The following is a 288,358-nucleotide window of genomic DNA, read 5'->3' as shown; positions in this document are numbered from 1 at the left end:
TCCTCATCGAGCGGCTGCTGGCCACGCCCCCCTCACTCTGCATTCTTAACTCCTAATATGTTCTTCAACTTCTCGTTAAGTGGTCTCCCCACTCTTCAGCACTTATCGCTCTTCGAGTTACCTCATGGGGTTCTTTCTCTCTCCCCCAGGGTCTTTGTCTCCACTTTAACGCTTCACAGTTATTCTAATTGTTTAGGGTTTTGAACCGTTCCTTCATTACCTTCTGATGCTGGATCTCTATTCCATTATTGTCCTTATGGCCATCACAGTCTCTTCTCCCGGTGGCCCCCCGCTACTCCAGTCCACCCAGATACCTGTGTTTGTTGAGGTTATCTTCACAGGGCCCGGCACTTGCTCAGGCAGGTAAGTCTGTTTTTCTCCCTTACTCTTTTTTGGGCTTCTTGTTCGGTCTGATCTCAGTGTCTCTACGTGCTCTGAAAACATCCGCGGATGGGAGCTTTCCACTCTCCCGGTCTTCCAGAGTTCGCCATTGGTAAGAGGGTGCCAGGCCCACCACGGCACCTCAGTCCGTGGTCGTGCCTCCTCCTTGGATGCTTCCTCCCTCCCTGTCCTGTCAACGGCTTTCCCGCTGTCTGCTGGGGCTCCGACGTTTCAGATTGGTGTCCTCTGCTTCTCAGAGTGCCACGCCCATACTTGGCGCCGCCTTTCCATGGCGCTGTGATGTAAGAGGGCTTCCCCTGCGTACCATTCTCTCTCCTCTTCTCGGTCCTCCATTCCCATTTTTTTTTTTTTTTGTCACCTACTTTTTATTAAGGATCAAAGCAAATGAGAATATACAGGCTAATTCAGCCGCTCGTCCCATTTTCATACAAACTTTTTCTTAAAGGGGTATTTCCTTTTTGTGCATATAGCATCCTTGACTGAACATTGTCTATAGCAAAAATGACGGAGGACACAGTGTTTTGGACAAGAGGCCATATAGGTGGATAAAGTGTCCTGCATAGGGAGTTTCCTTTGGGAATGGGAGTCCTAGCCCCCTAAAGGGAGTCGCCACTTTCAGGAAGGTTCACTAAATCTGAAAAGCAACTAATTTTGTCAAAATAATACCCTGAGAGCAGTGTTAGGAATGACCAAAATAGACCATATATCCACAGCAAGGAGACAATCGAATTGGCTTTCCACTATAGATTTTTACTTAAAACTGCCTCACTAACCTTCAAGTGCCTTAATAATGCTGCACCTCGCTACTTGACAGAGAGGTTCAATAGAAGACAAACCACCCGACCGACCAGAGCAGCTTACACAAACTGTCTGACAGTCCCCTCCTTCACTTGGTGGTAACAGCTTCCCTGTCAAAGCTGCCCAAATTTGGAATTCTCTTCCACCACTCCTTAGGGCGGACCAAACGTACCCACAATTCATAAGAAATATTATCAACTGGCTCAAAACTAATGATCTCTAAGAGCAGGAGCTCAGTCTGAAGAATCCTGCATTGTGTGTCGGAAATACCCGGCACCCTCCCGTGTCAATAATCAAGGCAGGGAAAATCACCAGCCGCGTGGTACCTTCCTTTGCTCCAAGAACAAAGCAGCATCAGTGAAGTCAACACAGTCGGGAGATGGGGAGACAGATACAAGACCAGTCTGTGTTGAAGCCAAGTTTGCACGCAGCAACATTGTATGGCGAGCGCTGGAACGAACATTGTTAAAACGCGTGTGATAAGAGACTTGAGTGAAGCTAAATGGCTTATGAGTGATTGAACTTTAAAGTAATCTACAATACCTTTGACGAGTGGTCCAGCACCGCGTGGGTGCTCAATCGAAGGTCTCTGTAAGGTATCCAGCTCAGAAGTAATAACAGTAGATACATTTTGTCCGAGTCCGGCGAAGGGAGACCAAATGAAAGAGAACAAATAAATGTGAATCGAAGTGGTCCTGCGAAGGGTCAAGCAAAATCCTGCTCACAGTCAAAAGTCTTCGATTTTGATGAAATGGAGAAAGTTTGGAAAGGTTCGTAAATTTGGTCCTAGCCCAGCAAAGGGAGACCAATTGAAGGTTTCGTGTCAAAGTGGGCTTGAGCCCAGCGGAGGGGGACCTGTTGTGAACAGTAAATAACTTGAGAGGTTGTATAAATGAAAATCCTAAGAAGAAATGAACTTTACTGTTTTGTCATGTTGCATCAGGCCCTCTGAAATAAGAGACTTTGGCAAAGAAGGTCCTGATGTTGAAGTCTTGAACTGCATTCTGTGAGAAACCTGAAGGTGTCTCACCCGCTAGTCCCCGGGGATCTGTCATGCAGGTGGCCAGGACATGGCCATCGCTCTTGTATCCAGTTCCTGGGAATGGGCCAGTGCAGAAGGATCACCTCGGTGAGGATTCTTCGGGGAGTGGGACACCAGATGGTGAGATGCAATATCCCCTTCCCTGTAATACTTTACCCCATCCTACCGGGTAAGATACTTAGGAACTCAACTCGCCCCCCTTTCACAACACAAACACTTCTCACGGACAGCCCACTGTGAGAGAAAAGGGACCAACATCCAAGCCATATACCTGACGTGTCCCAATACGATGGTCAGGCAATTACTGACCATCACGCACACCCGACTTCCTTTACACTTCCCCACACGGATAAAAGGCAGAGCAAGAGAGCACACTATGAGCAAGGCAAAGCACACAAGGAAACAGCAGTTACAAGATGGCAGTTTAACACGAGGAGAAAGACGGCGAAACAGAAGGGGATTGCAAGGAGAGAAGTGCCCTTGACCTTTTTGATAAGGAACTGTTACTTTCTTCACAAAACCTCAAGAATAGAAAGCGTAAGACCAGAAAACCAGGCTTAAGAATCCTGCATTGTTTGTCGGAGGTATCTGGGGCCCTCCTGCATCGATAATCAAGGCAGGGAGAATCAGCAGCTGCCGTGGTACTAGCTTTGGCTCTACCAACAAAGCAGAGCCAGTGAAATTAACACAGCCAGTGCATTAGGGAGACCGATACAAGACCGGTCTGTGTTGAAAACAAGGTTACAAGCGGCAACATTGTATGTTGAGCGCTGAAGCGAACAGTGTATGAAACGCACATGATAACCAATGCAAGTAAAATTGAACAACAGATGAGTGATCGAACTTTGAAGCCCAAATATATGATTCCTTTGACAGAATGGTTTGGCACCGCGTGTGTGCTCATTCAAAGGTCTCTGTAAGGTATCCAACTGAGAGTTGGCAAAGGTGAAAGAGTGGCAAAGAACTGTGCATCGAAGTGGTCCTGCAGTGGGCCAAGCAAAATCCTGTGCACAATCGAAAGTCTTCTATGTTGATACTGCCAAGAAAGTTGATGACAAAGTAGATAAAGTTGATCCGAGCCTGAACGAGGGAGATCAATTGAAAGCTTTGGGTTAAAGAAAGTTTGTGTTAAAGGTGAATTAAATTGACCCGAGCCCGGCGGAGGGAGACTTATTGAACATTGCTTGGAAACGGATCTGACCCCACTCTGAAAGGCAAAGAGACTTGGGCACGTAATGCTCGATGCTAATGTTTGAACTGCACCCTCGTGCTAGAGAAGCCAGAGACTGTGCTAAGCTTGAGTGTGCCGCCATGTCCCCTACTGAAGACTTAGGGAAGGGAGAGCAACGGCCTGAACATCCTGACATATCATTTCTTGGACACTACATTCTTTTGCATAACATTGTTTCCCACACAATTTGTTTTTAGAGGTAAGGATTGGGAATATGTTTATTAGTATAGTCCCTTTTATTTTGACAAGACACCACTAGGACTGCCTTGTTATTATTTGATGGTCGTAGCTTGCTCCCATCTTTAGATTTAGGTTTAGATGGGCGTTTTTTCAAACCCTTTGTGAAGTTCAATAAACACCCTTGAACTGTGATCACTTGCGTCTGTCTTACTGTTTGCCTTCCTTACAATACACATGTAATCGCACTCTGAAACACTTGTGTATGAGCACGATAGAAATAAAATATCAATCCAATCAATCAATATACACACACACTGAGTCAGCACAAAATACGTACATGATTATATTCACACAGAATGTACATGCGCAACTTATACAAAAATACAATAGGTACTTGTAAGAGTAATATGTACATGCACATACATTATGAAGCCGATACATGGAGGGTGCATACCAGCTGGTGCTCGGCACATCATGCTTTGACGCATGTCCTGCTATGATACTGGGGCATTGCCCTGTTCCTGGGCATACTCCAGTGATGAGTGGCGTTATGTGAACGAGTACTTTACATACCATGGAGCGGGCAATATTGGGCCTGAGCTTGTGCTGCCAGGACATGCCACAGTGCTTGGATGGGCATTAGAGTGATCCTACTTTGCCAGTGTCAGGCTGGTACCACGGGTGGAGTTGGTTTGGAAATGTAGACTGGAAGGGAGGGGACATATAAGTGTGGGCTGCTTGTATTGCCACGGTATTGATAACTGGGGTGGGCATGCCAGGTGGTTCTGCTGGAGACGAGTCATGATGCTGTTACCAGCACGGTCTCTGCTTTGGAGAGTGTGAGTTGCCGCTGCCTTCGACATCCCATGGTCTTTTGGGGGATTAAGCATGCAAGCCGGTGTTGCTGGGAAGAAATACTACATTGCTGTAGTAAATGCTGCCACATTTTCAGATTTGCTTGAGGGAGAAAAGAGATCCAGGCGGCAGAGGCAGTGGGGTTCCCAGAGGAATATGGCAGAGAGGTTGGAGGGGACAGTGGGATGAGTACTTAGGCCCCGGTGTGGTGAAATCCTTCACTTGGCACGCCTCCTGTGCTTCTACGTGGCTCATAAACCCATTTGCTACTGTAAGAGAATAATTGCTCAGTAGCATTGTGGGAACGTTTCATCTTTTCCATGAATTCAACCTTCACAGCAAGCTTTTTAAAATCATGTATTAACCAATAAATACTTGTGTATTTTCCATAAAAAGACCTATTTAGGACCTGTGTAAAAAAATAAGTCTTGGGGGTGGGACCGCTCTAATGGTGCCTTAAAATGAGTTTCCTCGCTCGAGTCAACAAAGATGGGAGAATCATGAAAGTAGTGTTGTATGTCTTTTTGTTAATTTAGTTATTGGCAAGTTTGCCAGAGTCTGTGTATACCTGTAACCAAAGCATGTGCCTCTTCCTTAGGACCATATTTATTCAATGCCCGATTCAGAGACTTTGAAACGAAAGCTGCACGATCTTGTAGAAGGCAGACCCCAGAAAAAGCAGGAGCTCGAAACGAGAAACCATCAAGAAGAGCTGACGAGACCGACATGGAGGAGCGTCTTCCAAGAACTGAGGCAGAAGCGCCTAATGACTCGGGAACGGAATGAAAGCCTTTTAGCTTCCGAAGGTAAAAAGATCCCGTCAGACCCGTACAATTCAGTTATCTAACATAAGAACTAGTGATTCCAAATAAATCTGTTTATCTGGTCATGCGCTAATAAATTCCCATCACATAATTAAAAGGGTCATTTTTATTCTTAAGGTAATATGCAAGAAAGAACCAGACCAATAGAACGATCGCCCGTGCCGCTATTTTCCAGACACCCAGGATCGATCAGTTAGTGACTGGATGCGTGCAGTGAACGCTTCATCCTGACTTCTGCGCTCCTCTTGGGGTGCATATAGTCAGCCATCTCTCTAAGATACTCGTCTTGGTGACCAATGTCTTGCACTATTGCCAATAAGCCAGCTCACGTCCTCCCATTAATTTGTGCAGATAGTGACTGGAAAACTGGGCACTATCCATGACAATGAGCCTATTCTGGTGGAACTTGAATGCTAAGGTCTCACACCAGTGCCCACATTCTACTTGCCCCGGGGCTTCAACATGCGTATCTGACTATAAAGAGCAGAATGAAGGCCTTACTAACACCCTCAAAAGGGGCAGAAGTTTCATAATAATGAAAGTTTGACTGAGAGTATAGGGGCATTAAGGGAAGCAGTTAAGGTGGTCAGAAGGGAAGTTCATAGGGCCATGCATGTGTTCTATAGGAAACTGCAGAATCGTAAATTCGGAAGTTGCAGGCCAAGATGGCGTCATGGCAGGTAAGGGGCAAGGAACAACTGAAAGTCCAGGCCGAACACTATTGGGTGCAGAAGGCTCATTGAATATGAGCCCGGCGATGGGAATCATGATCAGTAAAGCGCTTTAAAACAGGAAACCTCACTTTTCTTTTTAAAGGGCTGTATCAGGTTAACTTTTAAGTGGCAGACAGAGGCTGAGAGGCACATACAGGGAGTGAGGATGTGGAACCTGAGACAGGAAGCTGAAAAAGAAACCCCAAATGTATTTATTTAATTGTTTTTTTATACCACGCTTAATACTGGAGTTCGGTTTCTAAGCGCAGGTCCGGGATTCAAACCTCTGTTGTTTTGCGTGGTCTTGCTTCCAAGACCAGCACGTTCCCTTGTGCTATCCTCTTTTTACAAAAGGAATCATGGGAATACAGAGAGGGATTTGCATGTTGGGAGTTGTGGTTCTAGCACTCTAAAAGTCGAGCGCAGTGGTGCTGACAAAGCCAGTTCAACCAGTGAAAATAATACTACAACTATCTTTACTGGGTGTTTTGCGAGGTCGGGTAAGGTATTTGTAGTCCTTAGTCATGCTCACAACTATCCTTTCAGTCAATTCCCCACACCCGACAGGACCAGATAGCACTTGGATGCTTTCCAGCGACTCTTTGTCCATGACCCATCTGTAGTCAGTATGCCGCGCAGCAGCGGGGGAAGTGCCGCAGCTAGAAGACCAGTGCAGTCTGATAACCTTTTGGAGCGCTTAAAACATTTCTAAGAGAAGACGAACATCTTAGCAGTCTGATGGGGACCAGTAGATGATGAGTACTTTTGCTATTTGCAAACATGGGTTGGAGTTACCTTTTACGTGTGCCATATTTAGCTTTTTTATAAATCTTGCTTCATGTTGTGATGGTATTTTGTGTGCAGGTGTCCCTTTGGAGTTGTTCAGAAGACCAGAGTCAGAATACTCGACTGACCAGAGACTTTTTGCATTGACGCTGCACTTGTATGAACCAAAGTCTTATCAGTATCTAAGACAAGAACTGAAGCTGCCTCTACCCGGCCCTAAGCAACTTAGAGGGTGAGTATTCAAATGCATTAGGTCGTATTTTGTATCGTGACTTGGGGCCTAATTCACAGAAGTGTTTTATAATGGCAACCCCCCACTGGAAAATGCTTTGTGGATAAGGGCCTTAGTGATGTTAAGAGAAATAAGGACATGTTTGCACACTACTTGTAAATCCTATATGCTTGTTAGGAAAGAATTTCTTTTTGCACCTTTCCCTCCATAGATTTCTATTAAACCCCATTCTTTTTGCTTGTTTTGAATCCTGCCCTGACTTTTTGGAGGTCAGTAAAGCCTTCTGCTTTACTTCCCTTGCCTGGTTTGCTCGTTCTTATGTGGGAACGGACTAGTCCCGAAGACTGCAAGACTGTCTCTCTTTATGATTTCTGCTATTTTAATAATTGCACACAGCACCTTAGAGTGAAGTTAGGATACGAAGGTCAGGAAATGCCCTAGAATGAAATCCCCTTCCCGGGGAAGACTGTGGCTTTCGTAGGCAAGGTAGCGGTGTGTGTGAGCCGGAGGAGGGGGCTGGGGCTGTCTGGTCCCAGTCCACATGTTCTGCCGCCCTAAAGACAGTCGCTGGACGGACGTGATGACCTGTGGTTGTACAGAATTGGATAGCCACCGCTTGTTTCAATGGTGGAGATCATTACCATTGGTGGGCCGCTCCCAGCCTGAATCTTGGATAAAAGAAGGGCTCCTACAGCTGTTCAGCAGATCATCGTTGATGCCAAGACGTCTACGAAGATAAGCAACCCGCTGAGCAGCATCGGTTCCAGTGTTGTCTCGGAGAAGCCCTGCTCCTCTGCCCTGATTTCAAGATGGCCTTTGTTAGTGCTTAGACACCATTGACCGGTGGGAACAACCAGTTCCAAGCCCTGCTCGAGGACCTGTCCCTGATGAGGCTTCAGAAGTGTCCCTGGCCCAATCTGTGGACTGACCAGCTCTCTCCTGGGCTGCATTGCTTCAGCAGTCTCCATTCCAAGCAGAGCCTTGGAAGTTTTGCAGATCTTCCGTTTTTGCTGCATGTCTCTTGCTCCTGCATATTCAGCCTTCTCACTCCAAAGGAAGCTGTGCTGGGACTGCTCCTGTGTTTGCTGCTGTATGAGCGCCCGCCGTTGCTTGATCGTGGTGACTTTCTCTGGATCTCGTCTTCTGCATGTCTCTTGAGGAGTCTCGAGGCCATCACTCCCACAGAAGTCTTCACTTGTCTTAGTTTGGTTCTTCAGCTGGGAACTGTCTGGAACAGATTCCCGTGCACTGCAACCGGCTGAAACTAAATCTTGTGAAACAATGTTTCTCCCCTACTAGACCACCTTCACAGTAGAAACAGGCCTGGGACCAAGTCTGCAACCTCCAGCAGTGGTAAGTGGAGAACTCTGAGCCAGGGGGAAAGTCTACTTTGCTGTTATTTTCTCCCCTGTCTACCGTAGGATGTCCAGAGCATAACGTCCTGGCCCTAAACTCACTCGGACCTGACCTTTGGGGTTGGAACCTGGTCTGATTGCGTGGAGTACTTACCTGAACTTTATTTGAACTTTCAAATAACTTGGGTTCTTTCAATAACCACCACCTCCACCCACAGCATCCTTTCTATATTAACTGACCTGAAGAAGTTCTACGTGGGAACTGGTGACTTTTGGGCACTAGGTCCGAGCCATCTCAGGGTTGGACTTCATAAGATTCAGGGAAGCTGTGTTTGTGTTGATTCTAAAGAGTTCTGCATATATTCTATGTTTTCCGTGCATCGGACACTCGCATGTATTGCACTGGTAATTGATTCATATACAATTCTAATGCTCCAAATGGTGAATGTGTATGTAGGTTTTGTATGATATTTTACCTGTGGGTTCTCTATGCTTGGTTTGAAAACTAAAAGCATAATAAATAATTGTATTTTTATGCTTACTGTCTAACTGGAATTCCAGGTGTTATTCTGTATGGATGGACTCCTATTCACTCAAAACCACTCCCACACTCTTCCAGAGACCAAGCTTTGTCTGCTCGATTACCTAAGGTACAGGCCTTAGTGTCCGATCACACAGTCGCCACACTGGTCGCACCACCCCACAACCTCTAACTCAATATAAAACTATGTGCTATAGTAACACCTCCAAGAAAGATCCTTTTGGCAGTACTGGGAAGGAGGAGGCGCAGAGGCATGAAGATGGATCAGTGGAACTGGGAACAACTTTCTAGTCTTCTGCGAGAGAATGAACATTGGCAGAGTTTAAAAACCATCAAAGGAATCAGTACATTGTAGAGTCACCACCAGAGTAGCAGCTGGGAAGGATGCTGTCAGGCGTGGAAGTTTAGAAGTGGCAAAGACCAGAGAGCAGAAACCACCTGCGGGAAGCAGAAGGTTGCTCTTCAGGACCTGACGTCAGTCGGTCCTACAAACCTAAGGCGAGGCAGTGGCACAACCTTCAGACGCAGGTGGATCGCGCAGTGCCTGAATCGTACCAATACTGCAAGGAGCCAAACCTGAAACCAGCAACCGCAGGAAGCAGATGACCGCGGTGAGCACACTGATGGCCGACTCCAGTCCCAGGAAGAACCACTGTCGTATGCAGGAGTCCCTGAAGATAATGGGAACTACGAGCAGGCTGGCAGGGACGGGGGGGGAGGCAAAGAGCATCACCAAAGCACACTGTGAGGGTTGCAAGGCCTAGAGAGGGGCCAGGAAGGGTCTAGGACCCTGTAAAACCTTCTGAGAACTCTGACCGCAGGCCCGGCGAGTGGGTAAGGAGGGTCTGGGACTCCATCACAACTGAAGAGTGCATCCGAGATGGACTCTTTGGCACAGTGAAAATGGTATAAAGTATATAAGGGTCTCGGACCTTGGGTAAGTTCAGCATAGCGAGCTTAAAAGGAAAGCTTCCTCATTATAGTGGAATAAGGGAAACTACTGACCACCAGAGAAGGGTCTGAGACCCTAAAGAAAGCCAAGAGTGCATCCAAGGAACTCCTCCTCGTCTCAGTGGGGAGATCACCAGAGAAGGGTCTGGGGCCCTAAAGAAAACCAAAAGGGCATCCAAGGAACTCTTCCTCGTCTCAGTGGGGAGACCACTGACAACCAGAGAAGGGTCTGGGACCCTAAAGGGAAGCCAGAGGAAGGGAGTCATTCCCCCTAGTCTTATTAGAAACTAAAGAAGTGCAACCCAGGAGAAGGGAGTCATTCTCCTGGACATTTGATCGAAGACTGGCTGAAACCCGTGAGCCAGGGTAAGGGAGATATTCCCCCTGGTATTTGCGATTGAGAAAGAACAATTGTTGGACTCTGTTGAAGAACCAGTAGACGCAAACCGTTCTCCTGAAGCAAGAACTTTTTGTTAGTTTATTCTATAGTTATAGTGTGAGGTTGAGAACAGGGTTTGGAACAGGACGGCAGAACTTTCATTTGACAGACGTTCTGACAGTTCCTTTAGTTTTAGTTCGAGGCTCGGAATCCCCTCGTAGAAATAGGGACAGTGAGGTTTTCTACCTAAAAAATTAAAGTCTATAACCAAAACCATGCCACCTTTTGTGTCAGTCTCCTCCTTCTAGGCCCTTACAGCACTCACCCACTCGTCTACCCAAGTCCCGCTTCATCGCTTCTCTGTAGAGCTGAGGGTGGTTTTCAGTTCAAGCAATACGGGTAACCTCACAAAGCTTTCCCGTGAGCCTTACACGTGCATGGAGAGGGTGAACAAGCTACACTGTGCTGTTGCGCTGGTCTAGGACTGGATTTCTATGCTCTCACTGGAAGTACAGATTTACAACTCTGGGAGCTTAGCAATGGAGTGTGGTCAAGGATAAGTCTCTGGAAGGTGTGAGCCTGGTCAAGAGTCCACGAGGTAAGTAATCCAAGATTAAAATTAGACAAGTAGTTATAAAAACACTATATTTATTTATGGCCAAGCAAATACTATAACAATGACTATAAGCAGGTAGGACTGTCACAAAAACTAATAATACAATACATATATACAATCCAAGTAGCCAGTGCAATAGAACCACAACACTCCCCCTACCCCAGTACCCCAACCAAAATACTGAAAGGAAAGTTATGGTTAGATTTGCAATGACAGTCCATAAGAGTAATAACACTAACTTTACAAGTCCACCCCTCTGTTCACTGGGGCCTTGTGTCCTGAAAGTTCACAAAGTTCAAAGTAGTTTTGTAAGGCAGGAAACATTTAGGAGGAGGGTCTTGTGGATGGGAAAACAGTTCCAGAAGTCAGGTAAGTGCCCATTCTAGGGAATGAAACTGTCCCCAGCTTTCGGAACAAGCAATGGCAAAGTCAAACTACTGTAAAAGGTAGGAAAACTTTAATGAGGGAGCTAGGGGTTCAGGTAAGTAGAACAGTAACTCACCCACCCCCCCACTCCAGTTTTTCTTGGGACTTGTCAGGTCTTCAGAGGGTCGTCCGAGGTCATGTTTCCCTCAGTTTCTTCTGGACCTCGGTACCCAGGAGTTGCAGGTTCAAGTGAATTCCCTTCAGCCACAGAAACTAGTGCAATGTGTTCCTGTTGAGGAATTCAGCTCACTCGGGTGCAGGCCTCCTCTCAGCACACGACTGGATGAGGGAAAGCAGTTTCTGGCGATTGTCACTGTTGCAGGGTGAAAGAAGAGGTCACAGTTGTCGTGGTCGTAGTCAGCCTTGTATCTCGGGTCCCTTGGATGTTGGAACACCGAAATTCCACAGAGGTGACCTCTCTTGGATAAGCCGTGGATCCCCAAAGTTATGGGCCAAAACATGGAACGGCTGCGTCTGCAGCGCAGTAGCCCAAAACTTGAGCTGGTCAGCCACAGATTGGCTGAGGGGCACTTTCGAAGGCTCTGGTTCACAGGACACTAAGCAGACGTCTGGAATGGATGTTCCCTTCACTTCGAGGGTCGAAGCGCCAACAAATGACTTCTAATGATCTCTTGCCAGACATGGCTCTTCCAGGACAGCAGTAGCCTTCTTTGGACGGGTCCACAGTCTCTTCACTCGCCGTCAGCAATGCAGGATAATTGACTCCTTGCAGGATTTCTTCCAGGATCTCTGGGGCACGGCTGGAGGATTCCTCTTCTTATCCAAAGCCATGTGAGTGCTCAACCCGGCCCTCCAATGGCAAGATTTGTGCCACTCATGCACACCAGCAGTCGTCCATTCAGGGACCACTGTGGGCCTGACTCGTGCATGCACACTAGACATTCAGGCACCAGTATGTGGATTGGAACCAGACTGTCCCATCCCACTTCCTGGGAACACACACACATGGCCCTGCACTAGCTCCTGAAAACCAAGGTTTTCCCATGCAATTGCCGACCATGAAAGTATTTTCCTGGCTGGGCAGTGCGAGAAACCTGAGGGTGTTTTGAATTTTGTATGGCATTTATACAGCAGAAAGTGTTTCCAGGCGCCACTTCACTCCCTTAGGCTCTTCTGCGCAGGTTGCCAGGGAAAGGCCCTCTTTTTTGGATCCCGACCCGGTAGCTGGACAAGCAAGGGAGGATCACCTGGGTGAGGGTATCCTTAGGGATTGGAAATGGGGTGCCTTCAGGCAAGACGCAGTATTCCTCACTTCTCTTCCAAGGAGAAAACTTTATTCCAGCTGCAGTTATGGGATAGTTGTGGGAAATGGTTATCAATATCCCATTGACCGGAAAAAGGGTAGGAGATACTCTCAATCCAGACGGGTTAGGAAGAAAACAATGTTTTAAATATAAAATGGGTGGAGGGTCTTTCGGAATTGGGGTGGGATGCCGATGGGGGAGACATGGTATCCCCTTTTCCTTCTGTTGACCAACCCAACCCTTCCCCCGCCTTCATGGGTTATTATGAATCAACTCCCCTTGCTTCCTCATCTATAGCCACTAACAGTACTGGGACGAAGAAGAGGCAACCAGGAGTAATGAAGACTAGGTGATTTTACCACTCTGGTAGTTGCGAGGAAAGGCCTGCTGAGAGTTGTAGAGGTCAGGCATGTCCCCTTAATGATGGTCAGGCAGGGCTAATTGCACATTCACACCTGCAGCCTGCTAGAGGGCCGCAAGTGTATAAAAAGTCCAAACAAACTATGTCAGGGGAGAAGCAGCGGCAGTGATGGTGGAGCAGCAGCAGAGAGGCCAAGGGAAGCAGTGGGGAGCTGCATGTGTGCAGCATGCCCCCGGTTTATGGGAGTGCGGCCCAGGAGCTGGGGCCCTGTGAAACCGAACGAACGCTGAAAGGGGAGCTGTGTGAGGAGGCTGTCCCTTTTTCTGGTGTTCGCAGTGCTCTTTCTCCTGTAGTCAGAAGCCGACCCAGGACCGCATAAGGAGCAGGAGGTGGAGCCCTGAGGCGGAGAACAGAAGGTCGGGAGATAAACGCTGTGGGAACTCTGAAAGAAGCAACCAGTGAGTTTCTATGAGAGAGGAAACCCGGTATGCAAGTGTTTGAATTTACGCAGAGGATTACTTTGTATCGGAGTGGTCGCGTGCATGATGAAACATGTTTTCAAAGGTCTTCCATTACCTACTGAACAACTGAGAATACTCTGTAGCAGAGTTGTCCGTGTACATGAAGACACGTTTATGAAAGTCTCAGAGTGCTGGGCACGTTATAACTGCAATCTACAAAGACACATAACAACATTAACTGAATGAAAACGTTTACAATTATTGTAAAGTTTTTTGAGTGCTGGGCGCATTATTTAAGGCAATCGATAAAGATATAACAACGAGGTGAATTGCATGAAAGCCTTTAACACCTATTGGATTCCGAACCGAATGAAATGATAAACACGTATAGCTTAATACTGAACTGAAAGAAAACTGTTACCTACGAAGATTATAAAGGAAAGAAGTTTTACATTTAAAAAAAACCCACCATGTGCCAAGCTCAAACGTGAATGAAACTTTAAATGCAAGCAAAATTCACATATGGTGAATCTACGAATCAACAAAACTTTGAACCAGAGAAACCAATATATATTGAACTTTACAGTGAACAGAACTTTAACAAGATAAGTGAATCCAATATATACTGGACTCCAGGGGTGTTGATAGGTCTGGAAAAGATCAGGGGCTAAGCGAATGTCGGGACTGGCGGGACTCGGAGCTAGCTATAGCCTTTCAGTTGTAGCCACTGAGCTTCTATCCGGGGCTGCAACCAAAAGATCCGAGGCTATAGCCCCCTCAGCACTCCCCCTAGCAATGCCTCTGCTGGACTCCAAAGTGAATGGAACTTTAACAAGACAAGTGAATCCAATATATACTGGACTCCTAAGTGAATTGAACTTTGGAAATTAACTTTAACAAGTGTACAAAAGGAAAGTGTATTAAACCACAGATTGGGAGAAATTGTAAAGATAACATATGCTTGGAAAGGTGAACAAACTGCAACTTTCAGTCGAGACGCAGGCCTTACCATATCCAGAGGGCGCAAGTGTGGCGCAGATCTTACCATGTACAGAAGGCGCAGGTGTGGTGCAGACCTTACCATATACAGAAGGCGCAGGTGTGGCGCAGACCTTACCATGTACAGAGGGCGCAAGACTGGTGCAGACCTTAAAGAAAGCTGGAAAATACCACTGTAAGAGTAAAAGTGAATCCTGGGAAAGGGAACCCTGAGATTTAACCTACTGTTACGACCTTGAATGTACTAGGCGCTTAGCATGTCTCTGTCCTGTCCTCCTCTGTCGCCCCTCCCTAGCTTGGTTGTGTCCAATATACTTGTGCATAGACGCACCGATTATCAGTCTTCTTGTATTCGTGTGTCCTTCTTCCTCTCCTCCCCAGCCCCCTCTCTCCCCACTCTTTGTCACGCACCTATACCAGTAGAAATGCCTCTGGCCTGGTATGCTTATTGTTGTATATCATTTGGAATTTCAAGGCCTAAGAATGACTACATCCCCCTGTTCCCTTCCTGCCTTGATGCATTGGCACTTGTGTATAAACGCTCTACAAATAAACAGTTACAATTTATTGACTTGAGGGTGGGGTCTCAAGATATTTTATGTTTGGAACTGTGCTTTGAAACTTGGGGAAGGAAACACCGAGTATTGGTTAACCATATATCATCCTGAACTTAAGGCAATCGTGAGACTTTTGTTGGAACTGCTTTATACCTGGGGAAGCAAGCTGAAAGAAAGCTGCGAGCTGGACAGAGCTCCAATCTTTGTGTTGAACACTGTTTTGGTGGTTGCTTACATCCCTACACGTTATATAGATTAGTTGTGAGGGCAGGTATAGATTTCTGGACACACAGAGATTCCCAAGTTGAAGTTGCTATCATGAATCTAGCACTGATTGGCTATAATGATTTAAGTGAAAGGATACAAGTCAAGGACCACCAAAAAGGATACAATGATAAAGACAGTATCCGGTTCTTGGGTACATCAACTGAAGACTCGACGGGAAGGAGCTGGACGAAAAGGAGACCTTCCAATTGATGGCACTCTATAAATGTATAAATAGCACAGTCAAAGGGAGGAATCAATGGAAAGGGAAGGATACACACGATAGAAGTCAGGCTGTGAACAAAAATAATAATGATCAGGATATTAGCAACTATAGGATTATTCAATATGTAATACCTGTCTTACCACTAACCTGTTGGCACACAGGAATCCTAACAACAGTCTGTCCTTTACACCAAGTGAATCAAAAAAGAAAGAACGTCAGGAAAAGGAAAGTTAGTAAGGAAACAAATCCCGAATGGCATGAGGGTCACGCTAGTGCCGGGTTGGTGCACACTTGGATAGCGTCTATGAAGTCTAGCGCACAGGTGACCATAACTATCCAGGCGAGACAAACTGTATTGTAGGAGTTCTTAATTGTAGCAAATGTCACTGCCCTTGAAGTAGAAAACAAACATTCCAGGAGTGTCCCAATAGAAAGGTGTGAACGATGAGTAATGCCCTTGTAGAAATTTTCCCAATAGGAGTATTAAGGACCCAAAATAACAAATACTGTCACAAGTACCTTGGGGAGGCACTTGTTAGTTGGTTTGAAACACTGTGGCTGTGAGTCGGGAGGCAGCCTCTGAGTCAGCGAGGTTGAAACGCTGCGAAAACGAAGCTGCCGGATCCACGCAGCTTGAAGTACTTAAGACCAGCAGCTGTGCAGCGTCACTGTGTGCAGAGGGGAAGCAGCTGCCAGGTAAATACGGCTGTAGCGAAGAATACTGCGCAGAGGGAGCAGCTTGCAAAAAGGGCAGCGCCGAGTCAGGAACCATAACATGAAAGGAAGTCTGAATTCTCCTTTCGGGAACGGCAGCAGAATGCCGTTTACAAGCAGGAATCCGGAGTGACAGAATATGAACTGAATCCACAGCAATTCCACAAAACAAAGCTTCCAGTCTAGACAAAGTCAACTAAGTTAACTCAATCAGAAGCAACAAGCTTTCCTCCAGACGCTGCTAAATGGAATGTACTGCATCACGTGATCTAAAGGCTAAAACACGTGATCTTTAGCGACGTGAGAATATTAAACGACGCCTTCCTGGGAAAGAATCCGACAATTTCCATTTTGAGTAGAACGGTTTAGCCATTCTACAGGCGAAATTAGTACCTTGATGGGGGACATTCCTGGGCGAACCTGGAGTAGGGATGGCAGGCGTGACAGTTGCTGACTTTGACTTTCCTTAGTTTTGGTTTAGTGGGAAATCCCACCCTAGTATAGGGCAAGATAGGCTTTTTTCCATCCTGACTTAAGATAATAAAGTTTTAATGTTGTCTGCATCTTACTCCAAGATGCCTTCACGGACGTGAAGGCGGCCACAGAACAAGATGGCCAAAAGAACAAGCGAAAACCTTGTGGCATGGCCATGTTGGGACACGAGCCACAGCTAGTAGCCAAACGCGGTAAGCGTGGTAGGGCTAATGAAAAGTATTGCAAAAATAGTCAAAACGCAATTGCTGCCACCAGCTTGTCTTTTAGGCACATTCAAAGTAACCAAAAAATCCCTTTTGATTGTAGTTTATGGTCATACAAAAAACAACCCCATTGCACTGCATTGTAAGGTTCATTGTGTAATGATAAAAAGTTACCCACAAGTAGTAACAAGGTCAAAAGACTAAGGGAAACAGTTTCCCAGTACTGACCGTACTGACAGTTTCCCCATAACAATGAGCAAAAGTGCAGTGGAGTGAAACTGGAGGCTTCACTTCAATGGATAAAGTCAGGATAGAGTTAAAAAACAAAAGCAAAAGGTTTGGGGGTCCATAGAAATGGAGAGAAAGTTGCTAAAAAGAGAAAGCTTTGCTAACACTCTCGCAGTCTCAAAGAAAGTTGTGGAAACGCACAGCATCTGACTTTTGGAGAAGTAGTGCCTGAAAGGAATTAGGAAATACTTGAACATGGGCAAGTCTCAGTCAGTGGGTGCGAGTGCAGTTACAAGATTGTGCTTTTCTGGCCAAGCCTTCTCAAGATAGTGGAGTGCTCCTCTAGAACATACACACCCGAGTACTCCATGATGACCGCGCTTAGCGTGTCTCCTGCTTCTTGCCAAATGACGTAGGGCAGATCTACCGGACATTTGAAATGTTAGGTATATGAAATGGAAATTGTTAGAAAAATGACTGTTGTTATTGAACAGATAATCCATTTAACTTTCTTTTAAACATAATACAATAATGTCTCATGCACTGATAAGCTTTTACATGTGACGTTCTATATACTGTTTCAAGCATATTTCTTTTATGTCTGAAGCTGGCTGAAGTCCGAGGATCCAGGCCCGGGGATCAACGTTGCTTTCCTGGAAGCTCTGCTGGAAAAGAACAAAGGGAGACCCGCCCCTCTACCCTACGTCTGTCTGTCAATGGGTACGATGGCTATACGGCAGCATGTTTCCTATGACGAACGGAAGAAAACGCTGGTGGGCTTTAGCAGCTTTGGTCGGGGAGCGGAAGCCTACAAACTCCATGATCTAGCGAGTGAAGTAATGGTGCTCACGCTCGCAGACATTGCAGGGGATTGGAACATTCCAGTTGCATACTTTCTCACCAAACCCTTAACTGCTGAAGCAACAACACAACTTATTTTGCATACCTTGGGTGACCTCTGTGACTTTGGCTTGGAAGTGGTTGCTCTTACAATGGACGGACAATACGTAAACGAGCAAGTATGCACCCTTCTTGGATGTAATTTCACTGATCTCAGACAGTTGAAGCCCTGCTTCTCCATCCCAGGGAGAAAACAAAAATGTTATGTCATCTTTGATCCAGAACATGAATTGAAGCTCATGTGCAGCTCATTTAAGACTGTTGGAGCCATACAAAGCCCACTTGGAACAATCACATGGCAGTACATTGAAAAGCTACAAAACCTACACAAAGATTCAAAATGGCGTGCTTGCAGAAGAAGCACAACAAGACATTCTGAGCTATTCTGTCAAGTGATCCGGGGCGCCCTCTCTGTACACATGCTGAGTAAATCTACGGCAGAGACACTCCAGGCGATGAATGAACTGAAGCATGGAAGCTTTGCCGATTGTATGGCAACAGTCCACTTTATTCAGGTCATTATCAACATTTATTTGAACAAGTTTTCTTTAGCACTACTTTTGGGAATACGGGGGTTTATTTACCTAAGCAACAATATCTTGTTCGGAGGGCCATTATCCTGGCCCAAGATAAATACTCTGGCCTTTAATGAAAGCTAAGGTATTTTACCACATGCTAAAGGCCAGGGGGGTGGTTGTCCAGAGTGTTGGATGTCGCGGAGTAAGATTAGAATGTTTGTGCATTTGCCCAAATAAGGCTTAATAAGGGGGAGAGCAACCCATGGGGTCATGCATGTGGAAAGGGGCTGAGAGAAGTCGGGAGATGGTGTGAGTGCAAGAGACTCGCTATGTGTTCAGCATGCCAAGTTTGTCATAGGTCTTCACTGCATACTGAGTCACAGGTTTTGAGGCGTTGTGATAAAAATGGGACCCAGAAATGAAGGTTCGAGAGAGCAAAGGACTCGCCATTGGCGCCGGAGAGTTGGGACAACAATGTGGATACAAAAAGCAGTTCTGGAGCAGGCGGTTCTGTGGTTTCCTGAAGTGCAGATTATACATGATGTTTGGTGACCGCCATAGGTTCCTCTGACAAAGCATTGGCTAATAGAGATTAAGGGTGAGTGGTCAGTAACCAGAGTGAACTTTCTATTTCACATGTGGGGACAACTTGCGACTGGTGTATAGTATGGGGTGTTCTAGTCCGTCGCAAATTTGGGACAGGACGGCTCCTAACCCTGTAAGACAAACTCCTTCAAGAAGTCGACTCCTTTAGGATTGGGTTTTGGCGTAGTGTTTGCTTTAGGATGTTATAGCATACTTCGCCGTCCTTGCTCCACTGAAGTTACTGGAGTTCTGCATTTTTAAGTATATCTGTCAACCGTGCCGTTTTATCCAAAAAGTTGGGGATAAACCTACGGTAATATCCTTTTAACCCGGGGAAAGCTCTAAGGTCTGTTTTGGTCTTGGGAGTTGGAGTATCCAAGAGGGGCATTTTAAATTTTTTTCATGTTTGAACTGTACAGTTCCGTTCCCTATGAAGAAGCCAAGATATATCACAGCGGATTGGGCTAATCTGCATTTAGCTAGACCAGCATTCCTAAGAACTTTCATGATGGTATAAAGATGGAAGAGATGGTCTTCCCAGGTCTTACTATAAATGACAATATTGTCAATGTAAGCTCCACAAAAGTCAGAGTAGGGTTGTAGGATGTTACCCATAAAATGTTGGAACGTAGCTGGCGCACCGTGTAGGCCGAAAGGTAGGACTTTAAACTGGAATAACGCTAAGGGTGTTGAAAATAGTATTTTATTTAACTGGCCCATATACGGGCACTTGCCAGTACCGCTTTGTTAGATCTAGGGTAGATAGATAGTTGGCTGTTCCTAGTTTATCAATTAGATCATCAATGCGTGGCATGGGATAGGCCTCAAAGTCTGATATGGCATTAACTTGACAGAAGTCGATGCAGAATCTCCATGACTGGTCATGTTTAGTGACCAGCACGATAGGAGAGGAGAGACAGTGAGTAAGGGTAGAGTGTGTCCTTTCGCGCTGGCGCAGCAATTCTATAAAGAACGTGCCAGCTGCGTGGCGATTGGTGTCGATGAGTATATAGAAGCCATTTGCACTTTGCGCTTGGCCACTGCAGTTGTAGAAAGTCCAGAAATGACCATAGAATTAATATTCCAAATTCTTGAAGAGATGTGTATGATTTTTAATCTCTGGTAATATCTCTTGATAGAAACAGCCAGATTCTGCCTCTGAATTTACTGGGGTTACATAGAAAGTGTCTTGCATTGGATTTTGATAGAAGTGTTGTCCCATCAAATTTTGGCTGAAATGAATAGACCCGGTCCTCGTGATAATCGCAATCATCTCAGTAGTATTTTCTAAATTTGCATATTTTTATTTCATCCTGATATGCTTTGAGGATTTCGTACATTTTGTTGTAATTTGTTTGTTTGGAACTTTCCCCACAGGGCATCTCTTGTATTTCTTGTTTGACTTTCTCAATCTGCGATAGAATCCTAGTATGTTGTCTTGTGGCGTGTTCTATCATTAACTGTATCATTAACTGTATCATAACTTTGGAGCTTTGATTCAAGTTGGCTTCCCATTGGTCCGCCAGATCTTGATCATCTTTACTCTCAAAATTTGGTAAGATAAGGATCCTTAACTCCCTTGGGATCTTTTCATGTTCTAAATAATTATTCATTGAGGCTTGCTCCCAGTGTTTATTGATCTCGTTCTTCGATAGCCGCTCAAGCTTGAGTTTCTGTGAAGCTGGAAATGGAGCTCATGGTGCCCTTTGGTGCGTAAAGGGCAGCCCTATCTGCTTCTCTATTGAGTAAGTATTCCACCATTATTCCAGCACCCAATGAATGAGGTGTGCAGGTTTCAAAAATGCCTAATCTAAACTTAAATCTAGGATGGGAGCAAGTTTCGAGCATCAAATGAAAATAAGGCACTTCTAGTGGCATTGTGTCGAACAAAAAAAGGCCTATACAAAAAAACCTATTGCCAAACCTTACAACTTAATACAAAAAAGGGTGTGGGATACTTGTTAAGAAAAAGGTGTTTTCAAATAATATGTCAGGATGCAGTAGCCCGGCTCTCCTTTCCCCACGTTTTGTACACGGTGCAACATGGGAGTTTGGAGCACAGTACAGTCTCGGGCTTCTCCAGCAAGAGAGGACAGTTCTAATGGCAGCTCTCGGGACCGTCGAGGGCCAAGTCTTGTTTCCTAGAAAGTCTCTTGCCTTCGAAGATTCAAGGTCTTCAACTCACAAAAAACACAAAAGTTCCTTTAACAAATGAAAGTTTGTTCCCAATGTTTGCTGGGTGATGGGTTCACCCCAAGCTCCCCCTCTTCTGGGCACCGGACCCTTCTTGACTTCACATTCACTTTACTCAAGTGTTATGGGATTCACGTCCCTTGCTTTCTCTCAATGCGGGATGCACTTCCCTTGCTTTCTCTCAATGCGGGATTCACTTCCCTTGCTTTCTCTCAATGCGGGAGTCACTTCCCTTGCTTTCTCTCAATGCAGGAGTCACTTCCCTTGCTTTCTCTCAATGCGGGAGTCACTTCCATTGCTTTCTCTCTATGTGGGATTCACTTCCCCTTGCTTTCTCTCAGTGCGGGATTCACTTCCCTTGCTTTCTCCTAGTTTGCAGATCAAAGTCTGTTGATTGTACAGGGATTTTACTAGACCTCCTGTATGACCACTTTGACCTCTTTCTCAGACGGCCTTCTGGTACCCGTAGTTTTGCTGTGATGGGGATCGACCAGAGTCTCTTGAATTAGCACCACGTGCTGCCGGTTTTCCTTTTGCAGACCGGTTCTTATTGATTCTCCCCTCAACTCACCGGCTGTGATGAACCGCTTGGCTTTTGGTTTTCCTGGAGTCAAGGCCGGTACCACGGGCATGGTAGCTTCCCTTGCTCCTGCTTATTGGCATAGGTTTGCCCCGTGTACCGTTGACCTCTGCTGCAAGACACTTGTGCTATTGTTCGCAGTCTTAGGCCCTCTTCCACGAAGGCTCTGCGGGTCTGGACTGAAAAGGGCAAGGTCACGAATCTCCTTGCCACCCTCTCAATTCCTGCCGCCTTACTCCTTCTCTTGAACTGCTGCGCCTGCGTAGATGTGCTGTTGTGCTGTCTGCTGTGCTCGCCGTGCTCGTACTGTGCTCTCTGACTCCACCTTTTATCCCTGTGGGGAAGGGAAAAGGCTGTAAGGTGTGTGTGATTCTGATCAATGGACTGACTTTGCCTGACCCTTGTATTGGGACATGTCAGGTAAACGGCTCTGTTGTTAGTCCGTTGTCCTTTGTGTTGTGCGAAAGTGTTTGTGTTGGAAAAGGGGGTGGAGGAGAGGGGCAGTGGTTTGGAATATCCTGCGTGAGAGGATGGGGGGAAAAGGAAGGGGGATACCGCGTCTCACCAGTCGGCCTCCCACTCCCGAGGACCACCCGCCCCCCCATCTAGGTGGTTCTCCCCCCAGAACTGCATCCAATAGCGATGGCCGTGTCCTGGCCACCTGGATGACAGATCCCACGGGGACTAGCTAGGGAGACACCTTCAGGTTTCTCACAGCAGTGAAGGGGCTCCCACTTCTGGATCTGGAAATGCAGGCGTGGTCAGGAGCTTCAGGGAGACTGGGTCTTTAACCAGGGGTTGTGATCCAGTTGCCCCAACTAGAGTAAGGAGGAGGAGGAGTGTGGCAGTCATGTCCACCTTGAAAGGCACATCTTCACTGTCTAATTTGGTGAAGCGTCAAAGAATGCTGGTGCAGAGCTTCGGTCCTTCCTCGAGCAGGAGCCCTTCCAGGAGTGCAGGTTCGGAGCTCCAGCAGTACACAAGGTGAATGGGGAAGGGTGTCTGCTTTTAGCTGCCTTGGGAGGCAGTGGTTACACACCAAGCATAATTTCAACATAGGGTTGGTTAGCCAATGGCAGACCGCCCCTGAATACAATCATGCATTCAGGAAGGACTCGAATCCACAAAGGGAGGGACTCGGCACTACCCCCACACAGGCATCTGCCCGTCAGAACTGGTTTCAGGCTGCCTGCTGCCTCCTGTCCTGGGATAACTGCATCAAAGGGCAGAAGATAGAGACACCTACCTTGAGGCAAACAAAAACAAACCTCCATTTTGAGAAATTGAAGGGTCAAAGGGGACCAAACCTGGTAAAACGGTTTCCACCAAACAGAGCCATCTTACACAGTGCAAAAATGCTACCACCAGCCTAGACGCATGACTAACAGAGTGTACTCTCTTTGGGACACCTTTGGGTTATTCATGCTTTAGAAATTATAGAGACTCTTAAGGCACAGCACAGAAGAATAGAGCTTTAGCTTAAGCCTGGGTCGGGGAACAAAAAGTCTGAGAAGCCAGAAAAGTGCAGGGGCTTCATCCTCAGGTAGAAAATGTCTATCACACGTGATTTTGATAGTATCCCGTAACACAACACATATGTGCATAACATTTTGGAGTATTTTTCACCTCTCCGCCCGGAATCCAATGTTTTTCACTTTTGTCTTTCTGTAGGTTTTGAACAGGTTGCACGACATTCTGACCAGTACCAGCCGTCTGGCAAAAGGTGATAGGAGAACAATCGATGCAAGCAACCTCGAGTATAAACTCAACCTCTTGCAGGAAACCAAGGAATATCTTTTATCTCTGACCACAGTGGATAACAAGCCGCTGTACGAAAGCTCAAGGTAAAAGGTAGATGTTATTGTTCAATATTTTGAAATTAAGAACCAGCAAATACAGGGAACTCCAGTTTAAATTGGCAGAAGTGGGGTTCCACAGGTGCATTCAGCATTGCCGAGTTGTGTATCCAGTTATGTCCATTGCTAATTGAACGACTGCTGCAGTGAAAGGAACTGCAGTGTTTTCTTATTTTAATAGTAAGGTTCCTGGCCGTGATAAGGCACCGGAACTCTGTCCAGTCCCACTAAAAGCAGCACCTAGCGATCAGATTTCCCGATTTCCCAGTGCTGAGAGACCTTTTGGCAGCAGCAAAATGGCATATCTCAGTTTCGAAGCATATAGTTCATGTCGCTTGACCGCATAACAGACTGTTATCTTGTACCTATTTTCCAGTGGGGGAAACATCTGCATCGATCTTTCACATTTTGCAGGCTTATCTTGCTGCTGTTGTCCTGCATTTTGTGATCTGCTTCCAAGCCCTTACACAGGAAGTGACATCAGAAGCAAAGAGGAAGTGCAGTCTTTGCTCCATTGTAGCAGCAAAGTAACAATGCATGTCTTTGACTTTGCACTATCAAGTTTAATGTCCTAATACTCTTGCCTAATATTAGTAGTAAAAGTACTAATATCAATAGTGATAGCACAAGTAGCAGTAATGAAAAAAATACTTACCCCTGGTACTGTTCCTCCCCACAGACTCCTCATCATAGATATACATCCATATCCTGCGTTGCACTCTCGGAAATCTCTTTTCAACAGCAGAGGGCGCTCTGCAACATCGAGTCAATGTCCTTCGACTTATCATTCCTGTGTCCGGACATCGATGATACTATAAATAGCATGCGCTGCGCCTGTTGTCTCAGCTCTTTCTGCACAGCCGACTTGAAGATTAAATAACCCACATGGGCATTGACGAGGAGAAGTGTATTCAAAAATTCACAGTCCGTGGGGTAGGCTGGGAGGGCGGGGAGGAATCCCCGGGAGAAAGAACATTACCAGGGGTAAGTCACTTGTTCTTCTGGTGGACTGTGTCCTGCCCCGGATTCCTCATCTTAGATAAACTACCATAGCAGTTATGTAGAAGGAGGTGTGAGAAGTGGATTTTGTATAATGTTCTGATTATTGATTGATATTGTGCAGAACCGCTCTTGCAAATCGAGCGTCCCAGCCTGAGAGAGTGTCCAAGCAGTAATGTTTTGAAAAAGTGTGGAGTGAGGATCACGTTGCAGCATTGCAAATGGCCTGCACTGGAACACTTCTTTGGAGAGCCAAAGCGGTTGCCACTCCTCTGGTGGAATGGGCTTGCAGGTTTTCTGGGGCATCTTTTCCTGCCATGGAGTACCCTCCAACATGCATAGGGTGATCCAACGCAATAAAGTTAGTTTGGTCACGGCTTGGTAAAGCCTATGGCCAGTATAGCCAATAAACAGTTGGTCATCTTGTCTTTTTTTAAACTTTATTCCCAAAAACAAAACTGACCGACAGCATGACATTGGTATATGGAGGTACATGCAAGCAGCCAAATGACAAGAGCGGAACCAGCATAGTTAATCATACCCAACAGTATGACACACTATTCCGCCCTTCGTGATAAAACAGGTACATCAATCGACCAAGAACCTCTATGCGGATCGATGTCTTGACTCTCCTCTCGAGCCAAATATATGCGTAACAAAGCCCAAATGTTCTTAGGTAGTCAGGCTGGGGTTACTGTGGCAACAAAGGCCTCTTCCCTCTCATTGGTATATACCAAATTATTAAGCCCTTCTCCACAGGTTGGGACCAAAAGCGATTTCCAATGCCGAAGGATACATTCTTTAGCAACAATGCAGGCAAGTTTAAAACACCTTCTGACTATTGACACTTTACCCATGTCCCCCAACAAATATTTCAATAGGGACATAGTAGGGGGGACCCCTACAGTGTCACTCAACATTTCAGCCACATTATGCCACTGTAGGTTAAAAGGCAGGCGGTGCCAAAACATATGCAATGAGTGAGCGGGAGACATTCCACATTTTGCACACACACACCGTCTGTGTCTGGAGAAAAAGTAGCTATTTTGACAGGCACGTAGTGAACTGCATCGGCTGATAGCCGGCATTCGTGGATACTTCCTTAGTCAAAAGACAATAGCTCTTCCTCTGCACATTTGTACATTTGGGGCCCAAGTCTCGCTCCCATTTCTGGCGCACCCTGTTTTTGCAACCCTGCCGAGCTTGCACTGAGGTTGGTCATCTTGTCTGACATTTGCCATCCTAGAAGAGTCCTCTTTGGGTCAAGCCTGTGCAACTTCTCTTCTTTCTGAGAAGGGTGAGGAGGGGGATAAAAAACTGGTAAAGTTATCTTCTGCGTCGGACGGAATTCACACACCCCCTTGGGAAGGAAGGAGGGACGAACCCTCAAAACTACCTTCTCCTTGGAGAATAAAGTAAATGGCGGTTTGCATGACGAGGCCTGTAGCTCACTCAATCTGCGAGCAGAAGTGATGGCCACTAAAAATATAGTTTTGAAGGTTATTACCCTGGGAGGACAAGAATGGAGAGATTCAAATAAAGCGCCCATTAAAAAGGTTAGTACCTGGGGCGTGGCCAAGATGGCGATTGCGTGGGAAAGCCCCTCATGAGCTCCGTACACTGACGACTCTGGTAAATAGGTACCTTCTACCCAGTGGGCAGCCACCCCAGCCCCTCCTTCTGGTACGCCACAACACACCTACCTGGAAACGGAATATCCCGCTGGAGACCTCACACAGAAACCATATGCAGAGTAGCAGATGTCCTCAGGAGAGGTTTCCCTGCATTGCTGGGGTGCTTGGTGTCTCTGCGCCTGAACAGTGGGCTGCACCAGGGTGGAGAGGGAGCAGCAGTCCAATCTGCTGTTCACGTCACCAGAGAGGAGGAGTGTGGGAGGGGGTTGATGGCCCAAATGGGGGTGGATGTCACTTGACAGACTGCGATTCCCCTGCTGGAGTAGTCTCCGCTGCTGCCTGGGGATCGAGCCTCCCATAGAGGCCTCCGAATCTGTGGTGTGGAAAAGGCAGCTGCCATTTTGGATGTGGGCAGCACTCTCCTTTATGTTATGGGTGGTGAAGCCGTAATGGGGTGGCCATCTTTGTTTAGGGCAATAATGCTTTTGCTTCAGAAGGACTATGCAACAGGAAGACGTTCTTCGACACTGCATGTGCATGGGAATCCTGAAGCAATGGTTTTCTCAAGAATGCACACCATATATGCAGTTGTTAACCCTATAAAGCGGTAATAAAAGTGGATATCAGTAAATTGTGCCTCTCTTCTTTCTCTTGCTTGCAGTCACACAATTTAGTTGTCCCAGAGGCAGGAAAATGAAAATGGCAAATGGGGAAAAATAAGAAAAAGGGCAAGGACGCAGAATCAGACTTTTTATGCACTCCGTGGCAGACAACATAGACTGGATTAGTCTCATCTCGCCTTGCCGTCTTCGGTTTCAGTGATAGCCGGCACTGGGACGTATTGAAAAGTCAATATCGCGGTTGGATAATTTAAAAAAAAGTGGCACAGCTGAACACAACCACCTCCTGGCTCAAACAGAGAACCACTAAACTAGAACAGGGTACCCAAATGCTCCCAATGGGGCAACAAACTACCAAAGAAGGAGAGGGTAACAAAATATTGGAATCTAGACTGAAATATTCGAAATGTGGCAGATTAGGGTGGTCCCCTCACCCCCCACCCCGGTTGTAGACTGGGATGAGCCAGTTACTTTTCTTACCAATTGGCTCCTGGATTTGCTCGATCTGGAGGTGGATGAAGACCCCATTTATGTGGACAAATAGTATAGAATCAATATGAGTAATTCCAAAAAGACCACAGAATCGACTGGTGGCCCTACGCTGATTGTTAAAGCTATCAGATGTTCGGGGAAGGCGAGCCTCTTGAAAGTGGTGGCTGCAAGGACAGTCTGCAATATCAAGAATGCAGGATTATCCACCAGCGACTGACAAGAGGAGAAGGAAGCTCAACAAACTTAAGGAATCCTTTCTTGCTCGAGGAGTTAAAGCAGGGCTACTCAGACCTGCTAAGCTGAGAGTTACTTGGAAGGACAAAGCATGTGCGTTGGGCTACAGAGGGAGCTGAAGAGCTATGGCAATGAATTTGGGAACAAGCCACAGCGACTGCAGGGAAGGAACAAAGGGATATGTGTTTAAGCTATAATAGCGCTGTATGCATGGGTTAGCTCAAGGTCCTTTTGTCTGTCCAACCTATATAGGCTGTAGTTTGGTTTGGAGATTGGAAATAAAATTGGCCGTTGGGAGACTACTGCCGGGTCTTGGAAGGGTTGGCGGTTGGCTCCTACAGACAGCCAATAAAAGTAAGTTGTGTAATAGGTTTCCGGTTTCATCTCTGGTTTCTGTGCCACCCACCCATACTTTTTAAGAAACTCTCTCTAGACCCCGTGGGGCTTAAGCTGGGGAAGGAAGTTGGTGCTGAAGCCATTCTGACATTTCCTTCGGAGACACTATTTTCATTTGGTATTCCCTTAACACATTTTGTTATTCTAAGGAGGGCAATTTTAGGTTTTCTTGGTATAGGACTTTTTATTTTGACCAGACTTGGACATATTTGCTATTGTTTAATTACTGAGATTACTCCCATTCTAGAGTTGGGGCCAGTTAGGAATTCTACCAACCCAACTAAAACTTTAAATAAAAGTTTTCAAAACGTGTATCCATTATGTCTGCATCTACTGCTTGATACCATGCCTTCCTACATAACTTGTGTTACAAGTATGCGCATATAATAACTGCTAATCAAACTTCAGACAGTAATTATCATGTTCATCACAAAAGCAGCAGCTAAGGCTTCAAAACGCCTTTAGTGCCCATGCATCGGAAGTAATGTAACGCCATTCTTGCTGATGCTGAGTCAACCCGCCTCCCACCAGGGGCCTGTAAGCAAAGTGCTCTGAGAAGTAGTGGGGCTGTGACAGAGGGCTGTGAGCAAGTGGCGAGCAGTTATTCCACCGCAGCCTGCAGAACCTCCTCTGTCCTCTTTGACCAAAGGAGGAGTAATGATGAAAAGGACATCTCCGAGCCCGCCTAGACGGGTGTTACGGTTGCAGCTCCGCAGATTTCACTGCAGCCTTAGAAGCTTGTAGCTTTTCCAAGCTGTCGTCTGCCTTTTGTCCAAAAAGGTTGAGCCCATCGATGGGCATGTCCAGGAGCCTTGATTGGACGTCGGGGTCATTGATGGCTTCAGTGCCATGCTTCCCGCACAGAATGCCCTCTTAGCCAGTGCATCGTATTTCTTATTGTGCCCATCTGGTGGGATGGTTGGATAGGCTGCGGCCTTTGAGATGGAAGTAGCCGCTTGTGCTACCAAACGTTCTGGTGAAGGGTGTCTGGAAAGGAAGTCCGGTAACAGAGAAGGGGCTGTATTTTTTTACCAACTCCTTGTTCACAGCAGGAGTGGCATCAGGTGTTTTCCAATATTTTTTAAATAGGATTTCTTAGTGCTGCGTAGAACGACAGCACAGGCTTCTTAGGACCACCTCTATCCAAAATGTCAGTAAGGTAATCCAGGGTAATGTCCTTAGCAGGACGTTCCCAACACAAATACTCATCACCTTATTCATGACCGTTCTATAGGCTGCATTAGGATGAGAGTGTATGTCTGCTGTATCAAACCTCGGAAAAGGTATCCAAACCACTGGGTTCTTTTAGACATGTGGCTAGGTCTAAAGTGCCGGGATTGGTCCCAAAACACTCATACCCAAAGGATACGACGTCCTCTTCCTCCTTATCTTCCTCAAAGATGGACCCAAAAGATCTGAAGAAACCAGATTGTGATTTGGGTTTGAAACTCGAAGTTGTCTCAGGTCTTTGTCGAAGGCCGTTCGAGGAGGACTCGAACAGAAGATTTTTGCTTTGATGAAGTCTATTTGGTCGACGCTACGTGAGACAACATCCCTGAGGTCTTCAGGTTCAAACTTTTTTGTGCGCGTGTCGAAGCCTTTTTGGATTCCCTGCCTGTCTTGGAAGATGTGGTAGGTTCAATAGTCTTTTTTCAGCTCTTTCGAGGGACCATGAGAGGCCACCTTTTAAAAGTCTGCCATCATCTTTTCTTTGAATTTTCCCCATTCGGCCGTAGAAGCGGTCTTATCAGGAAACATACCTAATGCTTGTCAGGCGTGGAGTCGGAAGACGAGGAACAATGGCATAATTTCTTCAACAACTTCTTGGATGAGGAAGAGTGATGGGAATCGCTGCTGGATCTTGGCCGTTTGGAATGTTGCGATCGTTCCTTGGGCCTTTCTGGAGAGTTTTCTCACCAGTGAAGCTTCTACCTTCGGAAGACTTCCTCTCCGAAGGTGTGGAAGACAGAGACTTGGAGACCGACCAAACTAGGGTGAGCTTTGATCTTCTCTCTTTCAAGGCCTTGCTGGTCATTGATTGGCACGAGCCGCACTCTGACCTCATCTTCTTTGTCGAGGCACCAAAGACCAATCATGTGCGGATCAGTGATCGACATCTTGAAAGCATGGTCTGCACATCTCTTGAAGCCGATCTTCGGCGTAGACGTTGTGAAGATTTACTGAAAAGTTATTCGAGAGATTTGCTGAGGTGAGTGGAATCATTCTGAGAGCCTGCTGTGCATGCAGCAAAATGGAACGGAGGCCACGGGCGCAGTGCGTGCTATTTATATGGTCATCGATGTAGTGTACGGATGCAGGAATAACCACCTTCGAGGGACATCGACTCTATGCTGCAAAGCACCCTCTGCTGTGGATTATTTTTTTCCAAGACTGCAAATCAGGATATGGATATATATCTAAGATGAGGAATGCATGGGAGGGAACAATCCATTCGAAATTATGGTTACTATTTACAATTGCAATTTTAGTAATGCTGGTGCAACTACCAGTGACACTAGTATTCGTATAGCTAGTACGGTTACTAGTTGCAGCACTTCTACCTACAGTGGTAGTAGCATTGCAATGAGCAGTTCTAATACTTCTGTTGTACTGTTGGCAGTACTGCTCCACTATTGATAGTAGTAGACATATTGTAACTACTACCAGTAGTGCTCATTCTGATGCGGTTAGTAATACAAAGGGTGCTCCTACTACTTGTATTAACGACTTAACTGCTAAGGAAAATGGTCATAATGGGCCTTTCCATGCACCTAGGATGAGCAATCTCATCCTTAGCACAAACAGGGTTAATAATAGTGCTACTAGTAGTGGGAGTAACATTACTACTACCACCATTACTAAACTTAACACAGGCAGTAGTAATCCTTGTTGAATACTGGTTGCTGCTTTGAACAACATTACCACTGTTACTAAAAGTACTATTATTTGCAGTAGCCGCATTATGACTAGTAGTAATGGTACTAGCACTATTCATTCTGGCACTACTACTGTTGAGCCGCATTATGACTGGTAGTAATGGTACTAGCACTATTCATTCTGGCACTACTACTGTTGAGCAGCATTGGCTGGTAGTAATGGTACTAGCACTATTCATTCTGGCACTACTACTGTTGAGCCGCATTATGACTGGTAGTAATGGTACTAGCACTATTCATTCTGGCACTACTACTGTTGAGCAGCATTGGCTGGTAGTAATGGTACTAGCACTATTCATTCTGGCACTACTACTATTGAACAGCATTAACTGGTAGTAATGGTACTAGCACTATTCATTCTGGCACTACTACTGTTGAGCAGCATTGACTGGTAGTAATGGTACTAGCACTATTTGTTCTGGCACTACTACTGTTGATCAGCATTGACTGGTAGTAATGGTACTAGCACTATTTGTTCTGGCACTACTACTGTTGATCAGCATTGACTGGTAGTAATGGTACTAGCACTATTTGTTCTGGCACTACTACTGTTGATCAGCATTGACTGGTAGTAATGGTACTAGCACTATTTGTTCTGGCACTACTACTGTTGAGCCGCATTATGACTGGTAGTAATGGTCCTAGCACTATTCATTCTGGCACTACTACTGTTGAGCCGCATTATGACTGGTATAATGGTCCTAGCACTATTCATTCTGGCACTACTACTGTTGAGCCGCATTATGACTGGTAGTAATGGTACTAGCACTATTCATTCTGGCACTACTACTGTTGAGCCGCATTATGACTAGTAGTAATGGTACTAGCACTATTCATTCTGGCACTACTACTGTTGAGCAGCATTGACTGGTAGTAATGGTCCTAGCACTATTCATTCTGGCACTACTACTGTTGAGCCGCATTATGACTGGAAGTAATGGTCCTAGCACTATTCATTTTGGCACTACTACTGTTGAGCATCATTGACTGGTAGTAATGGTCCTAGCACTATTCATTCTGGCACTACTACTGTTGAGCCGCATTATGACTGGTAGTAATGGTACTAACACTATTCATTCTGGCACTACTACTGTTGAGCCGCATTATGACTAGTAGTAATGGTCCTAGCACTATTCATTCTGGCACTACTACTGTTGAGCATCATTGACTGGTAGTAATGGTCCTAGCACTATTCATTCTGGCACTACTACTGTTGAGCCGCATTATGACTAGTAGTAATGGTCCTAGCACTATTCATTCTGGCACTACTACTGTTGAGCATCATTGACTGGTAGTAATGGTCCTAGCACTATTCATTCTGGCACTACTACTGTTGAGCCGCATTATGACTAGTAGTAATGGTCCTAGCACTATTCATTCTGGCACTACTACTGTTGATCCGCATTGACTGGTAGTAATGGTACTAGCACTATTTGTTCTGACACTACTACTGTTGATCAGCATTGACTGGTAGTAATGGTACTAGCACTATTCGTTCTGGCACTACTACTGTTGAGCAGCATTATGACTGGTAGTAATGGTACTAGCACTGTTCATTCTGGCACTACTACTATTGAGCAGCATTGGCTGGTAGTAATGGTACTAGCACTATTCATTCTGGGACTACTACTGTTGAGCAGCATTATGACTGGTAGTAATGGTACTAGCACTATTTGTTCTGGCACTACTACTGTTGAGCCGCATTATGACTGGTAGTAATGGTCCTAGCACTATTCATTCTGGCACTACTACTGTTGAGCCGCATTATGACTGGTAGTAATGGTCCTAGCACTATTCATTCTGGCACTACTACTGTTGAGCCGCATTATGACTGGTAGTAATGGTACTAGCACTATTCATTCTGGCACTACTACTGTTGAGCCGCATTATGACTAGTAGTAATGGTACTAGCACTATTCATTCTGGCACTACTACTGTTGAGCAGCATTGACTGGTAGTAATGGTCCTAGCACTATTCATTCTGGCACTACTACTGTTGAGCCGCATTATGACTGGAAGTAATGGTCTTAGCACTATTCATTCTGGCACTACTACTGTTGAGCATCATTGACTGGTAGTAATGGTCCTAGCACTATTCATTCTGGCACTACTACTGTTGAGCCGCATTTTGACTGGTAGTAATGGTACTAGCACTATTCATTCTGGCACTACTACTGTTGAGCCGCATTATGACTAGTAGTAATGGTCCTAGCACTATTCATTCTGGCACTACTACTGTTGAGCATCATTGACTGGTAGTAATGGTCCTAGCACTATTCATTCTGGCACTACTACTGTTGAGCCGCATTATGACTAGTAGTAATGGTCCTAGCACTATTCATTCTGGCACTACTACTGTTGAGCATCATTGACTGGTAGTAATGGTCCTAGCACTATTCATTCTGGCACTACTACTGTTGAGCCGCATTATGACTGGAAGTAATGGTCCTAGCACTATTCATTCTGGCACTACTACTGTTGAGCACCATTGACTGGTAGTAATGGTCCTAGCACTATTCATTCTGGCACTACTACTGTTGAGCCGCATTATGACTGGTAGTAATGGTCCTAGCACTATTCATTCTGGCACTACTACTGTTGAGCCGCATTATGACTGGTAGTAATGGTACTAGCACTATTCGTTCTGGCACTACTACTGTTGAGCCGCATTATGACTAGTAGTAATGGTCCTAGCACTATTCATTCTGGCACTACTACTGTTGAGCATCATTGACTGGTAGTAATGGTCCTAGCACTATTCATTCTGGCACTACTACTGTTGAGCCGCATTATGACTAGTAGTAATGGTCCTAGCACTATTCATTCTGGCACTACTACTGTTGAGCATCATTGACTGGTAGTAATGGTCCTAGCACTATTCATTCTGGCACTACTACTGTTGAGCCGCATTATGACTAGTAGTAATGGTCCTAGCACTATTCATTCTGGCACTACTACTGTTGAGCATCATTGACTGGTAGTAATGGTCCTAGCACTATTCATTCTGGCACTACTACTGTTGAGCCGCATTATGACTGGAAGTAATGGTCCTAGCACTATTCATTCTGGCACTACTACTGTTGAGCACCATTGACTGGTAGTAATGGTCCTAGCACTATTCATTCTGGCACTACTACTGTTGAGCCGCATTATGACTGGTAGTAATGGTCCTAGCACTATTCATTCTGGCACTACTACTGTTGAGCCGCATTATGACTGGTAGTAATGGTACTAGCACTATTCGTTCTGGCACTACTACTGTTGAGCAGCATTATGACTGGTAGTAATGGTACTAGCACTATTCATTCTGGCACTACTACTGTTGAGCCGCATTATGACTAGTAGTAATGGTCCTAGCACTATTCATTCTGGCACTACTACTGTTGAGCAGAATTGACTGGTAGTAATGGTCCTAGCACTATTCATTCTGGCACTACTACTGTTGAGCCGCATTATGACTGGAAGTAATGGTCCTAGCACTATTCATTCTGGCACTACTACTGTTGAGCCGCATTATGACTGGAAGTAATGGTCCTAGCACTATTCATTCTGGCACTACTACTGTTGAGCACCATTGGCTGGAAGTAATGGTCCTAGCACTATTCATTCTGGCACTACTACTGTTGAGCCGCATTATGACTGGAAGTAATGGTCCTAGCACTATTCATTCTGGCACTACTACTATTGAGCATCATTGACTGGTAGTAATGGTCCTAGCACTATTCATTATGGCACTACTACTGTTGAGCACCATTGGCTGGAAGTAATGGTCCTAGCACTATTCATTCTGGCACTACTACTGTTGAGCAGCATTATGACTGGTAGTAATGGTCCTAGCACTATTCATTCTGGCACTACTACTGTTGAGCCGCATTATGACTAGTAGTAATGGTACTAGCACTATTCATTCTGGCACTACTACTGTTGAGCAGCATTGACTGGTAGTAATGGTCCTAGCACTATTCATTCTGGCACTACTACTGTTGAGCATCATTGACTGGTAGTAATGGTCCTAGCACTATTCATTCTGGCACTACTACTGTTGAGCCGCATTATGACTAGTAGTAATGGTACTAGCACTATTCATTCTGGCACTACTACTGTTGAGCAGCATTGACTGGTAGTAATGGTCCTAGCACTATTCATTCTGGCACTACTACTGTTGAGCCGCATTATGACTGGTAGTAATGGTCCTAGCACTATTCATTCTGGCACTACTACTGTTGAGCAGCATTGACTGGTAGTAATGGTCCTAGCACTATTCATTCTGGCACTACTACTGTTGAGCCGTATTGACTGGTAGTAATGGTACTAGCACTATTCATTCTGACACTACTACTGTTGAGCCGCATTATGACTAGTAGTAATGGTACTAGCACTATTCATTCTGGCACTACTACTGTTGAGCAGCATTGACTGGTAGTAATGGTCCTAGCACTATTCATTCTGGCACTACTACTGTTGAGCATCATTGACTGGTAGTAATGGTCCTAGCACTATTCATTCTGGCACTACTACTGTTGAGCCGCATTATGACTAGTAGTAATGGTACTAGCACTATTCATTCTGGCACTACTACTGTTGAGCAGCATTGACTGGTAGTAATGGTCCTAGCACTATTCATTCTGGCACTACTACTGTTGAGCATCATTGACTGGTAGTAATGATCCTAGCACTATTCATTCTGGCACTACTACTGTTGAGCATCATTGACTGGTAGTAATGGTCCTAATACTATTCATTCTGGCACTACTACTGTTGAGCATCATTGACTGGTAGTAATGGTCCTAGCACTATTCATTCTGGCACTACTACTGTTGAGCCGCATTATGACTAGTAGTAATGGTACTAGCACTATTCATTCTGGCACTACTACTGTTGAGCAGCATTGACTGGTAGTAATGGTACTAGCACTATTCATTCTGGCACTACTACTGTTGAGCATCATTGACTGGTAGTAATGGTCCTAGCACTATTCATTCTGGCACTACTACTGTTGAGCAGCATTATGACTGGTAGTAATGGTCCTAGCACTATTCATTCTGGCACTACTACTGTTGAGCCGCATTATGACTAGTAGTAATGGTCCTAGCACTATTCATTCTGGCACTACTACTGTTGAGCATCATTGACTGGTAGTAATGGTCCTAGCACTATTCATTCTGGCACTACTACTGTTGAGCATCATTGACTGGTAGTAATGGTCCTAGCACTATTCATTCTGGCACTACTACTGTTGAGCCGGATTGACTGGTAGTAATGGTCCTAGCACTATTCATTCTGGCACTACTACTGTTGAGCATCATTGACTGGTAGTAATGGTCCTAGCACTATTCATTCTGGCACTACTACTGTTGAGCCGCATTATGACTAGTGGTAATGGTCCTAGCACTATTCATTCTGGCACTACTACTGTTGAGCATCATTGACTGGTAGTAATGGTCCTAGCACTATTCATTCTGGCACTACTACTGTTGAGCATCATTGACTGGTAGTAATGGTCCTAGCACTATTCATTCTGGCACTACTACTGTTGAGCCGTATTGACTGGTAGTAATGGTACTAGCACTATTCATTCTGGCACTACTACTGTTGAGCCGCATTATGACTGGAAGTAATGGTCCTAGCACTATTCATTCTGGCACTACTACTGTTGAGCATCATTGACTGGTAGTAATGGTCCTAGCACTATTAATTCTGGCACTACTACTGTTGAGCATCATTGACTGGTAGTAATGGTCCTAGCACTATTCATTCTGGCACTACTACTGTTGAGCATCATTGACTGGTAGTAATGGTCCTAGCACTATTCATTCTGGCACTACTACTGTTGAGCAGCATTATGACTGGTAGTAATGGTCCTAGCACTATTCATTCTGGCACTACTACTGTTGAGCAGCATTGACTGGTAGTAATGGTCCTAGCACTATTCATTCTGGCACTACTACTGTTGAGCCGCATTATGACTGGTAGTAATGGTCCTAGCACTATTCATTCTGGCACTACTACTGTTGAGCATCATTGACTGGTAGTAATGGTCCTAGCACTATTCATTCTGGCACTACTACTGTTGAGCAGCATTATGACTGGTAGTAATGGTCCTAGCACTATTCATTCTGGCACTACTACTGTTGAGCAGCATTATGACTGGTAGTAATGGTCCTAGCACTATTCATTCTGGCACTACTACTGTTGAGCCGCATTATGACTGGTAGTAATGGTCCTAGCACTATTCATTCTGGCACTACTACTGTTGAGCATCATTGACTGGTAGTAATGGTCCTAGCACTATTCATTCTGGCACTACTACTGTTGAGCATCATTGACTGGTAGTAATGGTCCTAGCACTATTCATTCTGGCACTACTACTGTTGAGCCGCATTATGACTAGTAGTAATGGTACTAGCACTATTCATTCTGGCACTACTACTGTTGAGCATCATTGACTGGTAGTAATGGTCCTAGCACTATTCATTCTGGCACTACTACTGTTGAGCATCATTGACTGGTAGTAATGGTCCTAGCACTATTCATTCTGGCACTACTACTGTTGAGCCGCATTATGACTAGTAGTAATGGTCCTAGCACTATTCATTCTGGCACTACTACTGTTGAGCATCATTGACTGGTAGTATGGTCCTAGCACTATTCATTCTGGCACTACTACTGTTGAGCATCATTGACTGGTAGTAATGGTCCTAGCACTATTCATTCTGGCACTACTACTGTTGAGCCGCATTATGACTAGTAGTAATGGTCCTAGCACTATTCATTCTGGCACTACTACTGTTGAGCATCATTGACTGGTAGTAATGGTCCTAGCACTATTCATTCTGGCACTACTACTGTTGAGCATCATTGACTGGTAGTAATGGTCCTAGCACTATTCATTCTGGCACTACTACTGTTGAGCCGTATTGACTGGTAGTAATGGTCCTAGCACTATTCATTCTGGCACTACTACTGTTGAGCATCATTGACTGGTAGTAATGGTCCTAGCACTATTCATTCTGGCACTACTACTGTTGAGCCGCATTATGACTAGTAGTAATGGTCCTAGCACTATTCATTCTGGCACTACTACTGTTGAGCATCATTGACTGGTAGTAATGGTCCTAGCACTATTCATTCTGGCACTACTACTGTTGAGCATCATTGACTGGTAGTAATGGTCCTAGCACTATTCATTCTGGCACTACTACTGTTGAGCCGTATTATGACTGGTAGTAATGGTACTAGCACTATTCATTCTGGCACTACTACTGTTGAGCCGCATTATGACTGGAAGTAATGGTCCTAGCACTATTCATTCTGGCACTACTACTGTTGAGCATCATTGACTGGTAGTAATGGTCCTAGCACTATTAATTCTGGCACTACTACTGTTGAGCATCATTGACTGGTAGTAATGGTCCTAGCACTATTCATTCTGGCACTACTACTGTTGAGCATCATTGACTGGTAGTAATGGTCCTAGCACTATTCATTCTGGCACTACTACTGTTGAGCAGCATTATGACTGGTAGTAATGGTCCTAGCACTATTCATTCTGGCACTACTACTGTTGAGCCGCATTATGACTGGAAGTAATGGTCCTAGCACTATTCATTCTGGCACTACTACTGTTGAGCATCATTGACTGGTAGTAATGGTCCTAGCACTATTAATTCTGGCACTACTACTGTTGAGCATCATTGACTGGTAGTAATGGTCCTAGCACTATTCGTTCTGGCACTACTACTGTTGAGTTGGGATTAGACAGTGTTGGTACAAAAGGCGATGCAACCTTTTACTCCGCCAGTTTGCTGCTAAAACAAATCCATAGACTGCACTTTGTCTGCTCCTCAGATGTAACTTCCGCTTTAAGAGCTTGCAAGCCTCTCCCAAAATTGAGGAAACCCGTAGCAAGAAAATTCCTTATACCAATGTTAAAAATAAGTAGAGTGGGAACGTTTGTCATTGGAAAAGAGGCAGAACATAAGCACATTTTATTTTAGTGGAGTAATGAGTGTAGCTTTGTGGAGACCCACATAAAACGAAGGCACTTAGTGACGTGAGCCGTGCTTTAAGGCAAGCGGGACAGGCAAATGGAAACAGGACTCAGAGCCTAGGAATAATCAGGTTAGGTGGCGTCAAGTGTGTGGCCTTTCGGGTCAGGATACCCGACCTTGAATCCTAATCTTTCTACTGTGTTCTATATCCAGTTTCTCTGAGGACAGTGTAAGAGAGTAGTAACGTGAAGCTTTTTCCCCACTTTTGAGATCTGTTGAACTAATATGCTGTTCTATCATTTTCAGAAAACGTTGCATTGTGGGTTTTCTTGTGACCATTTCCTCGCTTCTCTCGCTCCTCCCTCGCTTAATACTGGTTCAAGAACATGTGGTGCTTCAGAGGTTCAGCCAGGACCCTCTGCGGCTGCTTTTCTGCAGTGTTCAGAAAGCAGGTACATACCAGCCTTTCATTTACGACTGCTATTAACCTCTGCATTTATCAATTTCTAGACAAAAGATAATGGTAAATATATACATTTGCGTTATTGTGCCTCATAGATAGAAGGTTACCTTGCCGACAATTCTGCTAATTAATACTTTTTTCCCTTTTTTAACCAGGTGGGTGGAATAACACACCAACGGCATTTAACTTCAAGCATGTGATAAGCCTCCTGCTTCTAAGATGCAGGTTAAAGGATAGAACCTTGGAAAGTGTACTGTGCAAGGATGGGGTCAGCTGTGCGTGTACATTTGAAGACGATAACGTCCCAATTTGCTTCCAGCAGAAGCTCCCTCCTCCGTTCGAGGACAGGAGTATTGCCATGCCAGATCACCCCTGTTTGTCTAGGTTGCAACCTGCGGTGCCATACATTGCGGGCTGGGTGTTGCGGAATGCGCTCGTCCGGATATCATGCGATGCTTGTCGGAACTGCCTTGTAACGGAAGACATGCCTAAAGACTTCACAAGCACCTATCATTTGTTGCAACTGAAGGCCAATGGTGGCCTTTTTGTCCCCTCGGAAGGAACCATCAAGACAGTGGTGACCGCTGAACGCTGCCTTCAGCGTATGCCGAAAGTTCACAGGCCGCAGTACCTTGCCAGTCAGCTTTTGCTGGAACACCAAGTTCTTTCGGAGATCGGCAACGTGGACATCTTCAACCTAAAGGAGCATATTCTGGATACTGCGTGCGGCATCGACAACCATCACTACCAGCTCCTGCGTTTAATTACCGCCATTTACTATGTTCTTCGCCAGCCATATCTCTCCACATTAGAACAGTTAGAGGCCTACAAAGGGCATGTGCAAGAAACGTTGATGAAATCCTCCCTTAAATCCTATTGACACGGATTGCTGTTTGAAGTTCACTCTACGTCCAAGTGGAGCAAATCGCTGCTTTCCCCAAAGCGCTGCCACGCAGAAGCCAATGAGGATGCATTAAGACTGGAACAGGCCAGGCTTAAGGTTGTATAATGCAATAATGACCCAGTTGCCTATTCTGTAATCATTTTCTGCCAAATTGCAAAAGAATTCTTGGTCATGCCGATCGGTCATTTTCAATAATAAAAAAGTCATATTTAACTTCAGACATCTGTGTTCCTCAGTAACATTCTAAAACTATTATTCTTTGCAAGCACTTTCTCTTGCCACCCACCTTTCTTCCATTCTTTTGGAAATACTGCTTCCTAGACGGTCATAAAGGCCAAGACGTTCTATATCTGGATCAGAGCACGCATGCGTACTTTTACACCATCATTTTGGGACAAGCATGGGTTAGTACACGATTTGCAAATGCGACTTATGCATTTTTTCTTCTTTTGTAGATTTTTCACCTACCTTTGTGCATGCCACTACAACACAGCTTTGACGCTATGCATTGTTTGCAATAAGGCTCTTTCCTACAGCTGACCCGCACTGTCCCCTGCCTAGAGCACTGCCATCCAGTCAGTGCACTCAAGGTTTGTGCTGGAGTTGCACAGTGGTCCTAGTTCAGAAGTATTATCGGCCCTGCTGATGGCATTGTCAACTCTAGTAAGTCTCAATCAAAGCCCTTCTCTTTCACCCCTGCTGGATGGCCGATCCAAAGGTTTGCAAATACATTCCTTCGATGCATCTGCAGCAGAGGTAGACGATGCAATGAAGGAATCCTTGTAGAAGACCTATGGCTTATAAACTGCTGGTGGGCAGGTAAGAGGATTAAGGAACAGGGTATAGTATCCCATCTGGAATATGGGATACATTACTTACCGTAATCGTATTTCTGATGCTTGTATCTACTTAGATTCACATGCTTTGCATAGGCCGACAACTAGTGGAAGCTGCAGAGTATACTCTCCAGTTAGAGGGATTTCTGCACACTCAATAGGCCATTCCACCCAGGCCTTAAATCTCCATTGGACCACTTATACACGTTGAATCCTGTCGGCTACCAGAAAGGGGCACTGGCCCTTCAAAACAGTTTGGGCCCAGGCTGCCAAAAGGTCTATCAAGTAATATATACGTCTGTCAAAATCTCCAACCTCTTGCGGTTGGTAGAATGAGAGGTCAAACCACACTGGGGGCAGTGGGTGTATACTTCCACGTTGGTATCAATTGGAGATGGGGCTATCAGAAAACATTCACAATCTCTCTGCAGGGCTTCTTCCTTTCTTGTCGAGATGCCCAAAGGCAGGAAAGGGGCGACTATGCACTCCATTGTTGGCATGGGCACGGGCTTGGTGATAAAATCTGCCTTAGTGTAGCAGCTTTCTGGGCCCTTCGGATACGCACACCAAGTTCACCTGGGCATGCTAGGGCTGGTGTTGGGTGCTGGGGTTCAAGACGCCCTAGAAGCATTGCGTGCTTCTCCAAGAGTTCCCGATGGTCTCTTCCCCCTCAGAGGACTAGTTGGTACCGTTATTCTCATTGAGCCTGGAAAACCAAGCTCTGTGTTTCATGTATCACACAAAGGCACAACAATCGCAGTTCATTTTCAAAATAGTGCACACAGCTGAACGCGAGACAACATAAGGATTACTTTAAAAAAAAAATACAGTAAACAAAATATAGAAAATAGAATAATGGAATTCAGATTTAAATGGCAATCAGAATTAAAGTAACGCTACTTCGTACCTCTTAAACTGCCGACTCTTCCAGGCAGGTGAAGTCCGGTGCTTATGGTGGCTGACTCTCCTTAGATCAGGAAATGCGTCTACTCTTCGGCTGATGGTTACGATTTTGCTGCGTGGCTGAGCCCATTAATGTTGACGCAAGACAGGAGTTTGGTGAGATGGAAAACCGAGTTGAAGGTGCTCCACGTTGTGCCAACAAGGGCAAGTTGGGAGATGAGCAACTGGGGAGTAGTGATCTAAGAGCATGAGTGACATTACTGCACACTACATGAAATATATATATATATATATTTCTTTTAAATGGTATAATTGGTTGACATTCACTTGTGTTCCCTGTTCATCCCCAAAGAGCAGGGATGTAATGAGACGATTGTTCATATGGCTTAATAACTAATAGGCAGCCAGAAGTGTGTACTTGCCAAACACAATGTTTTCTGCCACACAGTACTTCTCAGTTTTAGAGAACTCATTTAAATTTGAAACTACCCAAGTAATCAATTAATGTTGAACGCAGACATATGCAAACAGGTGTCACTTAGTCCAATTGCCAATAATGAGTGTACAGTGAATCCCATAAGACTCCATAAGGTCCAGTTAAGAACCTACGATTAGTGTTTAATGTACACAGAAGCAGACATTGTTCACTCTAAGGTTTGCCATCCCATTTTTAGAAAGTGTATTTTTGTCACTCACTGCAAAGGTGGTCAGTCTGAAACAACAGTTGTCACTATATTTCACACTGTGCATAAATCGCTGCCTACCGGCACCCGCTGGGTTTCAAACATGGAGACTCTTTCCAATGCTCACCTTGCAAGCACTGCAGGTTTAGTAATCTAGACCGCAACGTAACCCTTAAAGTGGGCGTTCAAGCTAAGGGTAGTGTGGCGGGTTAGAAGGAGTCGGACGCGTTGTGGACATTGTGACTGATTTGTAATCAAATGGTAAGACCAAGGCCTCTCTTTCCCTACTGCTACTGCTATAAGGGCGCCTCAGACTATCTAAGTGAACTAAAGGTGATCGTCAGTCATCGGGAAGTCCCAATGACCACCTGAGGCTACCGCTATGTTAACTGGCTTAAATAGAACAAAGAAAATGTCTCACTTCTCCTGGTGGTCTCTTATATAAATGTCTCTTCCTTAATCCAAAGTTTTCTTAACCATGTCCTTCTGAACAGTGTCTTGCCGCCTCCCTGATAAGTTCTTGCAACTCATTCAGAACACACTTAGGTTGGTTTCCTCTTTGGTTTTTAACAGTTCTCTTTAATACACCTACCCGATATTCTGATTTCCCATTTTCTATATCAGGACTTTATCTCTGGCGTTCTCCACCTTGTAACCCATGGGGTACGTATCCCTCTTCCCGTGGTATTTGTGCCCAGTCTTTAATTACTTCTATTTCAGGGTTATTCGTTGTTCTCCTAATCTTCATCTCACACTTCCAACTGGTTTGTTTCACTGGGACAAGCTTGTCTCATTTCACAACGATGTCCCTGCAGCCTCCCACTTCTCCCGTTCTCCCAGTTACCTCTTATGTGGTGGGGCTCGGCACTCACGCAGGTCCTCTTCTCCTGCTTCAGGTTTCATGCTTCTCACTGTTGCCGGCTTCCCGTTCTCAGCCTGCTTTCTCCTTGTTGCTGGGTGCAGTAACAGGGAGCTTTGTAAAACTCCTCAGTGAGATGCTTTTGGCGTGGTTCGCCGGACATACTGCCCACCACGAAGTCGCCATGGTCATGCCACCAGCGGACATGGGATTCCCTTTCCTGGTGTCCCAACGGCTTCTCCTTCAATGCCAAAGCCAGGTCTCTGATGTTTTAGACTGGCGTTCTGTGCTCACTTGAAAGTCGACCGGTCCGCGTCTTTCCTTCACTCCGCCTCTCCAAGGCATTGTGATGTCAAGGTGCGCGTCTTTCCTTTGCTCCGCCTCTCCAAGGCATTGTGATGTCAAGGTGCGCGTCTTTCCTTTGCTCCGCCTTTCCAAGGCATTGCAATGTCAAGGGGCTTCCGCTGCTTAAGGCACTCTCTCTCCGCATATGCTTTGCTGTCCGGGGGCTTCCCCTTCTTACGATTCTCTCTCCTCTCCTCTGGCACTCTACTCGTTGCAGCTAAATATAAATCTCTCCTTAAAGAGACAGATTCTTTTCCTTTTATGACTTTCTTGTTTCAACATTGTCTTCAGCCAAACAGCCAGATGTCAGAGTGTGCTTCATAGCAGATGGTGCCGTATATGCTGCTATATTGGATGGCAAGGAAGTTCCTCACAGGAGCGGGAGTCCTTCTCCCTAAAATTGGAGTCTCGTCCAGTGAGGTCCCACTTACCCGGACCCCTATGGAGGGTCTTTTGGAGAGGGCTCACTTCACTAGCCTCAAAGGGGGAGGCACCCCTTGGGGAGAAGAGACGAGTACCCTTGATTCGGCGCAGTGGATAGACGTAATATCCCTCAGCCTTGATTTTCAATTCTATGTATTTCATGCCGCAGTCCATTGTTACGGGCCTATAGGCTGAGGCGATGCGTCGAAAGGTTCAGTACAATAATCATGGAGAGTCTATGCTGCATTAAATTGTTCTTATTGTTCTTACCGAGAAAGAGGTTTTTCATTTTTTTTTTTTGCTCTGTCTTCAAGCTTAGAGTTTTCATTCAGTGTGTTCTCTTCCTTATGGGTCCTGTTGGCACTCCTCTGGTTCTTGGTGCCTTCCTTTTAATCTTCTACCCTCACCTTGCTTCCATCCTCAGATTATCTGGATTTCTAAGCAATTCGGACGCTAGCTACGCCATTCTTAGCTAAACCTGTTCCCTACTTGGATGTTCTGCCCATAATTCCTGCCTTTGCTCGCTTATTTATTAACCCCTGACACATATGTGACTGTACTTTCTGTGGCGATTCCAATGGGTTTGGGAAGAGGTAATGATGTCCGGCCGGGTTGTTGTACCAGGCACCCGAGGACCTGCCTGAAAAGCAGCTCAGGAATCGTTCCCCTTCATGGGGCAGGGAGACTCAGGAGCCCGCCCCATATCACGCACGGGCCCCAAAATCCCCTGCCCCAGGGTCGCACTCCCATTGGGAGTCCACACAACCGTGCAGGGGTCCTAATTATTCTAACAATTGTAAAAGTCCAATTGAATTTACCATAGCGCTGGAGTAATGGTGGCATTTCCTGAAGCGATGAGATTAAGTTATAAATACACAGCTGTAATGAGCAGAGCAACTGCAAGCAATCTGGACTCATGGCCAGGGGAGAAAAAAACTACAAGGACCAGAATACAGCATTCTGGCAATATGAAAACTCCAAACACATCCTGGGACGACACTCCAATTGATCAGAATGGTTTTAGGATTCTAGCAGAGTGCAGAAGCATAGGGTGCTAAGATAGGGCCCTCAGCAGTTTCTAGGAGTCAGATGGACTGGCCGCATGTGGTGGTGTTGGATATATGATATGATATTTTATTTGTATTGCGCTCATACACAAGAGTTTCAGAGCGCGACAAGGCAAGGGAGGGGAACAGGGGAGAACACAACAACATCTTACTAGGCCCCATGACATTGAGAATGCGCAAGTGCGTGGTAAAGGGGAAAAGTGCATGGAAGGGGGAAGTGAAGAGTGCGGAGCAGTGGAGAACAGATAAATAATAATAAATAGATAAGAGTCAATAAACAGTGATAGTGCAGCCAGCAAGTGGCAAGGGCTATGTTTACGGCAGCAGACTGGGTAAGTCTGATCAGTGCAGAAAAAGAAGAAAATGGGGGTTAGGGGCTGAGCAATGGGTGGGCAGGAGGCAGTGCAGGAGGGTGGCAGGGTGAGCAGGTACATGGGCCCAGGGGCAGAGGGTGGCCAAGTGCACAGTGCCAAGAAAGAGCAGATCAGCAGGGCAGAGGGGGAGCGAAGGAAGAAGCAAAGAGGAAGGTCTTGAGGTGCTTCCGGAACTGGAGTTGGTTCTCCTCAAGTTTTAGAGCGGCAGGGCGGCTATTTTAGAGGGAGACCCTCGTTTCTTTGAAAAACAACTGACCCTGAGGGAGTTGGAGGTAGAGGAGCGAAGAGCTCGAGAGGGGAGGTATTTGCGGAGGGATAGCTGAAGGTATTTTGGACCCAGGCCCCACAAAGCCTTGTGGACAATGCAGAGGGTTTTGAATTTAATCCTTGTATCCACTGGGAGCTAATGGAGATATTTCAGAGCTGGAGAGATACGATCCCAGGGCCTGAGGCCAAGGAAAAGTCTCGCAGTCATGTTCTGGATCAGTTGCAGAGGGCAGAGAGTAGAGGCGGGTAGATTTAGAAGGAGGCTGTTACAATAGTCCAACCTAGAGAGAACCGGAGCTTGAGATACCATGAGCTTCTGGGGGAAGGAGAGGAAAGGCAGAGTACCTCTGAGGCGGTGCAGTAGGAAAGTTGACTTTTTAGAGACCTCAGAGATGTGGGCGTAGAAGGAAAGGGTGGAGTCAAAGATGACCCTGAGGTTCTTAGCCTCACAGGTGGGGGTAGGAGGAGGGCCATGGGAGGCCGGCCAGAGAGTGAGGGGAAAGGATGATGGTGTGCCGATGAGGAGGATCTCAGTCTTGCTGGCATTCAGATAAAGATTGTTGGCGGCACACCAATCTTAAATGGCAGTTAGGCAATCAGAGATGAGAGAGGGAGAGGAGGTGGCAGAGGGCAGCCTGAAAATGAGTTGAGTGTTGTCAGCGTAGCACTGGAAATTTGAGCAGAAAATGGCAGTGCAGTGGGCAAGAGTTGCCAGGTATTGGTTGAAAAGCCAGGGCGAGAGTTTAGACCCCTAGGGAATACCACAGGTAGAGAGGAATATAGATGAAAGGAAGGACCCAAGTTAGACCTGGGATTAAAATAGCACAAAGAAAATTATGTAATGCAGAGGCGCATTCACAGCAATAATAAGGACAAAGTAATTGCAAAGAGTAAAAGGAAACAAAGTTACTGTAGCAAATCCTATGAGTTCTACAGATCTGAAAATTACACTCGACACCCGGCTCAAAAAGGCAACATGAAGCAAAGGGAGCAGTAATGGTAGAAAGCGGGTACCTTCAAGTTATATTAAAAATAAATACTACTGGTACACACCATGTTTTGTTTTTTCTTTATTTTGTTGAGCACTACACTCAGTAGTGCACAAAGTTTAACAGTGCAAGGGTCTAATTTGACTAAACACAGCATATTGGAGAGGAACAAGAATAAACCGCGAGGGCGGCCGCAGCATATGGAGGAGGGGAGTGAGGACCCCCTGAAGCATCGAATGGACATTCAGAACTGCGTGCGGGGCAGGAAGGACTGGTTTCATTTGTGCTGTTTCTAGCTTCTGCAACTGAAGTCTACTTGCAATGAAGGATGCGCAGGTTCTTTGCATGCAGCTTAATGCCGCAGCGGTATGTGGAGAGGAAGAACAGCCTGGCGGACAGTAGTCTACGCAGATAAGCATGAAATACACTAAAATCATGAACACAACTTAACTCAGGAGGTAGACAAGTTTCAAATGGGAACATTATAAAAGAAATAAAAACTTTATTTGGTCAATTATTAAAGATTGAAAAAAGACTGATCAGCTTATATAACAATTTGCAGACCTAATGTGTGATTCTATTCGATGACAGCAATGATTGATGGCTACCATTTTAGGGGTGTGACCCGATGAGGCTTTTTTTAATGCCCTTGTCAATAAGACCCACTCAGTTAGTGCTCATTTTAAAATAACACATTTATCTCCCAACCCAAAAGGAAAGATTCAAATATTTGCGATCGAAGAGATTTTGCTTCGGCTGCGGCTATGTGATGCAGTCCATGACGTGGATCTGTAGCGTGTCCATGTCAGGCAGGATCATTTCACACTTGGGGCACGCGTGCATCGGGATACTGTTGGGCTGATCGTCCATTCCTGTGCAATAAACGCAAGAAGTTAGTAGTCAACTGTGAACAAACATCCGCCTTGAACTTGGCAAACTTAGAAGACCCCTAAAACTTAAACCGCAAGTAGTAGTAACGATTTACTAACAAAATAATGTACCTTTAAGAATGTTATTTGGATTCCATGTGATCATGTCCCCTGAGAAAAAGTAGCTAGGTAGGCAGCCTTTTTCCCTGTACCCCTAAAAGCCTTCCCCCCCACATATTATAGGATGGGTGTAAATGACTTTTCTAATTCCAGTCCTAGAATATTTGGGCAAAGTGCTTCATTTTCCTGTGAGTGCAGATCGGGGGAAATGTCGCCCCCTGGTGACCTTTTGCCAGGTGACTTTATCACTGGGTACCTGTTATTTGTGATAAATACCGTTTTCCTCCCACAGATTCCCCCATGTATGAAACGGCCCCAGGTGGCGTATGTGCAACTCTGTGCTTGGTTGCATCCCGGGCAGAACCTTTGTACATATGATCTGCATGAGCCCTCACACGTCAACCCCAGTCTCCCCAAGAGGCTGATCTAAATGCTTGAACAGATGTAAAAGGATGAACGAGGCAAGACACGAGCAAAGACCAGAGAGAACTATTAACATCGAGGTTGGTATGAGTCTTACGGGGAACCTGTGGGAGGAGAAGTGCGTCCATAAGAAAGACATTATTCAAGGTAAGTCATTTGTTCTTCAAGTGGACACTTTGCGCCTACAAATTCCTTATCTTTGAAAAGCCTCCCGAGCAGTACCAAATGCCGTTATCTCGCACCTCTCCAGATGTCCATAGAGAAACATTGGGGCGGGCAACCCATTGTACTCTAAACATGCCTTAGGACATTCGTCCTTGGGGTAACCCTTCAAGGAAACCTTGATTTCCTTGACTTGTGAAACCTACCCTTTACTGACCTGCAAAACCAAGAAGAGATCCTGTTGCACTCTGCCTCTCTGTTTTCCTGCCTTTTCTGTCCAACCTCTATGAACATTGTAAGACTCTCATAAGATAGGATATAAAACAGGTGGGGACACAGTTACTAAAAGTCATAAGAGTTTGGAAATGTTTCAGATGGTTTTACTATGCGATTTGTTACTGAAAAAGATATTCTACTGTGACTACAACTGTGGGTTATGTATTAGCCAAGGAATACTCCAGGTATTCTTCTATTGTGTTCTAGTACTTACTTGACTTGAAAGCTACAACAGTGTGCCTTTGTGAATATATTAAATAACTTTTTTTTTTATATAACTTAATTGTACCAATGTTTTTATGCACTAGGTGTATGCTCTGGGTTCTTTGTACCTAACTACAGCCCTCCTCCCCTCTTTAGAAAAAGTCTGGCTAATTGTAATTCTACCAAACCCATGTGTGGTTCAGGCTAAACTGGTTCACCCAGGGCAGGCTTCCCTAAGGGAATGGGCCAAAAAGACAGAGATTAAAAGACTGAATGGGACATTTGGACACATTTTGGCTGTTCGAAAATACTTAGCGGCCGCAAAGTTCGACCATATCCCCCATTCGGTGGTGGGGGCTGCAGGGGTGTCCCCCACGCCCTTGCTCAATATACTGTGAGTGAGGGTTGCAAGGGTGGCCCCCACAGCTGGTCCGGAAAAAAAAGGAAAAGGAAAGGACCCTGCAGCACCGGTTCTCATATCACATAAGTGAAAGGAAACCGGCGTCGCAGGGACAAAGCAACTCGGCAGCAAGGTTAGTGGAGGTGTGGGTGGGGCCGGGAGCCCAGTCGCAAATGTTCAGGGGAGAAAAGAACAAAGGTTATTTCAGAAAAATGATCTTCAGTCTTTTCTCCTTCAAACATTTCCATCTCGGGCTTTCAACCCCGATCCTTCCTAAGTGCTGTCTCAAGTAATTTCATAAAAAAACAAAAACATGGGCCGTAACAGGGATGGAGAAAAATCAATTATTACTCACTGTAGTGAGTAGAATACTCCTAGGCATAGACCCTACCGTCCTGTATGGGCGTCTCACGTACGGGGACAATACCGGAACCTTTTGGCAGTGAAAAACTTGAGCTTCCCATTTATATTAAGATAATGTGTGGAGTGGGTGTGATCATGCCTACTAGCCCCGCCCACTGGTGCCTCTCCTCAGTCTTTAAAATCTGCAAGGAGCTGGCCAATCCTACTTCAGTCTCCACCTCTCCTGTTCCCTTCCAGGCCCTCTGCACAGCCTTGGCTACTCACTACCCCACTAAAGCTCAGGACATCCTTTCCTCCTCTCTCCCTCTACTTCTACCTCTCCCAGGAACCCTCTGGCCTTCTCGCCTTCTCTCCCTCTCCTACTCCTCTGTGACAATAGCAGCCAAGGCTTTTAGGCATTCCATCCATGAATGTTTCATCCAAACAAGTGCTCCGCTGCTCTTCCAGAACTATTAAGGACCACATTTCCACCCTCGATCTAGCCTTGGCCTATTTCTGTCATCATTCTTTCGCCACTGGATCCTTTCCCCTCCCCTGTGCACCACCTCCAAAAAAAGCATTACGCTGATCCTACCTGTCCGGCAAACTATTGCCCAGTTTCTATCACTCCTTTTCTGGGCAAACTCCTGGAAAAGCTGGCCATCTCCTAGCTTACTCTCCACACTGAATCTGTTTGTTACCTCCATGACCATCAATATGGCTTTAGAGCAACCAGATATACAGAAACTGCTCTTCTGAACACCCCATAAGATCTGCTCTCTAATCTGGATTCCAGCTCCCCTCTGTGCTCATCCTCCTTGACCTTTCCTCTGCGTTTGATACAGTCAATCACTCCACCCTGATCAATTGACTCAGTGAGAACCTCTGCATCACAGATCAGGACCTGGCGTGGGTGACGACCTTCCTCCATGACTGACCCTCCCAGGTCCAACTTGGGTCCTTTCTCTCCTCCACTTCTCTTTCCACTTGTGTTGTCCCTCAGGGCGCTATCCTCTCACCCTGGCTCCTCAGGCCTACCTGATCTCCACCTTTCAGTGTAATGTAGAAGACACTGAGCTATCTTTCAGGCTCCCCTCAGCCGCCTCGTCTTCCTTGCTCATTCATGACTGTCTATCCGCGATTCAGCATCGGTGCGCCTCCAATGATCTCTGCCTCAATGCCAGTAAGATTGAGATCCTCCTCATTGGGACCCCTGCTCCCATCCTCCCTCTCTCACCCGGACCATCCTACATAGGACCTCTACCCTCGCCTTCCTGTCAGGTAAAATTTGGTGTCATCTTAGACCCCACTCTCTCCTCACATCACAGACCTTGCCAAAAGGCCCACTTCCAGATGCACCTTCTCAGAGGTATTCTACATTTTCTCACCTTTCCCCAGAAGCTCACTGTCTCCAGAGCCCTGGTTCTCGCCAGGCTGGATTACGGCAACAGCCTCTTTCTCAATCTGCCTAACTACTCTTCGCCACCTGCAATTTATCCAGAACAGGACTGCAAGACTTATCCTTTGCCTAAGGCCCAGGGACCACATCTCCCCAGCACTGAAATCGCTTCACTGGCTCCGGGTGGCTGCAAGGATCAAGTTCAAGACCCCCTGCATTGTCCACAAGGCCTTCTCGGGTCAGGGCCCTCACTATATCTAACTTTCTATGCCTAAATACCTTCTTTCTAGAGCCCTTCGTTCCGCTATCTCCAACTCTCTGAGGGTCAGGCGCTTCGCCAAGCAGAGAGTGGCGGGTAGATCCCCTCTCTTCTGTAGGTGCCTACCTCTTAAACGGCGTCCCCACCCCTCTCAGACTCGGGCCTGACCACCTGATGTTTCCGGAAGTAGCTCAAGACCGTCCTTTTCTCCTCTGCCTTCTGTCTCTTGCTTCCCTGCTAACCTACCTGTCTGCTATGTTGACTGGTGGCTTGGTACCCTCAGAGTCTCACTGGGTACTGGGCTTCCCTTTGACCTGTCCTCCTTGCACTGTTTACTGGCCTTCCGCGCACTTTGGGGCTGCCCGCCACCTCCTTGCACTTCCAGTGCCAAGTTGCCCTGGCTGCACTTATTCACAGCTATGCTGCCCTGATTGCACTTCTCCCTGCCCATTTCCATGCACTTTTCTCCTCCCCCTTGCCCCTGCACTTCTCGTCATACTTGCACAATCTGAATGCCACAAGGTCTTAGTAAGATTGTTTGTCTTACCTCTGCCCCCACCCTAGTCATGGTCAAGCCTAGAAACACTTGTGTACAGGTGCGTTATAAATATTGTATCATATCCTATCCCTTTTACTCGTCAGACGCTATTACACCTGGTCTTATACAGTAAGTGTATGGTCCAAATTGAGGGCGATGGAAGGTGGTCAAACTGCTGTCTATATTTATTGTGTATGATGTAGTGCCCATATGCTGCACATATCCCAACCTATTTCCAAACTTGCGACATTGTTGTCATCAAAGTGCTGGTTATGCAACTTTTGATATTTTGCGGTAAATTGCAGGGTTCCCATTGGAAGGCCTGTTAGGCAAAGTTTGTATGCAGTACCCTCTGGGACCACTACACACAACTAGGACTAAAGGTGTAAGCAAAACCAACCGTTGGTATAAGTCTGTACCACACAGTATTTGGTAGCGCGCTGAGCAGCCAGGCTAATCTCAAGAGGGAATGTGAACTTGTTAAGGGTGTTACACAAAGGTCTAGAATGACAAGCATTCAGATAGACACTTATACTCCAGGTTTCTTGGTAAAACACTTCTTAGTTTATTAAACAATCATTTATAAAGCACTCACTAAATAGGGCAACCAATATCACACACAATTATACTACAATACTGAATACTAAGCAGTTAAGCTCCCTTGAAGTAGGAGCAAAATAGCGTTGAAGTAAGAGCGAAAAGGCATAAGTTAATAAAACGAATATTACAGTTACTCTAAAACAGTGCAAATAGTTTGAGTTCCCCAGAGGAGTTGATTCAATGCAATAGGTAGGCCAAAGTCAATGGGCTAGTATCTTGTACGGGTAAAAACGGTTCTGGTATCTAAACGGAAATGTCTTTGCCACGGTTCTCAGTAGTAGTTCACGGAAGAAAGGTTTGTATGTCGGCTCACAAGCTGACTAGGCCTGCAAGTTGCCAAAGTTCCACAAAATTTCGCAGTGAGAGGTAAGTTCTCCCGGTTGAGTTTTCACAGTACCTTTATATTGAAAAAAAAACCGCAGCTGAAGACTCTGTTGCTCAGGAACTGAGCCTCAGTCATGGGGACAAGAGGGAGGACGTTGGGGGACTCCTGCACTGCACAGGGATGGATCACAAAGTTGGCAAATCTTCAATTCCGGTTGCTGTTCTTCAAGCACACAAGCTGGTGTCCTTCTCCCTGGTTAATCCTAATCAGCTCCAAGGATGATATCCAGGTGGCTTACGAATTGATTGGTCCTACCAACTCAAAGGAAGTAGTCGTCCTTGAAGGGGCTTCTCTGTGGAGGTGAACTTGGCGATACAGACTTGCATCAGGGCTCCACCGGGCAAACCAACGGTCCAGTAGTTGCAGCAGCCGTCCTCTTCCAGCTCGTCTTCGGTTCTTTCGTTCCAGTGGTTGACTCTGCGTTCCAAGCCAAGAGACTCACCTTTTAAACGGTTTTGTCCCATTCATTCCAGCCTAGCTGCCACTCACCCAGCAGGGTGGCTGTCCTTGCGGGACAGTCAGCCAGTCAATCACGCCAGAGAGCATTTGGGTCTCCTAGGACACTAAGCACAGGGAGTTTTGGGCACCTCCCTCACTTCCTGCCCACCCCAGACACTCAGGCGCCAGAGGCGGTCTTCAGTCCTGAAGCCCGCCACAGGCATAGAACAAAGGGACCAAACCTGGTTTGACACGCAGAGACAAACTCTAGAAGGACCTTTCCAAAAAGAAATGGTGAAATAAGAAGACTGGGACCTGTTTAAACAAAGCGGGCTTAGGTGTCATCTAGAAAAACATGGCTCCTGCGATCTAACGCTACCGGTGGTCACGGTCGGGAAAAATCATGGTAGTTTGTTCTAAAACCACTGCCACCAGCCATTTCGAGATGAAAGGGTAGCATTTGACTGCTACATGAGTTTCTAGACACAGGGGATAATAGGTAACCCCTCCAGCACTCTATAGGAAGATAGTGTGTGCTGGGTCTAGGAATTTAAAAAGACTAGTAAAGTCAATTTAACTTTACATTCTCTGGGAAACAGTAGTTTATCCCAGAGAAGGTGTTTAAACCATGGGACAGCTTAAAAGGCTTCCCTGTGTCACTGCATTGAGGGTGCTGTGTAACACATGAAAAGATGATGCCTATGGAGTTGTCTAAAACACCATAATCAAAGAACACAAGAGTAAAACACACATCAAAATACATGAGAGAGTGGGGAAAAAAGACTCGCACTCTTTCCAGGTAAAAAAATCAAGTAATTAAAATCCAGCAAAGTTGCTGGGGGTCTCTAAGGTGAAGGGAATTGGCACATTTATGAGAATTCTCCCTAACAAGGCCTACACACAACCTTCTCTCCCCATCATCTCTCCTAATATGGTGAATACTCATAAGGTAACCCTAATTATGGCTACGCCATTACCTCAGATCAATACCATAATACCTACCAAGTTCCTACCTGCTCTCAAGCCTCATACAACCACACCTAACCAAGGAACCTTATCGAGCAGCCACTGCCCTATTGCACCGCTACAATGGATCCAGCTATATGCCACCAGGCCCACACCTTACCAACCATGTCCGGTAAACCTTAGAAGCTCCAGATTAGGGACCCGTCTAAAGAAAAGCCGGCTGCTGCCTGCTTCCCGTAGAACACACCCAAGTACAAAGAATATTTCCAATAATGCCGGAAAGGGACAGTCTTGACCATCTCAAAGACTGTAGCAACCTGTCTTCCCCTGCGAATAACCGTCTACTCGCAGACACAGCCATCACAGAGGCGCCACCAATTAAAGGAGCCCTCATGAACGTTAGATCACTTCAAGCACGCGTGCTAGACATTGCTGACCTCATCGTGGCCAACAACTTAGACTTCCTAGCAATCACAGACACTTGGTTACACTCGGCTGCAGGCCCCACGTTATCTCTGGCCATACCCGAAAATTACACGATCCTCCGAGCAGACAGAGAAGCGACCAGAGGGGATGGAGTAGCTTTCATTACCAAAAAACAGTTAGGTCTCAGAGAACTTACTACTCAGCGGTTCCCCTCAAGTGAACTTCTCTCTGTCAAATTACCTTTGTCAGTCGCTCGAACCATAATAATACACCTCTTGTATAGACTGCCAGGCCCAATATCTTCATTTGAGGAACACCTTACTCTACTCCTTACTTGTAATACTAAACCTGTCTCCCAAATTATGTTGTTGGGAGACCTAAACTTCGGCCTCAATGACACCAACGACGACAACGCAGCAGCCCAAGCTAATACTATCACGGAGCTAGGTTTCACTCACCGCATCACCAACCCGAGGTATAGCAAAGGGAGAACCTTGGACTGGCTCGCTGACTTAAATTGCAACACTAAGATTTGCTGGAATACACCTTGTGCCTGGTCGGACTACCACATTAACTCTTACTATCCAGGATAGCCGGCGCCCAAACTCTAACCATAGAGAAGCACCACCAGTACTTAGCAGAAATAATCACACCATCACAGTTGAGAAATTACTTCCCCTGCTTCAGCCTATCACTAACCAATCTAAGGTCACGAATATGGACCGTCTTCTATAGTGGAGTTGTATAATCACACCTTACTTCAGGCCCTAAACAAAGTTGGACCTTTACAAATGCGTAAAGCCAAGCCACCAGCTCACTTACCGTGTACTGCACTTCCCCCCCCCACCTCCCCCCTGCACTTTCTCCTTTTCCCCTTACCTCTGCACTTGCCCGATCTGAATGACACCTGGCCTAGTAGGATCGTTTGTCTGTCTTCCCCTTGTTTCCCTCCCTCCCTGCCTCGTCGCGCCTTGAAACACTTGTGTATAGGCGCGTTACAAATACCATATCATATCATATCTAAACAAGTGGTTCACCCCACGTATCTAAACGAGGAAAAGTTCTCAACTGTCTCTAACAACTACAAAGCAGTTATCCTACAAACTAAAAGTGACACCTATAATGACAGAATCACAAACGCCAATTCTGGATCCAAAGAGTTATTCACTATCCTTAGAGAATTAGAATCACCATCACAACCGACAAAATCTTGCACTAAAGACACAATCTGGTGTCCAAATATACAAAAAGCCTTACTTGATAAAATCTCTCTCCTACAAACTAAAATAGAATCAAAAAAGCTTAGCTTGCCAACCGGCACAAAATTGCCCTGACCCACCCACCAAACCGTGCTGTCCGTTTGAGTTTGCCCCTATCACTATAAGGGAAGGAGAAAGTATCATAACTAGCCTTAAACCATCCAGATGTCAAGGGGATATCTGCCCCGCGACAGTCATCAAAGAAGGTGTGTAGGAGCTTGCAGCATTTATCGCCTCACTAATGAATGCCTCCTTTGAAACGTGTATGGTACCTACTAACTTAAAAGATGCCTGGGTCATGCTGCTACTTAAAAAAACAAACCTTGACCCCAACATCCCTACTAACTATGGCCCCATAACCACAGTACCCTTTCTATTGAACATTCTAGACAGAGGGCTTACCTTCAAATACAAAGCTACCTAGAATCTACCTCTTGGGCCTTCGTCAATCAGGGTTCAGACCAGGACATGGCACTGAATCCGCCCTCATTTACTTAAAAATCCAAATGGATGAATGAAAAGACAAAGGCAATCTGGCCCTCCTCCTACTGCTTGACCTATCAGCGGCCTTTGATTTAGTCAACCATAAAGTCCTCACCAAACATCTGACCTCAGCAGTCTCGTTCTCTACTAATGCTGCTGCCTGGATACAGTCTTTCCTCACAAATAGGACTATGAGGGTATTTGCCCCGAGTGCCTCAGCTGAACCTTCCCCAATCTGCTGTGGAGTACCGCAGGGGTCCTGTGTCTCCCCTGCATTATACTATATCTTAACTAAGATACTATTCGACCATCTAGACGATTTGGGTGTCACCTACACCAACTATGCGGATGACACTCAAATCCTCATCACCATTACAGGCTTCTGTGACAGAGACACTAAACTCCTCAACAAAATGTAGTCCAAGATTCAGGCATGGATGGCCATCCATGGCATCTGTCTGAATGACGACAAGACAGTTACTCCTCATCGGATGTCAGACCCTTCTAAATAAACTAGACAACCAATACAAAGCTTTCAATATTGACGGCAACAACATCAAAGTCTCGAACGAAATCAAAACCCTAGGCATATATCTTGATTCCGTGCTCTCACTCACTAGACAAGTTAATGCAACGGCATCCACAACAGCCTACACTTCCAAACTGATCAATGCTGCAGACCCTTCCTGTCATCCGATAGTTGCATTACCCTGGCTGGAGCACTTATATTATCGAAACTCGACTATTGCAATGCCTTATACCTAGGCACAAATAAACGCAATAAGAAAAAACTACAAGTGTTACAAAATAATGCGCCTAGAGCAGCACTAAACATCCCGAGAGCCACCCAGATCTCTGCAGCTAGGCGCAACGGCCACTGGCTCCCAGTGCAGGACAGAATTGCATTCAAAACACTAGCCATTACACTCAAATGTCTCTCCAATTCTCCAGCATGGGGTCTGGCATGGATTCACATGCTCATGAATATTCCCCGTCGTCAGGCTGGGAATCCTCTGTAAAGAAAAAACCAGTATCAGTTTCGTTTCTGATCTGTCTTTCGTAGTAATAACCAATCACTGGTCTCTGCGTCATACTGACCACAGCCAATGACTGCCCTCTACCTAAGCACCGCCTCTGGCAGCCATCTTCAGATTTTTACCGCACGTTCATGTGTTGGGATCCTCGTGCTTTTGCTCTCGAGCGTTAGTGCTATTTTTTCGCGCTTTTTCACAAAAAACTTCGATTCTTTCGGTCAAAAGAGCCTCAAGCTCCACCGATCCTACATCCGATCAACGGGGACCCGTGTCGGATTCGTCTGTGCCCCTCAAGGGTGAAGATTCGTCGAGCTACACTTCGGAGGAATCCAGAAGCTTCTCAGGCCCGGTCTCGGAGATGGCCCAGGAGAAGGGAAGCTCGACGCCCGGAAAGCTGTTCAGGGTTTGCCCTGGATGCCAGCTGCAGAACGTCTTTAAGGAGGACGAACACTCTTTCTGCCTTTACTGCCTTCATGAGGACAAAACGCACGTGGAGAAGGACTGTGCCTTTTGCGGCAACATGTCGGAACGGACCATGAAGGACCGTCATCAACGTCTCGCCAACTGGCTGGAGGGTAAGAGCCCGTCTGGCGAGAAGAAGAGGAAATCCGAGCGGTCTTCTAAGACCTTTGAGGGCGCCCCGGCGACGGGGGTCCAACATAAGGCCAAGCACCGCGAGTCCGCTGGCACCGGGAGCGCCGAACGGTCGGGCTCTACGGGCGCCAGGCAGGGCGCACCCTCCCCGGCACCATCAACCACGAGCCAACGCTCTGGGTCGGGTAAGAGGAAGGCCGAGCACCCGGCGAAGCTCCTGGAGAGGCCCCGGTCGAGCTCTAAGGCAGAGGAGGAGCGTGGCAGTGCCCCCTCCCTCAAGGATAAGGCGGTGAGCGCACCTAAGGTGGTGAAGGCCTTGATCCATCCGACCAAGCCCTCTATCGAAACGGTCGCGGCGGCCCTGGCCCAGCCTGTGGAGGCTGCGCCAGTGGTGGCGACCTCAGGGCCTAGAATCTCCCTGCCTCCTCGGAGGGAGTCTTCTTTTGTGCCCATCGATAAGACCCCCGTAAAACCCTCCGTGGGGAAGAAGAAGAAGGGGGGGCAGGGAGTCGTCGTAGATTCGGCCTCAACCTCAGAAGAGGAGCTGATCGAGGTCTTAAGCCACGGCCTAGGCGTGGAACAAGACCAGCCCGTCGGAATGGGCCCCGACGCAGGTGACGACGACGACATCGTCGAGGATACCGACGGGGCCCCTGCTCGCCCGTCGGATTCCCCTCTGCCAGCGCCGCGAGACAACTCGGCGGCCATTTTGTTGGCCATACAGTCCTTATGCACTGAGATAAGGACGAGGCTACCGTTACCGACGGAGGAACCTCTCCCGTCGGGGGATCCAGAACCGGGACCTTCTGGTGTTCCCCCTACCAAGAAAAGAAGGATCCATCCTCCACCTCCTTTTCAACCGTCGCGCCCCGTCCAGCCCTCCTCCCCATCCACCCGAGGGGATGATACGGGGACGGACACGGCGGCGACGGGTACGGACGACGAGGCATACGATGAGGATTTTCCGTCGTCGCCTCCCACCAGGGCTTCTCCGCCCGACGAGATCGGATCTTTCCACTCCATGATCTCCAGGGCTTCCGAGCTTTTCCAACTCTGCCCTGAGGAGAAGAAAAAGGAAGGCTTCCTTTATCAGCGGCGCGAGGCCAAGAGGAAGACGGTCCTCGCAGTGCCTCTGTTGGACGACATTTGGGATGAGGGCCTTTCCCTCCTCAAGAACCCTTCCACGACGCCAGCTAGAAGAGACCGGTACGAGAAGAAGTACCGGGTCCCGGACACGGCCCCCCTGTGCCTCCGGGCGCAGCCTACCCCGGACTCCGTCGTCTCCGCGGCAGCCAGGAAGAAAGCGGGGGGGGGTGCGGCCTCCACATCGACTTCCCCGCCGGACGGCGAGGGAAAGAAGTTGGATACTATGGGACGTAGAGTCATCTCGTCGGCAGCGACGACGATTAAAGCGGCCAACGCCTTGGCTATCGTGGCCCGCTACGACAGGGAGCTCTGGTACAAGATGGCTCCCCTGCTGGATTTTCTGCCGGACGACAAGAGGGCGGAGGCCCTTGAGATCCTCCAGGAAGGTGAAGTGGCTTCGGACCACGCCATCACCGTGGCGACGGACATCGCCGACGCGGGGTTCCGCCAGCTGGGCAACGGCGTTTGCCTTCGACGTCGTGGATGGCTCAAACCTACGGACTTTCGGCAGGACGTCCAGGCCAGAGTCCTGGACATGCCCTTCGACGGGAACAACCTGTTTGGGAAGACGGTTGACGATTCCCTCCAGGCCATCAAGGCGGATACTGAGACGGCCCGGGCCCTTGGAGTCCTGCAGCAACGACGGACGCCCTTTCGGAGCGGCGGAGGCAAGGGCGCCTCCAAAGGTTCCGGCGGCGGTTTCTCTTCCTACCGTCAAGCGGCCCGCTCGTCGTCGCAAGAGGCCTACAGAGGACGAGGCAAGTCTAGCGGACCCCGCCGTCGTCGCCAAGGAGGTCAAGGCGGCAAGGCCGCGTCCAAGCAGGATTGAACCGGCCGTGGGGTCGGGCCCCCACCGAAGCACCCCGGTGGGAGGCCGGCTGGCGGGCTTCGTCAGCGTGTGGGAGTCCATCTCCACCGACCGTTGGGTGCTGGACGCCCTGGCCCGGGGCCACGCGCTCGAGTTTCAAAGAAGGTGCCCGCGCGTCCCCCCCGTGGCCAGGAAAGAACTTCACGTCCCTCAACTTCTCCTGGAGGTAAAGGCGATGCTCAGAAAGGGCGCCATCGAACTCGTCCCAAAGAGGCTTCGGGGCTCCGGAGTCTACTCGCGTTACTTCCTCGTGAAGAAGAAGACGGGAGGATGGCGCCCCATCCTAGACCTGCGACGGCTGAACAAGTTCATCAAGGCGCAGAAGTTCCGGATGGTCACCCTCCAGCACGTCCTGGGTCAACTGGAGGAAGGAGACTTCCTATCGTCGTTGGATTTGGAGGATGCCTACTTCCACATTCCCATCCTAAAGGGGCACCGAAAATTCCTCAGGTTCGTGGTCCAAGGGCGTCATTACCAGTTCAAAGCCCTTCCCTTCGGTCTACGGTCGGCACCCAGGGTATTCACCAAGTGCCTCGCACCGGTGGCGGCGCAGCTGCGCCGCGGGGGGATTCACGTCTACCCCTACCTGGACGACTGGCTCATCCGCGCCAAGACGAGGGAGCTCGCCGTGGTCCACACGGCAAGGACCGTCCAACTCCTCACGGACCTGGGATTCTCCGTGAACTACGCCAAATCCCACCTGGTGCCCGCGCAAGTCGCACTGTTTCTGGGGGCGAGGCTCGACACAGTGTCCCTTCTGGCCTCCCCGTCGGAGGAGAGGACCAGGACCATCTTGGGCAAGGTGCAACGGATGTTGGTGGCCGACGCGGCCAAAGTGAGGTCCATCAAGTCCCTCCTCGGGATGATGTCTTCCTGCATCTACCTCGTTCCCATGTGCAGGCTCCGGATGCGCCCGTTGCAAGAATTCCTGGATGCGCGCTGGATCCAGACGACGGGCAGCTTCGAGGAAAGGATCAAGCTCGACGAGAGTTTCCGACGAGCGATACGGTGGTGGGGCACCCGCGCGCATCTGACGGCGGGCATGGACATCCAGACCCCAGCCCACCAGGAGACTGTGACCACGGATGCCTCCCTGGAAGGGTGGGGAGCGCACACCGAAAATCTGCACGCAAGGGGACTCTGGCTCCCGACGGAGAAGTCCCTGCATATCAACGTCCTGGAGCTCCGTGCAGTGTTTTGGGCCCTCAGGTCCTTCCTTCCGTCCCTCAAGGGCAAGGTGGTGAGGATCTTCACCGACAACACCACCACCATGTTTTACATCAGGAAACAGGGCGGAACCAGGTCCCCAGCGCTGTCCAAGGAGGCGCAGGACCTGTGGCATTGGGCCGTCGCCCAAGGGATTTTTCTGGTGCCGTTTCATCTGGCAGGGATAAAAAACACCATCGCCGACTCACTCAGCAGGGAGCTGCGCTCGTGCCACGAGTGGGAACTACGGCAGGATCTGGTGGATCGCCTCTTCCGACGGTGGGGCACACCCCAGATCGACCTGTTCGCGACGGCGACGAACACCAAGTGCCGGAGGTTCGCCAGCAGGTTTCCCCAGACGAGGAGCATGGGCGATGCTTTCTCGTTCCCCTGGGAGGGCCTGTTCCTCTACGCGTTCCCTCCCTTGCCTCTGCTAATCCGGCTCGTCAACCAGCTCAAGAGGTCACGGTGCAGGATGATCCTCGTCGCACCTGCGTGGCCGAGGCAGATATGGTTCCCGGACCTTCTGGACTTGTCAGCGTCCCCGCCGATCAAGCTGCCGGCGGACGCGGATCTACTCTCCAGGGAAGGAGGCGCCATCCTCCACCACGACCCGGAGTCGCTGAACTTGCAGGCCTGGCTCCTGCAGCGCTAGAGTTTGGAGGATACGACATACCGGCCGATTGCAGAGAGGTTCTTGCAAAGGCCAGGGCGTCCTCGACTCTTAAATGCTACGGACACAAATGGAAGAGGTTCTCTGTCTGGTGCCACGCACAGAAGATTAACCCTCTACGGATTACGGCTCCCCAAGTACTGCCGTACCTGCTGACGCTGGCCAAAGCTGGTCTGGCACACGCGTCCATCAAGATTCATCTTGCTGCGATCTCCCGATACACCAGAACCACGGGGCGGACGTCCTTGTGGTCTCATCGTCTGGTGAAAGAGTTCATGAAGGGACTGTTCAGATCGTTCCCGCCGGTGAAGGCTCCGGCCCCGGCGTGGGAGCTCAACGTGGTGCTGACCAAGCTCATGGGACCTCCGTTCGAGCCTCTGCACTCGGCCCCGTTGAAGTTTCTATCGTGGAAAACAGCTTTTCTTGTGGCCATCACCTCCGCACGACGAGTGGGAGAGATCCAGGCCCTTTCCTGCAAGGCCCCGTACTTGACTTTCCACGACACGAGGGTAGTGCTCAGGACGCACCCCTCCTTCATGCCCAAGGTACCGTCGGACTTCCATCTCAACGAACCCTTGGTGTTACCTGTGTTCTTCCCGTCGCCTTCGTCGCCGGCTGAGAGGACTTTGCACTCGCTGGATGTAGCTAGAGCGCTGAAGTTCTACGTGGACCGCACGAAGGGTTTTCGGAAGACGTCACAACTCTTTGTGAACTTTGGACCTGTCAATCAGGGGAAGGCTCTCTCGAAGGCTTCCATCTCCAGATGGCTCTCCGGCTGTATCATGTGCTGTCACCGGTTGGCAAACCGACCGCTGCCTGGCCGTCCGAGAGCCCATTCCACCAGAGCGATCGCAGCTACCACGGCGTTCCTATCTGGTGTGCCCCTGCTGGACATATGCAGGGCTGCTACGTGGAGGTCGACGCACACCTTCACAAAATTCTACTGCGTCGACCGGGATTCCAGGGAGGAGTCCAGGGTCGGCCAAGCAGTGCTGCGCAACCTGTTCGCCTGAGGTGAGCCTGGTGAGGAGGTAAGATGCTTAATGTTGAGTTGATGTGATGCTTAATGTTGAGCCTTTGCCACCTCCCGTGGTTGTGCATGTGTGTACTGCTATGTATTCTTTATTCATGAGCATGTGAATCCATGCCAGACCCCATGCTGGAGAAGGAACAAGTTACTTACCTGTAACTGTTGTTCTCCAGCATGGGTCTGGCATGGATTCACATGCGAACCCTCCCGCCTACCCCTCTGCGGCTCTTCACTTGGTCATACTGCCACTTCACGTGCTTCCAAATCTGAAGATGGCTGCCAGAGGCGGTGCTTAGGTAGAGGGCAGTCATTGGCTGTGGTCAGTATGACGCAGAGACCAGTGATTGGTTATTACTACGAAAGACAGATCAGAAACGAAACTGATACTGGTTTTTTCTTTACCGAGGATTCCCAGCCTGACGACGGGGAATATTCATGAGCATGTGAATCCATGCCAGACCCATGCTGGAGAACAACAGTTACAGGTAAGTAACTTGTTCCTTCTGCTCCAAAATACTTGTCAGACAAATTCACCAGAAAGCAATCCAACAGGCCTAGCCAAGCTATTTACACACATTGCTTAAACATTCCTAGATTCAAGCTTCAAAAAGCAGGCGCAATAGTTTCCCAGTACTCGCGGCTACACTCTGGAACTCCCTGCCCACAGCACTAAGAGCAGAACCATCCTGGATTTTCAGAAAAAAGGTAAAAGCCTGGCTCTTTCATCAGGGTTGTTAAGGGGCCGGCTGATTCATTACGACAGATGTTTGTCTGCAAAGTTGCCTTATATGTAACACAAGGCTATTGTCGTGAATTCTTGAATTCTTTGTGTATGTAACCATATTGTACTCCTAAGCAATGCGCCCAGATACCTTTTGGGTTAGGTGCGCTTTATAAATAATTAAAATAAATAAAATAAATAAATGGAGTAAAGGGGACTATGGACTAGGAGTATTCTAGTCACTACAGTGAGTAACATTTCATTACTCCTATGTCCTGTCCCCTTTTCCTCCATCCTGTATGGATGATTCCAACGTAAACCTGGAAATTGGGCGGGGATCCTGTATGGTCAATTAGACGTACACAGGTTTTTAAATACAGGCTACCCAAAGGCTCCGTCTGATATGGAACTGGTATCTAATGAGTAGGGTTTGCAGAACGCTGATGGGCTAGCCCATGCAGCAGCTCTGCTGACGACATCCCAAGATGCATGTCTTTGACCGCGGTTGCCTTTGCCCTTACCACATGTGCATGAATCCCTTTAGGGATACCCTTCTTTTGTGCTTTGTACACTGCGACAATAGCTACCACCATCCACCTGGCTACTTAGGCCTTAGATGCTTGTTATCCTGGCATGGAGCCTCTGAATATAACAAATTAAGCTTCAGTTTTCCTGACTGCCCTTGTACGCGAGAGGTAGGACTTGAGAACCCTGCCAAGGTTTAGAGAGTGCACAGATTTTTCTGCCTCCAAGTGAGGATTTGGGAAAAACACAGGTAAACCTATCTCCTGGTTGATGTGGAATGCACAAGCTATCTTTGGCAAGAATTTGGGGTGTGTTCCGAGCACCTTACCTCTGTGGAATACCCTGAACGGTTCAGAAGCTGATGGTGCTTGGATCTCGCCAACGCTGCGAGCTGATGTGAGTGCTAATAACGACTGTCTTGAGAGTGACCCATTTAATGTCAACAGTGGCCATAGGTTCAACCGGTTCATGGACGAATGCCACCAACACACATTTAGGTCCCACATGGGCTGAGGCCTCTGCAAGGGCGGATAGAACCTCGACAGGCCGTTCAGATGGCTTTTGACCACGAGATTTGGTGCAGTGAAAAATAGGCCATTTCAATTCTTATATGCTCCAATCACTGCCAAGTTTGTGTGGCACATGTCCACCTGAACTCCTGAGTGCACGAGATGCGCCGGAAAAGACAAGACCACGTCCAGGGGACAAGAAAGCGGGTCAATTCCTTTATCTTTAACCCAAAATCAGAATCTCGTCCATTTGCTTTTATGCTGGGTCTGGTGGATTCCTTCCAAGCACTCTGAATAATGCGCAGATTAGTGTCCGAAAGATCCCAGTGGCGTAGTTTCATTTGATCAGGTGCCAGGCCACTAGGGCTGGTTCCTCTGGCTCTCGGTGAGTGACTGCTCAGTAGGAACCCCTGCCACTGTACTGGCAGCATACGAGGGCCCTGCAACGCTAGTGGCAACCGGTTGGAGTACCACACCAAGGAGGACACCGCATGGCTATTCACACCATCCTGCAGTTCACTGATGTTCTGAACCTGCAGAGTACCCTCTGCAGGAGCCGGGTCGGAGGGAATGCATAAGTGTGAAGACTGTCCCAGCTGGTTTGAACCACATCTCTTAGGGAGTTGTTCCCCTGCCCCTCCCACAATGCAAACATGTGCCATGTGGTGTTGTCCTTCTATGCGAAGATGTCTACTTGGAGGAGACCCCATTCGCTGAAGATCACCCTGAGGGGTTGCATCTGCAGCTCCCACTCGTAGGTATTCCTGCGTAACCTGTCTGCCTTGGTGTTGCTGTCTCACAGCAGCTGAGCCGCTCGGAGCAGTGTGCTGTGTGCCACTGCCCCTCCCACGATGCAAACATGTGCCATGTGGTGTTGTCCTTCTACGCGAAGATGTCTACTTGGAGGAGACCCCATTCGTTGAAGATCACCCTGAGGGGTTGCATCTGCAGCTCACACTCGTAGGTATTCCTGCTTAACCTGTCTGCCTTGGTGTTGCTGTCTCACAGCAGCTGAGCCGCTCGGAGCAGTGTGCTGTGTGCCACTGCCCCTCCCACGATGCAAACATGTGCCATGTGGTGTTGTCCTTCTATGCGAAGATGTCTACTTGGAGGAGACCCCATTCATTGAAGATCACCCTGAGGGGTTGCATCTGCAGCTCCCACTCGTGGGTATTCCTGCGTAACCTGTCTGCCTTGGTGTTGCTGTCTCACAGCAGCTGAGCCGCTAGGAGCAGTGTGCTGTGTCCCACTGCCCATTCCCTGATGTCCACCGCTATCACCCATAACAGCGCAGACCTGACGCCTCCCTGTTTGTTTATATACAACAAAGAGGTGGAGCTGTCTGTTTTTACCAGGACCTATTTGCCCTGTATCTAGGGAGGAATGCCTTCGGGGCTAGCCTGATGCCGGAGTTCCAACACATCGATGTGAAGCCCAGAGTCTGCTTTGCTTCACACCCCACGTATGAACATGCGCTCTAGTGTGGCTCCCCAACAGCTCCGGGAAGAATCTGTGGAAAATAGCAGCTGGTTGGGATTTATGACCAAGCAAGTGTGAAGGATCTAGTCAATGGAAGAGACTTTTTGTGCTACGTTGAATGGAACTTTTATTGAATAGAATGTTATAGAATCTGAACTTGAGGTATTCCTGAATTGATCCAGGGGGAGTTCAACCTTTGTCACAAGGAGTACTTTCTAAAACCTTTGATATTGAATTGATATTTTATTTTGTTGAACTGAAGACATCCAAACATTCCTTGTATAATTAAGTTGTGTGTATTAGTGTGAGGATCCTCTTTCTTTAGTTTTAGTTTGCTAGGTAGGGCTATTCATGTTAGGTTTAGGAAAGATAGACGTTTATCTCACCCCTTTTCATTTAATGAAAGTGTCAATTTTTGAGAAAACTATATCTTTGTGTCCGTCTCGCATTTCTGACCCCTCACACTGCCCAAAGAATTATGTACTGCCTTTTGAACGTCTGAAAGTCTCTAGTCTGTAGGGAAAACCTGGTGGGCTATGGTATCCCATTTGGCTCAGAGAAAGATAGTACTCTGTGTAGGAGATGGATACGATTTCCTCAGATTGAGGGAGAACCCCAAATGAGCTGTGCCCTCTCTGGGGAGCTGGCCAGTCGCCGAGGTAAGGATGAAGATGGAGACCCCCTCGTCCCGGAGGAGTGCTGCAATCGTGTTCATTGACTTCATGAATACACGTGGTGCTGAGTTCAGCCCAAATGGAAGCGCCTTGTATTGGAAATGGTGAGCATCATTGTAAATCGTAGGAATTTCCTGAGTGGCTATTAAATGGGGACGTTTAAGTATTCATCGTTCAGGAACAGGGAGCACATCCAATCTCCCTCGCAGAGATCCTCTGTAATATGGACTGGCGTCACCATCTTGAATCGCTCTATGGAGAGGAAAAGATTGCGAAAGGAAAGATCCAGCACTACCGGCAGGCAGCCGATTTCTTCTTGGAAATTGCAAATATCGTGGAATAAACCCCCCCCACCCCTGTTTGAGGTGGGCACAGGTTCCACTGCCTCGTCCTTGCACAGTTGCGCATTTCCCAGAGTAGTGCCAGAGAGCCGATCTGAATTAGCATTGGAGAATGTGTGGGGAGGGTGTGGGGGGGGGGAATGGAAAGTCTGAACCAAGAGGAAACTATCAACAGGATCTAAGGGTTCTTGCAAACAAGACGCCAGTTGCCTCAAAATAGAGACAGTCTGCCTCCCACAGGGAAGCTGTGGACTCGGACATCCTTTTTTACTTGAGTCTGAGGCTGATGCAGAGGAGGGGGCTGGAAAAACCCCTAGTTGCAGAGCGCTGCTGCTTCCTCGTTTGCAAACAAAGAGATCTGTCAGGTTGGGGGGGTTCTATGATCTTGGAATCCTATGCGCTTTTGATCAGGTCTGCTCTGCCCCTGCATGTACGGTTTTGTGGAGGCTTTGGTGAGAATGCCAAGCGACTTGGCTGTCCGGGTACACATTAACCTTTTTTGTAAGCTCCTCTTTTGTAGAGGAATGGAATAATTGTGATCCCTCAAAGGGAAGGCCGAGAATCCTTCCCTGAATGTCAGTGGCACATTTTGTGGCATGCATCTATGCTGCTCTGCGCATGTTCCCACCGAAACATAAACCTCTGCTGCTAGGGTCAATGATATGATATATGATATTTTATTTGTATCGCGCTCATACACAAGTGTTTCAGAGCGCAACAAGGCAAGGGAGGGGAACAAGGGAGAACAAAACAACGAATTTACTAGTCCCAGTGACATTGAAAATGCGCAAGTGCAGAGAAGAGGGAATGTGCAAGGGAGAGGGGAGAAATGGAAAGTGCTGAGCACGGGATAGAGACAACACAAAAGGTAGTGCAGCCAGCAAGGTGGCAAGTGCAAGTTTCGAGTGCAGACCGGGGTGTCTGGTAAGTTCAGCTAAGGAGACTGTAGGGCAACAGATACAGACCCAAGTGCAGGGGTTGCAGGGGGCAGTGCGGGTGAGTGGCTGGATGGGCATGGACCTGGGCCAGAAATCGGAGGGTAACCAGGAGCACTGTGCCTAAGCATAACAGATCAAAAGGGGAGAGGGAAGGCAGAAGCAAAGAGGAAGGTCTTGGGGTGCTTCTGGAGCCAGAGATGACTCAAGTTTTAGGGAGGCTGTTCTAGAGGGAGGCGCCTGCTGAGGAAAGAGATTTACCACCAACTCGTTGCTTGGAGAAGCGACTGCCCTGAGGGAGGTGGAGGTGGAGGAGCGAAGAGCTTGAGTAGGAAGGTATTTACGGAGGGAAAGTTGAAGGTATTTTGGAACCAGTCCTCAGAAAGCCTTGTGGATAATGCAAAGGGTCTTGAATTTAATCCTTGCAGCCACTGGGAACCGATGAAGAGATACGATCCCTGGGCTTGAGGCCAAGGACAAGTCTTGCAGTCCTGTTCTGGATAGGTTGCAGAGGGCAGATAGTAGAAGCAGGCAGATTTAGAAAGAGGCTGTTGCAATAGTGCAGCCTGGAGAGAACCAGGGCTCTGGAGACGGTGAGCTTCTGGGGGAAGGAGAGGAAAGGAAGAATACCTCTGAGGAGGTGCAGCTGGCAGTGTGATTTCTTAGAGACGTCAGAGATGCGAGGAGAAAAGGAGAGTGGGGAGTTGAAGATGACCCTGAGGCTTTTAGCCTCACAGGTGGGAGCAGGAAGACAGCCAAGAGAGGCTGGCCATAGTGACGGGAAAGGAGGGAGTAGGTGTGCCGATGAGGAGAATCTCGGTCTTACTGGTATTAAGGCAGAGATCATTGGCAGCACACAACTCCTGATTAGCAGAAAGACGGTCAGAGATGAGAGAAGGAGAAGAGGTGGAAGAGGGTAGCCTGAAAACGAGCTGAGTGTCATCTGCATAGCACTGAAAGTTGGAGCAGAGAGCAGCAATGCAGTGGGCAAGGGCTGCCAGGTATTGGTTGAACAGCCAGGTAATAAGTTTAGTCCCCTGGGGAACACCACAGGTAGAAAGTGAGATAGAGGAAAGGAAGGACCCAATATGGACCTGGGAGGGTCGATCAGAGAGGAAAGAGGTCAGCCAAGCCAGGGCTTGACTGGTGATAACCAGGTTATTACGGAGACGGTTGAGCAGGATGGCGTGGTTGACTATGTCAAAGGCAGAAGAGAGATCGAGTAGGATGAGGTCAGAAGGGATGTTAGATTTAAGGTTGTAGAGCAGGTCTTCACAGATGTTAAGGAGAGCAGTTTCCATGCTCTGGCAGCTCTAAAGCCAGACTTGGAGACAACCCACAGAGTCAGTGTGAAGATGAAGCTGGGAGATGGCCAGCGTTTCCAGGAGTTTGCCCAGGAAAGGAGTGCTGGAAATCAGGCGATAGTTAGCCGGGCATGAGGGGCCGGCTGTGGGTTTCTTCAGAAGAGGGTGCACAAGGGAGTGCTTCAGAGGGGAGGGGAAGGCACCGGAGTCAAAGGAGTGGTTGCAGAAGTCGGCCAGAGCAGGAGCAAGGGTGTCAATGTAGTCCTTGATGGTTTTAGATGAACAGGGACGAACCTGTTTTGACAAGAAGTTCATAGATCGAACTTGTCTAGAATCCTTGTCAGTGGAGAGCAGAGGAAAGGAAGAGGGTGGGGGGGGGGGGGGCTGCAGGAGGGTGTTAGGCAAAGTTTGAATGCAGTACCCTCTGGGAACACTACAAACAACTATGACTACAGGTATAGGCAACCCAACCTTTGGTATAAGCTTGTACTACACAGTTTTGGTAGCGTGTTGAGCAGCTAGGCTCATCTCAAGAGGGGAAATGTGAGCAGTAGTGGAGTTACACAAAGATTCACAGTTACAGGTATTCAAATAAACTCTTAAACTCAAGGTTTCTTGCATAAACAATTATTAATTTATCAGTCAGTTATAAAGCCTTCTTAAGAAGGGAGCAATGGAATAGTAACACACAAATATACTTCAATACTGTACACTTTGAGTTTCTGAATCAGACGAGACCCTTTTGGGATGGCCCACAGACACAACCTACACACCCACAGGTGACTTCAGTAACAAGGGTGCTGGGGACATTAATATCTTACTGTTGGCATTCAGAACACTCTTAAAAAGGTTGGTAAAAGGCAAAGGTTATTAGAACACAAGAGACTACACATTTTTTAAGTAGTGCAGATACTTTTAGAGTTCACTAGAAGAGTTATTCAATTCACTAGGCTAAGCCAAAGTCAACGGGCAAAAGTCTTGGATAGGATAAAGCACTTTCTGGTAAGTAAATGGAAAAGTCTTTGCACAAGTTCTTAGGAGTCTTTGATGAAAAGAAGAATCAAATGTAGGGCCACAAGCTGATTAGACTTATGAGTTGTAGAAGTGGCAGGCACTCTGCAGTAAGAGGTAAGTTCTCTCAGCCATTTTACAGCACCTTAGAAATGAAGAAAAAGATGCAGCTGATGACCTCTGCTCCTGTGCAGCTCTCGCTGTTCCTGGGCCTCAGTCGTGGGGATAAGAGAGAGGACGTCGGGGGACTCCTGCAATGCACAGGGACTGTCAAAACCCGCAACTGGCAAACTTCACTTTCAGTGGCTGTTTCGAGTTTCAGCTATCGCAAATAGCAACAACGCGGTTCCTGGCTGTCAAGGTGGACTGTCCTTGCTTCTGGGGTCCCGCACTCTGCTGAGGGGCTCAGGCTTGGTCAATCCTGCTTCGTGGGAGTCTGGAGGATCTTCCAAAAGCTTTAGGCCAGCTTAAAAGTAACACACACAATCTGGTGTCCCTCTCCCTGGCTATACGGTTTCCTGCAGCAACTCTGAGGAAATTCAACCAGCTCCGAGATGGATGTCCAGGTGGCTTACTTTGGAGTTGATTGGTCCCACCAACTCAAAGGGAGAAGTCGTCCTTGCAGGGGCTACTCTGTCGATGCAAACTTGGCATTTCGGCACTGCAGCATGGCTTCACCGGGCAAACTAACGGTCCAGGAGTTGCAGCAGGCGTCCTCTTCAAGCTCTTCTTTGGTTCCTTTGTCCAGTGGTCGACTCTCCTTCCAAGCCAAAAGACTCACCTTTTTTATTCCGTTCTCTCCCATTCATTCCAGCCTAGCTGTCCCTCACCCAGCAGGGTGGCTGTCCTTGCCAGACAGTCAGCCAGTCAATCACCACAGAGTGCATTTGGGTCTCCTAGGAGACTAAGCACAGGGATTTTTGGGCACCTCCCTCACTTCCTGCCTACCCCAGACACCCTGGAGCCAGGGGCAGGTTTCACTCCTGAAGCCCTGCCAAAGGCGAATGAACAAAGAGACCAAACCTGGTTTGGCGAGCAAACTCTCTAGAAGGACCTTTCCACAAAGACATGGCGAAAAAAGGAGACCGGGGACCATTTTGTCAAAGATGGCTCTGCGCCATTTTTAAAAAGATGGCTCCTGTGGTTAGCATTACCGGAGGTGCGAACAGCCGCGGTAAATGCAAACCATGGTAGTTCGGAATGAAACCACTGCCACCAGCCATTCTGAGAGGAAATGGTAACATAAAAATGTTACATGAGAATTTAGACACAGGGGACACTAAGTAACCCCTCCAGCACTCTATTTTAAGATAGGGTGTGCTGGGTCTAGCAAGAACACAGCTAAGTAAAGTTAATTTCACTTTCCTGCTCTGGGAAACAGTAGTTGATCCCAGAGAAGGGATTCACTGCACTGAAGGTGCTGTGTGACACAATGTAAAAGATGATGCCTATGGAGTTTGTCAGACTCCATAACCAAAAGAAATACAGAGATAAAATTCACATTCAAAATACATGAGAGAGTGAGAAAAAGGGTCTCACTCTCTCCAGGTTAAACAAATCAAGTCCTCAAAATCCAGCAAAGTTGCTGGGGGTCTCTAAGGTGGAGGGAATTAGCACATTTTTGAGAATTCTCCCTAACACTCAGAGTTTGCAGAGACGGAAGGGGGCGGGGGGAGGTGGAGAGGCCAAGAGGGTGAATAGGATGGCCTGTTTTTTTAGAGATGAAGTGAGAGGCAAGGGCATTGCAGAGGGCCTGGGAGGCAACAGGTGTGGTAGAGACTGCAGCAGGGTTGGCCAGCTCCTTGCAGATTTTAAAAAGTTTTGCCGAGTTGTTAGATGCTGCAGAGACACGTGCTTGGATGTGGGCTCTCTTCTTAGTTTGGATAAGGAGCCGGTATTGCCTTTGGAGCAGGCGGCAGGCCAGTTTGTCAGAGGATGCACAGGAAGTCCTCCATCTCCTCTCTGCCGCCCTTCACTAACCCTGCCTATTCCCTTGCCAGCCAATCCTGACTTGTCAGCGTCTTAAGCTCTAGTTTTAATCAAATGGGGAATTCCCACTAACTTTAAACATGTTCTGCTCATTGTTTAAGAGCATATTGTTCCAAGAGTTAACAACTCGGGCTTTCCTTCCCACAAAGGGAAACCCCGAGTGGATCCAGGAAACTGAACTACAGATCCAAAGCAAGACTTTGCAAAAAGCCTGACCAGGTTCCCGAAGCGTGGGAGGGTGCTGGAGAACATGCCCAAAGCCACGTGACTATTACAGCCAATCAGAGAGAAGATATTCAGTACACGCTAGCTATAAGGGACACCTCCCAGGAGAGACGTGAAAGGGGGTGCAGAGCCGGTGAGTTGCAGTGGAGGAAGACTGCTGGATAAGGAGCCATGGACTGCGAGTAGGAGGAGGAGCGCGCCACCAGAGTAGTGAGAAATAGACGGCCCGTAAGAGCCGGAGAGCAGAGGAGGCGGCCATTTTCAAGACTTAGGGAGGAGAGGTGGAGTATAACACCCAGAAAGACGAACCAGAATGGAGGCGAGAAGAGGCAGAGTAGACAAGAGAGGGGATGATACAGAAGGAGAGGAGTAGACAATAATGGAGAAGTGTAAAGTAAAGGAGACCGCGAAAGTAAAGAGGAGAACTCCCATGAGGAGGCAGGATAGTGCAGGGGAGCGTGCCATAAGAGAAGAAGGAGGAAGTGAGTGGGGCATCTCCCCAGAGAGAAGAGACTGAGGCAGCGGCCAGGCACGAGGCAGGGAGAAATAAGAGGAAAGTCCTTGACCGGAGAAGGCAAAGGAGAAGTGGATAAAAGTTCTAGCCAAGGAAAGGGCACAGAAGGGAAAGGCTGAGGAGAAAGGCCAAGACCAGGTCTAGAGTGGAAAGGGCAATACAGACTCAGGGCCAGGCACAGGAACAGTATATGCCAAGGCCCCAACCAAGGGAAGGGTGGAGAAGGTGGAAGAATGTGGCCTCGGCCTAGGAGAGAAAGCCATGGCAGGGGCCCAGACCAAGGAAAAGGAGTGAGAAAGAAGTCTCGCCTGGGGATTAACCCAGGAATAAGACAATAACCACCAGAACAGTGTTGAGGACACATTAAACACTCTGGCAAAGAAAATAAACGATGTTCAAGTGACATTCCTTGGTGCTTCATTTGGAAGCCTTGTTACAGACCCTCTGAAATCTCTCCTAGAATCGGGCATTCGGTAATAGTATGGAGAAAGACTTCTTTTAGGGAAATCTTGAATGCATTCTGTGTTTTCAGTGTCAACAAAGAGGTGCAAGGGAGCTGCAGTTGGGGATTCTTCCGGTCCACCAACAGAGTGGGAAATGGTCAGAATATCGATTGGGGATATTGTAAAGGTTAATAGATATGGACTCTGCATTGACAAGGGACAGGCTGTCTCAGGGGTGGGGCATCAAAGATATCCACTCCATAATGTCTCCCTGAACTAACAGGACACAGAGGGGGGGTGGGGGGGAGGTCGCCGGGGAATCCCACTAGCCCCCGCAGGTAATGTAAATGATGCAGCGTCATCGCACTATTCACAGGAGGTTATGATTACACAACGGACAACACTTAAAAGGAGTCTTGTTCACGAGTCCACAACTTTAAAGCTCAGAGAACTTTACAGTTAACCAAAGTATTTAGATAGATTCTCATATGGGACCTCATCCGATATCCATCTTCTTGCTTTCTTGAAGTTGCACAGGTGTTCATGTCGAAAGATCTCCTCTATGTTCACTGTTCAAAGTTGACATCTGAGGGATTCCTTCCTCTTCCACGACTGAATCCCTTGGTGTACAAAATGAAACCTGAAGACTCTGTCGATTCAAGGTCCCAGGATCGTGGGGGAGAGGAGGAGGGTGGGCAGCATGGATGTCATACTGGCATGTATTATTTATGCAGCTATCGCAAAGCCAACTTCAAATTTGGTATATAGGTTGTAATATTCTGGATTAATCACTGGCTAGTGACCCATGCGTGGCACGTGAAACTGAAATAGAGTCCAGCAGCTAAATTGATAATATATGAGGCACAGCATCACATTAATATTTGCTTGCCTGACACAATGTTATGCTAGATGTGAGGTTTTGGGACATACAAGAGTTCATGCACATGGCTTAATGGTGCGCTAGTGTATTCATTTTCTTAAGACCGCGCTCCCGCTGAAGTAACCATCTGAACTAAATAATAATAATAATAATGTTTTGTGTCACAAGAGGACAGGTCAAAATCTTGTCTCTTTGGCACAGATTATACGATCACCACAACGGGAGCACTAGCGTCTTGAACCCCCTGGAATGACTTCTAGGACATCAAGTCTCAAGGGCCTCTTGGCCTCCGGATGAAAGCCATAGAGGAGTGGTGGGTGGAGTAAGGCTCAGGATGAGGACAGTGAAGGTTGAAACTAAGTTTCCTGGGCAACCACAGATGAAGAATAACTAAGGTTTCAGCCCCCTACTCTGAGAGGCACACTGGAAACATCTGCACCTCAGCAGGTAAAATGCATATTCTGGACTCCTGACGGGTGGGGGAGAAGGTTTTGCATTTCTGTTATCATTTCAAGTTCTTTTCCGTGTGTTAACTAAAGGATGCACATTGGCAAGGAAAGCCACAATCTTTGAAATGACTGAAGACTCTGGCTGGATTTGCATCTTGCACTGGGGAAAAGGACTTCTGAGTCTCTGTTGAAGAGTGATTGTTGTTATTAAATGGGAGATCCATTACACCGTATTTGCATATAGGGGTTAAGAGCCAAGGTAATCAGCTACATCTTTATTGGCACGATAATCGCAAAAAGTATAGTCCCAACAGCCATAGCAGTCATGCCACAATCAGCTGCCACATTTTATTAAATGCCTGCTGCCCCGGACAGCAGCCTCGTGGGTTATTTTTGGACTCTCGAGGCAGGAACTCCACAAGTACTTGGATACTTCCTCCGGCAGCCACAGTTCGTACATGGATTGCAACGACACAGCATCTGCTTACACAGGTATTATGTCACAATTAAGAGAAATCCTCTCAGCGTAACTAACTTGAACGCATGAACATCAATTATCTATCTTCATTACCTCCTCGCGGTAGCGGAAAACAGGGAATGGGTGAAGATGCATTTTGCCACTGCCTAGTTCCATATTTTGTCAGTGTGCATGCAGAATTGGGTTGTCTTTAAGACTTACTGTGCTCAACCAAGAACAGATACAATGGTGGAAGGGGCACTTGTAGCCAAGTTTTCCCAGGCAATGTTCTGATGCAGGAGGTTTAATGCATGAAGCTCTCCCCCCCTGGTCCAGATGCCATAGGCAAACTGAATGGCAGAAGTTCAAGGTTAACATTCTCATGTCACCTCAAGGTTCAATGCATGTCCCACCCAAGGGTGTGAGGCAGCTAAAAAAACAGATCCACATCTTAGCGTGACACCATTAACTTGTGTGGGCATCTTCGCTTTGGCGCTGTGAGGCCACGGCAAGCTTGGTGGTAAACATAAGGGAACATCTGGGCTTTGTCCATCACTGCGACATGCAAGGTTTGCGACATGCATGACGGTATATCCAAGCTCTGCTAAACAAGGATTGTAGCTGGAGACAATTGCAATATAATGAGTGGTCTAAACACGTTCTGCCTCAATAATAATAAATATGGTTTACCTCTTTGAACACGGTGAGGTGAAAGTTCCCGAACACTGGTGTGCCGCATCTGAAGCTCCCCTATCGACTGTCTGTAAAAATAAAACATCAGTTAAGTTCTCAAACAAAGCATCAAAAACAAAACACAAAACACACACATTCTCTTTGGCGCAACTCGCTGCCCTTGAAGCCTACTCTATTTAAGGGGTTCTTCTCGGCTGATGCAAGAATTCTTTTATTCCTTCCATTGGATGCTTCCACATGCGGGTTTGTGCTGTGTCGCCAAGATGCCAGGGATGTACTTTAGAATACCCGGATACATAGGAGAATGACTTGGGCTTACCTGCAAGACTTTAGAAGGGAGGGTCACCCTCTGCATTGTCACCTTGACGTTTTTTTCCTTTATTTCTTGGTTGGTCTATTCAGCTGAAGTAAACACCATCTTCTTTGGGCTATGAGACTTTTTTTTAACCCTTTGATGCACAAAGCCTTTGGGACCAAGGGTTCGGAATCACTCCCCCCCGACCGCAGGGATAGGAGGTGTCATTACCTTCTCAAATCTAAACAAACGCGGAACCTCTGGGCTTCCTTGGCTGACCTGGTGACCTCATTGGTCGGGAAATCAACGCTAGCTCTGACGGGGTGGAGTGATGTAGACATGAATACTTGGAAACACTGTTTCCCTTTATATAAGGGACCTGCGACACAAAGGTAAATACTCTGTCTTCTTGATCTCATCTGGAATGGAGGTATCGTTGCATGCACAGGTCTGGGCGGTGGAGGGGCGTTCTTCAGCATTTGCCCCGTTAGATAGGGTCAGCCGCAAGGTCCAAGGTACCGCTGGCCTCAGAAGAGGTGTATTATGGGGCAGTCGGGTGGTTCAGCAGGACTTGTATTGGTTTAACTGGAGATTAGATTCTCATGGGAAATCGTAGGACAGATGGATGGCTTTCTGATAGAGACACTGGTCTCGATGAGTTATCACCCAAAGGGAAGTACAGGCACAACATTTTAAGTGGGTCTGATTCTTAGGAGGTTTATCCAAGTTACTCTAGAGAGGGGTTCAGAGAGACCAACCGGTAGTGTGTGTGCACAAGGATTTCCACTAAGTCCAAACTCTCACCGGCGAATGTGGAAGAGCAGTCTGGCATCACTCCTAGAAGAGTAGGAAGCTGGAATAAAGTACAGATCCCCCCCAGAGCAACGCCAAACAATTTAAGATGCAAGCAAAAACACTGTGCTTAGATTGCAAAAGACAGTAAAAGGCGTCCTACACAAGAGACGCTTTATAACAGAGAACACAACTGCAATATTCACATGACATTAGCTCCAGTTACTAGTTTGAACTGGAGAAATGCATTTAAAGTATGAACACTATTTTTAAAGGGTTAATGTTCAATTCAGTGCCTCGAAAAAATCCAGCTCATGCCCTTAGACAAGGGTCAATTTAAAATTCACAGGTATATGATATGATATGGCATTTATAAAACAACTATACACAAGTGTTTCAAGGCGTGACGAGGCAAGGGAGGGGGAACAGAGGGAAGAAAAAGATCTTACTAGGCCCGGTGACATTGAGATCAGGATGCAAGAAGATGGCAGCTTGCGAGCCCGAACGAACCCAAAGAATTGCCTCAAGCCTAGCTTTAACGACAAAAGTGAAGGAAAAATTACTTATCGTAATGATCTTTCTATGGATTCTTCTTCCGCAGATTCCTCATCTTGATAGATATTCATCATCCAGCTCTGCTTCTAAGAAACTTTTTTGACAGGGGGCATAGTGAACCTCGACTCGGCCGTCTATCGTCGGCTCCGGAAGTGATGGCAGACGTTGTATATATAGAACGTCACTACGCTCCATGCTTCAGTTCCCTCCTTTTTCCCCTGTGCTCAAACGCTGCAGAGGAAAACAAAGAGAGGGAGGCTAACCAGCCTGTAAAAAACACCATAATTGGAACACCCCAAAGGGAGGCACCCCACTGAATTTGAAAAAAGGTTTTATTTGGTCTTTTTTGTTGTTGTTGAAAGAATGATGAGTGAAAACGGACACCCGAGAGCCATTACAAAGTCTTTTTCACTTGGATAGAAGGGTTGAGCCTTAACACTTTCTGAGCAGGGACGGCTGTGAGGGGAATCTACAGGAGAAGAATCCATAGAAAGATCATTAGGGTCTCCTTCAATGGATTGCTTTTCTCCTGCAGATTCCTCATCTTGATAGACTCCCCAAGCAGGTAGAATAACGGAGGAGGGCCGAAAGTATTAAACAAGTAGGTTCTGCAGAACTGCCCTACTAAAGCATGCATCCGCCCCACGGGTTACATCCAAAGCATAATGCTTGGTGAACACATGCAAAGAAGACCACGTGGCCGCACGGCAAATGTCCCTAACAGGAACCCCCGTCTGTAGGGCTGTGGAAGCTGAAAACCCTCTGATTGAATGCACTCTGATCCTGACGGAAGCTCTTTGCCTGCTGACTGGTAACACTCAGATATACATAAAATAATCCACTGTGAAAGGGTTTGATTTGTTATGGCGAGACCCTTGCGAGAACGAGAATGGGCTACGAACAACTAGTCCGTTTTCCAGAACTCATATGTACGGGCAACGTAAAAGCTCAAGGCTCTTTTTAGGTCAAGATTGTGAAAACGCTCCTCCTCTTTCAAGGGGTGTGGAGGGGGTAAAACACAGGCAAATCAATAGATTGTGAAAGATGAAAGATTGGAAGGAAGCAAGGCCTTTCTTTGAGAGAAACCTTTTCTCTAAAACTAAAACAGAAATGGTGGTGTGCAGCATAATGGCTGCAGTTCATTAACTCTCCTGGCTGATGTGATTGCAACCAAGAAGCTGTTTTAAGGGATAACAGCTTCAAAGAACAAGAATGCATAGGCTCAAACGAAGCTGCCATCAAAAAGGTCAAAACTAGATTAAGGTCCCAATCTGGAACAACAAAAGGGGTTGGCGGTAACATATTGAGAAGACCCTTGAGGAATTGGGCCATGACCGGAATAGTAAAGAAAGAGCCCTGATCCGGGGACCTTTTCAACACAGACAAGGCCACCAAATACCCCTTGACTGTGGTGACCTGAAGGCCTGCTGAGGCCAGTGACAGAAGGAACTCCATCACTCTAGTGGTGGGCAAGACATTGCGTCAATCTCGCGTTCCCTGCACTATGTCTCAAATCTTCTCCACCCGCACGCATACAGCAATTTAGTAGAAGGTCTAGTAGAGGTGATCCTCCCTCACTGGACCACCCCCAGGAACTGGATCCAATAGCGATGGCGTGTCCAGCCCGACCCACTCTGTTTGGGAGGTACCTCTTCCATGGCACCCCTTGACAACAATGCTCCTCTCAGTACTTCCTGGAGCTTCTGTCCGGTTGGATTGGAGGAGTTGGAGGGGGTCTGTCCGGTGGCTTTCTTAAGAAGGCAGACAATAACCCCATTGAATTGTCTGCAGGGCCCAGGCATTGGAGGTAATCATCTGCCACTGGGGCCAATGCCCTGCCAACCGTCCACCAAACAGTAAATCGTGTGAGGTGAAATCTAAGCGGGTTAGAATGGCGTGGCCGCCCCCGCCGCTTGGCCTCTTGAAGCCGCTCTGCCCCTTCCAGGATGCGAGAAACGTCTCTGTCTCTGTCTGGATTGCAGGAGCTTCGCTTTTCTGCCATAGGGTACATAAAGCCTTTAGCCTATGCCCCTTGAGGCAAAGCTGAAAGCAGGTTTGGCCGGCTGAGCAGCTAGGCCCAGTGACTCAGCGGCAATCTTAGACTCTTGGAATTTTTCTAAAGAGTCATCCGCCTTTTGTCCAAAGGGCATATCTCCCTCAAAAGGCATGTCAACTAGGCAGTTTTGAACATTTGGAGAGAACCCAGAGGTTTTCAAATTGGATTGCCTCATCATAACTACTGCCTACCCCATTGAGCGACCAATGCAGTCTGCAACGTCCAGGCCCATTTGCAATGACTGCTCGGCTTCCTCCCTCCCATCCTCCACCAGATGTACAAATCCATCCTGCATGGTACCCTGTGAGAAAAACCAGAGGGTATTCTCCTGAGTATACCTTGAGAATGCTGTTCTGCTCAATTTATGCTTAGTTCAAAATGGCGCGGGAGCACAATGCATTCTGGGAGTGCTCGCAGCCATGTTGAATATTTACTTCACTCCGCAGTGAAAGGCTGCACACATTTTGCTGAAGTGTTAGATTCACAGTGCTGAGACAAACATGTTTTTTCAAACTTGGTATGCAGTCAAGGCCATTTCTGCTGGGAAAAGCGAACGTTGTCATGACTTGCTACTGTTCTCCGTGGAGCATATTTTTTCTGAGTTTTAGAGCAGGGAGGCCCTGCATTCCTTGGGGGGGGGGGGGGGTGCTCTCGATTGACCCAGCTGGCAATCGACGGCTATCCCTCAACTGCGCAGGTGCAATTCCAGAAGATTCGAGAATTAACTCCTTTTTTTGGAGTGCCTATATAGGCGGAAACCTGGAGGGGTCAGGTGAGACTTCAGCCAGAGAAGGACTCTCCGTCTGGCCTTCCTGTGAGCTGCAGCACTCTCTTCCTGGCTGTCCCCCCAGAGTCTTCCAGCCAATTCTGGACGAGATGAGGACAACATTTACGCTCACGGTGATGTATTTCTTTTGGTTTTCTTTACTTATGGCCATGTTAGTTTTATGAGTTATTTCTATGTACCTGTAAGCTTTGAATAAATAGCCATAAAGAGCTGATTATCTTCTAAAGGGTGCGTGGCTGTGAATTATTGTGTCTGTCTGTTTTTGGGTCGAAGTATGCGCTCTAATTGCATTGTTGATTTATGGTAGTTCCGTGCACTTTTCAGAGGAGAGCAATACATTATGGCGCTGTGAGCAGGGTTATTTGTGATGAAGTGTTCCAAATAATCTGTTTGAACGTAGATAGGCTTTGGTTATCTTGCAAGCAAAAGTAAGTTGGCAGCGAGTGTTGAACTGTTTTAAGCGTTTTTTTTCCCTCTCTCTCTTCCCTTGATGGTGTGTCCGTGCTTGTGGGAGTGATTGCAGAAAGAAAAAAAAAATAGATATAAAGAGGTTTTGTACCATTTTGCAGTAATGAATAGTTTGTTCAGGAAAAAGAGTGTTACCGCTGGAGGTGAATGCTCTGATATTGTCATTCCAGGCTGGACTAAGAGTCCATATGATAAGTTGGCTCAGGCATGGGCTTGTGGAGCCGGGCTAAGTGAAACTTGGGATCAAGGATTGGGGGATGCTGATCCGGCTGATGTCATGGCATGCTTGCAACAAGTTTCAGTAGAACGTGGTAAATAATGTGCGGCATTAGGCAGGCGAGGTTGGGTTCTTTTCCATGCTTATAGGAAAATACATCAGAGGCAGGTGGATATGAAAAATGAGGTTTTGAGATTATAGAGAGAGCTGGCTGCAGAAAGGCAAACGGCGTTAATGCAGCAGATTCAAATGAAACTGTTTAAAGATAAAGCCAACACATATCAGGCGGTGGCCGAGAGGGCAGCAGTCAGAGTAGTTTGTTACAAATATAGGAAAAGACGGGGAGGGGTCAACAAAAAAAAGGTGGCAACTGTAATCGCTACCGTGGGTGCTGACTGGGATCCAGACAAATGGGATGGGGATATTTTTGATTCAACCAGTCTAGAAAGTAGTTCTGCAGAAGAGTCTGAACCCAAACCAGAGGTAAAACAGAAAACAGTGGCAGCAAAGCCTGTTAGAAGGCGGCGAGCCGGACCACGCCCACAGAATCCTGGTGGTGGTATGGTGGATTTAACCACATTGGAGGATTACACACAACAGGAGGTTGGGGACATTATTAGCCGTTTGAGGCATAAATCAGGGGAAGCTTTATTGACATGGATGGTGAGATTACTAGATGGGGGTGCAGCAGGATTGTTGGTAGATTCTACGGATTCACCGTTTTTTACCCCTGTCAATTGACACCAATGTACAGGAGGTCTTATGGGCAGGACCGCCCCCTGATGCAAATGGTCAAAATACTCAGGTGTCTTTGTTGCACCTGGTAGCCCAAGCATGTAACCGTAAATACCCCATTACCACAGACTGGCCTAGTGAAGAAACAAAGTGGTATACGTTGAGAGAAGCAATTCAAAAAGTCAGAGAGCATGCTATGAAAGAGGCTATTCACATAGATGCTCCTGATCACATGGGAGCCGTACAGCTCTCAGTTTCAACTCGAAACATGGTGATTAGAACTGCGCCACCCGCATACAAAAGTGTCATTATGACTTTGCTCGTAGGCATGACGGGCAAGGCTACTGATGAGGTAGCAGATGCCATTCAGCAACTTGCAGATTTGGGAGAGTGGGACAAGAGTGATAACAAGCCATGGGAGAGAGAGGGGCGTAGTGAGAGAAGAACTGAAGACAGGCAGCAAGATAGCAGAGACTCCCGAGTGTCCCGAAAAGACAGGTTTCTGGCTTTGTTAAAAGATGGTTTGCCACACGAGGAAATTGATGGCATTGAGACCAAAGTAATGTATGAATTATACAAAACACGAGGACTTGCAGCCAAAGAGTGCTATGAACAGGTTAAGAAACAAGTAGTCACCACGCCACAGGGGGACGCCTCACCTTCTGCTCCCCCTGCGGAAGAACAAGATGAAGGGTCTATGGGGACACCTTCCCCGTACCAGCCGACATACGCTGATTTGAGAAAGGTGGTGAGTGCAATGCTAGAGGCGGAGTCAAGTCACACTCATTTGAAGTTTGACTAGGGCTTCGGCCAAGCTCCGGCAGCGTCTGCCCGCATAAAAGTGGATAGGCGGCCTCATGTTGATAAGATTTTTTGGGGGCCAGGAAATACACAAGGGGTGCGAGCATTGATAGACACCGGGACGGGGGCCTCTTTGATTCATGGTAATCCGACACGATTTAAAGGCAAACAGTTTACGATCACAGGTTTAGGGGGAAAGGAGACCCCCGCAGTGCAAACGCGAGTGGAGATGAAAATAGGCAATTTAAAGAGGCAAAAATACCAAGTGTTGATTGTCCCGATACCCGAGTACATAATTGGCTTTGACATTCTGGAAGGGTTGACTTTGGGACTTGGAGGTAAAACTTACCAGTTTGGGGTGAGTGCATTGATTTGTACACCCATTACCGTAGGCAAATTGAAGATGCCCCAGTGCAAGTGCCGGTGGCAACCAAGCGGTTAGCAATGAAGCAATACCGCATTCCTGGGGGGCATAAGGAAATCTCAGACACCATTAAAGAGTACGTGGAGGCGGGTGTATTACGCCCTATTACCACCTCATGGAACAATCCTCTCTGGCCCATTAAAAAGGGAGATGGGTCGTGGAGGATGACGGTGGATTACAGGGAGTTGAATAAGCACACTCCTCCCTTAGTGCCCGCAGTCCCAGATGCCATTACCTTGATTGAGAATGTCCAAAAGTTCGAGGGGACTTGGTATGCAGTGATTGATTTAGCCAACGCATTTTTCTCTGTGTCAATTGCTGATGAGTGTCAAGAACAGTTTGCATTTACGTGGGGTGGACGTCAGTATACTTTCACGAGACTACCCATGGGGTACATGCACAGCCCGACTATCTGTCACTGGCTGGTGGCAGAGCACATAGACAAGATACCGTGTAAACCTGACATACAAATCTCTCACTACATTGATGATATTTTGATTCAGGGCAAGGATGAGCGCAGTGTGCAAAACCAGTTAGAAGTCATTATGGAAGGATTGAAGAAGGAAGGATGGGAGATTAATCCGAGTAAAATTCAAGGTCCAGCTGAAATAGTGATATTTCTAGGGATTCAGTGGCATCATGGGCATCGAGAAATGGTGCCAAAAGCTCGACAGAAAATACTTGAATTCACCACTCCAAAGAACAAAAAGCAAACTCAGCAGTTTATAGGACTGTTTGGGTTTTGGAGACAACACATTCCTCATTTAGGGCAGATATTGGCCCCCCTCTATAAGGTGACACGAAAGAAATATGAGTTTCAGTGGGGGGAGGAGCAGCAGAAAGCATTTGAGATGGCGAAAGACACTGTGCAGCAGGTGCTTGATTCATGGCCCTTAAAGGAAGGTGAAGTGGAATTGAATGTGTCTGTGCAAGACAATTATGCTAACTGGAGTGTGTGGCAGAAACAAGACAGGAAACGTGTGCCATTAGGGTTTTGGAGTCGTAAGTTGCCCGATGCTGGTAACTCATACACTCCATGTGAGAAGCAATTGCTGGCATGTTATTGGGCTCTTGTTTATACCGAGCAGATGACGGTGGGCCATGATGTATTCATGAGACCCGAAATACCAATCATGCAATGGGTACTGAGCTCTCCTAAAACGCATCGTATAGGACATGCTCAAGAAGCCAGCATAATTAAATGGAAATGGTATATTCAAGACAGAGCTAAATCAGGAAAGGGTGGTGTGGCAAAATTACATGAACAAGTAGCTAACATACCACCCTCAGATTACATACCACCGGAAGTGCCTGAAAAATGTGAGTCTCCCGTGAAATGGGGAGCCGCTTACAGCGATTTGACCATGGAGCAAACAGAGCATGCTTGGTTCACGGATGGTTCAGCTCGATATGTGAGAACTGAGCGGTACTGGAAAGCAGTGTCGTACAATCCCAAAACCAAAAAGATGTTGACAACGACAGGGAAAGGAAAGAGCAGTCAGTTCGCAGAACTTTACGCAGTTTACCAAGCATTGAAACAAGAGACCCCTGGTCAATGTTATGTGTACACAGATTCATGGTCGGTGGCAAATGGATTGGCAGTGTGGTTGCCAACTTGGCAAAAGAATGGATGGAAAATTAATTGGAAAGAATTGTGGGGAAAAGAACTGTGGAAAGATATTGCAGAGATGTTGTTACAAAGTGAAGTCACTGTATATCATGTAGACGCGCATTGTGCTACAGATTCATTAGAATGTTGGTTTAATTTTGTTGCAGATGAACACACCAAGATTGCCTCAGTGGATGCAGAGGCTCGGGAAGACGATATGGAAGGTTTGGCCAAATGGGCCCATCAGAAATGTGGGCACCTTGGAGAAAAGGCTACTATCAGGTGGGCACAAGCTCGAGGCATCAGTCTTCCTTTAGAACTAGTGAAAACCATTATTTTGCAGTGTCCTGTGTGCCAACACCAACAGCATAGACCTATCCCTCAGATTATTCGGGGTACATTGAGAAGAGGAAAATTACCAGGTCAAATTTGGCAGATTGATTATATTGGTCCTATGCCAATCAGCGGAGGTTGTCAGTATGCATGCACTATTGTAGATACATACTCGGGATATTTGATGGTTTTGCCGTGCAAACGTGCAACCCAATTGAACCAGACTGTTAGACCAGATCATATTACATTATGGAGTGCCTTTTACTGATTCAAAGTGACGATGGGTCACATTTCAAAGGAAAATTAGTCCAGAAATTTTGTCAGGAAAAAAGCATTGAGTGCGTATACAATATACCCTACCACTCAGCTGCAGCAGGGCTAATTGAACGAATGAATGGGTTACTGAAAGAACAGTTGCGCAAATCTGGAGACGGTAGTCTAGCAGGCTGGCGTGATCGTGGGTTTGATGCGGTGCAGGTGTTGAACAATAGACCTGTGTATGAACATGAAACTCCGTTGATGCGATTAATGACTCCTACTTTGCAGGTTCAACCCAATTCAGTCAGAGAAACACTATTGTACTGGGAAATTACACCAGGTTCTTTAGCTCCCTATTGAGCAACCCCAAAGTCAGCAGGGGTAGACTTGCATTCCAATGAAGAAATCAGAGTAGACCCAAGAGGAATAGTTGTAATTGAAACAGGGATTGGAGTACAGATTCCCCCAAAGCATTTAGGATAGATTGCCCCTAGATCTGGCCTAGCATTGAAGGGAGTTCAAGTGTTGGGAGGGGTAGTTGATGCTGATTACGAAGGCGAGATTAAAGTCATCCTAATGAATAGTGGGGATCAATTGTTATCAATCCACAAGGGTGATCGAGTGGCCCAACTGATAGTCATTCCTATTAAGTTGTCCGTGATTAAAAAAGGGGAGCCTCCTATAGTGTTAACTACCGTGGGGATCAAGGTTTTGGCTCTTCAGACAGCATGATACCGGGTGCAAAGGTGTGGGTGGAACAGCCAAGTGGTCCACCAGTGCCAGCAGATGTCATTGCATCAGGCAAAGATCAAGTGGTTTTAGTCATGGAACCTGGTAGAAGGAAGTGGCAATATGTCCCCGCCGACAAATGTTACCCAAGAGAGTGATGTGCAACACAGATATCTCTTTTCTGGGTTTGCTTTGTGGATCCTGGTTCTGGTTGGTGTGACTGTGGCACTAAATGGACTCCCTTTGGATGGATTAAAAAGTCTTCTGTCACCAGTGAACAATGTTACATCTGTGCCAGTGATCAAGGGGATACTGATAGTGATGAATAATGTTGTCCCCAAGCAACCGTATGCCAGTGCCGACAAGCTCGCCAGACCGAAGACATGGATCCATGAATTGCGACAAACATCTGGAGCAAGTGAAAACAACCTTGATGCCCGTTGTACAGGAGCCCTTTGTAGGACGGAGGAAACACTCTCCTATGATCACCCAAGAAGAAAATATGTGGATCTACTTAGCACAGCAAGTGCTAAACATATCACATTTCTGTTTATCTGATGTACCCAATGCTGAAGCTTTATTGACTACATGTTTAGTAGCGGTAACGACGCCTGTTCCGGTTTTAAAGCATATTTTCAGCATCACACATAATGATTCTTTAGTTCAAGACTCAGACATTAGACAATCTTTTTCAGTCTACGAATATTGCCGCTTCTGCTGACAAACTAGAAATTATATCGTGCCTCCTATTGCTATGAATATATGTATATTGGCCTACGCCAAGCTGCTTATAAACTACATGTGAATAAACTCGCATTGCAAGGTCCTGACCTTAGAAACTATGTAAACTGTCATTTTGGGTCAAGCCGCCATTTTAGGTTTTCTTGCTCTATAAAGTCACCATGTGAGCTAAAATGGTAGCCTATGTTATTCAGAACAGAACTCGATTGTCATGACCTCTGTACAGCTAATGTATAACTTGCCTGCAGGTCACTTGTTAGGGTCATGAGCTGAGACCTTGTCCTTCTGCTGACCTGTGTGCAAAGGATTACCTGTATCACCGAAAATGATCTATAATTGAATGAGAACACCTGCTTAACTATATTGTATAAATTAAGTCCAGCATTGTAATGTTAGGCCTAGAGCATACATTATTACCATTTCTTCTTGTTAATGTATAAACCTAAGATGAACTAGATTTGACCTGGCAAGTGACCCCAGAGCAGTAACTTATTTATGGAATGGTTAACCTGAAGAAAGGCTGGACAACAGGCTGGAGAAATGTATAAAAGCCTGACTGTTTCAATGAATTTTTGCACTCACTGAGCACACCGAACCACGCTGCAGTTCGCTGTGTTGTACTGAGGGTCGATAGCTATCTGAATTTTGTTCTGTTCTTTTGTAACTGGATTCAGTATAAAATAAAGTACTTTGTATGTTCCTTTGTAACCTGTGTTTGGTGCGTTTCCTTTTTGGTTACCCTGCCTCATATTATTTCCTTGTTTTCACAGTTGGCACCCGGAATAGGGACCCTCAAGATTGATGCCGGATTATTAAAGGTTGACGCACGCTATCGGACCGGGATCGGACGGTGTGACATAACGGGCCCGACTGAACGAGACGCAACACCTCAACAGCGCTGCACGATCCGTTCCCTGGACGATAGCCGTGTGGTCTGAGACGGCATCTTGACGAGGGTCAATTTTTTGAGGCGGGCAGATTTGCCGAAATCACCATACACAAGGTAAAATTCGTTAGGTAAGTCCTTTGTAAGCCGATCGGTCCTCCTTAGGTTTGGTCAGGTGAGTTGTGACCCGACTCTTAATTCAACCCTGACAATTTGAATTTGGCACATTGTATCTGCAGACACAATTATTGACCAGGTAACACCGAGTATTTGAGAAATGCCTGGGAAATTGTCTAGCTGCTTTAGGGCATTATTCCGCAGCGATAGACAATCTTTGGAATTTAGCCGTCCAGCACCACAGGAGGGGTCACCGGCATGTACTATGTACTGTAAGCATGGCATTGGAAGTGTAGTATTTAATAAAATTTGGCACAGACAAACCAGACATGCCTCCGAACTTCAGTGGCTAGTCAAAGGCAGCTTTGAGATCCCTCGTATTGAATATTTAGAGTCAGTCTTGTTAAAAAAGAAGGCCAGACCTGCAGCATTTGATGTTTTGCAAAATTGGAAAAGAGAAGCGTTGCAGCAGCTTAAAAGTAGGGAAAAACATGTGCGCCGTCATAAAACAAATGCTGAAAAGGCGTTGTTATATGATCAGGACAAACAGTCTGAGTCGGTTATGAATATGGACAGGGCTTTCTCACTCGGTATTCAGAAAATCTATCCTTCTAAAGATCTTCATGTTTCTGATGAGTTTATCGACAAATTGTTAAATAAACGAAGGCCTGGTGCCTCTGCACCACCTCCGTATGTTCCTCTTCCTCCTGCTGTACCTCTTCCTGCTGTTATTCCTGCTCAACCTGTTGTTCCTATTCCTCCGGTTGTTGTTCCTCCACCTGCTCCTCTGCCTCTTCCCATTGCACCAGTAATAGTACCTCCATTGAATTTGCCTGCACCCTCACTCCCAAGTAGTTCTGTACCGCTTGTAGTTGATCAGGGTGCAGGGTCGAGGATTGTTACTCGTAATACTGTTCCTACAGAAAAGAAACAGGATTTGTTTGCATGGGCTAAGCATTGTATGGAGAGAGATGATCGAGCTAATGTTCTTGCCACACTTTCTAATATGGATAATTTTCCTGAGAAAAATGTTTTCATTGAAGGTTTAGGGATTCATTTATGTGTAATGTGGGGGTAAATTAAATAATGCAGACCTCCCACAAGGGTTGAGGGACCTGAATACTTTAGCGTTTTCAAGAGACACTGTGGAGAAGGTACATGAGCATGTTGAGAGGATATTTGAGTATAGAAAGGAGTTGAAAAGGTTACGGAATGAGGATGACGAAGAAGAAAGTATGTATGTACAGAAACGATTTCTTCCGTGTCGTAAATCGACATCTGAGGAGGCGCGAATTTGTACAAAAGATGCGATTAGATGGATTTCAGACATATCGATAACTCCAGTTGAGGTATATGACACATACAGTCAATATACGCTAGAAATGCAGAGGAAAGTGATACAGGTAATGGTAGAGTACCTGCAGGATGAATGTTTAAAGAGAAAGGTTAGTTGTCCCACAGAGTTATTGAGCATTTATAAGAGAGCTTTTTCACTTGACACTTCAACTGCTTTAGCGCTCGACTTAGCTCTGTTGCTTAGTAAGCGTTCGGAGTTGCCTACATCTCAGTTGCCTATGAGAGAGGTTCCTCCGACATTTGTCCCAAAGGTTGAGATTCCTGCTAATGCTGCAGCAGGTACACCTGCTGTGGACATTCCTGCACATTATGTATCGCAGTTTGTTCACGTCCCGTTTTCACGACAGGAAGTGAATACTATTAGACAAACTATTCCTGACATTAGGAAAAATCCGACAGGGTTCTATAAAGAGATAGAGTCCGTTTTGCAGTCCTCAGTGTTTACCCTAGGCGACATTGATTTGCTATTCCCTGTACTCCTGCCTGTAGATTTGTGGAAACAAGTTAGAACTATAGACCATGTACCAGGGTTGGGAGATACATGGGCTAACATAGTTAGGCTTGATGGGGAAAGGCCAGCTGGTGAGAGACCACCTCAGGTGATACTAACTTTGCCTGACAGAATAATTGCAAAACTGAAAACTATAATCCCCGAAAAGAGAATTATTTGGGACAAGCTTACGGCCTGTGTCCAAGGAAAATCTGAGGGTGCTACCGAGTTCTTTAATCGGTTCGAACAGGTATTCTCGGATTTCAGTGGACAAGACTTAGGCACAGAGTCTGGGAAAAGATTATTTGTGGACGAATTTGTACGTGGATTGCTGCCTGACATCCAGTCACAAATTATGTCTTCTGAGAGCGCTTGGCAGGCGAAATCCCAATCAGAAGTACTGCACATGGCTCAGTACTACGAGAACCGTGTCAATAATGAAAAAGATAGAGTCGAGAAGAGAAAAGGTGATTTGAAGACTAAAGTATTGTTGCAGCAAATTGTTAGAGGCCCCAGAGGGGGTAGTTCGCAGATTAGAGGTCAGTATGTTCCACAAGGGAATGTGCCCTTGGGTCCTGTGAATATTAACCAGTGTGCCTATTGTCGCCAGGAGGGTCATTGGCGTGCACAATGCCCCGTCCTTCGACAGAGGTCGAATAACACATTTGGAAATATGGGTAGACGATCCAGAGGTCGCCCGGGTGTAGGGGGCCCTGGTAGAGGCCAGTTTTCGCAGGATCCCCAACAACCTTTTTCACAGGATAATCAGACTTCGAGTGTGGATACTAGAAACATATTTGATCATCCTTCTGCTGCATATCTATCTGAAGAGCTTCCTTTTGATGATATTTTGTTTCGTTAGGATTGCCCGATGCAGGGTTTGGAACCTACACCTATTCCCGTTAATCAGAAAGGTCCCTTCGTTGAAATGGTAGTGGGAAATAGGAAACATCAATTTTTGATAGACACTGTAGCACAGAAGTGCTCCATTGATCATTCTCGGGTTCCAAACATTCCACTGTCAGGGCAAACCAATGTTTCTGTAGGGTTTTCTGGCACACCAGTTGTTTGTCCGGTTTCTTCACCGGTGCCTATTTCTTTGGGTCCCTTTACAGACCACTGTCCATTTCTCTTGACTTCGAATTGTGGAGAGAATTTGCTGGGGTTGAATCTGTTGAAGGAATTAAATGCGGTAATTCATTGTTCTTCTGATGGAGTGCGTTTGACGATTTCACCACAGCAATTTTCTGTTTCGCAATTCTTGACTAGACCTTTGCCGCCAGAATTCAGTAATGTACCAGAGTGTTTGTGGGCAGTTGATGACAATGATGTCGGTGTTTTGCAGATTGAGCCTGTTAAAATAGTTTTTAAACATGGAATTAAGTTGCCCCGTATTCCACAGTATAAGATCTCAGTTGAAGGCGAGCGAGCTTTGAAGAGCATTGTTTCCGATTTTGTGCATCGTGGGGTGATTGAGGAGATTGCAGGAAGTTTGTGCAATAGTCCGATTTTACCCGTGTACAAAAAAGGTGACAATGCAATTCCATTTTGTTTTATAATTGATTTACGTGCCATTAATAAAGTCGTCGCTCCGCAATTTCCAATTGTGCCCGATGTGACGACAATATTAACCATGATTCCAGCTACGGCTACTCACTTCAGTGTTGTGGACCTAAAGAATGCTTTCTTCAGTATTCCTATACATGAGGATAGTAGATACTTGTTCGCGTTCACCTTAGGGGGACGCTCATTCACATTTACTTGTGCACCTCAAGGTTATACTGAGAGTCCTAGTATTTATAGTAGGGCTTTGAAAGAGCAGCTTGATACCCTTGGATTGCTCCCTACCTGTACGTTGCTTCAATATGTTGATGATTTGCTTTTAGCCGCTGACTCTGAGAGCTCTTGTAAAGAGGGCACTGTGTTGTTGCTCATCCATCTAGCTAAGCATGGTCATAAAGCTTCGCTTAAAAAGTTTCAATATTGTTGCCAGGAGGTCGCCTATTTAGGCTATCTCCTGTCAAAGGAGGGAAGAAGATTGACACTTGAAAGAATAAAACACATTTCTGGCATGTCTGTCCCAAATACACAAAAGGAAGTTAGAGCCTTGATAGGTATGGCTTCTTACTGTAGGTTATGGATCCCAAACTTCTCACTAGTGATAAAACCGATGTTGGCCTTGACGAAGAAGGGTATTTCTTCACCATTGCCATGGAATACGGAGCATCAACATTCATTCGAGTTGCTCAAGACTGCATTATGTTCGGCGCCAGTTTTGGGCACACCGAACTATGAGAAGGCTTTTGTATTGTTTGTGCATGAATGTAATGGAAGTGCTTTGGCTGTATTAACGCAGGAACATAGAGGGAAGACTAGGCCATGCGGTTACTACTCTTCCGCCCTTGATCCTGTTGCATGCGCTTTGCCAAGATGTTTGCGCGCTGTCGCTGCTGCTGCTGCGTCTGTAAAACAGAGTGAGGGAATGGTCCTAGGCCATGATTTAACCCTGATGGTGCCTCACTCTGTAGATATTCTATTGAACAAAACCCAAACGCAACACCTCACTTCCGCACGACTGACAAGATATGAATTAATCTTGTTTGCTCCCCACATTCAAATTAGGAGGTGCTGCTTTCTTAATCCGGCTGAACTCCTACCTTTCCCGCAAAATACTGTTTGCGGTGACGAAGAGTCACATGACTGCCTGTATACTACTGAACAAGATACAAAAGGCAGAGTTGATTTGAGGGACACTCCTTTGGATAACCCACAAGGGGAGCTGTTTTGTGATGGCTCCTGCTTCAAACTACTGGACGGTACATCCACAGCTGCTTATGCAGTCACTACATTGAGTACGGTTGTGGAGACCAAGAGAATTACGCATAACTCTGCGCAGGCCGCAGAGATTATAGCATTGACTCGAGCTTGTGAGCTTTCCGAAGGGCTAACAGTAAACATATATACTGATAGCCAGTATGCCTTTGGGGTGGCTCACAACTTTGGGAGACTTTGGTCAGAGAGAGGGTTTTTAACTTCGCATGGCACCAAGATCCAACATGGTTCCCTGATAGTACAATTGCTTTCAGCGCTTGCGCTCCCTAGTCAGTTAGCAATCATTAAGTGCGCAGCACATCGCAAGATTATAGATGATGTAGGGAAAGGGAATGCTTTCGCTGATCAAATAGCTAGACAAACTGCCTCTGATCTCTTCACGGAGATGTATGTTTCAAGGGAGACTGTAGATGCCTATGCAATGGATGAGGGTGTCGGATCTGTACGGGATATCCAAGCCGATGCCACATTAGAAGAATCCAAGAGGTGGGCTGAGGGCTTGGGGAAACTCGATGATGATGGGTGTTGGGTGGACATGGTTGAAGGGAAATGGTTGCTTCCTAATGCCTATATAGTAATGATGGTTACCCATGGCACACGGTCCCACACATGTGTGCGCTCAACAGATCACGAGAATGTTAGAGAAAGTCTGGGTAAATGATAAGATTTCAAAAATTGCCCAGCATTATGTCCAAAATTGCATGATTTGCCTACAACACAATGTGGGAAAGGGGACTGCAACTCCAAGAGGTAGCTTTGGGCCTCCTTCTGTCCCGTTTGAAGTGATTCACTTTGACTTTATTGAAATGGAGCGATGTAACAATCTAAAATATGTCCTTGTGGTCATTTGCGCCTTTAGTAAGTGGATCGAGGCTTTCCCTGTTAAAGACGCTACAGCCATGACCACTGCAAAGACCATGTTAAAGGAATTCTTCCCACGGTTCGGTTTGCCGAGAGTTATCTGGTCGGATAATGGTCCGCATTTTATCGCTGCTGTAATTCTACAGATATGTACGGCATTGCAAATTGACAATGATTCCATTCGGCCAGACATGCTCAGAGCGCCGGATTAGTGGAAAGACACAATGGTGTCATAAAAAACAAGCTCGCTAAGACGTGTGCCGGCACCAAACTAAAATGGCCGGACGCCTTACCGATCGTGTTACTTTCAATGCGGACAACCCCTCAAACTAAGACTGGGCTCTCTCCCTTTGAGGTGGTAATGGGGAGACCTACTAATATTTGGGGTTTGCCTAAAAGCTGCCATTGCGCGATGTAGAAAATGTACTTCTCTCCGACTATTGTAACCAATTGACTAAAAACCTGTTTTCAATTTATCACCAGGTGCGAGAGGCATTGCCGGTGAGGTACGAGGGCCCCGGTCACAGTCTATGACCAGGGGATTGGATCCTCGTTAAATCCTTCGATAGAGCGTCTTGCCTCGCACCACATTGGAGGGGCCCCTACCAGGTGCTCCTGGTGACTCAGACTGCGGTGCGGGTAGGACGACGTCACCACTGGATCCACGGCAGCCACACCAAACGGATCCCACACCCAGTGCCATACGATACAGAAGACGCAAAACCCCTTTCCGACATTGAAACCAACGTACCCGAAACGGCAGACGGTGGAGAGAGAGTATCGGAGGCCGTTCCGGATGTTCTAAGGCCCGACAAAATGGCCATCTTGCCTCCTTGCTCTCCCACTGCATCGTTTGTGGATCATCAATCTTCTGATCCAACTTCCGTTCACTCGCCACCTCCTGTGGGAAGTGATGACATCCTGTCTGCTGATTCTTTTGCACCGGAAACTGTGAAGTATAATCTCCGCCCAAGGAGATAGGTTTGCAATACGGCTCTTGCTGTACAATTGAAAGAATTTGAGGGCTTGCCTTTTTTTGGCCCAATTGCATAAAGGGTTCTGCTGGCTAAGGGTTGTGGGAAAAGACATTAAGAAGACGCGCGACCGGAGTCGCCAGCAAACAAACAATTGGTGTTTCTCGATTGAAGATGACAATGCCCGCATCCGCTACCGTTCGTACTGAACTTTTGGACAAAAATGTGACTAGGAGAGACAATGAGCAGATATGTATGGGGGCCCCGAAAACGTTTTGTTGTCTACTGGTGATAATCACGGGACTTTTAGTAACTGTTGGTTGTGGGTTTTGGTATTTGGAGAGAATGTACCCTTTGAATGATTTCCTACCTGTTGAAAATATAACTGTTGTTCCCACTCCTTCTGTGCAACTACATACCTTGTCACCTAGAGATCTTTTGCATAGACGGAATTATCAAAATAACACTCTACTTCTAATTATGAATGCTACCCATGCAATCTTTAACAGAACTAATTGTTGGATCTTCTCGCATTTACCGCAACATGGGGATAAGGGGCTAGGTTGGTATATTCACCCTTTACCTTTGACAACTGCTTGTTATGCTTCACTTAGAGCACTGTTCTTTGGCCGATGGAACGATAGCATCTCGGGGAACTTTGATGGCACTAATTTGAATAGTTTTGAGAAACGTGTTCTGACTCCCCTGGGATGCTCGCTTTTTCGCAAATAGGAGTAAGCTCAATATTGCTTCTATTAGGCCTTCTGATAGACTGTCTCGTCCTTTCCAATCTTTGATTTCCTTTAAAATGGCTCCGATAGGCAATAAGGATGCCGTGCCTCCTCCTTATACTGTTAACCATAGCCCCGATTCAGTTTCTTTCTGCATCCAGAGGAATGGCACCCGGTCGATGGGAAATTTTAAAGGTTGTGCCAACGTTGCAAATTTGACTGGGGAAGACAGACCTTTGTATGTAGGCGAACCTATCTATTTTGTTTGCGGTAAGGTAGCATTTCCATGGTTGCCCAGGGATTGGCAGGGAACTTGTTATCTAGGAATCCTGTTACCTGGGGTGTTTATAGCAAGTACTGTAGAGGTTTCGAAGGCTCGTCCACGGTGGGACGAGAATGGCGACACTCCAGCACAGGTTTTAGGAGATGTAGCGAAATCATTCCTTCCATTCTTTGGGCAGATAGCGAATTCCGAGGATATCATGAAACTAGCGAGAGTACTGGAGAGAACCATCAACCGGACCACAGATATACTCTATAATATGACTTTAGAGCAGAAAGCGATCAGATTGGTAGCGCTTCAGAACCGGATGGCATTAGATGTCATTCTGGCTGAACGTGGTGGAGTATGTAAACTAGTGGGGTCCGCTTGCTGTGTTTTCGTACCGGATTCCTCCACAACTATTTTTAAGGCAATACAGAATCTGCACATTCTTAGTTCAGAAGTGCATGTTCCCGAGGGAAATTGGGATCTTAGCGCTTGGTTCTGGGACTTCTTGCGGTCTTGGGGTTGGAAAGTGCTTTCAGTCTTGCTGATTATTTTGGGAATTCTGCTATTTCTTTGTTGTTGTATCCAATGTCTACCAAGTATATGTTCAATGCTAGGGGGATGTTGCACTCAGGCGATAGGTACAATAGGACATAAAGTGTATGCCCCGGATAAAACCTCTAAGGAGTATGTACTGAAAGAGATCTTAGTAAAAGATCTAATGGCGATAGATATTTCTGACCGCTACTCAGGGTGTATGGACGATGACACATGGAGTTATTTGCAGGGAGATCAGAAGTAGTTTAGCACTTGGCATAGGCCAAAAGGAGGGTTTGTCAAACTAGAAATTATATCGTGCCTCCTATTGCTATGAATATATGTATATTGGCCCACGCCAAGCTGCTAACAAGCTGCTTATAGACTACATGTGAATAAACTTGCATTGCAAGGTCCTGACCTTAGAAACCATGTAAACTGTCATTTTGGGTCAAGCCGCCATTTTAGGTTTTCTTGCTCTATAAAGTCACCATGTGAGCTAAAACGGTAGCCTATGTTATTCAGAACAGAACTCGATTGTCATGACCTCTGTACAGCTAATGTATAACTTGCCTGCAGGCCACTTGTTAGGGTCATGAGCTGAGGCCTTGTCCTTCTGCTGACCTGTGTGCATTGGATTACCTGTATCACCGAAACTGATCTATAATTGAATGAGAACACCTGCTTAACTATATTGTATAAATTAAGTCCTGCATTGTAATGTTAGGCCTAGAGCATACATTATTACCATTTCTTCTTGTTAATGTATAAACCTAAGATGAACTAGATTTGACCTGGCAAGGGACCCTAGAGCAGTAACTTATTTATGGAATGGTTAACCTAAAGAAAGGCTGGACAACAGGCTGGAGAAATGTATAAAAGCCTGACTGTTTCAATGAATTTTTGCACTCACTGAGCACACCGAACCACGCCGGAGTTCGCTGTGTTGTACTGAGGGTCGATAGCTATCTGAATTTTGTTCTGTTCTTTTGTAACTGGATTCAGTATAAAATAAAGTGCTTTGTATGTTCCTTTGTAACCTGTGTTTGGTGTGTTTCCTTTTTGGTTACCCTGCCTCATATTATTTCCTTGTTTTCACACTGCCAAGAAACCGACAAGAAGTGGACAAATTTGACACGTGTGATCACGTACAATGTAACCCAAGGTGATGTATGTTATAGTATGACGTGCAAAGCACAAGAAATTGGTAAATGCAGACAAATAGAGTTGACTGATCAATACAATCACACCACATTCGAGAGGAGACTGTGTTCGCGAATGTCACGCAAATGCACCAGTGTAAATAACACTATGTCTTGCAATCATACAGTGATAACTGCTAGTCATTTGAATCATCTGAAACTTCCAACAGGATGGCTCTTTTCATTTGGTAACATTACATGTACTTATATTCCAGCTAACATTTCTGGAGGTCCATGTGCTTTAACTCGGTTAGGACTGATGATGTTTCCTTTACACCCAGCGATAACTCGAGGTAAAAGGTCAACCTTTGAATCTGTCGGGCTATCGCCTGACTGTGATTCACATGTACATTTGTTATCAGAAGCTAAGGTTTTAGCATTAACCCTTTCTTTTGTAGGTGTTTGGGGTTTAGCTGCTGAAGGTTACAAATCTTTGATGAAATTAGCATGTTTAGTAGTTAAGAGTCTTAATCATACTTCGCAGGCTTTAGAAAAGTTGCTCCTTGATAGTCAAGTTATTAGAAAAGCTACTTTGCAGAACAGAGCTGCTGTTGATTATCTATTGCTGAAACATAATTTAGGGTGTAATGACTTTGAAGGTATGTGTTGCTTCAATTTGAGTAACCACTCACGATCCATTAAAAGTCATATTAGAGGTTTGAGGGATCTCATTTCTCAAGTATCCCAAGATCAAAACAGAAACTTGTGGGATTGGTTATTTTCATGGATACCTGATATTGGGGGTACACTACGTTATATTTTTGCTTGTATTTTTATTATATTGTCTATTATAATTGGTTGTTGTTGCTGCCTTCAATGTGTTCCCATTTTAGTTTTAACATTTCGTAGATTTCAGAGACCAGTTCCAGTGCCACCTGGCTACGGAAGATAAATATCCAAAGGGTGGAGATGTTCTGCTCAATTTATGCTTAGTTAAAAATGGCGCGGGAGCACAATGCATTCTGGGAGTGCTCGCAGCCATGTTGGATATTTACTTAACTCCGCAGTGAAAGGCTGCACACATTTTGCTGAAGTGTTAGATTCACAGTGCTGAGACAAACATGCTTTTTCAAACTTGGTATGCAGTAAAGGCCATTTCTGCTGGGAAAAGCTAACCTTGTTATGACTTGCTACTGTTCTCTGTGGAGCATATTTTTTCTGAGTTTTAGAGCAGGGAGGCCCTGCATTCCTTGGGGGGGAGCTCTCGATTGACCCGGCTGGCAATCGACGGCTGTCCCTCAACTGCGTAGGTGCAATTCCAGAGGTTTCGAGAATTAACTCCTTTTTTTGGAGTGCTTATTTAGGTGGAAACCTGGAGGGGTCAGGTGAGACTTCAGCCAGAGAAGGACGCTCTGTCTGGCCTTCCTGTGAGCTGTAGCACTCTCTTCCTGGCTGTCCCCCCGGAGTCTTCCAGCCGATTCTGGCTGAGATGGGGATAACATTTACGCTCACGGTGATGTTTTTCTTTTGGTTTTCTTTACTTATGGCCATGTTAGTTTTATGAGTTATTTCTATGTACCTGTAAGCTTTGAATAAATAGCAGTAAAGAGCTGATTATCTTCTAAAGGGTGCGTGGCTGTGAATTATTGTGTCTGTTTTTGGGTCAAAGTATATGCTCTAATTGCATTGGTGATTTATGGTAGTTCCGTGCATTTTTCAGAGGAGAGCAATACAAATGCCTTATTCAGGTGGCCAGAGAAGGGCTGGCACTCTAAGATCCCAACCATGGGGGTGAACGAGTGAGGGGTTGTGCTCGGAGGAATACCCTAGGTGAGACGCAGTATTGTACCGGCGAAGGAGGAGAGGACGACTTACCCAGATCCAACGACCCCTCTATATATAACAAATCCCCTAGGATCCCAAACCCCACTGCACCCAGAAACGATCTCTCCCAGAATCCCCGTTATCCTGTTCCCTGCCTGAATACTCCCAAACGTTCTTCTCCACGTCCCTCTGGTTATTCTTTTCCGAACACCGAGTCTGTTCAGATGAAACACTACCGTTCCCACAATCCCCCTTGTTTATTTCATGATATTAATCCTGGTCATTCCCAGTTGCTTCACAAACCCTACCAAACCTACCCTTCCGATATCCCCTATCCGCCTAGGATGAAAGCTTTAAGCCCATACAACACCTCTTCCACTCTATACCCTGTAGGATACTCTAACACTCTAACTCCCCACATTTCCGCACAACACAAAAGACAACCGACTAATTCTAGAACGGTTTACCTGACATGTCCCAACCTAAGGGTCAGACAAAGTCAGGCAATAGACCACCAAAATCACACACACCTGACGGCCCTTTCCTTTCCCCACAGGGAGAAAAGGTTGCACAAGAGCACAGGATGAGCAAGGCAGACCGCACGACGTGAGAGCTAACTCCGCACAGCAATTCAAAAGGAGGCAAAAGACAGCGAATACCGAGAGGATGACAAGGAGAGAAGTGACCTTACCGTTTCCTATCAAGGCCAGTGAAACCTCTGCAGACGGAAACATAAGACTGAAATCAAAGGCCGGCGTGTGTTGCAACAGATGTCAATGGTACACAAGACCCTCCTCCGCTGATAACCAAGCCGGGGAGAGACGCTTGTCTCAGTGGTACAAACCTTGACTCGAAGGAGAAGAAAAGGCCAAGTAGTTCATCACAGCCGGTGAGTCGAGGGAAGGATCGATAGGAAGCCGGGCTGTGTTGAACGAAAAATAGCGAACAGATAATTTGAACTTTTGAAAGCTTCAAGGAACTATTTAGAAAGTGGGCAAAAAGCCTGCAACAGAGATGTCCGGCACCACGTGGGTCCTCACGCAGAAAACTCTGGGCGATTACCCGAAGGTAGAGACTACCATAACCAGAAGGCCTTGGGAAGAGACGAAGGCTGGTCAAAGTGGTCATACAGGGGTCTTGTAAAATCCTCTGTACCGTTGAAAGTCTGACTGACAGATGATTGTGAAGAAGAGGGTAGTACATCCCGCATGGTGAAGATTAGCGAGAGTGAACCCAGCAGAGGGAAGCCAACAACCAAGGGCAAAGCCTAATGAACTGTGTTTTGTAAAGTTGGCAAGAGTGAACCCGGCGGAGGGATGCTAATGAAAAGGGGCGAGGCCCGAAATCCCTATGCACAGTGTGTTGACAGAAGTGAACCAAAGCGAGGGAAAGTCACACTGCAATGTTTGAAAAGACATTTGGATTCATGAAAGCAGGAAATAATGCAAGGCAAGGGCAAGTGAAGTGTCATCACCCAAAGTTCACTGAAAAAGGAACTGTCTTGTTAATTTGTTGAATACGACTTTTGAGGGGTCTGTGCCCAGAAGAGGGGGGACCCAGGGGTGAAGCCTTCACCCAAAGTATTCGTGGAATAGAACTTTATGTTTGTTGAGAACACCAGGCCTCAAAGGCAAGAGATTATGATTGAAAAGAGACTTAGCTGTCGAAGAACCTGATACGGAACTGTTGGCTCATGCTTAGAAAGCTTGTGCGTGTTGTAAGGAACGCATGGTGGCAAAAGTAAAGACAGACAAGTGATCACAGTTCAAGGGTGTTTATCAAACTGTACACAGGTTTGAAAAACACCTAATCTAAACCTAAATCTAAGATGGGAGCAAGCATCGACCATGAAATTATAATAAGGCAATCCAAGTGGCGTTGTGTCAAAATAAAAAAGGGCCTATACTAAGAAACCTATTGCCAAACCTTACAACTAATACAAAAAAGGTGTGGGATAGTTTTCAAGAAAAGAAAGAAGTGTTGACCAATGATATGTCAGGATGAGGTAGCTTGGGTCTCCCTTCCACAAGTTTTGAGCACGGGGTAAGGTGGGATCTTGGAGCACAGTACACTCTCGAGCTTTCCCAGCACGAGACGACAGTTCCACTTGCAGCCATCAGGGCTGTCGATGGCCAAGTCTCGTTTCTCTTGAAAGTCTCTTTCCTTCAAGGGCCTGACGTATTCAAATCACAAACTAAAATTCCTTCAACAAAACAAAAAGTTTGTTTCCTGGTTTTACTTAGGGTGAGGATTCTTCACCCCTGGGTCCCCCTCTTCCAGGCGCCATCCCCTCTTTACTTTCAGCCTCCATCCGCTGGGTCCACTATGGCTTTTCCTTTCGTCACAAATCTTAATGTCTTTTTAAACAGTTCCAGTGGACATTCCTCGGCCGGGTTCACTTTTGTCAACACACTATTTCTTGGGACTTTAGACTTTGCCCCCTTCTCGGTGGCATCCCTCTTCCTGGTTCACTCTTGCCAACTTCACATTCATATTCACTTTCAATGTTTGTGGGACTCACTTCCCTTTCAGTTCTTAAGTCAAAGGCTTTCTACTGTACAGGGATTTTGCTTGACCTCCTGTATGACCAGTTTGACCTATCTTGGCGGCTCTCCTACAGCCTTCTGGTATCTGTAGTTTCACTCAGACGGGGATCGACCAGAGTTTCTCAGAGCCGCACCCACGTGATGCCGGTCCCCTTATGCAGTTGGTCTCCCCTTTACAATTTTACAGTTCTTTGAACTTCTCTCACTTTGCGACTTTCATTCATCACAGCCTGGTTCTTATCGGTTCCCCTTCGGCTCACCGGCTGTGATGAACCGCTTGGCTTTCCTCTTAACTGGAGTCAAGGTCGGTACCATGGAGGCAAAAGTTTCCCCTTGCACCGGCTTACCAGTGTCGACAAGCTCTGTGTACCGTTGACATTGGCTGCAGGACACTTGGGCTATTGTCCTTGGTCTTACTATTCCTTCTGCAAAGGTTTTGCAGGGTTTTGTAGAGAAGTGCAAGGTTGTGTATCTCCTCGTCTGCCTCTCGATCTTTGCCGCCTTTCTCCTCCTCTTGAACTGCAGGGTCTGGATAGCTGTCTCGTTGTGCAGTCTGCCTTGTTCATACTGTGCTGTCTTTCTCCACATTTTATCCCTGTGGGGAAGGGAAAAGGCCGTCAGGGGTGTGTGTGATTCTCGTCAATTGCCTGACCCTTGTATTGTGACATGTCAGGTAAATGGCTCTGATGTTAGTCCATTGTCTTTGTGCAAAAGTGTTTGGGTCGGAAAAAGGGGGAGGGAGGTCAGTGTTTTTTAATGTCCTACTAAAGAGGATGGGGGAAAAGGTGGTGAAGGAAGGGGGATACCGCGTCTCATCCGTCGGTGTCCCACTCCCACTGCCCATGGACCCCTGATCCAGGTGATCCTCCCTCACTGGTCCACCCCCAGGAACTGGATCCAATAGCGATGGCCGTGTCCTGGCCACCTGGATGACAGATCCCGGAGACTAGCGGGTGAGACACCTTCAGGTTTCTCACAGTGTGCTGTGCTCACCTTGTCCCATGCTCAAAACGTGGGGAAGGGAGACCCCTGGCAATCACATCCTGACTTATTATTTCTGTACACTTTTCTTCATTGAGAACATTATCCCACACTTCATTCTGTAATTAGAGTAAGGATTGGCAATAGGTTTTTCTCAGTATAGGCCCTTTTATTTTGACACAAAGCCACGAGGACTGCCTTATTTTCATTTAATGGTCGAAGCTTGCTGCCATCTTAGATTTCGATTTTTCCACCCTGCATTTACAGTTTAATAAACGCCCTTGAACTGTGATCACTTGTGTCGGTCTTTACTGTTGCCACCATGAGTTCCTTACAACCCTCAGGGATGTATTCTGCTGCATGCTCCACAGCTTTCCACAAACCGTAAGAATATTTTGCGAGCCAGCAAGCTACGTTTGTGGCCTCGAGTGCCATGCTGCCGGAAGTGAAAACGTTCCTGGCCAAAGCATCCAACTTCTTTCACTCCCTATCCGGAGGGAGGTTTGATGTGGATGCCCCAGGTCTGGTGGATATTGTGGCAGCTTGCACCACAAGCTCTTCTGGGGAAGGGTGTAGAGACCAAAGAAGGATCCCCTCTTGCGGCCTGTACTTCCCAGTGAAATTGGCATTCACGGGGGCACACGTGCAAGGGTGTTGCCATAAGGAGGCTAAGGGGTCTGCTATGGCCCGATTGAAAGGCATGTTATGGTCAACTGCCGGAGCCTCATCTAGGATGTCTGTTAGGTCATACCCCTGAATGGGTGTGGTGGACGACTTCAGCCCTACGGTGTCTACAACCCTCTCTACCAATGCCCTATACTTAACATTAGCATTAGTGTAGGGTTGGCATGTGAAGGACTGGAGACGTGTCCAGACCACTGGCATCCTGATTCCCTTGGGCCAGTGCCAGTAGATTGGCCTGATCATTGAAATAATCTACACGGCAGGCTCCCATAAAAATAGGGTCGACATCATTGTGTTGGTCGACACCAAAGATCGACCGCGTAGAATTCTAAAACTCTGACCTCAATAGCGGCTGAAAGGGTTTGTCTCCTGATGCAGTGGCCTTGGGCGCTGATTTCGTAGGCTTTAGCGGCAACAGTGCGGCTTTCGAAGCCGATGACATAAATATCAGCGCCGATTGCTCCGACGGATGATAGTTGCTGTGGGAGGCAGCCTTTGGCCAGCTTTCCAAAGGCGGCTTTCTTGCCTTTTTTGGTGTCGAGCACGAATGGCTTTGTCGACGCCAATGGCGTCGATTCGGTGGCTAGCGTGGGGTCGGGGTAGGCGAGCGCTGCTTTCGCTGCCAGCGGACCAGGTCGACTGATCATAAAGCCAGGTATCAATGATGTCATCAGGGGCATGATGACATAGCCAATATGCATCCATGCATGAAGCTACACAAACAGGCACCAGTTTATTGCTTATAGACATGAAAAACATGCTTATAACTCTTGTAGGTAGAGGACGGATACATTTACATAATGCTAGGAAACTTCCCTTTCTGTCGCCAAAGCGAAACCGCAAGATGCAGAATATACGTGGACCAAGCTTGCATACGCTTTATTGCAACTAACCATAAGAAGCCATGAAGACACACAGGGAACCTATAGGGTGTCTGAAGTGAATCAGGCAGGAAATACAGCCCTCAGAAACATGGAAGTGGAGACACAATCCCAGCAGCCCAAGGCACAGAGCTGGCGTTCACGACAAGGACAGGGGCGGGTGGAGAATTCCTGCTTCCCGAGGCAGCAAGCCACCTGCAAAAATTCAGAATAAAATCCTCATAATTGAAGACAGAAGAGCTTTGTTTTCAGTCCTCTTACTTGTGACCCAGCAGAACAGGACAATGCTCATTTACTCGTGGGTGGGAAGAGAAGCTGTTCCCATGCGAGACGGAGTGGAATGATACAAGTGTTGCCCACCTGCAGGCATTCTCTCAGGCTTAGGTGATCAGACAGTAGTAACGATAGGGAGCACACATCCCTTCCCATCACCTTGAAAAGGTACACTCAGCTCTGTGACCAGACCGGGTCCCAGGCCAGGGAGGACCCGCTCTAGCCAACCCAGAAGCTCCATTTGTGAGATGACATCAAATGTTGCATGGGCCAATGGTCTTAAGTGTAGTTAGTAACATTTAGGGGTAGTCTCAGGAGGAGTGACCTGATATGGGAAGCCAATAAACATACTAATGTATAGTTTTTGTATACATAGTTCGCACAAACTGACCTATGAGGACATCCCATAGGTTTTTGGGGTGGACCTGATTTTGTGACATCACACAGGCATAAAACCGTGTGACACAGGCTTAGAAGCTGATAACGCTGGAGAATTGTTTTTCCTGTGTGATCCCTGTCTGTTTTGGATAATAAAGACAGTATACCTTGCCCCATGGCTTAGTCTTCAGTTCTTGTGGTGGGGAGTCTTTGATGGGCCCCGGTTTCTCTGCTAGAACATCTGGACGAATGCTGTGAGGTTGCATCCGCAAGACCTAAACACTCCTACAGTGGCGAAAGATGCAGGCAGGATTCGGTGTCCGCACACCATGTAGGAGAAACACTCTTGGGGGTGCCACCTTCACTTGGATTCCTTGTAGAGTATTTGTAGATTTGGCGGCTCCATATCTTTTCCAGGGCTCCCTCTTCCGCGGCAACTGCTAATAATGTGCCTGTTGCCTTGCAGCGATGCTTCCTCTAGAAGTGACCATCCCCATCCCGATACCCGACGGCTCTATCAAAGCCTCCCCTGCATGGAAGGAGGTTGGTACATTCTCTTCTCCTCCCAACCTGTCAGATACTTAAGAAGATAAAAGGGTCTACCTGTGCCATACATACATTTCAGTTTCATCATGGGGTGTCTCCTGCTGTCCGCCCTGATGAAGGCCTAGTCAAATTGAGGGGTGGCTAAGATCGAACCTCCCCCATAAGACGCTGAAACACACGTCTGTCGACACTGTTTTGTTTGTATAATACACAGTGCATTAAAGGAACTATATGCAGGTCTGAGACAGAACACATGACATTTGAGAGTTAATATAGATATAGTCCTGTGTCTGCCGCTGTCATTTGGCCAGAAAACACTGAAGCAGAGCGTGAATATTATACATGGCCAAGTCTGTGTAACAAGAAAAGTGAATTTGTTGTTAGTTATGAGTGTAATATGTCTGTTGTGAGCTTTTATGAGTCTCTTTTACTAACCCCACCACTCATTTTTGTGATTAGTAGTCCATTGAGAGTGGACTTGAGACTGTTATTTGGTGCTATGGAGTTCTTTTAAATACATTTATTTTTTGTACATTAAATCATTTGAGCACAGAAATGTTCCTGCAGGAAGAACACGTTTTGAATGGAGAGTGACTGAGCAAGAATGAGGAGGATAGATGTTTGGTTGGAGTCCTGATAAACACACGTTCCTCCCACAGGTGTTCTTTCTTCTAGATCTTCATCCGGGTAGAGGGAGACACTAGTGTGGGGCCCACCTTTTTTTAAGTTGACTACAGCGACCCTGCATGGCTCTCTTCACTCACTTAACAGCACAAGTGCCTCTCACCTGTGCCCCTGCCCGCCCTGGGAATTGAGCCTGTTGCATCCTGCCACATGCTATCCTCTCCCACATCACCACGCTTCCAGCCATCTCCATTTTCCCACCCTGCCGCCTCAGTTCTTCCTCGGCCGTCTTCTGGGCTTCCTTATTTCCTGTGTCCTAAACACATGAGATGCCTTCTCTCACTGATTCAGTAATAATGTTTCACAATTAAGCATTACAAATGGGACGGCGCGATGACAGGCCACCGTGACGGCGCAATGTTGGGCCACTGTGACGGGGCAATGATAGGCCACCGTAATGCACAATGATATGCCACTGTGACGGTGCGATGATAGGCCACCGTGACGGCACAATGACAGGCCACTGTGACGGCGCAATGATAGGCCACCGTGACAGCTCAATGATAGGCCACCGTGACGGCGCAATGACAGGCCACCATGACGGCGCAATGACAGGCCACCATGACGGCGCAATGACAGGCCACTGTGTTTATTTTTAGCTGCCGCGGGTCTTGGACACTGTTGCAGGCGAGCTCCCAGTCCTGTGCTCTCGCCTACTCACTTTGGTCGCACATGGAACCGGTAGCAAGACTTACAAAGAGTAGGTTTCTTGAGGATACAACTTGCCTGTTCCCACCAGATCCAGAAAGCGAGAAGTACAATTTGCCCCACTATGGCAGAAAGACGTTTGCTACAGACAGTACCCGTGCACACCTTTCCCATTATTATCCGGGAACAAAGTCTGGTATAATCTGGAGTAAAATCATACCCTTCCTCTAAGGGGCTAAGCAGCTCTATAGCGAGAAACCGTGTCTAGCTATATCAGAAGCAATGAAGAGCCCCTCAGGTTGGAGGGGGATGGGATATGGGAAAAATGGCAAAGGCTGTCCCTTTGCCAGAACTCCATTTCCCTTCAAATCTTGTGCGGAAAAGGTTGTCGGGGGTGCGACTTGAAGGCCCCCTGATGTAGGGCATGGGGATTAGTCTGAGAAAAAGAAATGGTCAAATAGTGCAAGGGGGGACAAGAATGACTTGCATCATCACAGAAGAGAGCACAGCATGCAGAAAAAGAGACCAATGAAGGAACACAGGCACAAAGACACGAGAAGGGAGAGCTGCAGATCGAGACGAGAGTCAGAGACTGAACAAAATGGGCAATTATTAACTATATTATGTAACTTACAAACACCACAAAGACGCCACTATGCGCTCCAAACTGTAAATGGTATTCAAGAAATAAACTTTTCAGAGTTACTCCATTCTTAATGAAATTTATTAAATTTTTGTTTTTTCGTTTTCTTTGAAAATCATGGGCTCATTTTCATTCACATTTCTTATTTTGATTTGTTTGAAATTATAAATTCATTTTCATGTTCATTCACATTTTTGCTGCGATTGGTTTGAACATTTTAACTTCATTTTCATTAACCTTTTCAATTACATTTCTTATATTCAATAAAGAAAAATTGTAAACTTCATTTGCTTGTATTTCTTGAAATGTGTGCACTAGTTCCTTCAAGCACCCTCTAGTACCTTCTGGCACCCTCTACACGTGTTTCCCCATGCTTTCATGCATGGTTCTTCAGGAGGGGATTGTGATAAGGCGCCGTCTCTATTGTAAACCGAGCTGTTGGGTTGTTTACTATATTCCAATGGGTATTATGTTACTTGTGTTCATTCGGTTAAGGATCGCCTGGTCTGGCTGTTACTTGGCGGTCTCTGCAGTTCGTGTAGTTTCCAATTCGTTCGATTGCGGCTCTATTTTGCAGAGATGCATTGGTCCCTCTCTGCAAAATAGAGCTGCAATCGAACGAATTGGAAACTACACGAACTGCAGAGACCGCATGGCAGACCGCCAAGTAACAGCCAGACCAGGCGATCCTTAACCGAATGAACACAAGTAACATAATACCCATTGGAATATAGTAAACAACCCAACAGCTCGATTTACAATAGAGACGGCGCCTTATCACAATCCCCTCCTGAAGAACCATGCATGTAAGCATGGGGAAACACGTGTAGAGGGTGCCAGAAGGTACTAGAGGGTGCTTGAAGGAACTAGTGCACACATTTCAAGAAATACAAGCAAATGAAGTTTACAATTTTTCTTTATTGAATATAAGAAATGTAATTGAAAAGGTTAATGAAAATGAAGTTAAAATGTTCAAACCAATCGCAGCAAAAATGTGAATGAACATGAAAATGAATTTATAATTTCAAACAAATCAAAATAAGAAATGTGAATGAAAATGAGCCCATGATTTTCAAAGAAATCGAAAAAACAAAAATTGAATAAATTTCATTAAAAATGGAGTAACTCTGAAAAGTTTATTTCTTGAATAGCATTTACAGTTTGGAGCGCATAGTGGCGTCTTTGTGGTGTTTGTATGTTACATGTTATTACTGACATTGGCCAGTCGCAATGTCTTCAGCTCCACATGCAGCAAACAAAGTAGCCAAGTGAACTACAGACAAAACTTTGAAAACCAAGGTAGCTCGCAACAGTTGCTAAACAGACTCAAACTTCATTACATCATTAACTATATTATAAAGAAAGGGAATGCGGGGGCACATCATTGAATCACACAAAGCAAGTGCTGTTTAGAGGTGAGAGGAAAGTGATCCAGACACGGGATACAATGAGGAAACAGGTGTTAAAGAGGAGGCAAGAAAAAGCACTGAATATTGTGAGGCAAAGGCCTCATGGATCGAGGAATAAAACAGCAATATGGCAAAGGCCACAACAAGAACAGATCAGGAATAGGACACCCACATTCAATCAACATGAAAGTTCAGATAAAGCTGAAGATAAGAATTGTGAAAAGTGCCATATTGGAGACAGAAAAGAATAGCTGAGAACTATGGGGGACTGTAGGCTATGTGGCATCAAATGTGCAAGCGGAGGTGTAATGCTTGAGCGAAATGCGAGCTAAAACAACATGGCGCCGGTGCGCAGCCATTTTGGACACCACTCTCCCATCCCTGTAATAAAAGCCTGCGTCTCTGCGGGCCTCTGAGAATAAACGAGCATTTCAGTAGCAAAAGCAGAGCAAGGTCACATAGCTACATAAATATTATTGCTGAGGGGACTTACTGTGGAGAATAGTTATTGTATTGTCCATTGAAGGACGAATACAGGGAGGGAGGCAGAGCGGCCTGCAGGTGCATGATGAGGGGTTCTAGGAATGAATGCAAGGCGAGGGGCGCTGGGTTTTTCCACTCTCCGCCCCTTCCACTTGTGATCTGCTCTTCGGCTGAGGGTAGTCCTAACTGAGAAGGGCAGGGGAATGACCCATAAAGAGAGGGCATTCTATGGCAAGAGTTAGTTGGAACTTGATCCCCCCTCACCCCCGGATGATGCAGTCTCGCTGAGTGAGAGGACGCTCTGCCTCAGACCCCGTTAGCACGAGTGATCTCTTCACCTACCTGCTCTGGGATTAAAAACTGTCATAGTGGCCAAGATGTAGGTGTCTTCTAATTCCTGCCCAACGGTGATGATTACTTACTATATATGTTTTTATATATCTGAATATATGTTTGTTCATGTATGCCAAGGTCATATATATTTAGCTTGAATAAAGGGCCTATAACGAGCCATTTTCATTGTTATTATCATGATTAGTCTAGCTGTCTCATCGTGTGTAACGGTATTACCGCCGCATTTAAGGGTCTGCCAAATCACGGGCTTGGTGAGCTGGGGGCAAATCTGCCAGGATTTTGCCGATTTTCTGCGCTATTACCGCCGGCGGTAATAGCGCTGAAAATTCCCAATTGGGCTCAATGGGGAATGGGGACTTACCGTTCCGCCAAACCCATGATCCGGCACTAATAGCGCTGGGGGGTTTGGCGGTAACGCTAATAGCCCCGGTGATAATACCGCCGGGGATACCGCCCAACTCGTGATGAGGCCCCAAGTGTGATTTTGTGCTCATCAGAGTTTTGTCAGGGGCAGAGGGGGAACGTCTGTGTAAAGGTTCCGCTCATGTGGCCAAGCAAAAGCAAAACAGGAGGGTGCCAATGGAAGAAAGGAGGTGGAAAAATGCAGTAACACACACGCATCAAAATGACTAGTGGCTCGGCATACTAATAATACACTAACAGTCTTCAGCCGAAAGGTCCCATCAAGTCACAGCACAAACAAAAACAGAGGAATGTCTTCTCCGCCTTCACATTTAAAAGCCAATATAAATTCACAATATTGTGCCTGTGCTACTCTGAATCCTTTTAATACGTGTGGGAATCGTAACAGAAAGTATTTTTTGAAAGAACACAATTTGAAGTAGACCTCAGGATGATAAGGCCTTACCTGCCCACATGGTCCAGGTCTTCCTTAAGTTTGGCGTTTTCTTTGATCGCGTACTCCAGCTTTATGGCAAGGTTCTCCTTTTCCTCGTGGATCTTCTCCCTTGCGGCTCGCTCCGCGTGAAAGTCCGCACAATACACATCCAGCTGAAATTCAGAGATTGCGTTCACACATGATCAGAAACCCTCCTGTAACACATGTCCATAGCTTGATTCTTCAGCGGAACCTCATGCGGGCGCAGACATGGCAAAGTGATGCCACTGGATCCGGGGCAATGAAGGGGCCACAACGGTGCATCTGACTGGTCCGAAACCCAGCCGCACTTGGGGGTGGTCCACAAGACAGCACTGGTTACAGTCACAGGCCAAAGACTGATCCTGGAGGAATGCAGTGTTTGGTCGTACGCCTCCAGGCATTACGTAGTCAGGGGTGGACTGGCCAATAGGGAACTCTGGAGATTTGCAAGTGGGCCTCTGCACCCTGGGCCTCTTTTGTGTGCAGTATTTCCAAATGTTACCATAGGAAAAGGCTTGGGCTAGCTGAACATGTATAATATGGGGCCACTTTGAACATTATTTCCAGGGCCACTTTTGGCTCTCAGTCCACCCCTGTACGTAGTTCACCACCAAGGGCGCACCAATGGCGGAAAGAGAGGGTGTTCCGCTTTAAAGAGATTGCCAGCATTATGTGCCGGAATGCCTCCAGGCAAGCTGGGGCGATGTCTTGGAGGGTAAAGTTACCTTTGAAGGGTTCAAGGACAGTGTTTGGTGCCTCTTTGCAGCATAGACACCCCCTTTTATCATCTGAAGAGGAGTGTTAAAAAGAGAAAGAGACACTCCATGAGTGCAAACCTTACGCTTTTCATGGAGCTCTGGGAATTTAGCAACCCAAATCGAAACAGACTTCAGGCGCATGGCTTCACGAGATTCACAGCGAACAATGCTGTGACCCACACCTAGGCACTAAACAAAGCACCGTTGTGGGTCGGAAACTGCCATCTGCCTATTGCAAGCCTTACATCCCAAAAAAGGCTTAAAGTAAGAAAAACACAAATCACCAAGTCTGAAAAACCCATAGGGGCAACTTCCCAGATCATTATCTGTGGTTTATGGAGGAAAAGAACGGAGGCATGAGAGCACGTGGCTCCAGAAATATACCAGTGATGCCCCCTGCGGAGCCAGTGATGCCCATAATGTGCGGAAGGAACTGGACCAAAGCTGCACCAGCACCCCCCCAATATTCCAGACCCAGCCGACACCCCACCCTTTGCTTGGGAGGAAGGCAGCCATTAAAAATATGTGTTCCTTAAAAAAATGCTCTTGGCCAACCGTAAGCCACTAATTCTACTCTAAATTTCAAAGGTTAGTTGTAGAAAGACTTGTGCAATTTAACCCACTCTGGGGCGAACCTGAGCACCTGAGCACGGAGCAGCGGTATGGTCTCCATCTCCTCTTCTTGCTTGAAAAGCTTCTGCTTCATGTCATCGATCTGGAGTTGTTTTGCGGCCAGGGCTTTCTCGGTTAATTCCAGCTGCTCATTCAGCTCATCCACAACTTCTCTCGGCACCCGTTCAGACTGCCAAGAAAATAAAAGACAGGGAAATTAACATAAAGGCAGCGCACTGTATGCCACAAGTGAACTCAATGTGCGAGCAACAGGAGAAGCAGAGGACCCAAGAAGGACCAAGATCCTTCCTGCTTTACAGGTGCTTGTGTTTGTGATATAATGAGGTGAGGAAAGAGCCACAGTATGAGACAAGACACAGGGTTTCGGTCTAGTCTTTGAGACTGGAGATGAGTTTGGCTTCAGCAGGGCATGAGTTTCTGAGTTTACTCCATGTAGAGCATTGAGCACAAACACGGTGGCCTTGAAGTGTATTATTTTACTGACCAGTGGGGCAAGGGGAAGGTGGGTGAAATGTCGCCCCGCGCGCTACGTGCAGAAGGAGATTAGTTACCATGTTTTGGACAGGTTGGAGACTGTGGTGATTGACTGGCTAAACATTCTCGATGGGTTAACTATAGTATTTCATCTCTAGAAAGGGCTGCAGTGACTACTGTGCACGTAATCATGACTAAAATTATGACTAACATTAATTAAATGTTCTTGTATCTTTTCATTGAGTAGATCCCAAAAACCGGTCTGGATTTTGATATCCGTTGGGATAAAAAGCAGGGCTCCCAATTCCACCAAGACCAAAGTGGCTGCACAAAGAGTCAAAAGGTTACACCACGTTTACTCCAGGTCAGAACAGAATTCAGCAAACTAAGTCTAATGGCTCGAGATAACATGGTAAAAGAAATTCCAGTTCTGAAACTGTTAGCACAGAATTCACGACAGCCAGCGACCAGCAGCCTGGGGGAGATCAGACCCCACAGAGAGCTGTGGAACCCCGAGCCTTCTTAATTACTAGTGTTCAACTACCGCATGATCTTTAATGGCCTTGCAGCACAGCTACTATTTCTACATTTTACACCACCTGCTTTTCGCATTCTTGATGGCCTTTAGATGCCTCTGTTCAGTGAGATTTTCATAGCAATGATAATCCTTCCTGACCTGCGTCAACTCCAGAACCTTTTGCTTGTACTGGTATATTATTTTTCCTTATACCTTAGGGAGTGGGAACCTTTTTCCACACTCATAATATTTTACTCTTTTTATGAGTGTCATTTTTAAGACTCTCCATAGTGTCTTTTTGATTGTATCCTCTTTGACAACTTTTGGCACATACTGCCTATTGTTGCTGGGTTGTCCTATGGGCTCCCCTTTTAACTTTCTCTGGGTAACCGTGAGAGCACTACAGTTCAGAAGGGTAGAAAGGATCTTTGGATCTCTTCTACATTTTATTAGGTGAAACCAGCACACCCCACCTTATGTGGGGTGCTGCTGAGATACTGGGTGTCTCCTTTCTCATTCTAAATGCAATATTTATGTTACAAGGAAAAACGTACCTTTAATGGCTGGCGGCAGTGAACTTTTTTATTAATTCAGTGCAACTTTACCGTGGGCTGTTTTACCAAAATGGTCTCTGCCTTCTTTTTTCACCATTTTAATGTTTCTTGTCCTTTTCTTGTTCCTTCCCCTGACCTCCAGGGTGAAAAAATCCTTTGTGTCCATTTTGCCTTCGGCGGTAAACCTGTGAATTCCCCACGCAGGTTTCAGAGTGTCTGTGAAGGCAGGGAGCGAGGGAGCAGTCCAAACCTCTGCAGCCCTTTGTCTTCCAGCCTGACTGCGAGAATCCAGTTCAAACTGGGAGGCTGGCTGTCCTGAAAGGACTGCCAAACCCTCAAGTTTGAATGTTGTAAGGCTGTTTGATTGGCTGGGTTCCTGCCTTAAAGTCTGACCCTGGAAGCTGAAGAGGTAGTCGACCACTGGACCTGAAACCGAAAAGGATGATTAAGAAAACACGGGTGAGACTATTTACACCGACCGCAGAGCCTACTGTGTAACGGGAGGCTGCTCTTACCCTTCCTTCCAATTGACCTGGGACTCCAAAGACAACGGCCCCAACCCAGTGACTGGTGAGAACCACTAGACTCAAGAGGACCTGCATTTTGAGCCATCCTACGTCATGCTGCAACCTTGCGGGCTGCAATACCCTGGGACCTGAAGCCATTGTGCGGTTCACGGTCTTCCGAATTCCAAATCTTGCTGAAACTTTGTGGGCATCCTGCTGGTCCTCTAGGGATGTGAAGAAAGTCTGAATAGTCCATTCACCAGCGTGCTGGACCTTGCAAACGACAAGAAACTGACCAGCGATATTCTGTCTTCTTCTGGCTCCTGAAAAGGGTGCCAAATCCACAGAACCGCATCCAGCCACAATGAAACTCTTGCCTGGAGCCTTCCCTGTTGATCCCTACTCATCAGGGATGTTGGCCCATCCAGGGTGCTGTCTTCTGTCTTCATGTCAAAGAATTTAGTTCCTGGGTTTTTGGCTGCAGATCCTAAGTCCTCCTGCTGCAAACTCTTCTTCTCTGCTGAGGTACTGTGCTGGCTGGGGTATTACTTACCTAAGCCTCTTGTGATTCCTGTGTAGTTTTGGGGTGTTTTCTGTGATTGGGAGGCCTCTCGTCCAGTTCACCCAGGCCTGTTGCTGGAATCCCCCTAGGGTGTCCTCTCTGAAGTCCCAGGACCCTCAACTAACTTTGAAAGTAGAATACTTACACTTGTTTGAACAGTCGTCCTCTCAGACTCTGACTTTGCCTGCAACTGAGCCCTATCTGACCCAGCCTACGGCAGGTTCCTAGACCACTAGGGTCCCTCTTCTGCCTCTGAGAGAACTCATGTCATAGAATTGGGAAGGGCTGGATACTTTAATGGGTATGACTTGTAAAGTAAAACAAGGGTCGAAAAGTCTACTTACTTGTGAAAGAGTTTGTTGACAACTGTCCTCCAAGAGTGAACAGTTAAGTTCTTATTTACCGTGGTTCGGGAGAATTCTCATTTCTGTGCCAATTCCCTTCAACCTTAGAGCCCCGCAGCTCTGTTGATGGACTTTAGGACTTTTAATTTTAACCCTTGAGTGATTAAGACCTTTTTCTCACTCTCATGTGTTTTGATCTGATTTGGATTATGTGTTTCCTTTGTTTTTGGAGTCTGAAGCTCCATAGGCATCTACTTTTTGTTTGGTGACACATAGCACCTTCAGTGCAGTGTCACAGAGACAGCCTTCAGATTTCTCATAAGGTTTAAAATACCTTTTCTTGTGTGAACTACTGTTCCCAAGAATAGTAAAGTGAAATGACTTTACTTACCTTTTCTCTTTGTAGGTCCAGCACACACTATCTATGTGGAGTGCTGGGGGGGTACTTAGTAGCCCCTTTTCCTACTTACTCCTGTACCATTTTTTATGTTACCCTCATTACTTTTAATGGCTGCTGGCAGTGGTTTAATTTTCACACCATTGTGCTTTTCAACCACAGGCTGAATCCTCAGCTGCAGTATAGCACCCATGGGGGAACATTGTGTGAAAATGGATGGCCGATCATCTTTTTTCGCCATTTTCAAATGCATGTCTCTCTTTCAGCAAGTGACCCTACACTTCTCATGTTTAGCAAGACCACACTTTTGGATTGCACAGAAAAATCTAAACTAGCATTTTGGACCGACAGTAGTCTGACATCAAGGATAGCCACTAACCACAACATCTTCCCAACAACAAACATTCAAGCACCAGGATGTGCAATGCGACCAGACAGTCCCAGCTCCCAGATACGGATAACACAGAAACCATTTTTGTAGAAAAACAGAGGGTGGGTGAGGCGCGCACTCTGGTTCCCAGTGTTAGATACCTGCTGCATTTCAAGGTGCTGTTCTCCTCCACGCGCACAGAAACCATCTCTTTGCATGGGAAAGGAGTGGCAAATACCTTGTGGCACTGACATCTTACAGTGCTATCCACACTTAGTGCCCATCTGCGGTAAATGTAAAAGTGCACAAGTAAAAAGTGTAAAGCGGTAGAAAGATACCCGCTGCCACCAGCCCATCTTTGACACATTGTAACTGAAGCCAAAAATCCATTACAGAAAAAGTTAGAAGGGTGCAAAGTATCTCAACTGCACTTCACTTCAGGCTGATGTGTGCAGTTGTGTCAATACAAGAAATCCATAGAGAGAGAAACGCTCTCAGTACTGATAGTCTCAGCGACTGATCAGTTTCCACCTATTAATGAGCAAAAACACAAGGGGGTAAAGCATGAGGCTTTACTTGCGGCCAAAATGTCAGGCCGCAAGACCAAGCAAAGGAAAACAAATGTGTGTCCCAGCCTATGAGAGGAAAGCAGCAAGAATAAAAGCTATCCCAACTCCAAAAGGTACCCTCTAGTATCACAAAGTATGTTAGTCATTTTTATGTCCGTTTCTTAAGATGCAACTGGACTAAAAGCCTGCTTGATTTTCCAGTGAGTGTGTGCACATTTTACCTCTCGCATTTTCAGATCTTGAATGGTTTTCGTAGCTTTGTCCAGCTCAGAATGCTGCTCCTTGTATGCTTGCTGCAAAGTTTCATACTCGACCCTAAAATAGGGTGATTACAAACAAATCCTGATTAGTCAATGTGCCTCGCCTCGCACAAACCCTCATTTCAAATACTACAATGCTTGAAAATGTGCAATAACAACCCAACATGTTTTCAACGGCCCTTGCAGGCTACACGCTTATTAGAACATTCTGGAAGTTCTGGATAGCCAAGGTGATCTGGGAACTTGGGACACATCTATTTAAAAAGGTGTCATGCTCAGCATGAGAATGGTATTACCTAATTTGACCCCCAAACAAAACAAAAACAACATAAACCCTCCCAAAAAATAAAAAATAAAATAAAAATCGATCAAATTATACATTTGACAGATTCGATGCAGTACCATTCGATTGGTTTTTAAAAATACCAAACATGTGGAGCAGAGGTTGCGGGGGTGTTCCCTGCTACCCATGTTCGGTATTATTGGTCTTAGGGGACTACAGGGATGTCCCCCGTTTCCTCAACATTGGAGGCGGGGGAAGGAAAAAAAATAAAATTTAAAAAAAGGCACCCTTCGGTATCGGATCCAACCCACATTGGAGGGATGGAACTGATGCCACAGGGGTGCAGGAGAAACTGCGGCAGCAAGCAAACAGGTAAGAAGGAAGAGGGGGGGTTGGTGTGGGTCAACATTTGTTTTGTTTGGCCGAAATAAAAAGCGACTCACTGAGAAATTGACTATGGTCAATTCCGCCGTGAATAATTTTACTACGGTAAAACAACCCAAATCCATGAGAGCGCAGAGCTATTTGCATGCCTGGCATTTCTACATAGACCAGCCGGAGGGGGCACCATCGCATTTTCTGCACAAAGGGGACAAGAATGGCAAGAAGAGGGTATTATGAATTAAAGTTGCCCTGTATGTAGTTTTTCAAACCCCTCCATAAAGATAGATAAATAGAAAAAGAAAACATAATTGTAATTGGCTATTTATAACGTCGTTAATATCCAGAGATTTCTAAGCACAGTGAAAGTGAAATTGACTTTACTTACCTTTTCTCTTCGTAGGTCCAGCACACCCCATTGTATGTGGAGTCTTGGGGGGGTTATTTAGAAGCCCCTTTTCCTACTTACTCATGTAACATTTTTAATGTTGCCCTCACTACTTTAAATGGCTGGTGGCAGTGGTTTAATTTTCCTACCATTGTGCTTTTCTATCGCAGGCTGAATCCTCAGCTGCTGTAGAACACCCACGGGTGACCATTGTGTAAGATAGCCTGGTCTTCTTTTTTAGCCATTTCTTGTTTGTCAGGTCTTTCTTTGGTTTTACTCTGCGTGCCAAACCAGGTTTAAGCCCTATGTTTGTTTTGCCTTTGGCGGGCTTCAGTACTGAAACCCGCCTCTGGCTCCAGTGTGTCTGGAAGGGCAGGAAGTGAGGGAGGTGCCCGAAACTCCCCTGTCCTTTGTCTCCATGGTTACCTGAATGTACCCAGTCCTGATAGATTGACTGGCTGTCCTTGCAGGACAGCCACCCTGCAGTTTGAGTGACAGCTAGGCTGTGCATGAACGGGAGAACCGTGCTTAAAAGGGGAGGCTTCTTGGAAAGAAAAAAGAGTCGACCATTGGGAAGAACAACCTGACGAAGAAACCATGAATGAAGCTTGCTGTATCCTCCTGGACCATTGAACTGCCCGGTGAAGCCCTGCTGCTGTGCTAAAACTTCTGATTGACAAGAGATGATCCGGAAAGGACAACCTCTTCCCTTGGGTTAGTGGGACCAACTAACCCTGAGACAAACTTGGCTGGAAGACCTTCCCCAACTGGCTGTACTTCTTTGCTGCTGCTGGAAACGAGTGCCAGGGGTTGAGAAATCCGTAGTCGAGTGCAACGTCTGTAAGCTGGTCAAAAGCTCCAGGAGTGTCCCGAGGACCCTCCCGAAGCAGGACAACCCAAGCTCGAGTCTCCTCACCAGAGTGCTGGACTCAAGGAGTGAAGGAAGCCCAACCAGTGTCCAAGATCTGCGGTGGTGCCGTTTACTGAGCGCTGAAACTTCTTAGTGCCGCTGATCTGAAGAACGCCCATAGCTGCTGCTGACCTTTAAATTGCTGTGCAGGAGTCCTCCAGACGTTCTCCCTCTTGTCCCCATGACTGAGGCCCAGGAACACAGGATATGCATCACTGCAACCAGACAGAAGCCAGCTGGACCCTCCTCTTCTACCCAAAGGTACTGTTCTGACTAAGGAGTACTTCCCGCTTTGATTGCAGCTTGCTCTTGTCAGTTAAGACTTGCAGTAGCTGCTTTGTAGAGTTGATTACAGCTCTACCCTTCACATGTGTTACAGCTTGCGACCCAACAGTGATTTTTCTTCAACAAACTCTAAACTTTGTGCAAGACTTTTACTATACAAGAAGTGCCTCAGCTCCATAGACTTTGCTCCAATTGACTTTGGCTGCCCTGGCTCCTGCAGACTCTTCTAGTCCATTTGACTTTACTTACTGTCCCTCATAGGTGATACATTGGTTTTTAACTAATATTGCTGGGAAAGGTTGTTTATCTAGATTTCATTGGGAGATTTAAAGTGCTCACATGCTCTGAGAACCTGTTAAACCTTTTTTCCTCCTTCCTCTAACCTTTCATTTCTACCAACCTCAGAATTTACAAAGTGCAAAAGTGATATATAAATGCCATTACTGTCCTAGTTAGTGAAGTCACCTCAGGGTGTAGGAAGCATATTAGGGAGAATTGACAGAAATGTGCTCATTCTCCTGTACCTTAGAGACCCCAGTTCTTTGTGCTGGACTTTAGGACTTTTAATCTCTAACCTGAAGAGTGAGACCCTTTTTCTTCTCACCCTCAAATGTATTTTTCTGTGATTTGGACTCTGTGTTTCTTTTTGACTTCGGAGTTTGACAACCTCCATAGGCATCTTTTTACATTGTGTCATACAGCACCTTCAGTGAAGTGGCACAGGGAAGTCTCCTACGTTTCCCAAAGGCTTAAACACCTTTTCTTGGATAACTACTGTTTCCCAGAGCAGTAAAGTGAAACTGACTTTACTTATATTTTGTAACTTTCTAGACCCAGCACACAGTATCTTACCATAGCGTGCTGGAGGGGTTACTTAGTATCCCCTTTAACTATTTTCCCATGTAACATTTTGATGTTACCCTTATTACAATTAATGGCTGGTGTCAGTGGTTTACTTTTTACTACCGTTGTGTGTTTTTACCGCGGGATGCAATTGCAGCTGCAGTAACACACCCATGGGTGCCCATTTTGTCAAAATGGCCCCAGTGTTCTTTTTTCGCCATTTCTTGTTGGAAAGGTCCTTCTTGAGATTTACTCTGTGCGCCAAACCAGGTTTGGTCCCTTTGTTCATTTTGTCTTTGGCGGGATTCACTGGTGAAGCCCGCCTCTGGGTCCAGTGTTTCTGGCAGGGGCAGGAAGTGAGGGAGGTGCTGAAACTCCCTGTGCTTAAACCCCTTGGTTACAGGAATGCACCCAAAGGTGATTGGCCGGCTGGCTGTCCTTAGAGGACAGCCATCCTGCTGTGTGATTGAGAGCAAGGCTGGAATGATGGGAGAAACCTGCCTAAAAGGCGAGGCTTTTTGGGTTGGAAGGCAGAGTCTACCACTGGACGAAGGAATCTGAAGAAGAACTTGAGAACTTGGAAGAGACGCTTGCTGCAACTCCTGGACTGTTGGTATGCCCGGTGAAGCCCTGCTGCAGTGCTGAAACTCGACTAGAGAAGCCCTGCAAAGGACAACTTCACCCCTTGGGTTGGTGGCACCAATCAACCCCGAAGTGAACTCGTTTGGATATCCTCTCAGAGCTGGCTGTACTTCCATTGCTGCTGCAGGAACCAAATTGCCAGAGAGAGGAACACCAAACCGAGTGCACTGCTTTTGAGTCGGATCCATGTTCCAGGAAGATCTTCTAGACTGCCTTGAAGCAGGACTGGCCAAGCCTGAGCCACCTCAACAGCGTGCTAAAACCCAGATGCGAGGAAAGTCCAGAGTGGTATCCGTGAGACTGCGGTGGTGCTATTTGTTATAGACGCGAGGAGCTGAAACCACAAAGTGCCGCTGAATTGAAGTTTGCCAATTGCTGCCACTGACCTTCAATTTGTAGTGCGGGAGTCCCCAGACATCATCCACCTTGTCCCCACGACTGAGGCCCAGGAAGAACAGGATCTGCAGAGCTACACAGGAACAGAAGCCAGCTGGAACCATTTCTTCTAACCAAAGGCACTGTAAAGTTAAGAGGACTTACCTCTTGCTGTGTAGCCTTGCTTGTTCTCAGTTGAGACTTGTCCCTTACAGAGTTGCTTGCAGCTTTGCCCCTCAAAAGTCTAGCTTGTGACCCTTCAACTGAATCTTATTTCTAAAATCTTCTCTAAAAACATTGTGCAAGACTTTCTTACCTGCAAAGAAGATCCTCAGGTCCCCTAGACGTTGTGCAATCACCATTGGCTGTCCTGGCTCCCCAAGAGACTCCCCTTTCCCCCCCAGAAAGGGTTAATTTACTCTGCATTGGAAGGTTTTAAAAGTACTTGCCTGGTTGTGAATTATTTGTTAACCTTTGTTTTATTCCTCTATTCTATCTTTTACACCTAACTGAGTATTGCTCTAAATGTACCAGTGATGAATCTATGTCCACAGTGTCCTAGCGATTTAAGTCACCTGAGGGTGTAAGAAGTGTGTGTGCCGTCCCCACTCGGTATCGTCTAATTTAGAGAAATTCAGAGTGTGTTTTGAAGTGTATTATAAGTATTACATATACTGCTCCCTTTTGACAAATGCTTATATAACTGACTGTGAAATAAATAAAAAATTGTTTTATCAAGAAAACTTGAGTGTAAGAGTTTGTTTGAATACTTGTCATTTTGAATCTCTGTGTAAAAGCCCTACGGCTCACATTGACCCCGCTTGAGAAAAGCCTGGCTGCTCAGCCACACTACCAACCTGTGTAGTACAGAATTATACCAAAGGTTGGGTTACCTATTGCCAGGAGGACAAGGCTGCTGTAGTCTCCCAAAGGGTACGGCACACAATATTGCCTAACAGAGCATCTATAAAGAGTATCTAAAGAGTATCTACTTGCTTTTCCTTGATTCTGAGTGTATTTCTATTGTTGCACATTGTCCTTTTTAAAGAATGCTTATTTAAAAAGGGACCGTTAAATAAATAATTATTTTACTAGAAATCCTTGAGTGTAAGTGTTATTTGGATACTTGGATTGGTGCATTTCAATGCTACAGCTCTACAGTTCACATTTACCCCTCTTGAGATAAGCCTGGCTGCTCAGTCACGCTACCAACTTGTGTAGTACATTCCTATACCAATAGGTGGCTTACCCAATACCAAGAGGACAAAGGTTGTGTAGTCTCCCACAGGGTCACTACATCTATTCTTGCCTAACACCCTCGTATTCACAGACTAAAGCTGTCTTGTCCTAGGGGTCCAATGAGCCATTCTGCCTCCTCTGGTCTTCCTGAGATAGGAAGCAGAATAAATTGCTTTAGAGTTACACCCAAAGTGGAACATTGGGGAGGGGATTAAGCCCCCACCTCCCAAGGCTGCAGCACAGACTGAGGAAGCATGCCTTTGGCATTCTTGGGACTGAAGTATAAATCTAACATTTTGTCCCACAATACCCGCACTCAGAAGCGGAAAACAATCTCACATTCCGTAAAGTTGGGTCTCCATACTGGTTGTATATGCATGGTCAAAAGCCCTTCATTTGAGACTTTTGCTTGTATCTGTGATGGTGCCTACGAAGCTCAGGGCCCAGTAATCTGAGTGTGACATTTTTGTGGTCACTACAATATAACAGCACACATTAACCTATGGCTTGTAACATGGCCCTATTCCTTTGAAATCTTTCCGGCTGTTTCCCAAAATCAAGGGTTGGATTAAGACTTTGCCCAAAATGATCCCACAGAAGCAGAGCCCACAAAAAGGGCATCTGGGGGAGTCTCTGTGGGGGAGTCTCTCTGGTTTCCCCTGCACCATGTGTTCTAATAGCATCAAGAGGTTTTTACCCCATGTGGGCATAGGTCCCTTGAGTCTCAGAGCTCTATAAGAACAACTCGAGGATTACGCTTCTGAGAATACCGTGGGGCACAGCAACTCAGAAAGGGTATATTGTGGGCAAGTGGGTATATTGGAATTCCTGACGCCGTTCCTCGAGCTGTTGATGCACCTCAGGCTTGCCCCCAGTAGAACAACCAGTAACTAGTTCTTCACCCAGTGGCCACTTGCCCGATGTTCTTGAAGCTCCGCCTGGTTAGAAGGGTTCCCTCTGTTTGGACACTACACTGAGGGTACTCTGGTCTTGTTTGAGGGCTGAAAACACAAAGTCAAGGCCCACTATATGAGTTTGATTTTCAGTGTTCTCAAATAAAGAATCGCAGAGAGCAGAGGATGGCAAGTGTTCATGAAGCCCAAGGTACAGGATGTACAGACTATTTTCGAAGAGCTGGGGCTGTCAAGAGTGTCATTTCTAGATTAGCATTTCAATGTGTCCAAGTGGCGGAGGCACCTGGGCAGGAGGCGGGAGTAAATGCTCTAACATGTGAGAAGAAAACTGGGAAGACTACATGCAAGAAGCATCTACTCATCATGGGCCTGAGAAGCCAGATGCCGGCAGATTTGTGGGGAATGTTTACCTGTGTCTGACTGGGGGGTCAGAAATGAAAGCCGGACACAAAGTTGCCATGTTTTTGGTTAAAGACTTTTAAAATTAATTGGGTTGGGGAAACACCTCTGTACCTGCACTAAGATGAGTTTTCTTACCTATAACTAAAAACTAAGGAATTGTCTGTCAGGGTGTCAGAAATCAAAGCCACCTTTGTGTCGAAACGTTCTATTCTGACCCACACACTGCAAACAAAATAATAAAGTGAAAAGGGAAATGCTTTTAACCTGATGCTTGCAAAAAGTATTAATAAATAAAAATAGAGCAACTGCAACAAATTTTCTCCAAGATGAAAAGACCTTGGTTCCAGAGGGGGCTCCCTTTCCCATCGATTTTGCAATGGTGTAACAAAGTCTCTCGGACTAGCAGTTCTTTGTGTCTTTCTTGGCCCACAACAATCCTTTTTGTTATATAGCTGTTTAACCTTGTAAATCCTTATCAAATGTTCCTTCTTTGCTCAACAAACACTGCCTTGTCTTGGTTCTTTCTCATTGGTTTGCAATTTGCCTGGTATGCTCCCCTGCGAGGACTCTTCATGCACTTCCAATTGCCTGGTGTACTCTCCTGCCAGGACTTCTCATGTACTTGCATCTTTCTGATATACTCTCCTGCCACGATCCCTCTTGCACTCAACTGCCTGGTATGCTCTCCTACCAGGATTTCTCTTGCGCTCACAACTGCCTGGTGTCCACTTTCCAGGACATTCTCATATGTTATAGTTCTTCTTTACAACCAAGTAACATATACCATTCTTGGTTTGTTATATCTACTTGCTCTCATTCAAGCTTCCCCCACATTTGCATTCACTGCTTAGTGGGGTTCAGGTTGGCAATCTGCCCTTTCGCTTCACAAACAATCTTTGTAGCATTTCACTTGCTGTAACTTTACAATGTTCAAAGTCTCTTTGGCGCATTGCTGGAATGCAGCGGGATCACCACTCTGCTCTGGCAGACTCACCCGCTCTGTGTGGCATCTACGGTTTTGCTCGCGCTTACACAGCGTTCCTCTGTAGCTTGCTCCATAGTCTGGGCGGCTCTGACCTTTCTCCAGCTTCTCTTGTGGCTCTGCTCCTGCACACTGGCTTCCCTGAGGCTCCTGGTAAGGACCACGCTGCTTCTCTTGGCTGCCGGATGCCCGGGGTTCCTCTTGTGGTTCCCGGCATCTCCACCGTCCGCCTGTCGCACCACTTTTCAGTCCTCTTCTGCTGGGGAGCTCCTTTGCTCCGCCACACTGGTTCAGGCCTCCAGCTTCTGTCTGACTTTACTGGAGAAGCCACGTCTTCTCCAGAGCCGCTTCTGCTGCTGGTTCAATTGTCATTTTTTAAAAGGTCCAGCGTACTGTCATGCCACCGACACGTAGATGCCGCTGGCGGCTTTGGAACGCTTGGCGCTGGCGGCGCCATTAGGTTGTTCCATCTTGGTATTTCACTTCCTGGGTTTGCGGTCTAGTCTTTTCTGTTCTGTCTCTTCGTTTCCGCATTTAGCTGCGCCCTTTCTCCCGGCTCAGCGTGTTGCAAATTTGTTTTTCTGCTCTGCTGCTGTGCTCCCTCGCTCGTTCACTGCGTTTTCTACTTAGTTCTGCCTCTGTTTTCCCTTCTTTCTGCCTTCCGGTGGATTTCGAGTATTTCGCTACTCGCCCTTTCACGTCTTGCCTTCCTCTTTGCTTCGTTCTTTCTCTCTCTCCTCGCTCGTTTTCTTTCGCAGCCCCGCTGCCCTGTGCTATCGCCCTCCCTCTTTCCGTGTTCGTTTCATTTCGTTTTCTTCTACTTACCCTTTCCTTCTGGCTACTGCTTCCATACCTCCGGAGTACCGCCTTTTGCTTCTATACTCCATCTACTTCCCCTTACCTGTATCCGGTCTCCTGCCACGCTACGTCTACAACGTACTCCTCCACTGTGTGCCTACCATTCAGGACGTCTGCTCCAATATTGCTCCGGATCACCTTCCATCTAGTCCTGGACTACTCATACAAATCAACAATCCGCTGCAACAACGTACTCGGAGAGGTTTTTTTTAAGCGGCTGCTTTTTTTCCTCTCCCATTGGTCTCTGCGGAAGAGGAGTACACTGCTTCCCTGTTTAGCAGGGAATCAGGGTGGCTTCTTATCGCGGAAGACCGTATCTCTTCTCAAAAAAGAAGAAGTCTAAGAAGAAGCTCCTCCGGCGTGAAAGTTAATCGGAAGAAACAGGTGAGGAGGAAGGGGAGGTAGACATTGATATTGCTGATATACCACCTATAACGGCTGAGTTAGACACGTACAGGTGTCTGCATCCAACAACTAGCACGCTCATTACGCTTGTTGCTCTGTATCAATTCCTTCATCCTCCTCATCTCAGTACTCAGGTGGTTGTGGGATTTGAATTCCGCTGATCTTAGCTGCCGATTTAGGTGGTTGTGGGGATTAAGGTCCATTGATGGTTTCTGATGTTTAGCATTTGGAGACTTGTTCTCAATAATTTCACATGACAAATCAGTTCCATAAAAAGAAGAATTGGAGCTTGTGCTTTTTAGAACAGAAATGGAAGGTTGGTCTGAATGATGTTGGGAAAATGATTGATTACTTACCCTAAAGGGGAGGGGTGGACAGATATATGGCAAGGCATAAATTAGTTGATTAGCAGAGTTTGCTAATTAAAATTGTATTGATTAGCAAACAGACCCATTTCATTAGCAATGTAGTACAATATTGTTAATGCCACCAGATACAGCATTTTTGCATACAGCAAAAATAAGACATTACTCAGAACAGTTAGGACTTGTAAATTCATTAAAATACAGCTATACCTGCAGGTTGGGTAACTTAGTTTACCTATTTGACCTAAGAGAAATGCACTCAACCCATAGCAATGGATGACAACAAATTTAAATGCGATATCTGTAAAATGGTGCATGTCACTACAAATCCGCTTTATGGTTGGCACACTTCTACCACCCAGAGGCCAGCTATGCACAGTGAAACTTTTATTTGACATTTACTGCAAACAAAGTAAATGTTTAATAAAGGTTTCAAGCACCCCTTGCAAATGGTACTTGCCCTTCATAAAATCTACTTGACTATGCGAGTGGGCGAAAAGACTGCGAGGCGTGGATGAGTGTCTGTAAAATGTAAAGGGTTAGCTGCATGAATAGACACAAATAGATATGATAAAAATGCCCTGAAAACAGTTTGGCCAGCTGTCTCCTGCGGGTAGTAATATATAATACAATCATAATTATGAAAGCACGTTGAGCTCTGCACGCTTACTACAGTGTAAGGTAGTGCAGTAGACCTGTAGATGTACAGACTGGATGGAACTATTGATCACTACTTTGGTAAACATCCAGTTGGCTTTGTGTATTCATTATGTTCGAGGAAAGAAAGTAGGAGACTAGGCAGAGTGGATTGCGTAGCAAACAGGGAACTGGGCCAACTAGGTGCAATACTGTAGTTTGTGGTCATCTCACTTTCATGGCAACGGTATAAAGCAAAAAGCTGATACGATAGAAAGTCGATCAGTATGGTATCAGCTCATGGGTTGATGGGTAGATGCATGCAACCAGCAAGTTACAGAACTGGGTTTGCCATCAAAAGCATCATGTACATTTTCAAAAGTGTTCACTTGTCAATATGATGCATCTTCCCCAACAAACGTCAATATGAGATTTAGACATACTAACCTAATCTTTACTGTAATGCAGGGAGACAAGCAGTGTTTCACTGTGTCAATACTGTAATTATTCAAGAACCGACATGTTTAGGATTGGAATTGCATGACTGGCTTTAAAAAAATATAAAGTTAACACATACTGGTCTTTGCCAGACAGGATATAGTTAGCTTAGCAATAGTATCACAAACTATCATCCCGATTACTTCTGGCTTGCAATTGTTTGAAAAAGAAAAATGTAATATTTGCCTAGCACTCCCACACAGGCTTTTGGCACTTAAGAGTGGAGGAGATGATTACTGCTGCACTTTCTCTCCATTAGCACTTGAAGTGAACAGAGACAAGAGAGTGAAGAGAGCACCAAGGGCAAGAGAGGAATGCAGGGCTAGCTGTGCCTTGATTTAACATGGCAATTTAAATAGCAAGCTTTGCTACACAAGTGCCAATCTGATTAGCAAACCTTCAGAATTGTATAGCAAATTGCTATGCGACACAGCTTATTTTATACCTTGTATGGCAATAGGGCATTAGGGTGTTAGGTATCAAGGTGTCTTCATGGGCTAATGGGGGATACCATGTCTCATCCAATGAAGTCATGACATCTCCCCGGTAGTAGTCTCCTCCCATGTGATCCTCCCTCATATAGCCACCCCCAGGGTCAGGATCAGGTAGTGGCTGCCGTCCCCTGGCTACATGGAGGTGGTCACACCTGGGGATTCTGTGATGACTCCATTGAATTCATCACAGTGCCTACACGTGTCTTAAAGTAGACTAGTAAATATTATATTGGAGTCAGGTTCATTCACACTTAATGGGGGCCCACTCTACCCCAACACTAGTAAGTCCAAATTCTTCTGGCGTCCCTCGTTTACTCGTGCAGAGAGGATATGGTCTATGTCAGTCTGGACTGCTCCTTTGGGATGGGGTTAGACTTCATTAGTCCCCCTTCTCTCATGACACAGACACGCTAAAGAATCATGGTAAATGCAGAGGTTTTCAGTGGTTTATGTTCACAGGGCCGGTGGATACTGGCTAGAGAATATACAAGGACTGAGCCATAATGCATATGACATAAAAGCTGGCGGTGCCAGCGGGGCATAGCAAGCGCGCAGGAATCTTCATCTCACTGCATGAGGAAATGCAGCACTGCTTGCGGATTTCATCCAATAAGAGGCAGCAGTCCCACACTTTCAAGATGGCGGCTGTCATAAAAGGGTCAACACCTCAATAATTAATACCATGCTCAGTGATACACGGAATGCTGTTCGGAAATGACAAATAAACATGAGCTGTTACGCTGTTATAATTTCCACCTTGACGGAAACTCACATGTGGTGTTCTATTTTTGATTGTTCGATTTTGCTTTCGGACTTCATGCTTTCCACCTGAAGTTCCAACTTGTCAACGGTAAACTGAAGCTTCCGTTTCTCTTCACAATGCGGTTGCAGCTCAGAAACCTTCCTGTCAAGCTGCTGGCACCTGTTGTACAGAAATAAAACGTAAAATAAAAAATAAATATCAGCCACGTGATCAAGGCTTGAGGAGTGCCGACTATACACCCCAGTGCCACTTCTGTCTGGCTTGCGTTCTACACCATAAAGTCTTCAGGTCCTAACGTAGCCTTTTCATACAAGCCAACCTTAGCCACAAGGCACTACAAAACAAAAAAAGGGGGAAAAAAAGCATAGCTCAGTCTGCAAAGGAAGAGTGTCACATTCACTTTTCAGCCCGAGCTGCATGCAAATGTTAAGGCGATTTCTACACCGTCCTCAGATGTGCAAACATCCTGCCTAATGGCGAACTAGGAATTATAACCCAACAGGTAATCCAAACCTTTCTAAAGGGGTAGCAATGGCAGAGCAGCCAAGCTCCGGGGTGGTGGTGGGGGGGCGCTGATTGGTGGCAAAGCTCAGTTTGACCACAGAAAACACATTAACACCGGTATACGGAAAGAATCTACACTTTAATAAAACTCTTAGCAGGTCAACATAGCTACGTGCCACAGGCATAGCACGTGCCACAGGCATAGCTACGTGCCACAGGCATAGCACGTGCCACAGGCATAGCTACGTGCCACAGGCATAGCACGTGCCACAGGCATAGCTACGTGCCACAGGCATAGCTACGTGCCACAGGCATAGCACGTGCCACAGGCATAGCTACGTGCCACAGGCATAGCTACGTGCCACAGGCATGGCACGTGCCACAGGCATAGCTACGTGCCACAGGCATAGCACGTGCCACAGGCATAGCACGTGCTAGAACCAGCATATGCACATAAAAAGGGAGTAGCAGATTGGCCACAGTATTTTTTAAATCAAAGTAGAATTCATTGAATTTTTTATAGCAGATTTTGACGCAAATATGTGTGGGAGGGAGGGTTTAGGAGAATGATTTATGTAGAGGGGCTTGGGGGAGGCCCTAAGGGGTATCGACCCTCACGCATATTGGCAGCACAATCATCCAGAAAAAAGAAATCCGATGAATTCTTCTTCGATAAAAAATACTCAACCAAATCACGTCATACTATATAATAAAAGGCCAGATGTATGTCCGAGCGGTCATGCGCCCGCTTCATCTGTTACCTGCGCTGGAGGGAGCCGTGGCCTTACGCATTGTGAGAAACCTCGCGGAGCCCTTCCTAGGTGGCCAAAGGGAGCTTGACATGCTCAGATCCCAGCCCTGGGGCCGAAAGAGCGAAAGCCAATCACCTGGATGAGGGAACCCCAGGCGAGATGTGTTATTGTGCCAGAGAAGGGCAAGATATCTCAGGCTTTCATGGGCTGTATTGTATCTACCTCCCTTCCTCCTGTTAGATCTCTCAGGCCCAGATCCAACAACCCCTCCATACGTAATCAGTCCTCTAAGGCCCCAAACCTTGTTACACCCAAAAAGCAGAACTCTCAGAATCATTATTTCACCGCTCTCCATTTGAATACTCCAAAATTCTTTTTTCCGTTCCTCTAATTATCACTTTCCGCATTCCCAAACTGATCAGACAAAACACTACGGTTCCCACAATCCCCTTTGTTCACATCACGACCCCATCTATTCCCGCATACCCTGCAAACCCTACCAATCCCGTCCCTCCGATTGTCATTTTCCAAAATCCTAACCTACTCTAACAGGACACTACTGTTTTCACCATCCCCTATGTTCTGTTCTTCATACCGGTCATTCTTGTCCCTTACACAAACCTTTCTTATCCCGTCCCTTAGAATGATCTGACACTCCAACCCCACGCCCCCCTTTTCCAATACAAATACTTTTTCACACCCAAGACAATGGACTGATGTGAAACCGGTTTACCTGACATGTCCCAATTTGAGGGTCAGGCAAAGTCAGGCAACGGACTCAAATCACACACACCTGACGCCCCTTCCTTTTCCCCACAGGGATAAAAGGTGGAGCAGGAGAGTGCAGGACAAGCAAGGCGAGTACAGCAGACAGCACGCCGAGACAGCTACCATGCGGCAGCTCAAGAGAAGGAGAAAGGGGGCAGGAATCAAGAGGGTGGCGAGGAAAGAAGCGACCTTGCCCTTTTTAACCCAGGCCGGCGGAAACTTTGAGGATGAGAGCCCACGACCGCGAGCAATAGCTCAAGTGTCCTGCAGCAGATGTCAACGGTACACAGGGCAAGCCTATGCTGATTAGCAGGAGCGAGGGACGCTCCCGCACCCGTGGTACCGGCCTTTACTCTAGAGAAGCTAAAAGCCAAGCGGTTCATCACAGCCGGTGAGTAGAGAGGGAAACCGATAGGAACTGGGCTGTTTGTTTGTTTGTTTATTGCATTTATAAAGCGCACCAGACCCAGGAGTAGCAGGGCACAGAAGGTTATGCGAAGCTTCAATATGTTACAAATATACAGGCAAAATACAAACTGTTGACGTTACATCTGAAATAATACAATATAATACAATATACAAGACTTAAGTTACACTTAGAGGCACAATAATTTACAACTAGGTAGTTGGAACTATACACAAGTTACAAACTCGCAGTGGGCTGTGTTGAGTAAGAATCGCAGAGTGGCATGTTTTTCAACCAAAGCTGATGAACTGTGAGCAGGCTGTAAAACGTGCGCAGAGGGAAAACAGCGCCATGTAGGTGCTAACTCAAAAGACTCTGGTCCAGCCCCATATGAGATAAACTACAAGTACCAGAAGGCCACAGGGAGTCCAGCAAAATAGGTCAAAGTGGTCCTACAGAGAGAGGGTCAAGCAAAATCCCTGTACAACTGAAAGACTTTGATCTACAAGCATGGTGAAAGAAAGGGAGGTGAAGCCCGCAGCAAGACAGCATTAAAAGTAAAGAGGGGTGAGCCACTATCACCCTGCTTGAGAGCCATAGTAAATCCGGTGAAGGGAGGCTAAGAAGCGAGAGGGGTTGGAGCCCGGCAGAGGGGGATCCAAGGGTGAAAAGTTGTCACTCTGACATTGAGAAAAGTGAAAGCAGAAGTTAAAAAGACGGCAAGAGAAACCAGAAGGAGACGTGCCAGTAACAAAGCTATTACCTAAGTACTAGAAGTCAAGAGAGGTCCAAGGCCGGCAGAGGAGATCCAGGGGTGAAGCTATCATCCAAGCTTTAAGAAATGGAAATGACATATAGAAGTAAGGAATACCAAATGTAAATGGTCAGCCCAGAAGAGGGGGATCCAGGGGTGAAACCATCACCCCCCTCTCTGAACTTTTGGATTACAACTGAGAGGGGTCAGCCCAGAAGAGGGGGACCCAAGGGTGACAACGTCACCCAGTGAACTTTGGAAACAAACTTTCATTTGGTTAAAGGAACTTTTGTTTTTGTTATTTGAACACATCACACCCCGAAGGCAAGAGACTTCCAAAGGAAACAAGACTTGGCCATCAACCGTCCTGAGAATTGCCTTAGAACTGTCGTCTCGTGCTGGAAAAGCCTGAGACTGTACTGTGCTTCAAGCTCCGATCTAACTCTGTGTGTAAAACGTGGGGAAAGGAGACCCAGGCCACAGCATCCTGACATTTTATTTGGGAGCACTTCTTTCTTTTCTTGAGAACTATCCCACACCCTTTTTTGTAGTAGTCGTAAGGTTTGGAAATAGGTTTCTTAGTAAAGGCCCTTTTATTTTGACACAACGCCACTTGGACTGCCTTATTTTTCATTTGATGGTCGACATGTACTCCCATCTTAGATTTAGGTTTATGATAGGTGTTCTTCCAACCTACATACAGAATTCATTGTTCAAAAAACACCTTGAACTGTGATCACTTCTGACGGTCTTACGTGTGTCACTGTGAGTTTCTCACAGCATACAATAAGAAGACTTCAAGTTCATCTTCCAGGCGAACAATATGTGCATTCCAACAACAAAAATGTGTATTTCATCCATCGTAACATACAATTTGCTGCACAAAAACGCCCAAGACAGGGGTACCACTTTAACAGCATACTTCAAGTTGCATGAAGAGAATCACGCTGATTGGTGTGGACAGCAGCCATGGAGTAGGGCTGCTTTCTGCAGAAGCTCGTGCACGATCCTGCAAAAGATGGCCAAAGCAGTGTTTTGACTACACTCTCCGCGCTGCAAAACAGCGCAGAATGTATTGGGGGCTCCACGGAGGTGGTGCGGCAAAGTGTGGAAGCTGCAAAAGAACCGGCCCAAACACGGAGAAGACGTAGCTCCCAAGATAGCGGCCGGGAGATCCAAGCACGCCGCATGAAGCAGAGCCGAGCTGGGAGCACTGGCGGCTAACCAGTGGTAAGGAAGTGGAGCTGTGATCGGCATAGGTTAGCTGCACCAAGCAAACAGCAGAACCGAAGATGAAAGGGATCCCAGGAGATATCCGAGGCAAACACGCCGGAAGCAACAGAGATCTGGGCGGGGCCCGCTGAGCATTGGACGCGGGCCGAGAGTACCCCCTCGGCGGGAGAGCTGCAGGCAACATCAGGTCAGCCTGGTAAAGGCCTGGGGGCGGTGCTGGTGATCGAGGAGAGACCCACCGGAGACCGACACAAATGCCACAAACTCTGAAAAATAAGACAGCCACTGAAGAGCCGCCTGCCAAATGTTGCGGGAGTGCATAGCCAGTCGAAGAACGAGGTTGGACCTTGTGTGGCTCCAGAAAGGGCTGCTGATGCAGGGAGGACAGATCTGGGCGAGTAGCTGGGCACCAAGGCTACTACACGTACCCCATAAATACAATTGCTGAGCCCATAAGACTGGAGAGTTGGCTCTAGTGCTTGGGGGAGAGTCAACCTAGCAGAATAAGCGCTGGGGACCATTGGGCCTGGCTGGGGGCGGTCCTTGGGTTTTTCCACCAGAATAAACATAATTCTCATTGTAGAGCATCGTGGATGGATCAGCTCCAGAGGAAAAGCGGGGTGAGTGGGGAGCACTTGGTTCGCTGCTGAACGGCGCTGGAGCGCAAAGCTGGTAGAAGGGGAGCCCAGGTCTCAAAGGGAACCGAGGAAGCCGCAGTTGCAGCACATAAAGGCCCAGACAAACCGCTGAGGCCTGGTGGAGGCCAGAGACGCCGCCACAAGCGATAAGGTACCTTTGGCATAGCCTGGGGGAAGTGCCTGGGTGGTGGCACTTGAATATGGAACGACCATCACTGAAAATATCACATTAGAACATTGGCCCTGATGGGAGCGCCCCCTTGGCCCTGTTGCCCGGGTGCTGTGTCGGATATAGCCAATTCCGACCACCTGACCACTGGTGCAGAAACTGGGCATCGGCCATGGACCGAGGCGCAAGGAAATTCTAAACCTGCAAAGCAATAGTGCAAGGCCTTGAGGGGACTGTATCAACATGGGCTGACATAGCAGAGCGCTAATAGACAACCAGCCCGGGGAAGGCGGATCTGCACTCATGCCGGACAAACATCACTGCAGCAAGGTGATACAAACCAACATGGAGGCGTTTGTCAAGAGAGACATGGAGAAGGGGACCAAGCTGCCACGGGCTGCTGAGGGGAATATGCGAGGAGAACCCTATCCTGGCAGCCATCGCCTCATTAAAAGCGTGCCTTTAGCAGAAGGTGGACACTGTCATTGTGGACGTGGGGCTGTTGAGGAAAAGAAGTACGAACCCTGTCAGATCGGATAGCCACGGTTGAAATACAGGTATGAGAAAATAGACCAACCTTACAGCCACACGAGCACAGATGTCTGAGCTAAACACAAGGGTGCGCATGCTAGAGCACTGAGTGGAGGACTCAGAAGGAAGACCTAATAGGAATAACATAAGAATCCTCGGGCTACCAAAAGGTGAAGAAGGCGGTGACCCGACCACCTATGTTAAAAAGGTACTCCTGCAAGAGGTAGGCCCGGGGACGTTAACCCAGGGCTTCATGGTGGAAAGAGCGCACAGATCCTGGCCCACCACGACCGGTGATAGCAAGGATCATAAATTACAAGGACAGAGAGCAGAGCCTGGCCTTCTCCAGAGCAGGGGGAAGCATGGTATAGGCATCCGTGAAGGTTTCTATTTATCCAGACTACACAATGTTGGTGCAGAGACGGAGAGCTATGTTCGGCCCTACGAAGGAACGCCTGAGGAAAGCGAACATAAAATACATGCCAATATACCCAGCAAAACTCAAGGAGATCCATAACGGGAAGTCCCACTCTTTCGAGGACACAGAGGCTGCGCATTCTTGGATGGATGCTCAAGGGATTGCACAGCTCCCGGAGAGGAGGAATAGGGCTCTCTGATTACCAGGGATGAGGAGTTGGCACGCCATCAATCCCCTGAGGACCTAAGGCAACAAAGGGATGCTAAATGCAGGAGAAGACACTTGGAGATGGTGAGACCTGTACGGAGGGCACAGGCGGCTGCTGGGCCATCTTGGCAGATGCCCCATTTTGGATGTACGTCTCCACAGTGGGGAGGGAGAGGAGTTGATGAGCCAGTGGAGCCCGAGCACACGTTACGAGGCAGGGCTGAGAGTTTTTTGGTTGGGGAGGGAAGGGTCTATGGTAACACATGTTGAAAAACTCACTAATGTTTGTCTGCTTGCTGCAGCTAATCCCAAATGGCTTCTCACTTCAAGGATTTTTTCAAAAGTGTGGTGTTTTAGTTACATAAAGACACTTTACACAATACAGAAATGTTAAAACATCCCAGACAAAGATAAATACTCCAATTCACCACATAAAATCCTTAAAAACAACTAAAACAATTTAATCTAAATAAGTGTCCAACACAAAATTCTACTTCCCATAGTTAATCATCTAAAATATTGTACAAATCATAAACTTATGCCCAATATTACAGCTGGACCCCAACAGCCATTCGATCTTCACTCCGAACTAGCATTCTTAGTCATAAACGCAGGATCCCCCAAACAGGCCATGCTACCAAGGCAACCGCTCGTGATAATGTATTAACGCTCATGAAGCTGTGTCAGAGAATTACAGAACATAGCGCCTCAATGGAGGCCCCAGAGAGAGACAAATAAAGCACTTGCTTATCAGTGAGTGCCTCACATCTCATCAATAGATGGTAGAGAGTTTCATGTTTAGCCATCTCACACAGTCTACATGTACAATCACGCAGATCGAGTCGGGGGCCAGTAACTTGCGGCGTCGGGTAACAATTCAATCTGAACTGAATTTATCTATTACAAAATTAACAAGAAGGTGCCATACAAATATAAGATAACCGTGTGTTCAGACAGTGCGAAAATTCTGACCATTCTGCCAAGTGATGAGGGGACAACTTTAGAACCCCACGCCATAATTCCCCTTCCATCACACTAAACACTTTTCTCTTTGACTATGGGAGTAGTTCACAGCAATACAACACACCTCGCCTTCAAAAACTCCAACAGAGGTAAACGTGAATACAAACAGAACCTTTGTTCTAGAACCATTATTTGTCTCGAAAACATTTCCATTTTCATACTCAACCTGCTTTTCACAAATTCAATATGCTTTTTAGATGAGAATAAATATCCCAAATAAATAAGGGTAGAGCCCCTAAAGGTGGGCTTTGGAAACCATCCTACCCCATTGGAGCCAGTTGCTAAACACCTTGAACCTTCAATGGGTCGTAAAAAGTGTTTGCACACTTGACTGCGGTTCAGAGTCACTAGGAACGGTTGCACACTTTGCAATCAACAAAAGGATACAAAGTTCAGTGGGAAATTGCTGTCCTGGCCGATACCATCAGTCATTGACTCAACCATCCAACCGACTGCCCTTTTCATTCTCTTCCCACCTTACACAAATCCTATTACACAGTGCTGGCATTCACCGCCATGCTGACCAATCAGGAGCCACGGAGGGCTTTCTCTGCATGGCTTTGCAACACCTCTACTGCCCTCTACCACATAGGTCTGCCACCTTTGGCTCTTTAGATGTGTTCGACTACAACACTCTTCATCCCCAGCCAGCATAATCAATGGTAAGGGATCATGGGATGTGTAGTCCAAAACATCTGAAGAGCCTCAGGTTGCAGGCCCCTGATCCACTACCTATGTAATCATACTGGTTCTTTAAAGTGTTGCAAGCAACCTAGAGACATGCCTGCACACAGGAATCTGGTGTATCCTGCCAGCACCCATGAAAACGTAAGGTTTCACACCTGCCTCCCCTATCCTCCTACTCAATCCCTCCCTAATCCTTCTCTTTCAGAGGCCACCAAACGTGCAGAACGTGAGTTGCCATCACATGCTGCTGCCTGTGGCCACCATTCACGCCTCGTTCCCATGTAGACCAGGGCTTACTTTTCCTGGAGCCTCTTCTTCATCAGCTCGGCTTCGTCCAGCTTCCCGTGAGCCTCTTGGAGTTCCTCGCAGAGAGTCCTCACCCGTGATTTCAGAGGCTCCACTTCACTTTCAAACTGAAAAGCAGCCAAACGTTAATGGGTGAAAATAGTCCATCACTTCTACTCAATTTCAGTATTATTTCTGAAAGACTAAATCTACAGCTCTCAAGTTTCCCTGTGGCTTCCCCATAGAAAATCCCCCCCACCTGATTTTTTTATTGATTTCTGGGAATTTTAGTCTTAAATTTAAAAATGGGTAAAAAATTTAAAAATGGGTAAAATAAATATACAATTCCCTGAATTGCAAGGGGAAAAGGCCATATTGATGTTCTTATGCCCGGCAGAGGTAAACTTGAGTGCTCTGGTAGGTCAAGCATTCATAAAAAAACAGCCACATTAAAGTAGAGACAGCGAAGCAGATGTAACGCGTTCGGCTGCCCAGATGAATGCCGTGCAATGTCGACCATTCGAACGGGCCCTGAGCTAATAGCGGGACATTGTGAGGGTCTATTAAACCAGGTTTAGATGCCTTTATTGAAAGCAAAACGTAATGTTCATCATGGCAATAAGGATGCCTGTGCGCAGGCCCGTTACTAGGGGCAGGCGAAGGGGGTGAAGCCTGCCTCTGAGCTCACCGCAGAAAAAGTTAAGCATTCCTTTGTTAAAAACACTGGGAATGCATATTCCGAACCGGCCTCTAAGACACTCTGGAGACCCACACCCAATGCCCCTCAGAGCCTTTCAAGTGGGGGAAATGTATACGTGATGGCCCATTTAATGAGCCACTGTTTTTACACAGTATCTGCTTAACATTTCAGTTTTAAGAACTGAACATGGGGCATTTTCATTCTGAAGGCCAGCACAAAGCATCAGTTAGCTGCCAAGCCTACCCATTCTTCCAAGAGAATTAATGTGCCACACAGAAAAAGTTGTAACTATGTTCTTTATTCTTATTTCCTTTTATTTGACACACCAAAACTTTTTTTTTTATATATATTGCTTTTGAGATATTCTAGTGGCTGCTTTGGGACATGGACTAAATGCATCCGCTCAGCATCAAAGGTCTTTTCATTTTCTAACACGCAACCACTGCCTCGCGCGCGCACACAAGATGGCACCTCAATGTGACTTGGCACCTTGATTCGGATAGCAGGGTTCATTGGGTGTTAGCATGTAGACAGTAGGCGAGGGCAAATCAATGCAGTGATATGTGTGCAACAATGAACAAGCCACCACCACCCTGTTGGTTAGTGGCGTCTATATGGTTTTCCTCTATATAACTGCACATATGCCTGTTTTTGCCTGATGTGTGCCATGTCCATACAATAGCACACTGGAATGTTCTGTGCATGTTTCTCTGACGTGTATGCCATACTGTGCCCACACTTAAACACAAAGCAATCAAAGACGTTGCCTCAAATTGTACCTCCACGAGGCCAAACGCCCTTTCTACAGTGCCACACCACGATTCTCACTAGCTGCAGGCCAGCACTAATGAGAGATGCTGATGCCAGCTCTGATACAGCATGGGCCTGCTCTTATTTGCAGAAATAACCCCTGAAGCCTGCGCAATGGTGACGGGGTAGTGGCAGAGGAACTGTGGACCCTTTACCATGCATTGGTCAGGCTAAAGTTTCTAAGAGGCACAATCCTTTCTGTGCACCCTTTATGTGCACTGTTTATTGGGTGTCTCTTGTAGGGTACCCTTTCCTGTCTACAGATATAATCCCCTAAAGATGTTTCGGTATAGGGGGTTGGGCATGCTCACAAGGAGACCCAGCCCTTCCTCATTTAAAATTCTCAAGAAACAAGAAGCAAAAGAGCCCTTGCACCTCATTTGAGTGGCTGATGTTGCAGCCATATAATATTTATACTTACATCCAAAAACTTAAGCTGTCCAAATGAGTATGTATGGTTCATGATTACAAACAGTTTAATGTTAAGGTGAGTATTGCGGACAGGCATGTGAGCACCAAGTCATTCATTAGTTATCAATTTAGAGATTCACACACACAATCCTTTTATCACAGACTTGTTTATCAAATATAGAGATCTCTGATCACGGTTATACTTCTGAAATGCTCTGTGATTTAATGCAAAGCAGACAGGAACACTCATTGGTGCTGTTAGACCCCTTTCCCACTCTCAGAGAGGTATTTTGAAAGAGTACAATAAGAGTGTACCAGACTGCCCATCTTGGAATGCTAACCTTCGATCAGAAAATAATTCACATGCTAAGTCTAGTATTGCCCCTAGCGAAATACAAGTGAGGCGGTACGAACAGAACGCCTGCAACACAGGGCCAGTGGTCAGTGGGCCCTCAGACCCAGGCAGGCTGGTCACACTGCAGTGTGCCAGTATGGAAAGTTTTAAACTGCATTCATGCAAAGCCTTCCCTAAGAGCAGGTGATTAAAGAACCATTTACTTGGGCAGTAACAGCGGTGTCTTCACATTAGACTTCTTCTGTAAAGCACTTGAATTACAATGTAATGTAACCAGCTTCATTGATTTATTGATATTGAGGAGGGGTTTTGTCGCACTATGCAGACATGTAGTTTGGGAGTGACGTGTGGCAGTCGGGGGGTGGTGAAGGGGGCACATTCTAGTGTTTCGCCCTGGGCACCAAGTTGGCTAGAATCGCCCTGCCCGTATCTGCCACATTTCACTCTGTATCACTTTAGTCTCTGCCCTACACCTGTCAGCCGGCTCTTCAATAGCATAATCCTAGCGTATCACTGTAGTTGACAGCCACTCCCCGGCCACTCCCCGGCGCCCCTCACTTCAATGACGCAGCTCTGAAGCGCATCATGGAAGGCAGGATGCAGGTGCAATGCAGGCGTGGCAAATGGAAGATGGTGGCTTCATGCTTTTCAAAACAGGACTTTACAGTAGAAAGCAGGGAAGGAAGATTTTTAAGGTTCATTTATCTGGTGGGAAGATAAAAATCGTGGACGCTCCAGGTGGAGTAAGATTTAACTTTACATATGTGATTAGAAAGGTACTGGAACTGTGAAATTCCTGTCACTTAACACTTCAGAACGAGTAAACAGAGTGTAAGTGAAGATGCTATGACACACGCACTACACTTTCGCAGGGAACGTCAACATTCCACAAAGTATTTGCTTTTAATGGCACAATTCTGACACTTTTTTTAATAATGAAGAGCCGCTGTAATGCCGCTGCAAACGCACATGGGTTGCCAGAACCTGGTGCAGCTCTTCCATTGCAGTGTTTCCCCAGAGGGTCACCTGTGGGCCATTCATCATAAGAGAAGGAAGGAGGTGACATCAGGAGTCGCAAGTACAGAGAGGTGACATCAGGGGTCGCAGTACAGGGAGGAGACATCAGGGGTCGCAGTACAGGTGAGATGACATCAGGGCTCGCAGTACAGGGAGGTGACATCAGGGGTCGCAGTACAGGGAGGTGACATCAGGGGTCGCAGAACAGGGAGGAGACATCAGGGGTCGCAGTACAGGTGAGATGACATCAAGGCTCGCAGTACAGGGAGGTGACATCAGGGGTCGCAGTACAGGGAGGTGACATCAGGGGTCGCAGTACAGGTGAGATGACATCAGGGCTCGCAGTACAGGGAGGTGACATCAGGGGTCGCTGACAGGGAGGTGACATCAGGGGTCGCAGTACAGGTGAGATGACATCAGGGCTCGCAGTACAGGGAGGTGACATCAGGGCTCGCAGTACAGGTGAGGTGACATCAGGGCTCGCAGTACAGGGAGGTGACATCAGGGGTTGCAGTACAGGGAGGTGACATCAGGGGTCGCAGTACAGAAGTCATGTAAAAGGGCCGCAGAGGTGTAATTAGGTGACCTTTCTCAGCAGTGTGGATTCCTGACGGAGAAGCGGACGAGCCGTGCTGATGGTGCATCCCACACTACTCACCTTGGTCTGCACTTTCTGCTCTTCTTTAGATGCGACGTCCGTCTGGGTTTCCTTCTCAGCCACTTTCTGCACACTCTTTTCCAGTTCTTGTAACCTACGAGATATCAAATTAAGAGTTAGCTTTGGCCAGCTTTAAACATGACAAAAAACATTTGCTATAAATATACTCAAACGGGCAAAGGTGTGCATTTGAAGTCTAGGACGACAAGTAGCAGAGAAACCCCGATTACTAAAGAGTGAGGGATGGAAACATTTCAATGAACCATAACCACTGACAATGGCACTGTGCGTGATTCCCTCCAATCATTCTTTCCTTCACTTTGCCATTACGGAAGGGGGTAAGCACATTCATCCGTATTGGCCCCACCCAAAAGGGTCAGTGCAGCCCAAACTACGGCACAGAACCCCAAGCAACCCAGACAGGTGTCTGCCTCACTGAGTGTCAGCAATGAGTGGGACCCTGGGATGCAATGTAAAGCGAGGGCTGCCTTCTGCATCAGTTTAGAATAATGATCAAAAAGTGCACTGTGAAATTGCCTGTCATTTTGATAAATAAATGCCTTTGTGTTGTGTCGACTCATTATGTCCATGCCGCATTACATTTCTCTTGGGCTCAAAGCAGGAACAATAAAGGTGCGCTTATAGTGTGAACGTCTATTGATTTGCTAAACAACTGGCAATCTAAAGACTTGCTCTGGGCAGGGGAAGTAGTGGCGCAAGAGAAGCTACTTGGTATGGACCAGTGGGCACCAAGTGAAACAAAGGCAGGAGAATTGAACACAAAACTTCTTGGTGCTGTGATGCCCACCTCTGCTATTTTCAGTGGGGCCGTGCTTTTACTCAGCGATCCCTGGGACCAAGCCATTGATGTAAGTCGAGGGAAGGTTGCGGGCAAGAGAGATGGAGGAAGGGATCAGATCAAAATTCAGCAGCATCTGTCCATGACTGTGATCAATTTACCATGGCACTCCTCCGCCCCTCGCGACCCACTGGGCACTACCCTGGGCAAGAAAGCTGAAGGCCTGGAGAGTGGGACACACCAAGTGACGAAGTGTAGAATCATCAGCAGACACCAGATCCCTCCTGGCGTTCCAGGTCTCATCAGCTAGTGCTAACCGATGAGGTGCACAATATCCTCTCCTGCAACACTGCATGAGAAACACGACGACGACCAACTGCGATCGCACAGGCAAGGGCACACAGAGACAGAACACATACTCCCCGAAACAACCAGCTTTACCTTTTCCATACTAGTGCAATTGAATGCAGCATTAACAGTCATGATATTCACGTGAATTTCACTAAGAGAAACCATGGAAAGGGTAAACGACATTATGGGTATGCGGCTGCTCTATACAATTTCAGCGCTATCAAAGCTATTGTAAGCTCCCAGGTGCTTCTACACTCGGTACAGCGAGAGACAAATACAGCGAGAGACAGCGTTTACTAAATGTGTTGGCAAAGGAAAGTACCTGGAATAAGGAGGGAAGCAGTTGTAGCCTACCCCGTCCTGTGAGGCTAGTGAGGCGAGCCTGCTACGCAACATTGCCCCTAGGGGTGGGAGAATGTGGGACCTCACAGGGAGAGACTACCCTCTTGGGGATAAGGACTCCCTTTCAGTTGAGGAACTCCCCTTCCCATTATCCTCCACAACCTAATGCAACATCATTACTTTACAAACGTCTAGACTTCCCATGTGATATAATGACAGAGGAAACATAACAGTTCAGTATCGTGAAGAGTAAGAATCAGAAAGAATACTTTTTTGACAAATAATGAGACGAAGAAGCCAAGAGGAGTTATGACAAATATGGCCTAAACACAAAAGACGGACTTTACTCAGAAGCCGGGGAAGCCCTAACAACGCGTCATAAAAAGGAGGGCCAGGAGAACAAGGAAGTGAGACCCGGGAGATTCAAACCGACCGGATCAGGGAAACTGGGAAACCTGGGAAGACACGCTTTCACATGTCGAGGAACAGCTGCCCAAGAGAGGTGCCAGCAGTGCGCGGCACACACGACAGACTGGAGAAAGCCTGTCAAAGTCCCAGGAGGGACGAGCAAAGAGGGCTGGAGCAGAGCCATGATGTTGACATGCCTGTAAGGAAGCAAAGCAGGAAGATGGTGTTCTGAAAGGGAAACGGGTGAAGAACCCCTCCATTGCAGATACTATCATCAGATCCAAAAGCGTGCCGGCAGAAAGCCAGAGAGCGTCTTTGATGGAACAGAAAGAGGAAAACAAGACCAACCGATCCGGTGACACAGACCCGTTACACAGCAGGTAATGGCGAGAGCGTGAGACCAGAGGAAGAGGGCATATATGTAAAGGGGATGGAGATTTCACAAGCCATAAGCAAACCAAATATAATGAATGGGGAAAGCCCCTTTGTCTGAGTAAAAAGTACAACAACCAAAAGGGGAGAATTATTCAAGCCTTAATCATACTTGTCCCAGTGAGGGGTACGAATATATAAAGAGTGAGAATTATGAAAGAACTCATCATACTCATCTCAGGAATGGCGAGACAACCAATAGAGTGAGGCATTCTTAAGGGCTCATCAATCTCGTCCCAGTGAATGGGAAAATCATAAGAGGAACAAGAGTCAAATAGAGACTTTACCTGTATATTTCACTGAGGAGAAAAACCACCACGGGAATAATAAAGGAAATAGAAGCACTGTGAGCTGGAACAGACACCCAGTTTCAGGCTATTAAAAGAGAAAGCCAAGAAAGGAGAGGACACAAGGCCTTGAGAAGCCCCTTGAAAGAACCGGCGCTGTGGGCCATTCCGAGGACCATATATATGGCGATATTATTGGTGGGGACAATATTACCCGATACCCTTGGGAAGCCCTTTGAAAGAACCGGCACTGTGGGTTGTTAAAGGCTTGAGCTCAACTAAAAAGACTGGACTATACACCCCTTTCCAAGAAGTTATATAATTTGGAAAACAGAGGTCACAGCACTGCTAGTTTTCTTTACACTTATAAATTGAAAGTGATGGGACTGTCAATACACAATATTAAATGTAACACCAGGATTCAGAATTAAGTACAAATTAAACTCTACCCTCCTCTGTGATTGTCCCAGAACTTCTAGAATTTACCAGAGAAAAATCTACCAAATTTCTCATGAACTTAATCTATTTAATTTAAGAACATTCAAAACAGCCCAAGCAAACCAGTGTCCCCTCCTTTTGCCTATCCCACTCACCTAGCAGTCTAACCACTGAACCCCAAACATATTACCACACTAGGGTCACAGCTCTGCTACTCTTATTGACACTGGATATTGACAAACTTTAAATTCCAGCTCCATTAGTAGAATTTAATTTAATTTTCCTGAACGGGATAGCATTAATACAAAAATAAAAGTCATGTTTAGGGTGTAGGAAGCAAAACCAGGCAGTACATACTATTTATTACGAATGAAATTAGAGGAAGGGAGGGACAGTTTAATTGAATGGTTTAAGAGGATGGATTTTAAGATTGTCCGGCTGCGATTTTGATAGTACGGCGGCCTACATGAAACAGAAGGCACCACTATGATATGATATGATATGGCATTTATAACGCGCCTATACACAAGTGTTTCTATTGGGATAGAAGTGAAAGGTTTAAAACATTGATTGCAAAGATCCTTTTCATGATACTTAGAAACTACGAAAGACTTAAAACATGTCCCTAACGTACGGCACTCCTTAATGCCGCTGCACTTCAATAGTTTGACCAGCTTTGGGGACTGGGGGGCATTAGGTGCACAGACCAGTACCCAAGAGAAGAAAAAAAAGGAAGTGTCGATTCTCTAAGAACTCTTCAGACCGAGTGGCTTAGACATTTACAGATTGTGTGTCCCGCTCTACATGGAATATAATCCAATACTTTAGGCGGCTCGGAAGCAATACAAACTACTTGCCGCATCAGCCCTTCTGGTATAGAATTCTGAGAGGCAACTGGTTTTCGTTGATCTTGGTTGCAATATACTTTTGGGAAATTAGAACTACGAGACAGAGTTATGTGAAAAGGGAGATTACATATGTAATCATGAAAATGTAAAGAGGAATTTTATGATTTTTGTTAAGTGTTAACAAGTGAATAGACTTTTCGTGATTACGTTTTAATTACATTTTTTAAACTTTTGTGAAAGGTTGGATAAAAGAAACCAAAACACACACTGAACAAAAAAAAAGAAACATCAGCCCCGGGTCCTAACCGGTTATTATTGAAGGATTCTCAATGTCTCGGAACACCTCTGCCGACACAGGTGCTGATTCTCCCACAGAAGCAAACGCTAACTTCCTTTCCCAGATGACAAATGGATATATATGTTATCTTGAATTTGTATAGTCCCTTCTGTCATAGTTTATGGCTTCGAAGTGCTTTGGGAGGCTTGGAAGGAATTAACTATTGTAGACATACTAAATGCAAATTCCATGTCACATAAAAGATACATGTGAATTACAGTCTGCAGGCTGGCTGTCCCTGGCACCAGTGGAAATTCTCATCACCGACAGATGTGGAGGTCTGGCGTCATCCATTCTAGAAGAGAGGAGCCGTAGAGAATAGCAATGGCTGGGATACCTCTGGCTAGCAAATTCAGAAGGAATGGATGAAGGCTTGGAGGGCACTACAGAGTGTGTCATATTGCCTTGGTCCAAGCGATATTCCAAACAGGATGCATAAGAGGGCAGGAAGGCCCAGTATCGGCTAAAGCTCAAACATTGCAGGGTAGTCCTGATTACGGAAGAAACAGCACAAGCCTCATGCACATTAAACAAGCTAAAATGTAGCACCAACCAAAGACTCAACCAATCTGAGGGATGCCCTCCGCACCATTTACTGAATGTTTGCACCTCCAAAAGAGCTATAGTTGGCGTTACATGAATGTATGTTTTGAACAGGCCGCTCACAGATCCGCCACCATTTGAGAAAGCAGGAGCACTCCCGCATCTTCACACTCCACGGATTGGTACTAATGGCTTGGAATTTATAACCAGCTGCTGGATTCGGCTCATCTATGGAACATGGCCGAATGGCGAGGGCATATAGAAGGCCTGTATTTATAAGCAGCTGCTGGACTCGGTTCATCATATGGAACATGGCCGAATGGCGAGGTCATATAGAAGGCCTATATTTATAACCAGCTTCTGGACTCGGTTCATCTATGGAACATGGCCGAATGGCGAGGTCATATAGAAGGCCTGTATTTATAAGCAGCTGCTGGACTCGGTTCATCATATGGAACATGGCCAAATGGCGAGGGCATATAGAAGGCCTGTATTTATAAGCAGCTGCTGGACTCGGTTCATCATATGGAACATGGCCGAATGGCGAGGTCATATAGAAGGCCTGTATTTATAAGCAGCTGCTGGACTCGGTTCATCTATGGAACATGGCCAAATGGCGAGGGCATATAGAAGGCCTGTATTTATAACCAGCTGCTGCACTCGGCTCATCATATGGAACATGGCCGATTGGCGAGGGCATATAGATGGCCTATATTTATAACCAGCTGCTGGACTCGGCTCATCATATGGAACATGGCTGAATGACGAGCGCAACAAGAAACTGGGCTCGGTTCATTGGTGAGCACATATAGTAGGGCTCAATTAGGCTAAGAGCACTGGCGAGGATTTGATCAGTTTATCTTGGGGAAGAGCTGTAGGAAAAACACACCCTAAGAGGTTCAACACAGACCATATTGTATTTAATGTGGCTCTTCAATATGAGCCCAAAAATGAAAAGTCTGAAAAGCATGTCTAATGAGGGAAGGGCAGTAATACATTCAGGCCACTACAGAAGATCACCAATAATTCTCCACCAGGACACATCCTGTTCAGACGTGCACTCGACGACGAGATGGGGTAACCTCAGGTCTTAATGTAAAAAAGTCATGTCGGTCAGTTTGGATACTTAGTGTATTAACAAAATGAATATGGAAAAACACGACTTACAAAGCCAGACACATGCACTTTATCAATTCCATACCTTTCCCTGGAGGTCTGAAGTTCTGATTCAAGTCGTTGCACTTTTTGCGTCTCCTCTTCAAGGCTGCGAAGTAACTGGCTGACTCTCAATTCCTCCGATCCCACTTCTTTCCTTGAATCGTCCATCGATTGGGCCCTATTAACAAAGTTGTGTTATTAGTTAAAACAACATAAAACACACAAACTGACAACACTGAAAAGCTTGATGGCAAGTGCAATATCAAATAAATGCAGAAAGAAGCCCCTTCATCCACAGAGAGCGGTGAATACCAACACTTGCTATGGAATGGAATTCAGCAAAGGTGTCCTTTGGGCACTGGGTGGCTCATGACTAGCCGGCTCATGACTGGCCGGCTCATGACAAGGAGAAAGTGCAGCTGAAACACCAAGACATCTGGTACTGGAACAGCACACACATTGGGCATTTCCTAAAAACACATATGAACATGTTAGCTTGCTACTCTGGTCCTACTTGCATGGCCACAGGCTTCTTACAAGCAACCTTCCAACTCCTTTCATTTCTACATTGTGTGGCTTCTGTAAACAATTCCACATCTTCCCTTTCCTTCCATTTAAAGGCATTTTGGCTCATTGGCAGCCAATCTCACATGGAATCTGGTTTTAAGTTTTAAAGCAGGATTAGAACCAAATGTGAAAGAGTTGCTGACTACAAAAGAAGGATGTGGCAGCCAGGAAACCTTTTGCCTTTACAAGACCTAGCAGGGGCTTCAAAGGGTAAACACACATATATATTTGAAGACAACAGCCAGGGCAGTGCAGCAGTGAAGATGCAATACAGAACTAGTGAAAGGAACTAGTGAAAGCAAAACTCAGTGGAAGCCAAGCAAAGCAATGGGCCCTCGCCCGGAAACAGTGGTTCATTTCTGGAGCTCAAAGCTTTGCAGAGACATGAACAGAATGAAGGTCGATGAAACGAAGATCTGCTTGGATCTTCAATGTATACAGGAGTGCTTACGCCAGGTATAGAGGCCTCTTATGCACTTTGAGGGGATTCTATATATGGAGATCACGCTTTAGCACAGGAAGGGAGTAAATCTGGCCTGAATGTAAGGCCAGCTGTTTCTCGCATCGTGGGTCGCTACTACAGTTCGCTCAAGTCACCTCCGGGGAAAAGAAGACCAACACAAGCAGACAATTACAATGTGTTCTCTTCATTGTACAAATGTAGGCAACTCACCACTGTCTCTAAAGCTGATGCTGGTACCGATAGAACGGCTGACGTTATTGTGCGCTGTTTTAAATACAATGCAACAAATCATGCTTAAAACATGATTTTCTTTTGATTAAAAAAGAGATTTCCACGTTGCTAAAATCGAAAAGGAGCAAATGGAGCACTTACAGGCACTAGATATTGGCTTTATCACAATAAACAGCATTGTGGCCTCAGACAAAAGCCACCCACACCATCTGTACAACCTGCTCCTCGTGCGCTTCACACACAAGAGCGGAGCTGGGCTTCCAGGAAAGGCGCCCAGGCTTCTCATTCCTGACACTGCAAAAAAGTGCAGATGGCTTTTCCTAAGTCCTTTTGTTTTGGTCTATGAGCCAGCCTATCAAGAGGGGGGCTTTCAAGACATTGCGACCCTACAGCCAATAGCAGCACACGCTCTCAACATGTACACAACTGTTTTGGCTTTTCTCTTCCTGGGAAGTAGCGTTAAAAGGGGAAATGAAAGGGGACAGGATAGCCCTATGATACTTGGGCAGCTCCAGAAGCTTCATTTAGAGTTGGATCCCTGCTCACTGCAACAGTGTTAATCAAAGCGCTGGGATGACATGTTCTCATCTTCATGTGTGTATTATCTCGACCCAGGAATGGCACACGTGATGCAGGGAGACCACAGGTACAAAAAGGTAAGTGAGCTTTATTGTAGTTTCAGGGTAACAGACTAGAGGGATGTGGAGAGCAAAGCCAGAGGCAATGCTCCAGTCATACCTCCCAGACTGAATCCATCAAATGTCCTCTGTGGAACCCTGAAGGGACCCAGGGTTCCATCACCAACTAACATTCCATGGCGTGCCCAAGGCAATGCACGCCCCACACTACAACGCGGTGCTTCTGCAGAGAGATAGCATCTGCATTGTATGAACTGCATTCACATGCGCACAGGTGACTGCATTACTCAATTGCTAGACCACCTTGTAGAGTTGCATCCCCTCTGGGAGGCTGGTCTAGAAATGATAAGCTGAACAAGCTGAAAACATTGGACATGCACAGACAATTAGGGACTGAGGCAATCAGAGGGACACGCACCAGGGATGCGTCTACAACAACAAAAATAAAACCGTGCAAAGCCTTGGAGGCAGATATATTCAATATTGGTTCCAGAATGCTACAACAGTCATTGTATTGGCAGGACCAAGAAGGGAAACTACTAATATTAAGAAACAGTAGTGGCGAGATGAGAAAATGATCCAGAGTTTTAGGGAATACTACCAAACTTCATTTTCCGGGGAAATCCGAGCACGATCTTCCAAAGGCCACACATTTCCATCCACCCTAAACCTAGTCAAATTTACAAAACGACAAGTCCAGGGATCTTTACCTGCATCCCAAAATGATGCCTAAGCATCTGCAAGATTGTGCATCTAATTGTGTGCGGCTGCCAGCAGACATGTGCACCATGTGCCGGCTGAAGATGGTTGCCTTCTTGTGCAAATAGTATCTATTAGAAATTCCTCACTGGTGATTGAGCAGGAAGAAGTTCATGACGCCGGTCTCCAAAAACAAAACCTGGTACTCTGAAGACTGTGACTGAACCCTAGGTGAAGATGCAGGCTCAGAGGAAATGCCCTAAAATAACAGATGCGTGTGCTAAGAAAAAGAACTTGCTGCAAGCAGGGGTGACGGCCAGAGGCCCTGAAGGAAAAAAACGCCTTTTATACACGGCAAAGTTCATTTAGCTACTGTTAGGCAAGATTGTATACAGTACCCTTTGGGTGCACTACAATAACCTGGACCTCCTGGCAATAGGGACCCAACCTTTGGTGCACGTCTGTTCTACACAGGTTGGTAGTGTGGCTGAGCAGCCAGGCTCATCTCAAGAGGGGGCAATGTGAGCAGTAGTGAGGTTACACAGAGTTTCACAGTAGCAGGTATTCAAATAAACACACTCAAGGTTTCTTGATAAAACAATTATTCATTTATTTCACAGTCAGTTATATAAGCCTCTTCTTCATCTGATACCCATTGGGGATGGCACACAGACACTTCCCACACCCACAGGTGACCTAACTAGCTAGGGCACTGTGGACATTGGTTTATCACTGGTACATTTAGAGCAATACAGAGTTTGGTGTAAAAGATAGAAGAGAGGAATAAAACAAAGGTTAACAAATATTTCAGATAAAGCACAGAGTCAGAGGTAAAGAGGAGTTTCTCAGGGAGAAAGGCCAGCATATGTTAATTACACAATGTCTAGGGGACCTGAAGATCTTCTTTGCAAGTAGGTAAAAAGTCTTGCACAATGTTTTTAGAAAATGTTTGTAGAAAATAGAAAACATGAAGGGCCACAAGCTGGGAGGCTTGGGAGGGGCAAAGCTTTAGCTCTCTGCAAGGTAACCAATACAGGTATCAACTGAGAGCAAGTAAGACCACACAACAAGAGGTACGTTCTCTTACACTTTACAGTACCTCTGGTTAGAAGAAATGGTTCCAGCTGGCTTCTGTTACTGTACAGCTCTGCAGATCCTGTTGTTCCTGAGCCTCAGTTATGGGGACAAGAGCAAGGACATCTAGGGACTCCTGCTCTGCAATGGGACGGTCAGCGGCAGCAATGAGCAAACTTCAATTCAGCGGTCCTTCAGTGTTTCTGTTCCTCGCGTCTGACAGCAAATAGCAACAAGGCGGTTCTCAGATACCACTTCAGACTTTCCTTGCTTCTGGGGTCCAGCACTCTGTTGAGGTGGCTCAGGCTTGGTCAGTCCTGCATCAAGGAAGTCCGGAGGATCTTACTAGCGCTCAGGTCCGACTTAAAAGCAACACACACAATCTAGTGTTCCTCTCCATGGCTCTTCGTTTCCAGCAGCAGTGGAAATACAACCAGCTTCGAGAGGATGTCCAGACGGGCTTACTTTGAGTTGATTGGTCCCACCAACTCAAAGGGAGAAGTCGTTCTTGCAGGGCTTCTCTAGTCGAGGCAAATTCACAGCTCTTTTTCGGATTCCTTCGTCCAGTGGTCGACTCAGCTTTCCAAGCCAAAAAGCCTCGCCTTTTATGCAGGTTTCTCCCTTTCATTCGAGCCTAGTTGTCAATCACACAGCAGGGTGGCTGTCCTTGCCGGACAGCCAGGTGGCCAATCACCTTTGGGTGCATTCCTGTAACTGAGGGGATTAAGCACAGGGAGTTTCGGGCACCCCCTCACTTCCTGCCCCTGCCAGACATACTGGAGCCAGAGGTGGGCTTCACTCTTGAATCCCGCCAAAGACAAAACGAACAAAGAGACCAAACCTCATTTGGCGCACTGAGTAAATCTCAAGAAGGACCTTTCCAATATTAAATGGCGAAAAAAGAAGACTGGGGCCATTTTGACAAAATGGCCACCCATGAGTGCCTTACTGCAGCTGCGTAAGAAGCCTGTGGTAAAAACACACAATGGTAGTAACAAATAAACCACTGCCACCAGCCATTAACTGTGGAAAGGGTAACATAAAACAATTTTACATGAGAAACTAGACAAAGGGGATACTAAGTAACCCCTCCTGCACCCTATGGTAAGATAGTGTGTGCTGGGTCTAGAAAGTTACAAAATGTAAGTAAAGTCAATTTCCCTTCACTGCTCTGGGAAACAGGAGTTTTACCAAGAAAAGGTATTAACCCTTTGGGAAATCCAAGAGACTTCCCTGTGCCACTGCACGGAAGGTGCTCTGTATCACTATGTAAATATGATGCCTATGGAGTCCAGCAAAAGAGCTGGGGGTCTCTACGGTACAAGGGAATTGGCACATTTCTGAGAATCCTCCTTAACAGCTACGGACGTCTGTTTCTAATCCAGCCACTTGGTTGGACGACTCTACAAGAGGGGAACTAGAGGATTACGGGAGTTCTAGGAGCACAGAGAGCACTATTACAAATCGCGGGATTCAGTTACTTCTACCGAGGGGGGAGCCTTTCCTGTTAGGCTAGGGAGCCAAGCCCTCTATGCAATACCCTGCCTAGGGGTAGAGGCAAGGAGGTCCTCACTGGGAAAGACCCCCCCCCCAGGGAGACAAGGACTCCCATTCCAATGAGGAACTCATTAACCAACTCACTTGTAACCCATCAGTAATAGCACCTTCCAGAAGAAAACATGAAGAACAAACTCATATTTGCTATTGTCATGTAGAATCCTTGAATCAACCCGAAGGGATATACTTATGTGGTACTGAGACGAAGAAGATCATTGGAGCAGTACAGAGTACAATCATTACAGAGAAGGACTTTAACGTTCCTCTGGGAAAGTCCCACACCTGTGTCATAAAACTAGAAGGAGGAGACATGAGGGAGAGAGAAAACTGGGATATCCGAATCAGTTGTGAGGGCGTATCTGAAGGAGATGGAGACGCACAGCCTCAGATGCGAAGAGGAAGCTGGCGTGCGAGTTCAGGTGTTTTACACTCGAAAAATCCTGCAACAGGAGAAGCTAAAAGAGTGACAAAAGTTCCACAGAGTGGCCAATTGAGAGGTGCTGGCGCAAGCAAAGCCCGGTTGACTTGGGAGTTCCTGAACGCAGAGAGTGAAGAGGAGGCAGTGTTAGGCAAAGTTTGCATGCAGTACCCTCTGGGACCACTACACACAACTAGGACTACAGGTGTAAGCAAAACCAACCTTTGGTATAAGTCTGTACCACACAGTTTTTTTTAGCAAGCTGAGCAGCCAGGCTTATCTCGAAAGGGAATGTGAGCTTGTAAGGGTGTAACAAAGGTCTACAAAAGCAAGTATTCAGGTTTCTTGGTAAAACACTTCTTAATTTATTACACAATCATTTATAAAGCATTCACTAAATGAGGCAACTAATATCACACACAAGTTATACTATAATACTGATTACTAAGCAGTTGAGCTCCCTTGAAATAGGAGCCAAATAGCATTGAAGTAGGAGCAAAAAGACATAAGTTAAATAAAACGAATATTACAGTTACTTTAAAACAGTGCAAATAGTTTGAGTTCACCAGAGGAGTTGATTCAATGCAATAGATATGCCAAAGTCAATGGGCTAGTGTCTTGTATAAGTAAAAATGGTTCTGTTATTTAAAGCGGAAAAGTCTTTGCCACGGTTCTTAGAAGTAGTTCACAGAAGAAAGGTTTGTATGTCGGGTCACAAGCTGACTAGGCCTGCAAGTTGCCAAAGTTCCACAAACTTTTGCGGTGAGAGGTAAGTTCTCTTGGTCGAGTTTTCACAGTACCTTATATTGAAGAAGAAGACTCTGTTCCTGGCAGTTCCTGCAGATCTCGCTGTTCCTGAGCCTCAGTCATGGGGACAAGACTGAGGACGTTGGGGGACTCCTGCACTGCACGGGGATGGATCACAAAGCTGGCAAATTGGCAAATCTTCAATTCCGGTTGCTTTTCTTCAAGCACACAAGCTTGTGTCCTTCTCCCTGGTTAATCCTAACCAGCTCCAAGAATGGTATCCAGGTGGCTTATGAGTTGATTGGTCCCACCAACTCAAAGGAAGAAGTCGTCCTTGAAGGGGCTTCTCTGTCGAGGTGAACTTGGCAATTCGGACCTGCATCAGGGCTCCACCGAGCAAACCAATGATCTAGTAGTTGCAGCAGCCGTCCTCTTCAGCTCGTCTTCGGTTCTTTCGTTCCAGTGGTCGACTCTGCCTTCTAAGCCAAGAATGGGAGAACAGTTTTCTCCCATTCATTCCAGCCTAGCTGCCACTCACCCAGCAAGGTGACGGTCCTTGTCAGACAGTCAGCCAATCAATCACGCCAGAGTACATTTGGTTCTCCTAGGACACCAAGCACAGGGAGTTTTGGGCACTTCCCTCACTTCTTGCCCACCCCAGACACCAGAGGCGGTCTTCAGTCCTGAAGCCCACCAAAGGCGATGAAACAAAGGGACCAAACCTGGTTTGGCACGCAGAGACAAACTCTAGAAGGAACTTTCCAAATAGAAATGGCGAAAAAAGAAGATTGGGACCTGTTTAAACAAAGGGGGCTTAGGTGCCATCTTGAAAAACATGGCTCCTGTGATTTTTAGCTACCGGTGTTCGCGGTCGGGAAAAATCATGGTAGTTCGTTGTAAAACCACTGCTACTAGCCATTTCGAGTGGAAAGGGTAGCATTTGACTGCTACATGAGTTTCTAGACACAGGAGATACTAGGTAACCCCTCCAGCACTCTATAGGAAGATAGTGTGTGCTGGGTCTAGGAATTTAAAAAGACTAGTAAAGTCAATTTAACTTTACATTCTCTGGGAAACAGTAGTCTATCCCAGAGAAGGTGTTTAAACCATGGGACAGCTTAAAAGGCTTCCCTGTGTCACTGCATTGAGGGTGCTGTGCAACACACATGAAAAGATGATGCCTATGGAGTTGTCTAAAACACCATAATCAAAGAACACAAGAGTAAAACACACATCAAAATACATGAGAGAGAGTGGGGAAAAAAGACTCGTAAAAAAAATCAAGTCCTCAAAATCCAGCAAAGTTGCTAGGGGTCTCTAAGGTGAAGGGAATTAGCACATTTATGAGAATTCTCCCCAACAAGGCCTACACACAACCTTCTCTGCCCATCATCTCTCCTAATATGGTGAATACTCATAAGGTAACCCTAATTATGGCTACGCCATTACCTCAGATCAATACCATAATACCTACCAAGTTCCTACCTGCTCTCAAGCCTCATACGACCACACCTAACCAAGGAACCTTATCGAGCAGCCACTGCCCTATTGCACCGCTACAATGGATCCAGCTATATGCCACCAGGCCCACCCCTTACCAACCATGTCCGGTAAACCTTAGAAGCTCCAGATTAGGGACCCGTCTAAAGAAAAGCCGGCTGCTGCCTGCTTCCCGTAGAACACACCCAAGTACAAAGAATATTTCCAATAATGCCGGAAAGGGACAGTCTTGACCATCTCAAAGACTGTAGCAACCTGTCTTCCCCTGCGAATAACCGTCTACTCGCAGACACAGCCATCACAGAGGCGCCACCAATTAAAGGAGCCCTCATGAACGTTAGATCACTTCAAGCACGCGTGCTAGACAACGCTGACCTCATCGTGGCCAACTTAGACTTCCTAGCAATCACGGAAACTTGGTTTCACTCGGCTGCAGGGCCCATATTATCTCTAGCCATACCCAAAAATTACACGATCCTCTGAGCAGACAGAGAAGAGACCAGAGGGGATGGAGTAGCTTTCATTACCAAAAAACAATTAGGCCTCAGAGAACGTACTACTCAGCAGTTCCCCTCAAGTGAACTTCTCTCTGTCAAATTACCTTTATCAGCCGCTCGAACCATAATGATACACCTCTTGTGTAGACCGCCAGGCTCAATATCGTCATTTGAGGAACACCTTACTCTACTCCTTACTTGTAATACTAAACCTGTCTCCCAAATTATGTTGTTGGGAGACCTAAACTTAGGCCTCGATGACACCAAAAAGAGGAAAGTTAGAGAATCGGAAATCTAACCTCTGCTCTTCCTGTTTGTTTTCTGGACCTGGCCCTAGTTGTCATCTGTGCCCGAATACGGTTTATTCTGTCTGGTGCGCATTATAAATGACTCAAAATCAAATCAAACCAACGACGACAACGCAACAGCTCAAGCTAATACTATCACGGAGCTAGGTTTCACTCACCGCGTCACCAACCCGATGTATAGCAAAGGGAGAACCTTGAACTGGCTAGCCGACTTAAATTGCAACAATTAAGATTCGCTCCAATACACCTTGCACCTGGTCTTACCACCACATTAACTCTTACTATCCAGGATAGCCGGTGCCCAAACTAAAGCCCTACACAAGCACCACCAGCACTTAGCAGAAATAATCACAACATCACAGTTGAGAAATTACTTCCCCTACTTCAGTCTATCGCTAACCAATCTAAGGTCACAAATATGGACCCGTCTTCTATAGTGGAGTTGTATAATCACACCTTACTTCATGCCCTAGACAAAGTTGGACCTTTAAAAATGCGTAAAGCCAAGCCACTAACAAGTGGTTCACTTCAGACTTGAAATCCCTACGCAGCACCAGAAGAATCTCAAAAGCAAACTGGAAAAAATACCCCACAGATCTGAACAAGGAAAAGTTCTTAACTGTCTCTAACAACTACAAAGCAGCCATCCTACAAACTAAAAGTGACACCTATAATGACAGAATCACAAAAGCTAATTCTGGATCCAAAGAGTTATTCACTATCCTTAGAGAATTAGAATCACCATCACAGCCGACAGAATCTTGCACTAAAGACGCAATCTGGTGTGCAAATATACAAAAAGCCTCTCCTACAAACTAAAATAGAATAAAAAAAAGCTTAGCTTGGCACCCGGCACAAAATTCGCCGACCCACCCACCAAACATTGCTGTCCATTTGAGTTTGCTTCGTCACTATAAGGGAAGGAGAAAGTATCATAACTAGCCTTAAACCATCCAGATGTCAAGGGGACATCTGCCCCGCGACAGTCATCAAAGAAGGTTTGAAGGAGCTTGCAGCATTTATCACCTCACTAATGAATGTCTCCTTTGAAACGTGTATGGTACTGTCAGGATGGTCAGTTATGTCCTCTTCTTCCACTGAGGACTCTGTCTCTCCCATCTCCCCTTCCTCCTCACCTCTGCTTTTCCACCGGAGAGCCGGCTTCTATATATAGGTAAAAACGGTTCTGGTAGATAAAAGGAAAAGTCTTTGCCACGGTTCTCTGAAGTAGTTCTCAGTAGAAAGAGTTACGTCTGGTCACAAGCTGACTAGGCCTGCAAGTTGCCAAAGTTTCACGAACTTTCGCAGTGAGAGGTAAGTTCTCTCGGTTGGGTTTTCACAGAAACTTATATTGAAGAAAAAGATGCAGCTGAAGACTTCTGTTCCTGGCAGTTCCTGCAGATCTCACTTTTCTTGAGCTCAGTCATGGGGACAAGAGGGAGGACGTCGGGGGACTCCTACACTGCACGGGAACTGGTCACAAAGCTGGCAAATTGGCAAATCTTTGAATCCTGGTTGCTGTTCTTCAAGCACACAAGCTGGTGTCCTTCCCCTTGGTTAATCCTAACCATCCTTGAGAATGGTATCCTGGTGGCTTACAAGTTGATTGGTCCCACCAACTCAAAGGAAGAAGTCGTCCTTGATGGGGCTTCTCTGTCGAGGAAAGCTTGGCGATTCGGACCTGCAGCAGGGCTCCAACGGTCCAGTAGTTGCAGCAGCCATCCTCTTCCAGCTCGTCTTCGGTTCTTTCGTTGCAGTGGTCGACTCTGCCTTTCAGTCCAAGAGACTCTCCTTTTAAACAGTTTTCTCCCATTCATTCTAGCCTAGCTGCCACTCAACCAGCAGGGTAGCTGTGCTTGCCGGATAGTCAGCCAGCCAATCACGCCAGAGTGCATTTGGGTCTCCTAGGAAACTAAGCACAGGGAGTTTCGGGCACCTCCCTCACTTCCTGCCCACCCCAGACACTCGGGCTCCAGAGGTGGTCTTCAGCCCTGAAGACCGCCAAAAGCATAGAAACAAACGGACCAAACCTAGTTTGGCGTGCAGAGACAAACTGTAGAAAACCTTTCCAAAATTAAATGGCGAAAAAAGAAAACCGGGACCTGTTTAAACAAAAGGGGCTCAGGATCCATCTTGAAAAACATGGCTCCCGCGATTTTTAGCTACCAGTGTTCGCGGTCGGGACAAATCATGGTAGTTAGTTGTAAAACCACTGCCACCAGCCATTTCGATAGGAAAGGGTAGCATTTGACTGCTACATGAGTTTCTAGACATAAGGAATTTAAAAAATACTAGTAAAGTCAATTTAACTTTACATTCTCTGGGAAACAGTAGTTCATCCCAGAGAAGGTATTTAAACCTTGGGACAGCCAAAAAGGCTTCCCTGTGTCACTGCACTGAGGGTGCTGTGCAACACACATGAAAAGGTGATGCCTATGGAGTTGTCTAAAACTCCATAATCAAAGAACACAAGAGTAAAACACACATCAAAGTACTTGAGAGAGTGGGGGGGGGGAAAGGCTCACAGTCGCACCAGGTAAAACAAAAATCAAGTCCTCAAAATCCAGTAAAGTTGCTGGGGGTCTCTAAGGTGAAAGGAATTAGCACATTTAGGAGAATTCTCCCTAACAGGCAAAGAGTGAAGAAGCCAGGCTGACAATCACCGAAGGAGGTACAAACCGCTCAGCCCCGTGACATGATCCCCGAGACAGAAAGGTAACAGGGAGACCAGGATACCCGGGTGGGAAACCGGAAATAATACGAAGTAACTCGCCCCAGTAATAGTCAAGTGTTGTAGAAAAGTGATCATCATACTCGTCCCACAAAGGACCAAGTGAGAAGAGTAATAAGCATTATTGGAACCCCCGTACCTGTCCCAGTGATCATCATACTCGTCCCACAAAGGGCCAGGTGAGAAGAGTAATAAGCATTATTGGAACCCCTGTACCTGTCCCAGTAAGAACCAGATGGTGGAAAAGAGTGACAAGCAGCATCGGAACATTCATACTTGTCCCAGTAAAAGAGCAAATCTTATAAATACTTAAGAAAAGTAAGAGCAATAATTGGGACAGTTCTGTGTAACCTAAATAAGGAAAGAGTTGGACATTGAATAAAGATAAAGACTTAAAAGTATCTGATAAGAGAAGAAGCAAATTACCCAGAGAAAGAAGCAAGATACAAAGAAACATAATTACAGGCGAGAAAGAGGGGAAATACAAATAAACAGAATTACAAGAGAGAAAGTGAAGAGCGCCTTATCTGAACTATACGACTTGATCAAAAGTAATTACAAGGAACTACATATGAATATTTCACTAAAGTGAACTTGCTGAGAAACTAGCCCACATGAGTCGGTATCAGCTAATATTATCCCCATATATATGGTCACCGTAAATAATATCGCAGGGAAAAAAAATGGTGATATTATTTGGGTGACCATATATATGGGGACAGGGGCAAAAAAAATGTTTTTTTTAAAAAATTACAAAAAATAATTTGGGGGTTGCGGGGGTGTCCCCCGCATGTTCCATGCAATAATGTTGCCACAAAAAACAGCAATTTTTCGGTGATATTTTTGTATGGCGAGATTTTTGTGGCGACATTATTACATTGAACCCAGGAGTCATTCTCCTGTGCCTTAGTTGGGTCTTTGTAGTGGCAGGGACAGGTTGGATTAGTTTGGACGGAGGGCGGATCTTCCTTTTGGACTCACTGACGACTGACGTGCACCCTAGTTAGTTTTGTTAGGTAGGGTAAAATAGTTTAGGGAAAGTTAGGAGTTATCACCTTTTCTTTTAATAAAGAAACCTTATAAATGGAAGGTCAGCGTCCAGGGATGTCATTTCACCAAAATGCCTGGGGTAGTGGAAGTGACACCACATGACCCTTGACCTCTGATGACATCACAGGAAGTGGTGTCATTTGACTCCACCCCAAAGTGACATCACAGGAAGTGATGGAATACAACCGTTTAATCCTTTACAAAACAGGAAGTGGCATCAAATAGCATTGTTTCTAAGTACACTATGAAAAATATGGTTACAATATCACTGTATTTCATAGAAGAATGGTTCACCATGTGTATCGGCAGAAAACAACATGCTATAACTGCAACTTGCGAAAAGCAAAATACACATAGTCCAAAATGGATGCTTATTCTACTCTAAATGCTTTTTTGGAGGATTTTGTCTGCAATGTGAATTTGAGGTGTTTAAGAACAGAATACATCAGTGACTCACCCCCTGAAGTTTGCCTGAAATAAACCTTTAATGAGTCCAGCACTTATTGTTTAGAATTCCACAAAGAAAAATTGTTTGTTATTCCTATTGTTTCTTTTTTAGGGTCACGGCTCAGTGTTCCATTTTTTTTTAAAGAAGCCTGAACAAGAAAGCCAGCCGCTCCAGAAACAAAGAGCACGTGGCGTTGGCCACAGCCCAGGAACTTCAATTTGTGAAAAATAATTATATATATATATATATATATTTTTTTTTTATTTTTTTTTTTGAGGTAGCAAGGGCGACCCCCCCAAATGACGTCCCTGTCAGCGTCCTTGTCCTTCTTCTGATCTGCCATGCTACACACATGACTAGAATACACTGCATGATTTGGTCATTCAGAAATAAGAAAACAGTGTTCTATAGCCCTGAAAGTCAGACTGCCTTTGAACATTGGTGCGCAATTTCATCCGAATACGAACTTACATGGACGTTGCCACATCGTTTGATAAAATATCTTCACTGGTATTTAATTCTGCACTCTCCTCTGCCTGTGAAAAACAATAACAGTAAATGATTCCATGTGGGTAGCAGTGAACATTATGTAACTTAATTCATGCAATGTTTGACTTTATGTTATTACGTTGGACACTGTTGGTCTAAACCAGGGGTCTACAACCTTCAGCTCGCCAGATGTTCGGACTACAATTCCCATGACCACTCATTAGTGAATAAGCCAGCTAGAGCTGATGGGAGTTTTAGTACAAATAACTGCAGAGCCAAAGGTTGCAAACTCCTCACCTACACTAAACTTTATAGCTACTGCAATGAAACGGTCTACTAATTGTCAACTCGCTACAACCATCCAGCCCAACCTACCTCATGGTGCGACTGCCATTGAATTCGCTAAAATGAAAAAAAGGAGCAGAAAAATGCTGACCGCCCTCCCTCGCCCGTTACGAGATGTGGGGAAGAATATGTCTAATGGTACTGAAGGAGCGGCGGGGGGCAGGCCCATGTACTGATTAGCAAAATTCACCAATTCCTTGGCAGCATGCACATCCCAGTAAGCTTGGACCCCTGGGGCGGAAAGAAAATCCCCGAGCATCCTACTATGGGGAAGATTGTTAAGCGAGATGGGAGTCCCCAGCAAGCAATAGGGTCATAGGCTCCCCAGGCGAGCTAATTGACTGGCACAATCCGGTTCCTGAGGTTGCCGAGGTCCATGAGCAGGGTACGGCCAAACCACTAGTGCTTGGAGACAAGGGTGTCCATATGCCCCAGGTCCCGGAGAGATGCCCCTCATTAGCAGCCATATTCCTCCCGAATGACACTCCATCCCTTGCCACGGTTAGCCTGCTCACTACAGTCCACTCAGCTGACATCATTGGGCCCACTGGACTGACCCTCAATCAGCCTTCATTCACCAAACCTGATACAACTGCCATTGCTGAGGGCACGGGGACCATTGAAAATGGCAGGGCTGGGGAAGCAGTCCCACCGCCTGCAGGTAGCAGGATGAAAACCAGGCAGAATGCCAATCAACTGAGCATGCTTGAGGGAAAGGTGGGCCAGGAGGAGGGTTTTTTAATGCGATCCAAGGAAACCCCTGGGTATGCGCCCTTACAAGCTGAGCAGACAGGAGTTGATGGTGGCATCAACCTTGATATGGACCACCCTCCTCGATTATATTACCTGCCCAGTCTCCCCTCACCCCCCACGCCTGGGCCAGTACCTTTGATGAACCCGGAACGAGATGGCACTAATGACACTGGGGCCCACATATGTAAATGTCATCTCGTTTCGCTTGAATTGGCCACTATTAAAGGAATTCTCCAATTATTGTTGGAAGAGAGTGGAAGATGCCCACCTCGATGAAGGACATAAAGGGGGACGTGAAGCGACTGGAGACTACATCACTTGCCCATCACATTACCTCCCACAAGGACACAATCCCCAGTCCTGTTAGCATGCGCCCCGTTAGAGAATGTAGTGAAACCTAAAGGTGAAAAGTGCTCTGCCTGACAACGTGTGCCTGCCTCTGAAGATCCATAGAGAGTTAGATTCTCCATCAAGCACCCAGAAGGCCAGGTCACCCCAACTTACATTGAGCATCAATGGGAGAGGAAATGATGGCCGCAGACCAAGTTCCACCATCGGCAAGTCTACTAGTAGAACGCCATCAATGCACTGCCACGCATGGTACAGGACCAGTGCCTGGCAGGGGAAAGGCAGTATACTTACACAGAGTGCCTAAACTACCCTGCTACTCCAACAAATCCAGGGAGGCCCTTGTGAATAAGTGCACGCGTTGGTTTCGGGCAGCGCAGGGCTGCTTGCTTGTGATGCGGGAAAAGATTTTGAGGTGTACTAGGTTGCCCCAACAGGGGGAAAGCGCCTGCCATTGTGTCCAAATTGACTTCCGAGACCAAGTCTGGGAAATAGCATATTGGATTTCGATAGGAGATGCCAGAATGCGGCCAAGACTGAGATAGAAGAGCAAGTTACTTTCTTACCTGGTAACGTTCTTTCGATTGGATGTTCCTCCGATGTATTCCACATCTATGACAGGTAATCACCACAGGTGTGCTGCTTCGGAAAAAGAATTCGGCGTCGGGGTTCTACGTCCATGAAGTCTATACGCTTTCCCTCGAGGGCCTCCGTCGAGCCGATGTCACCGGATGTTATAAGTAGGACGCACAACGCCCGTAGCCTCAGTTGTAGTTTTTTCCCAGAACGTGTGGCACCAATCTTCTGCCAGTATGACTACAGAAAGCCTTGCAGAAACGTAAGTTGCAATCGCATAAGAAATTCTGCAGAGGGGCAGGCTGGGAGGGTGAGATGTGGAATACTTCGGAGGAACATCCCATCGAAAGAACGTTACCAGGTAAGAAAGTAACTTGTTCTTCGAAGGGATTGTGTCCTCTGACGTATTCCACATCTATGACAGACTCCCAAAGCAGTACCAATGTATGAAGATGGGAAAAGAATTTAGAATTTTAGAATGCCCAATTAAATTGCGGAATAGAGGACCACCTTGCCAAAGGTCAAATCTTGCCCATGGAAAGAATCCAGGGAGTAGTGTTTTACAAACGTATGGCAGAGGCTCATGTGGCTGCTTTACAAATGTTACGAATGGGAACACCCCGCTGTAGAGCAGTAGAGGCAGCCACACCCCTAGTAGAATGGACCCGTAAGCCCACCGGAGGGTCCTTACCCGCCAAACGGTAACATTCAGAGATTGTCAAGATAATCCATCTGGACAAGGTCTGGTTAGTAACAGCTTGACACAAACGCCTTCCAGCGTATCCTACAAAGAGCTGATCGTCAACTCTGACCCCGGGACATGCTTGAGATGTAGAAACTTAAAGCTCTCCTAGGATCCAACCTATGGAGCCTCTCCTCTTCCATAGCAGTATGCGGAGGAGGATAGAATGTCGGAAGAATGACCTTCTGGCTGAAATGAAATTCCGACACAACCTTCGGAAGAAAAGAAAGATGGACCTTAAGGACAACCCTGTCCTTATGGAACACTGTGAAGAGTGGCTGGGCGGATAGTGCCTGCAACTCACTCACTCTGCGAGCGGAAGTAACCGCAACCAAAAATACAGTTTTAAAGGTCAACAGTCTCAAAGGACAGGTATGTAAAGGCTCAAACGGAGCTCCCATTAGGAATTTCAGAACTAAATTCAAATCCCAACCGGGCACCTGGAAAGGGGACGGTGAGAACACATTAGTTAGCCCTTTCAGAAACTGAGAAATCAAAGGAATCTTAAAATAAGAACACTCCTCAGACGAGCGCTTAAATATGGACAGCGCCGCCAGGTAACCCTTAATGGTACCCACTTGCAGGACCTTGTGGGCTAAGGAAAGCAAAAAAGACAGAACCACAGGAATGGCACACGAAAAAGGATCCACATTCTTTACCCTGCACCAGTTGCAGAACTTTCTCCAACGGCAACGGTACGGGGACTTTGTTGCAGGCCTTCTGGCCGAAAGCAACACCTCCATCAAGTCTTCAGGGAGGTCCCAATCCTTATACCTCAACCTTTCAGAAACCAAGCATGAAGGTTGAGAGTCTTGACCTCTGGATGAGAACCCGGCCCCCCTCCCGTGAGAACAGATCGTCTCGGTAGAGAAGACGGCGTGGAGGGCAGATGGACATGTCGAGAAGGTCCGGGTACCACGCTCTCCTGGCCCATGCCGGAGCAAAGAGGATCATTCGGGAACTGAACCTCCATAAACTCCGCAGCACTTGCGGAATGACAGGGACTGGAGGAAACGCGTACAGCAGTGGGAAGGACCACTTCACTACGAACGCATCCCCTAAGGCTCCTCTTGGAGGAAATTCCCGCAAGCAGAACCTTTTGCACTTCCGGTTGACACTGGTGGCGAAGAGATCCACTTGTGGGGTCCCCCAAAGGGCAAAGATCTCCAAGAGAACCTCCTGAGCCAGCTCCCACTCGTGAGAGACCGTGCTCTGCCTGCTCAGAGCGTCCGCCGCCTCGTTTTCGTCTCCGGCCAGATGAACTGCCGAGATCAAAATTTCCTGCTGGATGGCCCAGAACCAGAGCTGCATCGCCTCTCTGCACAGAGGAAGTGACCCTGCCCCCCCTTTTTGTTGAGTTAGTGCATGGCCACTGTGTTGTCTGTCAGAATCAGGACATTCTTCCCCCGCACAGACGGCAGAAAAGCCTTCAGAGCAAGCCTGACGGCCCTCAGCTCCAACAGATTGATATGGAGACTGGACTCCGACGGAGACCAACGACCGCTGACTGTCAACTCGTTGGCATGAGCTCCCCATCCTGTGAGGCATGCGTCCATCACGATCGTTACCTCTGGCCAGGGTAGCCAAAATAGAGCCCCCTTCATCAGATTGCCTTCGACGGCCCACCACAGAAGATCCTGGGCGACCGAGGGCGGCACCTGAACGGGATCCGACATCCTGCCGGAAGACTGCGACCACTGCATCTTGAGAGCCCATTGCAGAGATCTCATCCGCAACCTGGCCTCTGGCACCAGTAGAATGCAGGATGCCATGAGGCCGAGCAACCTCAAGAACTCGAACGCCGGGAGACTCTGGGCACGTTGAAACTTGTCCACCATCTGCAGAATGTGATGAGCCCTCACCTGCGTAGGCGAACACTTCCCCAGGGATGTGTCAAGCACTGCTCCGATGTACTGGAGCTGCTGGGTAGGTGTCAAGTGGGACTTCTTTAAGGTGAGGGAGAAGCCCAGCCTGTGAAGGGAGTGGAAGGGACGGACAGATGATCCAGGACTTGCTCGGGAGAGCGTGCCCTGATCAACCAATGGTCCAGGTAGGGGTAGACGTGAATCCCCCCTTTCCTGAGATGCGCTGCCACCACCACCATGAGCTTGGTGAAGACCCTCGGGCGGAGGTCAATCCGAACGGCAGGACCCGAAACTGAAAATGCAAGTCGCCAACCGCGAACCTCTGGTACTTCCTGTGCTTGGGATGAATCGGCACATGAAAGTAAGCATCCTTGAGGTCGAGAGATAACAACCAGTCCTGAAGTTGAAGGGCCTGGAGGACTTGAGAGAGAGTAACCATCTTGAACTTGTCCTTCCTGAGGAGCTTGTTCAAACCACGCAAGTCCATGATGGGTCTCAATCCCCCGTCTTTTTTCGGGATCAAAAAATATGAGGAATACCATCGCTTGTTCCTCTCTGCTACAGGCACCAGTTCTATGGCGCCTTTCTCCAGCAGGGATTTGATTTCCTGCGCAAGGAGCGGGTCCAGAATCTTCAAAGAGAGCTTCCCTGGTGGATTGTCGTGAGGCCTCTGCCGGAAAGGAAGACAGTAGCCGTGAGCTATGATCTCCAGAATCCACACATCTGAAGTAATGGCTGCGCCAGTGCATGAGGGCAAAGAGGCAACTGCCCGAGCGGCTTTGGCACCTCAAGTACCTTGTTTTCCACCTCTGGTACTCCTACGTTGGCCCCTTTGACTGGCAGGTCCCCTCGATCTACCAAAGGGCTAGTAGCATCGAAAGGAACCTCCCCTCCATTGCTGTCCCCTAGGACGAAAAGGCGGAGGTTGACGAACTGCAGCGCTCAATTACTTAGCTGCAGCTTTGGAGGTCTGCAACCTCTCCAGGCTCTCGTCAGCCGTGCTGCCAAAAAGATGGTCACTATCAAAGGATGTTGAGAAGCCGGGACTGTACATCAGGAGCAAACCCCGACTTCCGCAACCACGCAAACCTGCGCATCACGGTGCTCGCCGCCATGGACCAGCTGACACAGTCTGCCACGTCCAGACCCGACTGAACGGATTCACACATGGCATGCTTGCCATCCTGAACGAAGGCAAGAAAACCATCCCGTTCCTCCCCTTCAGGAATATGTTCAGCTGCCAAAGATGCACAATTCCACAACGTGTGAGTGAATCTTGCCAAGGCACAAACAGAGTTGGCTGCCTTTAAAGCCATACACACAGATGAAAATACTTTCTTCGCCCAACCGTCGAAGCGCTTGTCGTCCCCATCAGGAGGGATGGTAGGGTACGCTGCCTGCTTCGCTGGGGCCGTAGCCGCCTGCACCACCAAACTCTTCGGAGTGGGGTGCAAAGACAAGTAGCTGGGGTCGCCACTGGCTGGACTGTATTTTTTCGGCAATTACTTATTCACTGCCGGGAGACTCTCCGGAGCAGTCCAAGCCGCCGCCGCCATCCTTCCCTGTAAGGCCATATGAAATGACAGCAACAGGTCAGTGGGTGGACCATGGTCCAAAATATCCGTCAGGTCATCTTGCAGAAAATGCACAGGTGGAGCAGACCACCCCAAGTACTCCGTCACCCTCGACATGAGACGCCTGTACGAAGACTAGGCGTGTGTACCAGGCTCAGGCCTGCCAAATTCAACCTCTGTGGAGGTGTCCAGACCACTGGCGTCATGCAAGGATTGACGCAGGTCTTCCATCTGGCTATGACCAGACACCAGTTCGCCAGGAACCTCCGGAGGGACAAACCCTTCCACATCTGACCCTTCATCCACCTCTGAGATATAATCCAAAGGCTGGAATATATCCCTGGATGAGGGCACAGAAAAAGGTTCAAACACAGGCCTCACCGATTTACTCAGGGCCTTCCTCGGAGCTTCCACCGTCCTCCGGGGTACCTCCGGTAAAGCCTCCACAAAAGGCGTCGATGGAATCGGTGTCGAGCGAGGCGCCGACGTCTTCGACAACGGCTTCGAGGCCGGAGCCCCGAGCGTGTCCTTCGACGGCCTCCGCGCCAATGGCGTCGATTACTTCCTCTGAGCCGGAGCCTCGAGAGAGTCCCTTGACAGACATGGCGCCAATGGCGTAGATGTCTTCTTAGAAGACCTCACAGGCTCCAATGGTCTCAAGGGCGTCGAGGACCGGGACCTGGAGCGGGCATGGCTAGAGCGATCCACCTTGTCCGATCGGGACCTCGACAGCTCCAGATGATCGCGCCGACCGCCCGAGCCTGAAGGCGTGCGAGCGGTGGCCCTAGCGCGTTCTTTGCCGGCTCCTCTCGAAAGCGCGGACGGAACAGAGCCCTGCGATTCAAAAATCGCCATCATCTTCTTGCGAAATGCGTCCCATTCCGCCAGAGATGAATGCTTGTTGGGACAAGCTACCTGCCGTCTGGCGGAGTCCTCGGACGAGGACGGGGAAGGCGACCGGTGACGAGTGCCTAGAAGAGGCAGAGGAATGGCGGCAACCACTCTGGGACCGAGACCCCCTGGATTTACGCCAACGCAGAGAGTCGCCCCTCGAATCGTCGGTCGAAAGCCTAGCGGATTTCGACTTTCGGGGTTTGAAAACCCTACCTACAGTCAGCTTCTTCTTACGCTCCCGCAAGGCCTTCGAAGTCAAAGACTGGCATTCGTCGCAGTCATCGGTGGCGTGGTCCTCGCCGAGGCACCAGAGGCAGACTTTGTGCGGGTCTGTAAGCGACATCTTGGAACCGCAGTCCCGGTAAATTCACCTTGAATCTATTTTATGTACTTGCGCTATCATTGTTCCGACCTTCGCATCCAATAAGTCCCGCAAATTAGCTTTTTTCATATTACCAAACACTGGGTATCCTAGGTATCTTATCGCCATAATTGTAGGCAGTTTCTCATTATTTAAGAACCAGGAAAAACATTTTTGTTTTTTCTTATAAGATAAACATACTATGACAGTTTTAGTGTAGTTTATTTTTAAGGCATTTGCGTCAATGTATTCTTTAAAGGCCGTTAAGAGACGCTGGAGACCTATTGGAGTGTGATCATACAGGGTCATGTCATCTGCATACGCAGTCCACAATACCTTAGTACTCTCGACTTTCGGGGAGTTAACTACAAGATTTTTTAGACTCGAAATACAGATTGAATATTGTCGGTGCGTATAAACAGCCTTGTTGCAGACCATTTTTGACCCTGATTTCTTGAGATAGGGTCCCCTCCACACTAAGTCGCACTTTGAGTCTGGAATCCTCGTGCATATTGTGTAGAATCGACAACAGGGATGATGGCATTCCTAAATTGACTAACTTGGTCCACAAAATTGATCTATCCACTAGATCAAAAGCAGACGTTCGGTAAATCGACGCAACGTAAATAGGGGGATTTCCTAAAGTCCATACTGATTTTTGCATGATATTGAGTAAAAGACCGCCTGCGTCTGTGCCTACATTTTTCCTAAACCCAAATTGATTTGGTGACAGGATGTTGAATTTGTCCATCCAGCTCCGAATGTGCTCTAGAACAAGGCTTGTGAAAATTTTGGAATCAACGTCCAAAAGGGCGATCGATCTACAACTAGTCGGTGCCGCCCTGTCCCCTTTTTTATAAATTGGTACTATGTACGACATTCTCCAACTCATAGGAATTATTTTCGTGTGGAGAATGTATTTAAATAGGAGGAATAACATGTTGGGCCATAAGTTTACATTACCCTTCATAACGCTGTCGCAGAGCAGAATTGGCATTGGGTCCCTTAAAGAGGAGCTTTTGACAAGGATTCCTTCAACATCCTTTACCCCGAAAGAAATGTTCCATGCTGAGTTTACAATGTGTGGCGGGGGACTCCAAGCCACAATAGAGGGGCTGTAAAGTCTACTAAAGTGTCCGTCCCATTTCTCTGAATTTATTCACACCATTTGAGCTTTGATCTGCTCTAACCCTCCCTCGTTTACCAGTGCCCAGAGGCTTCGTGTATTTACATCACGTAATGATACAAACATGTCCTCTGGATCTCCCTGATAGAGTTTAGCACGTAGACACCTTGCTTTCCTCTTCCATTTATTTTTTTATCAGGGTGATTTCACTCGGATCCACCTTTTTATTTGAGTGTTTATGGCGATTTTGAAACCCTCGTATTTCACGATTTCTCTCCTTCTTGAGGGTTTTCATTTCGTCTGGGAAAGCATGCTTGTGTGGCTCTTTCCTTTTGATATTTTTCTTTATTCCCGCTTTATCTGCGACTATTATGGGCGTACAACATTTTTGTTTTGGTATACACACTGTTGTTAAAATCTGCCTGAAAGAGCATATTGACTTTCATGATGTTCGTTTTATGCCACACGATTCTATTCTGTTGGGCGTAGTCTAATACGGACAAATGATAGTTTTGTTCCTCAACCCTATCCATATCTATCGATATTATCATTTTTAACATTCTGTGATCGCTCTCTTGCGCGTCAATCAATTTGAACTCCTTATGAGGTAAAAGGTCTTAGTGCACAGAAAGATATAGTCGATGGTGGAGCACCATTTTCCATTCGACCATGTGTATTTATCCATTGTATCCTCCATCAAATTATTTACACATTGCATCACCCAACCTCCAATGAATTGTGCCCATTGCGCCCCCTGAAGATATTTCCGCGGGTCCCCCCTTTCATTCGTTACCCAGCCAGCCTTGCCTACGCACCCATCCTCTTCCACACACATTTCTGAATTAAAGTCCCCACACATAACGATATACAAATCATTATTCGTATCCTGGCATTCCTGACTCATTAAGTCGATTGACTCAATGTTAGTCTTTAGATCACAATCCAGTTGCCAGTATATGTTTATAATTAACAGGTGAACCAAAGCATGCTTCCAACCCACTTTTGAGGACAGCTATACATCCTTTATTTATACGGAGGTTCTTTATGGTTTTGAAGTTAATGTTATTCTTGATTGCAATAAGCAGGCCTCCCGCTGATCTCCCCTGGGGTTTTTTGTGGCGGGTTCCTGAAAAACCATAAAACCATCATGATATTGCAGTCACGGCCCACGTTTCTTGAATACACAAAAATGAATATCCTAAAAGCACTGAACACGTATTATGAGAGTACAATAAAGCACATGACCCCCTAGAGTTCCATGATAAAAAAGTTATGCTTAGCAGTGCTCTTGGTAGACTCTTTCAGACCTTGAGTCTTGGATACTGATTCTCTCAGGGATTGTGCCAGCAGTCTGAGCTCGGCCACCTCATTTGCTTGTTTCTCAGTATTTATGTATTGTTACTCCTTTGTAGCTCACTAGGATACCCTGCCCGCTCCCCTCCCAGTTGTTTTCCCACACCCTGACTGAAGTTTACGATATCATAACCAAATCTTTCCAGTGCCACTCCTTCGGTTAGTGCAAGTTCGTATGTTGCTCTTGAGTAAAACACTATCTTTACGCAGTCGTATCTTGTTGGGTGTATGTAGTCAATGAGCTTAATATCATCCAATGAAATTAATGAGAGACGAGGAATCTCGTTAAACAGGGAGAGAATCCACCCTCGCTTTAATGACGGGGGCCTCCTATTGTTAGCACAAAATTCAGTATGACACTAGGGTCATCCACAAATTTCGGTTCCCTCCATTCTCTCCTATCTTCCGGCCAGGCATTTTGGAACATTGAATCTTGCCCCTCCATCTTAAGTTGCCTACCAGATTTCCACTCCCTACCATCACCTCCCCTGGTCTCAAACTTCACATCCTGCGCTCGATTGTACTCTCTTTCTTGTTCGTGTACCTTCTCTAAGTTCCACAATTCAAATTTCTCTCTTATCGGCTCTTCAAATTCCTTAGCTGCATGTTGTATTTGGTTTATCGAAGATCCACCAGCATTACCTTCCTCTCTCATGTCCGTAATGTTAACCTGGGCATTTGTATATGTGCCCCCATGTTTTAAGGTGGTCACCCGGGTGTTAGGCCCGTCTTCATACGATTGATCCTTTAGTCCCTGCTGACTCTCCTCTTTATTAGCTTCTACTACCACATTTGGGGGGTCCCTCCTCTGTTCTACCTCAACAGATTGAAGGATTTTGAATAATGCTTCTTGAACCAGTTTTTTTATATCCTCACTGGGAATCACAGGCGGCTCACTGTTATTACATCCCATTGTACCATTCCCTCCCACTATTTCCACCCCCTCTTGCTGAATGGAACTAATGGAGCCAATAGGGGTGTCTATCCCCTTTGGAGGAACCTCATTTTCTTCTTTTTCCTTTCCTATTTCGGGCTCTTTCTGTTGTTATGTTTTCCTTGGCTTTAGTGCTAAAGAACTGTTGAATACTCTGCACCTCTTGCTTCCTTCTAATTTACTATAATTCTGCTTTTTTAAGTCTTCTTTTTCTTTCTATTGGTTACAATGTTTTTGTTTTTTTGTTTAACTGTGGCAGCTTTCCCCTTGTGGTTCATAGCATCAGATAGAGTGTTCTGGGCTTCCCCATATTCACTCCCATGTACCGTCAATGCATTGTCTGTATGGATAATGTCTCCCTCCCTCCCCTGATCCCGTCTGCCTGACACTTTCTTTACCTCCAGAGCTAGCTTACTTTCTTCATTTAGTTGAGTGAAGTCTAATGGGCCCCCCTCTCGTGATAAACTGCAGATATATTTAATGTTTGTGTTTGTATTTTTTATTTTAGGGGAGGGTTGATTTTTCAATTCTTTTATTGGCATTATGTTTCCCCCCCTCTCGCTCTTTGCTCTTCTTTTAATAGCCCTTGCTCTCGTTTTCTTTTCTCTACATGAGATAACATACACAAAGGGTGCCTCTTCTTCCTGATTTGAGTCTACACCCTGTGTCAACTTCTGTGCCTGCTTCTGAATAGCCTCCTCCTCGATCACCCTCAGTAAAGCTGATGGACTGTCCAATTTACTCTCTGTACTTTGTTCTAGAGTGTTTGTTACTATGTTGCCTCTAGTTTCATCCTCCCTTACTCTTTGGTTTTCCACAGTTTTAATCTTCTCCGAGTTGATTAATATCAATCTCTTTAATTCCTTCACCTCTTCACAATTTGTCTCTTGCTTACTTTTGGTCTCACGAGGTACGGTGACCCCATGAGACTGTTCTCTTGAAGCCCAAAAGTTTCTGCTTTTATCCATTTCCATATTCTTGTACTCTCTATCTTCATCCAATGTTTGGGAGCCTTTATTGTACCTTGACTTAGTTTCCTTTGGTGGTTGTGTCGAGGTATCTTTTTTGTAAATATTTAGAGCATGTACAAACTCTTCCAACCTACTTAGTTTTTCTGAACACTCTACCATCATGTGTCTCAATTCCTGTATCTCCCCGGTGGTCCTTTCATGCCCCTTATCCAGGAGATTAAGAATCCTGGTTAGGACCGGAAAAGACTCAAACGTGGGTGCAGTCTCTTCAGCGTTAAATTCCTCACTAGGGTGATTAAAAATAGGTTCCTCATGCTCATAGCTCTGGGAAGGCACAGGAGTGGTTGGACTTGAACATTTATGTGGACCTGACTTTGTGTCACCCGGATCCCCGCTCCCAAACATGCCCCTCACTTTCCCCATACTATTTTCATAGGGTCGAGATATTAGAGATGACACGTGCGCCTACATTCTTCCAATGATGGCTTTGTGGAGGTGTACGTTTTCAAGGCCTCCACCCCTAGCCCTTACCGGGGTTGAGGGGCCTGTGGAGAGCCTAACCCTGCATACACTACAGGGGCCAGTAGGGACATGTCCAGTTGGGGTGCAGGGGGCAAAGTATTGTCCTTATTCAGGGTTGAAGACCTTATTGGTATTTCTTGCATACTTAAGAAACATTTTTGCGTGGGTTCTTCGGGAAGATCTAACTTCTTAAAATGTTCGATTTGGTCCTTTATTCGTTCTCCCGAAATGTTAGGAAGAGGAGGGAATTCATTTCCACTCAATTCCCATTTGTCTGTTCCCCCCTCCCCCAGCTGGTCCTTAGTATCTTCTACATTCATTTTCGGGGAGTACTGATTTGCCACTTGGGGGATATTTGTATGTGAGAACACAAAGGTCCCACTTGCAATTACTGTGTTTCTCTTCTCGATTTTTTTTTTGTATGACCCACACAACGTTGGTAACTTGCCACTTCTTAGGGTTCCCACCATACTCTAAGTTTAGAGACTCATTCACCCTTATATACAATTTTCTTTACACCACTTTTCTTTTGGTTTCCTTTATTTTCTCAAAAGCTATTTGCACCTTTTTGTGTACTACAGCTTATTCCCCATACACCTTTCTCCCTTTCTTTAGTTTAATACAAATATTCCCTTGTATGCACAGGGTAGGGTGTGTTAGGTCCCGCCAATGCAGCGCAGTCCACAGCACACTCAATACCCCTGGCCAAACTGCAGGATGTGAGAAACTATGTTCCCTACTGATATTACGCCTGTAGCCGCAAAACCATTGGGACTCTGCGCAGCCACCAGAAGCACACAACGTTCATCACATACAAAACATTTCAGAGCAAAATCTATTGCTTGAATTTACAAATTTCACTCTGCACACAAATAATGTAACGCAGTGTTCTTCAAAGGGAGACACTTTTCAAAACAAAATCTATCGCTGCAATGTTTGAATTTCCCTCTGCTCGCACATAAGGTAAGGCGGCGTTCTTCAAAGGCAAACACTTTCAAGGCAAAACTATCAGTTCAGTGGTTACATTTCCCTCCCCGCACAATGTACACCCTAGATCACAGAACTACAGAGTACTGATCATTATTCCCGTGCAAAGATTTGCAGAGTTCCAAGCTAAGTATTACAGGGGCCCTCGATCATGCATAAAAGATGAATGATGTCTCATGCAAGTACCTCATTTACGAGGGCACTACAGTAGGCGTGTTATTTCGTTTCCCCAAGGGTACTCCTGTCATCCGAAGGAGAAAAAAACAAAATACAAATGTCACCGCCCGCGCCCCCTGCTCCCGGCTAACAGGCACTTCCGGGCACTTCTCGGTGCGCGCGGCCGTGCCTATTTGAAGAGTTTTCCAGGTAGGTGAGCGGGGCTCGTTTCTATGAATGAGAAAGTGAGGATTTAAGTATTTAAATAGACTTGGTGAATGTTTCAAAGGTGGTAGTTTTTAGCACAATATATGCTCACCCTGAGCAACAAGAAGAAAGTCCACAGTAGTCCAAAATAATCCACGGGGTGCAGGCGTTCACAGATTTCAACAGAATACTCCCCAGACGAAAAGGCACTTCCAGGCACTTCTCGGTGCGTACGGCCATGCCTATTTGAAGAGTTTTCCGGGTAGGTGGGCGGGGCTTGCGTCCTGAGCAACAAGAAAGAAAGTCCACAGTAGTCCAAAATAATCCACGGGGTGCAGGCGTTCACAGACTTCAACAGAATACTCCCCAGGCGAAAAGGCACTTCCGGGCATTGTGTTATGTTGTACTTTGATGGCCTTACATCCGAATAAAGTTATTGATGATGGTATTTCAATATTTAACGTTTGCTGCTTTCTGCATGGGAGTACGGACCTCGACGAGGGATCAGGTTCTTCCAATACCACGCAAACTCTTGCGTCTGATGAGACAGAGACCCTGACACCCTCCAACCCATATGAATATCAATAGGAGGTGCTACAGAATAGAGAGGATGGACAGGGTAAAGGCTCCCTACTTACAGACTAAAAGGTGCCCGATCATGGTGACCAAGGCTTGGCATTCCTGTCTCAGGAATCCATGGTTGCTGTAAGGAAATCATGGTGGCCACAGTAAAGACAGACACGTGATCACAGTTCAATGATGCTTGGTAAACTCTATCAATGGGTGAGAAAAACACCTAATCTAAACCTAAAGCTATGGGAGCAAGCTACGACCATCAAATAATAAGGCAGTCCCAGTGGCGTGTTAAGGGCCTATACTAAATAAATCTATTGTCAATCCTTACTACTAAGTTACAAAAAGAGTGTGCGATAATGTTTACCAGAAAAGAAAGAAGTGTTCACAAAAATGATAAGTCAGGATGGTTTGGCTGGGTCTTCCTTCCCCACGTTTTTTACGCACGGCACAAGGCAGGACTTCTGAGACCAGCACACTCCTGGGGCTCATTAGCACGAGGTTCACAGTTTCAGTTCGACAATATCCAAAACCATACAAACAGAAGTTCCTTCAGTAGTTCAGCATCTGGGCGATTGCTTTTCGCCCATAGGATCTCCCTCTATCGGGCTCGGATATTTCATTGTAACTTGGGCCTCCCTCCGTCGGGTTCACTCTGGCCTTCTTTAACACAGTTTATGTACCTTTTCAACACAGTTCATGACTTGCTTACTTTCATAAGAAAGTGGGATTCCCTTCCCCCAACATTCTCTCTGCCATGGGTCAGAGACTTTCAATTGTACAAAGGGTTCGATGGGACCTTTGTAGGACCTGTCTGACATCTCACGTCACCCTTTCCTAGGGCCTTTCGGTACTTGTATTTTTCAACACAAAATGGGCCAGCGCGAGTCCTTCGACTGAGCACTCCTACGGTGCCTAACCACTCTGCAGCTGGCCCTTCTCTGGGCTATCACAAAGTGCAAATACACACAGGTTCTTTGTTTCAGGTTCCAGCGTTCATCTAATATTGCCACTTACAATCTTGGGCTCAACACAGTTCGGTTTGCTATCAGCTCCCTTCGACTCACTGGCCGTGTTGAACTGTATGGCTGGTCTTGCCTCTGGAGTCAAGGATGGTACCACGGTAGCCAGCACGCCTCCCCGCCTGTGCTATCAATGCAGGAGGCCCCCGTGCACCGTTGACATCTGTTCCTCCACATGCCAGCTCTAATTCCTGGTCTTATGATTTCCCTCTCAGAGGCTTTGCGGGTCTGATTTGAAGAGGGCAAGGGCAGTTCCACTTTCGTTGTCCTTCCCGGTCTCGCCGCCATTCTCATTTGGATTCGAGTAAGGGCGATTCTTTGGGTGGAAAGGAGGTTGAGTTGGAACAGCCTATAAAGGCCTCAAGGACTTCCTCTTCTCTGTTCTCTTCCCTGATAGAATACCGTGTCTCACCTGAGATTTTCCCCCCAAGCACAGCACTGTGTTCCCCTACCAAGGTGATCTTCCCTCGCTCATCCTCCCCAAGGGTTGGGATCTGAGAGCACCAGCCCTTCCCTAGCCACCTGAATAAGGGATTCTCGAGGTATACTTGGGAGAATATCCTCCTGTTTCTCAGTGCAAGAGAGGGAGTAAACGGAAAGGTGTGTCACGCAGGGAGTGGGTTGGTTGCTACCTAAAAACTTATTGGAGAAGTTATCGACCAGATTCAAATCCAAGAACCTCATGAAAACTCACAACCTTGGGGTACGGTGCCTGCAGTGGCATGCGGTGGGCACTTTCCTAATCCTGAAGCTGCCCTGTGAAATATATCAGGATTTAAGTCTACAGTGGGAAGCAGGCCCTGAACCTCCCTAGCTGTGTGTCGATTGAAGCCCTATGGTTTGAGCCCTATGATTTGAGTTAGGCCTAACATCATTGGGTTTGTATTTAGATTTGAGGATCCTGATGCTGTACTGGAAGCTGTTGGTACTGCAAGGGGAGTCTTTATACTCTGATCTTCATGAGATCATGAAATAACCACTATTTGGGCTGTTGGTGAACTTTGGGAAACAAGCTGATCAGGTTCTGGGTACTTGTGATCTAATGGTGGACGATCTCATTTCCAATCCAATGTCTGTTAAAAAACGATTATTTGATCGTGATTCGATGCTCCCAATATCGAAAATGAGATCCTCTAAATGATACAGGTGTCTGTCCTCCCACCCCCCCCACCCCCCATGATAAGCCTTTCGGGGAAATCCTGAAGTGCCCTAATGTTTACTGGCGCCAACAACTCTCGAGATACAGATTAAACCTGCTCCTTATGGGTGAAATTTGCTGCATTATATAGGAGGCTGCCATTTATGTAACTACAACGAGGTTGTGCATGCTAGGAAACATATTTGTGTTATTTGTTCACTGTTGCAGTCTCATAGAACGCTGTGTCTAGGCCCAGCTCGTACATAATCCAGACTATTTGATGATAGGAGACCTTCCAGTGGTGAGGAAACTGAATCTCAGTGCTTAAGCTTTCGCATCATGCAGGTTTGTTTTGAATTAAGTGGTGAACAGGGAGTAACCTCTATTGTCACAGAAGATTTATGAAATAATGTAGAATGAATACTGCTGCCTTTTTAATGTGTTTTTTGCTCTATTCTGACCTTATTTCCTTTTTCTTTATTCTTGTTTTTTTCTTTTTCATGGATTCTTAATTTGTTTTATGTAATGGAAGATTATGTTTTTTAAAAAAAATATTTATAATTTGTTACAAACTTTTTATCATCTTCTTTCATACATTGCGCATCAAATATATCTCTGTGTATATAATTTCTTCTATTGGTCATGTCTAATAGTTCATTCACTTGTATGTTTTAAAAACGTCTTTCAGAAATGTCATTCCCGCTAGGATCAATGAAAAATATTCCCGTGTCAAGAATAAAGCCCACCATTCATTCACAGACAAAGATTCCAAGTCTCTGCAATAACTTGGTAGAAATTGAGTTCTTAATAGGGTTAGGGCTTTGCATTCCACAAGTAGAAGTTTTGAGGATTCGATAATGCTCGTCGTTTGACAGAATCTGCAGTAGCCCTCAGATTTGGAAAGTTGGACTCGCTGGCTTAGCACTTCTCTTGTAGGTAGTACATTCAAGCGCAGACACATGAAAAGTTCTTGGCTCTGGACAAGGAAATTTAGATAAATAGAGCAGAAGTTGGCCAGCGGAGCTTCGTTCTTGCTCCATTATCACTGTTAATTTAAAAGTGTGTCATTTATCTTAGGAGTTAATCCAATCATCTCTCTTGATGGCGGATTTGACCTTCTCTGGGTTGGTTATTAGAAGTTCTTCTGTCAAGTCTAAGGAATAGAGCCAGTTTCGGCATGTGTCTTTCCATTTGGGGAGGGACCACTCGCTTCTTGCCTGTTAGTTAGCGTGCAGGATTGCAAACGGAGGGAGATTGTCCTGCATAATACATTTATGATATAGAGCAAGGGTCTTCCATAGCACAATTGATTGAAGAGATTGGAGACCCCATTCATATCTCAGTAGGGTTATTGGAAGACTTTTTGGAAGTTCTAAAATTCTTTCCCAAAAGGCACCTTCTAAAAGATTCCACGATTGCCTCGCTAAGTTTAGTACCGTTTCTGCATCGCAAGTTAGAATTGCGATACATTTTTGTTTGTAGAAAGTGATGATTGGAGATGATGTATCTTTGCCATATTATTTCTTCAAGAGGATTGCTTGCGAAGACAGATTTTTACATTTTGTCACATCACGGCAGAGATGGCGGGTATGGAATCGCTGGCGCGGGATTGCTGGCGTGACAGTCCGTCATTGATTTTCCTGCTCAGCGATTCCCTGCGCCGTCCTGGACGTTGCGCGCGTATGAGGCCGGAGGTATTAATTCCACCACTTCCGGGTTACGTGCGCGTTGCAATGTTCCAGATTTCTTCCAGTGTTGCTGCCGCTCCTGTGATTGTTCCCGCTATCATTTTTTCTTGTCTTTCTTGCCCTGCTAGGGTTACACTGCCTCCCCCTTGTTTCTAGTTAGCCTTTTCCCTCCTTTTCTCCCTGTTTGCTGCCTTCCTTTCTTCCTTCCTTTTTCCCTTCCTCCTTTTTTCCGTTCCTTGTTACTCCCTGGTACCTTGTTGGATCCGCTGGTTTACTGACCCTGCCTGCTCACCGGATGTCTTCGCTACTCCTTTGTACCTTGTTGGATCTGCTGGTTTACTGACCCTGCCTGCTCTCCAGACTGCCTGGTCTACTCCCTTGTACCCTGCTGGATATACTGTTTTACAGTCCCGTGTTATCTACCGACCTGCTTTGGAGTTACCTGGTTCCTCGCTGTGCTTCTGGTTCCAACCGGTGCCGGTTGGATGGTCGACTCTTCCACCACCTACCATTCTCCAGCGCTTCAGTCTACTTCGCACTTCTACCAGAAGGAAGTCTTTAGGGGTTTTTTGTGCCGTTGGCTTTTTCCCCTGGGTGGCGCTCCCGGTGGGAACGCCCCCGTTGACCCTATCTTAGTGGCACGGTGGCATCCTATCGAGGGCGTCCTTATCTTCATTAAAAAAAAGGAGAAGCCTTCAAGACACAAGGAAGGAAAACTTAAGAAGAAAGTGGAAGGTGAGGAGTTGGGGGAAGGGGGTGAATCTGCTTTTTCCTCTGAAGAAGAAGATATAACCGACATTACTGACAGGTTGCAACGCCAACAAGAAACCGAGATGGCAACTCCACTGCAAGTACAAGAACTTATAGCTGCCGTCCAAAACCTTAACCTGGAAGTTCAGAATCTTAAGGCCGCCAATGCAGCACTACAACAAAGAATGACGGATAGAGAACGACCTTCTTCAGATCTACCTTCACTTCCTTTGGTATCAGGCACATTTGATGGTTCGCCTAAGCGAGTAAAGGAATTCCTCGATGCATGTAATCTACACTTTTCATTCCGTCCTCAAACATTTGCCTCAGATCATGCCAACGTAGGATTCATGATTACCCACATGACGGGTAATGCCCTGGCTTGGGCCACTCCTTTGGTTAATCAACCCGATCCTGTACTACAGAATTATGATGATTTCAAGACTTTACTCCAACAAACCTTTTTGCGTACGGAAAGTACCTTCCTGGCCTCCGAAGATCTCTTGGGCAACACAGACTTACTCTCTTATATTACCACCTTTAAGCAGATAGCCGCCGAAGCTGGCTGGCAGGAACAGGCTCAGTACGCCATTTTTCGTCGAGGGCTGAGAGAGGATCTCAAGGACGAGTTGGCACGAATAGATCGCCCAACATCTTTTTCGGATCTTATAACTGCCACTCTTCGAATTGATTTTCGACTGTCAGAACGGCGGTCTGAAAGAAAGAAGACCAAATTCTTCAGTCACACTCCCCCTGAGACTCAGTCACCTTCCTCTGTACCCTCTTTTCGACCAAGCAAGGAGGAACCAATGCAAATTGGAACAGCTCGAGCCCCACTCACCCCGGAGGAACGTAAGAGGAGACGAGATGGCAATATGTGTATGTACTGTGGAGCCTCAAATCACTTGCTGCGTGACTGTCCAGATGTCCCACCAAGACGTTCGGGAAACGAGCGCCCTCGGTAAGTGTTAGGACGCACTCCCGAGGGGCCATCTCAAGTCCTTATGCTACTCTATCAGTGTCTTCTTCAAGTACTCCAGAGGATTCCCGGCTTATGGTTCTTACTGTTACCTTATCGTTGGGCAAGACTGAGATTGTAACCCAGGAATTGCTAGATTGTGGCGCTGCCGGAAACTTCATCGACACCTTGTGGGCTGAACAGAAGGGTATCAACCGCCTGGCTAAACAAGAGGACCAGAAGGTAGAGGGAGTTGACGGAGAACCTTTGAGTTCCTGCCTGATCTCACACACCACTGAAGAACTAAACCTACGCATTCAGCAGCATTCTGAAATGATCTCATTCAATATTATTCGAGCAGCTCATTTCCCTATCATACTGGGGATAGGGTGGCTGAGAAGACATAACCCTTACATAGACTGGACTAAGAACATACTGAGCTTTCAGTCCGCTTTCTGTAAGGCCGAATGCCTTCCAGAGCCAAGGTTCGAGACCGTCCAGACCACCAGTATCTACGACTCCAGACTCATCCACTGCCTTCCTCATCACCTCCAGGAATACGCTGAAGTAGTGACTGAGAAATCTCCTAGCGAACTACCTCCTCACAGACCGGAAGATTGATGCTTAGACCTTATCCCAGGAGCATTAGTCCCGTTTTGCAGGATGTTTCCTCTATCACTCAGAGAGAGACACTTCCTCCGGGAGTACCTGGATAACAACTTGGCCAATGGACTCATAAGACCAACGAAATCTCCAGCAGGAGCTTCGCTATTTTCCAAGAAGGATTCTCAGGAGTTAAGACCCTGTATCGATTACAGGGGTCTGAACAAGGTGACCATTAAAGACAGATACCCAATGCCTCTGATTTCCGAAATCATTCAAGCTGTTCATGGCGCCACAGTTTTTACCAAAGTTGGATCTCCGGAACGTATACCACCTTCTCCGGATCCAAAAGGGGGATTAATGGAAGACAGCGTTCCGGACTCCTTATGGGTTATATGAATACCAGGTGATGCCATTTGGATTGGTAAATGCCCCTTCAGTTTTCCAGCGTTTCATGGACAGAATATTTTCAGATTTACTGTGCCAGACCACCATTGTCTACCTCGACGATATCCTAGTGTACTCCCGGACTACAGAAAAACATCAAGATCATGTCGAAGAGGTTTTCCAGAGATTAAGAGACAACAGTCTCTCAGTCAAGTTAGAAAAATGCGTGTTTTCTGCAACCTCAATTCTGTATCTGGGATTCATATTGTCAAGTCAGGGTATTGCCATGGACCCTCGCAAAGTATCCGCCATCCTGGAGTGGCCTTCCCCTACCTCTATCAAGGAGGTACAAAGGTTCCTAGGATTAGCAAACTTTTACCGTAAATTCATTTCCAATTTTTCTCACAGGATAATACCCATTACCTCCTTGCTCAAGAAATCTTCTAATCCGTTTTCCTGGTCCAACAAGGCTGAAGACAGCTTTCGCCAACTCAAGGAAGCCTTTTGTACTGCTCCCATCCTTCAACAGCCAGATCAAGACCAACCCTTCATTGTTGAGACAGACGCCTCCTCCTCTGCCATAGGGGCAGTTTTGTTACAAGAACATCAAGGAGTAGAACACCCGATTGCTTATTTCTCTAAAACTCTCAATGCCAGCCAAAAGAACTATTCCGTCATTGAGCGTGAACTATTGGCCATTAAGTCGTCCTGTTTGGAGTGGCGACATCTACTAAAGGGAGGTAAACATCCATTTTCCCTCAGAACCGATCATAAGAACTTACAAGTACTGCGACAATTTGAGTGTTACAACACACGTCAAGCTCGATGGGCCCACTTTTTTGCCCAGTTTGATTCTGATATTACCTACATTCCGGGGCGTCAGAATCTTGTCGCTGACTCTCTGTCCCGCCGAGGAGACTACATGTCAGGATCTGATTATGCTCATGATCTGATGTTTCCTCTACCAAGACGGATAGGAGTACTAACCTCGTTTCTGAGTCAAGTGAAAGAAGCCTCAGGAGGCAAATTTGAGTTAGAGAAACACCCTCACAACATCCAATACGACATCAAGGAGGGTCTCTACCTTGTGGAAGGCAAGTTGTATTTGCCTACTTCCTACTTCCGGAAACTGGCTTTAAAGTGGTGTCATGATTCCAAGATGGCTGGTCATAGGGGCACCACAGGCACTTTGGACTATCTTCAGAGACATTTCTACTGGCCAAATATGAAAAGAGATGCGAACCGTTATGTACAATCCTGCATGACCTGTCTTCGTAGTAAGAGTACCCGTCTAAGACCTTTAGGACTTTTGGAACCCAATGCCGTTCCTGATGGTCCTTGGAACGTCATTTCAGCCGATTTCATAGTAGACTTACCTCCATCCCAAGGGTGCACATGCATCATGGTTGTGATCGATTATTTCACTAAGATGGCTCACTTCTCTCCTCTACCTAGTATTCCGACAGCAGCTGGCATGGCCGAAACATTTATCAAGGACGTCTTCCGTCTCCATGGGGTACCTAAGAAGATCATCTCTGATCGGGGTAGCCAGTATACTTCTCAATTCTGGAAGAAGTTATGCGACCGATTGGGAATAGAGAGAGCCTTGATGTCCGGGTTCCACCCTCAATCCAATGGACAAACAGAACGCCTCAATGGTACCTTGGAGCAATACCTGCGATGCTATGTGAACCCTCAACAGGATAATTGGGTCTCTCTACTACCCCTGGCAGAGTTCTCTTACAATAACTCTTTTCATTCTACTCTCGCTCTAACCCCTTTTTTCTGCAATTACGGCTATCACCCCCAGGCCTTACTGCCCGTCTCTAATCTATCTACCAGCTTACCCACTGTAGATTCCACTCTCGCCATATTGCGAGACATTCACCTGTAGGCCAAACAAAACCTTAGTGAAGCCCAAGAGAGGTACAAGATTCAGGCCGACAAACATCGCAACCCGGTCCCTAGATGGGAGGTGGGTTCTCGTGTCATGTTATCCACGAGATACTTACCTCGATGGGCACACCCTTCCAAGCTTTCCCCTAGATATCTAGGTCCGTACGAAATTACACAAGTTATCAACCCGGTGGCCTTTAGATTAAAATTACCCAAAGGCCTGCACAGAGTCCACCCAGTGTTTCATGCTTCTCAACTTAAATGTTTTCATGAAGACACTTGGTCTCGTCAGCCCAAAAGAACCCTCTTGCCTGCAAATTCTACCCAGGAGGAATTGGAAGTTGCCCAAATCTGTGATTCCTGTTATCGTAGGGGTAGGTTGGAATACCTGGTACGTTGGAAGGGTTATCACTGGTCCGAAAATTCATGGGAACCAGCCCCTCACGTCCATGCCCCACTTTTAGTCCGCAGGTTCTATCATTTCCATCCTGGCAAACCTGGGGGTGGCCTCCCTAGGAGGGGGCATACGGTCACATCACGGCAGAGATGGCGGGATCGCTGGCGTGACAGTCCGTCATTGATTTTCCTGCTCAGCGATTCCCTGCGCCGTCCTGGACGTTGCGCGCGTATGAGGCCGGAGGTATTAATTCCACCACTTCCGGGTTACGTGCGCGTTGCAACGTTCCGGATTTCTTCCAGTGTTGCTGCCGCTCCCGTGATTGTTCCCGCTAGCATTTTTTCTTGTCTTTCTTGCCCTGCTAGGGTTACACTGCCTCTCCCTTGTTTCTAGTTGGCCTTTTCCCTCCTTTTCTCCCCGTTTGCTGCCTTCCTTCCTTCCTTCCTTCCTTTTTCCCTTCCTCCTTTTTTCCGTTCCTTGTTACTCCCTGGTACCTTGTTGGATCCGCTGGTTTACTGACCCTGCCTGCTCACCGGACTGTCTTTGCTACTCCTTTGTACCTTGTTGGATCTGCTGGTTTACTGACCCTGCCTGCTCTCCGGACTGCCTTGTCTACTCCCTTGTACCCTGCTGGATCTACTGTTTTACAGTCCCGTGTTATCTACCGACCTGCTTTGGAGTTACCTGGTTCCTCGCTGTGCTTCTGGTTCCAACCGGTGCCGGTTGGATGGTCGACTCTTCCACCACTTACCATTCTCCAGCGCTTCAGTCTACTTCGCACTTCTACCAGAAGGAAGTCTTTAGGGGTTTTTTGTGCTGTTGGCTTTTTCCCCTGGGTGGCGCTCCCGGTGGGAACGCCCCCGTTGCCCCTATCTTAGTGGCACGGTGGCATCCTATCGAGGGCGTCCTTATCTTCATTAAAAAAAAGGAGAAGCCTTCAAGACACAAGGAAGGAAAACTTAAGAAGAAAGTGGAAGGTGAGGAGTTGGGGAAAGGGGGTGAATCTGCTTTTTCCTCTGAAGAAGAAGATATAACCGACGTTATTGACACATTTAGATCTTAATACCCCCATCCACCCGCTTTCATTGAGGTTACAACTGATGTGAATTCCCAAGTAGGTGATTGAATCAACTTTCTCAAGACTTTATTATTTACTTATGTACCATCTCAAACTTTATTTTCTTTTACATAATGCACTTGCTAATACCATTATCTTTGTTTCCTTGATGTTAAGACACAGGTTGTTGTTTTTCATGCAGCTTTCTAGCGTGGTGATCCTTTGTTGCAGTCATGTTACCTTCTGGTGGAAGAGGACGAGATCGTCTGCATATAGGACCGAAGGTACCTGATTTTCATGAAGTTTTGGGGTAAAAGCTCCGATAGCATTTTGGCTCACATCCATTTCGGATAGCTAGATGTTGAATAGGGCAGCTGCTAGGGGCCAGCTTTGTTTTAGCCCCCTAAAGATGTTGATGTTTTCAGAAAACACACCTTCTATGGATATTCGCACTTGGATTGAAGTGGAAGTGTAGAGAGCCTTGATTGCTTTTAGTAAGTCTTCAGGACATCCCCATGCTCGCATCTTGATCCATAGTTTCTCGCGACAGACACCATCAAAGGCTTGTTCCAAGTCGACGAATGCAGCATACGGCTTTGACTTTGCTTTGATGGCTTTGAGCTTCAGTAGTGTCAACAAGAACAGATTGAGATTGGTGCTGACGGCTCTTACAAAGCCTGATTGTCTGGATCCAGTCGACTGGAACAATTTGCCCAATTCTTTAGATGTTGTAGTAGTATCACACTAAAGATCTTTCCTGATCTCATTGAACAATAGCATACAAAAGTCCGCCCATGCTTCTGAATTTTGTTTTAGGGTGGCATTTAATGGGCCTTCTGGGCCTGAGGCCAGCAAAGAGCTTAGCTTTTTAATCAGCTTCACAATGTCATCTTTATCAAATTTGATATTCCAAGAATTAGTTGTAGTCTTTCGTTGTGGAGTTTTATAGCACTTCAGCGCCGCAAATAGCTTGGTAAAGTGCGACTGCCATTGTTTTTCTGATACTACATTTGGAAGAGAGGTTCATTGGATGATTGTGTTATTAATGAGCAAGGCCCATAACTCACGCGATTTCTTTGAACAGATACATTCCAACATTTGTTCAGCATCATTTTGAGACCTAGTTGCCTTCGAAGCAATCAGCCAATTCTTGCACGGTTATTTTCTGGCTCGTTAGCTTGATTTTGTCCCCACTCTGACTTCTGTTGATTTGTCACAGGTCGGCTCTATATTTTCTCCCGAGTAGCATCAGGCCTTCGTTATATGCGTGCAGTATTATGAGGGGAATCACAGCATTTTCTTTTATGATTTTGTCTGAAGGCTAATAGAACGCCAGTATAATCTAGTGCTATGTTCCTCATCTTTGCATTCGTACGGTAAGTCTCAGTAATGAAGTGAATGTCAAATGGGCTAATTCTTAATCTGTTGCCTCCATATGTGACTTGAAGAGGAGGTAGTGATCGAACATCGTTATGTCATTGCAGCTTCTTCCGTGTTATTATTAACAAATGATCATCACTGGTCGTAGTCGGATTGATTGTTAAGGTATCAATCAGAGTTCTTATGTTTCTCGAGACATAGTAATAGTCCAAGTGAGCCCTTTGTTCATTACGATTCCATGAGAATTTGGCAGGAACGTCTCCTTTGATTTGCCCATTTAGCATGAGAAGGCCACATAGGCTTAATTCTCGCTCTCGCTGGGCTGCTCTGCTCTTTAATTAAGATTTTTCAATGATCTTGCCCTGAATGTCTAAGCATTTGATGTTAAGGTCGAAACATATAATCATATGTGGATCGATGAAGTCAATGTAATTGTTGTCAATTAAAGCGTTTGCGGCTTCCTTTTTTGCTCAATTCCAATAAAGGTCGAATATGATCAGCGTTTTTTTGGTCGCTGTAGATGGATCTTGCCAATCAAATGCCAGTCTCTGCGTAAATGAGTTCAAATTCTGCTCATCAAGGAAGTCTAAATCTGGTCCCAGTTTTATCAATGTTAGAAGTCCCAAGTGAGGCTGCCCAGTTATTCTTTTGGAGGCTGGAATTAGATAAACACTGAATCCATCACAAATAGGAGTTTCCCTTAGCCATGTTTCCTAGCAACATATAGTGTCATACGCTTTGAGATTCAGCTCGTATTCCTTGAAAAGGTGAAGGAAGCCTCTGGTCTTCCGGGTCCCACTTTTAACGCTCTTAGTTCTTTTATTGTGGTTGTTACTTCATGCATTCGTTTGTCAGGGCTCCTGCAATCCACACCAGTCTTGCTGATCATCTTTTGACGCAACTTTTGATTGTCTGTTATCTTTCTTGCAGGACCATTATTCGCATTGAATTAGGTGGTGAACAGGGAGTAACCTCTACTGTCACTGAATATTTATGAAATCATGTAGATTAACACTGCTGGATTTTTTAATGTGTTTTTTCTCTATTCTGACCTAATTTCCCTGTTCTTTATTCTTGTGTTTTTCTTCCTTTTAATGGTTTCTTAATGTGTTCCATGTAATGGAAGATTGCAATTGTTTTACCTTTTGATATGTAATTATTTTTCCTGGTTTGTATGTGTAAGGTTGGCCACGAACAACCAAAATCACAATTAAAAAAACAAACCAATAAAAATCAGGATTGAAAGGTCTCCTAGTGCAAGGTCATCAGGGATTCAGAAGCCAGGGCTGTCTTATTTGGGGTCGCTGTGTATAGCACAGGGGACACCCCACCTAACGTTCCAGCAAGACCATGGGCGTGAAGAGGGTGGGAACAGCCGTGTCCCGCAGGCGGCGTGCAGGAAAGGTGGCCATCACTTTAGGACAGTGCAGGGGCCCAAACATGATCCACTAAAGAGCCATGCCACCGCACACCAATGTGAGCAGTGTGGGGGCCCGTTATCCCTCCCACATGAGAAGCAGAGCAGTGGCATATTTTGTAATATGACAGCTCTGACTATTGTTCAAGTTGTGTGGCCTTCATTTGCTCCGTTCCGGGGTGTGTGGAATTAAGGCCAAAGAGCCTCTGAAGGAGACAGGATTTAAGGCCCTATGGTACCTGGAGAGGGCTGTTGATGTGAGGCAGAGGCACTCCCAAGATAGAGCGCCACACTGTTGTATTATCTAACACAGAGGCATCCAACCTTTAGCTGGATCTTTGGACTACAACTTCCATTAGCCTTAGCCAGTGTACTAAATGGTGAGGGATGATGGGAGTCATAGTTCAAAGCATCAGGAGAGCCACAGGTTGCAGACCCCTGGTCCAAGAGATCTTCTATTGCCCCAGTTTGCAGTCTTGCTGGAAGAGAACTCCAGATATAGGCCTGCAAGAAATGAGGCTTCCTCTGTCCAGGCCAGGGAAATGTAGAACGCACTACATATAGGAGCCCCAAATACATTAGGACACGTGAGGAAGGGTCTCAGGAATGCCTACATTAAGAGGGAGTCACAGATGACGCAGAAGGGTAAAGGGTACCATGGTCCCCTGCACTGTAAACACAGTTTCTGCAAGTCAGGCAAGGATATCTGATCCCTGAAGAGAGAGCTCATCACTGTGTGGGAGGCGCTTGGAATGCAGAAGCAAAGCTCTACTCAATGTGAAACCGCAATAAGGTGATAGCACGAACATGCATCAGTGCGCTCATAAGAGGGCGCGGGCTGGCTTCATCCCATCACTTCAGCACAGAAATATAACTGAGGCAGGGGAAGGATGAGCCGTCTAGAGATGAGGCAAGCATGGCTCGCCCAAAGGCTACCACTGAACGACCCCTGGAAGCACTTGCTGCATATGGACACCAGCCTACAGGGAGCCTCAAGAAAGAGGGGATGTGACAGACAGACACATAACTCTCCTGGCACAAAAACTCTGGGATCTGTGACATGCATTCCCACCCAGTCAGCAGTCCTCATCTGGATGCACGAGTAAAACACAAACCTTCTACCCGCTATACCCGGCCAACATGTGATGTGAAAGGACTGTAGCATTCTCGGATTGTGTCCTCCCTGCACGTATGTCTAAGAAGTCTCGTAAACCAGCACAGGGCTTGCTTCAAAGATATGTGGAACCCACAGTCGCAGATTCGATCCCAGCTAGACCGACACCTGCCTTCATCTTTCGAAAGTTCAAGAAAGGGAGTACCAGTACATTTAGTAATAATTGTTGTGTGTTTAAAGGTCTTCATCTACTTGTCTCTGAAGACGGAAAGGTGCTTCTGACGGCCACCACAGTGCATCCAGAACGCATTAACCACCATGTCAATTGTCAATCGCCTTTGCACACAATCTGGTTAGGGCCGGGGGGATGGCTCAGGGAAACATGCTTGGCTTGGAAGCAAGACAACACAGAGCAACACAGGTTTGAATCTCAGTGCTATGCTTAGAAACTGGTCTCCAGTATTAAGCAGGTTACAAAAGATTAATTAATTTAACAAAGGAATTGAATTGCTATGCTTTCTGTTAAAGCAATAATGTTTCTCATTGAACATATTGGGAGTTAGAGTGGGTAAGCTCTAATGGAAACCCCTGGCCAATACCCACCCAGTACGTGGCAACTTACAGACATCCTAATTTCTATGAAGGAGTCCTCGGATGAAGCGCTGCTCAGTTTGAGCTGCAAATCTGAAATGATGCTCAGCAGGTCTTTCTTCTCTGCTTGAAGTTTTGCCACTTGCCTCTTCATCTGCTCATTTTCCTCGACTAAGGCTTTCCTGGAAGCCACGGCACCTTCATCGGTCCCCTTAAAAAAGGGAAAAAGAAAACAAGTCAATTATACATAGCAAGGAATTTCATTGTCCTCCAATGACTGATCAGAAATGTAGCCTAGGCCAGGAATTACTCTTCCAGCTATGACTTAGCACCACGGTGGGGCGGTGGCTGGTGTTGGAAAACTGCAAGTACGGTAAAAAATGAAGACAACACAAGGGTCTGTACTATTAGAGAAAATTGGCACGGGTGACGTCGAAGAACACTTCCACTGCACCAGTCCGAAAGCTATTGTCAATGAAAGCGTGCATTGTACTCTGGTGCAAACACGGCACTGTACCAGAGCAAGGTTTCTGTATTACGCTAGAACTCAAACCTTTCTCATCACTGGATTCTTGAATGCAGACCCCAAACATGCCAAAAACCAGGCATTGTTTTGTCAATTACATTTTATGTACCATCTATAACACTTTTAAAATGCTGTCTTCTAGGTTAGGGGGCTCGTCTAACCTGGGATTTAACCTTTTGGTAAAAAATCTACAGGACAAAATGTACCTTTATGCCTTGATCCTCACTAATTTTCTACCCTATACCACAAGCCAAATTTTGCATACATATTAAAACTAAAGCATACACCTTTAAAAAATAGAAATAAATATAAAAAAACCAACAGTAGTCCAAGAATTTGTGTTTTCATTTAAGAATTGTATTTACTGTTTTGAAAAAGACCACATGCAACAGTAAATGGCTGCGTTTAAACAAGATTAAAAAAGAGGTCTTGTTTTCAGCAGTAGCCTGCCATGCACTCAGCAGCGATGCAGGGCTGCAGCGGCCTGCCATGCACTCAGCATTCAGTAGCAATGCAGGGTTGCAGCGAACATCTGAGATAATCCCACACATTTGGTTTTTAAAAGAGGGCTCATTAAAAATGTAAGGAAGGGACAGGAGGTTAGTGCTAATGAGTGTTTCATTAAGGTTGAGGTATAAGAGGAAAAGGGTAAGGGGAGGGTTTTCTTAGGCCCCACACCCTGTTTAAAGGTAAGGGGAGGTGAAGAAAGGCAAAGTTATAAAACAGGCATCGAATGGGACAGAGGACACTGGTTAGTGGACGAGTATCTACGGTGGGAAGAGAAATGGCGACCAAATGGGGCCAGACAGACTTGTGTGTTTCACTGATCTAGATTTTCTTTCAGTTAACGACGTCTCCCTTAAAATCTAAGAATAACGATGCTCACTCCACCAGCGTCCTTATGCTACAGGGCCTTCTCATTCAGTGGGAGAACGGTACGCATGTTTACGTCTGTTGAGCAAAGGAGCATGACATGATATGAAAGCGAACTTTGAATAGCTTTGCAGGCCTATTGTTAGGCAATATGCTTGTTGCAAAAGGTGTAGTTTTGTGCCACTTTATTTTATTGTTCCCACAACACATGTTTTAAATCAGTGCAACCACATCCTTCGGGACAGATTACGGAGCCAAACACATGGTGGTATTGAAGAGTGAGATTTCAGTCTGATGCAAGGGTGTCGAAGAAGGAAGCTGACACAAAGGTGGCATGGTTCTGGTTACAGACTTATTTCTCAAATAGAAAACCTCACTGTCCCTATTTCTACGAGGGGTTTCCCTGCATGGTGGGCAAGGCGCCCGCGCAACTACGCCGCGACCCAGAACACATTCAGCGGAGTAAGCTCCCAGCTGCCGGCGTGCATTGAATACTAGACGTGAGAAGGATGCAGAGTTAGAGGTTGGCGAAAAACCAGAGCGGAAGGAACAATAAAACCAAAAGAGAAATCCGAGTGAGTGCCGATACCCCCAAGCAAGTTCACCCCCGATGAACACAGGAACTGGGGTACGCTGGAGTAGCGGGAAGCTGCCAGGAGGACACGTCATACTGTCACAAAACACTTCAGTTTTGTCCAACCCTCTACCCTCCTCCGTCTCCTCACCTGTTGAACTGGACTCTGTTCTGTATCCTACAGGTTCCCTGTATTGAAGTGAAGAATGTGATTGAAACCTGCCTCGGTATGAAGCCACAGTTGCCACCAAGGAGCTGTGGCTTCCTGTGACTCCACCCCGAAGCAGGTAGATGTAAACGGGGAAAAAGCCTTAGGCAACAGAAAACCCCGAATTCCGATGCGTCTGGTCTTGGAGGAATATCCAGGAGCAGGAGTAATCTATCCCGTAGCTGAAGGAATAAGCAGAGCACACTCTGGCACCAGTGTAGCAGGAACTCTGGCTCCGGTGTGATCATCAGGAAAAAAAAGGTAAACAAGTCCTTAGCTGCCGGGAGCAGGATGAAGACTGACAACTGAGGAAGGCAGACAGTCAGAAGAAATGAAAAAAAAAAGAGAGAGAGGAAAGGGTAGGGAAGTTGCCGCGGGGTGGCTAAGAACGGGAGAGCACTGAGAGTGCAGAAAACCCAAACGAGAGCAATAGCGCTGAAACTAGCACAGGAACAATCGCCAAGCAAAAAGTGTGACGTTGCAATGCACGAGCCGTGAAAAAGCCGTGAAAAAGACTAGACCACCACCATGAGATGAAAGATAGACGTGATGGGATAGTTAATGGGATAGTTAATGGCCGCTCCACCTAAACTTGTGTCATTGCCTCCAGGAGCCGGCACCCATGACACATACAGAGCAGAGGCGATCATTCTTATAAGTATAATATTGGAAGAGAAACGCAAGATATTGAGATATTTAAGGAACTATTCAAGAGTAAGAATGAATGTGAGATATTAACTCAGTAGAGACGGACAAGAGGGGAGAGAAAAAAGAACCACAAGAGACAATTTGAAATGAAATAATTGCAGAAAAGTGAAGAGACCACCCGAGGAAGAGGACTAATACATGGTGTAAATTAGCAGTGTCAAGTGAAATAAACAATGACAGAAAGCACGCAGTAAGGAGATCCCAAGACTGGGGAAGTCTCAAAACACATCAAACCTGTGAACCCTATAAGGTACAAGGAGGAGGCTCGAAAGATTGTGTCAACAACAATAATGATGAGGATCAAATAGGTTGGAGGTAAAAGCATAGTACCACAAAGAGACATTTACATTTCGAAGAGTGGGATCAAATGAAGAGACCCAGAGAACAAGCCATAACACAAAAAGGCAAAGGGGAGGCCATTCGAACAGAGACATTCGTTTGGCCCAGTTTAGTTATTGATTATGTGGCATACGATTGGTAGCATATCCCTCAATTAGGTGGAATTGTGAATAATAGCATATCCCACACTTAGATAGACTTGTGAATGCTATCATTCACAATTCCTTTCAGGTGTGGCACGTGCCATCATGTCCCACACTTAGATGCTACTGTAAATGATAGATAGAATTGTGAATGATAGCATATCCCGCACTTAGGTGGAATGGTGAATGATAGCATATCCCACACTTAGATAGACTTGTGAATGATATCATGTCTCACACTTATTGTTGAACTTAGAAATTGTGCCTAATGTACGCCCCCTGTCCTGCTCTCATGCTTGATCGCAGGCGCTTACTGATATCCACCATATCACACTACTATGCTTACTCTCCCTTATACACCTTCATTCAACTAGAACACAGCTGTACTATGACACATTCGGTAAAGCTGTTCTCATAATGACATGACCCCACGAACTCCACATCATCCTAATAAAACACAGCTAGCTGAGCACTTTCCGGATAGTTTAGGTGTCTCCTCAGGCCTAACGCAGCCAGAACTCAGTCTGGGTGTCCACCCTCCAGACTGAACACATCCAACTGATTTCCTCAGCACCACACCTACCGCTAAGAAGCAGCTATCATGCAACAACCACACCAGCTGCACACATATCCGGTGCACCCACGCACCATACTACACTCTCTCTACTGACTGAACTGTGGTTCCCGAGGGCGTTCAACCTACCAATGATACATAAGGCGCTATATAAATGCCAAATAACATAACATAACATTATTAGTGGTACGGATAAGTAGATGTAGGTTTGGACTGAGGATATTTTTCATTTATTGACTTCCTGACAAGACGAGCACCGTTAGTTTAGTGGGATAGGCACGGAAATACCCTACAGGCCTAGGCCGACATAGGGCTTTTCTTTAGTCTTTAAATAAAAGACGTTCAAATGTCCAGCTTCTGTCTAACTCATTTTACCTTCTATTACATCTACAGAGCACTGGAAAAAGTGAACTAAAATAAGTTTCTAATGCACCGTTTTTCAAATAAGTTCCAGAATGGTGCTGCGTTTACCTGAAGAGGCCCTTCTTTTTGCAATTGTAACTGTTCGTAGTCTTTCTTCAATTTTTCATAAACGGCACTGACTTCTAGCAGGCGCTGCTTTGCTTCTTTGAATTTGAACTCGTAGAACTCTCGCTCCGTCCGCTGTTTCTCTCGCCAAGTCGAGAGCTCTTCATAGCGATCCTTCATGGTTTGGTTGTTCTGTTTCATGGCTTCTGGAAAAAAGGTGGAACACATATTTAATTGACGGTCTAGTTCGAACTTGTGGGAAGGCGAAATAAACAAAGCAGGCAAGGCACCTCATAATTTACAAAATATTGTACAGTTAAGAAAGTGGAATTTTAAAACATTTCTCACAAACCTACCTTCAACTTCGGTGTGTGGACTGGCCACAGGTTTACACCTTGTGTCGAATCAACCAAACAGGGCTAGGAAGCATAGTTGCAACTCTATTTCTGATGAGGATGGATTTGGGATAAACGCCTATGGGGAGGTGAGGGGTTTATCCACAAAAGTATCCTCCCATCGTGGACCTACATAAGCAAAAGGTGTCAGGATGCAGGAACCAAAAGCGTATCAGGGGTTTTAAGTTTAAGCAAAACTAATCTGAAGAGTATAGCGCCCAACACACGTCCTTGTTCCTCAAAGCACATCTCAGGGATAAAGTGCCACGATTGCCAACTTGCCCCAGAGACAGTCTCAGGCAGCCCTACTGATAAGGGGTGTATCAGCCACTTTTACTCCCTAAAAATAGGCAAATACTCTCAAAAATTGAAAATGGGGAGTCACCTGGCTCCCACATGGGCGTCGGTCGGACCCGGCAGCTGCGGTCTCCACCCACGTGATGCGAGTGTAGCAATGACTGACTGGATCTGCCCTCCTAATCGTGTCTGCTTAACTCGTAGAAATATTCTCCTGCAAGTGGAGAGATGGATTTAGCCACTTCTGGATTCAAGTGATGGCACCCCCACAGTCCTCCGCAACTAATCACCTCCGAAATGCCCACGTAGCAATCTCACCTTATATTCTTGAAAGATGAGCTCTGCATCCTGCGTGGATTTGCAGGGGTGCGTCGATTCCAGTTACTTCACTGGTTTGAAGGCTCGGGAGAGTTCCGGAGAGTATTGACTCAGAGGTTCCTGGTGAGGACCAGTAAGTGTTAAGTTCATAGAGTTCAATATGTCCGATGTTCACTCTTGTTCCCCTCTTCCTTTCTTGTCTTGCAGCTGGCTCGTGAAAAGATGCTCTTGTGGCAGCGGGTGGTGCTCAGGTAAGAGTCTGTATTACCCGGCGCTGTCCGGTAAATGTTGCACGTGGAAAACGTGTTGTTTTGTCTCTCTTTACAGATGCGGCACGTGAAAATATGGAGAGTCACAAAAGGATGCCTCCGGTGGTAAATCAATGGTGGTAAGAATTATATTTGTTGGTTCCCTCGGCTCACCTTGTGGTTTTCTTTTGTCTCCTAGGTGCTGAAGTTCGGCGAAGACATGATGGAGGTAGCGCCGACCCGAAGGATGCTGTGAAGACTGGTGAGTATGGCGCGGTGCTGCAGCTGGAGGCGCGGCGTGTGCAGAATGATGTTCTTTACAGGTCCGGAGACGAGATGGATCCAGAAACAGGTGTGGAATAGAAATAAGTTTGTTTTCTAACCTTGTCCCTTTCTTTCCTCTTTGTTTTAGGAGCTCCGGATTCGAGAAGGGCGTGACAGAAGACTGGATGCAGGCTGCAGGCACGGTGAGTGTTACGCTGCTGGATGCAGAATAACGCGAAGCGTGTGTTGCTGGTCGGGCGTGGTTTAAATAGCCTCAAAAGTAGTCCCAGGTAAGAAGTCCCTAGAACCACACCCGAGTAAAAAATAGTCCCTGTAGAAATATAGTCCCTTTCAGGCTTCATGTTGGATTGGAGTCATTTGCAGCATGGTCTGCCTGAGGTAAGTAATGACCATGAGCCTGGCGCCTTAGGCGCCAGGACTGATTTCTACTATGAGCCTGGCGTCTAAGGCACCAGGACTGAACCCAGATAACCCCTAGCCAGGGCTGCTGAGGTTTTACTAAATGTCTAGATGCCTGCGCCGGGGCTGATGGGCTTGGTCCGGATGCCTGGGGGTAGGCATCATGACAGCACTCCCCACCAAGGCCCCTCCTAAAGTTGTTCTTCCCCTGGGCTCTGGTCTGTCTGGGAAGTTCCGATGGAATCTTTTCACCAAACGAGGTGCATGGACGTGGTCACTAGGCTCCCATGACCTTTCTTGTGGTCCGTAGCCCTTCCAATCAATTAAATAAAAAAGGTTTTATTTAACCATCTTGGAGTCCAGGATATTTTTTACCTCGAATTCAGGTTCTCCATCTATCAAGATGGGGTCGGGTGGTTTGGTTAATCTTGTTCCTGGTTGAACTGGTTTTAAAAGTGAAACATGAAAGACAGGATGAATGCGCATATTAGAGGGTAATTCCAATTTGACAGCTACCGGGTTGATAATGGCCTTAATAGTGTAAGGTCCCAAATATCTAGGGTTAAAGGTCCGAGTTCCCTTCAAAGGTATGTGTTTTGTAGCCAGCCAAACTTGATCCCCAATCTGGTATTGTGGAGTTTCACTTCTATGTTGATCAGCATTTTTCTTATATTTCTCTTTTGCTTGTTTCACATGTTCTGTTGCCTCTTTAAAGGCTTGTGTAATAGTAGAATGCAAATGACTAACTGCAGGCATTTCTAAATGCTGAGGCGAATCTAGTTCTGAGGTTCGAGGGTGATGTCCATATATGGTATAAAAGGGGCTTTGTCCGGTTCCTGAATGTACAGAGTTATTGTATGCATACTCGGAAATCCATAAAATATCTTTCCAATTACTTTTGGTCTGGTGTAGAATGCAACGTAGGTACTGTTCAAGGGTCTGGTTGGTCCTCTCCGTCTGACCATCGGTCTTGGGATGGTGACTGGTTGATAACCTCACGTCGATTTGCGCCAGTTGACAACATTTCTTCCAAAAATGTGAAATTAATTGACTACCTCGGTCAGAGACCAATACGGAATGAAATCCGTGTATTCGAACAATGTTTTCGAGGAACTCCTTGGCCAGAATTGAAGCAGAAGGTAATCCCTTTAGAGGAATAAAGTGGGCCATCTTGGAAAAAAGATCCACAATAACTAGAATGGTGTTAAATCCATTACATGGAGGTAGGTCTGTAATAAAGTCTAACGATAAGGTGTGCCATGGTGTAGGTGGAATATCCAAAGGTTGTGAGGCCAGCTGGTTTTTTCTTCTGACTTTTGTTTTGGGCGCAAATGCCACAAGACATTACAAATGACTTTACGTCTTTTCGCTAGGTGGGCCACCAGAATTGTCTCTTAATTTTAGCTTCAGTTTTTGCGATACCTGGGTGTCCTTCCATCAGGGTGTCATGATAATTGGAGATGACTAGTTCTTGTAGTTCCTTGTGTGGTAGAAATAGTCGCCCTTGATAATAAGGTAGGTCATTGATGACTGAGTAGTCCGAGCCTTTCTTCACCCAGTCCTGCAGGGCTGTTGGATCGAAGAGTTGTTGGATCTTTACTTGAATATCCTCTAGTGTCTGTACAGTGGTTATGCCAAGAATTCTTTGTTCTGAAATTATAGGCACCGGTTCCGGGTTTGCATACGCTTCTCCCATCCCTATTCGGGATAAGGCATCTGCCCTGCCATTTTTACAACCTGGTCGATAAGTGATCACGAAATCGAACTCGGCAAAGAACAATGCCCATCGAAGTTGACGCGACGATTGGGCCTTGGCTGTTTTTAAATACTGCAAGTTCCGGTGATCGGTGATTACCGTAATGGTATGCCTGGCACCGAGAAGATAATGCCACCAAGCCTTGAAGGCGGATTTTATGGCTTATAATTCTTTATCGGTAACTGCATAGTTTAACTCGGTTGCCGAGAACTTTCTGGACCAAAACACTACTGGGTGAAGTTGATCGGTTTCAGGATCCTTCTGGGACAGGACAGCTCCCATGGCTAAACTGGATGCATCAGTTTTAACTATGTATGGAAGTTCGGGGCGTGGATGCTTTAAGACAGGTGCAGACGTGAATTTCGCTTTCAGCTCTTGGAAGGCCTTTTCAGCTTCTTCGGTCCACAAGAAGCGTTTGTTTTTTCGCAAAAGTGCTTTGATAGGGTGCACAACATGTGAGAAATCCAGAATGAATCTGCGGTAGAAATTAGAAAATCCGAGCATGCTTTGTACCCCTTTAACTGAACTGGGTGATGGCCACTTGAGGATTGCACCCACCTTTCGAGAGTCCATTCGGAATCCTTTTGGAGTCAGGATAAATCCAAAGAATTCAACTTCCGTAGCATGAAAAACGCATTTTTCCAATTTTGCATATAACTTGTGCTGGCGTAGTTTCTCAAGGACTGCACGAACGTGCTTCACATGGTCTGATTCTGAAGAGGAGTACACTAGAATATCGTCTATGTATACAACAACACAAACGTCAGTGAGTTCACGAAGGACATCGTTCATAAAATACTGGAAGGCTGCTGGTGCATTGCACAACCCGAAGGGCATCACCTGGTATTCGAATAACCCATACTTAGTGCGAAAAGCAGTCTTCCATTCGTCGCCGTTCTTTACACGTACCAGTTAATATGCCCCTCGGAGAGCTAATTTAGTGTAGATGCAAGCGTCCTTTACTTGGTCTAGTAATTCGGGGATCATAGGCAATGGGTATCGGTTCTTAACCATGATCTGATTTAATGCGCGGTAGTCTATGCACGTTCTGAGGTCACCTTCCTTTTTAGGCACGAAGAACAAAGTTGAAGATGCAGGGGACTTGGATGGACGAATAAAGGCATTAGCAAGGTATTGGTCCAAGTATTGTCGTAGGTGAAGGTTTTCGGGTTCCGTAAGGGCGTAGATCCTACTACATGGAGGTTGTGCACCAGGTATGAGATCGATTTGACAATCGTATGATCTTTGAGGTGGTAGGGTGTTTGCCTGTTCCTTTTGGAAAACATCCTGGAATTCTTGATATTCCTGAGGTAACTGCACGACTGGAGTAGCGACTGTGGCCAGGCCTTGGTTCAAGGGTTTTTTCGGGTAACAAGTATGTGCACAATCCGGGAAGGTTATTCTCTTCTCTCGCCAATCAATACAAGGATTATGTGTTTCCAACCAAGGTATCCCCAGTATTATTTGGAACTGTGGGGCTTTGATTAAATCCAACACAATAGTCTCTCGATGCCCATCCTGACCCAATAGTGTCATCTCTGCGGTGGAATGAGTTACAGGCCCAGAGGCAATTTCAGTTCCATCGACTGTGGTGATGACATCCGAAGTGGTCTTTTTGCAGAGAGATAGATTCATCCTAGAAGCCAACTCGTTGTCCACATAGTTTCCTATGGCCCCGCTATCAATGTATCCCCTCACTGCGTACATACGTGATGGCTGCCTTGGATCTATAAGGACCATTGGTATGATGAAGTGCGAGGTCTGAGTATCCTTCTTCAAGCTCGGCAAGCGGACCTCTACGCTTGTCGGGCGTGGTCGTTTCCCAAATCAGGCTCTGTTTGATTTTTATCAGCAACTCTGACTACGCTTTTAGATGTTTTTATAGGGCAATCCCGTAGAAAATGTCCTGAGGCCCCACAGTACAGACACAATTGCATCTGCCGTCTTCTTTCTCTTTCCTTTTGAGTTAAGGGTCCCTTGACCCCCCCAATCTGCATCGGTTCTGATAGATCTGTTCCTTTGAGGGTAACATTGGGTTTAACCAATACCCGATTCTCGAACTTAGCTCGATCAGCCTTTCTATTCTGAAGTCGGTCGTCTAACTGGACCACTAAGTCTATATATTCTGCACAATCCTGAGGTGGGTTCACAACTTGGGCCAAAACATCTTCGAGTTCACCCCGAAGTCCACAATGAAATAATGTAATTCGTTTTACCTCTGGCCATCCGGTTTCCACCACTAACCTATTGAAAGTGGCGATATAGGTTAGTAGATCCTGGTTACCTTGTCGTAATGATAAAAGTTTGTTATCCAGGGCCTGTCCCTGTGAATGTCTGGCAAATAGTCTGTCCATGCTCAATTGAAAACCTTGAAAATCCCGAAGAAGAGGGTCATTTTGGTTAACTAATGGAATTGACCAATCCGCTGCGCTGCCACTAAGATATGATAGTACAAAGGCTACTTTGGTTTGGTCGTTCGGAAAAGCTCCAGGTCTGCATAAAAAGTGCAAGCGGCATTGGTTCATAAACATGGCAAACTTTTGGTTCCCCAGCAAAACGTTCGGGTGGAGCTAAAGGAATGCTCCCTGGTAGAACCACTTGCACAGGATTGCTCGATGAAACAGGAGTTGGATTCCCCCGGAATCCAGGTAATGGTGTTTGCCCAGCTTGGTTTTGCAGTAATTGTCTAGCAAGATCATCAGTGCGCTCCTTTGACACAATCAGTTCTCTCCTGAGGGCATTAGTCTCTTGGCGCGCGGAGTGCACTTCTGCCCTAAATTCCCCTAACAATAGGGCTAGTTGGTCGGTTTCTGAGGTTTCCATAATGCCCGGGTCGGGATTTGTAGATAGGCTTCGCATTCTGTTACGCTCACCTGGCTCCCACAGGGGCGTCGGTCGGACCCGGACAGCTGCGGTCTCCACCTACGTGATGTGTAGTGCAGCGATGACTGACTGGATCTGTCCTCCTAATCGTGTCTGCTTAACTCGTAGAAATATTCTCCTGCAAGTGGAGAGATGGATTTAGCCACTTGTGGATTCAAGTGATGGCACCCCCACAGACCTCCCCAACTAATCACCTCCGAAATGCCCTCGCAGCAATCTCACCTTATATTCTTGAAAGATGAGCTCTGCATCCTGCGTGGATTTGCAGGGGCGCGTCGATTCCAGTTACTTCACTGGTTTGAAGGCTCGGGAGAGTTCCGGAGAGTATTGACTCTGAGGTTCCTGGTGAGAACCAGTAAGTATTAAGTTCATAGAGTTCAATATGTCCGATGTTCACTCTTGTTCCCCTCTTCCTTTCTTGTCTTGCAGCTGGCTCGTGAAAAGATGCTCTTGTGGCAGCGGGTGGTGCTCAGGTAAGAGTCTGTATTACCCGGCGCTGTCCGGTAAATGTTGCAAGTGGAAAACATGTTGTATAGTCTCTCTTTACAGATGCGGCACGTGAAAATATGGAGAGTCACAAAAGGATGCCTCCGGTGGTAAATCAGGTAAGTCTATGGTGGTAAGAGTTATATTTGTTGGTTCCCTCGGCTCACCTTGTGGTTTTCTTTTGTCTCCTAGGTGCCGAAGTTCGGCGAAGTAATGATGGAGGCAGCGCCGACCCGAAGGATGCTGTGAAGACTGGTGAGTATGGCGTGGCGCTGCAGCTGGACGTGCGGCGCGTGCAGAAATGATGTTCTTTACAGGTCCGGAGACGAGATGGATCCAGAATCAGGTGTGGAATAGAAATAAGTTTGTTTTCTAACCTTGTCCCTTTCTTTCCTCTTTGTTTTAGGAGCTCCGGATTCGAGGCGGGCGTGGCAGAAGACTGGCTGCAGGCTGCAGGCACGGTGAGTGTTACGCTGCTGGATGCAGAATAAAGCGAAGCGTGTGTTGCTGGTCGGGTGTGGTTTAAATAGCCTCAAAAGTAGTCCCAGGTAAGAAGTCCCTAGAACCACACCGGAGTAAAAAATAGTCCCTGTAGAAATATAGTCCCTTTCAGGCTTCATGTTGGATTGGAGTCATTTGCAGCATGGTCTGCCTGAGGTAAGTAATGACCATGAGCCTGGCGCCTTAGGCGCCGGGACTGTTTCTACTATGAGCCTGGCATCTAAGGCACCAGGACTGAACCCAGATAGCCCCTAGCCGGGACTGCTGAGGTTTTACTAAATGTCTAGATGCCTGCGCCCGGGGCTGATGGGCTTGGTCCGGATGCCTGGGGGTAGGCATCATGACAGGAGTCAACATCCTCCCAACAAAAAATAGAGAACAGTCACTAGGACTTTGCGCTCCTGCTTTCACCCACAGCTCCATGGATATGTTTGGACCAGTAGAACCACAGGAAGAAACTACTATTATAACTGCCTGGTCGAAAGAAGTAAACATTTATCATTTAATGTGCATGAACAAATAGGCGTTAATAAATTATTACAAAAACATTACCGTGTTCCAGTTAAAACATATATGTTTACCCGCTTTTAAAGTGATCTCATTGGGAATTGGACTTACATTTTCACCCTCTAAAACAAATCATTTTACTCCCAACTTTTAAAAAAAGGGAGTAAAATATTCCCACTTCAAAATCCTATCTGGAGCACGGAGTGCAGTATCCCGACTATTTACCAGCAGAAAGGATCTTATCTGGAGCACAGAGTGCAGTATCCCTACTGTTTACCAGCAGAAATGATCTGATCTGGAGAACCGAGTGCAGTATCCCTACAATTTACCAGCAGGAAGGATCTTATCTGGAGCACCGAGTGCAGTATCCCTACCATTTACCAGCAGGCATGATCTTATCTGGAGCACTGAGTGCAGTATCCCTACTATTTACCAGCAGGAATGATCTTATCTGGAGGATCTCATCTGGAGCACAGAGTGCAGCATCCCTACTATTTACCAGCAGGAATTATCTTATCTGGAACACCGAGTGCAGTATCCCAACTATTTACCAGCAGCAAGTATCTTATCTGGAGCGCTGAGTGCAGTAGCCCTACTATTTACTAGCAGGAAGGATCTTATCTGGAGCACCGAGTGCAGTAGCCCTACTATTTACCAGAAGGAAGGATCTTATCTGGAGCACCGAGTGTAGTATCCCCACTATTTACCAGCAGGAAGGATCTTATCTGGAACACTGAGTACAGTATCCCTACTATTTACCAGCAGGAATGATCTTATCTGGAGGATCTTATCTGGAGCACTGAGTGCAGTATCCCTACTATTTACCAGCAGGAAGGATCTTATCTGGAGCACCGAGTGTAGTATCCCTACTATTTACCAGCAGGATCTTAACTGGAGCACCGAGTGCAGTATCCCAACTATTTACCAGCAGAAAGTATCTTATCTGGAGCACTGAGTGCAGTATTGCTGCTATTTACCAGCAGGAAGGTGGAGCACTGAGTGCAGTATCCCTACTATTTACCGGCAGGAAGGATCTTATCTGGAGCCCAGAGTGCAGTATCCCCACTATCTATCAGCAGGAAGGATCTTATCTGGAGAACCAATTGCAGTATCCCTACTATTTACCAGCAGGAAGGATCTTATCTGGAAGACCGAGTGCAGTATCCCCACTATTTATCAGCAGGAAGGATCTTATTTGGAGCACCGAGTGCAGTATCCCGACTATTTACCAGCAGAAAGGATCTTATCTGGAGCACAGAGTGCAGTATCCCTACTGTTTACCAGCAGGCATGATCTGATCTGGAGCACTGAGTGCAGTATCCCTACTATTTACCAGCAGGAATGATCTTATCTGGAGGATCTCATCTGGAGCACAGAGTGCAGTATCCCTACTATTTACCAGCAGGAATTATCTTATCTGGAGCACCGAGTGCAGTATCCCAACTATTTACCAGCAGCAAGGATCTTATCTGGAGCGCTGAGTGCAGTAGCCCTACTATTTACCAGCAGGAAGGATCTTACCTGGAGCACCGAGTGCAGTATCCCAACTATTTACCAGCAGGAAGGATCTTATCTGGAGCACTGAGTACAGTATCCCTACTATTTACCAGCAGGAAGGCTCTTATCTGGATCAGTGAGTGCACTATCCCTAATGTTTACCAGCAGGGAGGATCTTATCTGGAGCACCGAGTGCAGTATCCCTACTATTTACCAGCAGGCATGATCTTATCTGGAGCACTGAGTGCACTATCCCTACTATTTACCAGCAGGAATGATCTTATCTGGAGGATCTTATCTGGAGCACTGAGTGCAGTATCCCTACTATTTACCAGCAGGAAGGATCTTATCTGGAGCACCAAGTGTAGTATCCCTACTATTTACCAGCGGGATCTTAACTGGAGCACCGAGTGCAGTATCCCAACTATTTACCAGCAGAAAGTATTTTATCTGGAGCCCAGAGTGCAGTATCCCCACTATCTATCAGCAGGAAGGATCTTATCTGGAGAACCAATTGCAGTATCCCTACTATTTACCAGCAGGAAGGATCTTATCTGGAAGACCGAGTGCAGTATCCCCACTATTTATCAGCAGGAAGGATCTTATTTGGAGCACCGAGTGCAGTATCCCGACTATTTACCAGCAGAAAGGATCTTATCTGGAGCACAGAGTGCAGTATCCCTACTGTTTACCAGCAGGCATGATCTGATCTGGAGCACTGAGTGCAGTATCCCTACTATTTACCAGCAGGAATGATCTTATCTGGAGGATCTCATCTGGAGCACAGAGTGCAGTATCCCTACTATTTACCAGCAGGAATTATCTTATCTGGAGCACCGAGTGCAGTATCCCAACTATTTACCAGCAGCAAGGATCTTATCTGGAGCGCTGAGTGCAGTAGCCCTACTATTTACCAGCAGGAAGGATCTTACCTGGAGCACTGAGTGCAGTATCCCAACTATTTACCAGCAGGAAGGATCTTATCTGGAGCACTGAGTACAGTATCCCTACTATTTACCAGCAGGAAGGCTCTTATCTGGATCAGTGAGTGCACTATCCCTAATGTTTACCAGCAGGGAGGATCTTATCTGGAGCACCGAGTGCAGTATCCCTACTATTTACCAGCAGGCATGATCTTATCTGGAGCACTGAGTGCACTATCCCTACTATTTACCAGCAGGAATGATCTTATCTGGAGGATCTTATCTGGAGCACTGAGTGCAGTATCCCTACTATTTACCAGCAGGAAGGATCTTATCTGGAGCACCAAGTGTAGTATCCCTACTATTTACCAGCGGGATCTTAACTGGAGCACCGAGTGCAGTATCCCAACTATTTACCAGCAGAAAGTATTTTATCTGGAGCACTGAGTGCAGTATTGCTGCTATTGACCAGCAGGAAGGTGGAGCACTGAGTGCAGTATCCCTACTATTTACCAGCAGGAAGGATCTTAACTGGAGCACCGAGTGCAGTATCCCAACTATTTACCAGCAGGAAGGATCTTATCTGGAGCACCGAGTGCAGTATCCCTACCATTTACCAGCAGGAAGGATCTTATCTGGAGCACCGAGTGTAGTATCCCTACTATTTACCAGCGGGATCTTAACTGGAGCACCGAGTGCAGTATCCCAACTATTTACCAGCAGAAAGTATTTTATCTGGAGCACTGAGTGCAGTATTGCTGCTATTTACCAGCAGGAAGGTGGAGCACTGAGTTCAGTATCCCTACTATTTACCGGCAGGAAGGATCTTATCTGGAGCACAGAGTGCAGTATCCCTACTATCTATCAGCAGGAAGGATCTTATCTGGAGAACCGAGTGCAGTATCCCTACTATTTACCAGCAGGAAGGATCTTATCTGGAAGACCGAGTGCAGTATCCCTACCATTTACCAGCAGGAAGGATCTTATCTGGAGCACCGAGTGCAGTAGCCCTACTATTTACCAGCAGGAAGGATCTTATCTGGAGCAACGAGTGCAGGATCCTTACTATTTGCCAGCAGGAAGGATCTTATCTGGAGCACATAGTGTAGTATCCCTACTATTTACCAGCCGGAAGGATCTTATCTGGAGCACTGAGTACAGTATCCCTACTATTGACCAGCAGGAAGGATCTTATCTGGAGCACCGAGTGTAGTATCCCTACTATTTACCAGCGGGATCTTAACTGGAGCACCGAGTGCAGTATCCCAACTATTTACCAGCAGAAAGGATCTTATCTGGAGCACCGAGTGTAGTATCCCCACTATTTACCAGCAGGAAGGATCTTATCTGGAGCACTGAGTACAGTATCCCTACTATTTACCAGCAGGAAGGCTCTTATCTGGATCAGTGAGTGCACTATCCCTAATGTTTACCAGCAGGGAGGATCTTATCTGGAGCACCGAGTGCAGTATCCCTACTATTTACCAGCAGGCATGATCTTATCTGGAAGACCGAGTGCAGTATCCCTACTATTTACCAGCAGGAAGAATCTTATCTGGAGCACTGAGTGCAGTATCCCTACTATTTATCAGCAGGAAGGATCTTATCTGGAGCACTGAGTGCAGAATCCCTACTATTTACCAGCAGGAAGGATCTTATCTGGAGCACCGAGTGCAGTAGCCCTACTATTTACCAGCAGGAAGGATCTTATCTGGAGCAACGAGTGCAGGATCCTTACTATTTGCCAGCAGGAAGGATTTTATCTGGAGCACCGAGTGTAATAGCCCTACTATTTGCCAGCAGGAAGGATCTTATCTGGAGCACATAGTGTAGTATCCCTACTATTTACCAGCTGGAAGGATCTTATCTGGAGCACTGAGTACAGTATCCCTACTATTGACCAGCAGGAAGGATCTTATCTGGAGCACCGAGTGTAGTATCCCTACTATTTACCAGCGGGATCTTAACTGGAGCACCGAGTGCAGTATCCCAACTATTTACCAGCAGAAAGTATCTTATCTGGAGCACTGACTGCAGTATTGCTGCTATTTACCAGCAGGAAGGTGGAGCACTGAGTGCAGTATCCCTACTATTTACCGACAGGAAGGATCTTATCTGGAGAACCGATTGCAGTATCCCTACTATTTACCAGCAGGAAGGATCTTATCTGGAGCACCGAGTGCAGTAGCCCTACTATTTACCAGCAGGAAGGATCTTATCTGGAGCAACGAGTGCAGGATCCTTACTATTTGCCAGCAGGAAGGATTTTATCTGGAGCACCGAGTGTAATAGCCCTACTATTTGCCAGCAGGAAGGATCTTATCTGGAGCACATAGTGTAGTATCCCTACTATTTACCAGCTGGAAGGATCTTATCTGGAGCACTGAGTACAGTATCCCTACTATTGACCAGCAGGAAGGATCTTATCTGGAGCACCGAGTGTAGTATCCCTACTATTTACCAGCGGGATCTTAACTGGAGCACCGAGTGCAGTATCCCAACTATTTACCAGCAGAAAGTATCTTATCTGGAGCACTGACTGCAGTATTGCTGCTATTTACCAGCAGGAAGGTGGAGCACTGAGTGCAGTATCCCTACTATTTACCGACAGGAAGGATCTTATCTGGAGAACCGATTGCAGTATCCCTACTATTTACCAGCAGAAAGGATCTTATCTGGAGCACTGGGTGCAGTATCCCTACTATTTACCAGCAGGAAGGATCTTATCTGGAGCACTGAGTGCAGTATCCCTACTATTTACCAGCAGGAAGGATCTTATCTGGAGCACCGGGTGCAGTATTCTTACTATTTACCAGCAGGAAGGGTCTTATCTGGAGCACCGGGTGCAGTATCCTTACTATTTACCAATAGGAAGATGGAGCACCGGGTGTAGTATCCCTACTATTTACCAGCAGGAAGGGTCTTATCTGGAGCACTGAGTGTAGTATCGCTACTATTTACCAGCAGGAAGGCAGAGCACTGAGTGACGTATCCCTACTATTTACCAGCAGGAAGGATCTTATCTGGAGCACCGAGTGCAGGATCCCTACTATTTACCATCAGGAATGATTTTATCTGGAGCACCGAGTGCAGTATCCCTACTATTTACCAGCAGGAAGGATCTTATCTGGAGCACTGAGTACAGTATCCCTACTATTTACCAGCAGAAAGGCTCTTATCTGGATCAGTGAGTGCACTATCCCTAATGTTTACCAACAGGGAGGATCTTATCTGGAGCACCGAGTGCAGTATCCCTACTATTTACCAGCAGGCATGATCTTATCTGGAGCACTGAGTGCACTATCCCTACTATTTACCAGCAGGAATGATCTTATCTGGAGGATCTTATCTGGAGCACTGAGTGCAGTATCCCTACTATTTACCAGCAGGAAGGATCTTATCTGGAGCACAGAGTGTAGTATCCCTACTATTTACCAGCGGGATCTTAACTGGAGCACCGAGTGCAGTATCCCAACTATTTACCAGCAGAAAGTATTTTATCTGGAGCACTGAGTGCAGTATTGCTGCTATTTACCAGCAGGAAGGTGGAGCACTGAGCTCAGTATCCCTACTATTTACCGGCAGGAAGGATCTTATCTGGAGCACAGAGTGCAGTATCCCTACTATCAGCAGGAAGGATCTTATCTGGAGAACCGAGTGCAGTATCCCTACTATTTACCAGCAGGAAGGATCTTATCTGGAAGACCGAGTGCAGTATCCCTACCATTTACCAGCAGGAAGGATCTTATCTGGAGCACCGAGTGTAGTATCCCCACTATTTACCAGCAGGAAGGATCTTATCTGGAGCACTGAGTACAGTATCCCTACTATTTACCAGCAGGAAGGCTCTTATCTGGATCAGTGAGTGCACTATCCCTAATGTTTACCAGCAGGGAGGATCTTATCTGGAGCACCGAGTGCAGTATCCCTACTATTTACCAGCAGGCATGATCTTATCTGGATGACCGAGTGCAGTATCCCTACTATTTACCAGCAGGAAGGATCTTATCCGGAGCACCGAGTGCAGTATCCCTACTATTTATCAGCAGGAAGGATCTTATCTGGAGCACCGAGTGCAGAATCCCTACTATTTACCAGCAGGAAGGATCTTATCTGGAGCACCGAGTGCAGTAGCCCTACTATTTACCAGCAGAAAAGATCTTATCTGGAGCACCGAGTGTAGTATCCCCACTATTTACCAGCAGGAAGGATCTTATCTGGAGCAACGAGTGCAGGATCCTTACTATTTGCCAGCAGGAAGGATCTTATCTGGAGCACCGAGTGTAGTAGCCCTACTATTTGCCAGCAGGAAGGATCTTATCTGGAGCACATAGTGTAGTATCCCTACTATTTACCAGCCGGAAGGATCTTATCTGGAGCACTGAGTACAGTATCCCTACTATTGACCAGCAGGAAGGATCTTATCTGGAGCACCGAGTGTAGTATCCCTACTATTTACCAGCGGGATCTTAACTGGAGCACCGAGTGCAGTATCCCAACTATTTACCAGCAGAAAGTATCTTATCTGGAGCACTGACTGCAGTATTGCTGCTATTTACCAGCAGGAAGGTGGAGCACGGAGTGCAGTATCCCTACTATTTACAGGCAGGAAGGATCTTATCTGGAGCACAGAGTGCAGTATCCATACTATCTATCAGCAGGAAGGATCTTATCTGGAGAACCGAGTGCAGTATCCCTACTATTTACCAGCAGGAAGGATCTTATCTGGAAGACCGAGTGCAGTATCCCTACCATTTACCAGCAGGAAGGATCTTATCTGGAGCACCGAGTGCAGTATCCCTACTATTTACCAGCAGGAAGGATCTTATCTGGAGCACCGAGTGCAGAATCCCTACTATTTACCAGCAGGAAGGATCTTATCTGGAGCACCGAGTGCAGTAGCCCTACTATTTACCAGCAGGAAGGATCTTATCTGGAGCAACGAGTGCAGGATCCTTACTATTTGCCAGCAGGAAGGATCTTATCTGGAGCACCGAGTGTAGGAGCCCTACTATTTGCCAGCAGGAAGGATCTTATCTGGAGCACATAGTGTAGTATCCCTACTATTTACCAGCCGGAAGGATCTTATCTGGAGCACTGAGTGCAGTAGCCCTACTATTTACCAGCAGGAAGGATCTTATCTGGAGCACCGAGTGTAGTATCCCCACTATTTACCAGCAGGAAGGATCTTATCTGGAGCACCGAGTGCAGTAGCCCTACTATTTACCAGCAGGAAGGATCTTATCTGGAGCACCGAGTGCAGTAGCCCTACTATTTACCAGCAGGAAGGATCTTATCTGGAGCAACGAGTGCAGGATCCTTACTATTTGCCAGCAGGAAGGATCTTATCTGGAGCACTGAGTACAGTATCCCTACTATTTACCAGCAGGAAGGCTCTTATCTGGATCAGTGAGTGCACTATCCCTAACCAGCAGGGAGGATCTTATCTGGAGCACCGAGTGCAGTATCCCTACTATTTACCAGCAGGCATGATCTTATCTGGAAGACCGAGTGTAGTATCCCAACTATTTACCAGCAGAAAGGATCTTATCTGGAGCACCGAGTGCAGAATCCCTACTATTTACCAGCAGGAAGGATCTTATCTGGAGCACCGAGTGCAGTAGCCCTACTATTTACCAGCAGGAAGGATCTTATCTGGAGCACCGAGTGCAGTATCCCTACTATTTACCAGCAGGAAGGATCTTATCTGGAGCACCGAGTGCAGAATCCCTACTATTTACCAGCAGGAAGGATCTTATCTGGAGCAACGAGTGCAGGATCCTTACTATTTGCCAGCAGGAAGGATCTTATCTGGAGCACCGAGTGTAGTAGCCCTACTATTTGCCAGCAGGAAGGATCTTATCTGGAGCACATAGTGTAGTATCCCTACTATTTACCAGCCGGAAGGATCTCATCTGGAGCACTCAGTACAGTATCCCTACTATTGAACAGCAGGAAGGATCTTATCTGGAGCACCGAGTGTAGTATCCCTACTATTTACCAGCGGGATCTTAACTGGAGCACCGAGTGCAGTATCCCCACTATTTACCAGCAGGAAGGATCTTATCTGGAGCACTGAGTACAGTAGTCCTACTATTTACCAGCAGGAACGCTCTTATCTGGATCAGTGAGTGCACTATCCCTAATGTTTACCAGCAGAAAGGATCTTATCTGGAGCACAGAGTGTAGTATCCCCACTATTTACCAGCAGGAAGGATCTTATCTGGAGCACTGAGTACAGTAGTCCTACTATTTACGAGCAGGAAGGCTCTTATCTGGATCAGTGAGTGCACTATCCCTAATGTTTACCAGCAGGGAGGATCTTATCTGGAGCACCGAGTACAGTATCCCTACTATTTACCAGCAGGCATGATCTTATCTGGAAGACAGAGTGCAGTATCCCTACTATTTACCAGCAGGAAGGATCTTAGCTGGAGCACCGAGTGCAGTATCCCTACTATTTACCAGCCGGAAGGATCTCATCTGGAGCACTCAGTACAGTATCCCTACTATTGACCAGCAGGAAGGATCTTATCTGGAGCACCGAGTGTAGTATCCCTACTATTTACCAGCGGGATCTTAACTGGAGCACCGAGTGCAGTATCCCCACTATTTACCAGCAGGAAGGATCTTATCTGGAGCACTGAGTACAGTAGTCCTACTATTTACGCAGGAAGGCTCTTATCTGGATCAGTGAGTGCACTATCCCTAATGTTTACCAGCAGAAAGGATCTTATCTGGAGCATAGAGTGTAGTATCCCCACTATTTACCAGCAGGAAGGATCTTATCTGGAGCACTGAGTACAGTAGTCCTACTATTTACCAGCAGGAAGGCTCTTATCTGGATCAGTGAGTGCACTACCCCTAATGTTTACCAGCAGGGAGGATCTTATCTGGAGCACCGAGTACAGTATCCCTACTATTTACCAGCAGGCATGATCTTATCTGGAAGACAGAGTGCAGTATCCCTACTATTTACCAGCAGGAAGGATCTTATCTGGAGCACCGAGTGCAGTATCCCTACTATTTACCAGCAGGAAGGATCTTATCTGGAGCACCGAGTGCAGAATCCCTAGTATTTACCAGCAGGAAGGATCTTATCTGGAGCACCGAGTGCAGTAGCCCTACTATTTACCAGCAGGAAGGATCTTATCTGGAGCAACGAGTGCAGGATGCTTACTATTTGCCAGCAGGAAGGATCTTATCTGGAGCACCGAGTGTAGTAGCCCTACTATTTGCCAGCAGGAAGGATCTTATCTGGAGCACATAGTGTAGTATCCCTACTATTTACCAGCCGGAAGGATCTTATCTGGAGCAGTGAGTACAGTATCCCTACTATTGACCAGCAGGAAGGATCTTATCTGGAGCACCGAGTGTAGTATCCCTACTATTTACCAGCGGGATCTTAACTGGAGCACCGAGTGCAGTATCCCAACTATTTACCAGCAGAAAGTATCTTATCTGGAGCACTGACTGCAGTATTGCTGCTATTTACCAGGAGGAAGGTGGAGCACTGAGTGCAGTATCCCTACTATTTACCGGCAGGAAGGATCTTATCTGGAGAACCGATTGCAGTATCCCTACTATTTACCAGCAGGAAGGATCTTATCTGGAACACTGAGTGCAGTATCCCTACTATTTACCAGCAGGAAGGATCTTATATGGAGCACTGAGTGCAGTATCCCTACAATTTACCAGCAGGAAGGATCTTATCTGAAGGATCTTATCTGGAACGCCGAGTGCAGTATCCCTACTATTTATCAGCAGGAAGGATCTTATCTGGAGCACCGGGTGCAGTATCCCTACTATTTACCAGCAGAAAGGATCTTATCTGGAGCACCGGGTGCAGTATCCCTACTATTTACCAGCAGGAAGGGTCTTATCTGGAGCACTGAGTGTAGTATTGCTAGTATTTACCAGCAGGAAGGCAGAGCACTGAGTGACGTATCCCTACTATTTACCAGCAGGAAGGATCTTATCTGGAGCACCGAGTGCAGGATCCCTACTATTTACCAGCCGGAAGGATCTTATCTGGAGCACTAAGTGCAGTATCCCTGATCCTATCTGGAGCACCGAGTGCAGTAGCCCTACTATTTACCATCAGGAATGATTTTATCTGGAGCACCGAGTGCAGTATCCCTACTATTTACCAGCAGGAAGGATCTTATCTGGAGCACCGAGTGCAGTATCCCTACTATTTACCAGCAGGAAGGATCTTATCTGGAGCACTGAGTGCAGTATTGCTGCTATTTACCAGCAGGAAGGTGGAGCACGGAGTGCAGTATCCCTACTATTTACCAGCCGGAAGGATCTTATCTGGAGCACTAAGTGCAGTATCCCTGATCCTATCTGGAGCACCGAGTGCAGTAGCCCTACTATTTACCATCAGGAATGATTTTATCTGGAGCACCGAGTGTAGTATCCCTACTATTTACCAGCACGAAGGATCTTATCTGGAGCACCGAGTGCAGTATCCCTACTATTTACCAGCAGGAAGGATCTTATCTGGAGCACTGAGTGCAGTATTGCTGCTATTTACCAGCAGGAAGGTGGAGCACGGAGTGCAGTATCCCTACTATTTACCTGCAGGAAGGATCTTATCTGGAGCACTGAGTGCAGTATTGCTGCTATTTACCAGCAGGAAGGTGGAGCACCGAGTGCAGTATACCTACTATTTACTAGCAGGCATGATCTTATCTGGAGCACTGAGTGCCGTATCCCTACTATTTACCAGCAGGAAGGATTTTATCTGGAGCACTGAGTGTAGTATCCCTACTATTTACCAGCGGGATCTTAACTGGATCACCGAGTGCAGTATCCCAACTATTTACCAGCAGAAAGTATCTTATCTGGAGCACTGAGTGCAGTATTGCTGCTATTTACCAGCAGGAAGGTGGAGCACTGAGTGCAGTATCCCTACTATTTACCAGCAGGAAGGATCTTATCTGGAGCACCGAGTGCAGTAGCCCTACTATTTACAAGCAGGAAGGTTCTTATCTGGAGCACCGAGTGCAGTAGCCCTACTATTTACCAGCAGGAAGGATCTTATCTGGAGCACCGAGCGCAGTAGCCCTACTATTTACCAGCAGGAAGGATCTTATCTGGAGCACCGAGTGCAGTAGCCCTACTATTTGCCAGAAGGAAGGATTTTATCGGGAGCACCGAGTGTAGTATCCCTATTATTTACCAGCAGGAAGGATCTTATCTGGAGCACTGAGTACAGTATCCCTACTATTTACCAGCAGGGAGGATCTTATCTGGAGCACCGAGTGCAGTATCCTTACCATTTACCAGCAGGAAGGATCTTATCTGGAGCACTGAGTACAGTATCCCTACTATTTACCAGCAGGGAGGATCTTATCTGGAGCACCGAGTGCAGTATCCCTACTATTTACCAGCTGGAAGGAACTTATCTGGAGCACTGTGTGCAGTATCCCTACTATTTACCAGCTGGAAGGATCTTATCTGGAGCACCGGGTGCAGTATTCTTACTATTTACCAATAGGAAGATGGAGCACTGAGTGCAGTATCCCTAATATTTACCAGCAGGAAGGCACTTATCTGGAGCACTGTGTGCAGTATCCCTACTATTTACCAGCAGGGAGGATCTTATCTGGAGCACTGAGTACAGTATCCCTACTATTTACCAGCAGGGAGGATCTTATCTGGAGAACCGAGTGCAGTAGCCCTCCTATTTACCAGCAGGAAGTATCTTATCTGGAGCACTGACTGCAGTATTGCTGCTATTTACCAGCAGGAAGGAACTTATCTGGAGCAGGAATTTAGCTCCTTTGTCGAAACCATTTTCAGGGTTACAGAGTCAAGCACACTATTTGTAATTTGTTACTGGGTTATTTGGCCTGGCTCACATGTTACTGCTCCCGGGGATATGGTGAATATCTCTCCTCAGGGATATTGTGCTCTGCATGGTTTGTGCAAGCACTATCCCAGCTTCCCCAGGCTTTCCAGCCTCTCGGCTCTACCAGGACCAGGCACTCAATCTGTCTTTTCAATCTGCCAAGGAGGCTCATCTCCGTTCAGTTGGACAGAAGGTGTAGTCTCTACATGTCTGCTCCCTGCCCAAGAATCTGATGGACCCAGGTAATGCCTTACTCGTCCTTTCTGCTTTCCAGAGGGTTGCTGCTGCCTCTTGCCTCAGACCTCCTGCAGCCCCCTCTGCTCAAAACCTGCTCTGTTTTGGCTTTATACTGGTGCAGCTGCATGCTGTTTGGACCTCTGATTTTATCCTTAGCACCTGCAGCTTTCCAAAGTCCTAAAGTCATGGGCAGCCATCTTTAGGCCAGTCAGAAGTTCTGCCGCCGACACTTAGCTCCGCTCATGCAACCTGTGTGCCTTCATGGCTTCTGTAGTTCCAGAATGCTGGCATCCTCTGAGGTTAAGGTCTTAATTTCTCTGTTCTGATCAACACATGGACCTCAGCTGGGGATTGGGATCCTTGATCGTAGAGGTAATGAATTCTGACAATTCATTAACTTTCCAAGGCTCGATGCAAAAACGCTCGGTATTGGGCTTCCCTGCCACATCACCCAAGTAGAGCTGGTCTGTAGATCCGTGTACTGGCTTCATAGATTTTCAACTAGCCCAGGTCTTCAGATGGCAGGTCTGCACAGATTTGGGGAAACAGTATTAAATGGGAGGGGGTCTCTACGATTGCCACTCAGTACTGCCTCCAGTTCATGTGTGTGGCTTTTCTGGGTGCTGTGGGTCACCTATCTTGGATTGGGAGAAACAGACAGTCGAGTGCACGGCCGGTGTCACACGAGCGGAGGTGGCAGGACCTCTGCTCTCTGTCTTGTTCTTTTTTTATTACATATATGGTGAGCATATTTACATCTTGTCGTATAACAGTGAGCAAATCCTTACTGTGATCCAAGTGTAATACTGTGGATCTGCTCGCATTACGCCAGCAGAGCTCCTCATGTGGATCCACTCGCATTACGCCAGCAGAGCTCCGCATTACGCCAGCAGAGCTCCGCATTACGCCAGCAGAGCTCCTCATGTGGATCCATTACGCCAGCAGAGCTCCTCATGTGGATCCGCTCGCATTACGCCAGCAGAGCTCCTCATGTGGATCCATTACGCCAGCAGAGCTCCTCATGTGGATCCGCTCGCATTACGCCAGCAGAGCTCCTCATGTGGATCCATTACGCCAGCAGAGCTCCTCATGTGGGGATCCGCTCGCATTACGCCAGCAGAGCTCCTCATGTGGGGATCCGCTCGCATTACCCCAGCAGAGCTCCTCATGTGGGGATCCGCTCGCATTACGCCAGCAGAGCTCCTCATGTGGATCCGCTCGCATTACGCCAGCAGAGCTCCTCATATGGATCCGCTTGCATTACGCCAGCAGAGCTCCTCATGTGGGGATCCGCTCGCATTACGCCAGCAGAGCTCCTCATGTGGATCCGCTCGCATTACGCCAGCAGAGCTCCTCATGTGGGGATCCGCTCGCATTACGCCAGCAGAGCTCCTCATGTGGGGATCCGCTCGCATTACTCCAGCAGAGCTCCTCATGTCTGCTCGCATTACGCCAGCAGAGCTCCTCATGTGGGGATCCGCTCGCATTACGCCAGCAGAGCTCCTCATGTGGATCCGCTCGCATTACTCCAGCAGAGCTCCTCATGTGGGGATCCGCTCGCATTACGCCAGCAGAGCTCCTCATGTGGGGATCCGCTCGCATTACTCCAGCAGAGCTCCTCATGTCTGCTCGCATTACGCCAGCAGAGCTCCTCATGTGGATCCGCTCGCATTACGCCAGCAGAGCTCCTCATGTGGGGATCCGCTCGCATTACTCCAGCAGAGCTCCTCATGTGGATCCGCTCGCATTACGCCAGCAGAGCTCCTCATGTGGGGATCCGCTCGCATTACGCCGGCAGAGCTCCTCATGTGGATCTGCTCGCATTACGCCAGCAGAGCTCCTCATGTGGATCCGCTCGCATTACGCCAGCAGAGCTCCTCATGTGGATCCATTACGCCAGCAGAGCTCCTCATGTGGATCCGCTCGCATTACCCCAGCAGAGCTCCTCATGTGGGGATCCGCTCACATTACCCCAGCAGAGCTCCTCATGTGGGGATCCGCTCGCATTACCCCAGCAGAGCTCCTCATGTGGGGATCCGCTCGCATTACGCCAGCAGAGCTCCTCATGTGGATCCGCTCGCATTACGCCAGCAGAGCTCGCTTGCATTACCCCAGCAGAGCTCCTCATGTGGATCCGCTCGCATTACGCCAGCAGAGCTCCTCATGTGGATCCGCTCGCATTACGCCAGCAGAGCTCCTCATGTGGGGATCCGCTCGCATTACGCCAGCAGAGCTCCTCATGTGGATCCGCTCGCATTACGCCAGCAGAGCTCCTCATGTGGATCCGCTTGCATTACGCCAGCAGAGCTCCTCATGTGGATCCGCTCGCATTACGCCAGCAGAGCTCCTCATGTGGGGATCCGCTCGCATTACTCCAGCAGAGCTCCTCATGTCTGCTCGCATTACGCCAGCAGAGCTCCTCATGTGGATCCGCTTGCATTACGCCAGCAGAGCTCCTCATGTGGATCCGCTCGCATTACCCCAGCAGAGCTCCTCATGTGGGGATCCGCTCGCATTACCCCAGCAGAGCTCCTCATGTGGGGATCCGCTCGCATTACCCCAGCAGAGCTCCTCATGTGGGGATCCGCTCGCATTACGCCAGCAGAGCTCCTCATGTGGATCCGCTCGCATTACCCCAGCAGAGCTCCTCATGTGGGGATCCGCTCGCATTACCCCAGCAGAGCTCCTCATGTGGGGATCCGCTCGCATTACCCCAGCAGAGCTCCTCATGTGGGGATCCGCTCGCATTACCCCAGCAGAGCTCCTCATGTGGATCCGCTCGCATTACGCCAGCAGAGCTCCTCATGTGGATCCCCTCGCATTACCCCAGCAGAGCTCCTCATGTGGGGATCCGCTCGCATTACCCCAGCAGAGCTCCTCATGTGGGGATCCGCTCGCATTACCCCAGCAGAGCTCCTCATGTGGGGATCCGCTCGCATTACCCCAGCAGAGCTCCTCATGTGGATCCGCTCGCATTACGCCAGCAGAGCTCCTCATGTGGATCCGCTCGCATTACCCCAGCAGAGCTCCTCATGTGGGGATCCGCTCGCATTACTCCAGCAGAGCTCCTCATGTGGATCCCCTCGCATTACCCCAGCAGAGCTCCTCATGTGGATCCGCTCGCATTACGCCAGCAGAGCTCCTCATGTGGGGATCCGCTCGCATTACTCCAGCAGAGCTCCTCATGTGGATCCGCTCGCATTACGCCAGCAAAGCTCCTCATGTGGATCCGCTCGCATTACGCCAGCAGAGCTCCTCATGTGGGGATCCGCTCGCATTACCCCAGCAGAGCTCCTCATGTGGGGATCCGCTCGCATTACTCCAGCAGAGCTCCTCATGTGGATCCGCTCGCATTACCCCAACAGAGCTCCTCATGTGGATCCGCTCGCATTACGCCAGCAGAGCTCCTCATGTGGGGATCCGCTCGCATTACTCCAGCAGAGCTCCTCATGTGGATCCGCTCGCATTACGCCGGCAGAGCTCCTCATGTGGATCCGCTCGCATTACGCCAGCAGAGCTCCTCATGTGGATCCGCTCGCATTACCCCAGCAGAGCTCCTCATGTGGGGATCCGCTCGCATTACTCCAGCAGAGCTCCTCATGTGGATCCCCTCGCATTACCCCAGCAGAGCTCCTCATGTGGATCCGCTCGCATTACGCCAGCAGAGCTCCTCATGTGGGGATCCGCTCGCATTACTCCAGCAGAGCTCCTCATGTGGATCCGCTCGCATTACGCCAGCAGAGCTCCTCATGTGGATCCGCTCGCATTACGCCAGCAGAGCTCCTCATGTGGGGATCCGCTCGCATTACGCCAGCAGAGCTCCTCATGTGGATCCGCTTGCATTACGCCGGCAGAGCTCCTCATGTGGATCCGCTCGCATTACCCCAGCAGAGCTCCTCATGTGGGGATCCGCTCGCATTACTCCAGCAGAGCTCCTCATGTGGATCCGCTCGCATTACGCCGGCAGAGCTCCTCATGTGGATCCGCTCGCATTACGCCAGCAGAGCTCCTCATGTGGATCCGCTCGCATTACCCCAGCAGAGCTCCTCATGTGGGGATCCGCTCGCATTACTCCAGCAGAGCTCCTCATGTGGATCCCCTCGCATTACCCCAGCAGAGCTCCTCATGTGGATCCGCTCGCATTACCCCAGCAGAGCTCCTCATGTGGATCCCCTCGCATTACCCCAGCAGAGCTCCTCATGTGGATCCGCTCGCATTACCCCAGCAGAGCTCCTCATGTGGGGATCCGCTCGCATTACTCCAGCAGAGCTCGTCATGTGGATCCCCTCGCATTACCCCAGCAGAGCTCCTCATGTGGATCCGCTCGCACTACGCCAGCAGAGCTCCTCATGTGGGGATCCGCTCGCATTACTCCAGCAGAGCTCCTCATGTGGATCCGCTCGCATTACGCCGGCAGAGCTCCTCATGTGGATCCGCTCGCATTACTCCAGCAGAGCTCCTCATGTGGATCCGCTCGCATTACGCCGGCAGAGCCCCTCATGTGGATCCGCTCGCATTACCCCGGCAGAGCTCCTCATGTGGATCCGCTCGCATTACGCCAGCAGAGCTCCGCATTACGCCAGCAGAGCTCCTCATGTGGATCCGCTCGCATTACGCCAGCAGAGCCCCTCATGTGGATCCGCTCGCATTACCCCGGCAGAGCTCCTCATGTGGATCCGCTCGCATTACTCCAGCAGAGCTCCTCATGTGGATCCGCTCGCATTACGCCGGCAGAGCTCCTCATGTGGATCCGCTCGCATTACTCCAGCAGAGCTCCTCATGTGGATCCGCTCGCATTACGCCGGCAGAGCCCCTCATGTGGATCCGCTCGCATTACGCCAGCAGAGCTCCGCATTACGCCAGCAGAGCTCCTCATGTGGATCCGCTCGCATTACGCCAGCAGAGCCCCTCATGTGGATCCGCTCGCATTACCCCGGCAGAGCTCCTCATGTGGATCTACTCGCATTACGCCAGCAGAGCTCCTCATGTGGATCCGCTCGCATTACGCCGGCAGAGCCCCTCATGTGGATCCGCTCGCATTACCCCGGCAGAGCTCCTCATGTGGATCCGCTCGCATTACGCCAGCAGAGCTCCGCATTACGCCAGCAGAGCTCCTCATGTGGATCCGCTCGCATTACGCCAGCAGAGCCCCTCATGTGGATCCGCTCGCATTACCCCGGCAGAGCTCCTCATGTGGATCCGCTCGCATTACTCCAGCAGAGCTCCTCATGTGGATCCGCTCGCATTACGCCGGCAGAGCTCCTCATGTGGATCCGCTCGCATTACTCCAGCAGAGCTCCTCATGTGGATCCGCTCGCATTACGCCGGCAGAGCCCCTCATGTGGATCCGCTCGCATTACGCCAGCAGAGCTCCGCATTACGCCAGCAGAGCTCCTCATGTGGATCCGCTCGCATTACGCCAGCAGAGCCCCTCATGTGGATCCGCTCGCATTACTCCAGCAGAGCTCCTCATGTGGGGATCCGCTCGCATTACTCCAGCAGAGCTCCTCATGTGGATCCGCTCGCATTACCCCAGCAGAGCTCCTCATGTGGGGATCCGCTCGCATTACTCCAGCAGAGCTCCTCATGTGGATCCGCTCGCATTACGCCAGCAGAGCTCCTCATGTGGATCCGCTCGCATTACTCCAGCGGAGCTCCTCATGTGGATCCACTCGCATTACGCCAGCAGAGCTCCTCATGTCTGCTCGCATTACGCCAGCAGAGCTCCTCATGTGGATCCGCTCGCATTACTCCAGCAGAGCTCCTCATGTGGATCTGCTCGCATTACTCCAGCAGAGCTCCTCATGTGGATCCGCTCGCATTACTCCAGCAGAGCTCCTCATGTGGATCTGCTCGCATTACTCCAGCAGAGCTCCTTATGTGGATCCGCTTGCATTACGCCAGCAGAGCTCCTCATGTGGATCCGCTCGCATTACCCCAGCAGAGCTCCTCATGTGGATCCCCTCGCATTACGCCAGCAGAGCTCCGCATTACGCCAGCAGAGCTCCGCATTACGCCAGCAGAGCTCCGCATTACGCCGGCAGAGCTCCTCATGTGGATCTGCTCGCATTACGCCAGCAGAGCCCCTCATGTGGATCCGCTCGCATTACCCCAGCAGAGCTCCTCATGTGGGGATCCGCTCGCATTACGCCAGCAGAGCTCCTCATGTGGGGATCCGCTCGCATTACTCCAGCAGAGCTCCTCATGTGGATCCGCTCGCATTACCCCAGCAGAGCTCCTCATGTGGATCCCCTCGCATTACTCCAGCAGAGCTCCTCATGTGGATCCGCTTGCATTACGCCAGCAGAGCTCCTCATGTGGATCCCCTCGCATTACCCCAGCAGAGCTCCTCATGTGGATCCGCTTGCATTACGCCAGCAGAGCTCCTCATGTGGATCCCCTCGCATTACCCCAGCAGAGCTCCTCATGTGGATCCCCTCGCATTACTCCAGCAGAGCTCCTCATGTGGGGATCCGCTCGCATTACTCCAGCAGAGCTCCTCATGTGGATCCGCTCGCATTACCCCAGCAGAGCTCCTCATGTGGATCCCCTCGTATTACTCCAGCAGAGCTCCTCATGTGGATCCGCTTGCATTACGCCAGCAGAGCTCCTCATGTGGATCCCCTCGCATTACCCCAGCAGAGCTCCTCATGTGGATCCGCTCGCATTACGCCAGCAGAGCTCCTCATGTCTGCTCGCATTACGCCAGCAGAGCTCCTCATGTCTGCTCGCATTACGCCAGCAGAGCTCCGCATTACGCCAGCAGAGCTCCGCATTACGCCGGCAGAGCTCCTCATGTGGATCTGCTCGCATTACGCCAGCAGAGCCCCTCATGTGGATCCGCTCGCATTACCCCAGCAGAGCTCCTCATGTCTGCTCGCATTACGCCAGCAGAGCTCCTCATGTCTGCTCGCATTACGCCAGCAGAGCTCCTCATGTCTGCTCGCATTACGCCAGCAGAGCTCCTCATGTGGATCCGCTCGCATTACTCCAGCAGAGCTCCTCATGTGGATCCGCTCGCATTACGCCAGCAGAGCTCCTCATGTCTGCTCGCATTACTCAAGCAGAGCTCCTCATGTGGATCCGCTCGCATTACTCCAGCAGAGCTCCTCATGTGGATCCGCTCGCATTACGCCAGCAGAGCTCCTCATGTGGATCCGCTCGCATTACGCCAGCAGAGCTCCTCATGTCTGCTCGCATTACGCCAGCAGAGCTCCTCATGTCTGCTCGCATTACTCCAGCAGAGCTCCTCATGTGGATCCGCTCGCATTACTCCAGCAGAGCTCCTCATGTGGATCCGCTCGCATTACGCCAGCAGAGCTCCTCATGTCTGCTCGCATTACTCCAGCAGAGCTCCTCATGTGGATCCGCTCGCATTACTCCAGCAGAGCTCCTCATGTGGGGATCCGCTCGCATTACCCCAGCAGAGCTCCTCATGTCTGCTCGCATTACGCCAGCAGAGCTCCTCATGTCTGCTCGCATTACGCCAGCAGAGCTCCTCATGTCTGCTCGCATTACGCCAGCAGAGCTCCTCATGTGGATCCGCTCGCATTACTCCAGCAGAGCTCCTCATGTGGATCCGCTCGCATTACTCCAGCAGAGCTCCTCATGTGGATCCGCTCGCATTACTCCAGCAGAGCTCCTCATGTGGATCCGCTCGCATTACTCCAGCAGAGCTCCTCATGTGGATCCGCTCGCATTACTCCAGCAGAGCTCCTCATGTGGATCCGCTCGCATTACGCCAGCAGAGCTCCTCATGTGGATCCATTACGCCAGCAGAGCTCCTCATGTCTGCTCGCATTACTCCAGCAGAGCTCCTCATGTCTGCTCGCATTACGCCAGCAGAGCTCCTCATGTCTGCTCGCATTACGCCAGCAGAGCTCCGCATTACGCCAGCAGAGCTCCGCATTACGCCAGCAGAGCTCCGCATTACGCCAGCAGAGCTCCGCATTACGCCAGCAGAGCTCCTCATGTGGATCTACTCACACCTAAATATCGGGACTCGCCCTAAATATCAGGCGGAATACATTGCAACAGTAGACAAACTCAGTGAATTTAACCAACACAGATATATAAATTAGGTAATATATAGCTTCCATCATTTTAAAACAGTGGAAGAGAAGTCATAGAACTAATTAGTAAATACAGAAAGGTGTCCGGCGACAACATTTTAAGTACAACAAAAGTTTGGATGCATCAAAAGCATCTGAGAAAATGCTGCCATTAATCTACATTCAAGACAAGACGACATCCTAACATCTTAGCTACTTATAACATTGCAATATTGGGAGGCTGTTGTAATCAATGGGTCAGCACACGGTCTTTATCATGGTTAGACAATCCTGCTATATCTGTACCAACATTCAGCATAAACGCTCAGTTAATGCCTGTGCCAACATTACAGCAGGAACATGCTCACTCCAAAGATGCTCAGTTAATGCCTGTGCCAACATTACAGCAGGAACATGCTCACTCCAGAGATGCTCAGTTAATGCCTGTGCCAACATTACAGCAGGAAAAGGCTCACTCCAAAGATGCTCAGCTAATGCCTGTGCAAACATTACAGCAGGAACATGCTCACTCCAAAGATGCTCAGTTAATGCCTGTGCCAACATTACAGCAGGAAAAGGCTCACTCCAAAGATGCTCAGTTAATGCCTGTGTTAACATTACAGCAGGAACATGCTCACTCCAAAGATGCTCAGTTAATGCCTGTGTTAACATTACAGCAGGAAAATGCTCACTCCAAAGTGCAGAGAACCTTTTTTTTTGGTAACACCCATTATAGGCGTCCTCGCTGGGCTGTAATGTCACATTCATACGAAACAAAAATAAAAGCTAAACCTAAAAATGAGGACAACATTATAAGCAACTAGCTTACACACCCAGGATTTCATTTTCTCAGAGGTACTATTTGTTAGAAATATCTTAAGGTAGCTTTATGCTTTTTGGAAAGGCTCCATAAGAAAGGTGAAAAGAAAAATGAACTCCATTTTTCGATTATTTACTATGTTAAAAATGTTTCCTTATATAGCCTAAACAACACCATTGTGTTGTTCTTCTTAAAAACTGATCCTGAAACGTATAACTGTACATGAGAACAACATGGAGATTCGTGACCAGCAGGACGGGTGACATGATGGCCACGGTGCAAACTATGGACGTAAAATTTAATATCACCCAAATACATATTCATTGTAAGGCTTGTTTATAAACAAAAAATGTCGTTTTTCCAGTTGGAGCAAAGCTATACAACGGATTGGGGGAGCCCACTCTAGAACATGCAACATATAACTGCCCGTAGGAGAAACATGGAGATTCCAAGTTGATACCAGTGCACTTGATTGCCTGGCCCTGTGCCTTGTTGATCGTGATACCGAATGCCAGCCTGACCGGGAACTGTAGGCGCTTGAAACTGAACGGCATGTCTGTCGGAATGACTGGAATGCGGGGGATGAATAGTACATCTACTTTCCCCGTCCCGGTCAACACTGTAGCTTCAACTGCGTTGGGAAGCAATTGTTTAACGCACAGCCTTGTGCTATTATACAGTCTGGTGGATCATTAACATGTTTTTGGCTGGATATGTAGACCAAGAATTATGGTGGGGTGACCCAAAGGAAGTTGTGTAGGGCTAGATCAAGGAAAGCAGAGAGCACCCATCTCTCAAAACACAAGGATCAATACACTTTTGGTGATAGTTCACTTTTAGCGAAACTAAAGGTGCAAGAGTCATAACTAGTGCACCCCCCCACTGGGAGTTTGAGCAGCCCGCTAGCCAGGAAACCTGTGGAGATGAATGCGGGTCACAGGCCCCTAGGGACTGGGTCCTAGGGACTCAAGTGTGGCAGCTCCACTTGCGAGATCTAGGGAAGGCTGAAGGATTCAAAGATGACAAAAAATAAACACTTTCACCAAGCAATGAAAAAACCTCTACTTTTCCAAAAATCCTCATCTGTAACATTAGAATCCAGTAACTTGCCCACCCGGAGACAGATCAAGGACATTAAACACATGAACGCGTTCACCTTTTAGGTCATAGTTTTCGGTGATGAGCTCTTGCATCTGCTGCAGCATTTCTTCGGGGTTCACTGTGCCAAACGCTGCAGAGTTCACATTGGGTGCCCCGTTGGCCATTTTACCAACAAGAGGCTTCCCATTTTCAGCGGACACCCCGTTTTCAGCAGGATGGTGGACCGGCTGGGTCGACATCTCAGCAAATACTTCGCTCTGACAAAAAGAAGAATTTCGTGTTTTCCTGGGGACACACATTTTAAGCATGCACAGCCAAAAGGAACTAGGAAGAAATGGATCTAAACATTACTTCAACGTTGAATATTTTGACTTGGTTTATCAGATGTAAAGATTTTTTTAATTTCAATGGAATTTTTTTAATTCATCCGACTTACCATTCCCGACTTGACCAAAGTTCTCTTTTTAAAGGATTCAAATTCAACAGTATAATATGTGCCCTACATTAATGATATTACAGAAGCGCCCAGGTGTGGACCTCAATCACAGTGTTTTTTTGGGGAGGGCATTGCAATTTTTAAAAAAACAAAGAAAAAACAAACTTCATAAAAGGCGTCTGTATGGGGTTCATTCATTTTCCAAGGTCTTCCAGTGCAGGAATATGTGGTGGAAAGTACTGCGGGGTAGGCTGTGCAAGGGAGGCGAGGAGAGACCTCTCATTAGCAAACACCTCTAAACACGGCGCGTCTGATGTGGAGCAGGTGGTCCACCTCAGGGACCTTTCTGCTGCTCAGTTCATTGAGGCGAACACGAGGTGTGGCCATGGAGGAGCACAGGGCAACTCTGGGGGGCAGGGGAAGCCACCCGCTCAGTGATGGAACTCCTGGCTGTGCTATAGGAGGCGTCCCCAGAAACCACCAGCCTCCTCCACGCCACCCTCCGGTAAACCTCAAAACATGAAAATCCTCCCTTTAGAGACACCCATTATAGGTGACATATAAGAAATGACTCGAGGTCCCTCATTGCAGAATCCTTATTAGCGTAGCGTGGCACAGGTCACCCTGTACAACTAAAGCATGAGCATATGACACCCAATTGGAGAGTGATGGCAGTGAACACCTCAACCCTTCAGTGTATTGTTCGCAAGCACACACAAGTAGAGGCATATGTGATTGACATGCATCAGGAAAGATGGAAGGTTCAGATATGGATTGCAGTCCCCCACTAAAACGGGGGAGAGAGTGGAAGACCCACACATACCATGTTAACAAGGAATACCAATTGCCACCATGACCGTTCTGCCCGACTCTTAGATGGCGGCTGGCACATTTAGGTTCATGAAACCTAAACCACTAGAAAACGCAACCAACCTGGAGATTTAACTAGAATTTGCACAAGTAGGACGAGAAACAGTAAGAAGAAAATGGGACTGAGAACGAAGTGGACGTGATGGAACATAACATAAGAGAACTATGGATGGGCAAGACTGTGAAGATATTTGAAAACCAGACAAAGAAAATTAAACAACAGCCGTGACTTAAGGGGAGCCACTGGAGAGAGACAAGAGTCGGGGCAGTAGAATCGCGGGAGGATAAAGAGACATGAAGGCGAACAGCTGAGTTATAGATAGAAAGAAGAGGAGAGAGATAAACCACAGGAAGACGCAGTAGATTATAAGAACAGTAAAAGAGTTGGGAGAAAATTAGAGAAGAAACAAGAATGTTCGTAGCAGAGAAGGAAAGAAATGGTCTGGCCTTCCGAATATTGAAAAGCTGGTACCAACAGGAGTGGGAGAGAGCAGAATTATGAGGAGAGAAAGAAAGAGGTGAGTCGAGAATGACTCCAAGATTCCGGGCAGAAAGAGAAATTGGAAGAAAAGAAGGAGGAATGGAAAATGGAGGGGGAGGCAAAGGAGGAAGCAGAGAAGGAAAGAACTGCCGTCTTGGAGGGATTTAGATGAAGAAGGTCAACTGTCATCCAAGACTGAATTGCAAGAAGACAAGAGGTAAGGGTACAGTATATGGAAGAAGAGAGAGGAAAAACAAAGAAAAGGCTGTGTATCGTCAGCGTAGAAATGATGGAAAGACTAATAGAAGAAATAAGAGGCAAGAGTGATCGTGTAGAGAGAAAGGTTGGGAACCCAAGTCCAAGCTCTGAGGAACCCTATACTGGGGAGTGAGAGTAGAGAAGGTAACACCAGCCCAGGACATAGTATGTGCGATTAGTAAGGCAATAGCAAAACCATTCTAGGACAGAATCACTGAAACCTAGAACAAAAAGAGAGTGAAGAAGAAGTTTGTTTGTTTAATTATTTATATGGCGCGCCATACCCTGGGGCATCAGGGAGCAAACAGACAAGGATATGCTCAATTTAGTTACAAGTGCATGAAAGTAAGAACCAAATACATAGATATGCTGAGCTTGGTTACAGATATGCTCAGCTAGTTGCAAGTACATGAAAGTAGGAAAACAAATACAGACAACAACAATGTTACAGTAGGCAGGTATGTACAAGGAAAGGTCAAGGAACAAGGAGAACAGGGTACATGTTTCCTGCATAGTCATAGGATAGTAATATACAGTTATGTACAGTGTGACATATCAGGTCATGCAGGTTAGAGTAGTTAGCTGTCATTGGCTCTCAGTCACCTAGTTAGGTTCTGTCTGAAGTTGGCGAAAGGCTGAGGTTCTCTGATGTCATGGGGGAGGGAGTTTCATAACTGCGCAGCCTTGACAGGGAAGCTATTTCCTCCCATAGTGGAGAGTTTGAAGCGCGGAACTTGGAGGCAGTTTGCGTTTGCTGTTCTAATTGGTCTGGAAGAGGTTCTTTTGCATAATCTGTCCATGAGGTATGGAGGAGCTTTATCATTGAGGCATTTGTGGGTAAGGGAGGCGATCTTGAGTTGGATTTTATCAGCGGTGGAAAGCCATTTGTATTCTCTTCTCATAGAGGATATATGCTCATTTCTGTTAATCTTGAGTGCTGCTCTCAAGGCATTGTTCTGGAGGACTTGAATTTTGTGGATGGTCTGTTTATTTGCCCCAGTGTATACGTGAGTAATCAACAGTATTGGAAGAGGCAGACAGGCCGAGTAGGACCAGAAGAGAAGATTGCCTAGAGTAGCAAGCAGAAGGAAGAGCTTTGAAGACGGAAAAGAGAGGCGTTTTGGAAGAGTGTAAAGGGTGATAATCAGAAGCGAGAAGAAGAATTAACATAAGAAGAGACGACACATTCAAGAAGTTTGGAGAGAAAAAGTAGAAGCGAGATCGGGTGAAATTTAGAAGGAAGTGATGGGTCAAGAGAAGGTTTACTGAGAATCGGAACGATAGAGGCATGTTTGAATGAAGGAGGCCAGGTAGAAGACTTAAGAGAGAGATTAAAGAGCAGTCGACACCGAGGATAAGAGAGGAAGAAAGAGGATCTGAAGGAGAGGCCATAGGGTGAGCTTAGGAAAGAAAGCAAGAGATGTCAGAACCAGTGAGGGCATGAAAAGAGGACAGAGAAGGGGAGAGAGGGGAACTAGAGATGGGACAGGAAGAAGAGACGATAGCTCGGCAGAGATTAGCAACTTTAGAAGAAGAGTAAAAGACAAGATCAGATGCAGAGAGAGACGGGTCAAGGGTAGCAGGAGAATGAATACGATAAAGGGTCAGAAATAAGCAGCGAGGTAGGCATGAAAAGAACCTGGAAGCTTAGTGGCCAAGAGGAGGGACGCCTCATAATCAGAGGGGAGGGAAGCGGGAGTCAGGAGGGGTTGAAATTTCCGCCAGCAGCGTTGGGGCTGGAGCTGGTAGCCTAAGAGATTGGGAACAAAGCCCAATCAAGCACAGAAGGGGGACCCTCAGCCAGTGGGTGGGAATAACTTTGGGCTAAAAGGCAATTAAGTGTGGGTGGGGGTAGAAATTCCTGCTGGTGATCATTCTAAGTGTCCTCTAATGAATGGGGGGGTGGGAGATATCACATGTTCTGGCTGGTTTGGGTAGAGGGGTGCTCTATGTACATCTACAGAGCCCAGGAGGGCCACTCTACCTCCAGAAAAAACATCAAGGTTGTTCCAGCACTTTGAACAATAAGACTGCGAGTGAGCTGAAGGGTGCCCTCAGGGTGCAACATTTTGCCCTGCAAGACCCTTGCACTTCATTTTGACTGATCAGCCACCCTGAAACTTTTCTGGAATAGTTCTTGTGTTTTACAAGTTCCTCCTAACTTCTCAAAAGCAAAATACAAGTGTTATTACAGGTGTTGAATGGGTTCTATGTGTCTTGAATCTTCTGGTGCATTGACTCTGTGGCAACAGACAATTATTTTGCCATTACAGTGGTGACAAGGAGCAACAAAGCCAAAATTAAACTTGTGACAGAAAACAAAAATTATTAGCTCACCTTTGTAAGGAAGCACCTTATGGACATCAGGTTTGCTGAGCTATAAAGGTGCATTATGTCGCACACATCTGTCCGATGTTATAGTTCTTTTGGAAGCAGATAGAAAACACTGCAGTACATGCTAACAATTTACATAGTCGCAAACTAAACATCTGGTTCTTACAAAATACATTTCAGCGAGATTCCAAACTCAGCTAGCGGGCTATTCAAATATGTATGCAACAGAGGAATCCTCTCATCTAAGCTTGTGTCTCCGTCAAGCTTCTTGCATAATCACCCCACCGCTGAGACGACTCCTCTCATCTAAGCTCGTGTCTCCGTCAAGCTTCTTGCCGAATCACCCCACTGCTGAGACGACTCCTCTCATCTAAGCTCGTGTCTCCGTCAAGCGTCTTGCATAATCACCCCACTGCTGAGACGACTCCTCTCATCTAAGCTCGTATCTCCGTCAAGCTTCTTGCCGAATCACCCCACTGCTGAGAGGACTCCTCTCATCTAAGCTCGTGTCTCCGTCAAGCTTCTTGCCTAATCACCCCACTGCTGAGAGGACTCCTCTCATCTAAGCTTGTGTCTCCGTCAAGCTTCTTGCATAATCACCCCACTGCTGAGAGGACTCCTCTCATCTAAGCTCGTATCTCCGTCAAGCTTCTTGCATAATCACCCCACTGCTGAGAGGACTCCTCTCATCTAAGCTCGTATCTCTGTCAAGCTTCTTGCCTAATCACCCCACTGCTGAGAGGACTCCTCTCATCTAAGCTCGTGTCTCCGTCAAGCTTCTTGCATAATCACCCCACTGCTGAGACGACTCCTTTCATTTAAGCGTGTGTCTCCGTCAAGCTTCTTGCATAATGACCCCACTGCTGAGATGACTCCTCTCATCTAAGCTTGTATCTCTGTCAAGCTTCTTGCACAATCACCCCACTGCTGAGATGACTCCTCTCATCTAAGCTTGTATCTGTCAAGCTTCTTGCATAATCACCCCACTGCTAAGATGACTCCTCTCGTCCAAGCTCGTATCACCACCAAGCTTCTTGCATAATCACCCCAGTGCTGAGGCGACTCGTCTCGTCCAAGCTTGTATCTCAGTTTGTATCTCTGTCAAGATTTTTGCATAATTACCCCACTGCTAAGACGACTCCTCTCATCCAAGCTTGTATCACCACCAAGCTTCTTGCATAATTACCCCAGTGCTGAGGCGACTCCTCTCGTCCAAGCTCCTATCACGCCAAGCTTCTTGCATAATCACACGAGTGCTGAGGCGACTCCTCTCGTCCAAGCTTGTATTACGCTAAGCTTCTTGTATAATCACCCCAGTGCTGAGACGACTCTTCTCGTCCAAGCTCGTATCACCGCCAAGCTTCTTGCATAATCACCCCAGTGCTGAGGCGACTCCTCTCATCCAAGCTCCTATCACGCCAAGCTTCTTGCATAATCACCCCAGTGCTGAGGCGACTCCTCTCATCCAAGCTCCTATCACGCCAAGCTTCTTGTATAATCACCCCAGTGCTGAGACGACTCCTCTCGTCCATATCTCCGCCAAGCTTCTTGCATAATCACCCCAGTGCTGAGGTGACTCCTCTCGTCCAAGCTTGTATCTCCGCCAAGCTTCTTGCATAATCACCCCAGTGCTGAGGTGACTCCTCTCGTCCAAGCTTGTATCACACCAAGCTTCTTGCATAATCACCCCAGTGCTGAGGCGACTCCTCTCGTCCAAGCTCGTATCACGCCAAGATTCTTGCATAATCACCCCAGTGCTGAGGCGACTCCTCTCGTCCAAGCTCCTATCACCGCCAAGCTTCTTGCATAATCACCCCAGTGCTGAGGCGACTCCTCTCGTCCAAGCTCCTATCCCGCCAAGCTTCTTGCATAATCACCCAGTGCTGAGGCGATTCCTCTCGTCCAAGCTCCTATCACGCCAAGCTTCTTGTATAATCACCCCAGTGCTGAGGCGACTCCTCTCGTCCAAGCTTGTATCACGCCAAGCTTCTTGCATAATCACCCTAGTGCTGAGGCGACTCCTCTCCCAGTGCTGAGTTGACTCCTCTCGTCCAAGCTTGTATCACGCCAAGCTTCTTGCATAATCACCCCAGTGCTGAGGCGACTCCTCTCGTCCAAGCTCGTATCACTCCAAGCTTCTTGCATAATCACCCCAGTGCTGAGGCGACTCCTCTCGTCCAAGCTCCTATCACTCCAAGCTTCTTGAATAATCACCCCAGTGCTGAGGCGACTCCTCTCGTCCAAGCTCCTATCACTCCAAGCTTCTTGCATAATCACCCCAGTGCTGAGGCGACTCCTCTCGTCCAAGCTCCTATCACTCCAAGCTTCTTGCATAATCACCCCAGTGCTGAGGCGACTCCTCTCGTCCAAGCTCCTATCACTCCAAGCTTCTTGCATAATCACCCCAGTGCAGAGGCGACTCCTCTCGTCCAAGCTCGTATCACGCCAAGCTTCTTGCATAATCACCCCAGTGCTGAGGCAACTCCTCTCGTCCAAGCTCCTATCACTCCAAGCTTCTTGCATAATCACCCCAGTGCTGAGGCGACTCCTCTCGTCCAAGCTCCTATCACTCCAAGCTTCTTGCATAATCACCCCAGTGCTGAGGCGACTCCTCTCGTCCAAGCTCCTATCACTCCAAGCTTCTTGAATAATCACCCCAATGCTGAGGCGACTCCTCTCGTCCAAGCTATCACTCCAAGCTTCTTGTATAATCACCCCAGTGCTGAGGCGACTCCTCTCGTCCAAGCTCCTATCACTCCAAGCTTCTTGCATAATCACCCCACTGCTGAGGCGACTCCTCTCGTCCAAGCTCGTATCACGCCAAGCTTCTTGCATAATCACCCCAGTGCAGAGGCGACTCCTCTCGTCCAAGCTCCTATCACTCCAAGCTTCTTGCATAATCACCCCAGTGCTGAGGCGACTCCTCTCGTCCAAGCTCCTATCACTCCAAGCTTCTTGCATAATCACCCCAGTGCAGAGGCGACTCCTCTCGTCCAAGCTCCTATCACTCCAAGCTTCTTGCATAATCACCCCAGTGCAGAGGCGACTCCTCTCGTCCAAGCTCGTATCACGCCAAGCTTCTTGCATAATCACCCCAGTGCTGAGGCGACTCCTCTCGTCCAAGCTCCTATCACTCCAAGCTTCTAGCATAATCACCCCAGTGCTGAGGCGACTCCTCTCGTCCAAGCTCCTATCACTCCAAGCTTCTTGTATAATCACCCCACTGCTGAGGCGACTCCTCTCGTCCAAGCTCCTATCACTCCAAGATTCTTGCATAATCACCCCACTGCTGAGGCGACTCCTCTCGTCCAAGCTCGTATCACGCCAAGCTTCTTGCATAATCACCCCAGTGCAGAGGGGACTCCTCTCGTCCAAGCTCCTATCACTCCAAGCTTCTTGCATAATCACCCCAGTGCTGAGGCGACTCCTCTCGTCCAAGCTGGTATTACTCCAAGCTTCTTGCATAATCACCCCAGTGCTGAGGCGACTCCTCTCGTCCAAGCTCCTATCACTCCAAGCTTCTTGCATAATCACCCCAGTGCAGAGGCGACTCCTCTCGTCCAAGCTCGTATCACGCCAAGCTTCTTGCATAATCACCCCAGTGCTGAGGCGACTCCTCTCGTCCAAGCTCCTATCACTCCAAGCTTCTTGCATAATCACCCTAGTGTTGAGGCGACTCCTCTCGTCCAAGCTCGTATCACGCCAAGCTTCTTGCATAATCACCCCAGTGCTGAGGCGACTCCTCTCGTCCAAGCTCCTATCACTCCAAACTTCTTGCATAATCACCCCAGTGCTGAGGCGACTCCTCTCGTCCAAGCTCCTATCACTCCAAGCTTCTTGCATAATCACCCCAGTGCTGAGGCGACTCCTCTCGTCCAAGCTCCTATCACTCCAAGCTTCTTGCATAATCACCCCAGTGCTGAGGCGACTCCTCTCGTCCAAGCTCCTATCACTCCAAGCTTCTTGCATAATCACCCCAGTGCTGAGGCGACTCCTCTCGTCCAAGCTCGTATCACCACCAAGCTTCTTGCATAATCACCCCAGTGCTGAGGCGACTCCTCTCGTCCAAGCTCCTATCACTCCAAGCTTCTTGCATAATCACCCCAGTGCTGAGGCGACTCCTCTCGTCCAAGCTCCTATCACTCCAAGCTTCTTGCATAATCACCCCAGTGCTGAGGCGACTCCTCTCGTCCAAGCTCGTATCACCACCAAGCTTCTTGCATAATCACCCCAGTGCTGAGGCGACTCCTCTCGTCCAAGCTCGTATCCCCGTCTAGTGAGAAAGGACCATATGTACCAGCCTCTGAGTGGAAAGTGTGAAATCCAGTAAACGTGCAAACTTAGATGCCAGGAGGGAAATAGCTGCAGGGACTGAGTCGTGTTCAGCCTTCAAAGTCATTGGCAGAGCCCTCGCTTCTATAATGAACCCTTTCAATGGCGGGACTTCAAAGTGCGCCTATAGAAATCAGGGCATGTATATACACAGGCCCTCAATGCAGTGTGAGGGTGAAAGGCTGCGCTCTCTGTTCTGGGTTGGCAGGAGCTTGGAGGGGGTATTCATTAGGTTAACAGGTGTTCAGGACACTTCGGGGTGAAATTCAGGTCAAAGTTGGTGTGGCTCTGGACACTAGCCACTAGTGAGTGGAAAAAAATGAGTTTGAATTGACATCTGTTGAGAAAGACATGGTGTGCTGAGAATCGAGGGGTGGGGTCTCCTGCCGAGGGCCCTCTTCCAAACAAGGCCTGCCAACGCCCAACTAGTTTTCCCAAAAGAGAGCCACCCTTTGTAGACAAAATAACTACTGGGGCTAGTTTCCCTTGAAACAACTCCTTCAACAGCCTTGGGTGCGCCCGCCTTGCATGGGTTCCCAGCACAAGGGGGTCTCTGCTCAAGCCATCAGCCGCCACAAAAGCAGTTGGCACAACGCTGGCCTGATTCCCCAGGCAGGGCAACCTGGCGAAAAACACCTCAAAAAAAGAAAGCAGAAAATCCCTAGAGGCAGCTATTGTATTTATATGGGGCCAAGGGGGGTCTCGGGGTTGTTTTGTGTGGGTGTGCGTGCAGGGTGCCAGTGGCGGAAAGGGGGTGCGTTTGGAGAAAGTCCCCTTTGATGCCCACTCACTCTGCCGGACTCGTGGGACACGAACAACCCGTCAATACAAGCCCCCATATAACGCGGCACTTAAAAGTGCTAGAAGGTGGGACACGGCCCTGCAAATGGCGCCTAGAAGCCCCGTGTCACACACCTTGACGCGCACAGAACGGTGGCCCTGTGGGGAGTGGCTCTGAGCCAGAAGAGAAGACGCTTTCGGTTTCCCTTTCTCTGCCAGGACTCCCCAGCAGGCTCAGCCATCCCGGAAGCGCGTGCTCGTGCGAGCCGCGTGCACGCGCAGTCATGCCTCACGGGGACTCCGCCTGCACATGTTTAAAGCCCCGCCGGCCCCCCATGGGGGCCTGCTAGCCCCCCGGACCAGGTGTGTCTTCAAGGGTCCTGTGAAGTCAGAGAAAGTGCAAACATGCTCCCATGACCTCAGTGCAATGCTTGTGCCAGTGTCGACGACGAAATCCCAAAATGGAGGAGGCACCCCGATAACCCGGGCGGTGTCCTCCTCCTATCCTCCCCCTCCCCCGGGATGAGGGGGAGGTGCCCGCAGGAAGCGCAGCAAGACGAAGCGAAAGCCCGCGAAAGGAAACAGCGCGGCAAATCGGAGGAAAAGCCCGCGAAGGGCAACAATGGCGGGGGGTGGGGCTACCCTCCTTTATAACAAACGGGCTTCCCACTGCAGGCAGTATCTAGCCTTGGCATTGGGACGCCCACCTACCAGCAGAGGACTTCGTTTTCAGCAGAGGACTTCGTTTCCAGCAGAGGACTTCGTTTCCAGCAGAGGACTTCGTTTTCGCTCGTAGGAGAAGGATGCCGTTCGAGTTCGTTCGGGGTTTCCAGTGGAAGACTGTTTCGGTGAAGGGGTTCCAGTGAGGAAGGAGCAGGGCTACGGTGTAAAAGGAGCGTCGCGCACAAGCGAAGGTACGTGCAGGGGAGGGGCAAGGAACAGGAATGGTTCCTTAGTGGGGCGAGCCCAGATGGTCCTGGGTTACACCCACCCTCCCGATGCGACCTCGCCTGGGAGTGCAGTACACTCTCTGGCTGCTGCGCAGCGGAGGTGTCAATGCTGGTGTGGGCGGCCTCGCGGCAGAGGCATTAGAAGGCGGGAGCACTAGTCAGTCTCGGTGGCGCAGTCAGGAAGTGTTGTGACTTGTACCTGAGAGGTGGGGGGTTCGAACCAAACCTCCAACTTCAAAATTCTGGAAGTGTTGTGAAAAATAATTACGGTTTGGGCCAAACTCAGGCTTTCCTCCTTCCGAGGCCGATGAATGAGCACCACACACCGTGGGTAATAGCAGCGCTCAGATGCAGTAGGGTCCGTAGCGCTGTTTAAAATACGAATTATTATGGGACATGAATTTCATTCAGCCAGCCGTTCAAGTGGCGCAGCGAGTAGAGCGCTCGCTTGACATCCGTTCAGATCCTGCTAACGCAGGTTCGAATCCCGCGGGGCGCCCTTTTTGATAAAGGAGCACCACATAAAGGGGTAATAATAAACAGCGCTCGCACAGCACGGCTACTGGTGGGTCAACCGCTAAGTGCTTTGTCGTGGGATGCTGGGGACCTGAGTTCTAATCCCATGTCTGGAACCTCCGGGGCATTTAAAAAGAAAGAATTTTAGACACCGGAGCGTTCACAGCGCGATTTAAGTACCGAATTATGGTGCATGATGGTAAGGGAGTACAGGGGCTTCTCATTTTTTGCACCGTTTCTGGGTCGGCCGTCGTTGCCTTTCAATGTGGCGGTATATATCGGCTCTTACTATGAGCACATGGAGTGTTTAGGTCTTGGTGATCGGGTATGGGTGTGCGTATATCCGGTTCGGGGTGCACTAAGGGTATTCTTTGCTAAAGGGACTTTTAGGTGATGGCAAACGCTGTGAACAGGGTAGCAGAATCAAATGATGAGAGGTGTGATTAAGCACGTGCTTTGGAGTAAACGCTTGCGTACGGGTGGGTGTGAGCATTTTGTTCGCAGTTAAAAATTGTGTGCACTTCCTGGGAGATGATAAAACCAGTATTATTGAAGGATAGTATGTGGGGAGTTCGGATCCTGGGGGAAATAAGCGTTTTTCCCTAGTATGGTACCATGTCGGTGCAGTCGCACGTGCGCAGGAAGACGCCTTGTGTGTCGGTGGGTGAGGAGGTGCCTAGGACCTCAACAAGGGAAGAGGGAATGGAGCGGCACCTATAGAAACCGAGGCTGCATAGAGAGTGAAACGATGTTTTTTGCTAAGATGAGGCGAACAGGCCGGGCACGGAATACCAAATCAAGGAAAAGAGTTACTCAGTCAATCTAATGTGAAGTTATGGTCCTGTATGTAACTAATACGCCACTCGTGATTGATCTAGGGGTGTAATCAGGTTTGTGGTGTAAGACCAACGCTACTCCCCACTGCAGCGCATTTCAGCATGCAAGGAATTGGTTCCTGGGCTGCTCATAGGAGGGGGAAATACGCGGGTCGATAGGCGGCAGCTTGAGTGCCCGGGGATTTAGTGCGGTGGCAGGGGCTTAGGAGGAATGGATGGTGGCCTTTGGTGTTTTCGGGTAAAATTTCCCCGGTATGGCTCTGACAAAGGGATATCACCCAAGGCGGACTGGTCTTCACAGGGTGTGGGGAAATTAGTTGCACGGTCGCATATTGCTCCTGTGAGTTTCGGGAGTTCATGGGGAAGGTATTGGAAATAGGGTCAGAAGTGGTAAAGTGGCTTATTATGTGGTCACTCGGTATCGGTTTAAAGGCGACGAGGGGTTCATCATTACATGCAATGGCGGGCAACCATGCCTGAGAGGCCATGGAGATGAAGGGTTGGTTGATATGGGGGGTTAGCCAAGGGGGCTGCAATTCCGTACCGCTGGCGTATGGTGCGGCGAACTAAGGAAAGGCGAGGAGCACAGCTCAGGTTAGGACTCTTGAGTTGCACCGACGGTTGCGGGCTAAGGGTGGCAGTGCGACATCAGGGAGCTAAAACAAGCAGTCGGGGGCTCCGTGGATCCGGTTTTGAGGTTCAGTCAGCTCAGCTCTGGTTCACCATGGTTGGGGTTGGAGGCGACTGGAGGTTTGTAATAGGACGCGATAGGCTAGGCAGCCAGGCCGAAGGGGAAGCTGGTATGACTTGGGGTATGAGATACAAGTCACAGGTTCAAAGCCCAATAAGGCCTACTCAGCTTTCACCCTTCCAAGGACAGTAGACAATTACCAATAGCGGTTGGGTTGATAGTAAGTGAAGATGGGGGCTGTATAGAGCGTCGGATTAAAAGCACTAGAGAAACAACGCGTCAACAGCAGTATAGAAGTTTGCCCGGTTCCGGGTCGCTAGTCAACGGTAGCAGTCTGCATGCAGAGAAAAGCTAAAGTATGGACAGCACAGCAGCGCGGACATTAGCATAGCTTGTGGCCTCGTTCCAGACCTGCTGCCGGCGCCATTAAAAGGTGCCTGCGGTGGCGCATGGCCAGCCGTCCTTCTGGTTGAATGCGAAGGAAAGGGGCTCAAGGCTAAGAAAGGGGAGTTGGTTACGCTAGGAAGATTGTGCATCTAGGAATTCTCCTTACACGGGGTGGCCTCAGGCGATTCTCCGATCAAGCAACTACTTGGCTGGTGGTAACATAGGTTTTGGAATGGGCAGGGATCGTTCAACAAGCGGCGGATTGTAAAGTAATGTGGAGCAGGTTCCCGACTCCTTGGGTCCGGGTCGGAAATGGAACCGCGGGATGGTGACTATGGGTTAAAGAAGGTTAGCAGCGTGGTAAGCCTCAAACCGCGGGGGCGTGGGGGTAACTCAAGCACCTACGCAGTAACAGGCGATAATTTATTCCAAAGAGGGACGCCTTACCAGGGGGAGAAGTATTCTGGTACGGTGTGACAGGGAGAGTGCCGGTAGGGGGCTGAGGACGCCAGCGGCATTGGGGTCCCACAAGTTGGGGAACTACCGTCATAGGGTACGGGGAGCAGTGCAGGGTTTTGGCAGGCGCCCGTAAAGGATTAATTCATGTGTACAGCCAGGTTCAAGGTGTGTTAGGGCCACGTTTAGATGGGCCGGCGGGACATCCCGCCAACAGCGAACTGATTGTGTGCGGCCATGAGAAAGGCAGAACGCGGCAGCCACTGGTCACCTTGCTTAGTCCACCGGCGGAGATATTACTAGATGGCGTCAGATGAAACCACAGCGCTTCCCCGTGGAATTGCTCATTAAAGGGTTAATTATTTCAAGGGGGCCATGGGCTGCCGAGGCGGAGTGTTCCATAGGGATCATAATTGGTGCTCTGTGCAGGGCAGCTACTACGGGCTGCACAGGTTAGCTGAAGTGCCGCTGTTACTAGAGGCAACTCTGGTCGGAGGCTGGCATTTTTACTGCGTGGGCAGGTGAAGCTTGCTTTTAAATGGGGCAGGTCAAAGGGAGACTGGTGGGCTGAGCTAGCACGAACTTCCCTCCCCCTCGCTCGGACGGGGCCACATAACCCAAGAGGCGTCTGGTAGGTGGGGTAACTCTTTAGGACACCCCTGGGTGTCAGGGTGGTGGCATACGACACGTATTGAGGGTAAACCAATACCTCGGGGGGTGAAGGTTCTGGGGTCGGTTTGGGTACCCACAATCTGGGGGAAACCGGGACTTCGGGGGCCTGGAAAGGGTGAGCTTGACTGGAGGGGCCCAGTGGGGCACACAGCTGTTCAATTTGCGGCCAGGTCACGTCCTAATAATTAAAGTGGGGGTGCTCATCAACAAACAATGCGAGTTGGCACCCTCGGTAATTAACAGGTCAAGGTCTCATAGTGTTTAGGACACTGGAAGGGGGCATTCTAACTCGTAGTGCACTTCTCGGGCCGGCACCTCTGGGGAGCCTAACGGCAGGGGCGGCTGGTGGGAACAACAAGGGACCAGCTTCGCCCAAAAATGAAACGGCGCTCTCCCCGCCTACGGACACTTGCAAGGGCAGGGTAGGCTCAAGCACAAAAGAGTGGGAGAGTTGGGCCCACCAAGGACTTGGTGCAAAAGAGTAAGGGGAAACAAGTAACTCCTGCAAGGGCAGGCAGGGGTGTCCCGGAGCTGGCCCGCCCTGGGTAAGGCGGAGGTTAAGGCGGAGCAGGAGGGGAACGGTCTTTTGCACGCCGCTAACCGGCGCCTCTTGGGAGCCTAACGGCAGGGGCGGCTGGTGGTAGCAACAAGGGACCAGCTTCGCCCAAAAATGAAACGGCGCTCTCCCCGCCTACGGACACCTGCAAGGGCAGGGGGGCTCAAGCACAAAAGATGGGGAGAGATGGTCTGAGGTGATGCCCAGGGCAGAATGGAAGTGATTCCCAGGGCAGACTTGAATGGCACGGGGTGCCAGGGATCCAAGGGGTACAACTGCAGGGGCATGGGCGCAGTTTGCTAAGGAAACGGCAAAGCCGGACATATGGGTCATACACGGGGGAGGTAGCGACCGGAGAAGCCTGGGAAGGGGGGCTCTGGGGCAGGGGATGATGGTTTCCCTACAGCAATTGGCCAGTCGAGTGGGTGAAACAGAAATCATTGGGTCAGAGATAATCCCGAGGCCGGAATGGTCAATGGCGAATTCTGCAGGGGCTGTGGCCGGATCAGGCCCGGCTTGATTAAGTTAAAGTACCCGGGTTTTTCAGAAGGAAGGGGTGCATTTGTCACCAGGGTACAATTGTCATCACTGGGGTTGGAGCTAGTTACGGGATCCTTTGGGCAAAAACCCTAGAAAAGTGAGGAAGGCAGCAATGGGGAGCCACGGTGGGCGGAAACCCACCCGTGGCGTGGCGGTGTTTGGGCAACCAAACACAAGAGACAGACTCCGGAGGAGCCAGGAGAAAGCCGGAAGGGTCTTCGCCCTTCTCGGACCAGCGCCCCTTGGGAGCCTGAACGGCAGGGGCGTCTGGGGGGAACAACAAGGGCTCAGCTTCCCCCAAGGAAACGGCACTCTCCCCGCCCAGGAATACCTGCATGGGCAGGTGAAGCTCAGGCGCAAAGGGTTGGGAGAGTTGGGCCTATAATGGACTTTGGGAAAGAAAGGGGGAAGCAGGTCATTGGACACGGAGCAGTCGCTGCATCTTCTGAATTATTTCCACTAATGTGTACAGTGTGGTTTTATGTTATTGTGGAAAATAAATCTGCGGCCTTTTTATGCCAAAAAACAAAGCAAGACTCATTCTACACATTTCTGTGGGGGGGTAAAAGAAGAATGTGTTATTGCTATGTAATGGGTCCAAAATGGACGGATGCAGGGGTTATCGCGCATCGCATGCACAGCATGGGTCCTTTGCGCTCTACCCCCTCCTTCACCTCACTCCCGAGTCCCGCGCTCTGGCCTCTCCTTCTCACAGACGTGTCCCTTCCTTTTCTGCCTCACCAAAGGCCTGCGAGTACAGCCAGCAAAGTAAACACTGCACTGTCAATGCACCACCAAGCCCTTCATCCAGCAAACACCTTGAGATCTGCAATCCAACCCTCAATATTGGCAATGCCCCCTCCAGCTCCACCCAAACTCCCACCCCAGCTCAAAGGACTCTGAAAATTCAAACAGAGCCCCTGAAACCTCCTCTAACTGCACTAGCTCCCGCTGCCAGTCTCTTATCTTCAAATCCTGCGCTGTCACCCTGAAGTCCCCGAGCTTCCTCACTGAGAACCTCAGCATCTCTGGACGTCTGCGATCCACCAGAAGTAAGGACCTGTGCAGACTTGCCCTCACCGAGAACCTCAGCATCTCCAGAGGCCTGCGATCCACCAGAAGTAAGGACCTGTGCAGACTTGCCCTCACTGAGAACCTCAGCATCTCCAGAGGCCTACGATCCACCAGAAGGACATGTGCAGACATGCCCTCGCTGAGAACCTCAGCTTCTCCGGAGGCCTGCAATCCACCAAAAGTAAGGACATGTGCAGACATGCCCTCACTGAGAACCTCAGCATCTCCGGAGGGCTGCGATCCACCAGAAGGACATGTGCAGAATTGCCCTCACTGAGAACCTCAGCATCTCCAGAGGCCTGCGATCCACCAGAAGGACATGTGCAGAATTGCCCTCACTGAGAACCTCAGCATCGCCAGAGGCCTGCGATCCACCAGAAGTAAGGACCTGTGCAGACTTGCCCTCACTGAGAACCTCAACATCTCCAGAGGCCTGCGATCCACCAGAAGTAAGGACATGTGCAGACATGCCCTCACTGAGAACCTCAGCATCTCCGGAGGTCTGCGATCCACCAGAAGGAAGGACATGTGCAGACTTGACCTCGCTGAGAACTGCAGCATCTCCAGAGGCCTGCGATCCACCAGAAGTAAGGACATGTGCAGACTTGCCCTCCCCGAGAACCTCAGCATCTCCAGAGGCCTGCGATCCACAAGAAGGACATGTGCAGAATTGCCCTCCCTGACAACCTCAGCGTCTCTGAAGGCCTTTGATCCACCAGAAGTAAGGACCTGTGCAGACTTGCCCTCACTGAGAACCTCAGCATCTCCAGAGGCCTGCGATCCACCAGAAGGACATGTGAAGAATTGCCCTCACTGAGAACCTCAGCATCTCCAGAGGCCTACGATCCACCAGAAAGACATGTGCAGAATTGCCCTCACTGAGAACCTCAGCATCTCCAGAAGCCTGCGATCCACCAGAAGGACGGACATGTGCAGAATTGCCCTCACTGAGAACCTCAGCATCTCCAGAGGCCTGCTGTCATGCCCGCGCCGCTGGCGCACGCATTGGCAACCATCATGGACTACTTGGTACTCATTGATCCTTCTAATACTCTTTGAACAACTCCTATTCACGCCTTGGTCTTTTATTTCCATTTGCTCAACTTTGGTTCTTTCTTATTTTATTCAATTAACTACATTTACCATAATGCACCTGGCTACAGTCCTCAATTCCTGGCTATTCTCATTCATCGTTATTGGGACCACAATCCCCAGAAGCCCTAGCGGCCAGTGCTGCTTCCACCTGCTCAGGACCAGAAAGGGAGGAGGCAGATTGTCTTCAGGTGTGCTGCTCCAGGTGCTATCAATTAGCCTGCCTCAGAACAGGGCAGGGATGTATATAAGCAGCTGCCTGCAGGAGCACAGTGTCTTGCATCTTGAGATCTCCCCGCTCCCGTTTGCCTTGACCCTCTACTTTGTATGCTGTTCCTGTTGCTGCATTATCCTGTTTTGATCCAGTGCCCTTTCCGGGCTCCCTGCCTTGCAGCCTGCCTCACTCCGGCTGCCTACAGTCCTTATCCTCTCGGCTCCCTGTCCTGCAGCCTGCCTCATTCCAGCTGCCTACAGTCCTTGTCCTCTGGGCTCCCTGCTCTGTAGCCTGCCTCACTCCGGCTGCCTACAGTCCTTGTGCTCTGGGCTCCCAGCCCTGCAGAATGCCTCACTCCGGCTGCCTACAGTCCTTGTCCTCTGGGCTCCCTGCCTACAGCCTGCCTCACTCCGGCTGCCTACAGCCCTTGTCCTCTGGGCTCCCTACCTTGCAGCTTGCAACCCTCTGCTGTCTCCAAGCCCTTGTCCTCTGGGCTCCCTACCTTGCAGCCTGCACCTCTTCGCTGCCTACAGCCCTTGTCCTCTGGGCTCCTTCCTTGCAGCCTGCTCCCTCTGCTGCCTACAGCCCGTGTCCTCTGGGCTCCTTCCTTGCAGCCTGTCTCCCTCCGCTGCCTACAGCCCTTGTCCTCTGGGCTCCCTGCCTTGTGGCTTGCTACACTCCTCCGCCTTACAGCCTGTTTTACACTTAGCTGCCTACGGCCCTGCTCCTCTGGGCTCCCTACCTCGCGGCCCTATTCTTATGGGCTCTCTGTCTGTCGCCTACTACTAATCTCTCTTTGTCCTGTTCTTCTGGACTCCCTGCCTTGCATCCTACTACAGTCCTCCGCAGTCCACTATAGTTTGCCTGCACCTAGTGCCACTCTTGACTGCAGACCTGCTTCCTACTTTGCAGCCCTTCTGTTTTCCCGACTGCTGCTCCCTTGTTCTCTTCCTTGAGTGCTCTGTACTCCACCTTAGGTTATCTACTTCAGTCTAACTGCCTTTCCTTCATTTCCTTCTGCTATATAGCTCATTGACTTCCTTTTCGCTGGATATATCTGTTCTTGTCTTCTCATGTGTCTTATGTAATCCCTTTGTACAGAGCTTGCCTGTTGGTTTCCGGCAGGCAACCTCTGCCCCTTCCCTGGTCGCGTTTTCAGTGTTACAGACACCCACTGCTGTTGTTCCCAGCCATGAGCATACCGTGTGGGCCTCTGTTATAGCAATCTGTGCAGAAGGCTGGAGTTTCCTAAGGTTCGTGGAACACTCTTTCCCTTTTCAGCATACACCCCAAGAGGGAATCCAGTTTGTTTGTACCTTTGTCTCTTTTGCCCCTTTTGGCTCACAGCTACAGTTTCCTACTCTTCTTTCTTGTTGAACTTCCTGCTGTGTGTGCTTATCTGCTACCTTACTTCAGCACAGCCACCCAAAACCTACCTGGGTACCCTGTGCCACTCTTGGCAGAGTGCCATTCTTGACACCTGCGATCCACCAGAAGGAAGGACATGTGCAGACTTGCCCTCACCGAGAACCTCAGCATCTCCAGAGGCCTGTGATCCACCAGAAGGACATGTGCAGACTTGCCCTCACTGAGAACCTTAACATCTCCAGAGGCCTGCGATCCACCAGAAGTAAGGACATGTGCAGACTTGACCTCACTGAGAACCTCAGCATCTCTGGAGGCCTGCTATCCACCAAAACTAAGGATGTGTGCATACTTGAACTCACTGAGAACCTCAGCATATCCGGAGGCCTGTGATCAACCAGAAGCACATGTGCAGGCTTGACCTCGCTGAGAAACCCAGCATCTCCAAAGACTTGCGATCCACCAGAAGTAAGGACATGTGCAGAATGGGCCACACTGAGAAACTGAGCATCTCTGGTGCGATCCACCAAAACTAAGGATGTGTGCAGACTTGACCTCACTGAGAACCTAAGCATCTTCGGAGGCCTACGATCCACCAGAAGGAAGGACATGTGCAGACTTGACCTCACTGAGAAACTCAGCATCTCCAGAGGCCTACGATCCACAAGAAGTAAGGACATGCACAGACTTGACCTCACTGAGAAACTCAGCATCTCCGGAGGCCTGTGACCCACCAGAAGTAAGTACATGCACAGACTTGACCTCACTGAGAAACTCAGCATCTCCAGAGGCCTACGATCCACAAGAAGTAAGGACATGCACAGACTTGACCTCACTGAGAAACTCAGCATCTCCGGAGGCCTGCGATCCACCAAAAGTAAGGACCTGTGCAGGCTTGACCTCTGCGGCTAGAGGAAGCAAACAACCAGAAGCCAGGCCTTCTCTGTCTACGCCCCAAGACTCTGGAACCTCCTCCCCATCAACACTAGACTTGCCCCCTCGCTTCCACAGTTCAGAAAGGAGCTCACGACCCTCCTCTTCAAGGAATGGCTGCTCCTCCTCTACAGCTAGGTCCACACACCCTCCACTCCTCAGCTAAACAGAGCTCTTCCCCGTTTGTAGATCCTGTTACCGGTTCAACTCACTGTATCCCTTAAACCACATTTCTTGGTGGCTTCGGGTAGATTGTAAATGATATATTAGGGTAGTTAGTTCGTGTTTGGGGTGGGTGTAGAAGTGGGCACTGGGGTATTTGCCATAAAAATGCTGCAAACAATGTGGGGCAACTGGTGCAGTGAGTTGGGATCCGGGGCACAGCACCAGACCCCTTGCTGCCAAATTGCCGCCCTCCCCTCTGGTAACTCCCCAATACCTTGTACTGATCCCTTGCTGTGCACTTCCTCCCTGTGACTTGCAAAGTGCTCTGTACCTTGATAAGAATGAAAGACCCTTTATCCAGAGAGCAGGATTGAATGTTAGGAGAAAAGCACATTGGGCAAAGGGGCACTGCCACTTCATGGCAAAGGGCACAATTGCGGATATGGGGAGGTTTTTGGTGAGCCCGAGTCCTTCCCAGAGGGGGAGATGGTGGGCAAAGTGGCGGCCAATAGGCAATGCAGATGATAAATCACATCCCTTGAGGTGGGTGTCAGTTAATGCTGCTTCTCCACCAGGGTCCAGGAAAGTGAGCCCCCCAGCAGGTGTGGTTCATGCAGACTTTTCAGTGGCAGGGCGGGCTACGCAGACTACCAATGCTGGATGGGTAACGCAGGTTTTCCAATCTGACCAGGTCTATAGGGACAATGTGTGTCAGCCCTGGGCTTGTGATGGATACAGGGGGTGTTTGAGCCCTCTAGCCACTTTAATGTTGACTCCCTGTCATGTGTGGGTAACACAAGCTTGAGAATGAAAGGACCAGTAATGCAGTAATGCAGCCTTCCCAGTGGTAGGGAGGGAGGGAAGTGGGCTGCAGGACTTCAGATTCTGAATCCAGGAAAATGTGCCCCTTTCAATTCTCGAGACTGAGAGAAACCAAAAGGCCATGTCCTAGACGCCTTATAACACTGCAGCTTCACAATGACAACAAGCAGGTGATTGTGATGAATTTTCTTTCAGCCTTGAAAATAAGTTGCGAAATAGAGATGCTGTTTCAGCTCACACTACTTGGCACGCTGGTAACAATGGGCTCCCATTCAGGGGTGGGGAGGATACAATCATATTTTCTTGCTGAATATCTATTATTCTCATAAACATAGAGACACAAACACACAAATGTAGGTATCACACTGGGAGAGAAAACACCTCTACTGATGATGTACCGGTACTAATATCTTTGAAAAAATAGATACAGTACAACCACAATATCCAAAAAGTTTTATAGAATTTATTATAAACAGCAAATAAGAAAGACCCTAACCTAACACAATATTTGATCATATAAAATACAATACAATGACATTATTCAATTTTCATTAAAAAATCTCAATTTTTAGACAAATACATAGACACAAATATAGCAGCATATCACAACATCTTAAAACCAATGTGTCGCAACCAGTATATCTATTCCCAACATGTAACATGTTTCAGTTCTTGGTGCCTTTAGATGGCTGAACTTTCTTCAGGGGAAAACACTTCATTTCCTTTAAAAATTCTTTCAATACTGTGCAGTAGGGGTGCTATGGACATCCACCAACGGATATCAATCAAGAGAGCTGAAAGATAAAAGAGGCAAAAGAGCCTTCAAAACCCAGTCGTACCAAACATCGTTGGTGGATGTCATTGTATTGTATTTTATACGATCAAATATTGTGTTAGGTTAGGGTCTTGCTTATTTGCTGTTTATAATAAATTATATAAAACTTTTTGGATATTGTGGTTGTACTGTATCTATTTTTTCAAAGATATTAGTACCGGTACATCATCAGTAGAGGTGTTTTCTCTCCCAGTGTGATACCTACATTTTTGTGTTTGTGTTCCTATCTCTTTGTTTATGAGAATACTTATCTATACATCCCCTGACGGTAGAGATAGTGAGGAATAGGGTTTTTTTGTACCCATTTGAATCACTGAATATCTATCATGACATACAGTTGTTTCAGTAGGTGTCATTTTAATCCCTTTTTAAAAACCTATCACATCCCTGCAACGCCCAGCCCCGCCCCCGCCCCCCGGAACGCCCCTCCTCCAGGCGGAACCCCTAGTAACTTTTTCTTCCCATTTCCAGCAGCACTTCTGGTTATGCAGGACCTCTCAGGGGAAAGGGGTTGTTGTGCCTGGAGTGGAGCCCGTGCATGTGGGGTGGGGTGGGGTGGGGTGGGGTGGGGTGGGGCATGGCCTGCCCCCTTTACCCCCCAGGTGCCCGGCTGGCACTCACCTGATGTCCCAAGGTGCACGCGCAGCTCGGGGGTGCCCTGCCCAGTGCTGCAGGGGTCACGTCCCTCTGCACTCCCCCTTTCCTCCAGCACTGCCGGGTTCTGCCCCCCAGGAAGAAGTTCACTGAGTGTTGACGGCGCCAGTGCCTGGGCTCAGCTGACTCCCGTGATGACACGGAGGGGAACTCCCCGGAGCAAGCCCAACGCGCCGCCGAAACAAGACCGAAACCTGCCTCGCCCACAAGACGACGGCTGCTGGCCACGCAAGAGAAAAGCAACTCTGCTACAAATATTATTCCCCAAGCTTCAAGTCTGCTGCTGGCTTGACATGCCTGGTGTGGGGTCAACTGGCCTGCATAAAACCCCCAATTAAAATGCTTTGATGTGGGGTTTGTAAATGCAAATCCTTGCGTTTCTCAGACCATTTTTTCAGCATTTTCGACACCATCCCTGCTGGATTACAGGCCTGCTAAGTGAACAGGCTGGTTTCCTTTGCACCAGAACACCCTTGAAGAGTGACTGACACCGCCAAAACTGTATGACTGACTCTGTGACTCTACCAGTCTACGAGTGAGTGACTCTGAAAGCACCTAGCATACCTGTCATGTATCACCTTTTAGTCCAGTCCTGTTTTTCACGTACACTTGGATTTGTAGGTCTGTAATCTCAATGGGGATGATTACACTATGAGTCTAAGTGTGCAGTGTGGTGGGGGGTGTCATGAATGATATAAGGCCTCTCTTGGCAGCTATGCTCTAGGATGGGTGATTCTTATCCAACCCCTTTTAACTTTCCTTTCCATTCACACCCCTAGCAGGACCCAGAGAGATTCACTGCCCACTGAGTATCCCCACTGTTTCTTCTTGCCAAATATGCGGTGCTTCGTGATGTGCAATGAGGCACCAGAGCCCTGCCCCCCCTTCAGCCAGTACATGTACAGTCCCCTTGTTTTACTATGGTTGGGAGCGTTGCAAGAGGAGAGGAATCACCAGCATGGAATGCTCTTGTGTAATAACCTCCTATAACACATAGAGTATGTTCAGTCACGGTGAGGAATTGAACCATCTGCATAGTGAGTAAGCGGGTTAGAGGGCTGGGTAGGTCGTTCATCTCTCAGGTCGCCCCCTTGTGGAACAAGCTTCCTAAACATTTACGTGCTGAAACCGATCTTCTGAAGTTTCGAAAAGGAGTGAAAACCATTGTTCCAGATAAGCTCCTTTTTGGTATATTTCTGCCTTTTTTGTTTTTCTATCATCCTGTTGTCTTTTTGCGCCCTGCGGGCTTCGGTGAATTATAAGTGTAAATAACATAACACTCGCCTGGGCTTTTTTGAAGTTTTTATTGAAATTGAATGATGGTAGATCAACCACCAGAAAATGTGGGGGGCTAATCCACACACATTTTCAGATGCTCACCGCACGACATGCGCATAGACCCGTGTACTCTGGGTGGACACAGTCTACCGGACCCCCTGTCCTATCTAGTTGGGATATGACAGGAGGACTACACAATGCATCTCCAGAAGGGACAGGGCCAAACCTTCCCCCTGACATGGCCAGCCTAATTAGCTAACAAAGGCTCCATGGATCCACCTTATCCTTTTGTTGAGCCCTGTAGCCGGTGGCAGCATTCACATACTAATCAGAGTTTCATTCGAATAGGCCCACATAGGGTCTGGCTGCAAAGGCTAACAAAGGAGACAGGAAACCACAACACCCTTTCATATGCACTATGTCAACCTGGTACCAGCTCCAACCTTCAGTATCGATTGTCAGGGAGATGGCATGTATGGGACTGTGTGTTTACAGTAGTCATCCCCGCAGGGAGACCCCATTCAAAAGGCACGAGTATGTGGTTTGACAGAGACAGGAAGTCTGGTCTCACCGCAGCTTCAAGGGAGACCTGCCGCTGTAATCAGGAACCACAGAGAGCTCCATTAACCAGAGAGACCCTTTGATCCAGAACAGACAGGAAGATGGGTGGGACTTAGTATTACATGTTTTCACCCCTTTACCTTTTCTGTTGCAAAGCACTCTGGTTATGACCTCATGTATACAGGAGATTGTTGGTGGGGACCCAGGATTGGTTCATTAAGGTAGTCTTAGCCTATACCATGCGCTGGGGCCCATTTGGCTTTAAAGGAGGGCAGAACCCCTCTTTTGGCAGATTATCTGAAGGCTTCCCCAGAATCTGAAAGAAGAACTCAGCATTGGACCCTGGCTGAAGGTACAGTCTGCCTTACATCTTCCACAAGTGAAGGAAGGCCAGGACCTCCAAGAGGAAAGCAAGATCCATCCCCTCCCCTAAACATAAATGTCCTGCTGGCTTCTCCTGCATTTAAGGTAATGGAGTGGGACTCTGGTATGGAGGTTGCAGGGGAGAGCGTTGGGCAGCCTTCCTTCCCCTGGATTGCCACACTCATAATGTAATTTACGGGAAGCCCCGCTTGTAATCTCGCGGAAATTCCCATGAGACTTGGCACAGGACTTCCTGGTAGTCCTTTACTCTAGATACCTCCTTTTGTTGGACAACGTTTGCCGTACTCCGTCACGTAGTCGTAGTCCGTTCCTGGTCTTCTTCTTTCACTCTGTGGTCGACTGCTCTCTGCATTCTCTTCCTGCGGTGTTGCACCCCTTTCACTGGTTCTCTCTTGTCTCACTGTACTCCTTTTGGGACTGGCTTCCACTTGGGATGGTGTCTCTATGTCTTCCTCCTCGTCATGTCCAGATTGTTCTCTCATGGTCGGGTTCTCTTTGGTCAAGCTCTCCTCTTGACTTCTCTGCTCTTGTGTTGCAGGGCTGAATGTTTCTTCTGTCCTCTTTTCGTATAGCGCCACCCTCTCCAAGTTCCATCGCTTTCCGTCTCAGGTGCATACATGGTTTGTCCCTCACTGCACTACCCTTCAATGGTCTGCTGAAGTTGGACCCAGTCACGGGATCTCTATCTAACATTTTAATCTTTATCAAATCTCCTTCTCAGACTGTGCTTTGTTGTGACTTTCTCCTTTCGTCACTATATCTCCTCATGCTTTCATTGCTCTTCTTAACTCACCACACCAAATCTTCGATTTCCACCACCCCATCCTCTCTCACAATGGCCAACTATGGTGGGACCAGAGTGGAGGCTGCCCTGCGTCCTCTGAGAAGATGGAAAAGTGATATGTTTGTGACCTCTTTGGGGGTAAGGCGATGAGCAGCTATTGCTTCCTTGACTGTGCTGAGCGGGTCGAGTCTCGCTGCTGTGGCTTACTGCAAGGCACCCTTAATGAACCTGTTGGTGAATTCAACAAACCCATTTGCGTGTGGGTGATATAAGGCTGCTTTGATTTGCTTGATATTGTTCTCCTTCATGAATTTTTCAATTTCTCTAGATACGAGTTGAACTCTGTTGTCGTTGACCAGTTCTCTGGGCAACCCTTCTCTCTGAAAAATGTTCTTGAGGAACTGAATCACTGTGGCTGTGGTTATGTTAGGCACAAAATCCACTTCTACCCATTTGGATAAATAGTCCACTAGCACTATCCCATACTTGTGCTCACGTTTAATAAGTTCTAGCGAGCCTATGAAGTCCATGACCAATTTTTGCCACCCTCCTCCTGGCACCTCTGTAGGGTATAGTGGCGCTTGTCATACTTTAAGTCGCTTGTTGCTATTCAAGCACTCATGACACCTCTCTGTCATGGTCCTTATTTCTAAATCCATTCCTGGCCACTAATATGCTTCCCTCACTCTCTTTTTTGTAATGTTGTTTCCAAGATGACCGGCGTGAGCCCTGCATATAATGGTTCTTCTCATTGCATCGATGGGATTAATTGGTCGCCTCTCATGAGCACCCCCTCGCTTTCGAAAATGTCATCTGCCACTTTCCAATAGGGATGCACCCCCTCTGGAATGGACCTCTCATCGGACCACCCTTTCCTGACCTATTCTGTGATTTTTGTTGTGGTGGCATCCATGGCTGCTTCTTCTCTCCAGTGCCCTTCACTAATTCAGAGGAATTCCCTACTCCTCAAATCAGAGAGTGATGCAAGCACACATACATCTTGTAGAAAGCTGCTCTCTGTGCGCAGTGGGAGTTTGGGCATAGAGTACGCCTGGGCATTTTCCACCCCGCCTTGTGCTGTATTTCATACGTATATTCTTGCAGCTTAGCTGCGATGCGAGCAAAGCGAGGTGTCGCTGTGCGAGTCCCTCCCGGGCTCAGTGGGTGCACTAGGGGTTTGTGGTCGGTAACCAGCAAAAATATTGTACCCCAGACGTATGTGCAAAAGTAATCCACAGCCCACGCACATGCTAACACCTCCTTTTCTATAGTGGAGTAATTTTTTCTGCTTGCGACAGCGCCTTGGACGCGAAAGCAACAATATGTTCATCATCACCTTTCTTCTGGGTGGCAGTTGCCCCTATACCATACGCGCTGGCATCAGTGGTGATCATGGTTTTCCACTGAGGATTGAAGTGCTGTAGACAGGGAGAAAGAAAGGTTCCAGTCTTACTGCGCCGACACAAAATAATGCTACACACTGCTTCAATCGCAGATTTATTATAGTCTGAAACAGCCTGACACGTGCTTCGAGCAGTCCTTGCTCTTCATCTGAGGCTTAAGGTTGTTGAACAATTGCTTTAGCTTCTGAAAAAGATATCTCATTTAATCAATTGTGTCGCTGTTGCGGCCTACTCTTAAATTTAAGCCCTCAGGGGCTCGTCTCGTTCCGTGCAGCAGACCACCAGGCCCCACTCTTAAATTTAAGAGTAGGCCGCAACAGCGACGCAATTGATTAAATGAGATACCTTTTTCAGAAGCTAAAGCAATTGCTCAATAACCTTAAGCCTCAGATGAAGAGCAAGGACTGCTCGAAACCTGTGTCAGGCTGTTTCAGACTATAATAAATCTGCAATTGAAGCCGTGTGTAGCATTATTTTGTGTCGGCGCAGTAAGACTGGAACCTTTCTTTTGCCTTGACATTACGGTGGTTTACCTGGGCAAGGTACCCACAAATCCCAATCCACTGCAGCCCTCTGTCCACCTATTACACGATGCAAGCGCTTTGTTCTACTTTTGGTTTGCTTTTGCCCATACCTTTCTACTGTAGACAGGGAGCATGCATTATGCCCTCTTTGACTTCTTCAAATGACTTTGCTTGCTCTGCCTTCCACTGGTACTCCGCACCTTTCTTGAGTAATTCTTTCATTGGAGCGGTAGTCTCTGAAAAACTTGGCACAAACTTTGCGTAGTATTCGGATAGTGCCAAAAAGGACCCCAGCTCTTCTATGCTGGCTGGGCGGGGGGCGCGTTCACAAGGGCTTTCATTAAATCCTTCTTGGGGCTAATACCCGCCTTGGATATAGTGTATCCCAGATATTCCACTTCGTCTGCCTGCTGTACAATCATATTATAGCGCAGCCGCACTCCTGCTTTTTGTAGTTTTGCTAACACTTTCGGGAGAGCTGTATCATGTGTTTCCTTATCCGCTACGTAGATTAATATGTCATCTTGAAAGTATGAGGCATTTCCAATGTTTTTCAAAAGGGAGTCCATCATGAGCTGGAACGCAGGGGATGCCGAGGACAACCCAAAAGGCATTCTGGTGAATTGATATGTTCCAAATGGGGTTATGAATGCAGTGAGGGGTCTGACTCCCGATGCAAGGTGATCTGGTGGTAGCTCTCATGTCTAGTTTCGAAAAGACTTTTGCCTCCTTCATCAGCAAAATCAGTTCATTTATGCTCGGTAAGGGGTAACTGTCCGCCACTACCTCCAGGTTTAGATTGCGTAAGTCAATGCAGATGCGCAAGTTGCTGGTGTTCTGTTTCTTTATGAGAACCACGGGGCTGAGCCATTCTGATGACTCCACCGTCTCTATGGTTCCTTCCAATAGCATTTTGTTGAGCCTTTCTTGTAGTGCGACTCCTGCCGTCACCGGTCTCACCCTGTGCTTGACTGGTACTGCTCCCTGTTTTAATTTTATCTTGTTCACATAGTTCTAGATGCAGCCAGGCATGTCTGAAATTATTCGGGGAATAATTCTTTAGTGATCGACGCACCATTTTTGTTTATGGACAGCACTCGTCCTTCCACACTGGTCATCCCAACCTAATACTGGTGGTCGATTTTCTGCAAAATACACTTTGGTTTTGGTTACTCTGCCTGTGAATTGCACTGTCGCCCTGATGTATCCTAGGAGCTTTACACTGGCACCTCCATAAACCGTGGGACTAATGTTCATTTTGTACGCTTCTACTCTTTCTTTTCCCACCATGCTTTTGTACAAGTTCAATGATAGTATGGTGAGGTCTGATCCCGAGTCCATCATTACTCTTGTTTCATGACCATAGACTTTAATGGTACAATGGGGCTTTTCCCTCTGAATTGTGCAGCTGTTCACCACGAGGACTTTGGCACATGCTTCTTCATCTGAGTAGGCCTCATCTCGGCCCTCTTCACTCTGGCTTGCAGCCAGAGTCTTCCTCCCTTTCCACGTGCACACCAACAGAAAATGTCCATTCCTTCTGCATTTCACACGTTCTTTATTCCTTGCCAAGCATTCTCTGCTGTTGGCTGGTACTGGCGCATCTGTGGCACTTCAATGTTTCAGGTTTACCTGCTGCGTCATCTCTGGCCTCACGCTGTCCTGTATCTCTTCTGCCTCTGGATTGTACCCACTGTACTTCTGGTGACTGAGCAGTGATTCCCCACTACTTGGGCCTACAGGAAGTCTCTTCCACCGCCCTCACAATTTGAATTGCTTTGTCTAACACTATTTCCTTCTCAAGAATAAATGTATCTTGTGCCTTTCTGTTGTTTGTGTGCACTATGAGCGTGTCACAGATCCTTTCCTCTGATGCTGCTCCAAAAGCACACAACGCCGCCAATTCTCTCAGCTTGACCACATAATCGTCCACGGGTTCCACCGGTTCCTGCTTTCTGCCATATAATCTGATTCTGGGTAGTACGATGTTTTCTTTACAAGAGAATCTCTTGGCTATTCTCCTTTTTGCTTCTTGGTAAGAATCATCGCATTCTCCTGTCAGGGCTTGTGGGTTCAGGCCTGCAAAAGTTCTTTGTCCTTCCACAGCCAGTGCATTTAGTAACATGGCCTTTTTGCATGCTGCCGGATAACCTTTTCCCCCCCATAACTTCTAGGTAAGTTTGAAACAAAGGCTCCAATTGAAGCCATGGAATGGCTGGCTTGCCTGGGATTTGCAGAAACGGTGGTAGTGGCTCCTTGCATCATGGGGCATTTGGGTCGCTTGGATCCTCGTCGCCAATTAAGTTGTGGTCTGGGCAAATACTGCGCACAGGCAGGAGGTTGAAGTAGTGCTCTTTTATTTATGCAGCACATGCCACTCTGACATCTCCTCTAAAGTGCACTCTCATTGTACACTGCAGTAACTATTTACAATGATAAATGTCCTGCTGGCTTCTCCTGCATTTAAGGTGAGGGAGTGTGCCTCTGGTATGGTGGTTGCAAGGGAGAGCGTTGGGCAGCCGTCCTTCCCCTGGCTTGCCATGCTTGTAATGTAATTTGTAGGAAGCCCCGCTCTTAATCTCGCGTGCACTTCCGCGAGACTTGGCGTAGGACTTCCTGGAAGTCCTTTGCTCTACACCTTGGTGAAGAGTGAGACCCTCCCAGGAGAAAGCGGGAGATTCATAGCCTGGCAGCAGTAGAGGAGATGAGACACTGACAGGTGCAGGACTCTTACCTGCTGGCAGAGGCGGCCTCAAATCATCCTTGGCAGACGGACACCCGAGAGAAGCAGAAGCCTAAGACCCCAGCCAGATGGAAAACCTGGAATGCATTGAGACGCTGAGATGTGTAGCGAAGAGGGCATGAGTCAGCGCAGAGTCGACACAATCTCGGGAAGCCGAGAACTCAAGAAGTCTGAAGCACCCGCAAACAATCAAAGACCACTGGTAAGCTCTCCAGAGTGGTTGAGGATACTGGAACGGTTGGCGGGACTGCTAAGAAAAGGGAGGACTACGAAGGCGATTCTGGGACCCACACTGACAAACTTAATCAAGGTCTCCATTGAATGAGATACCTTTTTCAGAAGCTAAAGCAATTGCTCAACAACCTTAAGCCTCATATGAAGAGCAAGGACTGCTCGAAACACGTGTCAGGCTGTTTCAGACTATAATAAATCTGCAATTGAAGCAGTGTGTAGCATTATTTTGTGTCGGCGCAGTAAGACTGGAACCTTTCTTTTGCCTTGACATTACAAGGGTTTACCTGGGCAAGGTACCCACAAATCCCAGTCCACTGAGATCTTCATAGTCACAGTACCCGGCAAACTGGTGCATCAGGTAAGCATAACTGGAGGGAAACCAAGTGTGAGTCTGGGACTCACCCCCACAAACCTAGTTAGGGCCTTCAACAAGATCTTCATAGTCACAGTACCTGGAGCGATAGTATACCAGGTTGGCTGTGACCAACACAGCAGTAGCAAAGCACAAAGACCACAATTGAAAATACAGAGAAGGCAAGTCTGGGACTTGAACCCATATGAAGAGAGAGCCAAAGCAATCTTCATAGTCACAGTACCTGGCAGGAGAGTATACCAGGTTGGCTGTGAAACCAAGGAGAAGGCAAGAGGAAAGAGGACGTTACACTTGGAAATGTGGTACTGAACATAATCGTCATAGTCCCAGTACCTGGGAGAGACGAGAGCCAGGTTGATAGTGAAAAATACCGCAAAGAAAGCAGGGGAAAGGGAAGCAAAACCCCCTGTTGTTTTGTGAACATTTTTGGAACACTGAAATAAGAAAGATCCTTATTGGACATTCCTGGGGTGCGAGAACCTGGAGAGTAAGGTTGTCCTTCCTTTTTGTAATTTATTTGTTGCACCATTTTGGAACTTTATTTTGCAACTTCGAGGCTAAAGAAGATCCCCTTTTCATATTAGTTTGCGTTCTTAGTGCGAGGGCTGGAAATAGGTTTTAACACGGCGGTGGACCTATTTCTTTGGACTATCCTGACAGACTCCTTCGAATATTATTTCAAGGCAGGGAAACCTCTCACAGTATTAGGCACAGGAAGTTATTTTCCCAACCCTCATTTATTTAATAAGAGTCTCTACCAACAATCATGCCACCTGTGTGTGTCAGTCTCTTCCCTCCAAACCCTACACAGCATAACCGCAAACCTTTATTTGTCAGTGTGGAAAATGAAATGACTGCACACATGTACATATGAATGTGAGAATTGAGCTGTGAGTTTCACAGGGTTATGAAACAAGTATCCATCTGGTAATTCTGGGTAAGATCATGAAGCAGATGGAAATGGAGGGACCTGCAGTGTTAGACTTCGGGGCTGTCCCATGCGTGTTTACTGCCAGCTGGGCGCAGTGCGATCTAGTGTTAAATATGACAGAGATGTGCATCGTGCAGCCCAACAATTCATACAGGTTACGGGAAAATAACCAATGAAGAGCTTCGTAAAATGCACAGATCATGTGTTTCCATTATTGATGTGACATGAAATGAACGAGGCACAGAAACCGTTTGCCTTCCTGGGCGCCAGGCTGCAGGCCTGCAACACATGACATTAGCATGACCTCAATCCTACTTCTCTGAAAAAGGAGGGGCTCAATACGACCCATTCTCATGGTGTGAAGTCTTGCTGCATCAGAAACTGTGCAAAGCTCTAGGAATGCATTATCTTTCATCCGACAAGGCGGGGGGTAAATACTTATCCTCCTCAGGTGTCTCCCACTGGGACAGCCTCCCTGCCTCTCTCTGTCTTGAGCGGGAGCTCCTTAAGTTCCAGAAACTCCTCAAGACCTTCCTCATCTCCTCATCTTTCTCTCTCCCTCTCTGCCGCTAACTTCCTTTTCCTTCCCACCTTCCTTCTCTTCCCCAATATGCTCAGTTTGATGACTGGCCACCTGGTGCACCCCCAGAGCCTCACAGGTCCCAGGCTCCCCGCCAGTCCTGCACTTGCCTCTGGGCCTCTGCACTCTGCGTGGCACTACTGCAATATGCTCCATGAGAGAGGCAACCACTCTGCACTTAACTCAGGCCCCTGCTGGACTGGGCTCACTTTGTCCCCCTCCCCTTCCTTCGCACTTCCTGTTCTGCGCACTTACACTACCTTGAATGCACTAGGCCTAGCAAGTCTGTCTGTCTGGTCATCTTTCTGCCTCCCCTCCCTTGATTTCGTGCCTGAAATACTAACGCAAAGGCGCATTGGATGACCAGCTACCAATCAATCTGAACTGTCGACAGGTCTAGTACTGTAGTTTATGTACGTTCCCCCCTTCTCTCCCTTACTCTTTGTCACCCACTTACACTAGTAGATATGCCTCTGGCCTAGTATGCTAGTGACTGTTGTTTTGATCATTTGGAATCTTCAAGGCCTAAGAATGACGACTTTCCCCTTTTTTACTTGTTCCCTTCCCGCTTTGAAGCACGTCACGTGTGTATAAGCGCTTTACAAATAAATAATTCCAATTCCATTTTGTCAATTATAATGACTAGGTTCAGAAAGCTGAAGAGTTTCTGAGCTCTAATGCCAGTATGAGTCTGGAGGGGGAGGGCTGTGTAGCGTTACCTTGCTGGCTCCTCGGTTACCTCCGTTTTAAATGGCTGTCCTTGATGTGAAGATTCTCAGTGTTTATCTTGCTGGCCTCACAGAGCTCGACAACCTTTCTTCACAACTCGTTCTCCACTTAGAAAACACTTGCCCCGCTGTCCTCAGATACAACATGAAGCAAACACTGAGTGATGTCTCACGGTACGACAAATGATATGATATGCAAAGAAAGGACTCACATTAGTAAAAGGTGGAGGGTGCCAGGTCATCGCAGTTCATACATTTCACAATTTTATTAATATCATTGACATAGAGTCCTAAAACACAACCAATGTTCATTCTGTCATATACACAAACACATGGTATTTACTATAAAACAATCGGGTCTACCATAAATCCAGTAAAAATATTACATTTTTTATGGTTTTTTGATCAAGACTATGATAATATTTTAGAGGCAACTACTTCCCATATTATCCTTGTTTTCCATATGAAACGTGTATATTGTCCTCTGCACATCTATAAAGTGCTGAATTCTCATCAATAAGTTAAAGTACTAAAGTGTGAAAGAGCTAAATGTCAACTACATGAACACATCAATCCTATAACAACCAAATATCCTTTCACAGTAGTTTTGAAGATGAATACATCTAGCTCTTCAATCACTAACTGATGATCGTCTTCCTAAGGACAATAAAAAAAGGCATAAAGCACCAATGCACATTTAAACACATATCATGGGAAGGGATCCAGTCTTGTCCTTGTTTCTCTGAATTCTTAGAACATTATCCCACAATTAGAGTAAACACTGTTTTCCTTCTTTCTTCCAATTTTTGGGCAGAGAGAAATCACTTCAATCTCCTATGTCCATTTTGGATGCTTTGGTGCCTCTGTGGGTATCTGCCACTTCTTTCATTGTCTGCCAGTTTCATCTGTTGCTCTCATCTCACGGTCGTCATGACCCTTCTGACCACCATCTGGGTTGTGCGGGAGGCGTGTTCTGATCCGCCGACGAAACATGAGGTCAGCTGGGCACTGACCCGTGGTGCAATGAGGGGTGTGTCTGTATTCTCATATGAACTAGTACAGAACTTGTTGAAATGGCTTGCTGTGGACCTGGGCGATCTATAGGGTCCTCTTAATGCTTGACATGAACCGCTCCACCATGCCATTGGCTTGCAGCCAGAGTGGGGTTATTTTGCTGTGTTTGAATCTCATGTACTCAACGAAGTGTGCAAAGTCATGGCTCATGAATGGTGGTCCGTTGTCCGACCTGATGACCTTCGGGATGCCGTAAGCTGTGAGCATTCGGTCCAGTGCTGGGATGACGACCATGGCTGCAGCGGAGGGCATAATCTGGACCTCTGGGAATCGTGAGTATTCATCAATCAATACAAGTACGTAGGAGCCGCCTTTCATGGGCCCAAAGAAGCCGATTGCCAGCTCCTCCCAAACACCTTCCAGTAAGATGGACATTTGCAGCGGGTGAGGTTTTGGCAGAGGGGCAACCACCCTGCATATGGCACAGTTCTGCAGTGTGGTTTCCACTCTGTTGCCAAGTTGGAGAAACCATATTTTCTGGTGGAGTAGAATCTTGGTTGACCTTGTGCCCCTATGACCATCAAGAGCGAGGCCAATGACCCTTTGACAAAGTGTTCTGGGTAATACAATCTTTCACCCTTTAAGGATGATGTTGTCTTCGGAAACTGTGAGTTTGTCCAGGACATGGAATAGTCAATGTACATCCTCCTGGATGGATTGATCCAGATGGTTTGCCATGTCTTAGGTGCGTCTCATCCTCCCCCCTGATTCATTGAGCCACCATGCAGAAGGCCTGGTCTGACTGAGTACCTCTGGTGTGTCTCCCACGGGATTGGGAATGGCTTCATTTGGTGGATGAAGTAGCTCAGGTACTATTCGGCGATGGAGAAGCTTTGCCATACAGAAAGAAGTGGAAGTACTCACATACACTGACCACCTCCAGGCACCCTTTCTCTGCTTGAGAGTATCTCTGTTCTGTGTCTGTGAGGCTGCAACTGGGATAAGCGACAATCTGCTTGACATGGGTTTCTTTGGGTCAAACTAAGACAAAATGACGCCAAGCCCCACCGGGGCTGGCATCGACCGTCACTTCAGTGTCCTTTGCAGGATTGAAGTATGTCATGTTGGCCGCTGCTGGAATTTTTGAGCGGATGATCTCGAAGCTGGTCTGACACTCTGGTGACCAGATGAATGCCAGTTCGTCTTTGGTGAGTTCTCAGAGGGGTGCACTGATGGTGGCTTAGTTTTCTAGATATCTGGCACAATAGCTGGCCAGACCGATGAATGATCTGGGATTGCAAACAGTGATGGGCCTGGATGTTTCAGTCAGTGCCGCCTCTTTTTCAGGGTCAGGTCTCTTCCATTGTTCCAAAAAGATGTGTCCGAAGAATTTTAATGTGTGCTTCCCAAATTCCCATTTGTCTTTGTTTAATGTCACTCTGGCGGCGTCCAGTGCCATGCAGACACGGTAAGGGAGTCATCATGCTCGCTTAGATTTGACAAAGATAAGGATATCATTGCTGTAATTTAGGCAATTAGGTATGAGTTTTATTAGGTATGAGTTTTATGACCTGGTGTATTTCGTCCTGGAAGATTTATGCCGCTGATGATATCCCAAAAGTCTTTTTTAAAATATGTTTATTTTGTACAAGGCAGAAAACAAATACAGTTGTACATTACCGTGACCTTTCAAGCACCTTTAATCACATTATGAACACACTACCACCCCCATCCCGGAATTTTTGATCATAGTCAAGAAATGGGCCCCACACATTCAGAAAACGATGGAGAGACCCTACCTTCGCCGCCGTCACCTTTTCCGCGATGAGGATATCTCACATTTTGATCCACCATAGGGGCAGGAGAGGTCCCTCTCTGGCTTTCCAGGAGCGGGCAATTGTTATTCTTCCTGCTAGAAGGCATTGGGACAGAAGCTTGGCTTTGGGCCCTGACCTTGGATATATTCCTGAGATTGGGGTGCCCAGCAAGATGGGTTCAGGCTCTAGGGGGAGCGCCGTTTGGGTAATGTCCTCAATAATATTCAGGCATTGATTCCAAAATTGTCGGGCTTGTGGGCATGTCCACCATATATGAAAAAAAGACCCTGGGTGTCCACATTGTCTCCAGCACGCCGGTCCAGGGAACTGTTTATGTGGTGGAGTCTCAGGGGGGACTAGTACCAGCGCAGTAATATTTTGTACGCACACTCTATGTTGGTGATGCAAGCTGAGGAAGAGTGTGCCCGGGACCAAATATCTGTAAGATGACCCAGGTCCGCCTCCCACTGTGCCATGGCACGGTTTTAGATGTGAGGAAGTCCCCCTGGAAGTGTTTATATAAGGCGGAAATCTTACCTCGGGCAAGAAGGTCATCAGGGTTAGTTCCAGTGCTGTAAGTGGACGGACTGCTGCAAGATGAGTCTGCGGGTGGGAGCACCAGTGGCGAAGCTGTATATAGGAAAACCTGTCAGTCTCGTGCAGGTGAAAGGTCTCTTTGCATTGTATGAACGTGCGCGGTCCCCCTCCATCATACAGTTGTCCCAGCGATTCCAGTCCCCCCACAATCCAGTTCTTAAAGTTCTGTGGGTTCATAGCCGGTGAAAATGTTGGGTTGAGAAAAATTGGAGATCAGGGGCTCAGGCCTCTGGGGACCACTTTTTTCTTTAGCGCTTTAACCCATGTGTCCACGGTGTGTCTGGTGGCCAGCAGTAGTTTCTCTGTCTGTCGCATAGGTGGCGGGATATGCGGGAGGAAGCGCAGAAGAAGGGCCAGGCGAGACTGTTCGAGTTACACCCACCTAGGGCGGTCAGAGGATATTTGCCATGCTTGGGTGATTGCCAATTGTGCTGCCATCAGGTAGCCTTGTAGGTCGGGTACCCCTAGACCACCCAGGCTGGCGTTCCCCAACATTGTTCTCAGGGGGATTCTGGGCTTTTTCCTGCACCATATAAAGCGCAGCATATCCCTTTGGAGTTCTCGAAGAGCCAGAAGAGGGATAGGCACCGGGAGTGAGGCGCAAGTATATAGGAATCTGGGGAGAAGGTTCATTTTACAGGCAGTGATACGGCCCATTAGCGAGATTTCCTGTAGTTTCCATCATTTCAGGTCATCTGCCAGTTCCTTAAAGAGAGGAGGGAATTTCATGCGGTAGACCTCCTTTGGGTTCCCCGGAATTCAGACCCTCAGATAGGGGATTGCCCTAGTTTTCCATTGGATGGGACAAAGCGGGGTCAGGGTTGCCTTCTCCGACGGAGACAGGCCTATCCCGAGAGCTGTAGATTTGCCAAAGTCAATGGAGAAGCCGGTAACTCTCCCATAGTCCTCTATCTCGGCCAGGGTGTGTTTGAGCGAAAGTGTGGGCTGCGAGATGATGAATAGGATGTCGTCTGCATATAGGGCCACCTTGTGTTGGGAGGGTCCAACCTGGAGCCCCCTGATAGAGTCATTTAGTCTAATTCTTTGGGCGAAGGGCTCCATGACCAGGGCAAATAAGAGTGGAGAGAGTGGGCATCCCTGCCTGGTTCCACTTGTTTAGGGGGGGAGAGGTTGCCATTGATTCTCAGAAGGGTCTTCAGGGATCTGTAGTTTGCCATGACCATGTTGCGGAACTCCAGTCTGAAGCCAAAGGCCTCCAGGGTGAGGTTCATAAAGGTCCAGTCTACCTTGTCAAATGCCTTGGTGGCGTCGAGGGCTAGCAGTGCCAAGCCTTGGGAGTCTCGAGTAGCCAGGTCCACCAGATCCAGGGTTCTACGAATGTTGTCGCTTGTAGCTCTGTTTCTAATAAATCCGGTCTGGTCTGGGTGGATTATGTCAGGCAGGACGCGTGAAAGGTGCATTGCTAGGACCTTCAAACAGATGTTGGCATCAATGTTCAGTAATCCAATGGGTCTGTAGGAGGCCGGATTTGCTGGGTCCCCCCCAGGTTTAGGCAAAAGGACTGTAATAGATTCCTGCATGGAAGGGGTTATGGTGCCCGTGTCTCAAAAGGAGTTAAAGAGCTGCACCAAGGGTGGTAATAGTTGATGCCGAAAGAGTTTGTAGAATCTAGTGGTGTATCCGTCTGGTCCGGGGGCTCTGGACTTGAGGGTTTTTATAGCCTCTTCGACCTCTTCTGCCGAGATTGGTGCGTCCAGAGTATCATGGGCTGAGGGCTTCAGTTGCGGAAGGGTGGCCTTCCGCAGATATTCTGTCTGCTTTTGCCGATTGCATGGCTGTGCCAACATTACTTGTACGAGATGTTTGGTCGCTAGTCGTAGTTTCTCTGGCTCAGAATATTGGGTCGTGCCGTGGGGGTCACGCAGTCCGACAATGGTGTTGTTCTTCTTGATTTTGGTGAGTTTTGCTACCATTAGTTTGTTTGCTTTGTTATTCCTGACATAATAGAATTGCTTGGTTTTTGCTAGTAGGTGTGCCGTGCGTTCAGCATAGTGCGCCTCAATCTTCATCCGCGCCGTTCAGAGCGCTCGTTGTATTTTAGGGGACCAGCCTTTTTCTTTATGCCTCGCCTCCACTTCTCGGAGGTCTTCCTCAAGAGCCATACGAGTTTGCCATCGGCGTCTGTGGTGTGTTCCCCCCGGATGACCGCCTTCCTGGCGTCCCAGGTATTGGCTGGGGAAGTGTCTTCATTGGGGTTTTCCTGGAAGAAGTTCGAGATTAAAGTTGTTATAGCATCTCTAATTGACATATCATTCAGAATTGGGTCATACAGTGACCATTTGCGGCGAGCAGTGGGGGTTGGGTCATAAGTGCGGATTTCCAGGGTTACTGGGGCGTGATCTGACAGTATTCTTGATCCAATGGATACCTCATTTGTGAAGGTGAGTATCTGTGGCGATGTCAGCAAGAGGTCATTTCTAGAAAAAGTTCTGTGAACATAAGAGTAAATGGTGAAGTCCGTTTCTGAGGGGTGCAGCACCCGCCAAGAGTCAACCACTTCCAGGGTCCTGAATAATCGTAGCAAACATAGGGCCACGGCGGTGTCTCCAGAGGAGGCCAAGTGCGACTTATCCTTCAAGGGGTCTGGGACTCCATTGAAGTCCCCGCCCATCACGATCTGGCCCTCCGCAAAGGGGATCCGGGAGGTGGAGAGGGCCTCGTAGAATGCGACTTGTCCCGTATTTGGGGCGTAGACTGAGATGAAGGTGTATAGCTGGTTCAGGAGGAGACACTTCACTGCCGCAAATCTTCCCTCTGGGCAAAGTTTAGTTTCCAGAACATGGGGGTTTAGTCCCTTCTTAAAGAGGACTGCTGTGCCTCCTTTCTTACTGCCCCCTGAAGCAATACATTGTTTAGGAAATTGTTGGGTGCTCAGACGCCCGAAGTCCGCTGGTAAGAGATGGGTCTCCTGGAGCAGGGCCACTGCTGCCTCCTCGTCCTGAAGCTTCTGTAGGATGGATTTGCATTTGGGGGGGAATTCAGCCCCCTGACGTTGAGGGAGATGACTTTCAAGGTGCTTTGGTCTCGAGTGGGGGGGGGCCTCAGATGGGTTCAGGTGAGAGGAATAGGTTGGATTGAGATCAGCCATTGTGCACAAGGAAAAAGGTGGTTGTTATACTGCTCTTGGGTTTTTAGTCCCTGCCTCCAGTGGGGAGGCCAGGTATTAACTGGTGGGGGGGCCGGCATTGTGAGGCCGGTGCCACCCCAGGCCAACTGGGCCAAATAACAGAAGACAGCCAACATGGCTGGAACTTTCGGCCAGACTATAGCTGGCATTCTGAGGATCTACAGGTGTAAACTTCCTCGGAAGTGGGCAGGAGCCGTGGTGGGAGAGGCCCGCTGCGGTGGATGTCTGACGGTGATTTTGCGACGTTTGTGAAGCGCGGTCTTTTCTTCCTTCTGTTCCTTGGGACCCTAGTACATGTGTTTTATTTTTCTTTCGGCGGGGGTAGCGGGCCCCCTCGATGATACTTTCGGAGGTCCCCGGGGGAGTCATCCCAGGTGAAAGTGGATGCATTATTTGTGTGGCGTCCTCTAAGTGGCTGATTCTTCGTAGAGTGCCTTTATAGGTGAATTGTAATGCTGTTGGAAAAAGCCACCTGTAGCGAATCGGTTGGTCCTGGAGAAAGAGAGCCAATGGTCGGAGAGCTCTCCTTTTTTGCAGAGTGAGGAGGGAGAGGTCCTGGTAGATTTGGAGTGGGGATCCTTGAAAGGATAACTCGTCCCGGGTGTGGGAGATGGACGAGATGGCCTTTTGGTGGTGAAAAAGTGCACCCTGGTGATGACGTCGGGGGGTGAATCCGATTCCACTCCACGACGAGGGCGAAGCCTGTGGGTGCGGTCCAGCAAGAGTTGGGTTTTATCCAGATCTGGGAGAAGGGATTGAAAGAAGTCCCCGATATATTCAGTCAATTTCTGATCCGGAACCATGGTGGGAACACCCCGGATTCGTAGATTGTTGCGCCAAGCTCGATTTTCCAGGTCTTCCTGCTTGAATTCCAGGATTTCACATCTGTTTTGTAGAGCCGTGATGGAGTGCTGGATCCCGTCTATAGCCGTGGTGTGGTCTTGGGCCTGGTCCTCAACTTCCCCCAGTCTTTGTTCCGCCTCAGTAACTCTCTGATCGGTGTGTTCAAGCTTCGACGAGAGCTCAGTCATGCAGGACCGAAACTCAGCTTTAATGTCAGCCATGAAGGCCAATAGATCACTTCTGGTTGCGAGGTGCTCCTTGCCTCCTTGGTCCGTCTGTGATATAGGGTAGGAGGGTCTTATTTTTTCCCCTTGTCCGTCGCCAGCAGCATTGTGGCAATGTCTGTGTTTTTTGTGAGTTTAGGTTGTTTAGACATGGTGCCCCCTTCCCCGGACGGGGTGGCGGAGGACAGGAAATCGCTGGGTGGGCTGGGGTGCCCCCGAAGCAATCCTAAGTGTTCTTAGAACCCAGAAGCCCACAGGTCGCAGTGAGATACAGGTCGATGAGAGCCTCACTGGGCTTGGGGATAAAGAGAGACGTGTTACGTGCTGCGGGCAAAAGCGGGGGGGGCGCCCTGCGTCCGGGTGCTGGGAATCCAGAGGGCCGCCCCGCACCGCGGGACTTCCTGGAGCATCCCTAGCGGAGGGGGCGGTGAGATGTCACTGAGTGGGCCGGGGCGCCCCAGGAGCAGCGTCAGGTGTTGGGTATCCTACCGGGTTTGATGGGCCTGCAGTGCCAAGGAAGATCAAGATCGTGGCACCTTGTAGCTGGGGTAGAGTGATTTTGCAGTGCTCTGGGTGTTGTTTTGGGGGTTTGCAGGTCAGTCACTCTGGACCCCCCAGTAGTCGCGCCCTTCTCTCCTCGGGCAGTGAGGGTGGGGGGAGAGAGAGCGGGCAGACAATCTGGCCTCAGCGAAGGCAGCAGGCTTTTGGGTGGGCCGGGGTGCCCCAGGAGATGGTAAGGGGGGGGGAACAGCCGGTTGAGGCCCCTCTGGTGCTGCCTTCAAGCTGTCCCCAGATGCAGATGCGAGCAGACCGTGGATTCAGGTGAGGGGGGGACTTGTGCTTGGGGCTGGGTGCCTCTTATTGCTGCAAGTGGGCTGGGTCCCGTGAGGCGTGCATCGTAGCGGTGGATCTCGTTGAGCAGGCACACATCCTGTATGATGCCGCTACCGCCCCCGACTGGAGTGGGCTCCTGAGATAGGCGGCTAGGTCCGCCGCATGGGTGGGTGGGCCTGGGTGCCCCGGCTGGGCTCCGCTTTGCCGCCGCCACCCTCACGGCTTTAGCTTTTACAGGGCTCTTGGCGGCCCTCTCGGCTGGAGCAGCTTGGGCTTTCTAGGGTTCTTGGCTGCCGCAGGCTTCTCCACCTGCTTGGGAATCTTCTTGACTTCGGCGGGAGCCTTATTGGGGGGTTTCTTGGCAGCGCCGGCAGGCTTCCTTGTTGTGGACGTCATGCTCTGCACCGCAGTTTTCTTGGTTGCCTTCTTCCTGCCCTGCGACTGCTTCTCGTTGAGCGTGCGCCGCTGTTCTTGTCCACGTCATGTCCCTGGGCACTCAAAGCCTTCTAGGGGCCAGCCAGGGAGACTCTCCTCCGCACAGCGCAGGCAGCCATGGCCTTAGGGACGAGGTCGGGCACGCTGGGCCCAGTGGGCTCCTGGGCTTTGGCAGCGCCTGCTGCTCTCTTCGGCTTCTTCTTGGTAAGGGCAGCGGCAGCGGCGGGCCCCGCCGGTGGAGCCACGGCAGCGGGAGCAGCAGTTGACGAGGGCGGGCAGCCAGCCCTCCACCATGGAGGGGTTCCTCCCGCGTCGCCGCTCCCGACCAGAGCGGGTCCCCAAAAAGGGGGAGGCTAGCCCCGCAGTGAGCGGTGCGCCGGGCCGGAGCTGCGGAATCCCCGAGCGGAGAAAACAGATGGGCACCAGGCGGGGAGGGCGAGCAGGAGGGGAGCCGTGCAGTGCATTCCCAATGCGCGCCCGCAGTTGCAGCTGAACAGCGGGCGCCCGCTTGCCGCGCAGTGGGTGGGGGGCAGCGCCCCTGTGGCTCTGCAGATGCCGCCCGGAGGCCGTATACCCTCTCCGGTCTCGCTGGATGCAGCGTTCCGTGGGCCGTTAGATGGGCTGTGAGGACCGAAGGCTTTGCTTGTCCTTCGTGCTGTATCTGCACCTCCCCCACTCGTTGGGCCGCCCGGCCGCCATCTCAAAGCCACACGAGCCGGCCAGCAGAGTCTCTCCCCTAACAATTTCCGACCTCAGGGGGCGATCTGATCATCCATTTCTGGCCCCCAGCATGCCTGGAACTTCGGACACCGATAGCTGTGCCTTCCGCATTCTATACCTTAATAGAACCGCTGAAATTCACCACCGCAGCGGGCTCCCCATGGAGGCCTTTAAAAGAGCAGCCACATCGATGGCGCTCTTGGCCACGCCCCCTCCCAAAAGTCTTTTGTACCGCAGTAACCCCATGTGTGTTGCGAAAGTCGTAATGCAGCGGGACTCGTTTGCCAATTCCAGCTCGTGCTAGCCCTTGTTAAGGTCAAGCTTAGAGAAGACTGTGGCGTCATTCAGGAGGTGGATCATGTCATTGATCCTGGGTGCCTGGTGCCTCTCTCTCTGGATAGCTTCATTTGGCCTGGACATGTCCACACACAGAATTATGGCCGTCATGTTGTGCAGGACCCACACATAACCTCTTTTGCGGTGGTCAGTGGACGAGCCTGACGACTCACTCGCGGATTGTGAGTCTGCTTGTACATATCTCAGGTTTTGTCTTGGGCGGCACAATGTTCTCCGTTCTGGGGACCTGTGAGGCTTCCACTCGTAGTGCTTCTCATGACCCCCTTTTGTTCGTTTATGTCTTCTGGGTTTGCAGGTATTTCTGCGCTCTTCCTTATGGTACTTTGTATGTCGCCTGCTCCCCGCTGGTGAGACATGACACTGCATAGGCTGTGGTGCGTTCTTGCATACTGCTCAGAAATGGTCTTCACCGCCACATGCTGCGCACTTCTGCCCCAGAGCGGGGCATGAACCTTCATGTGGGTATTCATATCCGCAACGGTAACAGGTCATGTTGGATCTTCTTGTGCTTTCCCCTGCGTGGGTGTCAGTTTCTGGACGGACTCTGTCTTTTGTTAAGAATACAATTTTGGCTATCCCCATGTTCTGGACTTGTAGGACGATAGCATAGTCTGATCTGGCCAGAGCTATAATTTCATCCACTTACCCTTGTTTTTGTAACAGTTTTTTCAGAAATTCTGGTGACTCGCACTCTGAAATTACTTGGGATCTGAGTGCCTCATCGTTAGAGCAGCGGTGGAATGCAAATTCGTAGGCTCATGACAAAATTGTTGAGTGTCCCCCCCTGCTTCTTGGGTGGTGTGTGGAAGGCGTGTCTTTCATAATTTTCATTTGTGTGCAGTGTGAAATATGTAGTTAATTCCTCCTGGATTTCTTGAAAGGTGGCTTTCTCTTCATCTATCAGCTCATATAAAATGTTCTGGACCGCTGTTCCCACAGCCAAAGTCAGTAAGTTCTTGTGTGAGTGAGGTCAAAAGCTACTGGCACTTGCCAAGAAATGGTGTCTCTGAGGGGCGTGCAGATACGGTGGCCGGTATGCCAACTAACGACATGGTTGCGTGGCCTCCTGGGCGTGCGCCTCTATGGAATCCCTGGAGTCAGGTGGATCCTCCCCCCTTTTGTGGGGGTGGGGATTTGGCTGTGCATAGTGAGGCTGCTGGTAGGCAGGATCTTCGCCTCCCCCAACACTACTGCAAGCAACCACACACCTACTGCAGCCAGAGGAACCAGCACTACTACCAGCAATCACACACCTATGTAGCCAAAGGAACCAGCACTACTGCAAGCAACCACACACCTACTGCAGCCAGAGGAACAACACTACTGCCAACAACCACACACTTACTGCAGCCAGAGGAACCAACACTGCCGCCAGCAACCACATACCTACTGCAGCCAGAGGAACCAACACTGCTGCCAGCAACCACACACCTACTGCAGCCAGAGGAACCCACACTACTGCAAGCAACCACACATCTACTGCAGCCAGAGGAACAAACACTGCCGCCAGCAACCACACACCTACTGCAGCCAGAGGAACCCACGCTACTGCCAGCAACCACACACCTATGTAGCCAAAGGAACCAGCACTACTGCAATCAACCACACAACCAATGCAGCCATGGGGACCAGCACGACTGCCAGCAACAATACACCTACTGCAGCCAGGGGAACCAGCACGACTGCCAGCAACCACATACCTACTGCAGCCACAGGAACCAGCACTACTGCCAGCAACAACACACCTACTGCAGCTAGAGGAACCAGCACTACTGCCAGCAACAACACACATACTGCAGTCAGAGGAACTAGCACTACTGACAGCAACAACATAGACCTACTGCAGCCAGAGGAACCAGCACTATTGTCAGCAACCACAAACTTACTGCAGCCAGAGGAACCCGCACTACTGCAAGCAACCACACACATACTGCAGCCAGAGGAACCAGCAATAATGCCAACAACCACACACCTATGTAGCCAAAGGAACCAGCACTGCTGCAAGCAACCACACACCCAAGGCAGCCATAGGAACCAGCAGTACTGCCAGCAACAACACATCTACTGCAGCCAGGGGAACCAACACGACTGCCAGCAATCACATACCTAATGCAGCCAGAGGAACCAGCACTACTGCAAGCAACCACACACCGACTGCAGCCAAAGGAACTGGCACTACTGCAAGTAACCACTCACCCAATGCACCTATCAGAACCAGCACTACTGCCAGCAACAACATATCTACTGCAGCCAGAGGTGTCGAATCAGAAAAAATACAATATTACGGCTGTTACACCAAGCAAAGGAAAATACACCGACACAGGCTTGTAAAGATTCCCAGAATCTTTATTACAAAACTGAACAGTATTCAACAAAGTACACAAATAGCTATTTGGCGGTCAATACATCACAGAGACCACCAGCAGGGTTCAATGTGAGCAGTGAACAGAATTTCCTAGCTGGACATCGACATATTTATACAATTTGTAACAATGATGTCCAGCCCCTTACAAGTTAATAATACATTGGGCTAGGGTCGCGCCAGGTTCACTTTTCTAATTTACATATCTCGTGCATGCGGTTTACTTTTGAATACATTTACTAACACACTCCATTATTCTTTAATTTAACGTTACACTCTTTACATACTGTTTTAATACAGATCAAACAAATGTTTCGCATTTTATATTCGGATAGCGTTACTGTTCTTGTATACTTGTAGTTTAACATTGCTGATTCAAGTAATCCCCTGCTCCCGAGGTCAACAAAGGACAAGGTCTACAGGACCCTAACATGTAGCCTGAAGGCAGGTTGGACATTAACTCGCCTACAGAGGTTGAAGAGGTTAAGGCAAGAACAAGAGCACACGAGACGGCCATTTAAGATTACAGGGTGACTTTGTACAAAACCCCTCAAAATGGCAGTTCTAAGCTAAAATGGAGGTTTGATTCAAGATGGTGGCTTATATCAATTTCTAAGGTCAAGACCTTACCCTAGAGCAGTGGTCTTCAAACTTTTTTGGCCAGGGCCCCCTGAGCAAAATTTGGGCAGGTCGGGACCCCCCAGAAATGCCAAATGGACAGTATATATTGCGCGCCGTCACCTGCTCCCATCAAAGTCGCTGGGCTCCCTCATCCCACTCCTACCCAGTCGCTGGTCTCTCCCCACCCCATCACACACCCAGGGCTCTCCCCACTCTGCTCCCATCACTATCCCATGGTTCCCGCCCATTGTGCTCCCACCATAGTCCCTCGGTTCCCCCATCCCGTTCCCAACACAGTCTGAGGGCCAGTGGCGGCTGGTGAATCTTTTTTAAGTGGAGGGGCATTAAGGGGAGGTTCGGGGGGGTTTCCCCCTGTGAATTTATTTTTAAATAATAGGTTAAAATGTTGCATTGTAGAGCATACTTTTAACAAAAAATGGGTAAATAGCCAAACAGTTTGCAATTGTTGCTGGGAGTCCAGGGGGCAGGCATTGATATTTTATTTCTATCGCGCTCGTACACAAGTGTTTCAGAGCGTGACAAGGCAAGGGAGGGGAACAGAGGAGAATAAAACAGCGATCTTACTAGGCCCAGTGACATTGAGAACGCGCAAGTGTGAGGGGAAAAGTGCATGGAAGGGGGGAGAAGTGGAAAGTGCGAAGCAGAGGAGAAACAGATAAATAACAATAAATAAATAATAAAGGCAACAAACAGTGGTAGTGCAGCCAGCAATTTGCAAGTGCTACGTTTAAGGCAGCAGACAGGGTAGGTCTGATAAGTGCAGGAAGAAAGATGGTTCTCCTCAAGTTTTAGAGTGGCAGGGCGCTGTTCCAGAGGGAGGCCCCAGCCGAAGACGGAGATCTACCCCCAGCTCGTTTCTTTGATAAACGACTGACCCTGAGGGAGTTGGAGGTAGAGGAGTGAAGAGCTCGAGAGGGGAGGTATTTGCGGAGGAATAGCTGAAGGTATTTTGGACCGAGGCCCCAGAAAGCCTTGTGGACAAGGCAGAGGGTTTTGAATGATAGATGTCCGGTAAAAAGATACCATCCCTGTCCCCTGGGCCCCACTGGTCCTAACACAATGAACATGATTATGTGTATATGCAAGGCGCTGCACATTCATACAGCAATCACTCTATCATTCACATGAGCATCCATCACCATACACTCACTCATAACGCATCCATACACATGTTTAAATAAAAACAATGAACATAAACGTACCTTCTGCATTGGCCTGTGTGTGGGTGCTGCTCCAGCTGCTCTGTCCGTATGTGCGAGGAGGCGCAGGAGCTCCCCCTCGGACATACAGACATGCAGTGCCCCAGCCAGTTTTTCCAATGAGCTATGCAATGCTGGCGAAGCAAAACGCCCCAGCACTTGCATAGCTCAGTGAGCATGTACTGCTGGGGAACTAAACTGAACTGTCAAAGGGAAACAGTGTTTCCCTTTGACAGTTCAGCCAGCCCAGGAGCACTCCATTAGCTGGAAAAAGCAGCTGAGGGAGTGCTCACTGTTTCACTGGGCTGGCTCCTTAGCTCCTCCATAATGGGTGAGGGGCCACTATGCAGTTAGTAATGTTGCCCATTGTTGCTGAATATATCACAATTTACTTACATTTTAACACAAAGCACCCCTTTGGGTACTATTGAAACAGTGGGCTTCATAACTACTCTGGCGGTAGCTGTGCCGGTAAAACCGGCACGGCTGCCACTGGAGTTGCATCCGGGTCTGGCACCCGCGAATGGGCAATTACTAGGTCATGCCGAGTTAGGCGGACATGATAATTGCCCTTTCGAAGGTGCCGGTAGATCCCCATTCCCATTTGAGCCCCATATGGCTCAAACGGGAAGGGGGAGCTTGGATGCCCCGGCACCGTTAATAACGGTGCTGGTGCATCCGACGAGCTGAGGTCAGACCTGGCGGGGGCTGTCAAGCACCCACGAGCACAACTCTTACTATGGCGGAACGGTAGCAACGGTGCCGGTAGCTTACCAGCACCGTTGTTACTGGTCCGCCATAGTAGTAATGAGGCCCAGTCTGTGACTAAAGGAATGAATATCCATTTACAACTGTGGGCCACTTTTTCATTGTTGCCTGAGACAGTTTCATGCTTCAGCCCGCCCATGTGGGCCACCCCTGCCCATTTCTTCCAATCTAAAAAAAAAAAAAAAAAAAAAAATCTTTTTTCATGCTGAGCTCTCAGGGCCCCCCTGGGATGCACCCGCGGACCCCTAGGGGGTCGCGACCCACAGTTTGAATACCACTGCCCTAGAGAGTTATTTGCGTACAATTTTAAGCAACTTGGAGTAGGCCAATATACGTACAATCGTTAAAATAGGAAGCATAATTTAATATCCAGTTTGACAAACCCTCCTTTTGGCCTATGCCAAGTGCTAATACTACTTCTGATCTCCTTGCAAGTAACTCCATACGTCATCGTCCATACACCCTGAATCATTGTCTGACATATCTATTGCCATGAGGTCTGACACCAGAGTTTCTTTTAACACATACTCTTTGGAAACCTTATCTGGGGCGTATATGTTATGCCCTAATACACTTGTTGCTTGCGTGCAACATCCCCTAATACTGAGCATATACCAGGGAGACACTGTATACAACAGCAAAGAAACAGAAAACTTCCCAAGATAATCAGCAGGACCGAAAACAACTTCCATCCCCATGACCGTAGGAGGTCCCATAACCATGTACTAAGTTCCCAGTTTCCCTCAAGAACATGTACTTCTCAACTAAGAACATGTAGATTTTGGATAGCCCTAAAGATCGTCGGAGAGGAGTCTGGTACGTAAACGCAGCAAGCGGACCCCACTAATTTACATACTCCTCCTCGCTCTGCCAGGATGACATCTAATGCCATCCGGTTCTGAAGAGCCACTGATCTTATCGCTCTCTGCTCTAACGTCATATTATAGAGTATGTCAGTGGTCCGGTTGATGGTTCTCTCCAATACTCTCGCTAGTCCCCTGATATCTTCTGAATTCGTAATTTGCCCAAAAAATGGCACAAAATATTTCATAACATCTCCTAGAGTTTGCGCTGGAGTATCCCCTTTCACACCTCGTTGTGGACGAGTCTTCGAAATTTCTACAGTACTGGCAATAAATACCCCAGGTAATAGAATCCCTAAATAACAGGTTCCTTGCCAATCCCTGGGCAACCATGGAAATGCCACATTACCGCAAACAAAATAGACAGGTTCGCCTACGTACAGAGGTCTTTTTTCACTAGTCAAATTTGCAACGTTGGCGCACTTTCTAAAATTACCCATTGACCGTGTTCCATTCCTCTGTATGCAGAAGGATACTGAATTGGGGCTATGATTAACAGAATAAGATGGAGGCGTGGCATCCTTATTGCCTATAGGAGCCATTTTGAAAGATATTAAAGACTGAAAGGGACGGGACAATCTATCAGAGGGCCTAACAGAAGTAACGTTTGGCTTACTTCTATTTGCAAAAAGCGAGCATCCCAGGGGCATCAAAACATTCTTTTCAGAACTATTTAAATTTGTACCATCAAAGTTCCCTGAGATGCTGTCATTCCATCGACCAAAAACTAGTGCTCTAAGAGAAGCGTAACAGGCAGTTGTCAAGGGTAAGGGATAAATATACCAACCTAGCCCCCTAACCCCATGTTCCGGTAGATGTGAGCAGATCCAGCAATTGGTCTTATTAAAAATTGCATGAGTGGCATTCATTATTAACAAAAGAGTGTTATTCTGATAGTTCCGTCTATGCAAAGAATCTCTAGGTGACAAAGTATGCAATTGCATGGAAGGAGTGGGAATGACAGATAAATTTTCAATAGGTAAAAAGTCCTCTAACGGATATGCTTCCACCAGATACCATAACCCAAACCCAACAGTTACTAAAAATCCAGTAATTATCACAAAAGGGCAACAATACACTTTGGGGGTCCCCTTACATGCTTGATCATTGTCTCTGCTAGTCAAATGTTTATCTAAAAGTTCAGTACGAGCGGTAGCGGGTGCAGGCATTGTCGTCTTCAACCGAAAAAACAACAATTTTTCATTTGCTTTCGACTCCAATCACGCGTCTTCTTAATGTCTTTCCCACAACCCTTAGCCAACAGAATCTTCCCGTACAGTCGGGCCAAAAGGCAAGCCCTCAAATGATTTTTCTCAATCGCACAGTCAGACCATGCTGTACATTTACTTTCTTGGGCGCAAATTATATTTTGCAGTTTCTGGTGAGGACAAAGTGTCCTTCTCCTGGAAGTGGCGAATGGACGGAAATGGGATCAGAAAAGGATTGATCCGGAAGTTCCACTGTTGGGGAGTGCGGAGACAAGATGGCCGTTTTGTCCGGCCTTGCAGATTCTGAAGCGGTCTCCGATTCTCCCTTGTTGGTTGTTGCTGTTTCAGGTACACTAGTTACAACAGTGGGAAGGGATTCTGTGTCTTCTGTATCATATGGCACGGGCTGTGGGATCCGTTTGGTGTGCGTTGCATGAATCCAGTTTTTACGACCCGCTACCCGCACAGCAGTCTGGGTGACTAGCAGGACTTGGTAGGGACCCCTCCACCGAGGTGCAAGGCAAGACGACCTCTCAAAAACCTTCGTGAGAATCCAGTCCCCCGGTCGTAGACTGTGACCAGGACCCTTGTAGCGCACAGGTAATGCCTCTCGCACCTGGTTATAAATTGAAAACAGATTTTTAGTCAACTCGTTACAGTAATCTGAAAGAAGCCCATTTTCTATGTCCCGCAATGAGCAACTTTTTGGCATACCCCAAATATTAGCAGGTCTCCCCATTAGCACCTCAAAGGGAGAGTGCCCAGTCTTAGTTTGAGGGGTTGTTCTCATCGACAGTAACATGATCGGTAAGGCGTCCGGCCATTTTAGCTTGGTGCCAGCACACGTTTTAGCGAGTTTGTTTTTTATAATGCCGTTGTGCCTTTCCACTAATCCGGCACTTTGGGCATGTCTGGCTGAATGGAACCGCTTGTCAATCTGTAATCCTTTGCAAATTTGTAGGATTACAGTGGCAATAAAGTGTGGCCCATTATCTGACCAGATGACTCTCGGCAGCCCGAACGTAGGAAAAAACTCTTTCAACAGAGTTTTTGCCGTGGTTATGGCCGTTGCATCTCTAACCGGGAAAGCCTCAATCCACTTACTAAAGGCACAAATAACAACCAATACATATTTAAGATTGTTACAACGTTCCATTTCAATGAAATCAAAGTGAATAACCTCAAACGGGACAGAAGGTGGAGCGAAACTTCCTCTAGGAGTCGAGGTACCTTTTCCTACATTGTGCTGCAAGCAAACCATGCAGCTTTGGACAAAACGCTCCGCAGTTTTGAAAATCTTATCATTGGCCCATACACTGTGTAACATTTTAGTCAATTTTCGCGCACAAACATGTGTCGGACCATGAGCCATAATAACCATCATTGTAATGTAGGCGTCAGGGAGTAACCATTTCCCTCCAATATTGTCTACCCAACACCCATCGTCATCCAATCTCCTTGCACCCTTGATCCATCTCTTAGTTTCCTCTATGGTAGCATCTGCTTGAATATCTTTTACAGCATCGATACTTTCACCCAAAGTGGAAACGTTTACAATTTCTTTTACAGCATAAATTTCTGAACTGAAATCAGTGGCAGTTTGTTTAGCTATCTGATCGGCGAAAGCATTCCCTTTTCCTACATCATCTGTAACCTTTTGATGTGCTGGGCATTTTATGATAGCTAACTCAACAGGGAGTGCGAGTGCTGAAATTAATCGCACTATTAAAGTGCCGTGCTGGATTTTCGTTCCGTGCGAGGTCAAGAAACCTCGTTCTTTCCAAAGTCTACCGAAATTGTGGGCCACCCCAAAAGCATAATGACTATCGGTTTATATATTCACTGTAAGCCCTTCAGAAAGTTCACAAGCTCGAGTTAACGCTATAATTTCTGCAGCCTGCGCAGAGTTATGCATAATTCTTTTAGTTTCCACAATTGTGTTTAAAGTAGTAACAGCATAAGCAGCCGTGGATGTACCGACTGGAAGTTTAAAAGAAGAGCCATCACAAAATAGCTCTCCTTGTGGGCTATTCAAAGGTGTGTCTTTCATATCGATTCTGCCTTTAGTCTCTTGTTCTGTCATATAAAGGCAATCGTATGACGTATCGTCACCATCAACAGTATTTTGTGAGACAGGTAAAAGTTCAGCCGGATGTAATACACAACACCTCTGAATTTGAATGTTGTGTATTAGTTCGTATCTTGTCAATCGTGCAGAAGTGAGGTGTTGCGTTTGAGTTCTATTCAATAAAATATCTACAGAGTGAGGTACCATTAGGGTTAACGCATGACCCAGGACCATTCCCTCACTCTGTTTTACAGACGCAGCAGCAGCAGCAACAGCGCGCAAACATCTTGGCAAAGCGCATGCTACAGGATCAAGGGCGGAGGAATAGTAACCACACAGCCTATTCTTCCCTCCATGCTCCTGCATCAATACAGCCAAAGCACACCCATCACGTTCATGCACAAACAATACAAAGGCCTTGTCATAATTCAGAGTTCCTAAAACCGGCGCTGAACACAGCGTGGATTTGAGCAAATCAAATGCTGTCTGGTGTTCCAAAGTCCATGGCAATGGCAAAGAAATGCCCTTTTTTGTCAAAGCCAACATTGGTTTAATCGTTAACGAAAAGTTAGGGATCCACAATCTACAATAAGAAGCCATACCTATCAGGGCTCTAACTTCCTTCTGCGTATTTGGGACAGACATGCCAGAAATAGTCTTTATTCATTCAGGTGTCAACCGTCTTCCCTCCTTTGACAGGAGGTAGCCTAAATAGGCGACCTCCTGACAACAATATTGGAATTTTTTAAGTGAAGCTTTGTGGCCATGTTTTGCTAGATGACAAAGCAATAACACGGGGCCTTCTTTACAGGCGCTCTCATAATCAGCAGCCAAGAGGAGGTCATCTACATACTGCAGTAATGTGCAAGTAGTAGGCAACTCGAGAGTATCGAGCTGCTCTTTCAATGCCCTACCATAAATACTTGGACTTTCAGTGTACCCTTGTGATGCACAAGTGAATGTAAACGAGCGTCCACCTAGGGTAAACGCAAACAAATACCTTCTATCCTTGTGTATGGGAATACTGAAAAACACATTTTTAAGATCAACAATGCGAAAATGAGTGGCAGAAGCCGGAATCATGGTTAGTATCGTTGTAACATCAGGTACAATAGGAAATTGAGGAGCCACAATATTTTTAATAGCGCGTAAATCAATTATAAAACGAAAGGGAATCGCATTATCACCTTTTTTGTATACTGGCAAAATGGGGCTGTTACATATGCTACCCGTAATCTCCTCAATTACCCCACGATGTACAAAATCAGAAACTATACATTTCAAAGCCTGTTCGCCTTCAACTGAGATCTTATATTGCGGGATGCGAGGCAATTTTACTCCATGTTTCAAAATAATTTTAACAGGTTCAATTTGAAGAATGCCCACATCATTATCATCAATTGCCCATAAGCATTCTGGAACATTACTAAATTCTGGCGGTAAAGGTCGAGTCAAAAACTGAGAGGTTAGTGATTGCTGAGGTGAAATCGTTAACCGAACTCCGTCCGGAGAACAATGTATTACTGCATGCAATGCCTTCAACAAATTTAGCCCCAGCAAGTTCTCCCCACAGTTTGTGGTAAGTAGAAATGGACACTGTTCCGTGAAGGGACCCATTGTTATCGGTACCGGCATAGAGACCGGACAAACTACAGGTGTGCCTGAAAACCCTACAGAAACGTTGGACTGCCCTGACAGGGGAATATTTGGAACCCGTGAATGATCAATGGAACATTTCTGTGCTCCCGTATCTACTAAAAATAGATGCTTCCTATTTCCCACCGCCATCTCAACGTAGGGGCCTTTCTGATGAACGGGAATAGGCGTAGGTTCCAAATACTGCTTCGGGCAATCCTAGCGAAACAGAATATTATCAAAAGGAAGCTCTTCAGAGAGGTACGCGGCAGAAGGGTGATCAAAAATGTTTCTATTATCCACATTGGAAACTTGCTTATCTTGTGAAGGAGGTTGCTGTGATTCTGGTGCAAACTGACCTCTGCCAGGGCCCCCTGCACCTGGGCGACCTCTGGATCGTCTACCCATGTTCCCAAATGACCTTTGCTGCAAGGTCGGACATTGTGCGCGCCAGTGGCCTTCCTGCCGGCAATAGGCACACTGGTTAATGGTTACCGGAGCCAAGGGCGCACTTTCCTGCGGAATGTACTGACCTCTAAATTGATTACCCCCTCTAGGGCTTCTAACAATCTGCTGTAATAAAACTTTAGTTTTCAGGTCACCCTTTTTTTTCTCAAGTTTTTCCTTTTCAGTATTTACACGATTTTCATAGTACTGAGCCATATGCAGTACTTCTGATTGAGACTTCGCCTGCCAAGCCCTTTCAGAAGACATAATCTGTAACTGGATGTCAGGCAGCAATCCACGTACAAATTTGTCGACAAACAGCCTTTTCCCTGACTCTGTGCCTAAGTCTTGTCCACTGAAATCTGAGAATACCTGCTCGAACCGATTGAAGAAATCGGTAGCACCCTCAGAAAACACAGGCCATAAGCTTGTCCCAAGTGATTCGTTTTTGAGGAACCATAGTTTTCAATTTTACAATAATTCTATCAGGCAAGGTTAATATCACTTGAGGTCGTCGTTCGCCAGCTGGTCTTTCTCTATCTAGCCTAACCATGTTATCCCATGTATCTCCCAACCCAGGTATGTCATCTATAATCCTAATCTGTTTCCACAAATCAACTGGCAGGAGTACGGGAAATAATAGGTCAATATCACTTAAGGTGAATACCGACGACTGTAAGACCGACTCTATTTCTTTATAGAATCCGGTCGGATTCTTACTTATATCGGGAATAGATTGCTTTATGGTGTTCACTTCCTTTCTTGAAAACGGGACGTGAACAAACTGTGATACATAATGTGCGGGAATGTTCACAGTGACTATACCCTGTGCTGCATTGGCCGCAACCTCAACCTTTGGGACAAATGTTGGAAGGACCTCTCTCATAGGCAACTGAGAAGTAGGCAGCTCCGAACGCTTACTAAGCAACAGAGCCAAATCAAGCGCTAAGGCAGTCGAAGAAGTATCAATCGAAAAGGCTCTCTTATAAACACTCAAACATCCTGCGGGACAACAAATCTTTCTTCTTACACACTCATTCTGCAGGTGCTCTACCATCACCTGTATCACTTTCTTTTGCATTTTTAACGTATACTGACTATATGTGTCATATACTTCATCTGGAGTTATCGACATATCCGAAATCCATTTTATCGCATCCTTTATACAAATTTGCGCTTCCTCTCCTTTTAATTCTCGGCGAGGAGAAAACCGTTTCTGTAAGTACATAATACCTAAACTACCACCATCTGCTTCCTCATTCTGCAACTCTTCCAACTCCTTCTTATACTCAAAAATCCTCTCAACATGCTCATATACCTTCTCCGCAGTATCTCTGGACAACGCTAAGGCGTTCAAATCCCGTAACCCTTGTGGGAAATCTACATCATTTAGTCTATTCCACATTATACTCAAATGAGTCCCTAATACTTAAATAAAAACATTTTTCTCAGGAATACTTTTTAAATTATCGAGTGTGGAAAAAACATTGGCTTGTTCACCCTTCTCCATACAATGTTTAGCCCAAGCAATCAATTCACTCTTCTTGTCTGGGGACACAGTATTACGAGTCGCAACCCTTGGTCTCGCTCCCTGGTCTACTATAAGCGATGCAGAATCACTTGGAAGAAGAAGAGTAGGCACATGCTGAATATCAACAGGTGAAGGCAAGGGGGCAGGAAAAGGAGCGACGGCTGGAAGAACAACAGGAAGAACAGCAGGGAGGACCGGAGGAACTATAGGAGGGGGAACAACAACGGGAAGGGGCAAAGCGCCAGGAGGAGGGACGTACGGAGGTGGCGCGGAGGCATCAGGCCTTCGTTCATGCAAAAGTTTATTAATCAATTCATCTGACGTATGAAAATCTTTTGAAGGGTAGATTTTCTGAATGCCTAATTGAAACGCCCTGTCCGTGTTCCTAACTGACTCCAATTGTTTATTTTGATCATATAACCATGCCTTTTCGTCACTTGTCATATGTCTACGCATATGTTTCTCTCTACTCTTTTGTTGCTGCAAAGCTTCTGTTTTCCAACTGTGTAATGCGTCAAATGCTGCAGGTCTAGCCTTTTTCTTTACTAATACAGACTCTAAATATTCTATACGAAGAATTTCAAAACTACCATGATATGATATGGCATTTGTAACGCGCCTATACACATTGGTTGGCCACCGAAGATTAGAATTATGTCTATTCTGTCTGTGCCAAATGTCATTAAATGCTATACTACCAAAGCCTTTCTTACAGTACATAGTACATGCCGGCGACCTCTCCTGTGGTGCGGGACGGCTATCTTCCAAAGATTGTCTGTTGCTGCGGAATAATGCCCTAAAGCAGGCAGACAATTTCCCAGGCATATCTAAGTTCTGGTGTTACATGGTTAAATAATTGTGCTAGCGAGTACAATGCTCCAAATTCAAATTGCCAGGGTTGGATTAAGAATCGGGACACGATTCACCTGACCAAAGGACTGGGAGGCCCGATCGGGTTACTAAGGACAATGCTAAGGACCCACGTGTCTGGTGATTTTCGGCACATTTACCCACCTCAAATACATGGACCCTCGTCAAGACGTTGTCTCGGGCTACAGCTCACCGTCCAGGGATCGGATCGTGCAGTTTCGTCGAGGAATTCACTTCTCTCTCGTCTAGAGTGGCCGTTTCTGTTGGCACCAACCGATCCCGGTCCGATAGCCGAGCCAACCTCCAACGAGACGAAGTCAATCTTGAGGGTCCCTATTCGGGCGCCATCTGTGGAATCAGAAAAAATACAATATTACGGCTGTTACACCAAGCAAAGGAAAATACACTGACACGGGCTTGTAAAGATTCCCAGAATCTTTATTACAAAACTGAACAGTATTCAACAAAGTACACAAATAGCTATTTGGCCGTCAATACATCACAGAAACAACCAGCAGGGTTCAATGTGAGCAGTGAACAGAATTTCCTAGCTGGACATCGACATATTTATGCAATTTGTAACAATGATGTCCAGCCTCTTACAAGTTAATAATACATTAGGCTAGGGTCGCGCCAGGTTCACTTTCCTAATTTACATATCTCGTGCATGCGGTTTACTTTTGAATACATTTACTAACACACTCCATTATTCTTTAATTTAACGTTACACTCTTTACATACTGTTTTAATACAGATCAAACAAATGGTTCGCATTTTATATTCGGATAGCGTTACTGTTCTTGTATACTTGTAGTTTAACATTGCTGATTCAAGTAATCCCCTGCTCCCGAGGTCAACAAAGGACAAGGTCTACGTGACCCTAACATGTAGCCTGAAGGCAGGTTGGACATTAACTCTCCTACAGAGGTTGAAGAGGTTAAGGCAAGAACAAGAGCACACGAGACGGCCATTTTAGATTACAGGGTGACTTTGTACAAAACCCTCCAAAATGGCGGTTCTAACCTAAAATGGAGGTTTGATTCAAGATGGTGGCTTACATCAATTTCTATGGTCAAGACCTTGCCGTAGAGAGTTATTCACGTACAATTTTAAGCATCTTGGAGTAGGCCAATATACGTACAATCGTTACAATAGGAGGCACAATTGAATATCCAATTTGACAGAGGAACCAGCACTACTGCAAGCAACGACATACCTACTGCAGCCAGAGGAACCAGCGTTACTGCCAACAACCACCCACCGCAGCCAGAGGAACCAGCACTACTGCTATCAACCACACAACTACTGCAGCCAGAGGAACCAACACTACTGCCAGCAACCACATGCCTACTGCAGCCAGAGGAACCAGCACTACTGCCAGCAACAACACACCCACTGCAGCCAGAGGAACTAGCACTGCTGACAGCAACAACACAGACCTATTGCAGCCAGAGGAACCAGCACTATTGCCAGCAACCACAAACCTACTGCAGCCAGAGGAACCAGCACTACTGCAAGCAACCACACACCTACTGAAGCCAGAGGAACCAGCACTATTGCAAGCAACCACACACCTATGTAGCCAAAGGAACCAGCACTACTGCAAGCAACCACACACTCAAGGCAGCCATAGGAATCAGCACTACTGCCAGCAACAATACACCTACTGCAGCCAGAGGAACCAGCACGGCTGCCAGCAACCACATACCTACTGCCGCCACAGGAACCAGCACCACTGCCAGCAACAACACACCTACTGAAGCCAGAGGAACCAGCACTACTGACAGCAACAACACACCTACTGCAGCCAGAGGAACTAGCACTACTGACAGCAACAACACAGACCTACTGCAGCCAGAGGAACCAGCACTGCTGCAAGCAACCACACACCTACTGCAGCCAGCGGAACCAGTACTCATGCCAACAACCACACACCTATGTAGCCAAAGGAACCAGAACTACTGCAAGCAACCACACACCCAAGGCAGTCATAGGAACCAGCACTACTGCCAGCAACAACACATCTACTGCAGCCAGAGGAACCAGCACTACAGCCAGCAAAAACATATCTACTGCAGCCAGAGGAACCAGCACGACTGCATGCAACCACACACCCACTGCAGCCAGAGGAACTGGCACTACTGCAAGCAACCACTCACCCAATGCACCCATCAGAACCAGCACCACTGCCAGCAACAACACATCTACTGCAGCCAGAGGAACCAGCACTACTGCCAGCAACAACACACCTACTGCAGCCAGAGGAACCAGCACTATTGCCAGCAACAACACACCTACTGCAGCCATAGGAACTAGCACTACTGACAGCAACAACACAGACCTACTGCAGCCAGAGGAACCAGCACTATTGCCAGCAACCACAAACCTACTTCAGCCAGAGGAACCAGCACTACTGCAAGCAACCACACACCTACTGCAGCCAGAGGAACCAGCACTATTGCCAGCAACCACACACCTATGTAGCCAAAGGAACCAGCACTACTGCAAGCAACCACACACCCCAGGCTGCCATAGGAACCAGCACTACTGCCAGAAAAACACACCTACTGCAGCCAGGGGAACCAGCACGACTGCCAGCAACCACATACCTACTGCAGCCACAGGAAACAGCACTACTGCAAGCAACCACACACCCACTACAGCCAGAGGAACTGACACTACTGCAAGCAACCACTCACCCAATGCACCCATCAGAACCAGCACTACTGCCAGCAACAACACACACCTACTGCAGCAAACGGAACCAGCACTACAGCCAGGAAAAACATATCTACTGCAGCCAGAGGAACCAGCACTACTGCCAGCAACAACATTCCTATTGCAGCCAGAGGAACCAGCACTGCTGTCAACAACCACCCACACACTGCAGCCAGAGGAACCAGCACTACTGCCATCAACCACACACCTACTGCAGCTAAAGGCACCAGCACTACTGCCAGCAACCACATGCCTACTGCAGCCAGAGGAACCAGCACTTTTGGCAGCAACCACACACCTACTGCAGCCAGATGAACCAGCACTACTGCCAGCAACCACAAACCTACTGCAGCCAGAGGAACCAGCACTACTGCAAGCAACCACACGCCTACTGCAGCCAGAGGAACCAGCACTACTGCCAGCAACCAGCACTACTGCCAGAAACCACACTCCCATATAGCCAAAGTGACCAGTACTACTGCAAGCAACCACACACCCACGGCAGCCATAGGAACCAGCACTACTGCCAGCAACAACACACCTACTGCAGCCAGAGGAACTGGCACTACTGACAGCAACAACACACACCTACTGCAGCCAGAGGAACCAGCACTACTGCCAGCAACCACAAACCTACTGCAGCCAGAGGAACCAGCACTACTGCAAGCAACCACACACCTACTGCAGCCAGAGGAACCAGCACTACTGCCAGCAACCACACACCTATGTAGCCAAAGGAACCAGCACAACTGCAAGCAACCACACACCCAAGGCAGCCATAAGAACCAGCACTACTGCCAGCAACAACACACCTACTGCAGCCAGGAGAACCAGCACGACTGCCAGCAACCACATACCTACTGCAGCCAGAGGAACCAGCACTACTGCAAGCAACCACACACCCACTGCAGCCAGAGGAACTGGCACTACTGCAAGCAACCACTCATCCAATGCACCCATCGGAACCAACACTACTGCCAGCAACAACACACACATACTACAGCAAAAGGAACCGGCACTCCTGCCAGCAACAACACATCTACTGCAGCCAGAGGAACCAGCACTACAGCCAGCAACCACATACCTACTGCAGCCAGAGGAACCAGCACTACAGCCAAAAACCACCCGCACACTGCAGCCAGAGGAACCAGCACTACTGCCAGCAACCACACGCCTACTGTAGCCAGAGGAACCAGCACTACTGCCAGCAACCACACACCTACTGCAGCCAGAGGAACCAGCACTACTGCCAGCAACCACATGCCTACTGCAGCCAGAGGAACCAGCACTACTGGCAGCAACCAGACACCTACTGCAGCCAGAGGAACTAGCACTACTGCCAGCAACCACAAACCTACTGCAGCCAGACCCTAGTGCAAGAGGCCACAGGCACTCCAACAGAACATGTAGAATAATTGTGGTGGGCTTTAAAGCGAGCATAACAGCATTAGCAATGCTTCAAGCTCTGACCTCAGCCCTGGATTAAACTAAATAATAATGCAATGAAACATGTACATACCGTGTAGCACGTCACCTCCTTATAAATATTATACTATTTTACTTATGTGTAGAACCTGTCTGTCAGGTGAGGTGTGTCTGGCTATGTGCAGTTTGGGTACAGAGGCTGTCAGCTGGGTATTTTTACAAGTCATATGTCCGCAAGTTTCCAGTCTTCATGTTTTATCTGCCTCCTATATGTAAAGACTGTAAAGCAACTGTGTCTCTTGTATGAAGTGGATGTCAATCAGAAGTATCGATCACCTGTCACTCTAGTGCCGAGGATCGCAATCAGAAGTATCGGTTACCTGTCACTCAAGTTCAAAGGCTGCCAATCAGAAGTATCTGTCACCTGTCACTCAAGTGCAGAGGCTGCCAATCACAAGTATTGGTCACCTGTCACTCATTTACAGAAGCTGCCAATCACAAGTATCGGTTACCTGTCACTCAAGTGGAGAGGCTGCCAATCAGAAGTATCATCCACCTTTCTCTCATGTACAGAAGCTGCAAATCGGAAGTATCAGTCACCTGTCACTCATGTGCAGGGGCTGACAATCAGAACTATCGGTCACCTGCCACTAATGTGCAGAGGAAGTATCAGTCACCTGTCACTCATGTGCAGAGGCTGCCAATCAGACGTATCGGTCAATTGTCACTCATGTGCAGAGGCTACCAATCAGAAATATTGGTCACCTGTGACTCATGTGCAGAGGCTGCCAATCAGAAGTATCGGTCAACTGTCACTCATGTGCAGAGGCTGCCAATCAGAAGTATCAGTCAACTGTCACTCATTTGCAGAGACTGCCAATCAGAAGTATCTGTCACCTGTCACTCATGTGCATGGACTGCTAGTTAGAAGTATCAGTCATCTGTCACTGATGTACAGAAGCTGCCAATCAGAAGTATCAGTCACCTGTCACTCGTGTGCAGGGGCTGCCAATCAGAAGTATCAGTCACCTGTCACTCATGTGCATAGGCTGCCAATCAGAAGTATCAGCAACCTGTCACTCATGTACAGAAGCTGCCAATCAAAAGTATTGGTCACCTGTCACTCATGTACAGAAGCTGCTAATCAGAAATATCGGTCAACTGTCACTCATGTGCAGAGGCTGACATCAGTCCCCTGTGTCATGGTTAGGCACTTGGGACACCTAGCGCGTACATACAAACAGGGTGTCAATAATGTATTTCCCACGATTTAACGGGCTCAGCAGCGTCTGAGAGTTCAGAGGGCTTGTTTTCCTGGTAACTGGAGGTTGCCATGGAAGCTTGGGACTCCGTTGCTAAGAGGAAGGAGCCGGCGTCCAGGACGTCGATGGCAACCTCACTTGACTAACCCTTCTTAGTCCCGCATCTGCTGACTTTCGTTGCTTCTGATTTACGCTGTTTTCCTCGTATCTGAAGTTGTGTGATTTCCTTGTTTTTGCCTCTCGACCTTGCCTTTTGGAATTGCCCTCATCTGTTCTGTTAACTTGGATTTTGTTCTTTCTGTGGTTGGTGAAACCGCCGTCTTCGTATAGTATCTACGCTTTGCATCACGTTTTTTGCACTGTTCTTGCCTATCAGACCTACAACCCGGAATGCTCATTGGACATTGCCTCTGCTAATTCCCCGGCTGCTTGTATTTTGCCCGTCAGCTCCACGACCCGGACTGCTTCTTGGACCTCACCTCTGCTGAATCCCTTGCCTTGTCTTCTGCCCGCCAGCTCCTCGACCCAGACTGCCTTTTGGACCTGGCTTCTCTTCAACCGACGGATTTGTGTTTTCTTTGAGCTCTACGACCCAGAACGTTTAATTGGATTGCTTACGCCTAGTGACTTTGTACTGCAACATCCTGTAAAGTTTCTTGGAATTGGTTTCTACTTCACAGACGGACTAGAGACTTCCTTGTGTGTGCTTCAGGCATCCTCGTTCCGTCGGGACAGGTTGTTGGACACATTAGGCGTCCGCGTGTCTACGGGAATAGTCTATTTTGGAACTTCTTTTGATTACCATGAAACTTACCTCATTTTTTGGAACATTTCATGAATCAAGGAACCCTATTGGTAAGCCTCATTTCTTTTTGACCTTTTTTGATTGTCGTCTTACCCAATTCTATTATTGATTCCTACTGTGATTCCTTGCAGACCATATTAACGTTTACTGGGCACGTGTTGAATCTTAGAACTCATTGGGGCCATCTGTTACATTTGCACAGGTTGGTGGGTTTCCGGTCTTGTTATTACTTGGAATACGTAGTGGTATCGTTAAACATTAACCTTGCCCTTTTTCCATTGCAGCCACTGTTGTCTCGGTGGTATCCAGTCTTTCAATTAATTGATCCCTCTGCCTGTTATTTATTGCATCCAGAGGGTTACATTAGTGGGAAGAAGAATTCTTCTTCACGACGGGGTCAGGTTTTGGAAGGAGAATTCTGACAACCTGTCACTCATGTGCAGAGGCTGCCAATCAGAAGTATCAGTCACCTGTCACCCATGTGCATAGACTGCCCATCAGAAGTATCAGTCACCTGTCACTCATGTACAGAAGCTGCCAACCAGAAGTATCAGTCACCTGTCACTCATGTTCAGAGGCTGCCAATTAGAAGTATCAGTCATCTGTCACTCATGTGCAGAGGCTTCCAATCAGAACTATCAGTCACCTGTCACTCATGAGCAGAGGCTGCCAATCAGAAGTATCAGTTATCTGTCACTCCTGTGCAGAAGCTGCCAATCAGAAGTATCAGTCACCTGTCACTCATGTACAGAAGCTGCCAACCAGAAGTATCAGTCACCTGTCACTCATGTTCAGAGGCTGCCAATTAGAAGTATCAGTCATCTGTCACTCATGTGCAGAGGCTTCCAATCAGAACTATCAGTCACCTGTCACTCATGAGCAGAGGCTGCCAATCAGAAGAATCAGTTATCTGTCACTCCTGTGCAGAAGCTGCCAATCAGAAGTATCAGTCAACTGTCACTCATGTGCAAAGGCTGCCAATCAGAAGTATCAGTCAACTGTCACTCATGTGCAAAGGCTGCCAATCAGAAGTATCAGTCACCTGTCACCCATGTGCATAGACTGCCCATCAGAAGTATCAGTCACCTGTCACTCATGTGCATAGACTGCCAATCAGAAGTATCAGTCACCTGTCACCCATGTGCATAGACTGCCCAACAGAAGTATCAGTCACCTGTCAGTCATGTGCATAGACTGCCAATCAGAAGTATCAGTCACCTGTCACCCATGTGCATAGACTGCCCATCAGAAGTATCAGTCACCTGTCACTCATGTGCATAGACTGCCCATCAGAAGTATCAGTCACCTGTCACCCATGTGCATAGACTGCCCATCAGAAGTATCAGTCACCTGTCACTCATGTGCATAGACTGCCCATCAGAAGTATCAGTCACCTGTCACTCATGTTCAGAGGCTGCCAATTAGAAGTATCAGTCATCTGTCACTCATGTGCAGAAGCTTCCAATCAGAAGTATCAGTCACCCGTCACTCATGTGCAGAGGCTTCCAATCAGAACTATCAGTCACCTGTCACTCATGAGCAGAGGCTGCCAATCAGAAGTATCAGTTATCTGTCACTCCTGTGCAGAAGCTGCCAATCAGAAGTATCAGTCAACTGTCACTCATGTGCAAAGGCTGCCAATCAGAAGTATCAGTCAACTGTCACTCATGTGCAAAGGCTGCCAATCAGAAGTATCAGTCACCTGTCACCCATGTGCATAGACTGCCCATCAGAAGTATCAGTCACCTGTCACTCATGTGCATAGACTGCCAATCAGAAGTATCAGTCACCTGTCACCCATGTGCATAGACTGCCCATCAGAAGTATCAGTCACCTGTCACTCATGTGCATAGACTGCCAATCAGAAGTATCAGTCACCTGTCACCCATGTGCATAGACTGCCCATCAGAAGTATCAGTCACCTGTCACTCATGTGCATAGACTGCCCATCAGAAGTATCAGTCACCTGTCACCCATGTGCATAGACTGCCCATCAGAAGTATCAGTCACCTGTCACTCATGTGCATAGACTGCCAATCAGAAGTATCAGTCACCTGTCACCCATGTGCATAGACTGCCCATCAGAAGTATCAGTCACCCGTCACTCATGTGCAGAGGCTTCCAATCAGAACTATCAGTCACCTGTCACTCATGAGCAGAGGCTGCCAATCAGAAGTATCAGTCACCTGTAACTCAAGTGCAGAGACTGTCAATCAGAAGTATCAGTCACCT

At 47.4% G+C, this 288,358-nt stretch overlaps 1 protein-coding gene across 2 annotated transcripts; it reads right to left on the bottom strand.

The window, feature by feature from the left end:
* Window positions 1-47,219: 47,219 nt before the first annotated feature.
* On the bottom strand, window positions 47,220-245,961 carry OPTN (optineurin). 2 transcript variants are annotated; one of them, XM_069627795.1, is made up of 14 exons: window positions 245,779-245,961; window positions 223,618-223,819; window positions 193,003-193,205; window positions 188,618-188,797; window positions 159,884-159,948; window positions 146,528-146,662; window positions 140,542-140,635; window positions 136,603-136,718; window positions 128,225-128,374; window positions 116,514-116,607; window positions 112,010-112,168; window positions 110,597-110,739; window positions 76,398-76,468; window positions 47,220-48,023 (listed from the first exon to the last, which is right to left on the bottom strand). In XM_069627795.1, the coding sequence occupies exons 2-14, from the start codon at window positions 223,799-223,801 to the stop codon at window positions 47,914-47,916; spliced, it is 1,704 nt and encodes a 567-aa protein (XP_069483896.1). In that variant the 5' UTR covers window positions 223,802-223,819; window positions 245,779-245,961; the 3' UTR covers window positions 47,220-47,913. The 2 variants fall into 2 exon arrangements, with proteins under 2 accessions (XP_069483896.1, XP_069483895.1); XM_069627794.1 differs by having other exon boundaries at window positions 193,003-193,202; window positions 245,779-245,913.
* Between the last annotated feature and the right edge of the window lie 42,397 nt (window positions 245,962-288,358).

The sequence above is a fragment of the Ambystoma mexicanum genome, chromosome 12, assembly GCF_040938575.1.
Source record: "Ambystoma mexicanum isolate Mex_15411 chromosome 12, UKY_AmexF1_1, whole genome shotgun sequence".
Classification (NCBI taxonomy): domain Eukaryota; kingdom Metazoa; phylum Chordata; class Amphibia; order Caudata; family Ambystomatidae; genus Ambystoma; species Ambystoma mexicanum.
The sequence above is the reverse complement of the archived record's forward strand: the minus strand, read 5'-3'. Positions and strand labels throughout refer to the sequence as shown.

Bases quoted from the DNA above. Each gene is read 5' to 3' on its own strand.
- OPTN (XM_069627795.1), bottom strand. From the start codon at position 223,801: ATGTCGACCCAGCCGGTCCACCATCCTGCTGAAAACGGGGTGTCCGCT. The intron at 193,206-223,617 runs GTGAACGCGTTC...CCTTTTTTCCAG, and splicing joins CGAAAACTATGACCTAAAAG to AAGCCATGAAACAGAACAAC. The intron at 140,636-146,527 runs GTATGGAATTGA...GATATCTCGTAG, and splicing joins CTTCAGACCTCCAGGGAAAG to GTTACAAGAACTGGAAAAGA.